The following is a 240,982-nucleotide window of genomic DNA, read 5'->3' as shown; positions in this document are numbered from 1 at the left end:
TTTAATTATGCTTTACCCATCCTAGCTGATCTGTTTGTTCAGTGAAGTTAACTAACTCAATGAAGTAAAAAGTATCATAATTTCAAGCATCCTTGAAAGGACTTACTGTTGGCTTTTACATTTCATGATCTCCAAATGTCTTGTTTCAGCTTGCCTAACCAGAGACATTTCCAGGGGAGGAGAAAGTTTGCTGGTTGAAATATGAATGTGATGTGATTAAGCATAACACTTAATTACTTATAGACAAGCAGAGACATGGTCAATCCTGTGAGGACTCTGGGTGAATACAAAAAACTCTAACTCTAGTAAACAACCTTAAACAAGCTTGGGTGGGGCTTGGGACTAGTCAGTTGGCACGAGTTATGGCTTGGGTTTTTGCTTTTGACATACAGTGTTATCATTTATCTGCAGAACATTGTGCCAGTCATGCTGTGGAACATTCTGCTGGTTTCAAGCACGCTTGAGACAGGCGATTTGTAAAGAACCCATTTTTCCTCTTTGGTAACCTCATACAAGCACCTCTGTATCCCTTATCATTGAGCGCAGATGTTATCAACTACAAAACACATCAGCTGCTCTTTAGCTGCCAGTTTTTTTTTGGCACACTTATCTTTAAAGTATCTTGATGCTGACGGTGAGCATGGACTGATGCAGAACCAAAACTTTTTCCAGTCTTCGAAACACTGAAATATCTTTGGACTCAGCCATGTTGTGAAACTGACACATGAAAGGATTGGAACAGCTGACTCCGATTACCCACTTTTTAAAAGCTTATATAGGTTCACATGTTTTTTCCATCTATTACCTTGATTGTTTAAAGCAGGGCAGGGGTTCTGAACTTCAGTCTAGAGGACCCACAGCCCTGCAGAGTTTTATATTTTCCTTTTTTCAAACACACATGGACCAACTCATCAGCTCATTATTAAATCCATCATAAGCTGGATCAGACATGTTGGGAGCAGGGCAGGGTTATAGCTTCTCAGGGCTGGAGTTTAGAACTCTGGAATAAACCATTTATTCAATAAACATAACACAATACATAAAGTGGTTTGTATTTTTTTCCCTCAGTCTCGTCTTTTTTGTATTTGTTTAAAATGTATATCAGTTTGAACTCCTAGCAACTGTACAGTAGCTTACATTAACACTAAAGTCCTGTCTCTGTATAGGAATAAAAATGGGATCTTGTTATACCCAGCCCACTTCATGTCATGGTTAAGTGGTCTGCAGGGTGACTGTTGGGGTGCATTGGTCTGGAGATAAACCCTTGGCTGTGAAATTGAGGAAACACAGGACTGGCATCTAGGCCTTATCTGAAAGACACATTGAGTGGCCTTGGGGCTCACACTTGGTCCCCTGGCCTTTTTTTTATTTTCCCTCTTTTACCTCAGCCAAAGCCCATTGTCTTATGAGGAGCTAAGATAAAGAAAAAACGCATGGCAGACAAGACTACAACAATTAAGATGACAGTGACCCATATGCTCACAAGGGCCTATTTTGGGTAATTTGGTCTTGGGCTAGGCCTTTTTGTGCCTGATGGGGGGATGACAGGAAGGAAGAATTAAACGCCTGTCTGTTTTCAAGACATCAGACATTGTTAGCAGTAATCCCCAGTGGGAATCAGTCATGTTGGGTCTAAGTGCTGTCTCCTGTTAATAAGTTCAGTTCTTAAGTTAATAAGTTCTTCTTGTACTTTTTTATGCTTGTAACTAGAGTGGGACCCTCTTTGGTACATCTTTGTAGGTACAACATATGTAGTGTAACTTTAAAACTGATTTCAGGTATATCACTGGACCTTAAGGACTACTCTTTGTTTGCATTTGAGCAAACAACATTTTATATAGTACCTTCTGTAACTGTACATTCTTGGTTTGGATTCAGGATTTTGATTCATTTGTAAATTACATTGGATCAAAATGTCTGCTAAATAAGTCAATGTAAATAAATTCACAATTGCCACTGACACACACTCAGAGACAAAACCATAATGCTTCGGAATATTCCATAGTTTGCAGAAGTTCTGTTTCTTCCAGCAATCACAATTCAGTTCAGGGCAAGTACAGAGTGTTTCCTCACTCAGGAAAGGGACATGAAGTAATGTCTGCTGTGTCTCAAAAAAAAAAAAAAATATCAGGATTGAAATGTCCCATTGTAATAATTGTTTGGATGCACAATGGTCACACATTGTGCACTAACAATGCACCTTATGTGCATCTTATGACTGTTTTCTGATGTGCGACCACATTCCTTCCTGTGTTCTCAGAATGCTGTATTCTTTTGCAAAGTGTGAATATATTCAAAGTTGTTAACTTTGGACGGTTTGCAAAGGATTTCCTTTTGTTTTTGCCTTTTAAACATGTTTTCTTGTCACAGTCTAATCTTCTTGGTATTTCAGTGAAGAGCAGTCACTGTGACAGTCTGCTTGTCAATGCTGATGTTGCTAGTTGTTGTGATATTAATATGTTAGAGTGTATCAGGGCCTTGATCTGAGAATATGCTAATTCTTACCACCAACCTCCTTTTTTAATATCCCACTTACACACAGGGCCTCAGTCCGGCCTCACTGTAGTCCTTTTGTGTGTAGTGGCCCGATTTCTTCATTGTGCATTTGAAGAATAAAATACAGGAAGAGGACGTGCTCAGCAGGTGATGACTGACCCGGTGTTCAACCATTTGTGGTACAGTTTTAGAGCCTTAGGGACAAAATCCCCTGGTAAATCTTGATAGTCACCTCAAAGCACGTCGTACATGATTAATAGTGGGTGCTGGGGTATTACCTACTAGTTTGGATATCTGGCAGAGAAGGTTAACTCTGCCCGATTCATTTGACCTTTACATTTATTTGTTACCAAACTGGCTTAAGCATCCCACACGGGAAAAAAATATTTATATTTAGAGTCAATCTTGGGCAAGAAATAATAGGAAAAAATATGCAATACTAAGTTGTAAATCTGTATAGTTAAAAGGGTGATTCTAGAATTGGGGTGCAACATTGAATCTAAGACTCACTGAAACTTGTATTTAACCAAGAGGCCAAGGGTAACTCTGAAAGAGCTGGAGATCCACAGCTTGAATGGGAGAAGCTGTTCACAGGACAACCATAGCCTGGGTATTCCCAGCTGATCAGCAGAGTGGTGAGCCAAATGAAAACCTGTTTAGAGTTTGCCAAAAGAAATGTAGGCTAAGCAAATGTTTGGGGAAAAGGCCCTCTGCTCTGACCAAAATGGAACTTTTCATCTTTGGCCAAATGCACTACATTTGGCAGAAACCCGACACTGCTCATCACCCTGAGAACACCTTCCTCGCGGTAAAACATGGTGATGGTAGCATCATTTTGAGAGTTACCCTAGGCCACTTGGTGGCTACTCTGACTAATGCCTTCCTTACCACTAACTTTTGCTGGACTAGCCAAACTTGTGGTTGTGCAACATCCTTTCTGTTATTTTTTTTTCTAATGGAATTAATTCATGTATAATAATGGACTGAATGTATTCCATTCAAATAATTGTGTGACTTCTAATGGAAACTGGTTGTACCAGAACTAATTTATTAGGTGTTTCACAGAAATGGTGGAAATGGAAACATTTACAGTTTTATTTTGTAAATAATTTTGCAAAAATGTTAGTTTTTCCACCCACTTCAATATTATTGGATATTTTTTGCAGATTCATGACACTTAATCCCAAAGTCCATTTCAGTTTCGGGTTTTAACTCTAGAAAATGTGGAAAAGTCCAAGGGACGGTGAATAATTCTGCAAGCCACTGTACATATTTGTAAATGTAATATCAGTGGCCTACAAATGGCATCATGGATCACTACAAAATCTTGTCAAGCAACATTTTAAAAGCAACATTTAACAGTGACATTACACTACAAGTCTGTACAACACAGTCTCTACACAAATGTTTGGTCAGTGAAGAAGTATACAGATGGATACTCAGTGTGATTAAAAATGGTATGCTGCATTTGAGACCATTAATCACCAACAAAATTGAAATAATAACTGGGATCCTAGAATTATATGGTTCATCCAGATAGAACCTTATAATGCTGAGATCATGTAATGCCATAATTATGAGATTGCTTCACTACTTAGTCTCAGCAGTAGATATACTACACATATAGTTTCTGACTGTCATTCCAAATCCTATCCTGGTGCCAGTAATTCATAGTCAAATGCTATTGTGTTCATAAATATCATGAAAAAGCAGAACTTCCCTGGAACATTGTTAGTATAATATTTATAAGGTTTTAAAAAAATTATTTTTACGTTTCTACAAAGAAACCTGTAGCAGCACTTGCTACAAGGTCCTTTTCTATTTATATGTAGCTGGTATTTTTACTGTCTCGTGCTATTGTCTCTGCACACTGTTTTTGGATCTGCTGGGACAATAGACTATAGCGTGGCAAGCCTCTGTTTTGTATGTTCATGTAATACATTCCATGTTCACTGTTTAAAGGTGAAACTCAGTTAAAAATGGAAATAGCGGAAATTGCTTTCTTAAAAGTGGTGCTTAAGGGATTGCCTGGGCTGCTTGGTCATTGTTGTGGTTGTCAACCCCCTGTTGGCTCTGTGACACCTCCCACCACCTCCGCTAAAAGAACTGAAAGAAGGATGGATCTGTCCTGACGCTTTCCTTCCTTTAGGCCTAAATGAGAATAGCTTCTTTATGAACATAGGAAAGACTCCTAAAGAGCATTTTGAGAATTTGCAACAGGACTGCATTTTTATAAGGCCTTATAAGGCAGTGCTGTTGAATCAATTTTGATTGGTCAGAAGGTGTTGATTAATTTCTTTTTATAACAACACTAGTTTTGACAGTAGTGCCAGGTTTAATCACAGGTTTACTGTGCTTAATATGACCTAATATGTTGTTTCTATAGTAGCAACTTGTATGGCAGATAATATTTGCACATAAAAATATTTTTAAATGTCTGTAATTGTCAATATGGTGAAGCTTTATGTGGAGAGATGTTTAGATAGCATGAAGCTGTAACTTTCATTTTTCCACCAAAAGAGAGTCTTCAGGACGGAGGGCTTTGCGATTTCTTGGTAATATGACTTTAAAATTGACAGAAAAGAGGCTGGTGAGGGAACAACAGTTCAAAGCTGCTATAACTTAAGTGATAACAGGAACTAACATGGACATTCCACAATATTGTGTGGTGTGTTCTTTAATTAATAGAAGAAAAAAAAAAATTGTAAACCTTAGTAAAATGCTGTGAATGCTTGAGACATGCTGTTACAGAAAAAAAAAAAAAAAATCAACTTTTCAGTGGCATCATCCCAACCTTACTCTTTCTTCATCTCAACCTTACTCTTTCTTCATCTCAAAAGTAGGAACTGTAGGATCGTCTTACCTTCTGGACAAAGCAGATAAATAACCACATACTGTATATTACTTAATACAAGGATATTAGATAATATACAGTCCCCTCTGAAACTATTGGGACAACAAGGCCTATTCATATACTTTTGTTGTAGACTGAAGACATTTGGGTTTGAGATCAAAAGATGAATATGAGAAGAAAATTCAGAATTTTAGTTTCAATTTTGTTTCCTGGTATTTACAACCCCAATTACAAAAAAAAGTTGGGATGCTGTGTAAAATGTAAATAAAAACAGAATGCAATGATTTGCAAATCTCATAAACCCACGTTATTCACAATAGAACATAAACATCAAATGTTTAAACTGAGGAAATGTACCATTTTAAGAAAAAAAAAATGGCAATTTTGAATTTGATGGCCAAAACAAATCTCAAAAAAGTTGGGGGCAGGGGCTAGAAAAGGCTGGAGAAGTAAGTGGTAATAAAAAGAAACAGCTAGCAGAACATGTAGCAACTAATTAGGTTAATTGACAACAGATAAGTAACATGATGTAGAATAAAGAGTTTATCGTAGAGAAATACACTTCCTCAGTGGAACAGGGAAGGTGAGCGATGTCCTCGGATAGAGTTGTCCATCAAACAGGCAGGCTGAGAGGAATCAGCAGTAGGGAAGGGAGGCAAAGCAACATCAGTAACGGAGCCAGGCAATGGAGTGACATCCTTAGCAGGGCCAAGCGGCAGAGCGACCAAGGTGGGGCAGGGATGTTAGGGAATGGTTTAAACCCGGTTGGAAGCCCCTTTCCTGATATACTTCCTGAGGGAGTACATCATGTCAAGCCATTCCCGAGTGGCTTTAATCAGGGATCCCTTACCCTCTTGTTCCCACCTCACTCTTTCCATTTAAAAAGGGCCTCCTGGACATTGAAAAAGTCTGCTGCATCCATTTGTTTAGTCTAGCTTTCTGTCACATAACAGCTGTGAGGCAGATGCTAGTGCAGATAGAAGTTTAATGTAAAAAAAGAGCATAAATAATACTTGGTGTGATAACACAAAGCCATGAACTATGTTAGCAAAAGAAGACCATGTACTAGAGACCATAACACAAGCAACCCAAGACAAACACTAGACCAAAGTGCAGTGCAAAGTGTGACTATATATACACACAAGTGCTCGTTAACATCAGTGTGAATCAGGTGCAGGTGGTCATGTGACAGTGATGCAGTGGCTGCTGGGAACCATAGTCCCGAGTTCATTCTGGCATATTCATGACAGCATCCAAATGAATCAGGAGGAACTTTATCATGCAGCAAGACATTGATCCAAAACACACTGCCAGCTCAACATCAGGGGAAAATGTGGAAACTCTCGTCTCATGTACAGCTTTTGATCTCTAACCCAAATGTCTTTGGTGTATAGCACAAACAAATGAATTGGCCTTGTTGTTCCAGTAGTTTTGGAGGGGACTGTATGTGGTTCAAGAAACATGTCTGATATACTGTAGATGTTTGAATGTGTAGTTTGTCTGACATAGGCAAATGTAATAAGAAATCCAAGCTACAGACTTTCTGTTTGTTAACCTTTAAGAGTGTATGTAGTTTAATGTTGTACTAAAAATGTGAATGAATTTTTAAATTCCACTCCACTAACTTCGAAATTGTGCTTCACTTGAATGGAATATACTGCTACTATTTGTCAGGGCACAGAATTTTCATTTATAATTCACAAGGCTTAATGGGTTATTGGTTATGGTTTCCTGTTAGAAGATTGAGCAAACTTCTCAGCTGTACACCCTAACACCTCTTACCTGAAAATGAAAGTGAGAGTTTAGATTAGTGAAGCATGAGAACAGAAATGTATTACAAACAAATGTACGAAACTATCACAAAGCATGCAGAAGTGTTATTCCAGTGGTTAGATTAAGATGCACAATTCTGGTGTTGTAATTCTCCTCAGAAATCACACAATCTGACACACCCAGAGAGAGATTTGGTGGTGACAGCTCTTGTTAGGTCATACTGATCTTGATATAAACACTCATCATCTTGACAGAGTCCATTATGGGTAGTGCACTTTTGCTTACCAGATGTGGCCTCTGGATGGACTAATGCACTGTTAACAGTCTCGGGATTGATTGAAAATCAATCCATGACTCAACTAACTTGTGCTTCTTCTTATCTGTGTGTGTGCATGTGTGTGTGTGTGTGTGTGTGTGTGTGTATGTGGGTGCGTGTGTGTGTGTATGTGGGTGCGTGTGTGTGTTGCTTTTATACAAAGGAGAATACATCGAGGATATTTTGCTTTCTTCTGTTTCCATCATGACTGTTTGTTTTCCTATTACTTCAATACCAGTTTTGGTTTAAAAAACACAAATTAACCAACGGTGATAAATGTTGCAACCATGCTTATTTTGCGATTAAACAATGGAACTAAGAAACCTGATAAATCCACTGACTGGGTTTTTTTCTATAACCCCGCCTAACTCAGCAAGCCTTTGCTTGCATGTTGCTCAATCATTTCTACACGATTTTCTGGAAAAACCTATGTACCTGTGCTCCTGGGAAAAGACTCAAACACACCTCAACTGAATCCAGGTACGGTCTGGGAATATCCTACAGTCTGGGAATATCCTACCTCATTACTGTGTGTGAAAGTCTTACACAGCATATGGTAGCTTAGACATATGGTAGAGTTATATAATAAAGTGAGTTAGTAGGCACAAAGTTTCTACTGAGATCACTGATCCTTGGGTAAATTTAGATATAAAAGAAGAATATAACACTAGTTTGTTTTTTATGACAGTAGTCACTTTATGTGCAGGAGACATTGTTGAAATAAATCAACTTAAAATTTTAAATATAATCCTAGATTACCAATAGGACTTTGCTGTAGGACATGACACAAAAAAATGTATTGTTCACATAGAGAATAAAGCTACTCATATGTCTAATGCCATAATCAAAAGTAAAAGGTGGGATAACTGGCTTCATGTACAGGATTGTGATATTCTGCATTTTTTCTGCAAATTCTATTTAAATAATTCACAAGCAAACAAGCAATTTCTGTAGGGAAATAACTACTCATCGCCAGATAAGATACTTAGCTTTCGACACTGCTACACACAAACAACAGAAAAATTGGGACATGGTTACCTTTACCCTACACAACTTCTCATCCTGCATCAATATCTAAAACCACAACCTTTACCAATATGACATGTAGCACTTTCCTGTGTGTTCATCTGCAAATGAGAGAAAGGTTATTGTAGGAGGTGCAAAGTTGAGATGATAACAGAGAGAATATATAAACGGATGTATATCTCTAGTAACCTCTAGTTATAATCTCTAGTTTTTCATAACTTTGTGGCAAAGCTTTGGGGAAGACCCACATATGAGTTTGATGCTCACGTCCACATACAGTTTTGGCCATTTAGTGTATATACATCCCTTTAATAAGCTCTTCTTTGAGAAGATCAGATCTGTCTGTTCATGCAAGAAAGCCCTTAAATATTGATCAACAGATACTACCTTATGGCTGTGTAAGTATAATCAACAGCTATAAGCAGTGATCATTGGTGATAAAGGAGGACCTACCAGTTATTAGACACAAGGGTTTGTGTATGTTTTCCTGCCTGGAATGTAAATGATTAGTCAATATATATATATATATATATATATATATATAAAATATATATATATATAAAATATATATATATATAAAATACAGGAAAAATACAATTGGTAGTGTATTAAAGTCTATTATTATGACTTGGATGAAGATTTTATGAGTAATTAATGCATAAATCCAGATACTTCCACAGGCCTCACAAACGTATTCTTACAGTTGTATATCCTCTATCTGTTATAAACATATTTATATTATAGAACACCTCAAATGAGTGTACAGTCAATGCTGTTGGTGATGTCACTGTCTTTTGAAACGGTCAATCTAACAGGAAATACCTGTCAGGCATGATCCAATATTTTTTCTAAGAACTGGGTATTGTGATACAAAATGTGCTACGGTCTATGTTGTTTAACACATCTACATATAAATACCAGAAAATAAAAGCTGAAATTATAACCTCTCATATTCATCTTTTGATCCCAAACCCAAATGTCTTCAGTCTACAGCAAAAGCAAATGAATTGGCCTTGCCGTTCCAATAGTTTCAGAGGGGACTGTATATGGTATCCGTCAGGACTCAATATATGTAATAAATCTTTAGCAATGTCGTGTTAGTCTGTGGAGAGTGACTGACTATAAGATGGGTGTGTGTTTTTATAATCCTGCCTAAATTACCCAGCTGCTGCGTGCATGTTGATCGATCATTAGTGTCCACATGCACACATAATTACACCCATCTTCCTGGGGAAGTCCTTCTAGACACCTTAACGGACTGACGATATGCTACCACATTAATGAGTGGGAGAACAGTGACTTTCTTACATCAGCATATTAGGGATGTAACACAATGACACTATCTGTATCTGTTTAGTGCTCCAAATATTTAAATCTATATCTGTATTCAGATTTAAACCAGAAGTGGTTTAAACCAGAAGTTTGTATGAACACTACCACTATGCCCCTGAAACAATGGAAAACACTGGAAATAACCAAGAGGTTCAAATCCTAGCACTGTGAGCACTGTTTCTGACATTACCTCAACCTCAGCTATATCACTGAATTTCATAATTGGTCTCAACTAGAGATGTGCATGGGAATGATTTTTATTGTTATTGTTGTTGTTGTTGTTGTTGTTGTTGTACTTCTCTCCATTTACTCCCAAATTTGGTTATCTGCCAATTCAAGTATGCCATCCCTGCCACCTGGTGAGCCCAGACAATTTTGCTCCCTTGGCTCCAGGCCATGAATAGCTGTGGCATTGTCGAATGTGCGATCTCTCAACTATATGTCAAATGACTTGGGAGCCTTGTGGGACTGTTTATTTTCCTTGCTCACGCAGTTATTATTTTTGTTTGTACCTGTCTAAGATATTTTCTAACAAATTTAGTTGGATTACAGCACACATCTGGTCTAGACGAATCTTTCTGGCAAGCTTTCGAAAAAAACTTAAATAAAATAAAAAAAAGAATAGTGCAGTTCCTATTTGTATCTCTATGTGTATTCATTTAAAACACATTAACTGCTCATTCAGAATAATGCGTATTTATTCAGTTGCATCCCTATATGCTAGCTTAGAGTCAATATATCTAATACAGCGGCCTTTGAGTGCTCAACTGTTCAGACGCTAGTATTATATTACAGATGTCCTGATAGCTCACATAAACTTTGGAAACTGATGAGTGCGCTCTATATGTAACATACATATAGTACTTCCTCATTCCAAAGCGTCACTGGTTACACTGGGATGTGCAGTTTACACTGGCCATATGGAGGCCAACAGTCTCACGTCATTGACTTTGTAATGCTCTGTTGTCTGCTGTTGAAACATGGTGTAGAAATAACAGGCTGACAGTTGCACTGTTACAGAGCCATTACTGTAAATCCTGTTGATTAGATTTTCAAGGTACCATCCATACCATGTGAATTAGTATGCCTTTGCCACTGCCTGTCTATGCTCTGTGTCTTGGTTGTACCCTGCCTAATGTGACTTTGTACTGATACAGGCCTTAATTATGCTAAAGCTTGGTTTGTTGTTGAGGTTTGAGTATGTCAGGTTCTCTTTCAGCTTTGCTAAGAGGACAGTAGAGAGAAGGGTTTTAAGTGGCTTGACAGCTTTTCTTTGGCGAGATTTTCACTTCACTGTGTACCCCAGTGGCAAAAAGAGATTCACTGTCTACTTTATTCCTTTTGTTTTGGACTCATGTTGACTAGGATTCCACTCTAACATCCTAGTTTAATAATAATGCCTTTATGTACAATTGTAATTGGCTGATCTCTAGCTTTGCCTGGTTCATCATAAATCAGCCGAATTACTGGTTTCACTTGCCTCTTAGAACTAGCTCTTGATCTAAGATCCCTAGTTATCTGTGGGGTATTCTTTGTCTTAGCTTTAGGAGTATTAATAGGGGTGGGATACCTGTCGAGTTCTAGCTCAGATTCAGAGTGGTCCAAGTCAGTGGTGTTGGCACTGGCCACATCATCTGACTGATCATCCTCCGCCACTGGGTCATAGGTATCTGGACTATTATGCTCCTCAGGATCAGAGACTTCATCATTCTGTTCCTGGATGGATATCTCTTCCACCACTCTTGGCTCATGAATAGAGAGTTCCTGTTCATCATTACTGTAATCCATTGCAGCGGACTCACCATGGCTCCTCCTCTCTACAAGCTGATCCAGGTAATCGCTGTAGGATTGATAAGTCCTTTCATGCTCCACTTCTGAAAATGAATCAGAAGTGGATTATTGTCTGTACGTACAGTAAATTTAGCTCCATACAGATAATCGTGGAATTTATCCATGACCGCCCACTTTAGTGCTAAAAATTCAAGTTGGTGAATTGGGTAGCGCTGTTCAGTGTCACTCACTTTTCTGCTGGCAAACGCCACCGGCCTTAGTCCTTCTCAGTGTTCTTTATAAAGTACAGCACCAAGCCCTTTTAAGCTTGCATCGGTGTGGAGAAAGTAAGGCTTGTTGGAATCTGCAAAAGCTAACACTGGCAAGGCACTGGATGATCTGGTGAAACGTGTCAGTACAAGCCTGGTCCCACCGGTCACCAAATGGCTCAGACTCTTTCAAACAGGTCTTTGTCTTCTCTTTAGCTTGCTTCTTTCCTTTTTGTATGGGTGCATAACCTTTAGTGAGTTCGGTGAGGGGTCTGACAATAGCTGAATAGTTAGCTATAAACCTCCGATAATATCCACAGAATCCCAGGAAAGACCTCAAAGACTTTAGATCCGTGGGCCGAGGCCAGTGGGTGACAGCCTCAAATTTTCCGGGATCTGTACCAATGCCCTCTGCCGATAGTATATGCCCCACATATTCCACCTTAGGTTGGCAAAACTGGCATTTGTCCAGAGAGAGCTTTAGTCCTACCTCCTCCAGTCTGTCCAGCAACTTGAGAAGCCTCTCTTCATGTTCCTCCAATGACTTTCCAAAGACTATTAGGTCATCTAGGTAAACCAGTACCTGGAGAAGATTCATGTCACCCACTGCTCGCTCCATCAGTCGTTGAAACGTCGCAGGGGCTCCGGTGATGCCCTGCGGCATTCTTTCAAACTGATAAAACCCTAGTGGGCAGATGAAGGTCATTTTCTCCTTATCAGCTTCTGACATGGCAATCTGGTAATATCCACTTCGCAAGTCTAAGACTGAAAACCACTTGCTCCCTGACAAGCAGTCAAGCGCATCATCAATGCTGATACATTATATATAGGTATACTGATCTGGAACGGTTCGACTATTCAGTGTTCTGTAGTCTATGCATATTCTGACACTTCCATTCTTCTTTCTTGCTACAACAATTGGAGAGGCGTATGGGCTACGAGACTCCTTGATAATACCAGCTTTCAGAAGATCTTGTAATTGTCTTCGTACATCTTCAATATCCGCTAGCGCTAATCTTCGTGACTGCTCTCGGAAAGGTCTCGTGTCTGACAGATGGATATGATGCTCTACACCCTTCGCTAGTCCCACATCCCACTCATGTAGAGAAAACACACTGGCTTGTTTTGATAGCTTTTGTCTGAGTCTAGTTTTCCACCTTTTGGAGATGGGTGAATCCTCAAAGTTTGCAATGGGGGTCAAACTCTGGTAAAGTCACATCTAGTTTGGATGCAGGTTTTGGCTGAAAAGCTGGCATCACTGAATCAGCAGAGCACAGGTTACCCATGATTGTCCCCACTGGGAGAACGGTATCTCTCGTTGACTCATTGTGCACCAACACAGTGAAGTGCTCTCCATTTACTTCTAAACTAGGCACTACCATGGGTTGCAGCAGCACCCCAGCTGGCAGTGGGACCGTTTGTGAAGCTTCTACCATCAGCACTTCTTTGTCCAAGGGCTTCTCTAACTCTACCCTACATACCACACAGCGGTTATCACCAGCAGGTAAGGCCAAAGGGCCAGGCCCTATCCACTTTACCCATCCTACTTCCTCTTCTCCCTCCCAGGCCACTGGCGCCACCCTTTGGGCTGGGTCTTCAGCTCGGATACCTAAGGTTTGCGCAATATCCAGCCCGGCTGCCTCTTTACACAGTTTAGCCAACCACTTGAAGAGACTGGCATTGGTGCCCAGGATAACCGGAATCTGGTCTGGAGTTCTAGGGCCAGGACAGATAAGGGCGAGGACTGAGATGGACTCTTTGGACCCAGTAACACTCTCTGGAATCTCTATGTCTACTACTACATAGCCAACATAGGGATAGCTGGTTTCACTTAGACCCCATATAGCCAGGCCAGATACAGGATGAATCATGACATTTGACAAGTACTGTTTATACCAGTCCTCAAAGATGATCGTTACTTGTGAGCCACTATCCAACAAAGCACTACACTGTTGGCCATTCACTCTCAAGTGCACTATGGAGGATGGACCTATTAACCCTTGGGTCTTTACCTCCTACTGAAGTCACCTCACTTTTCTTGACTGAGCATACGGTACTAGTACTGTCATCGTCTTGGTTTCGTGATTGTCCCTCTTTGGCTTTCTTGAGAGAGCAAATTAGTTTTTTAATGACTCTATTCTGATTTTCTGCACTCTGACACTTGTTGGCAAAATGTCCATTTTCACCACACTGGTAGCAGATGCATTCTTCTGAGTCTCGAAAAGGCTTATATGGCTTTTGGTTTTGTTGAGCAGGTTTTAATGGTTCTACACTCAATGTATTGGTCGGTGTACCAGCGGTGTTGGCCCCTTTCGATGACATGTTCCGCTGTAACCTTTTGACTTGTTTTTTCAAAGCTGCTACCTCTTTAGTTTCACGGCTTTCAGCCACAGGCATTTTGGCTACTGGACTAGTCCCGTTATCGTCTGCCACTTCTTGATGGGGCTTTGATGTCATTGGACTCAGCAGAGCCACTAGATGTTGATGCTTCAAGCAGGACTTTCAATGGAGTCTGTGCATCTTCATCTAAAGCGGGAGCTTCCGTTGCCATGACGATAGGCCAAGCCTCATGGGTATGGGTGTGCATTACTTCATAGGGACCTTGGTTGGATCAATCTTCTCTTTACATTCACACAGTACTGTTAGTCGGTCAAGTGTTGTATTAAACTTTCTTCCTCTAACTCGCACTCGTCCCAAAGCCTTGATAGTTTCCAGAGTTTCTTCTATCTGAGCACCTTCAAACTCTTTGGGGACAACTGCTAGCAATGTGTGGGTTTGATCGAGAGACTCCCCTTGACACCACCCTCTAAGCTCTTTCACCAGCTCTAATTTCACTGATTGAAGTTCCATGGTAATCTACTTTTGCCTATTAGTATTACGGAATTGTGGTTGGGAACTCAAAAAATATATATGTATGTATATATATATATATATAGATCCCAGCGGTGCCTCCAATTTATGTAGCGCCCCTTTCGTGTAGTACCTTTACTTGGGGGAAAACTTATTACACCACTACAGTTACATATAGTGGTCTGGTTGACCACTTAACTTGCAATCGTGGTAATTGAAAGAAAGAAAAACCCGCAGCTAGCAAATCCACACGCACGCACTCCTCTCTCTCTCTGTCTCTCTCTCCCGTTCGTTGTTTTTTTTTCCTCGACCTCCAGGTGACCTGTAACTCCCTCCTGATTGGTCCGTTAACACAACAAATCAAACTGACCCATTTTACATCCACTCCCAAACACACAGGTAGTATAACATCACACATAACACCTTTAATCCTTTAAATCTATTTAATAACTTTTTCTTTGAATAAATCAACTTAAACAAGGACACTATTTTTCACCTTGCTACAGATGTTTCTCAAGCATTTCTAACTGCAGAAATGGCTGTAATTTTCTCATATCAGCTAATTAGATAATTTCTTTTGAGTTTCATGTGCCGACAGTGGTTGCTTAGCTGCCCAAGAATTCATGTTCATTATATAAATCCTTGACTCTTCAATATCGCTCCACAATTCAACTGAAGATAAGAATCCATGTATTAACTCAACTGCAAAGTAAAACAGGAAAATCCTAGTTGATGCAATACATGTGCATATACAATGCTGTGAAAAAGTATTTGCCCACTTCCTGATTTCTTCTGTTTTTGTGTATATCGCATACTAAATAGTTTTATATCTTCAAATGAAAAACTACAGAAAACAAAGGCAACCTGAGTAAACACACAATACAGTTTTTATTTATTTTTTTATTGAAGCAGAAAAAAGTTATCCAACATCTATCACCAATGTGAAAAACTAATTGCCCCCCTTAAACTTAAAATCTGGGTGTGCTACATTTAGCAGCAATAACTGCAACCAAACACTTCTGATAATTGGAGATCAGTCTTTCACTTACTTCTAGGACTAGAACTTATTCCTCTGCTTTGGATCATTGTCTTGCTGCAGAATCCAGTTTCACTTGAGTTTCAACTTCCGGACTGAAGACCGGACATTCTCCTTTAGGATTTTCTGTTGTAGAGAGCAAAATTCAAAGTTGCCTAGGCCCTGAAACAGCAAAGCATCCCCACACCATCACACTCCCTCCAACATGCTTGACCGTAGGTATGATGTTCTTTTTGTGGAATTCGGTGTTTGGTTTACGCCAGATGTAACAGGACCCCTGTCTTCCAAACAGTTCCACTTTTGACTCATCAGTCCACAGAACATTCTACAAAAAGGTTTGAGGATCAACAAGGTGTGCTTTGGCAAAATTCAGACGAGGCTTAATGTTCTTCTGGGTTAGACGTGGTTTTCACCTCGCCACTCTTCCATGGATGCCATTTTTGCCCAGTGTCTTTCTGATAGTGGAGTCATGAACCTTTATTGATGCAAGAGAGGCCTGTAGGTCCTTTGAGGTTGTCTTTGTGACTCTTTTGTGACTTGCTGGATGAGTAGTTACTGTGCTTTGGAGGAATTTTGGAAGGTTGGCCACTTCTAGGAAGGGTCACTACTGTGTCGAGTTTTACCATTTGGAGATAATGGCCCTCACTGTGGTCCTTTGGAGCCCCAGAGCCTTTGAAATAACTTTGTAACCGTTCTCAGATTGATGTATTTCAATCATCTTCTTCCTCATCATTTCTGGAATTTCTTTCCTCGCAGGTTGCCTTTGTTTTATCTTAGATTTTGTTTTAATTAATGAAACAATTTAGTGAGATTTAAACAAAAACAGAATAAATCAGGAAATCAGGCAAATACTTTTTCACAACACTGTACATACATGCTGGAGCTCATGAAACCTATTCGTGCAGACTGACTGGGCACAAGACAGAACATTTCATGTTGCTACTATCAACTGAATGGTAATTTATGTGGACATGCCAGTGGTATTATTCCCTGCAACCTCCCATTTTGCCTCCAGTCTTTTTTATACACTACAAAACTCTCAATAAAAGAGCTCTCTTGACCCAAGTTCCACATCAACAATAGTTATTGTAAGTAGTCTCCTGGCTTAGATTGTACATAATAAATATTTGGACAACTCTCAAGAGTAATGCATCTAAGTGTGTGTCCTTAGGCACATAGCACACTTACTCACATAAACCAGACAGCTGTGCTTCCAAAATTCAAGAACTAAAGTAAAGAAAGAGACAACTGTTTTAATGGCCAAAGTAATAAAGCAAACATCCAGAACATTGATTAAATGGGCTAGTATTAATGTCAGCTACAGATATAAAGCCACTGTATATTCACATATGCCAGAATCTCATGCAGTATTTAGTTTTCTGGATGTAAATGACCAAGCACTGATGGATGGATGGATGGATGGAAGTTTCTAAATCATCAAACAATACATGCTGCCAGATAAACATGATCATATGACCACACAACAAACAGGCTGTCACTAAGCTGATGAGGCAAGACACAACCGTGTAAACTCAGCAAGTTCTTTATTAATAGCAAACCAGAGAGGGGAGTTTCAGACACTGCCAGAAACTCGTCCTCGCACATTCATTTAACTAATTAATGTTTAAAAAAAACAACAACAACAGCGCTCACCCTTAAAAATCCTTTAGTAAGAGTTTACTAGGAACATATGCAGTACAAAAGAGAAATAGAAGCAAATATTTCTGTTTGCTCTGTTGAAAACATGGTTGTGTTTTTTTAAAACCAGGCTCTACTAGAAATAGTTTGACCTTTGGCTTGATTTAACCTTGACATTTAAATAGGAAGTTTAATTAACAAGACAGTAGCATATATCACAGGCCAATCTGGTCAACAAAGGATGATTTTGGTTTTATATGCTAGTATTGGTAAACTAAAAGGTTATTTACTTCAGATTCTTTGATCTCATTATAATTTTAGCACACATAGCTGTAGCTGTATCTGAGCACACATTTTAATTTATGTGTGAAAAAATTAAAATCACGAAGATAAGTTATCAAGGTCTGTGTGTGAAAACAGAAAATTGTGTATTGGGACACCTTTTGTGTGTGTGTGCGTGCACACACACACACACACACTAGTTATCCTAACAGGCCTGTAGGGACTGCTATTAAAGTGATAAGATAAGAGCTGTGCATGCAGGCCAGTCTGCTTGGTGCATGTGAGGGTCTCCATGATGCTATGCAGATAGCTTTTGAACGTCAAAAGGGAACTTACATAAACATACGTATCCCTTGCAACAAAGGCTTCAAGTGTGTTTATGTGTACTTCCAAAGGATAAAAGACACATTTCAACACAAGCTTTATGTAGCATATTGAAGAAATGAATCCCCAAATATATTTTAGACTTTAGTGAAACGAGTAATACAATGAAAGATGTTCAAAAGTGTTTTTTTTCCCCTTCTGATAAGACCATGTTTATTGTTAAGTTTATATGCTATACCTTGACCCTATGTTGCCTGAACATAGAATTCAGACAGCTCCTTGATAATCAGAGGGCAGTCTGCTGCACTGGGATGATAAGAGCTAGACCTCTGACTTCAGTTCAAATCAGTGAGCTTTCTGTCAATTTCTTAAAATTCCTTGGCCACACAAACTGCACATTTCACATTTCCTAGATCTTCCTTCAGTAATTAAATGCCCTACACCCTTTCAGATTATACTCACAAATCAGTGTCCTGAATCAAACATTGGACAAACGTTCAGCTTAGCTTCGGTGCATTCATCGGTTACTGGTCTTTCATGCATGAGATTAACATCGTGTTTTCACACAAGACAATTGGTGTTCACCCACTACAGGATGCTGAATCGTAAGTATTAAGATTGGATTTTGATACATTCTACACCGCAGGTTCATCTGAGAAGCAGAACTTTTTTTACACAATATGTTTATTAGGCTTTTATCATTATATCAAGGTTACATTTAAAATAAAAGGAAGTATATGCAAGATGAAAATACACTAACTCATCTGCCCCACCCTTACTATCATTACCAAGCAGTCCTTATATAATGAGACAAGCACCATAAAATGAATATAGGTTTGGTAAACAGGTGAACAAAGTACCTAAGGCAATAAACAGAGGTGGTGACAACACCTCTGAACTACTGATGGGAAGGTCGTGAATTCAAATCACAGCACTGCCAAGCTGCTACTGCTGGGCCCTTGAGCAAGGCCCTTAACCCTCAACTGCTCAGCTGTATTAATGAGATAAATGTAAGTCGCTCTAGATAAGGGCGTCTGCCAAATGCAATAAAAGTAAATCAACAGACTTGCAGGTGCCCCAGAAGCCAGACTATTCTAAAAAGTTTCATTGTAAAATAAGCTCTCTTGAGTGCTAAACTTTTGACGCATGTGGCATGACGACTTCTGAGAATTAAACCATGACATTTTTTATCTGCTGTGAAATTTAAATCTACCGTTTATTATGTGTGAAAAAGAAGAAGAACATTCAATCAATACCAGAGGTAGCTGTGAAACTGAAGCCTATTGCCTAGAGCTTGTTTAAGCTCATACGGCATGAACCTGCATTCCCAGCCTGCTTACTCAGCTGGACTTTCTCACAGCAAGTTCATGTCAATAAACCCCCTATAATCTCATCTTAAAGATTAAAGAGAGACAAAAACAACAACAAAAAAAACATGGCAAAGAAACACAGCTGAGTTTTTTCAGACAGGGGCCCTTGTGTTGTTTCTTGAATAAGGAGTGGCCAGAATGCTCATATGTTGGTGTTTGATGGCTGTGATGCCCCTAGAGTTCAAAGGTCAGCATCAGGTTCAGACTGGTCTTTTTGTTTGTTTGGATACACAATGCTCCACACTCTTTCAAGTAATCTTCATTTGGTTTGTGGATAATGGTTGCAAGTAAGTTCCAGATCCTACACAAGACATATATATATATGTGTGTGTGTGTGTGTCTGTGTGTATATATACTTAATGTTTCAAATCTACAATAACCTACTGCATTCATGTCACGCTCACCAAAAACAAACACAAAAGTTGTAACCCTTTCATTCGAACCAAAATGTTTCTCCTCCAAAAGCATTTTGCTGGAAAAAAGGATGATACAGTAAATAATCCACATTCATTACACCCATAAATGTATTTCACATGCACCTTCTCCTTCACTGGGTTGTCTGAAATCAGCCCCAGCTTCCCTTCTTCATACCATTCTGTGTATTTTTCTGCTGACCATTGGTATTGTGCTGTGTTCCATAAAATAATTATGACATTAAGACATAAGACATTTGTTAACAGCAAATAATCTGAGGTGCATAACAAAAAAGAAACTTTATATTGATTAAACATGAGGTTTACCACATTAAGCACATATATTTTTAGATGCCACTCCTGTAGAGAAGCAAACTTTAAGTAATGTAAAATCAAAGATCTCCAACCTGTTTAGACATTACAGGAAGAGGTTCAATGCTGTTATTCCCACCAGTGGAGGCATCAACAAATAAGTATTTTGATGTTGCAGATAATATTATGAGCAGTGTTTTGTGGAGACAATGCACTACTGTTGTTCATGCATTTTGTATTGTGCATACCACAAACATGCACTACTTGACTATAAACAGAAGTGCACGCAAAACCTTTGAGTCTTTATTGATCACATATATATTACAGCACAGTGAAATTCTTTTCTTTGCATACCCAGCATGTCAGGAAGTTGGGGTCAGAGCACAGGGTCAGTCACGATACAGCGCCCCTGGGGCAGAGAGGGTTAAGGGCCTTACTCAAGGGCCCAACGGTGGCAGCTTGGCAGTGCTGGGGCTCGAACCCCCGACCTTCCAATTAGTAGCCCAGAGTCTTAACCGCCAAACCACCACTGCCTCCCTGTCTTAAATGGAAAAATGTGTGAATAAGCAGGTGAATATGGATTAACATCAGTATTAACAACGTATTTTCAACATCGAGGTTCAACCCTTTTGTATGAATGTGTACGGTGGCCTGGGAAAACCATTCACTTTGTGATGTTTTGACATGTACAGAAAGCTGGTTTAGAAGATTAGAAAATCATCACCTGGTCGTTTTCCAATCTTCAACTGTCCATTTTCGGTGAGCCTGTGCCCGCTGTGCCCAGGAGATTTTCAAATTTTTTTTTAAATACTCAAACCAGCCCATCTGGCACTAACAAACATGCCATGGAGTCATGTCACTGAGATCTAGTTTTTTCCTCATTCTCATATTTGACGTAAACATTAACTGAAGATCTTGATCTGTAGCTGCATGATATAGTGCATTCTTCATGCAGTGGCAAGTCTTATGTAAAAAAAAAAATGGTTTACAAGTTGCAAAGCACCATATTCACATATAACTTCCTTCCTGCAAAAGTCTTCTAACAGGAAATAAGATTTGAAAAAAAAGCACACTAAGTGCTTTTGGCATTAATGGTGTGATTAAACTCCTTCTAGATGGTTAAACACCTTCACTTTGAGGCTATTCAAACACCAAACCAGGTCTCAAGGCATCCTTTTTGACATTTTTGAATGGAACAACTTTTACCTAGCTAACCTACCTAAAGCAAACTGAGTACACAGGCAAGAAGGGCAATTGCCAGAGAAGTGTCCAAGAGATGAATGAAAAGATATAATCAGATATTTACAAAAATGTGAGGGGTGTACTCACTTTTGTGAGATACTGTACATCTAAATAATTTATTTTATTTTATTTCTGTAGAGTCACTTCAAATGGAGCAGAAAAAGTCCCATTTTAATATACTTTAATTTGATGTCACAGCCACAACCACATGAGTGTCATGATATTATAGTTAAAGCATGCAGTGCATATAACACCCATGATTTCCCCACCTCCATGTCAAGGGTTCAAATTCTTCTGCCTGCTCTGGGTGATGTGCATCTGTCTGAAGAGTTAGCGCAGCTGCTTCTGGCTTAGCGGTCGACAGGAAGAAAGGCTGGCACTTTGCCATTAGACACTCCCTTCCACTGTACAAGTATAAGGAAGCTAGTCATCTTAAAATGTCTCCATAGCAGACATAAACATATTAATTACTTATATATGATTCATATATGTAAAATAAAGTTAAAATATCACAACAGAATTGTCAGGGTTCATTCTGTTCGTTCTGTATTTGTAGTTCCTGACATCTCACACCATCTGGCTTTCATCATGTAGATAGTGTTTAATGAAAGAAATATCCTATAATACTGTAATATTTATTTTAAATGTTTTTATTAAACATATGCACAACAACAGCAATAACAACAACAAAAACAGTGCATATGAAAATGTGAGCTAATGCCAATGCACACTAATACTGTAACATAAAGTGCTAAAAATAAAAAGACTTGACACTATGACACAACAGGATGTTAATGTTCCTGTCATTAATGTTTATTTATTTTTTAAAATCATTCAAAGCCCCATCAGGAATGATAGTAACAAGTTTTAGTCAATTTGTTGTTCCCAAAACTGTCGTGCTAGTTTCAGCTCAGTTTCAGACTAGAACTCGGATTGGGACTTGAAGCCAATTTTCATATTATTTATATATATATGTATATATATATATATATATATATATATATATATATATATATATATATATATATATATATATATGTTAATGCTATTAAAGTGTACTGGTAAAATGCTAATTCATTTACCAACTTACAAAGGTAAGTGCACTAACGTCTGTGGTTTAAGTAATCCTGTAATTCGTTACAGTTCCTGTATCTGGAAAAAAGAAGCTTTTTCGGCAGCTAAATACTTTATTATAGATGGATGTTTTTACACACACAATCCTTTATGGACATCACGCATATTTTGCAGGGTGTAAAAGCACCATGCAGGGTTGCAGAGTGCACAAACTGATCTGATATGTTAAAAGAAAATTACAGACTCTTCTGAACACTGGAACAACAATTTTAACGGTTCATTAACTGAGCAGATATTTGTCCCAAATATCCAACCATTTAAAGAGTCATGCAATGGACTCTTGCAGTGGATTGAAGAACATCTTGTTTGTAAGGGTCCTCAGGCTGAAATTAAGGCTGGAACTTGTCTCTGATTGCAATGCTTCAGAGTACTTCATGCTACAGTTTTCGCCCATCTGTGACTTCCTCCTTATGGAGTTTTGAATAGTTTCTGAGGTAAAATAGTACACGATAGGGTCAAAGCAACAGTTGGTTACGGCTATGCACAAGGCGATTGGATAAATGGTCCTGACCACAGTTTCGGCTGCACAGCCTTTCAAGGTTTTGGTGCGCACCAGTGAGTAAAACACGAGGTTGACATTATAAGGAATGAAACAGAAGCAGAAGATAAAAAGGTGCACCATTATCATACGTAAGATCTTTGTCTTGTTAAGCTTCCCACCTCTCTTGACTGCTTGTGGCCTCCTCAGAGTCTGAAGAACCATTGCAGAACAGACAACATTAAGGAGCAGTGGTATGAGGAAACCCACAGTCTCTATGAAAATCACCACCTTGGATAGATGAGACTTCCACTGCTTTGAGGAGAAGTTCTCAAAGCAGAACTGGGCAGAGGAGTTGCTACTTTGGCGAGGGGTAGAGTCCAGCAAGAAGCCTGTTGGTAGACTACCTGAGAGCACCAGCACCCATACTGCTACGCATACTATCTTAGCATTGCGCTTGGTCCGAAGTTCCCGCGAACGGAGAGGGTAAACGATGGCCAGGAACCGGTCCACACTGATGCAGGTGAGGAAAAGGATGCTGCCATACATATTTGTGTAAAACAGGGAGACTGACAACTTGCACAGCAATCCACCGAATGGCCAGTCCTGTCGGATGAAATAAAAGACCCGCAGTGGTAGTGTGAGAACAAACAGCAGGTCTGACACCACCAGGTTCATCATATAGGTGGTGGTTTCATTGCGGACTTTCAGCGTGCAGGAAAAGATATACATGGCTATTACATTCATAATGAGTCCCACCACAAAGACAATGCTGAACACTGTGCTGTAGAGTGGATACTTGAATCCGTCATTCTTGGCGCACACTTGATTATTCTGGTCCAAGCTGTTAGAAATATTCCAGTTGCTGGAGCGGGAGCTGTCCCACTGGGGAGTTGTATAATCCATCTGTAAGGTGATGTTGTGCATCCCTACAGGAAAGATATAGAATTGGGTAGAAATTATACAGCAGATATACTGTGGAGGGAATTTCCTTGATGCAGGCTCCAGAATGAATGGTTGGTAGGACACAAAGTAAAAGTGAACAGAAGCATTCCTTTAAAGTGTCTTTGACCAAAATGCTCTTGCTGCCCAGGACACAGAGATCTCTTTCATGTGTGTGCTTTCAGGGCAGCATGCGGCTGCAAGCATTCAAACACTTCCCCTCAGCATTCTTCAGTAGGGACACTGGGGTGAAAGCAGTCCTCCCTAGAGACAGGAGACAATCTGTAGCTTCCTCCCCCCCCCCCTTTTTTTTTAACCCTCTGCCCTCGGCGTATTTACCACAAAGGTAGGGAGCTTTTGCCGTACTTACTCAGAATCTCCAGATCAGACAGCTTTTCTATAACAGTTCACTTAGTCCATGAGAAACACTCAGGTCCACAAGTCAACAATGGTAAAACAAAGTCAAGTGAAATATCTCTTCCTGAAGACAAAACATTAAATTGATCCAAAATCACTGACTATAGTATATCCAAAGTGATCCAGTAGCTGTTACTCCTTAGTGTGTTTTGAAATATTCCAACACTTCAAATAGTCCCTTTTGTTTTGTGGAATCACACAGCTGGTCCTGTTTAAGCAAACACAGTCTGAAATCACCTGCGGACTACAACACGCTGCGCTCCCGCAGCACGTATCCAATGCAGTGTCTCAGCATTACTCCCTGAGTGTACGAAAAAGCAATACACTACTTCTCTTCAGAACGACTGTTTCCTGCCCCACCTCTCTCTCTCTGCTCTCTCTGAGTGAAACAGCCTGAGGATCATTTTGTCTTGTAGGTTGAAAGTGTGTGGGGGAAGGGATGGGATAATATGGGTTATCACCTCAAATGCTTTTTTTGCCCACCCTCTGTCCCCTTCACTCTCATCATCTTATGTGGAAACTGGTTTTCATGGCTATAATGTTTAGTCTAATATTCATTTAACAAATTTTATTCTGTTACAATGGACTTCTGAGAGTTGCTTGGAAGGAGCAGATCATTTTGAATGTTATGTAGTAGTTTCGTCAAAAGGACTTGTTTTCCTACCGACTAGTGTGAAATTCCCTGGCGTCTCACAAGGAGAATTTTTGACCACTATGACTCGTGTGTGGGCATGAGTAGGTCATTGCGGTCACTGAGCTTTCTAAAAGAAGAGTTAAGGATTTGGGGTGGAGGGTAGACGTAATGATGGTTTGTTTGCAAGCTTTTGTTTTGTGGTATGCTTTTGTCCTGACACTTTACTGAACTTTGCTCAAGTAAAACTTGGCTGCTTTCTTTGATGTTTCCCCACTGTCCACAGATCAGTCTATTAAACACAAGCTTTTGTTATTAATGAGTTTAAGAGGGAGAGGGACACAGCTACAGATTTCAAATTATTTCAAAGGATCTATTACTGCAAAGTTGGCTAGTTATCAGGTTTTTAATTAGATATAATTTGCATGACATTATTAGTTTGCATTGTTCTGGAAATTATTTTTCAGGGATTTATTTTTAATTCATTTGAACTGATTGACTGAGCCTTCTTTGTATCCAACAAGCTTGTGGAGCCTTGTAGACCTTACTAGCTGAGACGCTCATTAAGTTAAACCAAGATAAACAACTATAAACCCTATTCGTTCTGCAATCTGAATCCACAACCTTGCGCAAATTTAAAAAAAAAAAATCATTCTGAAAATGTGATCATTTGTAAAATCATGTAAAAAATATTTTCTCATTTGTAAGTCGCTTTGGATAAAAGAGTCTGCTAAATGAATAAATGTATGTATAAATGTATGTAATCGTAATTATAAACACCAGTACAAGTTTGAATGCTACTTAAACAGCTAAAGCTGCATCTATAAATTTAAGGATCCATGCATTACATGCACATACACACACACACAATGACAAGTAGCAGCTTGCACATGTACTACCTTGCAAAGGCACATATGTAGTAAGACAGGCAGCAAAAATCTTCCTTCCTATGGGTAGCTCATGTCTGTACACAACCTGAAATTGCCTAATCCAATACCTGAGCATAAACCCTCTCTAACCGTAAACCTAACAATAAACCAAGGTGTAAACCCTGTAAAAACTGTAATTCTAAGTAAACACCCCCTCCTTCCTTAACCCACACATATACACACACTCCCACTCTACCTCAGGGACCTGTACTTCACTCCTAACAATGGACACCTTTGCAATGTATTATCTAACACATTTTAACAAATGCACACACTGTCATTGGGAAAGGAAAAAAAAAAGGGAACAACATGAAAAAACGTCAGCACGGTTTGTAGTCAACATCCTCTTGTCAATTTTAGACCACTCCTTCATGAATCACCCACTTCACTTCTCGTATGAGTTTATATTATAGAATATTTCATTGCATATTAGTGCCACACATTATGCTACTTTGTGACTTCAAGCCAATGGGATGACTGAACAAGTAAACACACACATCCAAAAGCATGGTGCAAAGCTTTCTGCTCTGTGATCGGCAGTGAGCTCATACAAATGTGCCACGGCCTATTCTGAAAAGACTCACCGAGCCAGACACTCTGAGCCTTCATCTCATTTTCGTTATACAGTGTGTCTATAATACCTGTGTAATTACACCTAAACTTCAGACACAACTATAATGCAATTACTGACAATGTATGACATACATCTTAATGTAAATACGCAGGTGTATCAATTTGTGAATGTTGTGTAATCTAAGACGTACTGCTCTATAACACTAAATTAACCCCTCTCCAGTTGCAACGAGGTTGTGTGGACAGACTATGTGTAACTACACAGGCATTACAAAATGCTAGAGGTGTAATGCAAATACACTGCTATATCCATATCTAGTTCTAAATATTTACAGAATATTGCACTCGCACCTGCAGGAAAGTAAAAACCTCCCATTCACAAGCCCTTTTTTTTGTGGTGTCCTGATGCACTCGTTTATTGTCACATAGACGCCCTAAGCACCCTTTTGGCAAAAAACAATAACAAAAACACGGTGTGCCTTCAATTTGCCTTGCTGTTTCTCACTAACATCACAAGCTCTTTTTGTGGTCTTATTAACAACTGCTATAATGTAAGAGATAACAGGAACTTGTTAACATTAAAGGGAACTATGAAAAGATAACTATTAAAGGCGCACGGTGGCTTAGTGGATAGCGCGTACGCATCACACCTCCAGGGTTGGGGGTTCGATTCCCACTGCTTCCTGTGTGTGCGGAGTTTGCATGTTCTCCCCGTGCTGCGGGGGTTTCCTCCGGGTACTCCGGTTTCCTCCCCCAGTCCAAAGACATGCATGGTAGACTGATTGGCATGTCTAAGTGTCTGTAGTGTATGAATGGGTGTGTGATTGTGCCCTGTGATGAATTGGCACCCTATCCAGTGTGTACCCCGCCTAGTGCCCCATGTTCCCTGGGATAGGCTCCAGGTTCACCGTGACCCTGTAGGACAAGCGGTATAGAAAATGGATGGATGGATGGATAATCATTGGCAAATTGCAGTGGTTTGCTCATCTGTACAAATGTCAATGAGATGAGAAATATCTGGACTGTTACTAAAATGAATTAGATGAAGTTGTTTTAAACAGCTCTGATCTCTGAAATCAATCACTCTGCCATTCATAACAATGTTATTTACTGTTTACAAATGTAATGGGAATGTTAACAGACAGCTGAGGACATTAGTAACAAACCCTCAAGGTAATCCTGTCTGTGTTTATATATATATATATATATATATATATATATATATATATAAATAAATAAATAAATAAATATATATATAAATAAAACACACACACACACACACACCAGATGTTATGGTTTTCTTTTATGGAGCTAGTTGCTCACACGCTCCACTCAATAGGTTTGACGTGGTGAGACTATAAATCAGAAAAAAGCTGTTTTGAAGTCTTCGCTGACAGTGTGAAATGTCTAAACATGTACGATGCAGCCATTGTTCCTTCTCCCCTGTGCTTTCTCCACATACACATACCATCGAGGTCAAGGAGATGCCACGCTTAAAGCCTTTAAGACAACTAAGCATGACGACTAAATGAAACACATGTGGTCCCAGGTCAGTTAAACCACCTACAATGGCAGGAAACACCAAGGCCACAACTCCGAGCCAGTGTGCTGTTATTCTGTCTGGGACACGCTCACCGTGTCTTATGTAAACTATGTTTCCCATTGTGGGGCGTCTTCCAGTCTCTTACATACACTCTATATGTCACTTACTTTATTCTTTATATGTTTGCTTTTGTCTTTTTTTTTCCCACTCTTTATACCATGGTGCCATTGAATTCTCAAATTCTGATTGGTCAGAAGGTGTTGATTAATTTTCTACAACAACAGCTCTGATGTTAGTTCCGGCTGTAAATCTAATCACAGGTTTATACTAACGTGCTTGTTCTGAGACCTTATCATTCCTATAGTAAGGATGCAATGATGCTCCACATAATCCGAGCCTAATAAATGGATAGATATTGAAAAAATGCGTTGTTTTTAACACAGGAGATCATATAATCACGGACACGTTTTCTGTAATGTGACATTTATTTAATATTTATGGAAAGAGTCTCCAGTCTCATGCTTTGTAACAGTCAGCAATAAAGCTGTAACGATGTTGGAGAAAATTACTACACCTTCTGATCAATGAGAATTTGAGAATTCAGCAGCACTGTGGTATAAAGTGAAATAGTATTGTGCCTATTGTCCTGTTTTAGTAGTTACTGTCCTGTTTGCACTCCTTTGCACGTGCACTTTATGTAGAAATGTGTAGGTCTTATTTAGTTCTGTGTAGTCCTGTGTTGTTTTATCTAGCGTCATGGTCCTGGAGGAACGTTGTTTCATATATCATATCCATATCAACTGTATATGGTTGACATGACAATAAAGCCACTTGACACCACATTTTTCACCAAAGTCTTCAGGACAGTCTTCTATTTCTTTAAAACAGCATGCCCCACATTCATTATATTGTTTCAATAACAAAATTACTGCACTCATTTCCAAGACGGTCAATTATGATTTACCTTGACAACCTTAAGGTTTGTTTAAAGAAGTGTCATGCTTCCACGTGCCCTCTTACATATGCCTCTTGATCCAGCACATTTAGAACAGCTAAATAACCAGAGCTCCAAACATCTGCTAACTTTTACCTCAACATATCCATAAATCCCAGAACTCAGCAACTCCATTTCAATGTGGGATGTTTACTTTTCTCACTAAGGTCACTTAAGTCATCTGGTAGTGCCAGGAAGGAGAGAATGTGTGGAATTTACAGTAAGTGCCAAAACTCTTTAGGGCTGCACAGTATAATGCACAGCGTTCCATGTCTGCGCAGTTGAAGAAAGCCCGAGTTCATCTTGGGTTTTCCACATCTGAAGGAGAGCGGACTAAACTCTAGTGCCGCTTGTCTTTGGACAGAAAATGCACTACGGCCAATGGAAGTCAGATATTTGAAAATGCTAGATGTTATTTATGGAGCTCAGAATTATGGGAATTAAGGGAAGCATTTGTGCCAGCAGTCTTTGATATACAACTTGAAGCTATGATTATGACTCACATTATTTCCATTTTGCTCTACAAAACAAGCTATTTGAATACCTTGTAGATTACTGACAGAAGGGTTGAACGTTAATGTGCTGAGTTTATTCAAAGTTCTAGATTAATTTGTTTGCTTTTGAAAAGACATCATGTGTACCAAGGATACGTGTTTATTGATGATAAAGATGATTTGTTGTTCAGTTGGTGAACTGTTTTTGTTGGCTTTTTTTTAAATTTATTATTATTTCTCATTAAATCACAGCTAAAAGTACACTTTTAAAATGTTCCAGTTCAAAAAAAACTTAATTAAGTTAAAGGTTATACAACAATCACAGTTCGAGAAATGTAAAGTGTATAAAAATATATACGTTATAATCCCAGTATCTTGAGTTGTTGTCTATAAAATATCCTGTGCAACCTTGAGCTGATAGTTTACTCATTGCATAATCCTGTACTCATGTTCAGATGTCACACTTTAACGTCAGTCTCTGAGGACATTGTGACATCAGTAACATTATTAAGTTATGTAAATGATCAATTAACTGAAGTTGTTTTCAGAACTGTTTGCTGGTTGGCCTCATGGGCAAGTATTACAAACTTCACCATTGAAGCATTATTGAGGTTAAATTACAGTACATTGATGTATTTAACCAGATATTAATCAGTGGATGATGATGATCACTCTGCAGGCGACAAACGCTTCTGGGAATCACTCCTAAATCTTCTATATCTGATTTAGCCCTTAATCCACTACAAAGATGGATAAAGATAATGAAAACACCTCCACAGCTGCATTGTAAAAGAAACAATTCTCAAACCACCATGCGTGCATTCCGTGCGTTATACGGCTGAGTTAATACACCACTGCATATGCACAGTGAATATACATGTATGAACAGAGCTTTAAATGCTTGTAATACTATAAGTATGTGAATAGTTTAAAATAAAAACAAATCAACACCCAATGTGCCCAGGTTTTGTTTTAAGTAAGGATTTTGCCTGACATTATTCAGAAGATAACTACACAATGTGGACTTTATGCAATCCAAGTCAAAGAGCATGAAACTGAAACAGCGGAACTTCAGAAGCTCGAAAGTTAGGACTATTTCTTCATTTTGTAAAAATGCAGATTACACCAACTAATGTAAATCTTGACTAGATATACTTCAAATCAAATAATTTGCTTGAATTACTGCACTATATAATATTACACTATATAGCAGACGCCCTTACCTAGAGTAACTTATAGAAGAGCTTTGGAGTCTGTATCACAAACACATCCTCATGCACTAGGTCAAGGACTAAGTATACCATCGAGAATATTTACTGAAAACCAATCATTTTATATTATTGCCATAATTAAAGGATATTAAAAAATAAATAAATAAAGCAAGTCAACACAAATCCATAAATTAAGACAAATCATTCAATTATAGCAAAAGAAATGCTGCTGTAAACAGAGGACACGTCAGTCCGTCTGCTCATAGCAGTAAACCCTAAACAAATGGAAGATTTAATAAGCTCTCGATTATTATTATTAACATGATATATAGTATTAAATATTTTTTTAGCATACAAGTGAATCAAAATAACGTCCATTTCTGTCTTTCAGGTTCTACCTTGATCGTTCAGCTGTCCATGCATGGAGTTTTATGGAGTTTTGTGTTCATCACTACACACATGAGCTGTTTCAGGAACGAGATGTACACTTTACACACGATCAAGATACGCACGGAAGCATGAAGACAATCAGTGTTTCCAAATCTTTTGTAAAGCAGGCAGAAAATTTTAGCTCGGCTTGAGATACACAAACATTTACACACAACTTGATTAAAACATTGATAAATGAGGCCCGATGTTATGCTGTCACGTTGTCCTTTGAAACACACCCCAAACAATGATGTCTGAACAAAACTGGTACTTAGTTTAGCACTTGTCTATCTATTGGCTTTAAGACTATGACTAGGTCTGATATCTACATAGAATTAGGTAGAATTCGCAGGAAAAATTGAAGCTGATGACTGTAACATAAACATCAGAACAAGCACAAACATGTTCATTTCGCTTTAGCCTTTATTTGATCAGTACCAAAGTACTGGCATTAAAAACCACAAAAGAATTCACCAACTGAACATGTCACAAATGGATATTTACATCAGTTTACATGCCATTTGTGAAACAGGAACTTGGCTCAGTTTCATCATTTTTGTATTTTGTATTTCACAGATTTGAAAAAAAAAAAAAAAAGACTTTCACAACCAATTTAAACATTCTTTTGACATTGTGTCATTAACCAAACTTCTCATTATTTTTCAGTGTTCTCATTGCTTGTGGCCATGCCTGGGAAAATATGAAAATCAAATGATGTAACATAAAACATGAGAGAAGGAGTTTTTTCTGTCTTTCTTGTAGTCAAAACAATGGGTATGTTTACTCAAAACGTCCTGGTTACGGACACTGTGATTTTTGCATAACCGTTGCCATCGTCTTACTCAGAGATTAAATACCATGATGTGGCTCTTTCACTCGATGCACGAACACAGAGAAGAATCTACCTGCTTAAATAAATCTATATAGAAAATAAGTATCTATTTGTGCTTGTATCCAAATGCACAGCTACATTTTTATGATTCCTAGTCTGACAACACACACTTTGCCACACTTTACAGATAGGTTACAGAGGGAGAGGAAGAACTGGATAGGCTTACACAATGAATTTGAAATAGGTTTGTGTCAGTGTAATAAGTCCAATGGGAACCACTTAGTATCATGTGACTTATGGTAAGTTGAATTAAACTGCCATTGTCTCTCAATAAAGGAAGCGCTGGAAGCTGGAAGACATTTGTGGGTTTAAATGGATTAAATGTATTCCATATAACATTTGAAGTCTTCTGGCTTTATGCCCCACATTGATGATATTTGATGACAATAACAAAAAAACAGGACATGCAAGAAGGATTAGTGATTGAAGTTTAGTGCCATGACGCATCATAAGGAAAACAGCTTTAGAAACAAAGTTTAGAGCCTTGTTATAATATTCTGTCCTTAAGTGAATTTACAGCTCGATTTGTCTATTTGTAGTGCACACATGCAGTATTCTTTGCTACACAATGACTTATACATACAAGCTGATGTGCTATTTGTAAATCTAGAATACAATTTTTAAAATATGAGCTATAAATAACATAGATGAATGTGTCTGATAAAGTGCTGGGAAAGAAATGACTGTGGGGAGCACAAAAGGTGAAGCATATCCTGTTTTGATATACTATCATGTTGGTGTGATGAAAAGATAGCACAGAGTGATCACTTTGCCCATCCCACGAGATGAAGCAGTCTCAAAGCTCTCCAAAGATAAGCCTCGTCTTTGCATGTACGCATAACTGATCTCACAGAAGTGAAGTGAAAATTCCAGTATGAGATAAAAAGATCTGATTAGATCAGTTTACTGACAGTCTTACATGCTGAAGCAAGTCCAGTGTGTTTTAATGGCATACTGCCATCTGTTGGTGTGATTTTAACACTCTTAAGCCAGGTAGCAAAAACAGGGCTGGTTTTTCATTTCAAGGCAAACTCCACCCTGAAACACATTAAATACGCTTATAGTGAAATATCCATGATGTAATTAGTGATTCTGGGGCTAATTTGTTGGTCAGTGCTGTACATTCCTCTGAGAAGCTAGTGATCGTCTGTTACAATGCAATTATCACAATTATGAGGTGAGTGCACCAGACTTCTCGAGTTCTACAGCAGACAACAAGATTTAAATGTTAATTTTGCATGTTAACGGTTCAGTACAGGTATAGTTTGTATAGCTCATGATTACAAATTTTTTTAAATGAAATACATTTTCTCATGACGTCCATTTTTCTCCCAACCAAAACCACTTAAACACGTACAACATCGTAATCACGACCTCCAAACTTGTAAGCACAACTTCTGAGGACGACCAGTCCCACTGGTGCCACTAACCAAAGTGAAATTGGACAGATAAGAGAAATTTAAACAAACAAACAAACGTCAACTTAGAATTCTAGATAAGATGAAATGTTAAAATGGAGCACAAACAGAAACGTTATAAAACATCACCACAGATGATTAATTGGATATTTTCAGACCTTTATTTCAATACCATCAATAACTGTAAGCCACGCAAGTTTTCCAAAAAAAAAAAAAAAACCTCTGCATCTAGTGAAGAAGGAAAGGGAAGGTGCAAATTTGTATTAGACCTTGTAAAGCAAGACATGGAAAATAGAGTTAGCCAGCACACCATCACTTGGCAAATAGGGGGGGAAAAAAAGAAATAAAAACAGCCGTAACCACCTTAAGTGTCTGTTGTTATAGTTTTGCTTAGAGTGTGTGAACCCCTTTACTGTAAACATGACAAGAGATCAAACACAATCGTAATATATTCTAATGTAAGAGACTATTGAAAAGTTAGCCATTAAACATTTTAGTTCAATTAGTAAAGACATTCCGACAGAGTTCGCATGAATTCAGTAACAAGAGTTCTATCATTTCATGTATAACTCTTAAGTGCTACAACAAATGAACTATCTGACTAATTAAGTCTTTGTAAGACGATCCTGACTCTTTTCTTTATGTAACACAGTATTTAATATAACAAAGCAAAGCTTCAAATCAGCACAAAAAAAAAGCTAAGTGACCAAAAGAGGACATAATGCCCTTTTTACTTTGCTGTGCAAACAGCACCTATGGGAACATATCCTAGCTCTTTCTATGTCTGCCTCGGAAAAACGGTGAAGAGTCGGAGATGATAGTGCATATTAAACATAAACAGGCACATGACTACAATTCACAACACAAATACTGAGCTTTCAGGCATAAAGAAAAAAAAAATTATCTAATCTGACCATGCTGCTATGAGCTTTCAGTAAAGAAAGTTCTCTAAAAAGAGAAACCATACAGATACAAATTCATACAGATTAGCAGAATAGTAAACAGACGTCATGTTCTGTTGCCTGAAAAGAGGTCTAATACAAAGGGATATCACAACTGCAAAATTCCAAGCACAGTCTAAATATTTTTCAGTTTTGGGTATAACTTTACAAAAAAAATATATATCAAAAGTAAACATGAACACCTTTACAAGTGCTTTAAATGCTGCTAGTTAAGTGGTTAGTTTAGTTATCTACAAACATTTAATGTATTTAATCAAAGTCAGTACTAGATGGAGATCAATCGAATTGTATTGTACGGATCCCATGTCTACTGTCAATGTGTCATTCTTATCTTTTTTTTTTTTTTTTCCTTTGGTCCTTTTAAGTTTTCCTTAAAACTTCTGATGGATTCAAGACTAATCTGTACTAGTGGGATGTCCTTCCCTTATTAAATCCGTGGAAAAAGGGATTTTGCAGAAAGACAAGATGAATCCCTTTCAAAGGCACCGTAAGGTACCAGTGGGCATCATTCAGTACTGTGAAAAAGTCTCAGCCATCCTATTGTTATATAAAAGTTGTCTTTGATGTTTATGTTTTCTGCTTTACCCAAAAAACTTAATATATGTACACTATTAAAGAAAAGAACAGATTATATAATTGGCCACTTTGCAGAGAATGGAGTCAGTCTGGTGTACTGGAAGAGACAGAACAGCCAACCGCCTCCAGAAAAAGACTGTGGCATGAAAAACTTACCAGCCAATCTGCTGTGTTAAGGCAAAGAACAATATAGCAGATACTGATTTGGGTTAGTTTACAGCAAATATAGATCTGGTGTAGTATTACTACTCTTTATTATTCCATGCCTGATAGAAAAGCAACTGCACTAGAGAGAAAATATGAAATGCAATATACAGGCGGTATTGCCTTTCATTTTTTGACATAGAGACAGTGTGCCTGTCGCACCGGAATACAAACTTCCTTTAGTGAAAACAATCAATAGGGGATTGGTGTCAAAAATTAAACGCTGATTTCGGATCAGAAGTAAATGCTGCGTGCAAAGTCCCGGGTTGCATTGCATTTCAGTTTCATCAGTGCACTGCTGTCGTGCCACACTGAAATGCAATCGCTGTCCAGTTACAGCCGTACCCGGGGGCATTGCTGAAAAATGAAATGCACTGCAACGAGGACTTCCATTCAATTCTGATGAAGTCAATATGAAAGTCTTTTTATTGAAAGTCCCTGCTGATTGTTTTTCACTAAAGAGATAAAGCAAAGTAAAAGCAATGCAGTGAAGGTTTTGCTTTCCAGTGTGACAAATAAAAAGCAATACCATCTGCATATTCTGGGATTGCTTTTCTCTCTGGCACAGAATCATCATCTTCATACTTTATAGTCATTTTTACATGTACAAATGTTTCATTTTTATAATTTTTTAAATTTACTTATGTTTTATGTGCCTGAGACTTTTGCACAGTACTGTACAGTGGTTTTCCAACCCAGTAGCCTACAAAACCACAAATGCATTTTTTTTTTTGTTATTCTGGGAAGTGCAGCCTCAAAGCATCAGCGCCAAGTGGAGTGGTTTATCCAAACCAAGGACGTTCCTGCCTTGCTCTTTCACATACCATAGAACACTGCTTGCTTCTGGTAAAGCTGATCCACGATTCTTCTCCAGCTCTCTCTGCTCTGCTCGGGCTCCAGCTTAATTTTTGAAGGCCCCATAGCGACTTGCTTTGCTAATAAAGTTCTTTAACAGGTCATGGTCCATGTCGGCAAAGGCCTGCGTCTGAGTGACTGCAGTCAGGTGGTTGACACAGAACTTGAAGCAGAACTCTTCCAAGTCCTCAAATGAAGAAGAAGTAGCAGTTTGACCAAGTAATACACGTCCTGGGGCTTGATGTTAAAATGTGAAATGTAGAATAATGGGCTCTGTTTTGTCAGTGGATTATCTTGTGATGTGATTGTCTTAATGTTAAACATGTCAAAGTGAATATCAACTAGTACACTGAAAAACGTTATCAGAGTTGTTTCTTCTCTACCACATGCCAGAGCCACCACTCGGGGAGACTGGAGCAAGCAAACAGCCAAAGAGTTCCCTAGTCCAGCAGGTGAAAACTGCCAACCAACCATTACTAACTTATTGGAGTTTTAAAGCATACTACTGAGCTGGAGAAAGAAAACTGTCCAACTTTAAATATGGCTGTAGATATATGCAATTTGATACATTTCAAATGTTTTCATAGGCTATTTCACATTTTTTTCTTGTAAGTTACATATGAGCTACTTGGAAGCTTAGCCAACACACACTCAATGCACACATTCAAAACTGTACTTTTTGATTTTAATAAATAAAATAATAATTATGTAAAGAATTTTCCAAAATCTGCATAAATACTCAACATGAGCAAAAATTCCATATAGAAACTCACTGTTCTAATTTTGTAAATCCTAAAAAATAAAATAAAATGAAGCTAATGAAGAATGAGACATGTCAAAATGTGCTTTATACTAAATATGTGGGATTACACAATGTTAGTCACGGGAAGTGCTTCATTCTTGTACGTGGGAAGCATTTCACTGACCAACCTGGTTTTGTGACTCACACTTACACTCATTCATGTTTAGCAAGCAGACGATTCTCCACAAGGGGGCAGTGTTGTCATTTATGCAGCCTTTGTATCATTGAGGGCACTGAGGCAGGTAAAACACATGGAATACTACATAACAATAGAGCTTTCTATCAGGGACATGTGTGCCATTTCTCACTCTGTCATTTTATTTAGTTTTTACTTTTGGTACTTGATTCAATGCTTTGTTACTAATGTGTGATATTAATAGTTATAGTATATAAAACAGCAGAATGTCTTAAAAGCGAGCCATTCTGTGCAAGTACCTATGCATTTTGCGGTATATTGAGAGAATATCTGCTTTAGGATCTCGGCTTTGCAGATAGCATGCTAGTATATGGGATGTGGAGTATTTTCTCTACAGTGTGACTGCGTAGAAGTGTGTGTGTTTGTGCTTACCCGTGCTTCATACTTGACAGCAGCAGATAGCAGTGTGATGGCATTCTCTTCTGAAATACCTCTTTTAATGGTTTCCTGGCACAGCCTTTTTAGACGAGTCTCTCTGTAGTAGGTAGCAAGATCTAGTAGACCTGAACAACAGAGAGCCAAGAGTCAATATATTAAATCTTACAAGATCGAGCTCTCATCTTATGTGTGTGTCACATTATATATACAGTGCTGATTTCTTCTGTTTTTGTGTACATTGCATACTAAATAGTTTTAGATCTTCAAATGAAACACAACATAAAACAAAGGCCACCTGAGTAAAGACACAATGCAGTTTCTATATTTTTTGTCTTGAAGAAAAAAGAAAAAAAAAGTTATCCAACACCTTTCACCAATGTGAAAAACTAATTGCCCCCCTTAAACTTAAAATCTGGTTGTGCCACCTTTAGCAGCAATAACTGCAACCAAACACTTCCAATAACTGGAGATCAGTCTTTCACTTACTTCTAGGACTAGGACTTACTCCTGTGCTTTGGATCATTGTCTTGCTGCAGAATCCAGTTGCGCTTGAGTTTCAACTTACAAACTGAAGACAAGACTTTCTCCTTTAGGAATTTCTGGTAGAGAGCAGAATTCATGTTTCCCTCAATTACTGCAAGTTGCCCAGGCCCTGAAGCAGCAAAGCATCCCCACACCATCACACTTCCACCACCATGCTTGACTGTAGGTATGATGTTCTTTTTGTGGAATTCTGTATTTGGTTTACGCCAGATGTAACGGGACCCCGTCTTCCAAACAGTTCCACTTCCTACTTATAGGTACACAGAACATTCTCCCAAAAGGTTTGAGGATCTTCAAGGTGTCTTTTGGCAAAATTCAGACGAGCCTTAACGTGCTTCTTGGTTAGCAGTGGTTTTCACCTCGCCATTATCCATGGATGTCATTTTTGCCCAGTTTCTTTCTGATAGTAGAGTCATGAACAGTGACCTTTATTGATGCAAAAGAGGCCTGTAGATCCTTTCATGTTGTCCTTGCCTCTTTTGTGACTTCCTGGATGAGTCTTTGCTATGCTCTTGGAAGAATTTTGGAAGGTCAGCCACTTCTGGAAGGGTCACTACTGTGCAGAGATTGTTTCCATTTGGAGATGAGAGCTCTAACTGTGATTCTTTGGAGTTCCAGAGCCTTTGAAATAGCATTGTAACCCTTCCCAGACTGATGTATTTCAATCCCCTTCTTCCTCATCATTTCTGGAATTTCTTGAAATGTTGGCATAGTGTGTTACTGGGTAAGACTTTTTAACCAACTTCATGCTGTTGAAAAAGTTCTATTTAAGTGTTGATTTGATTGAGCAGGGTTTGCAGTAATCAGGTCTGGTTGCATCTAGTCCAGCTGAACCCCATTATGAATGCAGTTTCATAGATTTGGGGAATTAGTAACTACGGGGGCAAATACGTTTCCACAAAATTGGTATTGGATAACCTTCTTTGCTTCAATAAATATCTATCAGTTAAAAACTGTATTTTGTGTTTACTTAGGTTGGTGGCAAATATTTTTTCATATCTCTGCACATCTAAATACATTTTTAGGAGAAAGTTACTCAAGAGTTCTTTCTATGGTTAATAGTTCTAGCTTGCTAAGGGACTTCCACTTGGAACCTGTTCCAAAAGGGTTTTCTCAATAAATAAAAAACTTGCATTATCTGAAAGCCAGTACAATTAAATACCATATTTTTCACACCAAGGTGTTTAACAACATAAATTTGACATTTGTTTCCAAGGGGTATTTAATGATTTGCTAGTTTGATGTTCATCTTTTTCATCAAAGGGCCTTTGTTAAAGCTGCCAAACAGCGTGGGTGTTTAAATACGCACTCCTCTCTACTCCAAAAGATCTATTTGTCTACTTGTTCTGCTTTTCTTTTGCTCTCACACTGCCATTTTGATGTTTTGCTATGGAAAGAATGTTCACACTAATGGTGCAGTTTCATCCAACTGTGCTGATGTAGCAATGGATGCGATAATGTTAAGGGCATCAAACTAACTGGCAAAACACAATTTTCTAGCCGAATAGTGTTTTTAGTTATTGTTGTTGATTAGCTGGATAATTGAAGAGGATGATCAGAAGTGATAGTGTTAAAGTATTTTCAATTAAATTAATGCAAGGAATCATTGAATGATCAAAATAGCTAACTGTTTAGAGGGAGCATGACAGCTGACCTCTGACCTATCAGCTAATATGAAATGACAAGCGCCAAACACATAAATGCAGCTGTTTAATTTAACGGGGCAAATACTTTTATACAGCACTGTATATACTGATAAATATCATAAGCCCTAGGGTACTTGATACACTACCAATCAAAATTTTTGACACTCACTCTTAGAAGGGTTCTCTTCAATTAAATGATTTTTCCACTACTTTAGAATATTAAAGAGGACTTTTTATGGAATATTTATGCAATAAAGCATGTCTTATTATGCTGTTACCAAGAAAATTGTTCAATAAAATCTACTTTCATCTTTGAAATTATTATCAGTATTCCTGAGGAAGCTTTGCACATTCTTGGTATCATCCCGACCAGCTTCATCAGGAAGCAATCCAGGAGTCTTTTCCCAAGTTTCCAAACAAGCCATGCACTTGTTGGCTGCTTTTCCAGCATTATAATCAAAAACTACTTGTTCAGAAAAAAAAATTAATTTGAAGTTAAATCTAATTATGAAAAAAATTACTAAATTCATTTGAGTGGTAGTGTACGATTCTTTGATTTTTCTGTCTTTCTGCACAGCTTCACAGTACATACGGAGTATTTATTTAATCATAGTGCAAATATCAATTTTTTTTTTTTTAAAAAGGCATGTAAATGTCTGATTGGGTTTACCAATGGCATCTTCGGGTGGCAAGTTAATAGTGTCGGTGTAGAGGTACTCCAGGAAGGCTCGGTACACCATGTAGGAGAACTGATGGATTTCGATGGCTTCCTCATCAGTCTCGTTTAACAGCGAACGAAAATGCTCACACCTTTTAACATAGTAAAGAAATATGTATCAAATATGAATGGATGTCCTTGTTTTTTGAAATAGAGATTAAATGCAGATCTCATAGGGACCAACAGTTCTTTACTTTACATCCATGAGCAGGCTGGGGCATATTTCTATATATATAATTATTTCGGTCTGTTTTGCATTGGCTTCAGGAAGTAAAGAAGTTTTATCTATTCAGTGGCTGGGAAAAGGGAAACCCCCTACTTTTTTTTACACACACACACACCCCCCACATTTTAGAAAAATAATAAAGTCATCAAGACTCTGGAATAACAGAAATGGAACTATGGGAATTATGTTGTGATAAAAATCCAAAATAAATCAAAATAATTGAATATTTTAGCATTTTCAAAGTAGACGCCCTTTTTGCCTAGAATTTTCAGAAATGTATTCTTGGCATTTTCTCAACCAATTTCTTAACGAATCCCGCTGAGATGCTTTTTAAACAGTATTAAAGGAGTTCCTACCTACGCTGGACAAAAAAAAAAAAGACAGTCCATTACCTGATTTTGAGCAGAGCCCTATGAACGTGAATACATTTCCCATCAACTAGGAACTTGAGGTCTGAAATTTCTGGGCTGTCAAACTCTCTTTTAAGAGACTGAGCCACAGTTAGATAGTCATCTCCATCTAATCAGAAAAAAAAATCTCATGTAACATCACAGGCATTACCAGACAAGGAGTGAAATGATACGAGTGAATATGAGAAGTGATGCTAGTGAGGACTAGATTTACATACAATATATTGTTGTTTTTCTTTAACATGGGAAACCAAGCTGATTCTCTTCTTACCCACAGTGAGAAGACGCCAGGTAACGGCAGGGGTAGCAAAACAGGCAAACACATCGTCTGTGCTGGAGAAATGTGTGCTATGTGGGAAGGGAACGGCCTGACCTCGACACTGACCCCACATCAACACCTGACCGCTCTGTGTCTTAGCGGCTGACGTGTGACTGGTGTGACATGCAGCCACTTCCACCATCCTGATGGAGAGATCACACACACACACACACACACACACACACACACACACACACACACACACACACACACAAACAGCAGTTTGCCTGCTCCATTAAAAAGTACCATCAGGGTCCACTCGTTAGTAAGGTGATCAAATTAAGAGATGCAAGACTCCATTGGGATTTTTCCTGTGGTCACGCCACCCATGGTGAAACATCACTGAAGCTTGGGAGGTTAACAGTAGAAAGATGCTAACAGCTAATCTACAAGATCCTTGACTTGTGTCTGTCAAACCACTACTAATCTTTAAACTATGCTAGCAATTAAACATTAATTTTCTTTCAACTCACGACATATTCGAAAAGAGTCAGTGTTTAAGATCATGTTTCTGTTACAGACAGGCAACAGCTCTGTGTTCACTTGTTCACTGTTTTACAGCAAGATAAAACGCTCTAAGAACTACTAGCTAATGGCAATGAGTACATTATCAAAAGTGATTTCAAAAATATTATTAAAAACACCCAAATGCTATGTCTATGTCACAGCAGCTCATAAAAACATAATTATGAAATAATGTGCTGGAACAATTTATCTTAACTCTCCTATTATGTTGGGGGAAAAAACAGCTACACCCATTATGTTATGGGTCAAAATGACTTCTACAGTTTAAATACACACAAAAACAGCAAAGAACAGCTTCAAATAGAAAAAACCTTTATTATGACTTGCCCGAGACATGCCAAAAGAAGAAATATTTGCATATAAGTTCATGACCCTAAATGAGGAAAGTCAAAAAAATGTCAAAGAGAAAGAGAGAGATTAAACAGTATTTCAGACATCTCAAATGTGGAAATGGGTCAAATTGACTCATAATATAATAGGAGGGTTAATGATCCCATAACCCATTACACTGTCTCCGCCATACAGAGAATTAGTTTATTTGTGTGAATTCACCTGCAAACACACACACACACAATCTTAAACCACTATTTAAAAAGCAGAAGTGATAAACGTAGACATTGACTATGACTGGCAATACCATTCAGTACATTATCCTGCACACACAAGATAATGGTAATGCACATGCTGGGTGATTAATCAGTGCAGATGCACGGAGGTGGAAATGCTGTATGATTGTACACGCTGCTTCTCACCTCTCCTTTTCCATGTTGATGAGTGTGGGCAATGCCTGGTTGCTCTTGTTTCCAGTGCCTAGCTGCCCATAAGCGTTGGCCCCCCAGGCGTAAACAAACCCCTCATCTGTTAACGCCAAGGTGTGTGCATAGCCACAAGCCACCTGAAGAGATAAGCCAGAAATCGTTTACCTTTCCACTAAAGTGAAATGTGAACAAGCATATCTTTTCATTCCAAATGAGCTGGGCAGAAATTATACTGATAAACATTAGTGAATTAGATCCCATAAATAATTCAGTGCTTTCTTGGAGAATACAGGACATTGAACCATTTGTTCCATATTACAGAAAATTTAGGACCGTCTAATCTGGCACAGTTACTGATCAAATGTTTTAGCCTCCGTGGTAGAAAAATACTACTGCAAGCTAAATTTCATAATGTGGCCTGTGTTGCACGGTTATCTCACAGCTGTGTGCACACACATTAAGATAGAATTCAAGGCTGTATCCTTAAAATTGCACAATGCACACAAAGTAGTATACCTAAACAGTAATAACACCAATGATGTAGTGATTTCCTATTTAGTGCAATAGTACTGGTGGTGAGTTAGTGCTCAATTCATATAACCAGCAGCTTTGAGGTGAGCTGGAGAGCTGTACTGAGTGTGAGACAGTCAATAACGTCTGCTCAAAAAGTCGGTAGACATGTCTCAGGTCCTTAAAAGGATCTAAATAAGTCATTAAAAGGATCCAACAAGTCACCAAATCTAGTCTCTAAACTGGTAATGCTTAGATAATATCACAAGATCACTGTGATAATATCACAGTTATGGAGTACAAGATATTTTAGCTTGCGGCAGTCACTGGAACTGTGCTCGTGAACAGCAAATATCTTAAAAACTAACTAGTCACCTTACATTAGCTAGCTACATTACAAACTCTGGTTGAATAGAAAAAAAGTGCTGCCTCGCTGTAATCTAACAGTATGCCGTGTGCACCAGACTGTGAATGTAGGGCTTTGCCCGAAGGCTGGTTTAGACAGTGTATTTTCTGATCTGAGTTCTCCATGTATTTTGTTATCTGTCTGTTTAAAAAAAAAAAAAGGGGGCAGAGTAAAAATGTAGCTGAATCCGTTACCAGAATCTAAAAAGACACAGCTCAGACAAGAAAAGGGGTCGAATCACTCACTCTCCTGACTCAATGGCCAATTCTGACCGAACAGTTAGGTCTCCTATATCATACGACAGCTACCAATCTGCGAGGGTGAAGGCTATCACATGCTACCTCCAAGACATGTATTTTTTTGACCTGCTGCTCATGCTGCAGGAGGAAAGCGCATGCATGAGGTCGTAAACGGCCATGACTGGCTGCCGCTGTGATTGATAGGGGAGAGATAATGCCACTGCTCCCTCCCTCCCTGAGAAAATGGCCAATTTTTCTCTATCAAACCACGGATGGCTGTGTCATCATTGGTATTCAAACTCGTGATCTCCAGATGATAAGGCAAACGCTTTTACACTCTGGTCATTTTTACTTGTAGTATTGTTAATGACACTCATTCTGAAGAAAAAACAAAACAAAAAACATGTGGGTAGGGTTTTGAGGGATTAAAGAGTGAAGCTGAGCAAATATGAGTCATGGTGCCTGATTTACTTTGTAGACTTGTTTATTTCCTCACCTGGACAACGGTGATTCCCTGCAGAGCAGCGATACGACATGGTGTTTGCTGGTTGCCGTTATTACCCAGACCCAGCTGCCCGTTACAGTTGTAGCCCCAGCCAAAGATCTGTCAGCACAGGACACAGTCAGAGGACATAATGGCTATAAATCCACAGCAAGGGAGAATTACACAGTTGGTTCAACATAAATCCTTTGATCAGTCTGAATTAGATATAAGCAAACCAGAACAAATCAGGCCATTGCTTTGTATTAGCATATTATCAATCACACACAACAGTAATTTAACATGAATCATGGACTGCGTCACCTCTCCATTGTCTAGGACAGCCATGGAGCAGAGCTGGCCACAGGCAATGTTCACTACGACCTTGTTCTGCAGGCAGCTGCTGACCCTCCGTGGTGTGGGTTGGTTTGCTGTAGAGCCTGAGCCCACCTGGCCAGAGTTGTTGTAGCCCCAGGCATACACCTATGCATGGGGGAATAAAAGAAAGGTTGGCATGGCTACTGATGAACTTTACAAACGATACAACCATATTGATGTAAGCAGACCCAACCCTAGATTGGGGCGGAAGAACAGTATATAGAAAATATCGAAAATCCAATGTCCACAATAATTAAAGAGTTTAGTAAAGTCAATATTAAACCAACTATCTCATTCCTAAATACGTTCACAGTTAGCAAACAGTACCTCTCCTTCAGTGGTGAGAGCGATGGTGTGATGGGAGCCACAGGCCACCTCGGTCACCCTCTTATTAATGAGGTTGGTGGAAACCAGGGCAGGGATCAGGCCGTGGTTGGTGGTGCCATTCCCCAACTGGCTGTAACCATTGTGACCCCAAGCATACACCTCTCCTTCTGCATAGTAAACCAAAAAAGTCAGACAGCGGGTTCAGACTGCATGTCAATGAAATTGCACAGTAGATTCCCAAAGATTCTTCCACATTTTAGTATAATTCACTTGTTGAGAAGTAAACAACATCATGCATAATGGCATAAAGAAAATTTTGAGCTCACATTTACAATGCGTTCAGAAAGACATTTTGTTTGTTATCCATACTACTAGTAAAACTGGAACATACAATTTTAATATATCATGATAATGGTAGTAAATCTGTAATGCTACTTTACCCAACAAAGCCTTGCATGCACCTCACCATCCTGCATACGTTTCCCCTACCTACACTGAACAGCCAAAAGTATGTGGACACCCACATGTAGGCTTTCCTCAAACTTGTCCTCAAAGTTTGAATCACACAATTGTATTGAACATCTCTGCACGCTATAATATTCCAATATCGCTTTACTAGAACTAAAAGGCCCAAATCTGTTTCAGCATGACAAGGCCCCTGTGTACAAAGTGAGCTCCATGAAGACATCCATATTAATGCTCATGGTTTTGAGATGTGATGGTCAAGTGATGGTCAGATGTCCACATACTTTTGGCCATATAGTGAATTACAGCACCCTATCAATGAATTAGCAGATGGAAATCATGGCAAGTAGCATTCATCAAAGGATATATGCATAATGTAAGGTACAACAGGTTTTATTATTTGCTTGCCGGATCATTAAAAATGAGCCGCAGTGGTAGACGTTAGACAAAAAAGAATTACAAATCAGACTCCTATCAGCCAATAAAGTGCTGGAAACCAAAATTAGCTTCAGCTATCTACGCTTAGTCCAGGTAGATAAGTGCGAATAGGGATGACCTGTAAACAGAGAGTTCTGTCTGAAAACTGAGCTCCTGTTTCATCACCACCGACTGGATGGCATCTAACACTGCTACCACTAACCAATCTGAGACAGATGTGGTGGTTTGGGCACTTTACAAGTACGCAATGGACGTGGAGACCAGTGATCCATTGGACATACATCTCACATATCTGGCTTGGGAACGCCTGGAGATCACCCAGGAGGAGCTGAAATATGTAGTCTGGCTGGGATTAGAGAGGTTTTTGGCAGACCTTCTCAGCCTGCTGCCACCGAAACCCCCACCAGAAGAAGTAAGAGGAAAATGAATGAATTAGTCCAGGTCCTGTAGCTGACATCTGGCCATGAAGTCACTCTGGTTTTGACTGACTCTTTTTAAGCAGATAGGAAAGAGATTTGCATTTTAGAAGGGTTAGATGGTGTAGTCAGAGTCTCATCTCCAAACACTTCAAGTTCCTGAATAACTGGCATGTTATTCATCCTCATTTTGGCTGGCATGAGAGATCATTATCCACAGACACCATTGATTTCTATCCGCCCTGGGCTATTCTGCTTCTGCAAACAGCCGGTTCAATCTTTCCTTTCCTTCTAGCTCTTTATAAAGCCTCTGCAATCATTCAACTGTATATTCTGGTGCAAACTGATATTGCCTTGGGACATTTTAAAAATATTCAACATCCTTGATATCCTTATACTATGGGCTGGAGTGTGATACACACATTCATCACAGTGAGAAAGAAGCAATGAAGCAATCTGGGGTTACTTGTAGGCCAAACCCTACTATCAAACCCAAGCTATCGTTTAAAAAAAAACAAAACAAAAAAAAAACAGAGTCTCTAAATGTTTCCAAATACACTGGCAGATGCTTTAAAGCAGAACATCAGTGAGGTAACTTTAACCCTCTTACCCCGTATGGCCGAAAAACCGGCTTGCCCATCTTTGATCTATTCCCGTAAGGACGATATACCGGCTTGGTCATCTATGCCAAATCCCCGTAAGGCCGATATAGAGGATTTACAGTGTAAACGTTATCCCGTACCGGCATTACTCTGCTATGATTCCTTACTTATTTAATTATTATTTTTTGACCCGGAAGGTTGATGACGTCATGACGTCATTACGTTATTACGCCGGCATTATGATGAAGCTGATCCAAGCGTGAATATTGGTGTACAAGTAGAAGTGAACTAAAAATGCCAAAGCGAAAAGCTAATCGTGTTCCAGCTAAAGTTACACCTACAGTGAACACAGATACATCTAAAACAGTGAAAAAAAAGAAAAAACATACACAGTTACACAGGCGAGAGCGAGGATTCTAGATCGTGACCGCAGGGAAAGTTCAGGCGATGTTGAAACCGAAACCGAAACTGATAGAGACGCAAACTCTCCTGATTCAGACCCTGACCCGTCTTCATCTTCAGCATCAACCAGTGCGACTGACACTGCAGGGGTCTGGAGTCATAACGGGACCATTTCTGTGCATTCGTGAAAACACTACCTGCTGGTCTGATTATCACCAGAAACTTGACTTTAGGCGCTAAAATGCATTTATTTATTTATTATTTACTTGAATTTATTCAAAGGCATTGACCACGCTGATGCTTGTATGGTACTTCTAAATGAGCAGAAGGATTTTAGCGAGCATTTTTTCGTAGTTTTTCTAGTTAAGAATTGTGCTCTAAGTTTAGTAAAAACACTGAACTGCTTCATTTTCAAAGTAGTATTACACAAATACATTATTATAAGTTGTTTCAAGGCCTAAAAATGTTAAAATTAAAATGTTGATTTTGGCCCAGGAACTCAGGGTTGGCGTGCTGTTTCTCTGGGGAATATAGGGTTATGGGACATAATACTGTGGGAACTTAGGGGTAAGAGGGTTAAAAGCTTCAGACAATCAGATCCCATGACTGTCAATGTGAAAATGCTGACTGGTAAGTTTCTGTAAAATGGTGCATTTCGTAATTTAAAAAAAAAAAAAAAAACACAAAACTAAAAGGGGCCACTTCTCAACACACAAATTATGCAGAAATACTGAGAAACTCGTTTAAATGCCTTTAGGCAGAGGCTTAATTTTAATGTATTAATATAGAATCATATAACAGATGCATTTTGCAAATATATTTGCCTTTAAACAGCAAAAACACTTCAGATATTTTCCAATTTTACCATAACATCCCCCTTATAACATAAATCATAAAATGGGAGGACATTTCATTCAAAGTTAGGTAGGCATCTCACTGACCTGCAGTTGCAATGATGACATGCGGCCCTGTGCCATAGCTCAGAGAGATAATCTTCTTCCCGCACAGGGCGTCTATCCGTCTGGGCTCAATGGTGCTTTGGACATCTCCCAGACCCAAACATCCGCTGCAGTTTGTTCCCAAAGCAAACACCTGTGAACACAACCCGATGAAAAAAAAAAAAAAAAAAAAAAAAAAAATCAACAACTGGACAGATTCAGCTTTTACACTTATACAGCATGCCAGCAGCCATCATTTATATAAACCAGGGGTCGGGAACCTTTTTGGCTGAGAGAGCCATGAACGCCACATATTTTAAAATGTAATTCCGTGAGAGCCATACAATATGTTTAAAACTAAATACAAGTAAACGTGTGCATTTTATGTAAGACCAACACTTTTAAAGTACAATAAGTCTCTCGGTAGATTTTTTTCTTTAGCGAGCTCAGTGAAAGACTTGAATAAATCCTCCCCTCTTGTTGTCCCTTTCATAGGCAAAACAGCAAGACTTTCCTCACGTAGTGTGTCACCGACAGCATACCTTGCAATCATGCTGAACTGGGATAAATGGCTTACGTCTGTTGACTCATCCAAAGCGAGAGAAAAGAATGGTGCTGCATTTACGTCCTTCACTTGTGTTGCCTCAATTTGATTTGCCATCATGATGGTACGATCGTGAACAGTTCTTGCCGACAGAGGCATGTCTTTTATTCGTTTGATTATCTCGTCTTTATCTGAAAAGTCGTCAAAAAGTTCATTGGCAACATCAAGCATGAATGTTTTGGCATACTCCCCATCTGTGAATGGCTTTCCGTTTCTCACAATTGCTAAAGCACCAGCAAAGCTAGCCGAATTCCAGTCACCTTGTTGGGTCCAAACACGAAGTTGCTGCTGACTAGCTTGCACTCTGCACAGTAGCTCTTGACATGCTTTCTTCCTGCTGTCCCCCGCAGGATATTTCGATGCAAATGTAGTATGGCGTGTGTCGAAGTGCCGCTTTATATTTGACCGTTTCATCGATGCAATTTTATCATTGCATATTAGACACACTGCAGAACCTGCTCTCTCCACAAAGGCGAATTCCTCTGTCCATTCCTGCTGAAGTACGATACTCCTCATCTTTTTTTCTTTTAGCCATCTTCTTCGATAAAAGGGTTTCTGCAATTAGATAGCTGACTACTTGATTAAAAGGAGGGAAGTTTACTTCCTGACCTCACAACGACCCGTGTACGTTACGCATTATCCAATAAAAATTTGGTGTTGTCCCGGAGGACAGCTGTGATTGGCTCCAGCCACCCGCAACCATGAACATGAGCGGTAGGAAATGAATGGATTGAAATACATGAGAATGTTTTATATTTTTAACGTTATTATTTTTTTTATTAAAGATTTGTCTGCGAGCCAGATGCAGCCATCAAAAGAGCCACATCAGGCTCGCGAGCCATAGGTTCCCGACCCCTGATATAAACGATTAGAATTAAGGTATAGGCTCATCGACATCTGAAAAGAGTGTTGCATTTGGTTTATAGACATCAAACATTTGCTGCGTCACTGACTGCAATGATTAATTTTACCATTCACCATCACTGTAGCCCACAGTTTATACTCCATGATGTGGAAAATCAAACTCAACTACACCTACTCTAACAATACGTCTGCCGCTGAATGACGACCAAATGTTTCACGACCCCATACAGCAGCTTTTAGACTTCCAGCTTTGCTGATTACAGGTTAGTATGTTACAGCCAGGGTACACAAAAGATACCAGTGTTTTAATGGTACCAGTGTACTTTCATTTGTTTATCTTACAGAAGACATAACTGCAGTGCTGAATGTCCACAGGAGTCAGTAATGGTGTTAATGTGATATCAGCACCAAGCAAGAAAGCTTGGACATGTACATCTGATCTGAATGTGTGCATATGGATTGTATCCCAACCAGTGTTACTCCAAAAAAAAAAAGTAATCCAGTACAGATTACTAATTACTTTACTTTCAAAACCTATCAAACCCTGTAAAAATACACTACAAAAACACATAGTTCTTTCAGTAATTTTAACACACATCAATGTGTGATATGATCAGAAAACGTTGGATTTATCATAAAACTTGCCTCGGGTGTTGTCACTGCTTGCAGGACTACCAGACCGCTAAAACAGAAAACTTTTCTAACTAGGCTAGTTTGGTGTCGCTAGCCAAGAGGAGGCACAGCTAAGCTATCATTGTATGGGTTTAGCTGTTACAGTGCCATGCAAAGTAAGTTATCTGTCCTTAAGCTCTGCTCATGTTCACGTAAACTGGAATTCATAGAGACATTTACACACCTTGTTTTCCTGCTCAGAATGAGAGGATGTTAGTGTTTTAGTTTGAACCCCTTTACTGATTTAAAAATAATAATAATAGTTCCAAAGAAAACAGAGGCCTAGACTTGCCTAACTTGAAAAACTACTACTGGGCAGCCCAGCTTAGATCAATGGTCTCCTGGATTTCTCAAGATAAAGATGCCATTTGGGTCGGGATGGAACAGAGTGAATGCTCTAGTGTCCCTCTAGACACAGTCATATTTATGCACCAAGATATTTGGAAAGTAAAAAAAATAAGCAATCAATGGTTTAAAACCACTTTAAAGATATGGGTAAGTGTGAGAAAGAAGCTAAGACTCCCCACATTCATTTCTAGAACAATGAAGATATTGACTTTCTTCCAACCAAATTAGATGCAGGGTTCAAAAAATGAGAAGAAAATGGTCTACTTATGTTAGATCAGTTATTTGTGGGAGGAGTCCTATTGTCATTTGAACGGCTCCGACATAAATATAATTTGCCAGCCCATAATTTTTTTAGATACCTGCAGCTAAGGCATTACTTACAGACACACAAAGAATGGGATAAACTATGCACTTCGCCATCCAATATAGAATGTTTTTTTATGTTAATAATCAAAAGAACCATTAAAAAGAAGATCATATCACACATATATAAGATTTTACAAGAAGAACTAAAGGATGACAGTTTGGACATTAAGGAAAAATGGGAACTGGAGATGAATACCATTATTCCAGATGAAAAATGGGCACTATCTTGCAGAGAGGGACACAAAATAACAAACAGCCCCATTTGGAGGGAATTTGAATGGAAAGTCAAGATGAGATTTATCAGAACTCCCCTTATTACCTCAAAATTTGGAGACAGATCAGATCAATGTTGGAGGGGCTGCGGCCTGGTGGGAGACCATACACACATATTCTGGGACTGTCCAAAATTAACAGAATATTGGCAAAGCATACAAAATGAAATTTTAAAAATGTTTACATAAAGAACTGCCTTCAGAACCATCTTGTTATTTATTGGGATTACTTCCGGAGGAGGTGGAGAACAATAATATGATATTCTTACTGAGAGTCTTACTCTTAATAGCTAAGATGATGATTACGGTCTCCTGGCTGAAGCCGCAGCCCCCCAGGATATCACAATGGAGGGAAAGGGTGAAGGATGTTTATTACATGGAATATATAACTGCAAAATTATAACTAAAAACAGAAATATTTTCAGTTAAATGGTCCCCGATCATCTCATATTTTCTCATATGATTTGTTGTAGGAGTCAGAGTAGATTTTCTTTGTTATCTACATCTGAATGCCATCTTGATGATATTCACGCATTACTATTATTTGTTCATTATTACTGTGCCTCTATTTTTGTCTTTTTTGATTTATTTATTTATTTTTATCTATTAACTGTACTGGTGGTTGTAACCCCTTACTTACCATTTTGTCCCATGAGGGGGAAATATGTGTGGACACTGAGAGGATATTGGAAACCAGGGACTGCCCTGTAAGACATTTATACCTGTGCTATATCGCTGAATTACTAATTGTACTGTACGGCTGCACTTGATAAAATGGAATAAAAAGAAGTTTAAAAAAAAAATAATAATAATAATAAATAATCGCTGTATATTCATTTTTCCTCACACTGACTGTGTGCTCAATTCTGCGTTTGGCAGAATTGAGAGCCGTCAACCAATAAGACACGAGTATTTCCACGTATTTTCCTGTAAACCCTGTCTGATTGGTCTCACCTCCATTCACTGAAGATATAAAATTACAACACCGCCGTCTTCTTTTATTGACGTTCAGTTACGTAGTGACAAACCGCTCCAAGTGGAGGATTATTCAGGGCTAAAGAAAAAATCTTTGGGGCTACAGCCCCTAATGTCCAGGCCATTTATTTTAAAAAATGCTTCTTACTTAATATGTTTTCTTAATGATAAATTTGTAATGCAAGTAATGTAATTTTATTGACATCAATAACTGTAATCAAATTATATAAATTTTCAAATGTAATGCATTACATTACTGCGTTATCAGAAAAAGTCATTCCAATATATTAACAAGGGGACAACAAGGGGACAGTGTTAAACCAGAGTGGAAATAGCTTGAAAAACATGCAGATTAACATACCATCCAGGATACAAACAAGGCTTGTGTTAGTATTACAGGCCTATATTTAGCTTATCTCCATCTGTCCTATCTGAAGAGTCAACCAGGAGGGGGAGAGGGTAGAGAGAGAGAGAGAGAGAGAGAGAGAGAGAGAGAGAGAGAGAGAGAGAGAGCCCTCCTTCCTACCTGTTACAATACATCATTCATTGGGCACATAACCCACTGAGTCGATTTTTAAATTGCACTGTGTATATATGTATATACAGTGGTGCTTCAAAGTTTGTGAACCCCTTAGAATTTTCTATATATCTGCATAAATATGACCTAAAACATCATTAGATTTTCACGAGTCCTAAAAGTAGATAAAAATTACCAAATTAATCAAATGAGACAAAAATATTATACTTGTTCATTTATTTATTGAGGAATATGATCCGATATTACATATCTGTGAGTGGCAAATGTATGTGAACCTCTAGGATTATCAGTTTAATTTGAAGGTGAAATTAGAGTCAGGTCTTTTCAATCAATGGGATGACAGTCAGGTGTGAGTGAGTGCCCTGTTTTATTTAAAGAACAGGGATCTATCAAGATCTGATCTTCACAACACATTTGTGGAAGTGTATACATGGCATGAACAAATGAGATTTTTGAGGACCTCAGAAAATGATGACCCTGAAGCTCATCAAGATGGAAAAGGTTACAAAACCATCTCTAAAGAGTTTGGACTCCACTAATCCACAGTCAGACAGATATCAGGAAATTTAAGACCACTGTTACCCTCCCCAGGAGTGGTTGAGCAGCAAAGGTCACTCCAAGAGCAAGACGTGTAATAGTCCACAAGGTCACAAAATAACCCAGGGTAACTTGTAAGGAACTAAACGCCTCTCTCACATTGGTTAATGTTAATGTCACAAACTTTCAAGCACCACTGTTTGTTTGTTACTCTCTCTCTCCCTCTCTAACCTCTCCCCCTCCCGGTTGACTCTTCAGATGGGACAGATGTAGATAAACTAAAAATAGGCCTGTAATATTAACACACCACTGCATGATTACAGGTTGCCACAGGTCCACAAGTCCTGGATACCCCCCTGTCCTGCATATTTTAGTGCTTTCTCTGCTCACACACACCTGCTTCAACTCAGTAAGGGCTGTTATTTAAGTGATTAGTTGAATCAGGTGTGCTGGGGCAGAGACAATACTGAAATGTGCAGGGCAGGGGGTACTCTACGATGTGGACTGGGAGCCTGTGGTGTAGAAGAAAGCCTACCTCATCATTGACCGTAACGTAGACGGCCTCATTAGCAGCACTGCCAAACACACAGGCCTGGCGGATGAGACGTAGTTCCTCAGGAGGCAGAAGTGCAAACACTGGCCACTTTCCCACGTCAAGCATGCTACTCTGCAGCCAAGAGGATAAACACATAGGTACATGTTACTAAACACAAAGCAACTACTGATTCAAAACAAGCCCTAGAAACTGCACATCTTGAAGGACACACATGTTAGCATGAACACTCCCTGGTTAGTAGCTGTGGTGTAATAGGGGTCAGCTAGCTAGTGGGTAGGAATAGGCAATTAACAAATTGGGGTATATTGCATTGGCTACCAGTTTCATTTAGCATTAAATATAAAATAATCCTGCTCACATTTATATCACTTCACGGTTTGGCACCTTTCTATCTTAGTGCACTGCTTCTCCCCTCCAACCTGACCCGCTCTTTCAGGTCCTCTGGGCTGGGACTTCTCTCTGTCCCGAGATCTCGTCTCTCAACCACGAGGGTGGCAGGTCTTTCAGTGTTGTAGCACCTAAAATCTGGATTACTCTCCCTCTTACTCTTCGCAGCATCACATCCATCTCCGAGTTCAAATCCCAATTCAAAATCTATCCGTTTTCTCAGTGTTATCTGTCCTAATCTGTTATAATGCATTTTCTCAGTGACTGTACTGTGGATTGCTTTTCTGTGTTTGGTTGCTCATTGTGTTTCACATTGTGTGTTTGTCCATGATTGTTCATGTATCATTATATTGTAAAGCGTCCATTAGATCTGGAAAGCTGCTATATAAATTAAACATATTATTATTATTATTATTATTATTATTATTATTATTATAATTATTGAAACCTCCTTTCAATTAAAACCCAAAGCTCTGTGTTGGACATCCTGGAAGTCCACTGCACCCGAAAATTGCTTTGTCCAGGAAACATAGGGGGGACGGGGTTGGGGTCATGGTTTTTGTAACAGTTACAGTGGTGCAAATCACAACTTTCACTTAAACTGAATGGGTATTTTACTCATTTTAATAACTCGAAACGAATGAATAACTTCACAAGCAACTTTAATCTAGTATGTTCACTCAGGGGAAAGTTCAGCAGCATAAAGGTTGCCCTGTTTCATTGCACATTTTGGACAATGTGTTAAACTGTTCATGTCTAAGCTAAACATAAACTTATTTATCACTGATACCCAGTGTTCTCTGTTTAACATCCTGGAGGTCCACTGCTCTCCACTGTTCACTTTTCCATGCCCTGTAATACACCTGGCTCAGCAAACCTGCTCATTAAAAGTGAGATGAATCAGATCTTTCGGGGTTTTTTCATTATGTGTTGTGAGCATCCAGAACACGTAAATAATAACTATAGCTATGCAGGAAGATTAGAAAGCTGATGCTTCTGTGATTGAAAGCCCAGATCATCATCATCTAGTCTGAATCTGAATTACCTCACCATAAACGTCCAGTATTTGACAGTAGGCTTAAACGTGCGGATTAATCTGCTGGTGTTGTTATCATAGCCTGGTCTAGTGAAGTTAACTTTAGCTTTGATAGCTAGGTAACTAATTAGCTATCTGCAAGCTCATAAGCACGGTTCAGCCAGGAAACATTCACTGTATACAGTTAGTAGTCAAAACTAGAGGAAATGTACTTTAAGCTAATCAGCTAACTTTGTGCCAAAGCTAATTACCGACAATATGCTAGTAAGCTGGGTAAGATAACAAGCACTGGCTAGCTAGTAATGCTAAAGCTTAAACCGTGTTTATTCGAGTTAGCATTTACCTTGTGCTATTACATTAGCCTCGGTGTGTTTATTGGATGCTGTCCGGCTGCGTTAGCTTCTTTGATCAGTTTCGTGTCCATTCGCGGTGAACATGGACTTCTCCATACTGACCACTACACACTGTGTTTGGAAACACTGCTATGAGGTGGAGCTCACGTGCGCGTGTCACGTGATCACGCAGCCGCTCAGCATCGTCTCAGGACATCATACAGTACAGAATGATGCCTCTTAACCATAATACTGCTGCCTCGAACCATAATAATGATGCTTCTTAAACATAATAATGATGCCTCTTAAACATAATACGGATGCCTCTTAAACATAATATTGATGTCTCTTAAACTTAATAATGATGCTTCCTAAACATAATAATGATGCTTCTTAAACATAATACTAATGCCTCTTAAACATAATATTGATGCCTCTTAAACATAATATTGATGCCTCTTAAACATAATAGTGATGCCTCTTAAACATAATAGTGATGCCTCTTAAACTTAATAATGATACCAATGATGCCTCTTAAACATATATATATGTATATATAACATCTTATAGGCTCTGGGTTACTGATCAGAAAGACGGGGGTTCACGCAAGCCACAGTACCGCCAAGCTTTCAACCTTTTCAGAATTGGGGTTGTACAACTTGTTGAGACTGTGTTCTCTCTTTTCACATGTACTCATTGCACACACACACACACACACACACACACACACACACACACATCTTGCTGTAAAACAGTGACTGAGTGAACACAGAGCTGTGGCCTGTATGCAACAGAAACATGATCTTAAACACTGACTTATTTCAAATATGTCTGATTTGAAAGAAAATTAATGTTTAATTACTAGCATATTTTAAAGATAAGTAGTGGTTTGACAGACACAAGGCTTGTAGATTAGCTGTTAGCATCTTTCTTCTGTTAACCTCCCAGGCGTCAATGACATTTGACCATGGGTCGTGACCACAGGAAAAATCACAATGGAGTTTTGCAAGACAGCGAGTCTTGCATCTTTTAATTTGATCACCTTACTAGCGAGTAGACCCTGACGGTACTTTTTAATGGAGCAGGCAAACTGCTGTTTGTGTGTGTGTGTGTGTGTGTGTGTGTGTGTGTGTGTGTGTGATCTCTCCATCAGGATGGTATCCACAGGAAGTGGCTGCATGTCACACCAGTCACACGTCAGCCGCTAAGACGCAGAGCGGTCAGGTGCTCATGTGGGGTCAGTGTCGAGGTCAGGCCATTCCCTTCCCACACAGCACACATTTCTCCAGCACAGACGATGTGTTTGCCTGTTTTGCTACCCCTGCCGTTACCTGGCGTCTTCTCACTGTGGGTAAGAAGAGAATCAGCTTGGTTTCCCGTATTAAAGAAAAACAACAATATACTGTATGTAAATCTAGGCCTCACTAGCATCACTTCTCATATTCACTCGTATCATTTCACTCCTTGTCTGGTAATGCCTGTGATGTTACATGAGATGAGGTTGGAGAATACATGGCAAGGGATCTGAGACCATTGCTCCATACAGAATCTCTCCAGATCCTTCAAATTTCAAGGTCTATGATGGTAGACTGTCCTCTTCAGTTCACCCCACAGGTTTTCTATGGGATTCAATTCAGGGGACTGGGATGGCCATGGCAGGACCTTGATTTTGTGGTCAGTAAACCATTTTTGTGTTGATTTTGATGTATGTTTTGGATCATTGTCCTGCTGGAAGATCCAACCACGGCCTATTTTAAGCTTTCTGGCAGAGGCAGTCAGGTTTTCATATATTTGATAGAGTCCATGATGCCATGTATCCTAACAAAATGTCCAGGTCTTCTGACAGAAAAACAGCCCCAAAACATTAAAGAGCCACCACCATATTTAACCGTGGGCATGAGGTACTTTTCCATATGGCTACCTCTCTGTGTGTGCCAAAACCACCTCTGGTGTCTATTGCCAAAAAGCTCTATTTTGGTTTCATCTGACCATAGAACCCGATCCCATTTGAAGTTCCAGTGGTGTCTGGCAAACTGAAGACGCTTGAGTTTGTTTTTGGACGAGTAGAGGCTTTTTACTTGAATCCCTTCCAAACAACTTGTGGTGATGTAGGTGACTTCGGATTGTAGTTTTGGAGATTTTCTGACCCCACGATGCAACTAACTTCTGCAATTCTCCAGCTGTGATCCTTGGAGATTTTTTGGCCACTCGAACCATCCTCTTCACAGTGTGTTGAGGCAATACAGACACACGTCAAATTCCTGGTTGATTCATAACATTTCCAGTTGACTGGAACTTCTTAATTATTGCCCTGATGGTGGAAATGGACATTTTCAATGCTTGTGCTATTTTCTTATAGCCACTTCCTATTTTGTGAAGCTCAACAACCTTTTGCCACACATCACAGCTATATTCATTGGTCTTACCCATTGTTATGAATGACTAAGGGAATTTGGCCTGTGTATTTCCTCATATTTATACCCTGTGAAACAGGAAGTCATGGTTGAACGATTTCTTGTTCCTATTCACCCAAAATCAGTGGGAATATACTTCAAATATATTTTTCTCATATGAATTTTCTCACATGCATTCTAAGGTTAAAATCTGTTTATGTGGAGTGTCTGCCATACAAAGCCCTGTGTAAGTTGTTACAATGATACCATACTAGAACAATCACATTAATATAAACTTTGCAGCCAGAACTATTGTCATTAGTCAACACCTTCTAACCAACCAGAATGGAGAATTCAGCAGTACTGTGGTATAAACAAAATATTATGCACAGTTGGAACATAGTGATATTTGATGGTGTGAAATGGTGAAGCAAAATATATAATAATGAAACCGTACGAAAATAAACTGTGTAAATATTGTTTCAATTGTCAACACCGGCATTCTTATTACACCAATAAAGCTACAAAATTCCCCTGAACTATGTCAGGACTGTATACAATTACACTTGTAAACATCCAAGGAGCATCCATGGTTTGGCTTTCACTGTTAGCCAAAACCTGTTCTTGTATGGTCATCATTTGTGGGCTTGTTTTGAGCAAGCAGGGACAGGAACATCTATTACAGACATGTACGTTCAAGTCTTCCGAGTGTGGAAAATAAACTTCTTTAAGCATGCTTGAACATGTGGCCTTTTATAGACAAAAGTCATACCTTGGTATCAAATATTACACTTTAACTCTTTTTATGCAAGTACTGCAAGGACTATCTGCAAATATTTATTAACATTTTCATTTCACTTTTATTTTTCCTCTTACTTATTACTACTACAAATGTGTTCAAATAAATTTGACAGATTTGTACTTTAGCAGATTATATGCAGCTGTACAGTTTATTGTGTACCTGTAGAGGCAATTTTCATAGTAATTATAATCGTTTTCTTATCATCAGGTGCATTTTCCCAGTAGACGTTTCATTAGAGAGATATTTTGGAGCAGTACTGTTTTGGGGTGTGTCCTGTGAGCACAAATATGTATCACAGCATCTGCCAAGAAAGTGTTCACTTTCTCTACTCCATACAGCACTTAAAACAACCATGGTAACTTTCACCTTTGTTCAGCATTAGACTTGCACAACAGTTGACGGGTAAGTGTGTTTTCTACAATGTGTACAGATGCCGCACTTTTGTAAGGGCTCTTTTTGTATGAACTTTGCATGTTTTTTTAGTTTGACTAATCATGGTATTTTTGTAGCAGTTTTGTTTACCTCACTTTCATAGCTTGTAATCTATGATTATTATGCAAATGACTTTTTGGGATATCTGTGACATACCCCAAACCTGTGCTCAGAATAATGTGTTTTTAGAAAAACATGATTTCAATATTCTGTAAGTGTTTAACATGATTTTGTTATCTGCCTCCTTTGTTTCTCTAAAATGCCGGAAAATGAAAAATACCTACATTTTCATTACAAATATTCATATACAGGGGAAATCTAGCTCTCTTTTATGGAGCTCAGTAGGAGTTTGTTTTTGGAACGTGCCATACTTAAACAAAGTGAAATACAAAGTGAAATTCTTTGGTATTATGAGTATAAAAGAAATTTAGGTATAGTTTATTTTGTGTTATAATTGAGAACTCTGAACTCTTTTCCAGTTCACATGATACTCTATGAAAAAGCTTCAGATTAAATCTGAACTGTTTGGGGAACGTGCTCAAGTATTTTTGTTTTTAGTAAATCGCATGGCTTACTGCAAGTAATGTATATGGCGAGTCATCACATGAACACAGAATGAATTCTGCACTGTACGTTATCTGAACATCATATATTATCTACTACTATTGTACAACCCCAATTCCGAAAAAGTTGGGACAATATGGAAAATGCAAAAAAAATAATAAATAAAATTGAAAATTCAATTCACCCTGTACTGTATTGAAAACACATTATTAACATATTATTGATGTTTTACTTTTTTTTTTTATTTAATTTATTTTTGAAAATATACACTCATTTCAAATCTGATGATTGCAACACACTCCAAACAAGTTGGGACGGTTGACTGTTTACCACTGTGTAACATCACCGTTTCTTTTAATAACACTTATTAAGTGTTTTGGCTCTGAAGACACCAGTTGGTTAAGTTTAGCAAGCGGAATTTTCTCCCATTCATCTATTATGCATTTCTTCAGCTGCACAACTGTACGGGGCCTTCGTTGTCTTATTTTGCGCTTCATAATGTGCCACACATTCTCAATCGGAGGCAAGTCAGGACTGCAGGCAGGCCATGCTAGCACCCACATGCTCTGCTTACACAACCATGCGCTTGTAATATGGGAAGAATGGGGTCATATCTTTGTGCTTTAATGGTGCCCTCATAGATGTGCAAGTTCCCCATACCAACACAGATGCTGGCTTTTGGACCTGATGTTGATAATAGCTTCAATGGTCCTTTTCCTCTTTGGCCCGGAGAACACGACAGCTGTTTTGTCAAAAGACTATTTGAAATGTTGACTCGTCGTACCACAAAACACGATTCCACTGTGCTACTGTCCATCACAGATGAGACCGAGCCCAGAGAAGTCGCCGGTGCATATGGACAATGTTGATGTATGGCTTCTGCTTTGCATAGTAAAGCCTTAACTTTCATCTGTGGATGCAGCGGTGAATGGTGTTGACCGAGAAAGGTTTACCAAAGTATTCCCGAGCCCATGTCAGGATATCATTTACAGACTCATTACGGTTTTTAAGACAGTGACATCTAATGGATCAGAGATCACACGCATTTAGAAGTGGTTTTTGGCCTAGCCCTTTACACACAGAGATTTGACCGGATTCCTTGAATCTTTTAATTATATTGTGCAATATAGAAAGTGAAATGCCCAAAATCCTACCGATTTGTCTTTGGGGAATGTTGTTCTCAGAGTGTTGGATTATTCGCTGACGCATCTGTTGGCAGATTGGCGAGTCTCGACCCATCCTTGCTCTTGAAGGACTAGGCCTTTTTTGTAGGCTCCTTATATACTATGATTAGATGTAGGGCTGCACGATTATGGCCAAAATGATAATCCCGATTATTTTGATCAATATTGAGATCTCGATTATTTATCATGATTATTAATTGATTTTAGTGACAGCACATTTTTATTGCACTTTCAAATTTATTAAGTTTTCTCATGCCACAATATAACACACAAGTAGCCATGAGAAAAGTTGAGCTGGTCAATTATGACAGAATTTAGGAACATAGTGTGAGCCATGACAAATTAATTTACCTTCTGATAAACTAAATTTAATATTTTCAGTTAATTTTACAGACTGTATGCAAAAAACAACCGTTGACCTGTTCCACCTTGTAAACAAACACAATAAACATCAATGTTCAGTGTTTGAAGTCCGCTCCTCTTAAATATATTTAAAGCTACAATATTAGACATTTTCCACTGTCATGGTTCTGGACTGGACTCAGTTCTCGAACCGCTCTGTGTATATTGTGTATATATCTGAATAATCTCATATAGGATGTGATTGGGTGAGTTCGTTTACACGTCAGATGCAAAGTGCTTTAGTTTAATGGTTTTCATTAGGGATGCACCAATCAGGATTTTTACAGCCGATACCGATCCAGATACCAACTTTTTTTGTTTAAACTGTAATCAGGAAGTCTATCATAAACAGTTAAATGTAAGCTCTCTGCTCATGGTCACTGTGAAAATAAGTTAAAATAATATCAATGAGAAATACTGTTGGTTAATTGATAAATAAACAAGCATAAAATATTTATTTTTAAATATCTTAAAAACAATAGAGTCCTAATTAAGAGTAGGTTAACACAAAAATGATCCATATTAGGAAAAAAGGCTAATAGCTTTCTAACGAAATAGCGAACTAAGCTTAATGTCAAATTGATATTAAATGCAACACATAGTAATTAAACATTCTTTCATTTCTCATTTTATTTATATTTTATGGAGTTATAATAATATCTAATTTATATATATATATATATATATATATATATATATATATATATATATATTAAATGATTTATTTATAACTAAGCACATTTTGTGTCTTTAAATTTAATTGTTTTATTTTTGTTTATCAGTTTTAGATTGGTTCCCCAGTACAGTGTCCATGTCAGCTGATAAAATTATGTTTTGGGAAGATAAATCAAAACATGGAAACTGATGTTGACTTTTCTAGTGATATCTGGCAACCGTGAGTTTAAATGAAGTGAATTAGAGTTAGTCAAGGAGAGCTGTAGTGTTCTGTATGTTTACAGACCGAACAGTTTCTACTCTTGATTATGATTGGTGAGGAATTATTTAATAACGAAGTTTGAATTAAACCCACTTTGTAGCGTTAGCATTATTATTAATTTACTCTGCGTGAAGCCGCCGTGTCTACACAAGCAGGTGAAAGTTCAGGTTATTTTGCGTGATCTATAAAAGATGGCGGTTTGTGAGATCGGGAAGTTGAATCAGATGACGTAGAGTTAATTGTCATCATAATGGCTTCTCTGCAGTATTTACACACTTGTTCGATTGACTGAGGAGATGAAAAGCAGTGTGAGAGTAACTGTTGCGTGGTGTAGATGCATTTTGGACTTCCTGTAGTTTTTATCCTGATCGTATTATACAACTCCGAAAAGGTCACTCGCACCGGTGTGAATAAATATTTATTCACAGTCGCACAAACGCGAATGAAATGGTCGGACTGTAGAGCCCTGAGTTTATCTGCAAAGTTTTTTCCTGTTTGGCGTGATGAGGTTTAATGTCCCCAACAACCTCCGTAGTGGCATTTAACATCATGTTGTCATGATTTCTCCTCGCGCAAAACGCTGGAGCTCGAAGTAAAGCTGGCCGCTCGAGGGCTAAAATCCTAACTCCATTTCCGGGTTTTGGCATTACAAAATGACGTCATCCCTGCGCCCCTCTGTGGTGATTGGCTGTAAGTGTAGGAAGCGCTTGATTTGATGTGCAGCGGAGTTTCTATGAGCGATTAATTGTGCAGCCCTAATTAGACGATTACCTCACCGGTTTCACATCACCTTCTTATTTCAACTTATCACATCACTATTAGTCCTAAATTGCCCCTGTCCCAACTTTTTTGGAATGTGTTGCATGCATCAATTTCAAAATAAATGTTTATCTTCAAGAAACTATGCAGTTGATTAGATAAAACATCACATGCCTTGTTTTGATACATTTTTTTTGTTTGTTTGTTTAAATACAAGTCAAAGTAACGATTTACAAATTTACAAATCACTCCTCTTTGTTTTTATTAGCATTTTTCATACTGTCCCTACTTTTTCGGAATTGGGGTTGTAAAATAAGGATTACTCACTGATGTTTATATGGAACAGCGTTGCCTAAATATGTTGAAGTGAATATTTAGGCAGCATATTCAGGCTATGCAAGAAATAATATGACTCATATAAACACGAGGACTTACTTGCTCAATACCTTAATAGAATAGCATGTATAAAGTTATTTCATAAGATATTTACTGTAAATCTTCACTCAGGTCATGAATATGTTGTAAACACTCATTCCTTCATCTTCTCTTGAAATTAATAAGACAGTTTGTCATGTTACTGAAAAACCACAAAGCGCAATATCCACCGTCCTGAAGACTTGAAAGGAGCAGCTTTCCCTCTGACTGTTCTGACAAAATTCTGACACTGGAGACTCCTTCCATAAATGTTAAATAAATATCTCCAAAACTTCACAGTATAAATTATTTTACTTTTTAAAAATGGCGCTTTTAAAAATTTGCTTATTATTAAACTTAGAGTCCATGTGAATTAGTTGTTATTATGGAAACAACGACATATTAGGACAGTGCATTAATATAAAGCTGTGATTTGAATTATAGCTAGAACTACTGAAAATTAATCAACATCTTCTGAGCACCACTCTGAGTTGAGACGTCAACAGCATTGTGGTACAATAGAATGTAACGTCTGATGTAAATAACGGTATTTATTTAGTAACAGTAAATTGAATTTGCCTTGGTAATGTGTTGTGTTTATTATAACAATAAAACCTTACCTCATATTTTGTATTGTTCTTTTTTTCCAGCAGCTAGAATGAACCAGTCACATAAACCTCTTGAAGGCAACTGTTCAATCAGTGACTTCAAACGGAATGTCTATCCAGCCGTCTACCTGTGTATATTCTTCTTGGGATTATTCGCCAGTCTTGTCTCATTATATTACTTCATTGGTGTGAGTAGGACAAGAAAAACCTTCAGTCCAGTCTACTACTTCATGGTGAACCTTCTCATTTCAGACCTGATGCTGGTGTGTTCCCTGCCGTTCCGAGCCACCTACTACTTCATGGATTCCCACTGGGTTTTTGGGGACATGAGTTGTCGCATCATTGCTTTTGTGTTCTATGTCAACATGTATGGCAGCATTTACTTTTTAATGGCCCTTAGTGTCGTTCGCTTTGTGGCCATTATTAGGCCCTACAGCTATGTGTACTTACAGAGTAACCAAAGAGTTTGCCTGGTGTGTGGCTTCATTTGGCTGTTGGTTTTAGTAGGATCCATTCCTCTTTTGTATGCAGGCACATCTCAGAATCCATCTGGCCAGATCAAATGCCTTGAGCTAGACGTGTCTCTGATAAAGACTATCATCACAGTGAACAAAGCTGCACTGTGCTTAGGCTTCATCATACCCGTTGTAGTCATTTCAGTCTGTTATTTAATTGCAGCTAGGAAACTTCTACAGCTAAGGAATGTTCCAGGGAGAAGAAGACTTCATTACAACAAGTCCTGTGCACTGGTGATCATTGTTGTCCTCATTTTCCTAGTGTGCTATATGCCATATCATGTTGTGCGCACTGTCTTTCTGGAAGCTGAAAGACAGATTAAAATGAATGGCTACCAATCATGTGAGTACATTGAATTGATAAGGAAAGCAGCTGTGGTTACACATTGCCTGGCTGCTGGAAACAGCTGTTTGGATCCTCTTCTATACTTCTTTGTGGGTGAAAACTTCTGGAGTTTTTGGCATAAGAAAAAAAGGAGGACGCTGAGCAAAAGATTAAATCACAAGGAAAACCGATCAGCAAATAATACAAGGACAGAGTTAAAAGAGGTCCATGCTCAAAATGACACGTGAAATGTGACTAAAAGACAGATAACCTGAGATTTTCAAACAAACAAACAAATAACTAAGATATACACAATATATAAATAAAAAAGAATATAATTTGAAAGAATTTGTATATTATAGTTGGCATAATTGTGTAGAATTAAATCTGTATTCCCTAAATGTTTGCAAAAAATGATTTTTGAATATGGATGAGTTGAATTTTTTTTTTTCTTTCTTAAACCTGATCACTGAATTAGAGACTCACCAGACTTACCATCGTTGTACCACAAGGTGTTTAACATAGCAGGGTATTAGGAAAATAGTTGTCAAGTAATAGGAGATGCCAGAACCTTATTTACTGTGCTAAAAATGGTGCACACCACAAGAGTGGAAATGTGATAAGGCACACCTGATGTACATAATTAATAGAATCCTTGTTTAGACTAACCTTACAGTCAGAGCTGATACTACATGGCGTAGTAAAGCATGGGAAGTTATTGAATGATTCAGTGGTAAATATTGCATGTTTAATTTGAGCAATCTATCAGCTCCGAATGGAATGATAGCCTGGAAAGCACAATGGTTATGACTGGAATTGTTATATTGCCTTTTTCAATATATTTACTAACAGCTCCATCTGCTGGTCTGTCTCCATAACTGTATTACACACCACTATTTATTCCAAATATTACTCTAGAGCAGTGGTTTTCAAAGTGGGGGCCGCCAGGGGGTGCCCGGGGGGCCTCAACAATTTGGTGTGAAAAATAAATTCTCACTCTCAGACAACCACACGCACATACAGTCAATTCCTCATGTAATGTAATGTAAAGATGTAAGATGTAATTATTAGAAAAAAAAAAAAGGGGGATATATTCAGAAGTCTGTATTTTTAATGTGTTTTAGACATCTTGCAAAAGGGGGGCCTCGGTCAAATGTTAATGCCATTTGGGGGGCCTTGCCCTGGAAATGTTTGGGAACCCCTGCTCTAGAGCACTGTTTCCTAACCTTTTATCAGTCATGGCACCCTTTGAAAATGTTAAAAAATTAGTGGCACCCTAAACAAACACTAATGCTAGACAGCGTTATGAAGTTGATGGTCCAGAAGCATCTGGAGGTTTTCTTTTAAGAAATCTGTCCATATTCTTTTGCATTACACACGCATCGTCACACGCTAATTATTAGGATAAAACACACGCATAGCCTACGTTATGCATACTGATGCTGACGTGCTGATGTCGAGGGGGTCGAGGGGGAGGATTATTTTTTATATGTAATTTATTATTATTATTATTATTATTATTATTATGCATGTGTGTGTCTGTTATTATTTCAGACAATAGATATTTATCATATATATTAAATGTTATATTAAATGTTTTATACACATTCTAGCATTTTAGAAATGTTTGAAGGATTTTTACACGGCAACCCTGCTCTCATCAGACAGCACCCCGGTTGGGAAACACTCTAGAGACCTCTTATTACTCTGTTAAATGGATTTTTAAACAACTAAATAACTAAAATCCCCTTTCAGAATATATTTTTTTTACTAAACTGTATACCTTTGTTGTTGGGGTGGTATCATCACTCAACTTCTTTTGTACCTTCAATATACTTTTTATTTTCAACTAGAAATGTAGATATAGTGTAACTTTACAAATGATTTAAGGTACATAAATGGACCATAATTAGTTTTTAGACTAGAACTTTAAAACTACACACCATGTACCTTTCTTGAGTAAAGATACATACTAAAGGTCAGAGGTGGGACCGAGTCATTCTTTTGCAAGTCACAAATAAGTCTCAAGTCTCGGCCTTCAAGTCCCAAGTCAAGACTCATAAGTCCAAGTCATGTTACAAGTTCTTAAATTTAAGTTTCAAGTCCTAAACAAGTCAGATTTTTAGGTCACAAATTTTAGGTCAAAGAAATAATTAGTATAGTAATATTAGTCTTCATCACCTTCTAGATAACTCAGTAGAAATATGTGTGTATTTGAGAGAGACATAAAAATGATTATAAACGCCTGAATGTTTCAGTTCAAGTTCACACAAGATGAGATGTAGACTAAGGGTGGTTTTCACTAAGGATACACATCTTTATCAGTTCATGTTGGCTTTGCCTTGTGACTTGCTTTGTGCAAATTCAATACTAAACAAAATTTGAAGTTGTTACTTTTGCATCTGATATTTTTGAACCACAGGTTTCACATGTTGCATCCCATTTTGTTGTTGCACACAATATAATCTTTGTAGGCTACTATCTTTTGGAGGGTGACTATTGGTCTGAGTGGTCTATTGACTTATTATCTAGTGCAAGTTGATTGGCTGTCTGACTGGTTAAACGTTGGCCTTAGAAATGAAGATTGATGCTGATCTGCTGAAAATTGTTTATTCGGAAAAAGAATACTGGTAAAGGTACAAATTTGTACAAGTACCTTACCGGTATCACCCCGTTAACAAGGAAAGGTGGAGTTTAGTATGTTTGAGTTGAGAGTATATGCAATAGTATATGTAACAAATGTATGCACTACTATAATATCCACTTTAAACTGGCCAACTTGCTTGCTTGCCTACTTGAAGTGTACATTTTGTGGGGTAATAAAATATTATAATTGCAGTAAAATATTAGATTAATTAGAAGATCACAATTCCAAGGACTTCAGTGCCAGTGGTAAAGAATTAAATGAATCAGTAGACAAATTTATACCACTTATTGATAGGACTGTGAAAGCATCTGATGTATCCTCAGTGCCTATGTAAGGATGAGTGGTATAGAAAATGAATGGATAAATATAGCTTATTCTTCTGACTATTAGCTACCCACTGCACCACCCTGCCACCTCAGAGCTCCAGGGTCCTCAGTTCAATCCTGAGGTTGTGTTACTGTCTGAGTGGATTTTCACATGTTCTCCCCAGTGACTATGTGGGTTTCCTGTGGGTTCTTCGTTCTCCTCCCACCTTCCAAAATCATGCTGGTAGGTGGGTTAGATATGCTACAATTGGTCCTAGGTGTAAATGTGTACCTTTGTACATGGCACCTTGTGATAGACTGGTGTCCTATCCAGAGTGTATCACCACCTCACGCCCAGTGTTGTTGGGATACACTCTAGATTTTTTTTTTTTTTTTTTTTTTTTTACTATACTGTATATCTTTGTTGTTGGGGTGGTACCATCACTCAACTTGTTTTGTACCGTTAATATACTTTTTATTTTCACCTAGAAATGTACATGTAGTGTAAGTATATAATATAGTGTAAGATACATACTAAAGGTCAGAGGTGGGACCAAGTCATTCTTTTGCAAGTCACAAATAAGTCTCAAACCTCAGCCTTCAAGTCCCAAGTCAAGACTGATAAGTCTAAGTGTTAAGTTCTTTGTCCGATACCAGTCAGAACCAAAATTTGAACCCTGCACTGGCTGATTTCCTCTCGTCCGAGCTCGGGAAGAAGTCACACTGACAACATCGTTCAGCGAAAGCTTCTTAGTTTAATGATAAAGAAAGCATTGTGTATATATGCACACAAAGAAATATTGATAAAGAACGATAAATGTCAATTGGAACAATTCACAGATAAAATCAAAACATCTATTATGTATGTTCGAGTGACATAAGAACTACAAGACGTCTAGTCTATCAGATAGTAAGAGAAGAAGAAGAACCGGAAGTGTGAGAGAGACAGAGAGAGAGAGGATGAAAGGCAGGGTGATTAGGAATGCTCAAAACAACACATACCAAGAACACAAAACAATTTGGTTCCGGTACATCATGACCCGAACTAGAGACCTTCAGTACTGAGACACAGAGATTATGCCTGAAACTTATCACCAAGTCAAGTTACAAGTCCTTAACTTTAAGTTTCAAGTCCTGAACAAGTCATAATGTGCTCTTTAGCAAATTTTAGGTCAGAGAAATAATTGTAGAGTAAATTTACACAGATCATGCAGGCCAGGATAAAGTGATTACTGAAGATGATGATTGCATAGATGGATGATGAGGATGATGATGAGTTGTAGTAGTAGTAGTAGTAGTAGACTGATCTACTGTATATTCAAGACTTTTATGAGCTGCAGTGTATTTAGTATCTCCCACGTGAACTCAGTATTAAGTCGGTTTTAACACTATGCTTACCAGATAAACGAATAACTTCAAATATTAAGATTGAATCAAACATTAAATAGCAGAATATTTTTAACAGTTGCACATAATGTGCAAAAAACAACAAAAACAAACAAAAAAGAGAAAATAATAATAATAATAATAATAATAATAATAATAATAATAACAACAACCCTGAAGCAAACAGAGACGCTCGTGACATATTTAACAGAGGGGTCAGCTAAAGAGCTGCGTGGCCGAGGCTTAAGCCGCTGATACGCATGCGCAGAGGATTGTGTACATTCTTGCTCGAGAAGCATAATGGCGGGCGTCCAAATGGTTAAAGAGCCCAGCTCACGTTCAGATGGAGGCTGAGTTGCAGAAGTAGAGTAACAGTTGGAAAAAGCGGTGGTTTATTTCTGAGATAACGACGTGTCCCTTGACCTTCTCTACTAGGGAAAGCACGTCAGTTATGTCTTCTTGTAGAACTGTGGGATTTTTTAAAGCTCGTCGAGCAAGCTAGCGAGTCTTATACTGAACTAATTTTATAGTGGAAGGCTTAGCTAATAGCAGTGAGACACGTAGATAAAGAGAGCTAGCTGGCTGCTTAGCTCGCCTGGTGTTTTGGAAAGCAGTTTGTTTCGAGCGATACAAGCTTCAAAAGAGGGGTTGAATAGTAATAATAATAATAATAATAATAATAATAAACTAAACAAGACAACAACAACCCCTGAGTGTGCCTCCAGATATCCTCTGGTGAAAGAAGAGGAACGAGGAACAACTGCAGCGAGTGAGTACTGAGTGTTAGCGAGCTAGCGCGTTTGTTTACACAGCCTGTGTGAGATTATTCATTTTAATAACGACAGAAAGTCGCATACTTGCTCGGTTTCCTCTCATGCTAACTCAGCTGCACATTGTAACGAGTTGTCAATGGGAATTTAGCTGGCTAGCTATCTGAAAACGTACCCGTAATCGCACACGTCAACGTTATCTGGATCCATTTAACTTAGCTTGCATAACTGTCTAACAGGCTATAAACTAACGGCACTGCACACACCAGCGTTCAGGGATCATTTAGTGGTCTTTTGTATTAAATAAATAAATAAAAGCAGTATGATTTAATTGAGAGCCTGCCCTATTGAATTACTCACTCGAGAAGTCAGATAGTGAACTAGCTCTTGTGTTTGGTTTATATTGTAAACGAAAGTGTTTGGCTGAGAGAAACTAAAGATCCAGCCTCAGTCCTCTGTACTGTGTTGTGTGTCTGTGTATTGAACTTTAAACTTTGTTATGTAAATGTGCTGTTATTCAGAAAAGCATCTATATTTCAGGGTCATATTGGAGAATAAAACACACACTACACTCCAATTGAACAAACTCCCATTAGAAGAAAAAGAAGAAGCCGCTTTATAGTCATTTTGACGAGGTTTTGTTTGGCAGTCATTCCTCCTAAGCAGCTCTCAGCAGTAATAAACACAACAATATAACTATAGTACGTTTTTTATTCGGCGGTGTATTTTAACAATAAATAAATCCACCAGGTCTCTCACACACTCCTGGATGCTCAACACTTTGAGTTACAAAAGGACCTTTTGAGAAAATGTGAGACTTTTTTTTTTTGTTGTAGGAATTTCATACAAAAGCGTCCAAGATTTGTGTGTTTTGGTATGTAGGATATTATTTTTCAGGTCATGTTAATCAGTCCTGAATCACATTTTATCATTAGAACAACTGTATGTGCTGTGTAGACCTTGGTGTTTTATACTCGGGGCTTGTTTAACTATAGAAAATAGTTTGTTTTGTCTTGGTTTTCACGAATGGTTCAGATTTCTGGACAGTATTTCCAAGACCTAAATTCAAAAAGCGAGCAAATTGTGCTTTTTTTTTAATGCACCGGATATTTTATACCGGTGTCTGGTTTTGTCTGCTTTACTTCTCACAGCTGAAACGTTGTATACTGCAGCTATTTAACTTTTTAGCCTTTTGTGTCTGTTGTGCTCCAGTGCTGGTGTAACGCCTCACCGCTTTGCCACATACTTGTGCTCCAACCGACACAGTGTCCATTTGTTTCTTTTCTGAGTCTCCACATTGTGCGTGGAGCAGTAGGCTTTTGTGTATGCATGGCAGATTGGGTTGCACTTAATCCTTCTGAATATAAGCAGGCCGTGATTTGGCCCATAGCCGGATTGCGATGAGAACTTCAGCTGCACCGCCACGTCTGCAGGAGTGAGATTAATGATGCCTAACCTCATAGGTTTGGTGTGTTGGGGCATGAGCAGCTGAAGTCCTACACTGGAGTAAAGGTGGAAGTAAAGGCAGCTTGGTCCTCGCTGGTTGAAGTGTGCTCATTTCGAATGACGAATGATATGCGTCAAGCCTTATGTGGATCTGAAAAGATAAATCTCAAGCAGGGTAATGTGAAATTAGTGCTGTATCTAATTTCAGAGAGACTTGTGAGATGGTATTAGTATAATGCCCCAGCATTGGCTTGAGCAGTGCTTGTGTTATTGATACTGATAAGAGCCTGATGTTGATATCAGTATTGTTTCGTCTCCAAGTAAAACTATTGGGCCAAATATTCTGTGAAGGTTCTACTGCCAGATAAAACCAAAATAGAGCTTTTTGGCAATAAACACAAGAGGTGGTTTTGGCGCATACAGAGAGGTAGCCATATGGAAAAGTACCTCATGCCCACGGTTAAATATGGTGGTGGCTCTTTAATGTTTTGGGGCTGTTTTTCTGCCAGAGGACCTGGACATTTTGTTAGGATACATGGCATGATGGACTCGATCAAATATCAACAGATATTAAATGAAAACCTGACTGCCTCTGCCAGAAAGCTTAATATAGGCCGTGGTTGGATCTTCCAGCAGGACAATGATCCAAAACATACATCAAAATCAATACAACAATGATTTACTGACCACAAGGTCCTGCCATGGCCATCCCAGTCCCCTGACTTGAACCCCATAGAAAACCTGTGGGGTGAACTGAAGAGGAGAGTCCACCAGCATGGACCTCAAAATTTGAAGGATCTGGAGAGATTCTTTATGGAAGAATGGTCTCGGATCCCTTGCCATGTATTCTCCAACCTCATCAGGCATTATAGAAGAAGACTTAGAGCTGTTATCTTCGTAAAGGGAGAGAGCACACTTTTGGTTAATCAGTACCCTTGAATCATCAAAAGATTTATATGTGAGATTTCAGTGCAGTTTATTAGCAGGTAACTGCATGCAAATGTCGGCCGTATCACAAAAAAAAGTTGTGATCACTTTTAAATAGCCAATTAATTCTGTATTTCACTGATTTTTATTTTAGAAAGGAGATTAGTAATTTATTTGTCAGATATGAGAGGAACTGTTGCACAAAACAGCTGTACTGCACTGTTTAACGTGAACAATGTCATATTTTTCACTGTCCTCAATAAAGGTTGTAGCTGGTTTGTAGGGGTTCTGACTTTATTCTTAGTAATTTCTTAGTTCCTGTTTTATTTGTTTAATGCAATTAACCATGCAGCTGTGATCTCTGTAGATGGACTGGGTTTTTTTATTTTATTTTATTTTTGACATTAAAAAAAAGATTTTTAAGTTTTTTTTCAAGTTTTTTTCCCCCCACGTTGTTTTTAACCATTATCCGTACTGTGTTTGTGAAAGAAAGCTGACAACACTGACAGTACTTAGTCAAAAGTCTGTTAATTTCACCAAATAACATGTTTGGGATTTAACGAAAATGATATGTGGATTAACTTTCTGAACACGGTGAAATACATATGCAATTAGTTTGAAAATGCAACCAAAGGACATACAGGAGAACCACTTTCTAATAATAGAGAATTTCTTGATTTATTTTGCTGTCAGATTTTCAGTCACTGTCTTTGTCTGGTTCTCGTACTACACTGCAGGAACAGGGGAGAAAACTATTTCTGTCTGGGACAGTTGAGGGAAATGCCACATAACCTGCAGGTGTTTGGCGAAAAGGCTACCGAAGGCTGTGTTGACACTTGACGTTTTTTTTTTTTTTGAAGCAGTCAGCTTCAGTTTTATTCAGTCAGTTTTATATAATGCTCCTACTGAGTATTCCATGTTTTCAAAAACGCAGTGGGCTTCTTTTGTGTCGCTTTGGGACAGTGTTTTTATTTATATATATATATATATATATATATATATATATATATATAAAAATAAATAAAAAACCACCAAAACGAAACACTTTGACCAGCGGTTTTCACCAGAAAAAGACATTGTGTGAACACAGCCTAACTTTGTTTAGCTACCAAGCCATGATAGATTACTACCGTTAGTTCAGTCATGGTATCTTTATGTAACGGCAACTAACTACCTTCGCTGGCTAACGTGACTTAATTCGGTACATGAATATCTATATGAGTTAACCAGGTTGGCAGTTACTTTAGTTGTAAAATAGGCTACATTTAATTATATCTTTTCTCTATCTACTATCACTATTGTTAACATCCACAAGAATTACTCCCTGACCAAAAAAAAAGTATGTACTTCATTCATTCTTTGTTTTTGTCTTGCAACCGAGTCGATGGTTGTAACCACCATCCGGAGTTGACGGTACAGAGAAATACCCAGTCAGCTGTTTGTTTAGCATGGCCATGAGTTTCTATCACACAAACGCTGATAGTTGATTGGTAGGTCATTCCTGTTACCAGTTTACCTTTCCATTTGAGATCAAACCACCTTTTAGTTGTTTTTTTTTTCCATCACTGCATAGAAGACTCACCATTGTTTTTATGTTTGTTCTGATGTCACCTAAATGCCTTTTTATGTTGAGTCAGCATAAGGTGCTTCACAGAAACAATTGGGTGCCTCGCCTAAGCTTTTGTATGGTAGGGAAATCCCTGAATGCACTTCATTAGATTGCTATACGTTTTTAAATTGTCCGCTACTACTACTATTATTTATTTATTTATTTATTTATTTATTTTTTTAAGCTGGGTCACCATTCAACCAAAACACGAGCCTGAATTTATGATTTGTCCAGCGCTGCACAGTTTTGGGGTTCTTTTGATTTAACACCCATGCTTATTATAATTAACTCCAGCATGAGTTAAATCAGGCTTATAGGAACAGACATGTAACTGTGCAATGTGGTTTCTCTTCAGTTTCTGAGTTTGACAGTCCAGGTTCGGGGGTGGGTGTGTGGGTGTGTGTGTGTGTGTGTACACAATTCAAAGTCTGAGCTGCATTTATGTGCCTTGCTATGGCGTGCGTAGGACTAAAGTTCAACCAGATGTACAGAGCAAAATGATCGAAAAAAGCTACTGAAACTGTGTACTGAGAAACCAAAAAGCACTCAGGGTTGTTTAATCAATGAAACTGAAAACCTAATAATAAAGTGAAGAAAGCTGTTCAGTTTTGTAGTTCTGGAAAGTGTATTTTTTCTGTCACTGCCAATTATTGTTCATGGGAACAGTGTGTAGTCGTCTTTTAGTAATTAGTACTTTCAAACCAGTGAAATCTAAGCTACATTTCTTGTGATTAATGTTCATGGGGAAAAATATTGTATAGCTCGTTGTGCTTTCAGGAGAGGCGCATCAACATCACCGTGCTTATCTGATTCAACCTAGACATCACTTTATTTAAAATACATTTTTCATTTTCGGCTCAGGCTTTACTGAGCAGTTGGGTGGTAGGTAGATGATATAACTAACAATGCACCTATAAAGTTAACACAAACACATCAAACGTAATTATATAATTAATAACATTTTTAGCTTTTGGGTACACAGCTGTTTTTACGTTTGATTTGATCTTTTTTATTTATTTTATTTCTTTTTATATATTTACTTCCATTTGTTCAAACTTTTATCTTCTGGTCAGGGCAGAAGTGTTTTGTTCTTTTAAAAAATATGTTTCCTCTCCACAAGGGAATTTTTGGCTGTTCTTCTTTCGTCCGTTGATTAGCAGATGTGTTCATGGGTCATCTCTCTTTTTATTTCATTCTCATTTTACTATTTTCTATTTCCCCACCCACATAGGCTTAGGTTTTTCTTTCAGTGTAATTTCTGGTAAAATTAGGAAGGAAGCTGTGCGAATTTGAGATTATCAAATGGCTGATGTAGGGTTGTGTGTAGCCAGAGTTTGTTCCTGTGTGTTTTTTTTTTTTTTTGGTTGTTTTTTTCTGATGTCTAGAAAATGTCATTTTAAGGGCAGGGTTCATCCTTTATCATGCAGTTCCAAAGAAAGTCGTCATCACAGAAACCTGGGAAAGTCCTTACAGCGTACTTGGAGATTTCCCCTGACTGTATTGCACTGTAAAGCTCAAATAATCAGGTTTAGGCAAATGTAATACAACATGTTTGTTTATTTATTTATTTTTAAGTTGAGCTGTGACAAATAACCTGGAAAACATGTGCATTATATTGACAGTAAAAATCATTTCTACTTAAATGAGTTAAGTATGATAGTGGGCGAATGGGGTGAAGTGTATGAAAGATTAACATGATGACTATACAAATTCAGATCATGGTTTTCTGCTTATAGCTGAACTTAACACACTGGAGCAGAGAATGTAGTTGTTATTTTGTTTAGGGAATGGATGAGAATAAAACTGTAATGTTAAGAGGATTTCAGTGCTCTTAGATTTGTTTGCAGTTGTCTACCATAATTTGATCAGATATACAAACTGGAGATTTAAGGGTATTATTGTTTTTGTTAGTATATAAAAAGCTAAGTAGGACTCACGGTAGTTAGTGGTTAGCACGTTGGCCTCACACCTCCAGGGTTGAGGTTGGATTATCCCCGCTGCCCTGTGTGTGTGGAGTTTGCATGTTCTCCCTGTGCTGCGGGGGTTTCCTCCGGGTTTCCTCCGGGTTTCCTCACATGGTAGGTTGGCATGTACAAAGTGTCCGTAGTGTATGTATGGGTGTGAATGTGTATGTGATTGTGCCCTGCAATGGTTTGGAACCACACCTTGTGCCCGAAGCTCCGTGTTATAGTCTCTAGGTTCCCCGTGACCCTGTAGGACAAGCGCTATAGAAAATCGATGGATGGATAAACAGCTAAGTACAGTCAAGTAGTATTGAAGTGTGTGCGTGCGTGTGTGTGTGTGTGTGTGTGTGTGTGTGTGTGTATACATATAAGTAACAGCAACACGAAAGTGTTCGCCTTATTGTAGGGAGATCACAAGACAATATCCAGGAGTCTAGAGAGCAAAATGGTGGGAGCAATGTCATACTCTCTCTCTCCCCGGTCAATCACACTGACACTGAGCCATTCGTGGGTGTCTGTGAGCTCATGTATGTTGAAGAGCATATATAGCACTTTCCTCTGAATGCCAAATTCAAAGATGGACGTCTGACTTCACGTGTCTCAGAAGGAAGCACGTTATCCTTTACCCCTATGCTATTAACGTAAATAATTTCCTAATGATCCAAACTACATAATATTGAAATATTCTATATGACTATATGACTGTATTTGTAAAAACAGGTAACCATGAGTATTTGTATAAATGTTCTGTTACATGCTCAGTGTGGAAATGAACATGTTTGGCATTCAGAAATGGGGGAAAATGTTCAGTATTGCAGCCGCCTGCTGTGTTGTTTGGCAGATGTGTTGGTCTTTCATGATTTAAAAAAAGAAAAGCAGAACGGGCTTGGATAGACTATGAACCGTTTCACTCGCTCACAGCATGTGTATATTAAGCGTCCACCTATTACAAACTATGCAAAAGTCCTTATTTATTTGTTTTTTTTCTTTTTTATTACCATTTGTCTTTATAACCACTAAGCTTTTTTTTTTGTTGCATATTGATGAAGAAACTGCATTTAAAAGAATGTATATAAATTTGAAGTTTGTTCCTGTCAATAAACATGGTAAATATTGTGAAATGGATGGCTCATGGAAGTCCTTCAGCAAGCTAGAACTATTAACCGTAGAAAGAACTCTTGAGTAACTTTCTCCTAAAAATATCAAGTTGGATGTACAGTGATGTGAAAAAGTATTTGAACATGTCTGTCTGATTTCTTCTGTTTTTCCAATCTGAGTAAACACAAAATGAAGTTTTTAAATGGTGATATTTATTGAAGCAAAAAAAGTTATCCAATACCACTGGGCCTGTGTGAAAATGTATTTGCCCCCATAATTACTAGACACTGGACTAGCTAGCTGGCTGGATTAAACACAACCAGGCCTGATTACTGCAAACCCGGTTCAATCAAATCAGCACTTAAATAGAACTTTTTCAACAGCATGAAGTTGTTTGAAGCGTTTTAGCCAGTAACATGCTATGCCAAAATTGAATGAAATTCCAGAAATGATGAGGAAGATGGGGTTTAAATACATCAGTCTAGGAACAAAGCTATTTCAAAGGCTCTGGGATGCCAAAGGACCACAGTGAAAGCCATTATCTCCAAATGGAAAAACTCGGCAGCCTTCCAAAATTCCTCAAGAGCACAGCAAAGACTCATCCAGGAAGGCACAAAAGAGCCAAGGACATCATCAAAGGACCTACAGGCCTCTTGCATCAATAAAGGTCACTGTTCATGACTCCACTATCAGAAAGACACGGGGGGGGGGGGGGGGAATGGCTTCCATGGAAGAGCGGCGAGGTGAAAACCACTGCTAACCCAGAAGAACATTAAGGCTCGTCTGAATTTTGTCAAAACACACCTTGATGATCCTCAAATCTTTTGGGAGAATGTTCTGTGGATTGATGGGTCAAGTGAGAAGAGCAGAGGAGTAAATCCTAGTACTAGAAGTAAGTGAAAGACTGATCTCCAGTTATCTGTAGTGTTTGCTTGCAGTTATTGCCGTTAAAGGTGATACAACCAGATTTTATGTTTAAGGGGGCAATTAGTTTTTCACATTGGTGATAGGTGTTGGATAACTTTTTTTGCTTCAATAAAAAAATATAATCGAATCTGTATTGTGTGTTTACTCAGGTGGCCTTTGTTTTAGATTGTATTTTGTTTGAAGATCTAAAACTATTTAGTATGAGATCTACACAAAACCAGAAGAGTAAGCTTTTTCACAGCACCGTATTTGTTTGGTAGGTATATGTTACACACTGTACAGGGAGAAAAGATAGAAAAAGATCATTAGTTGATGTGTGATTCATTAGATAAAATAATTAATTTAAAATGATCAAATGGAACAAAGTCTAGCTTTTCCCATAAGACTGTGCTTTGTAATATCATTTCATCTTTTGTTTAGAGTTTAGTTGCCATTAGAGGGGAAAAAAACAACCTTTATTCCTGTGTAGCTAATTCCCAGTGCAGTCTTTGCCTTATTGCAAGCCAGCAGTGCCAGGCTAGGTGATGAAGAGCTGGCAGCCTTCTTCCTCATGAGCCTCTTTGAAGTAGTAACTCAGGTCTGTTAACAATTTTGCGGCTTTACACAAACACAGATAACCTGTAGGTCCAGATGACATGCAGCTGAGTGTTTGTTGCTCTGGCTTTCTAACACCTGCACACTATTAACCATTTTCTCTTTCTTTCTCTCTCTCTCTCTTTCTCTCTCTCTCTGCATTCCTGTTTTCTCTCTGGCCTGTAATACCCTCATGCTTGTGGAATTGAGGGTTGTGTGGGTGTTGTTGAGTACTGTGACATTGCAAACGAAAACCCCTGTGTGTGACCAAACAGGGGTCGGGAGACAGCTCATGTCATCACCACTTGAAATAATTGCAGCTGACTCAGAGGCGTAACATATGAACCTGGCTGTCAGTGCACCGTCTCCTCTCTCTCATTTTCCTCAAGTCTTAATAAGAAGTCGTGTTCGCGCTCTGGCCTCTTGCTTCTTGGAGAACAGATTTGGACACCGAGGCTGCACCCCATTGCTTACGTCATCTGGCCGTGAGTCTGAGAGGGACAGTGAGAGCAGGAGTGCACTTTGTGCACTAACTACCTCCTCTAGCACTCTTGTGTTTTGACCTCCAATGTGAGAATGACAGAGGAATGTGTAAAATGGGCAATATTACTCAATCTTCTATACCACAGTGATGTAGAACTCAAATCTGAGGATTTTGATTCATTTTCTTTAACTGCAGCTTGGACAGTAGCTCCAGTTTTAGCTCAAATGTTAGGATTACATCACTGCGCCAGTTCTAATACGTTATAGTTTCTATAGCGACTCATACTCTGTGTTATGCAGACTCTACACATAATCTACGGCTATTTTTAAATGGATTTTATTAATTGTTTATTTAGGAAAGAAAAATATATCATCTTTGACATGGTGAAGTTATTTGTAAGAAGACTTTGATACAGTATAAAATTTTGTAGGAGGAGTCTCCAGTGTCAGCGCTTTGTAATAATCGGTGTGTTTTCTGATGGGAGAGTCTTCAGGATTGAGAACTTTGCACTTTCTGGATCCTCAGTAACATGGGGCGGCTGTGGCTCAGGTGGTAGAGCGGGTTGTTCACTAATCGTAGAGTTGGCGGTTCGATTCCCGGCCCACATGACTCCACATGCCGAAGTGTCCCAAGACACTGAACCCCAAGTTGCTCCAGATGGCAAGTTCATGCCTTGCATGGCAGCTCTGCTACCATTGAGGGGTGTGTGTGAGTGAATGGGTGAATAAGACACCGTGTAAAGCGCTTTGGCTAAAAGCAGACCATTTACATGTGAGGGTGTAACCTGGCCTGGGCATTAGGGGCAAAGAGTTTTTTTCTTTTGCCCCGAATAATTCTGCACTTGGAGCAGTTTGTCAGTAAAAGAAGTCAGCAGTGTCATAATTTTGTATCTTCAGTGAATTTTCACATTTGCAAGCAATTACATGCAAGAAGAAAATGCATGGACACAGTTTATTTAGAAATATGTTTTTAGTGTGTTGTTTTTTTTTTTTTTTTTTTTTTTTGTCGTCGTGGGGTTTTTAAAAAATTTAATTTTTTTTTATATAGATTAACAGTCTAGCTAACGCCCCTGGTAACATGACAAGCATCAAACTTTGTCTTAGTAACTCTGAGAGGGGATAAAATTGAGGCTGATAAGAGAGACTGTACAGCTGCTATAGTGAAAGTGATAACAGGAACTAACTTGCCTCGTGTTAAATATTACTAACCATCTGTGGCTAAAATGTATGTTCTATTTAAAATAATTGATATTCATTAATAAATGTAAAAATTGCAATTGTCTGTAGTATAAGAGGAATAAAACAATGTTTGATGTGCTGTTCTAGGAAAATATTCACCTTCAGGATGGTAACAGTAACTCCACAGCACCCCGTTGTGGATAAATTCCCTATGACAGTATTGCCCATTGTGTTCTGTTCCTTACATAAGTATTTCTGTTCTGACTGTGTGTGGTGCTTTTGTGTACTAGCTCTTATTCCGACCCTCTCTTTGTTTTGTATTTTTTCTACATCTATCCTACAGTCGTCTGTGATCATATATTGGAAAGTTTCAGCGTATATCACTGTTAGCTCATTTCGCAGCTTTGTGTTGTGATTGTATTTCGCTTCACTTGTAAGCTGCCTTGGATAAAAGCGTCTGACAAAGGAGTAAACGTCTTTCGGTCTATGAACGCGCACTCCTACACACAAGTCAGTCATTTTCTTAAAGATGACAAAATAGCAATAGGCCTAACAAGGCAATATTTAGGACCTTCATTCTTTTTGTGTAAATAGACTTTTCCATAGATGTAGACATTTCATAGATGACTTGTTTTGAGAGAAGTGGAATCGATGAGCGCGCTAAACCTCGTGGCTCTTCCAAAGCGTTTAGGTAAACCAAGTCCAGGCTTTTTGATGTTTAGGTAATGCTGCCGTGATCTGTGTATGAATCACAGAGATTGGAGTATCAGTAGTATGTATGTATGTATGTATGTATGTATGTATGTATGTAAAGGATAATCCATTTAATGCACAAATGCATGGAGTGCATGAAAATCATGTAACACACCTAGTTGTGGTTTGTCCCACTCATACCATGGTCACTTGCATGCAATGACATGTTAAAGCTGTCCTTAATGTAGTGCAAAATTTGACTGAAAGGATAAAAATAACATAATTAATAGATATTTACAGGTCATTAGATCTAGAATTCGGCTCACTCTAAATCATACACAGAGATAAAGTAGTCAATAAGATTACATTTCTTTGAATTATAATAAAGAGAGCAAGAGAGCGATTGTGTGTGTATGACCTGCGTCTGTGCCGCATCTCTACTAATAACGAAGCTGTGAGTTTAACTACTGTATGTAGCTGTAACTGTGTTACTATGGTTACAACTGTTTACAGGCAGCGCATTAACTTAGAACCGTGATTAAATTGACTGGAATTACCTGTGCATTACACGGTTTGAACGCTCACCTTCCAGCCAATCGGAATCAAGTATTCAGACAGACCATGGTATAAGCCTGGTTGTCGCAGTAAAAAGCGCATATATACTACATGCACCTCACTTTAATGCAAACTGCTTGTTTTGAACTTTACTGTAAGATCTTGTTAGTTTATGACCGAGGTTCTCAACCTTTTGTAACTAAAGCCCCCAAGCCTTCCCGATCATGTGGCACCCCCTCCTCCATATTGGAGGAGACCAGGCATAATGATTATTTATTCTATATAAAATATCTACATATATCGATGTTATCCATGACCTTTTTAAATCTCCGGTTCTCAGCCCTTCACTGAACAGAGCAGACACAGTGAGAGGTGAGAGTGCAGAGGAAAAGTAAGACCTCATGCTTGCAGGACAGTACCGGACACATTTGGAAAGTTGTAAGGTTTGTCAAAAAAGTTGCCAGATTTCAGGCGACCTTTTTCTTTTTGTTTTTTCTTTTTTTCTTTCCTTTTTTTTTTTTTTTTTTTTTTGGGGCACAAAATTCGCTAAAGGGGTCTGAAAGGCAGGCTAAGCTCCACCTCTCTGCAGCAAAAAGAAAATACAGGGGGAGAGGGAACATGGGGTTTTTCATTTAGCACATTCTATTTGAAAAGCAATAAAATACACCGAGTACCCAAATGATGCCCTGTCTGTGTTTTTATTATTTTTTTATTTTTCTTTCTTAAACAATTTGCGGCCCTCTTCTGATTTCTCCACGCCCCCCTGGTTGAGAACCACTGCTTTATTAGAAGCATCTGAGCAGTAGTATGTCACATGGCCATAACAGCTTTGCCTGCGCTAGGCAAACAACCCCGCTTCGATACAACCCCCAGAAGGGAAGTCTTGTTAAACATCATCTATATTTTTTTTATTGTTCTGCGTTTTAAACTTGGTTTCATTTTTGTGGGAAACAATAGAGTTTCCTGGAAGTGTCTATACTGAAGTGTAAAACCTCTCTTCCCACAGGAGGAGATGGGATGGGTTTTTTTTTTTTTTTTTGGTCATTTTTATAGACGATAAAATACGGTGTAATCTTTTAAGATGCAATCACGTAGAAAATGACTGACGTGATGGATTTGGATGGGACTGAAATCCCTGAGATTCTTTGGTAATTACTGCATTACCCCACCTCCCCATGCAAAACTAGTCCAAAAATAGGACTTTAGTGGGATTCATTCTTAGACTCATCACCCCTGACACTTAAGCAGGGGGCTGGCTGATTAAACTGATCACCATCAGCTCCGTTAATGCATGCGCCAGATACTAATTAGTTTCAAGGACACATGCCATTTCCTACTTATTAGCTCCCTGTCTATGATTCACTGCAAGTCTGATCAATCAGAGACTGCTCAGGAGTGTGTGTGTGTGTGTGTGTGTGTGTGTGTGTGTGTGTGTGTGTGTGTGTGTGTGTGCGTGCTTTGTAGTCACTGGATCCATACTGTGACTGATGGGCTTTTATTTGCATTATATTGAATCGGTGTGGTGGTTCTGGTGGTATACATGTGACAGGAAGAATAAAAAAAGATTTCTTTGTGCTGTTTCACGTCACCCAGGCAGCTCAGTCCTTAAATACAATGAGTCAGGCTATAAATAAGCTCTGTTACACACAACTGTGTTAAAAGTGTGCACTGGGTGAAGAATAAGTGACGTTTGTTGTGCAGATTATTCAGTATTTTACCTCAGTTGACCCCAGGAAGGTAAATGAACTATGTAAATGGTTTATAAAAGAAAAAAAAAGTGTTTATAAACTGTTGGTGTTTGGATGCTGCCGTTTTTCTCGGGCTACATCCACATTAATCCGGATAAATTTGAGAACGCCTCTTTTTCTCTACGTTTTGGCCTTCCGCTCACACCGAGACATCTAGCATGTTTTTGAGTTTGTACTGAAAAAAAAAAAAATAGGGTGCCTAAAACTTTTGCACAGTACCGTAGATGGTTGAGAATTTTTCACCTGGATTAAAACACATCATTAATGATGGCCATTCCAACGTCAATGTATTGTTGTACAGTTGCTCTGAGGTCTTTTATGTCCAAGTACATACAGTATAACTGACGTGACTGTGTGTCCTGTGCCTCCTCTAGGTTGAATGAAGGAGTCATGGCTGAACACACCCCTCCACTGGAGTCCAGCCAGTTACTCAGCCAAGATCTGCCACTCCTCACACCACCACCTCCTCAACCTCAACCCAGCATGGTCAACGGAGACGGTGCCCAACAAGTAGGCACGCCAGGGTCTGATTTGCAGACAGCTAAGATTAATGACTCAGTTTGCATTCAGCATATTTTATTGTCAGATGATCGTGTTTCGTTTTTGTTTGAAGAACTTTGCTCTGATTTCCACATTGTTCACTATTGCTAGTCTGAAAACACAGCATCAAAAAACCTTTTTTTTTTTTTGCTCATCTTATGAATAGAAAAGATGTCGAATAGGGTTGTTACGGTGTCATGGTTAGTCACAGTGTATAATCAGACAGTTACCTCATCACTGACTTTCTCAAAATACCATTTAATATGGATTTCTGTCTATTATTATCTACCTCTTCATTCTTTTTTTATTTATTTATTTATTTTATAAAATAATACACCTGATCAAGTTCCTTACTCTAATTGTTCTTATCCCTTTCATGTACGGTTGTGACTCCCTCAAAACATCACAAACCCTCGCTCACCTCTGAGCAGGGGACACGACTGCACTAAAATCTCTTTGGCTGTGTATTGTACTGCTGTATTAATATTCAGTGTATTATACTGAAAACGTTAAATTGCTAACCTCTGCTGCCACTCACATGTTTCTAACTTAATCATACACGTCGGCTCTCGGTGGTTAATGGTCTGCACTTGTGTAGCGCTTTTTTTACCCTTAGCGGTTCTACAAAGCGCTGGGCACTGTTTCTGATTCACCCGTTCTTACACACACACACACACACACACACACACACACCAGTTGCTGCAGAGCTGCCATCGGGAGCAACTTGGGGTTCAGTGTCTTGCCCACGGACACTTCGGCATGTGGAGACATGCCGCCAACCCTACGATTAGTGGACAACCCACTCTACCACCTGAGCCACAGCCGTCAATCAAACACACAGAACTTGCCATTGCTGACCATAACTCAACAATCATCCATTTTATGCTAAGCAACACTACAGACTACAATGATAGGGTTTTTTTTTTGCTCTACTTATCCTTGCAGCCAGTCTCTGTTTCAGCTTATTGTGATGACAATTTATGAAAAATGTCTTAAACATATTTTTATATATATCTATATATACACACATTCATACATACATATACATACACGCACAAGGAAGTGCAAAAATTTTTTTATAATAAATTATCCCTTAATTCTCACCTTTTCACCACAGCTTATATTTGAAAAAAAAAAAGGTCAATTAATACCATGACATTTTTAGATTAGGTTATCATAACATGGAAATTTCACCCCGTAACAAACTTATAATGGTGATGATTTAAAGCCTTCTGACATCATTTGATATAAAATGCTTGTCAGTCAGGCAAACGTAGCGCTTTGTGAAAATGTTGGGCAGTATTTTTGTGTATCATGTTATATATCACAGAACAGGCCTCGAGCAGGTTCATGGTGCTAATCAGGCAGTGCGTCACAAGCTTGGCCTGATGATGAGCTGTGTTCTAGAGTAGGATGTGAATGAGAGCAAGACTGAAGGAAGGCACTATGTGGAAGTGAAAGTTTCCCCATTATGTGTATGGAAACCTGGATAAGTGCCCCCCCCAAAGTTCTTCTCAGTTAGCTCTATGATTTACTGGACAGTAGCTAGAAAATCCCATCATGCCATTCTTCTCTACATTCTCATTATCATTACCTCATCATCTTTCTTCCCCTCTGTTAATTTGATCACTTGCTAAATGCAGTGACTTAATTTACAGAGATTTCACAAGCAATCCAGAATCTCTGTCTAACCCCTCCTTTGTGGTTTTTTTCCTGAGCAAAGTATAAATATGTTGTTGTTTCTTTTCCCCCCTCTTCCATCAGAGGAAATATGTGTATGCTGTCTGGTGTGGTGTTGATTGTAAAAGGTTGCACCTCACACATCACGGGGCGGCCGTGGCTCAGGCGGTAGAGCGGGTTGTCCACTAATCGTAGGGTTGGCGGTTCGATTCCTGGCCCATGTGACTCCACATACCTTGGGCAAGACACTGAACCCCAAGTTGCTCCCGATGGCAAGTTAGCGCCTTGCATGGCAGCTCTGCTACCATTGGGGTGTGTGTGTGTGTGTGTGAATGGGTGAAAGAGACACAGTGTAAAGCGCTTTGGCTAAAAGCACTATATAAGTGCGCCATTTACCATTTATATTTACTGCAGGATTAGAATAGTAATTACCTTTCACTAGTCTGAACAGGAATTGCTAGCTTGGTGTTAATTATAGAATATCTGTTGAGGAAGTCACGTGCATAGCTTAGTGCTGTGGCATTTAAGTAAGTGGCTTTGTGCCGCCCTCCTCAAACCATAGTCAAGGGTCCCTCTCCAGGTGTGAACTGTGCTGCATGTTGTCCACTAATGGTTTTGACAAGTGTGTGTTAGAGAGCGAGATAACGTGTGGTAAAAATCAGGGCGCGATTAAGTGGAATGTTCTCGTGCATGGTAATATTTAAAGTGTGTGTAAAGCGATTGGGTTTGTGTGGCATGGTTGTAGACCGCCCGTGTGAGAAAATGGTATACTAGGAGAGCACCTAAAGGTGTAGTGAAGGTGCAGCTGATAAGAATGTAGTGTGATGGCTGATCCCACTGTCCGTGACCTTTTCTAGCTACACAATCACTCAGCCACCATCCTCCACCAACGCACTTGTTGCCCAGTGTGCTGCTTGGTATTAACACACCACTGGCCCATTACTCTTCAGCCAGATTAGAGTGGAAACTGGTGAGGCCAAATATCAGTGTTACGCAGGAGTCACTGCCTAGCAGCATAGCCATCGCTCTTTTACGAAAAACCAAGCGGAATATGCATGACGCGATTCACATTTTCCATTCATTTACCACCCCCTCCCTTTCCTTCTGTGCTCTTCTCTTCTCTCTGCCTGCCTGTTTGTCTGCAGCAGATTTTGACCCAGATGATTCAGACGCTATCAGACTATTTTTTTTTACCTGATAGCCAAGGTACCCAGCTGTTTACCCACTTGTAAAGATTGTAGAGATCAGAACCATTTTTTTTCCCCATTTCCTTTGTTTTGCAAGGGTCTACCTATCAGCCGTGATGCATGCCCTGTTATGTTTTTATTTTTTCCCCCGCCTCACAGCTCATGATTTATACACTGCCTTGAAACGTTTTTATTTTGTGCTTGTGTACCATTGGTGGTGTTAAGAATCACATCTAACCTAACACTGTTGCGAGGAGGCACAATTGATATTTCTTGTGAATGGCAATGGCTGTTGCAATAGACATAAAAGCCCTGCTTGAGTTTCATAACCCACTGCTAGCCTGGCCATTATTGCCACAACCTTGAGTGCAACCCAGACCTCATGCTTGCCTCTAGAAAGGTGTATCACAAAGCAAGGGTTCTTAGGATATCGAGATAGCTTTGGGTTTAACCTGGGCTTAATGGTATCACAAAAGTGGTTCGATATCTAGGTAGCTCAATCACTATAGCAACCTGCTTCAGAGAAGATTATGTTGTAAACCACAAAGTCTTAAATAGACCAAGTATTGTCCGTTTTAAGTCTTTAGTGTCCCTGCATCCGGAATCTATCTCTCTAAGCAAATAAAAATCATTTTTATTCAAATGAAGTCTGACATTTTGTTGCCGTTATCTCCATGTGCTTCATTCAAAAGTCACACCCAAAGGATAAAATTGCAGGTTGGTCTAAAGTGTGATAAGACCATGATTTAGGTGACTGGCTGTTCTTATGGACACTCCAATGAAATATAATCAATGTTTAATCACCTTCTTAGGATGTCAAATGCAAGTTCTCATTTATAGTCAGTGCTACTTTTGTCCTTGCCAAATATTAATTGCAAACAATTTTGTACAAATTTAAATTACCATTTGTTTTTTTATTATTAAAGGAAAACTTCACCCTGATACATGTTTTAATATGTTTGTACAGAGATATATGGTATGAGACGTGTTCTAATTTGTAGCTTGTTGCTGTATGTTCATTATTTCCATGAGAGGTTAATGATCTTCAGTGCTGATGATTGCTAGCACAGTTACAATAGTGTTTAATAGGAGAAGAAAACATCAGTTATCTCAGACAAGTGAACAAAAGAGCAAGATCTTTTTTTTTTTTTTTGGTCACTAACCATTTTCCAGAGAAGCTCAAGATCATGTTAATGAGAAATCCAAAGTAGAAGTAGTGGTGACCTTAAATGTTGAACTCAAATTTCTAGAATGCAGTGCAGTGATACGACGAGTTGCACTGAGTTACTGCGGAGACTCAGTGGAGGAAGAAGGTGGTGTTAACGTGAACGTTGAAGCTTTGGTAGCTGATCCTTTTGAGGAGAGTGTACAGCTGAGCAGGTGAGAGAGCTGGACAGTCTCTTTAGGTAGCGATGAAGGTAAGTACTTAAATCCCACTGGCACTGTTAGCAGGTAGTTGAATGGCATTGTGGTCAACTGAAGCAGAAAGTATGCTTCACTTTTTATGTGTACGCTAGAAACAGCGTACAGTACGCGTGACGCAAATTTCGTCATCAGCAGAGTACGCGTGTACTGTAGCGTGCCGCCAGATTTGTCAGGTCACACATGCGTGTTTAATTATTTTGCACTATTTAGTTGTTCCACAAGGTGGCAGCGGTGACCCAGGGCCGTTGATTCTCAAGGTAGTTGAAGAAAAAATGGAAGAGACTGAAACGGGTGCAGGTTAGAAAGTATCCATATTTGTATAATTCTAGCCTTAAAGTGTATAAGCATTTGTATATGAGTGCTAATCGTGGCGCGAGATTGCTCAAGCATTGTTCTTCGTGTTGTGATTCTTCCTCGTTGTCATCCTTTCGCACCAGAAGACCTGCTTTACTGCTCTGTACTGACTCTTGTAGGCCAGGAGGGGTAGTGCAAGTTGTCGTAATGCACATGCGTCGACCGCCTGTGTACGCGTACATGTCAAATGGGGAGTATACTTTGAAAGGCTATGCATAGGACTGTGCACACACTAGCGTACATGTTAAAAATTTTTTTTAAAAAAATGAAGTATACCAGTGGCTTTAGACTTTCATTACAAAATAACTCTTGGATGCCGCTGAAGAGCTCTCAATATTATTTATATGCAAGTCTTTCAGTGAGGATTTTTCCTTTAAGTGCATGCCAATACCTATATTAAACCAAATCAAGGTTTATAATTTGACTTAAATGTACAGCACATGCACATTCCCGATAGACGTTGCATACAAAAGGTACAAAAGAGTTCCCCTGAGTGTTACTACCTCAGGGTAGACCCCTACCAGGCCCCTTAAAGACCCAGGCACCTTCATCCATAACTGCTTTCAGATTAGGTTAATATTGGCCGTGCATACTGTGAATCCACATGCACAAAGAATGAATAGTTAGAATTGTTAGTAACCATGATGCAAAGGCTGCGCATCTCTGGTTACTCAACAATCTGAGTTCTGCCCAGTTTTGTGCATGGCTGTGGTTAGATAGTTCCGCAGGCTGAGTGTCTTGGACTGAGAGTCAGTTTCTTGTCAGTTAGAATAATGATCAGCACTTTCAGGTGGCTGTTTTTCATTCACACTTTGTCAGATGTCTATTATTACACAAGTCTGGCAGTTGCTCTTGACCATGTCATTCTCCCAGATCTCTGAGAGAAGGCAGATTAAATAGCACACTCCTTATTGGAACCCTGGGGCTGTTTAAGTAACTTAAATTGTTTAAACATTTGTTCAGCATTTCATTACACTATGGAAAAGATATAGGCATTTCTCAAAGTTGAATGCAGATGGGATAGAAAAGAAGAAATGTTTAACCTTTTGATAATATTGAATATAGTTTGTATATTTTATGTGCCATAGATACAGGATACAGTCATGTCGAATGCATGCGGTGGCTGAACGTACTGCAGAACAACATTCCCTTATACTATCCATCATGTGTCCACGCCTCTAGCTGAGTGGTCTACTCCATAGGAGGCTGAAATAGTCTGCAATGACACACCAACATACTAGTATCTTCTATTCAGTTGGATAGAAATAGGTTTATCCATATGAGGGACATCCTGGAAAATGAGCAGCTGGCCCCAGTTCTGTGTGAGTAAGTGTGTCCTGCATGTTCCTGTCAAAAAGAGCAGAGATATTGGCATTCTGTTTAAGAAAATGTGCCTCATAGGTGCAGGCTGCATACAAGATAAATCGAAAGTGCTTGCAGCCATTTTTTCCTGTGTTGTCAACATAGGCGCTGGAATCTGAATGACCTTTATAGGTAAAAGCTCAAAAGAAAGCAGTAATTGTGCTTCTAACACAAGTGCCTTGGTGCAATTTAATGACTGGAAACTTGTGAAGGTGCTTCTGAGTATAAGTGACAATCTCCCTAGAGTAACAAACATGGTTTGGTCATATACAGTGGTAATACATGTTCATAATAATCTAATGATCAGTGTGGATATATGTTATAGTTAATTTATTGGTGTAGTGGGGTGAGGATGGTGTTGGAGTACACATGTACTATGATGATTCGCGTGGTTCATGAGTTAGCCGATTAGCAGAGGCCTATCGCTGAGCGCTGGCTGTATATGTATGCAACACACAACTACGCGTTTGGAACACTTGCTAGAAAATGTATACATATAATTAATCATACTTGCAGGTTATGATCCAGACGCGCAAGACGGTCCAAATAAAGTGGGTACGGCCCCATCTTTAACGGATAATCATTTTGCAAATCCCGCATTGACTTCAACTAGATTTGAGAAGCAGTTGTTAGTGAAATGACGGGAACAAAAATGAAGGTCGGAGTTGAACTGCTGTGGTATCATTTTTAAAATGAACTCTAACCACTGACACTTTACATCCTCATCCTGTGGGAGTCCATGCAAAGTGGTTTTGCTTTTGCAGTGCAGAAAACAACATCTTCTAGACAAACCTAACTCTTTCAGGACACAACTACAACTGTAACGTTTGAGAGCGGGTCAAAGTACACGTTGTTCGCGAGCAGCCAATGAAGACCAGAGGTGGGGTTTGTACAGGAAGTCTGGAATTCCTGATGACTCGTTTCAGCTGTTCAGAACTGGTTCTTTCTTTTGGGAGTCAACAACTCCATTGGTCATTCACTTTTGATTTTTGAAACTTTGCAGACTTTTTACATTCACAAACGGCAGTATAACACACTACATGAATATCTGCATAATAGGGGCACTTTAACGTTCATCTTGTCTGGGAGATGACTGCACTGCTCCTTCAAATGTACAAATAAAACTCTGCATAATAAGCTCGGACCATATTGCACGGTGTTTAAAGACTACATCTTTATATATGACGGTGAGAGGATAGAAAGTAATGAGCGTCCTCCAGGTCAAATGTCATAAACCATTCACGTAGAATATTTGAAGAAAGCCACACGTGTGGGGAATATCCATCATTTTCAGAACATATAAAAATCTTGAAATGGAATGAAATTGGCCTCTTTGCTCATGTGGGAATAGAAACCCTCTGGTAGTATGATTGTATTGCTCTTTTGTTCAGCCATAAGGGCATTTTCAGTCTGTGTTAGAGAACAGCCAACTCCCAGCTGGCAGCAGAACTTAAAATGTTAGGGCTTCCCACAAGACTTAAAGTTCTTTGTAATTGTTGACAAAACCGATGGGTTTCGCTGCGTGAAAAGTGAACTACAGATTGGATGTGCTTAATTATTAAGTAATTATTTTTCCAGCACACCTTGTTTGCATATTGAATAGTGCATCTTGATATAGTAGCTAGTTATTGGTGGCTGCTGGACTTTCTTGCTTCACTATTCTTTTACTGAGTCCTAACAGGGGCTGAGGAGGAACATTAAGTTCATGAACATCATGAGCCACTTCACAGAAAGATCAGAGACCATTGGGGCACATACGTCTCCTCCAGTTATCTCCAGGGGAGGTGGTTGAGAGGCGGTAGTGTGCAGAGCTGTGAAAGATCAGGACATGTTCTGATAAAGGGCTGGACATATCGCTAGCCTTGGACAAGCAGGTTTCATAGCCAGTCAAAAAAATTTTTTTCTTATGCCTCTGTCCTGAGACTTTATTCTCGCAATAATGCTACTGTATTCTCAATCTTGTCTTTTTATTATTTATACTGTCTAGGAAATATCTTTTGTTTGATAGCTTTCTCTCTGTTTGAAGTATATTTTAAGGCTATTTCAGGGGGTGTATTACAGAAAGATCCTAACTTTAGAATCCTATCTTATCTGTTTGGTAACCATGGCAATTTCAGTTAGGACCTCATTTAGGACAAAAGCTATTACAGAATAACATTTCCTAAGTGCATTATCTTATCGCAAATACAGATAGGAAAAGGGTATTACAGAAGCATCCTAACATGACAAAAAAATCCTAAAAAGTGTCTTATTTAGGTTAAACCCACTTGTGTCCTAAGACCAATGATAACGGTCACATTACAATCGTCATATCTGAGAATGGCGTTACATTTATTTCTGATGCAAGACAAAGAACTGTGATGTTTAAAAGTGGAAAGACTTTTGGAGTACTCTGATGATGTTCTGTGCTTTGATGATAAAACACTAATAAATAATTACAAACTTCTAAGTAATATGATAATGCAATTAGCACAGGAATTGCGACCAACATTACAGAAGCCAACGAACTGTCAATACCAGTCATAGTGCAAGTGTTGTTACTGTTCAACTTACTCCATTTTCATTGAAAGTTTAATTCAGTTGTTGGTTGCTTGGTAACAGACCTGAGAGTTGATTATCAAACTCGATGGAGCAGTTGAAGATTTCTTAACTAGATATGAGATACGATTTTGTAAGGTCGCATAAGAATCAAGTTAAGATTTGCGTCAGTCATACGAATTTGTGAAAAATCTTAATTTAACTTATCAGATCTTAACTTAAGACTTAAGATAGAACGTTTCTGTAATATGTACCCCCAGGTGTACAAATTAGTAATAAGTAATACTAGATGTTTTAGGTTGAGGCATACTTCTTGCACAGTTGTTGTCAAGTTTTACTTGTTTATAGCTTTGCTTTTAGGTTCAATCCAGAGAAGGAAAATGAATCCTATTGACTTTTGCAAAACCTAAAATTCATTTTGCATGTTAAGATGTTTAAACGTTGTGTTGTTTTTGTTTTTTTTTTTACGGTGGACTGATGCACCTTGCTACTTTAAATATATAACGCTTGCTTTCAAATCCCACCGTCTGCTGCACTACACACATCAGTGAAGGTGCGATCTGCTGACTGGTACAAAAAAATAAAGCCACTAGCCAGACTAAAATTATATTTTACTTTGCCAATGACTTGGTGACTTTCTCATGTGCTGCACTTAAATAGCCTACTAGCTGGCCATATGTTATTACATAAGCTAGTACTTTTGAGTCTAGCTAATAAGCTTTCCATCAATGAAACTTATGACTGGGCAGCACACTGGAGCTTTAATTTTCCTTGGCAGGCTAGCAAATTAAATTCTGATTTGTCTACCCCTGTGATGATATGGGCTTCGTGAGGTGTGGCTAGCACAATTTTGTCTTCGGGCTTCCGTGAAACAGAATGCTGAGCCACCTTTTTTTGGCAAGCAGACATTGCAAGTATCTCTCTCATTTTTGCATTTGATTCAGCAATCACCAAATAACCAGGACTGTTGAGGTATGCCTTTCCTCGTCAGAAAAATGGAGAGGTTTATACTCTGTAGAAATTGAAGGCCATGATGCTGTATCTCTGCTGTTGAACATCAACCAGAAGAGGCATGGATGTGGCTCAGAGGCAGTGTTGGAGTCATGAATTATAGCCTACCACAGCACCTGAGTAATGGCCAGATCTGTGCCTGCTCAAATCATCAGCTGTCAGAAGCAAGCATTAATCTTGTTGGGCTTTCTGCCTAACCCAGTGCCATTTCTCCCTCTGGTCATTGCTGAACAAAGCAATGTTTCCATAGCAATGCGTCCTCCCTTGTTCTGATTTCGCTCTCTTCTGGTGTGCGTGCGTCGTATAAAGGCAGAGAAAATGGTAATCGTTGAGAACGTTCTCAGTAGGGCTAACAAAGTGTCTCAAATAACAGCGCTTTCTATTCACTGCGCTGGAGCCGAGTTCTTACTCTTGTCACCAGGAGCATGTTGATAACACCAAAAGGATAAGGTTGCATTTGCATAATAGGTTTCAGTAGCACTGGGCTGCACCTATTCAGCTCTTATGATGTCCTGCAAAAAGCAGACTGAAGTTTGCCTTTTGTGTTTGCCGTGACCTGATTTGGGACATGTAGTAGATCTTTGAGTCTCATGTGGGTTTAGATCTGGGTGAGATCTGAATGTTCTCTTACAGATAGTAGGCCTTGGGCTGAGGATATACATGTCACACAGCTCATTTTACTTGCCATCTACTATCTTCTGGTTTTCTCACAATGCTCATTGGATGTTTAGGATGGATTATAGTTTTAGATTTATAGATTTGTAGCTATTTTGCATTAGTACATATTCCTTAGCCAAAGATAAACCTGTTTGTTTTTTTAATTTATTGTGGTTTGGTTAATTGTTGGAAATATGTGGTTTGGTTGATTGATGGAAGTTGGGCTTGTTTGAAAAGTGAGCCATGCTTGAGATACAGCTGAATCAAACTGCATCCGGTTTTGTTAGTGCCATGCCACCACCCAGTCTGTCTCAGAATTAGGAGACACACCAGAGAGGCCAGTCTGGAGAACAGTCATTCCTGGTCTCCTCCAGTCAGATTGATTTCATCGGCCCATCGTGGTGTAAGTCAATACTCCCCGTAGTGACTCTCTCATTCTCTCCGGTCAGAGCCGTACTTTCACCGTTAAGCACCCTCACCTCACTTCTCACCACTGGTACCAAGCGGGCTGTATGGTTATTACTGAATTTTTTTTTTTTGGCCAAAACCCAGTTGGATGCACGTGACTGGCATTACACTCATGTTGCTGATCTGCGTCCAGTTCAGTTGGGTGATGGAAAGCAGTTTTTTTGCTTGGGTAGTGTTCTGCTGTTTTGTTTGACAGAAGTTCAAGATTTGAGATGATAAATAAGCAAAGAGTTCCAACATAATGCAGTTCACTGTGTGCTGGAGCACCTTATTTGCAAGCTAAATTTGTATTCTCTGAACATAGAACTTTTGAATGAGGTTATTTGCATTTTCAAGTCAGGGTTAGGTTTTTCTCGCTCTTCTTTGGAGCGCCATTAATTGCTGTGAATGTAAATCATATGCATGTTTGCAAGCTTGTAAATTACTTGGTAAACAGCGTAAATGTGTTGTGTTTGGGTTTGTTGTATGACCAACGATAAAAGCCACTGACAGAATTGCACATCTTCAGTTCCTTTAGCCAACAGTTGTCCATTAACTTGGTCTGAATTTAGGGTTTCAGTGCTACAAAAAGTACAAATAGCCTAATAGTTTTCTTCAAGCCAAGCAGTGATGTTTCCTCTCATTTAGATTTAGAACTTCCCATACTATCAACCATAGAGGATACAAATCTAAACCAAACACGTAACATTATGACTCAAATAATCATTCAGCAAATTTCACACAATTAATGAGCAATAAGATGTTAGAATTACAATGAAAATATTGAACCTGTGGCACGGTGACACAGCGGGTTGCCATGGTGCTTTGTACTTATTCAGTGTATGAGGAAAGGATTAGTAGAGAATAAATACTTGCTACTGTAAATTCACCAGCATGACTAATGAACCATATGTATTATCTCTTGAATGGTTATTACAGCTGTTTGAGTTGTAGTACCTGAAATATCTTTAATTGTGGAATACGTCACTTTAGAAGTATTGCTTCTCCACTTCTCCGCAATTCACCAGAAATGAATTATTTACAATCTCTACCATAGTAGCTCAATAATAATCCAAATGCCAAGTGGCTTTATTGATTATCTTATAACACAAGCTGTTTATGTTAAGGTCACTTCATGCTGACATCACTCATAGCTGATACGTTATTCAGCCCATCAAACCTCTTAGCAGCTCCTACTCTGATTTTTAAGAGGTTGTCAAAAATAAGATTTGTTCGGACGCTTGCTGATTGAGATGATCATAACTGAGAGGAGCACGAGTTATTACACTCCTACACTGTTGCACCTTCTTAACTCAAGTGATGGCTACATCCTATAGTTTGCTCCTATTGCTAGGCTCAATAACAGACTGATTGGTTATTGATCACTGGAGCAGAGAGATTTTGATTTTAAACCGTTACATTCAGACTACTCTGGATGTATTCATGCCCATACAGAGGACAATAATTCATTGTTCAAACAGCTAGAGTGAAAGTTTACAGACTGGTCAGTAAGAAAAAGTTCTATGCAAATAGAAAAACCAAAAAGCTCAAAAAGAAAAGCCATATGGAAAAGATATTGGGGAATAAAAATGTAATTATTCAATTGATCTAAACCTGGCAGTATAGACAGACCTTTTCCTCCTAGCTTTTTATACCTTTTCCTCTAAAGCATGGAATTGAATACTTGTTGTCAATACTACCTACAGATCCCTTTTACTCACTAAAATCCATCAGTTTAGTTGTACAGCATTAGCAAAAAGCTAAATCACAGGACACGTGGTTGTCCAGATGGTATTCCTTCTTGGGCCTTAAAGCAATGTGCAGCTGACCTACTACTAGCCACCGGTCATTAATAATACTTGTTCACTGAACAGCGTGACTCGCCACAGCTCAGCAACACATGCAAATGGAGGAATATTTGTATCCCGGCCGAGTGCTTGCTTCACTTTCACATAACTCTACCTCTAATAAAATAATACCTGAAATTCAAATAAATGATTTTGAAATGGAAATGGGCATATCTCATTTATTAAAATAAACTTTTTCCACGTTTCTCTTAGAGTCAGATATTTACTAATGGCAGCATGCGCACCCTGTACTGTTCATGAGTTCATTAGGGTGCTCCGCTCCACCACGTTACAGCCTATATAGCAGCAAAAAAAAAGGTGAATAGGAGGTCAGTTGGGATTTGTCCTAACTAGATTTTATTTGGATCATGTTGGAGAAATGTAAGCTAAAGTTAACAGCAATAAAAAAAAAATTACTGTGATTTAAGTAAATAAAAATTAATATGAAAATGAAATCGTCATTTAGAATAGCTTAAAGTATTGAAATGGCTGCTCTCTTAAATCCGCTGGAAAATGCACTTTTGTAAAGAGTGAGAAACTTAAGCTAAGACATTACGATAACCTACTACTGATGATTTTTGTGCCATTAGAGAAGCAGTTTCACCCAGACATTAATCAGGAAGACTGTGACGACTGTGTTTAATCACTCAGTACTACTTCACTATTTTTATCTCCTCCCGTATGTCCCGGCTTCGCTTGCATGGTACCTGAGCAAGAAGTGTAACCAAATTCAACAAGGGGACTTGAGAACAGAGTGGAATGCTTGGTTTGCTGAACTGTTCCATACCATCTGGTGGAAAAGTGCTATTAATAAACTATTCGTGTCAGTTGGGCATTGTAGTGAGTGAGAATATATGACCTCTTTCAAATGTCACTTATATACGTTTCCCATCACCTCATGTCTTGAAGGTCTAGTAAAAGGTTGTGCTGAAAAATCTCTTGCCTACAGCTCTTACCAGGCAAGTAAAGCCCTCGGCAAGGAGTTCATACATGTAAAGCTGTTCTCTCGCCAATCAACAACGATCTGAACCCTGCTGTCTGACCATTATGCTGACCAAAACAAAACCAATGGCAACACTTACTACACTAGATCTATATCCAGCACTCCACAGCTATATAAAAGGAATATGATGGAGAGGATTGGGAAATTGCATGTATATCTAGGAATGCAACAAAGAATTTTTATGTGACAGTGCATGTTTTTTGGTACTCCTTAATATATACAGTATTAAGCAATCAGGGGTGTTGTGGAACATCTAGTTATTATTTAGCTCTGTATGATTGTTGCTGTGCAAAGGTAGGTGCTCAGTGAACTGAAGTGCTGTCGGCTTCTGCGCATGCTCACTTGCTCACCTTTTGTGTTATTAATGGCACCGTGCGTTCATTTTAATGACCACGCTCACTGATGTTGCTCAGTGCCCTCAGGTCAGCTGCCCTCACACTCTCTCTTAAAGATTTGGGTTTATGTTAACCATAAGTCATGTTTCCACTGAAATTACTCAGAACAATTCATTTTTTCAAGGGACCATTTGGTTCCTCCAGACTTTTTGTTGTCTGCGTTTCCATCGCGGTCTGAAGTACCGTGAAGATTAGGCAAATTAGTTTGGTGACGTGTGACTGCTCCTTCCAGTCCAGGATGAATTTTCTTGTAGTCCTGTTTTAATTTCTCGAGCGTCTCTCGGCACCGTGTGTGTGTTTCCTGTGTGAACAACGCCCAGCTCGCTTAAACCCACTTGATATTTTTCAGTATACCCTTTCATTGCTGTTCGCTGTTTCCAGTTCCCGCTGTATTTCGTCCTCGGCATAAATACTTAAGACCCGAACCTCGTCGTCGGTCCATCGGTCGAATTGTTTAAGAAACTCCATTGTGTTGATTCAAATCGTAATAAACAACTGTTATCACTGAGGTTTACGAAGTTACCCTTCTTGCTTGTGTCGGAGCAGCGCCGTAGGTCTGGGATGAATCCCAAATGACCCTTTGTTCCCTACAGAAGGGCCCTACATCTGCAGTAATTCTTTTTGCAGCCTACGTGGTGCACTTTATGATCAGTAGGAGGTTATTTGGGATGCAGCCAGAGTTTTTGCCTGTATAGTGAGGGCACAATGTGGTGAGCAGCGCTGAAATGGCTCACAGCTTTTTGTGTCAGGTTAATTTTTAGATGAACTCATGTGGCCTGCTTATGTGGTTTCTTAAGTTGATGGACAACACTGGTTTAAAAAATTCGCTTATTTGATTAAAACGGTAAGAGCACTGTTTAAATTCAAGCCAGATATCTATTTATATGAGTGATGTAGCATGGGTTCGCTTTAGCTAGCATGGGAAGAGTACCATGTGTAGCTTGTGTATGCACCGCAGCAGACTTAAAAATGCTGGTTGAAATAAATGCTGTGTGCACTCAACCAATCTGCATGTTCAGCGCCCAAGTCCCACCCCCAAAGTTCCTGGACTTTGAAAAAGTACCACCTCCCGATTTAGGGACTTTCAAAGGGGGAAATATTTTGCCCAGAACTTAATTTATACCCCGGTCCCTGCGGTGGAAACACACCAAGTTCCTCCAAAAGTCCCTAGTTCCTGGGGAAAGCTCCTGCGGTGGAAACATGACTATAAGATGTTTTAGCAGGTTACATGTATTGTTGGAAGATGCTGTAGAAGCTCCTCTGGATATTTGCACAGTTTGCAGTTCACTGCTGTGATGGTTAATACCGAAAAACATCCAGATTGCTGTATATTGTATCACATGGTCATTGGATGTTGCCATTGGAACATATTTTACAAGTAAGAGGAAATAAGCACTATATCAGATTGATACCCGATACCAGTATTGGTATTGATGCATCCCTTTATATTAAACACTTACTCGTGCTGTGTATGTCCATGTAGTCAGCCCTGTTTTTAGTAAACGAGCTTGAGGAATGAACTGTGGCCAGCAACATGGTCCTTAATGGAAAAGTCCTCCTTCTAATTCTTAGTGTACAGACTTATCAGTGTAATAACCGTACATTCATAGTGCCTTGTAAGTGATAATTTACAGCTTGTAACAGTCATTCCCAACCTCAGCATGTTCAGCGTGAAATGGGGGAAGGAAACATGGATGCCTCCTTGAAAGCACGTCTCCTGTTTGCTCTGTTAATGCATGTAAAGCTCATGAAACACTAATTTAACCGCACTTATTTTATTTATTTATTTATTTATTTATTTATTACAGTGACAACAGCGCACACTAGTGAGTACAGTTAGCAACAAGCTAGCCAGTGGATAATAGCAGGTAGCGTTAGCAACAAGCTAGCCAACTAACATTGTTTTAGTGAATTAGTGTTACAGATTTAACCAAGTACTGTCTGTATATTAACTAATCTAAAGCCAGTAGAGATGATGTAGCCATGTTGATTTGATGCCTGTAAACAGGGAAGGAACTGATAGTCGAGAAGACGACCAAATGTTGAATTCAATTTCAAGTTGAGAGATTGTTTGATCCTGGAAGCGGGAGGGCTCTGAATAACACAACCTCTCTCTTGTACACACTCAAATGTACATGTACACGCAAAACCCCACTAGACACACTGCTATGCCTCCTCTCGCTTGCTCAAGACTGCTGGATTGAATTCTCCCCATCCTCCTCTCCCCATCCTCGTCTATATATCCCGATATATCGCGATTGCATTTTCGGTGGCTTTTACCAAGTTGTATGCAGTAGCATCAGAACACTATGAAATATTTGTAGGATGTACAGAGAAACCACAAGTCATGATGGACTAGGTTTAGGGAAAAGGCCATCAAAATCATCACATGGCTTCATTCCATCTTTTCACAAACATTAAGCAGATTACTACAAGACGGAGGAAATTCATCACTCTAACTATGTGCTGCACAGCTTCCTCTGTCCTGCTGAAAGGACAAATCAGCTGTCACTTCACTTACAGATCAAATAAGCTGAGATACGCCACCACTAAGAAGCCTGATGCTGCTATGTTTTTGAAAAAAAAAAAAAAAAAAAAAAATTATTTTTTCCAAAACATAACAGCAACATCAGGCTTCTTAATGGTGGCGTATCTCAGCTTATTTGATAAAATATGCATTTATATATAAAATGGGCATCTACAATATACACACACACAATGTGCGTGTGTGTATGTATGTATATGTGTGTATATATTGTAGATGTTTATTTTATATATAAATGTATATTTTATGGTATTATTCTTTCTAGCTTTACATTCTGTATAACTCGTCTTAATAAATCCTGAACTCCACACCCAGCAGTTTCACGGTGACTTGGCTGCTGTGCCACAGTGTCAAGCGGTAAACAATTAAAGAGGAACAAATACTGAGGAACCCGAGCCTTGACTCATGGAAGGGGTAAAGACGTCAGCCGTTAACAGACGTGAACGCAACACCAGCACTGGCCAATCTCCAGGGCAATAAAGCCAGCGCTAACTGCTGTAGCCGTGTTTGCTAATCACTCTTGCTTCCCCCTCCCTGACAGCCTTGCGCTTCTTCCCAGCAAGTTCAGTGTGCCCATGACGCCACAGAAGGAATTGCATGTCCCCATCTCTAATCTCTCTAAGCAAATCATGTATTACTCATTGCTGGGGAATATCTTGAATATCTTATCTTTTGACATTTTAATTTCATAATTTGCGGTAAAGTTATTACAATGGTCTGTTCTGTGGTGGTGAGAGAGTCTCGTGTTTTCCGAATATGATTGCTTTCCATTTCATTTTTTTCCTGTCGTTAATCAAGATCCACGTCGAGGTTCAGGGTCGGGGAGAGACACAGACGCAGCCCGCTGCCTCGTGGCGTTCTTTCCGGGAAACATTTCCCAGATTTAAACACACTTCTGTTATCTAAAACATTTGGAAAGATCTCTAAGCTGCGGTCATGGTTTGCAAACACAGTGTACAGTAGGGAATTGCTTCGAAGCTTTGGGTTTGTGTGCTGCCGTTATCCTGAGCTATATTACCAGTCTTTTGTGCCATATTGCTGTTTGACATACAATACTCGAGTTTTACGGCTTGTATCAAATGAAAGCGGCTGAGGCAGGGTGTGCGGTGGTATACACCTAAATACTCCTTCACTAACTGTTCCTTAAGCCACTGGATTAGTGCCAAAACACAGCTACTAATGAGACGCTGCTTTAACACAGCAGAAGGCCCCCAAACTCATTTTCTTACACATCGATCATAGTATTAATAGAAGCTGTGCAGAAGGTCCCTCTGCAAACTGAGAGAAAGTGTGGGGGGAGGATGAGAGATGGGTTTGTGTGTGTGTGTGTGTGTGTGCGCATGTGCGTACATGCAAGGCCATCCTATCACAAGTGGACATTTGAGAAGGATAGCTGTTCACACCTCGTATTTTCATGCTTCTTGAACGAAGCTTACACGAACACGTCGCCAAGTCTTCCGACCCAGTGCCACTCCAGTACTATCCAGCACCAAATCAAAATCCAAATGACATGTTTTTATTTATCTGCCGGATTTCATTTCCCAATTAAGTTATCAGCTCTCGTAGCAGTTGATAAAAAATTCAAAGCACAGCTGTTCTCTGTCAGAGTTCAAGGATTAAAAAAAAAACCCCCAACAAATCAGTTCAAACGCAGCTCTAACGAACTTGACCATGTTGTGCAGGGCCATAAACTCAAATGTATTATCAAATATCAGATCTGTATTTACAGTGGAGCTGTAGTGTAGCTATACGGTTTGCATTTCTAACAGTCCAATTGACAGCAATTTCAAGCTCCTGTAGAAAGATTTGTTTGTTTGCTTGCTTTCTAATTACGTGCGCTCGATAGCTTTAATATAGCATATATTATGTTATAATATATCTTTTTAAATATTATGTATTAATATAGCAAACATCCCATATGACTAAATATATACTGACAAACCTGCCGCTTCCAAATACTACACATTAATAAAGCATTATTAAAAGGACAGTATTTTTTAAATTTTTTTAATTTTTTAAAAAATTTTTTTGGTTATTTCAAGAAGGTGTATTGTTTCATAAAGAGTGCTCAAAAAATGATTGGCTTCTGGGCGGAGCATGTGGTGTTGAGACCAGGTGAGACCTGCCTTCCTGAAGACTTTTGCTCGAACCAAAATCTTGACCCCCTGATTATGTAAACATTGCCTGAAGAACTTGTGTTAAATTTTGGTTGGAGATGAAACCTGCAGGAAGGTAGATCTGAAGGAAGAGGATTGGTAACCGCTGCTGGGGTTCTAGTCTAGTATGTGGTAGCATTGAAACTGTTTAGCTACGGGTAGTGGTTCCACTTGGAATGCGCTTAGTGAAATTCTGTTAGTACGGGAAGTCTAAGATGGAGCTTGTCTTACACGATGATGCAAATAAATGCAAAAGTGAACATTTCTAGCTTCATTGGCAGATGAAAGCATTTTGCCAGTAGGCTCCTATATGCCAGCCTCTAGTCTTAGGCTAAGGTTCAGTCTAGACTTCACCTTCGACTTCACAGCCGTATGCAACCATCGCAAGCCCGTTTTCCGAGTTCCGTGGTGTTGCTCAGCCCCAGTGTTTCTGCCTCACTTCCATTATTCTCTCATGAGCAGCGCACAGGTGATTAGCTGTTCTCATCTCTTCCAGCGTGGAACGCTGCGGACATCGGCACGGCTTATTTGTTGAAGGGGTTGCTGTGGAGACTGGCGGTGGCAGTGAGGCAGCGCGAGAGGGGGAGAGAGAGATAGATGGAGAGAGAGAGAGCCATCCATCTGCTGCAGAGAGTGCAGGCGATGAGATAAAGCGAGAGAGAGAGCAAATACGTGCTATGCTCCCTGTATCTAGTAAACAGATTCCAGCTAGCAGCCAGAGGCAAGTCGTACCTCCTCGTCTATCGCTGGGGTGGGAGCAGGGGTGGGGGCGTGATTGGAGTTCAGGCGGGCCCTCCATGTTTCCATTGCCCGTTCACTTTCATGAAGGGTGGGTGAAAGAAAGAAGGTGACTCCAACCCCCTAGAGTTGTGTGTGTGTGTGTGTGTGTGGTGGTGGTGGTGGTGGTGGTGGTGGTGGTGGTGATGGTGGTGGGGGGGAGGGGGGTGGCATACGAGATTCCTGACACAGTGGCCAGCCCTGCTGAAGCAAGCACGTTTGAATGGGAAGAGATGCGGGCAACAGTAAGTGGCAGATTGTTCCTTCTCTCTCTCGCTCTCTCTCTCTCTCTCTCTCTCTCTCTCTCTCTTGCTCTCTCACACACACACACACACACACACACACACACACACACACCCCTTCTCTCTCTCTCTCTCTCTCGCGCGCGCTCTTGCTCTCTCTCTAGCTCTCTCTGTAGACACTCGCATTATGTTTGACTCCGTGCATGCTTCTGGAAAAAGAGGAGCCAGAATCGTGATGTGTCCTGCATATACAGTTGATTTTGGAGAGTTGTCATTAAGGCGAAAAAGGGGACAGATAAGCCGGCATTTTGCAGAACAAAGGAAAGACGCAAGCAAGTGAAGAGACACTGTTGCATGCGTGTGCAGCCAAACGACCGTAGCATCTTTGACTCTAATTCAATAAGACTTCCCTCAGCCACCCCCTCATAGTTCCGCTTTGCTAATGCATCACTGCGTAGGTGTACGCGAGAGTGTGTGTGTGTGTGTGTGTATGTACGTACGCGTGTGCACAGAGGGCCGGTGCATGTGTGCGTCTCTGGCATTCATGAATGAGAAGAGGGAGTGAGAGGGAAGTGCAGAGGATGGCTGTGTTGGGGGAGACACGCAGCCGGAGCCCCATGCCGTGGGAGTATAGGCATTATGACAGCAGCAAGACTGAGGTAAAGCGAATACACACAGCGTGTCTTCTGTTTATTCATTAGTGTTTTTCATATGAGATGTGCTCAGTGGGAAAAGAATATTCTATCTAGAATATTCTGGTAACCTGATTAGATGCTTTGGCCTGCTGTGTAATATTCTGTTAAACTTTCTTTTTGCTGAATGTTATGGCGGTGTAATTTTTGATGTGTCACTGAAGCTGTGCAGTAGGTTTTTATTCTGATCTGCTTAATGTGCTAACGTAGTCTGAAGCAGGTGCCACGAGCCTCTTCAAGTTGATGTACATTTTTGCCCGTTCCTAGCTCCATACACTTCTGAACTAGGTATTTAGTTTGATTAGCTTGATGGCTTGGTTTAGGTGTGGCTTTGAAAGAACAAAAAAAAAATTCCTGGGGGATCAGACGAATAAAGACCATTCTGGGAAGCACTGTTTTAAGCTCATTCACCCATATTTCAACTCTGCAGCTACGGGTTAATGCCTACAGTCTGACCAAGTCTAAATTTGTTCTGAATTACATGATTTACATTCACATCTGTTGCTCTTTTCAGTTGTTCTTCGAGCTGATATGTTAGTTGTTTTTCTTTTTCTTCCACAAACGAAGCGTGAGTGGCTATGATGGAAAGCACAGAATTAATTTCTGCTCGAATGATGGGCTCCAGTCTGCTATGATCAGCCTGACAGATCGGTCGCCCTCTTTTGTGGTCGCTATGGCAAACCTGAAAACACAAGGCTACAAAAGCTAATAATGTTCCAGCTGCATTGCATTTCATTCACCATGGCTTCACCTCAACCTTTCATGTACCATCTATGTTTTTTTGTTGTTGTTTTTTTCTTCTTCTCCATTTTCTACACATAATCTCAGTGTGGAAGAGTGCAGGCTATGAGCTTATTCACAATGAGAATAAGCCCCCCCAAACACAAAAAAGACTTCCTGGTGGAGGTGTTTAGATCAAGACCCCCTGCATTGCTGAAACAGATCAGTGCATCTGCTTTCCGCTAAGCCAGATGTGTCATGAATGCTCCTTAACAAAGGCTCAGCAGAGGGCTGACTCAGACTGGTTTCAAGAAACAAGTGTCCCTGTAATGAGTGCCGTTAGCGTGCCTCTGTGACGTGGGTTTGAAAGTCATAGCCAGGAACAGTGTTATTTACCTTTAACTGCATTTCAAGAATGATTAATGGCTTCAGATTAAATTGGAGCTGCATGGTATTTCGATATTTCAGTTGTATTATATAATTTAAAGGTATTAAATTATTATATAATTTAAAGGTATTTATATTTCAGTTTGGTAAATTAGTTGAAGTTAATTAAAGATGATGTGCTGCTCTGTTTTTCAACCTCTTCAAAATCAGCTTTTTCGAAGGTGGTAGACCTCACTTTGAACCGGTTTGCCAAAATGTGAGGTTTCCATTGTTTTTTTAATTTTTTATTTTTTTTTAGGTCTTTCATTGCATTAGAACAGGATGATTATACTGAAGTTTGCTTTCAAGGTGTAAACACTGACATTTAAGTGAGGAATTAAACATGAATAAGCATGCTGTTATGATCGTGTTACTGATGCCAACATGAAGTTGATCATTTTCCAATAATATCATGTTCCAAACTGTTTTTCCCCCTCTTTTACCACAGCAATTTTGCAGTGGTTATAATTATTTTATTTATTTATTTGTTAATGACATGATTATAGCTACATTTAATGCTGTGGAACATCTGGAGGACAATCACTTACGTTATAGCAGCTGTAAATAGGTTTTCCATCACCAGCTTAACTTTTCTTTCTCATGATGTTATTAAAACAAAACAAAAATGCAGTTTGTTACTCTGAAACTTGAAAGTCCTCTGACTAAAAACATATTGACTCCTGAGAATCCATCCTTAGATTGAGAGAACTTTTAATAAACATCTTCAACCCTAACGGGTTGCCCTCTCAACTATCATTTTAAACTCCTGTTACTATGGAAACAATAATGTATTCAAAGGAGCACTTTAATATAAACTTGTGATTTGAATTATAGCTGGCACTGTTGTCAAAGCTGCTGTTATAGGAAATTAATCAATCACCATCATCTGACCAATCAGATTTGAGCATTTAATAGTGCTGTGGTGTAATGCAGCAGAAAACTTTTGTAAAATGGCAGTTCAAAACTAACTGTAGAATGCGGGACTCCTCAGTGCATGGATGGCACATCTGCTTTACATATATTGCATGTTTAACCTTTACCCATGTTTCCACACATGCGAGTATGTTACGTGTCAGATCCGTTTAACAGAAACCTTTTCTATTTTCTTTTCCGTTTTTTTTTTTTTTTTTTTTTTTTTTTTTTTAAAAAGAAGTGTTCATGTACTTTGTGGTCAATCATTAATGTATTTATAGCAGGAAGCAGAGAATAAGGACAGCTGGCCCACTGAAACTAGGATGTTCAGTCCTAGATCTAGGAAACTAGGATGTTCAGTCCTAGCCCTTTTGTTGGCCCAAAAAAAAAAAAAAAATCCAGCAGAAAGTGTACTTTTACTGCATGGACCAAGGACAAAACCATAAAACTGAGAATTCCAACAGTTTATGTTCACTTTACTCTTTACACTTATTTATCAAACCAGTTTGTGTAGTGTTGATAAATCATACTGAACTGGTACAGCTTATCTCTGTAGTTACAGAAGTGAGAGTGGAATAAAAAGCCTTATTCATCACTGTGTTTCTGAATTGAATTTCTTTACACTTCTTAGGTAATCTTGGTGCAAGTAAACCCAGGTGAGGCCTTCACAATTCAACGAGAGGATGGTCAGTTTCAGTGTATCACAGGTAAGACTATTACCGATTTCTTGATGTTTGTTTGTTTGTTTTTATTGTACTTTTTTTTCCGTCATTCAGGTTAATCAGCAAATCATGAACAATATTACAGGAAGTGTGCATTACCATTTAAAGTACAAGTTCTTGCAACCAGATTTATACTTTGTAGACCTGACTATAATTAGCTCGTGGTGGATGGATGTTTTTGTACAAGCGGAAAAGCAATAGTGATTTTATATTATGTCTTCATTTATCAGTTACTGTCACATTTTATTTTTTTCACTCCTCACCTCAAATCAGATTTGAGCATTCAACCATGCATGCCATCATGTTAGATCATGTTATAATATTATAATGTTTGATCTATTTCCTGTTTTGCTCATGCAACATATCCTTGGCTGCGTCAGAAATCGTGCACTGACGCAGTATGTACTCCAGTCGATGCATTACCTGCCAGGAGGTTCAGACTTGCCCAAAGATAGAGCTTTCAACCAGACGATGAGCCAGACGTACTTCCAGATCAACACAGAGGTGGTTTTAGAAACCCAAAGTCGGTTAGTTCAGTTCAGTTAGAGAACAGACGCTACAATTAAAAACTGAATGCATCTGATCAGCAGAAGTCAGGTTTCGTTTATCAAGAATAATAATGAACCTACCATTCAAGCAATTGCCACCCCCGAATTGCCTGTAATTTGAAAGCGAAAGTGAAATGTGCACCGCCACACGGGCATTCATAAGCAATTTAAAAGCAAGGGGGAAAAGAGGGAAAAGCGCCAACGACACCCTACCCTAACGGTGATACCGGTGTTATCACACGTCGATTTTCCTCACCGTCACATCCCTAGTGTTAATAAATAATTATATATTTATTAATAATACAAGTTTTGCAGTGCTTTATTAATCACTGTTTAGTAATCCCACAGCATTAATAAAACACTGCTTTCATTCTGAAAAAGTGATCTTCAGTCCGATTCACACTGTCCACTTGCTGTAAGCACTAATGCTGCACATGCATGAGTTGTTGTGTGTCAGTAGAACATGGAGGCTGGGGACAGTTGAACAGCAGAACACTTCAGATGTAACATGAGTCTGGGACTGTAATCAAACAGCCTAATTACCTTTCTCCTGGTCTCCCATGTTAATGTACAGCTTCTCATTACTTCACAAACTCGGAGCACATAGAAAGTGAACCTGTGTGATTGGAAAGGATTTTTATGAAACTTAACTTATTAAAAGTGCAGCAGGATTATTTTAAGTGTTTTTGCGTCACACTGTAGTTAAAATGAAAGCGTTTCATCCTTTTCGTCATGTGCGACACTCCTCAGAAATGCGTTCAGTGTGAAGTGGCCTTTAATTATGTTGAGAGGTTTGCGATATTAGCAGTTGAAATGTGAGCTTGATTGAATAGAGACGCTGGTGCCTTGTCCACTCAACAGTGATGCTTTTTTCATTTACTCTACAGCTCTGAGTTGTCTTTATCCCGCTATAGTGTTGTGCACCATCCAGAAGTCTGCAGTCATTTTATTTCGAATAGGCAGGGAATGCGTTCCTATGCACTTTAAGGTTTTCTACTGCTTTAATTTTTTGTTATGTCAGCAAATTGGAGGTTCGTGAAACTGCCATGCATGCTAAACCACCCTGCTTTACAGAATATATTTTATTTATGCAGCAAGCAAAACACTTCAGTCCTTTACCATTTGAAAAGGTGGTGTGTGTTTTTTTTTTTGTTTGTTTGTTTTTTTTTGTTTTTTTGTTTGTTGGTTTTTGGGGGGGGGGGGTGTTGGTAGTGAATCAAGAAGTTGTCTGATCAGATTACTAGTACACAAAAACTACTGCTTGTTGTACAGCCTTTTACATGGCTAACTGCCTCCAAGTGCTTCTTGTGGTCATTCATTGATTTGCTTTCTTTTTTTTAATGGTGGGTAGTTTGCTTTTTTTTTTTTTTTTTTTTTTTTTTTTTTTTTGTTGCTTTGGGTTTATTTCAGTTCCTCACTATTTTATAACTTTCCAAAAATGTGTTTTTAGTACAGACATGACATAAGCTTTTACTGCTTCCTCTTCTTTCTGTCAGTTTATTGCTTATGATTAAGTGTGTATCAGTTTCTTTTTAACACTGGAAATTCCTGAAGCTTTGATGTGCCAAATCTTGATGGTGGATGTCTGTTAATTGTACTGGACTTTAACCAGGAGACACTTAAAATGATAAGTTTTATACTTGATCCTCCTCTGAAATGTGGGACTGAACACAACAGCTATTGTTTATGCAAATCATAAGCTCATTAAACAAAGAATAAAAATAAATCTGTAAATAAACCTACTTTAGTATACAACCCATAATTTTACCTTCACTGTACCAATACGTACAATGAGTGCTGAAGCTAAAGCGTTTATTTGCACTGTGTACACGGCCACTTCATCAGGAGCTCTATGATTGCTACATGCACTTTGTCTTTAATGTATACTGATTGCTTTGACCTTTTATCATAACTGCATGAGGTAGGGCAAGTGGCCACAAAAGTCACTCTTGATGTATTAATTATATATCCATAACATATACATGCAGTGTCGTCCAAGATTGAGATTGTGTACAATAAACACTACACACAAAACTGAAATAATTATTTAAAAGCAATAGGAGAAACTATTTTTGTTTCAAAAAATGTCATTAGAACTGCATTTTAATGTGAACTATGTTCTCTCAGAAATATCTGCTGTATTATTTATTTTACTCTCCATCCACTGGAAGTTTTGAACTATGTCCTCTTCCCCTTCGGTTTAAATATGATGATGCATACATGTAAAATCCCCTTGTTATCCATTATTATGGGGAATCCCAGAGAACTTTCAACACAGAGATAGATCGATGGCTATTGACCTGTACAAATCAAAATCAAAACCAGTTGTTTAATGATGGATGTGAGCAAAAACTTTTTCTGATCACACACACCATCGGCATGTTCAAGTGTTAAGCGGGGGCCGCATAAAAAAGAAAAGCACCCGATAGGCAGGGTAAAGTATGGAAGAGGATGAGAGATGCTTTGGAGCGGTTTTGTAGCCGGTGGTTCAAGTGCTCTTGTGAAGATGGAAGGGGATGATCTTAACAAACCGTGAATTCTGCTAATTAAAAAGATGTTCCAGAGACAACATGGCTGCTTTTGCAAAGAGGTTCAGACTTGGCCAGAGATGGAGCTTTCAAACAGATGATGAGCCAAACGCACTTCCAGATCACCATAGAAGTAGTTAAAGAAACCCAAAGTCAATGTTTAGCAATGATCATGCCAATGTCTGGATTTGAACTCTACTGAAAGTCCACATGCACAAACCTAGACATATAAAGAACCTTACATGGTTCTGGAGTGGTCCAAGATCTTCCTTTGTTATACATTAGAGGAAATCAGAAAATATTCAGTTTGTGTGTGTTGATAATTTTGAAACCAATGTTTTGTTGAAATAAATAAATAATTGCAAACTTTTGTGCTTAGAAAAGTTCAAATAATCCTATATTATAATGTCTCTTTATGTTTATGCTCAAAAAGTCCCTTAGAGCAGTGGTTTTCAAAGTGGGGGCCCCCTTGGGGGCTGCCAGGGGGTGCCCGGGGTGTGAAAAATAAATAAATACATGATTTTTTACGTGATTTTTTTTCAGTCAAACACACACGCACTCAATTCATAATGTAATGTAAAGATGTAATTATTAATAAAAAAAAAAGGGCGGAAATATTCAGAAGTCTGTATTTTTAACGTGTTTTAAAGACATCTTGCAAAAGGGGGGCCTCGGTCAAATGTTAATGCTATTTGGGGGGCCTTGCCCTGGAAAAGTTTGGGAACCCCTGCCTTAGTGCATTTTTTTAAATCTTATTTTATATGAACTTTTGCTCATTTTCTTGTGAAGGGGTGGCTGTCATTTTAGAGTGCACTCTTGTCTATACCTGTGCTAGAAAGTTGAGTCACTTCTCTGACAAGATGTTTCAAGTGTATTTTGTTGTACGTTATAAACTCAACCAAGACTTCATTTTAGAGACGGTCGGAAAGATCTTTTGATATTCTGCTGGAGTGTCTCCATACTGTAGAGGAAGCCAAGCAGCTCTTCCCCACGTGATGTGACCGAATCCTTCTATTTGGATTGGTGCTTTATTACCTAGGGTTAATTCTAAAAAGCCTGTGTGATCTTGCCAGACCTGGAATACCTGACATGAGGTATTTGAACTGACTAAAAGCCAAGAGATGTACTGATGATGATAATTACATTACCCCACCATTCTGTGTAAAATGAATCCAGTCTGAATAAGGGTTATGTGAAAGTAAAATAGCAGCCCGTGTCCGTGTTCGTCTTTCACGTGTGTCTAGGACTGAAAGCACTGAGAGATGCAACACTGAGTTTGCACCACCCTTGTGTTTAACTAACAGTAACATTGCAAGCCCACTGTAAGTCTCCTGAAACACTGGTACTGCATCACTGACGGCGTTAAAAAGTTTTTCTTTAAATGCGTTTGATGTGGATGCACTCCGATGCATCTGATGATGGAAGTCATGGTGATGGAGAACCCTCTCAGCACAGCAGTCAGTGTTCTCCCTGTTGAACGCTCAGTCACAACAGTCAGTGTTGGCGCTCTGTGGGACTGCTATGAGATGTCTTGCACGTTCACTGTGTGTGAATGGTTCTTTTGTGTTCAGCTATTATGTGGGATGTATGAAAACATTCTGAACTGTGACTGACTCAAAGAAAGACTTGCTCTGCCAGTGTCTCTGATTGGCAGTTGGTGCCACAGTAGGACGTGGAGTGTATCCGAAAGTGAAAGATTAGTGTGCGCTGCAAAGGTTTTGATTGGGCAACAAGTAGTGCAGGTTATTTTGCCTGATTTGAGCTCTTCCTCCGCACTGTTGACGATGTTGAGAGTTCATTTGTGCATACTTTCGATTTGGTGGTATTGCTGTTGCAGTGTGTTTCCACTGGTCATGCTGATCTCTATTCTCTATAACAAGGCATACGTTATGTCAGAGGTCACGAAAATGTTTCATATATTGAATGTATGGCAACACAAAGCCGTACAGACTTGAGGCACTGTAATGAAAGATTTAGGCTTGTTTTTGACAACATTGAGGAAAACCTGCCGGTTAACAGTTGAAGCATGGAAATATATGTGACTGTGCACCTGATACACATTGAAATCCCTACTGTACTTAGTATACAGCATTTGATATAAACAGATTAATTGGTTAAATTTATTTTTAGAATTTTTTCTAAATAAAATTGTATTTTAAAATATCAAACTCCCTAACCATCCGCAACTTTTTCTAACTGCTGTTCATACAGTGTTACATGGCAGCCTTATGCACTCTGAGGAAGGCGCTGTCTGCCCTCTTCAGCATACATTAGCATACACCCATAGGCTAGTGTCACTGTGATTGACAGGGCAGAGAACAGACAATTTTGCTCCCTTTGATCCCAGCCACAGCTATGTGTGGTATCATCGCGATTCAAACCCACCAATCTTGCACCAATCTTGCACCAATCTTGCACCACTTCAGAGCCCCAACAGTTGGTTTTAAAAAAAAAAAAAAATTATGCAACAGTACTCTATTGCTGGGAAGTTAATAGAATGCCTTTGACAATTGTGATCTGATATTTTTGTCCTATTGCCCACTCCTAATATGTGCCATAGCACAGGAGCATCCTTAAAAAATACAAGGCACACCTGTTCTCCCATTTCAAGAGTAAAAGTCACTGTCGCCTCTGGTTTCTACCTCCCAGATTTCCGTAAAGCCGCTTTATGACTATATCTATAATTTAAAAATTACATTGAATCAGATTGATTATTTACCTAATTATCAGTAAAAGTGATCCAAGCTTTACTGATGAAATACTTTAACATTTAAATAAGCCTAACCTAGAAATGCTAGTGATGATTTATAGGTAGCTGATAGAAATGTTCATGTTGTGGGCATCTCACATTCTTAAGTAGCAGAAACTAAATGCGTTAAGCATCTAATAATAGTTGCACAAGTACAGCTTTATGATGCAGTTTGATTATGATGAATGCCGGCTGTGTTCTTGTAATGAAGTTGGCTTGGTCATCGAGCTTCACATGCTCTCTTTGGCTTGAACAACGTGGAGACATGCTAGTCATACCTCAGATATCTGTCATGGGTTTTTCACGCTCGATAAATGATGTGTAGGGTTCTAGGTGAGGATGTGGCACACTTGGATGTGGAGAAAGCACTTCTCTGTAGTGGTTAACCTCAGGCATTTTCCCATAAACAACTGCTATACATAGATCACCCCTTCCTGACTAAAACGATGTGAGTGGCCTAAATTTACAAGTGTCTTTTCCTGGAGGCGTGTGAAGTGCAGGACAAAGGAGAGTGAGGCGTGTGCTAACTGGCATGTTTCTGCAAGCGCTTGTCTGTCAGTGACGCTGGCAGATTGATGACTCACCGCTTATCATGCGTTCAGGGAGGGAGGTGGCTGTGCCTGATTCATTCATTAACCTTGTTCGTTCTGAGGTTAACTTCTATTGTTCTTGACCTTAGACTGAACTGGAGGCAACACTGAAATCAGTCAGATAACCCCTCCTTCTAATTTCCATCCCAGGCCTATTTTAAGGATTCATTCATGTATTTTTAGTAGGAGGAAGTACGTAAATGTTGCATGCAGGCCAAAGGCTGCATATCCGTCTCCTTAATATGAACAGGCAGGACTCTGGAAAGATGAGAGGGTGGGAAAAAAAAAGCAGAGGGGGGATCAGAGAGTTTTAATTTAAGGTTTATCACAGTTGGTGGCAAGTGAACCATAGTACCTCCTGTGAGAAACCAAATTTAATTCCATCCTAATCGCCCCAAGTGTGCCTTAATTTGTAGCTTGTGATTCTTATCTTTTCCTGGAAACTTCTAGCACAATAGAGCAGACCACAAAATGGCTAACTGAAGGCTAAATCAGTATTTTACAATATCCCAAGCTTTGAAAACCTGTGGTCTGAATTCAGAATATATTGTGTAAATGTGAGAGACATCACACTGGGGAAACTTCAGCATGTTTGCATGATGATCAAAGGTAAGGAACATAAGCATATATAATAAGATCAACAGTGGGGTGGTGTGTTATGTTACCACCTCGGAATTATTTTCCAGTATCCTGAAGTGTTTTATTCCACTTATACCACATCAATTTGCCAATGCTAATGTTTTTGAACATCCATGAAAAGTTTGTTCCTGTTATCACTCACATTATAATAGCTATAGGTTTCCTCAGTAGCCTCCTACTAATGCTAAATAAACATCTCTCAGAAATTTTCTATGGATTTCTATAGATTATGTACACCAGCATCACATCGGTTGTGTCTTCATCATTGAATGTTTGTAGACGTTCACTTCTCGGTTGGTCCTCAACACGTCCAGTCTTTTTGAATTTGTTAATAAGTTTGGCAACAGTGTTGTGTGTGTGTGTGTGTGTGTGTGTGTGTGTGTGTGTGTGTGTGTGTGTGTGTGTGTGTGAGATGTTCGTGCCATGTTTCCTGTCAAAGTCCATCTCCACCTTGTGATAGCTTCCTGATCCAGCCATGAGAATGATTTCAGCGTGTTCTTAAAGACTTTCTGGAAAATCTATATAATGTAAAGTAAATATGAAACATTTTGGAAGACAATTTGCCAAAAAGTGTCAATTTCCCCCTATGTATGGAGATGTTTGGGACATCCTGTAGATATAACATATTAGAACTTGTCTATTGATTATAAATTGCCAGAGCTGCTGTTCTGGAAAATGAATGAGCACCTTCTGATCAATCCGAGTAGAGAATTCAAAAGCGGTGGTGTAAAACGTTAAAGAATGGGCTTTATACAGCTTTCATTTCTGGGAGAGTGCTAAAAGCTGGCGTGCCAATTTTTTTTTTTTTTTTTTTTTTTTTTTTTTTAAAAACACACATTGCTGTCTCTGGGCATGCTACTGCTAACTTTTATTGACAATACTGGGTTAAAATTGTAATTTGGTGTGTTTTCAAGTTAGCTTGCTCTCAGTAAAACTGTAGCTAAAATTTGGATGTCGTGCTGCATCAGCTAGGCTTATGCAGTAGAGAGCTTTACTCTTCCAAGTGTTGGACAGTGTATTAAAAAAAAAAAAAAAAGTGAGACTTTATATAAATAAAAACACCTCCCATCACTTCCAATTGATTTTCCTAGCATTATCTGTTATGCCTGTAAATCACAATATCTGTGTGCTCAGTGAAGCAGAATGCATATGTCATGTGAAAGAGAGGCTTAAAAGGTTTTTGAGGTTTGAGAGAGGGAGAGAGAGAGAGACCATACTGTATGTGCACTAACATGGAGTGGATGGTTTTTATATGGCCGTTTTCGCCAGCGTGTTCTAGTTTGGATCCCAGCACTCAGCACTCAGTCCATTTGCGCTGGCCTTTTACAGAGGTCACCAAACCTAGACTCACATGGACGTCTGAGCTTTATAGCACTTTTCCACCGGATAGTGTGGTACAGCATGGCGTGGTTAATAATGCGGATCCAGAACTGTCCGTATCCTGCTCGAGTATCTGTTTCCCCATGAAGCAGAACTACACTGAACGTCAGATGAAAAATTCATTGTATGATGAAATGTTTAGCCCAAAGTCCCAATGGTTTTTGGAATGTCAAACTTTAAGCTTCAAAAAGAGGCCACCTTTATAATAGACTTCTTATATAATAGACTAATATTCGAATAGTCTCTTCTATAATAGACTTGTTCATTTTTACCTTTTTCATTTTACAGTTTCAGAATCATAATAATGGCTGAATATTCTTGTGATTCGGAAAGAATCTTTATGATTGCTTTCTAAGCTGAAGTATTGTCAGTTTTGTGTAGTGGTATAGCATAACCTTAACAAGATAACGTTTTCAGATTTTTTAAGATCTTTATCCCACACTTAAATACAAAACCCGTTCTTAGCCCCAATCGGGTAGTGCTTACGTTGTTGTTGTTGAGCAACTTGTATTTATCTCATTTATACATTGAATTGTTGGAGTTTAAGGGCCTTGCTCAAGGGCCCAACCGTGGCAGCTTGGTGGTGCTGGGGTTTGAACTCATGACCTTCCAATCAGTAGTCCAATGTCTTTAACCACTGAGCTGATTATACAAAACAAAATACGAAAGCGCGTTTATCAAGAGGCTATGCATTATTATTTAGGTAATATTACGTGTGAAAGTAGTTCTCTAGTCACTGTGAGAGTGAATGAATAAATAATACTCGAAGTAAAATAAAAAATATCAGACACAAATAGGCTCAGCCTAAATAGGAACTTGTTTCGCATTAAAATGTCATTGTCGCTTCGCAGGATTCCTACTCGGGCGCGAGAGACCGCAAAGAAAGCCGCATGTGCCAGTGCTTTAATCTCCGTGGAAATAGTGTGAACTTTGTCAGATTTCGTTACTGCAATACAAATGCAGTGACTCTCGTAATTTCTTCAAAATTTTCAAATAAATCGGTTTAATTCTATTTATACTTTATTATATTCTTCTATTTAGAATGTAACTGATTTTTGTGAGCCTTTAACTGTGAGGTGCTTCAGTGAAAATGAAACATTTTCAAGCTTAGTGGTTTTCAAAGAAAAGAGGTATCCGCTGATCCTCAAGGTTTCGTATCGGAAAAGAAAAGGTGCTTTCGTGCCATCTCTACAAAAATGAGTGAGTTCTAAGTGACAAGACGACATATGTATGGTTATTGAAATTGTGATGTTCATCAATAAATCCACCAGGAAGAAGGGAAAAAAAAAAAAAGACATTTGAAAAGAGAAAAAACTTACTACACTTATAGTGAAGATCTCTGAGCTGTACTGTCTGCTGGAGAAGTCACTCTAATCGGAGACGTTATTAGCTCGATTGTGTGACGATTGCGTTTGATCAGCGGTCCGTAGTATTTCTGGCTCTGTCCATTTGTGTGTTTTCGGCACACGTGGTAGCTCCGCAGGATTGGGGGGCAAATTTATCTCTTTATTACAGTACTGTGTGTTTAGCATTGGAAACATGTGGGATCAGAGTTAATTTACTGACGCTGTGCCAGATTGTCTGATGAGCGCTATTGGATATTAGAGTCCCGTCAGCGAGCTAAAGTGCCCATTCTCATATTCAGAAATGCATAACGGAGTTTCTGTGTCAAGGAAAGCATGCAGGATTCTTGTTCTTGCTTCGACAGGGTGACTTAAATTAGCACAGGCTTAAAGAAACACCTAATGCCAATTTGACATAGACTCCATCAGGCCTGCGTGTCAATCACATTAATCCAAACAGGACCATGTGACTTGATTAGATTCAGCACTGACGTGTCTGCTCACTCAACTCCATTCCTGTTCAATCTCATGCACACACACTCGTGCGCACGTACACACACACACACTCACACACACACACTTGCACACATTCATTCATAGCATCTGCAGTCCGTAGCTTTGCGAATAAACCAGTCGGTGACTCATCCTTCTCTGCCTGTGCTGCGTGCAGGAGAGATTTTAGATCTGTACACCTTTTTGGTTTATATTCCGGGAATATTTCTGGACGGGGTTAGATCTGAAATGGGCTGTTGCCTTACTATTTTTGAGACCGTTCTTTCTTTTGCTTATATCATAGCTCTTTGGTTTTATCTAGCTGCTTGCTGTTGTGTAACTGCTCACTATACTGAATAATAAATCTGCGTGGGTTTGCAGAATTTCTCTCGCCGCATTCCCCTTTGAATACTGTCCAACGAATTAGCCAAATTACCCCCTTAAACCATTCTGTAGTGTTTTTGTGTAGTTTATTTCCTCTCTTATTGCTGGAAAACAAGCAGAGAAAGGTGGAGTTGGGCATGTTTTCGTGAACACGGTGCTCTCTTTTTTTTCTCTTCCTTTTGGTTTTAGAGAGAGAGAGAGATGCCACAGGGGTCGGATTGTTTACTGGGACCTTGAACTCGCAAATATACAAATGTTCTTTGCGGAGGATTTTTCCCTTCTCTCTCTCTCTCTCTCTCACTCTCTCTTTCCATCTCTCTCTCACTGTCTCTCTCACTCACACGCTCTCTCACACACGCGCTCTCTCTCTCTCTCTCTCTCTCTCTCTCTCTCTCTCTCTCTCTCTCTCTCTCTGCTTTCCTCACTTTTCCCAGGGGGAGAAAAATAAAAAATGGAATAATAAGGTTTTTTATTTGCAGGGGTTCTCCAGGTTTTTATAGTAAAAGTAAAAGAAATGCAACACAACCCTTCAAACATTAGGCACAATATAAATGAATAGCATATTAATTGATTTGAGCCATTACTTTTTTTTTTTTTTTTAAATACCTGAAATTTCCACCTCCCTTAATGAAATATTTATAGATTTGAAATGTTTGTACATCATATTTCCCAGAACATCCTGTTTTTAATTAAAATCGATTACATTTTTAATTTAGTCCTTTCACAAATCACTCGTCCAGGGTTGCTATGTGTATACGACTATATGTAGTGCGTGTTTATTCAAGGTTTTGTGGTAACTGCCTTGTCTGATTTAGTCAAGATGTAGACTATACTTGAAACTAGAAAAGTTTACTTTCATTCTTTTTATTCCAGGTAAAATATGTTCTGTACAGCAGTAAATTACAAACAGTGTGCATGCAAATGTGTACTAGTGTCTGTATCTTAACTGAAACAGACAAGCATCAGCATTTACATATATATCTTGAAAGCCACAGGTTTAAGGGACAGATTAGGGTGGCGTTGGTGTAGTTGAGCAGTTAGTCTAGCGGGTACATTGGCGATTATGTGTTTTTTAATTATTTGGGGGTCTTTTGTAATTAGACGCCAGCAGGGTGCCTACTCTAACAGAGTGTTATTCGGGATAAGATGTAATTAAGAGCAAAACCCAGTCTGCTTCCAGAGCCATGGTCAGTCAGGTCGTTGACAGCAAAGTAAGAGCCCTTGTAAAAAAAAAAAAATGTAAAAAATAATAATAATAAAAAATAAAAAACCCATGTCAATGCTAGCTAGCTGGATCACACATGCGTTAGTGCTGGAGACTGTACAGAGAGAACAGTCTGGTGTCTGCCTCCAGCACAGGCACAGCTGACATACGAGACAGCACACACAGTATAAGCTTTTAGCTCGTTTCAGCTTCGCCCAACATCCCCTGCCGTCTCTTTCCTCTAACACACACACACTGCTGTTTGTGTATTAGGAAAAGGAGTTTAGCTGCTGTTCACATGCCAAACAGGCCTGCCTGCTGTTTTGGAGTTTGGCCTATTCCTGACTCATCCTCCGTTTTGTGTGTGTGTTTTTTTGTGTGTGTTTTTTTTTTTTCTCGCTCTCTGTTTGTTGATGCTTCCTCCGGAAGGCTGACTCTGGAGTCCACGTCAGCAAAGCAGCAGCCTGACTCTGTTCCTGAGGGGAGGTGTGTGTGTGTGTGTGTGTGTGTGTGTGTGTGTGTGTGTGTGTGTTTGAGTGAATGAATAAGAGAAGGGGGATGGGGGATGAGGAAAAGAGGGGAGAGAGGGGGATGTGGCCTTTGTGTCTCATCTGCCAGAGCTTGTGCGTCAGTCTGATGTAAGTGTGGGTGTTCTCTTTTTTTTAATTTATTTTTTTTTTATTATAAATACTTCTATTCCTTCCACAGTTTCACATCCTGTCTCTCTTGATCCCTCCTTCCATTCCACTATGTCTCGTTCTTGCCACAGAATATTTTGCCATGTCACATTTTCCCTGTTTCTGGCAGGATCTTATTTTCCTGCCTCTTGTGCTCAGTGTCTTAGAAACAGAGTAAAGGGAGGAAAAACTGTAAGCTCAGAGCCAGCTGTGATCTCCATTACAGCTACAAACACCTTGTTGTCCTCCTGTTGAGCTTATTGCAGGCACATGTCTCTCTTTGTTTACCTCATCTGTAAACTCAATGGACAGATGCACCTCTGGCACTTCCAGAACTAAGACACCCAGGAACTTCTTTCAGGAACTTTAATTTCTGCAGCCATTTAGTTCCTTCTCTAGGAGGTTCTTTTCTTTAGATAAGGTGTGAACTTGCTTTATTCGACTGGAGCAAGCTTCACCTGCATAGGCCTGCCATTAAAAAGACCTGCTTTTATCTAATAATTGCTTTCTGAAGCTTGCTTTCCATCAGAAGTTATGTGACACAATCGGCAAAGCACAATGTTTCTGCCACGCTTTTGTTTTTACAAAAGTGGACAGTTAAAAACGGCCCAGGAGTGGATTTTTTCTGCATTGCTATAGTGGCATGCTGTAGCAAAAAAAAAAAGCTTGAAGCATGAGATTGTGCTTCACATCTGTGCGCGCACACACTCACACACACTCGCACACGCAGCCGATATAAAAGTTGTTTTTTCTGTCATACACTGTATTGCCAAAGGCTTGTATACACCTGACCATCACACCCATACATGCTAGTTAAAAATCCCATCCCAGGCTTTCCACTAGATTTTGGAGTAGATTTTAGGGGATTTGTGCCCCTTCAGCCACAAGAGCATTAGTGAGGTCAGGCACTGATGTCAGGTGAGAAGGCTTGGTGCGCAGTCTGCATTCCAGTTCATTACAAATGAACTGAGGTCAGAACACTGTGCAGGACATTTTGAGTTCCTCCTCATCAACCTTGACAAACCATGTCTTCATGGAGCTTGCTTTGTACACGTGGCATTGTCATGCTGAAATAGATTTGGGATAGGCTCATTAGTTCCAGTGAACGGACGTCTTAAAACTACAGAGTACAAAGACAATTGTGTGTTTCCAACTTTTGGGAAACAGTGTGAGGAAGAGCCTCATTTGGGTGTGATTTTAAGGTGCCCACATAGTTTTGACAATAGTGTAATTGCACAATAATACAAAACAAACAACATATGCTCTGCAAAGAAAAAAAGAAATGTCCCTTTTTCAGGAGACTGTATTTTAAAGAACCATAAATAATTATTGCACATGCACCTGTGGGACAGTCCTTAAGACACGAACAGTTTACAGGTTGTAGGAAATTAAGGTCACAGTTACAATAACTGAGGACACTAAAGAGACCTTTCTACTAATTCTGAAAAACAACAGAAGAAAGATCCCTAGGGTTCCTGCTCACCTGCGTGAACATGCCATAAACCTGCTGCAGGGAGGCATGAGGACTGCAGATGTGTCCAGAGCAATAAACTGCAATGTCTGTAATGTAAGACGGCTAAGACAGTGTTACAGGGAGACCGGAAGGACAGCTGATCGTCCTTGCAGTGGAAAATTACATGTAATCATGTGTCCCCCCCCCCAGACATGATCGAGAACTTGCGAATGCCTTGGTGGAAAATTGGAGTAACGTCCTCATGGACTGCACCGGATTGATCAGGTCTTGCTGTGAGATGAGATGCACTGTAGTACTTAAAGCAGCTGGAGGCCACCACATACTGACTGTTACTTTTAATATCGACCCCCCATTTTGTTCAGGGAGTCATTATTCCATTTCTGTTTGGCAAATGTCTGTGAAACTTGTTCAGTTTATGTCTCAGTTGTTGAATGTATTTGTTAATAGAAATATTTACACATGTTAAGAAATTAGCTGGAATCAAAAGCAATTGAATCTTGGGTTTTTTTTTGTTGTTTTTTTTTTTTTGCAGAGTGTATATTTCCTTCTTGACGTTCTTGCATCTGCTGCGATCTGAAATGTCCTACATGTTATACGATTTGTCTCAATTTTGTCATTTTACAAAATGGTCACTGTCCCCGCAGTAACCTAGTGTACAGTTCCTCAAAAGATTCTGGAAACTCTTTGGAAACAGGTTTCATGTCTCTCAAATGTGTGTGTGTTGGCTTCAGGTCTACTAACCTGTTGCATCAGACTGACTCACTTCACATCAATTATGTAGATTCAGTCTCTCCAAATCAGACTTCAAAGCTCCCACAGCACTCCACATCAAAGTAAAGACATAATGGTTGTCTATCTAAAGTGCTTGTGTATTTTTGCTTTTGGAAGAACAACATCCTCTATAATGAAGCTGGCAGTTGATGATTGATGGGCTCCAAAGTTCATAGTTATTACTGGTAAAGTGTAAAGTTTAGTTAATTAAAAAAATGCTTTTTTATTTCTTCCCCTACAGCCAGGGATTCTTGAGCATAATAAAATATCATGTGGGCATTTACAATGTGTCTGTGCATGTGAGTGAATGTTCATTGGTTAAAAATATGAATATTATTAGTTAAATATTCTAAAAAGTACTTTAGGAGGTATTCTTGATTTAATTTTATAGTGCGTCACCTATCAAAACTTATTGATGAGCCTTTCTGTTCTAGGCTTGTGTTCATCCAGTGTAATACTCTCTAGAAAGTATATATCCCACTCTGGGAGCAGTAACAGCTCATCAGCAGCAAACCTCTTTCACCAGTGTGTTTGGCTCTTCCAGCAGACTTTACTCCCTTTTTTCAGCCGTACCTTGCTTGGGGGGTAGAATGGTTGGTGGTTTTTGGAGTTGATTAATTTCAGAGAGGGTGGAATTTGTGCAGCTTGGCAGTTATGTGACAGGCCATTTTCAGAGAAGTGTTTTACCAGCTCGAAGATGTTCAATGCTGGAACGGCTTGCTACCTCAAATTGATGGAACACAATTCTGTCTTTATACACCATCAGGGCTTCTCCATCAGTAAGAGTAAGTAGTATTATTTTATCACGTACAGTAATTTTATTTTATTACCCCTATAACCATTCAGCTGTAAGGCTTCCACTTTCTCTCAGTGATGACCCTGCAACTTTCTATCGCCATCAGCACAGCTGACTTTGGCTCGAACATGTGGCATACCTCCATAAACAAGCAGCATCTGGTTGTCTAGCATATCATCCTCCACATAGCCTAAAAGTGGTGGTGTGAAATCATCCACAGTTGTAAAAACCTCTTGTTGTTCTCCATATTTAGCTAGTTCACTAAGATACAGTCAGGGGGCGCGTTTGCTTTGCACATCCGGGGTTGGGGGGGGTTGATGCCAGAGTCTTCATGTTCATGAGTCTTCTCTCCGTGCTTTGGGGGTTTCCTCCAGTTTCCTCCCCCAGTCCAAAGATATGCATTGTAGTCTGCTTGCCTTTTCCAAATTATCTGTATTGTGCATTCATATCCATGTGTGAATGTGTGATTTTGCCCAGAGTTCCCTGGGATAGGAGTGTGGGTTGTAGTGTGTTTTGATGGCCCGTGTCCACGTCCAACAGGATCATGATCAGGCATTGCTTGCTGTTGTATCTAGCAACTTCTTGTAGTCTGATGTTGATTTCTGTAACAGTACAAATCAATGTAAATTTGTGTCCCTGCTTCTAGGATTCTTAGACTTTTGTGTAGCCTTGCAAACGATAGTTCTAGCCATCCCTGAAGAGTCTGGTACTCACCGTAATCACTCACCGTGGCTAACACCCACCTGCTTTCTCAGAAAAAGGCAATTGGACTTGCATCACACACGCTTGTTGTGTATGTGTGATCTATAGAAGGAAGTGATTTTTTTTTTTTTTTTAAATGTGGTACATCAACAAAAATGCCAACTTTGCAACTGAGAAAACCTGTCAAACAGGACATGCTTAATGCTTATAGCATACGTAGCAATGATAAACATCCTGAGTGCATGTGATTTTTGGAAAGATGTAAAAAGATAGGATACCACGATAACATAAACCTTTCAAACTTTTTTCTTAATCCAGTGACTATATCGTTGTATGAAAAGCTCTGAAAAATTGTCATCACAGTGCTCAGAAGTGTAAGTGACAAATGCGGTGGAAAGCTAATGACTTTGTGATTAACACAGCTCTGATAGTTGTGGCGAGGTAAAGTGCATCACATCTGAGACAACTATGAGGAACCAGTGTTCTTATAGGAACAGCTTAGAATCGTGCTGCAATATATTTTTGAGAGAATATTGTAATGCGCAATTGGTTTGTGTTCTTGCAGGTCCTGCTCAGGTTCCCATGATGTCCCCAAATGGTTCAGTGCCTCCAATATATGTGCCTCCTGGATACGTTCAACAAGTGGGTTTAAATGCTTGTTTGTTTGGTTTTTTTTTTTACTTGTCAGATCTGGAGATTTTCCCCCCTTTTGTTTTTTTGTTTTTTTGTTTTGTTTTGTTTCTGCTTGTTATCTTCATTCTCTTTTTCTGTGTATGATTTGTCCTAAGATCATTGAGGAGAATGGAGTGAGGCGGGTGCTGGTGTTGCCTCAGGCGGAGTTTCACCCTGGGGGCCACTCTCCGCTGCACCACCCTCCCCCTCCTCCCACCCACCCCCACCTGCAGGCCTTCATCCCCCACCCGCATCCCATCTTGTCTCATCCTCCTCCTCACCTGTACTCAGGCATGGCTGGGGGAACTGGAGACATGAATGCCCAGTACATCTCCCAGTACCACCCAGCCCACATGTACCCAGACCAGGGTGAGTGTACGTGTATACACACACACACTAATCCCATCCAGTTTGTACTGCTAATCCATTCAATCGTTTCTCATATCATCCAGTTAATAGTTACTGTTGTTTACACATTTTTGTATAATTTAGAAACCCAGATTTAGAGGATGATTGCATGTCAGTTTTATAACTCGATTTTCCCAGCAGCTCAGTCACTTAAATATCCTTAATCCGTTGTAAGTTTTAATCAGTTGGACACGCATATTTGAGATTTAATAATGAGTAGATGCACTAGTGAATAAACAGATTAATTGCTCAAATAGAAGTAGTTTATTATTAGGAAGCTCGAGTCACCAATTAATTTGGAAATCTGCCTGAAGTCACCAAAAGACACATTTGAGCTTTGTTCACGGCGCTGTTTATATAATTTGCTTGGAACTGTCGGTAAGCTCAAATGGGTTTCAAACCGCATAAATCATTGGATTCATTTTTTTTTAAACCTAGATCTCAGTTTTTATTATCTGGCGCCAAAAAAAGAACTTTCTGTTCGTACGGTTTGACTTTCTGAGCAAGCACAGCACGCTCTGACCATTTTTACAGCCTCTGCTTCCCGTACAAATGGAGACTGCAGGCTTGTTGGATTTTTAAATAAAACATTTTGTTCTGTTGCTTTAAAATGGTGTGAAAGATAAATTTAATTGATTCCCAGTTTGCATGAATAGTTGGGGTAAATATTTGTGAGTTCTATATTGAGCAAAACAGTACTGGGGATTATTTGATTCATTATTGTGCAACCATTAATAAAATGTCAGTTCAATTCCAAATTAAATACCAGATGATTAAAATATCACTGCCTGTGATCTTTCTTTTGTATGTTGTGATTGCATAAGTATTCCCCCCCTTGCTGTGAAGCCCCCAAGTTGGTTCTAGTGCCATCAGAAGTCAGATATGTCTACCTGCGTGCAATAAAAGTATTATGTGACCTCCATATAGTTACACCTGTTCCCAGCCCCAGAGATTGTAGATTGTTTAGATAGAGATGATAGATTGTTAGTTTGTTTATATATATACGCCAGTTGCCAGTATGTGGGATATCAGTATATCTCAATGTTGCTTTAAATTCTTTTTAAATCTTTAGATTTTTTTTAAAGAATACAAGCTGTGTTCTTTTGCCATATGCAACTAATGTGTGCGTGTGTTTCTGGTTTCTCCAGACACTCACCCGGCTCACGGACGCGCAGCGTTTCATCGGGATGAAAGGGCTAACAAAGCGCACGAACGGCTGCAGAAGAAGCTGAAAGAGCGTCAGGGGGGTCAGGCAGGAGGAGGAGGGGGAGGTCAGGCTCCCACCAAAGACAGTCCTCCTCTCTCTCCACAGAAGAACCGTGGAACCCCACCAGCAGCTGGAGGAGAGCTCCAGAACGGCCTCCTTAAAGGGGTGGAGGAGCAAAACCAGGCTGCTACACTCACCGGCCTGGGAAAAGAATGTCCAGGTAGAGTGAGACACAGAGCTTGCCGGTACCGAGATATAATAAATATCGTTATGCCTTGTGGCATCATATTCATTAACCATACTTCTATCAGTATTTTTTCTGTCATGCCTTATGTATGACCCTAACCCCACTATCATCTGCACTGGAGAATCTGAAGCACTATGTAGCACACTAGTATATGGTTGGGGATTTGAGATTAAAGTAAACTGTTTCATTCTCAGTTGATGTTCTGTCGCATAAACATTACTAAACTGTCAACCATAAAACCACTCTTCATGCTAGAGCAAATGTTTCCTTCAAAATATGCAGTGCATTCTGGGTATTTGGTGAACTGAATTGGGTGCGCTGTCAGGCATATGCTTTGTCTTCGAGATAGAAGCCTGGTCAAACTGCTAAACTTGGCACTGTTGAGTTAGTATTAATCATGTGATATGGAAGTGCATCATAACATCTTTTATTCAGTATGTAAATGCAGATCATGTGAAATGTTACTTGGCTTTAATTTATATGTTAGTTTACCAGGTGGTTAAAATGGCTTTGACATGTCTGTTTTATCCCAACATCACATGAAGATTTTCTGTATCATTGTCTAATTACACATTTTTCTCAGACCACCACAGAAGCGCATCTAATATTGGAAAGTTTTTGGTGACTTTAAAGGGCGTATTGCTAGTAAAGGGCGCATATTTTAGTACATACTATAAACTTATAGTGTACTGTAATGCGAAAGCTTCATGGTCATGGCTTCATGGTCAAGTGCAGGATTATCAATAGACTGTCAAGACTTTGGTCTAGTGAGAGTCCAAATCACTTGTACTGAAGTCTGCTAGATTTCATGCCTGTAATCACTTTAAACAGTTCTTTCTTTTTCACATATAGACCAGTTAGTGAGGCAGACAGTTTGAAATGGCCAAAATGATAGTCCCGTCAAATCTCCAATCTAGCGTAGAAAGTAGTACTATAGCTACTGAGAGGCGTGAACATGCTTTTGGGACTGAGTCTCTCACAAACCTGAGTGTAGACCTGACTGAACTGTGCATCTCTGACCTCATTCCTCCCAACAACTAATGGTACTAGGGGCCATATTTCACACTTTATTGTTCTCCATTATGGCCTGAGACCACAAAAGTCCAAGCTTCTGCACAGATGCACATATTTTACGATATTCTCTGAAGCAGAATGTCCTGTATAGAGAAATGAGAAGGTAAATAATCTTGTTGAAATTGACGGTTTCTTGTGTTAATCTCTGTACTTAGAATCGAATGAAAAGATCCAGGCTGTTCGAGAACAGTTAAACAATATCATCAAGCCTGTGGTGAGTATATGAATTGTGTATATGTAAGATTTGAGCGTACATTATGAGTGATTCTCTGCTAGACTGAATGCCTGTAATTATCATAAATCTGTCAGAGTATGCTATGGCTGTGACTTTATATTCTGCTTCAATTACATAGTAACGCATTTGTGAGAATGATAAAATATGTACAAAATTGTGAGTCGTGTCCCTGTGAGTAATAGCTGACTGTAAAGGATCATTAAAGCTGTATATAATTACATCATCGTCAACCAGATTACTACATCCTTGTTTATTCTGGCATGTTCTAACGTTTTAATGTGGGGATTTTTGCTCCACTGTGTAGGTTTATGATGTTTAAACACATGGAATGATCTTCTGTCATTTCTCGATATTCAGAGGCTGTTCCAATGTGTTTAATTCATCTCTATTAGCAAAGTGGTGTTCAGATGACATTATCTCTGTGGTAGACTAAATGGGTTCTTCAAGGGTTTTTCACTCTAATATTATTAATGATCATCATACCTTGCCTTCAGGTTGTACTTTTCCATTTGGACTTGTAACCTGGTCAATAAAATAACCATGATGGATATTGAGTGCTGGCATAAAGGTTGTGGTTAATAATAGTCTAGATATTTTTGTGTAGCAGCTAGTTACATTGGTTATGTCTTAACAATCCTTACAAGAGCCCTGAGAGACTAAATAAAGTGACAGAAGGAAATGAGGCGGGCAGTGGAGCGAGGGCTCCGGATGAAGGCCTTCTTGGTCCGGATGGACAGATTATTTCCACTGAAATGACTACAGAGATGTGAGCAGAGGTTACAGAAGTAGAGAAGAAAACAAAAAAGCACAAAGCAGGAAAAAAAGAGCCGAGTTAAGCTTTCCATGTGCTGTTTTTCACGGATTTATGCACCTGTTCAGTTCTATACTTTTGATGATCAAATATCCACAGCCACCGAGTTGTATCTAACGGATGCTAAAAATAAATATTCTACTTGTCCTCCTCTCACATACATTTTTGTTTGCTTTATGTCTGGAGTACTCCTGTGCTTAAATTAATCTTATGTAACTCATTTCAGAAACACTGAGGGTGGTGTTAGACATGAAGCTCTTATATTATGTATTATGGTTATATCAGCCCCTTCAGAAGCTGGTTTATCAGAGATGCAGCTGAATGGTAGTCAGTGGAGTTCACTAGTTTGCAATGTCTTTAGGTGGTGGATATCCAGGCCAGAGGAGCGTGTCTCTGCTGGACAGCTCCAGTAAGGAAAAGCATGGACGAGGAGCAGAAAGAGCCAGAGGAGAAACCTGAGGAGCCCAGTATCAGTTATGAGGTGTCCATCTCATACAGTGGCAGGGATGGCAAATACAACACTGCCTACAGGTAATACTGCAAAATAAATTCAGTTGCTAGGCTCCACAATAGGCAGTAGTGATGTAGTCAAAGTTTATTTGGACCTAGACAGACCCAGATTCAATAACTTGCCTTGATTGGTGTGATTTCAGCCCAAAGTTGTCATGTTTGAGTCTAAGATCCAAAGAACAAAATGTGTAGTTCACTATGTTTTGCAACTTGTGAACACTTACATTGTTGCCATCGTACTTTTGATCTTAACAGTCCTCAATATAAACAATATCCACAGGTTTGATCACAGCGATGTGTCCTCTGTGAAATGTTAATTAGTTCTTGTCAAATTAAATTACAGAAAAAACCCCACCTTTTTGTCATTGCTTATGTTGTGTTTAGAAAGTTTGTAGTGTTTGTTGTTGTGAAGACCCTGTTTTTCACTTTTGTATTTATTTGGTTCGTCTGCATTTTGGCTTGATTTTTAAACCATTTTTATAAAGGTTGTTATTCACTACTGATATTTTGAAATGTTTTTTTTTTTTAAATTCTATTTGTCTTTTTGGACCAGTGGTAAGGAGCTTAGTGCAACCATAGAGAACCTAAGACCAGCAACAGACTACCATGTCAGGTCTGTACTCTGGTTAAGATACACTATGGTAGTCATTTATGACCTTCAGGATTTCTAAAACTAAGAGGAAATATTGTGTACATTTGCACCTGTAGGGTCCAGGCCATATATAAATGTTTACAAGGAAACCCCTCTGAGCCTGCAAGTTTTACAACTCTGAGCTGTGAACCCGACACACCCGTCGCACCTCGCAAAGCCAGCGGCACCAAAAACTGCCTCGTCCTGCAGTGGAAGGTGGTACACACGCACACATTTCTTTGCTGCACACAAAGCCACACTTTTTTTGCAAGTTGTCTTTGTGTGTGCGTGCGGATGTCATTAACAAGCAATCTGACTATGAGCAATCATCTTTTATAATTAATATTAATGTTTTTAGAATATTATTGTGTAAAGTCATTACAAGTCAGTGCACATTTGGTAATCTTGTATCTCTTTCGCCGTGATTGTTCATAATGGTGTTTTAATAACTACCTACAGCATGGTCTGATTATTTTAAAACAAATATCTTCTTCCAGGCTCCATGTGATAATGGTTCAAAAATTCAAAACTACATTCTACAGTGGGATGAGGTAATGCTTTATGCACCATCACTATTTGACACTAAGTTCATTTAAGTACACACTATCACATTTGGCAGTTGCTTAAGTCACAGCGTCCTGTCTTAAGTCAAGAACCTTAAAGTAAATAAGATTAACTGTTAGCTAACAGATTAATTCTGGACTTTGATTTAGTTGACTTGCTAGAACAGTGTCTTTCTGGTTTTTTTGTTGCTGTTTTTTTTTTTTTTTTTTGCACAAATCAATGAAGCACAATGTTTTGTGTTTAGGAACAGAACAGATGTGTAAAATAGCTAACAGTCACTGATTACACGTGATTCTCGGCATCAGAAGTGTGTCTTTTGTTTAAAGTTTGTAGTATTTAGTTATTTTACACTTTGACTGTTAAGCTGTAGTATACATGGTTCCTCATGTTGTGTGCTAATTGTAACTTTATGATCTGTGGTGTATTTAAATTGTCCTATCTGAACAGGGTAAAGGTACAGGAGTGTTTGAGCAGTGTTACTACGGCCCTCAGAAGCAGTACAGGGTGACCAAGCTCTCACCAGCATCCAAATACTCATTCCGCCTAGCAGCCAAAAATGACATGGGTGTCAGGTGTGTGTGTGTGTGTGTGTGTGTGCATGTGCTGAGCCAATTGCTATGTGATGAACGTGGATGTGGGAGTGCTTATTCAGCCACCATTCTAGTGACTTTTTCTTGACTTGTACATGGGTTTGTGTGTGTTCACTCTCTGTTGTAGTGAGTTCAGTGAACCTGTAGACATGCTGACCTCGTGCAGTGTCCCTGCACCTCCAAAGAGCCCTGAACTGCTCCAGGCTGGGGTCACTTGGCTCTCCCTGCAGTGGAACAGGCCAGACAGCTCACCAAAAGAAGACGATATCGGCTACGTACTGGAAATGGAAGAAGAGGGCTCGGTATGAACCCAGCACACATAATATATGTTCACAATATACAAAAAAATAAATAATGCTCCGTAGATGGACATTTTGTACTTTTTCCTTCAAGTTATGACAAAATCCAAGTTATCCAAGTATTCTGGAGCGAACACTTTGAGGTTTTTTTTTTTTAATGCAAAGATTTTTTTTTCCCTAAATACTTAATCCACCAAACTTACATAGATACATTTTTTTTGTTGGAAAAAAAACAAACAAACAAACACTTGGCTAGATTTATTTAAATACTTATTAGACAGGTTTTTCTGCCAAGAAACGTTATCCACATAATTTTGCTAAATTAAACTCGACTATTTTCTAAGTCATGCACGAGCACAAGCTTATACTCGTAATTAACAAAGCAGTGAAAATCTTCCATAGCACATGCATTTGCAGTTGTGGATAGGGAGTAATTTAGTCCCAGTACTGTCTGGGTCTCGAATATGTTTATCTAGAGTTCACACACAGAGAGGTGCAGAATTCACTTGGCATTTGCATTCATGTCATGGGAGTCTCACTTACACACAGACAATACACATGCAGGTTCAGGATTATGTAGTTTTAACTGCTGTTTGGTCTGTATGTGCAGGGTTATGGGTTCCAGCCCAGCTATGATGGTGACGAACTATCATGCACAGTGAGGAATCTTCACCGGAGCACCAAGTACAAATTCAGGGTGAGACTGGTGTTCTCTAACAGCAGTAAATGCAGATGTGTTCCTGCAGTAAGAGACCAGCTTATATACAGTATTTCTAATTGTAATAATTGGAGTATAGCAGATTACTACTTGGCAGGTTTATTTGGTGATCTAAAATGCATCTTCTAGCTACAATCACAATTACCCAGCACTATTCATGTAGTAAGGTATTTATAATGTGTGATTATTATAATGAGTCGTCATTTTGGTTCCAGCTGTTATCTGAAGTAATTTGATACCCTTCCCAGAGCACAATTTCACAGTGGGGGTCTTGGTCTGAATGACTGTCCAGTCCATTATAAATGAATAAGTGTTTCTGAATAACAGGCAGTTAGCACAGCATGTGACTAGCACAGCAGTTATGATGATAGTGATGAGTATGTGGTCAGAGTGATGCACTGAAACCATATAAGTCATGATATTGTGTGAAAAGACACCTCACAAACATGTCCGCTTGAATAACTATTAACAAAGAGTTCATGAGGAAAATATGAATCAATATTCTAACCCTCCATTAACATCCAACAACATTAGCTGCTTGTTGATTGAGTGGGTCAGTGTTGTTAAAGTTACCATTCAGGTGTGATCAGAAGAAGGCCTGATTGCAATCATGTTCCTAAAGACTATAATCTATGAATGTGATCAGTGCTCCTAGCGGGAAGCTGATGAGACTGTCGGTACCCACTGAGCAGCACTTCCCTTTATAGGATCAGTTACACCCCATCACCATGAGTTTTCAGGGTGCTCTACTGAATATTGATTATAATAACTTAAGCAGCATGATTTTGTCATAGTTCTTTTGGATCCCATTATAAAAGTGCAGTCTTTCAGAGCAGTCAGTTCTAGTTTTGTTCAAGAGTACACATTTTGTTTTCAACACTGTGGTTTGTGGCTGTTTCGTTTGTGTTGCTGTTTTGTTAGCAACGATACACATTTTTACAGTACCTTACACACTCAGTTGTGGAGCTGTTTAAAGTGCTGCTGTGACTTAATACTTTGGTATTATTCAGGTTGCTGCATATAATACAGAAGGTAAGAGTAACCCAAGCCCTGTGTCAGAGTTCACCACGGCCCCAGACAGACCCGGCTGCCCCTGCAAACCCTCTGTTAAGGGCAAACAACATCCCACCAGCTTCCGCGTGACCTGGGGTGAGTTGAGCTTTGAGACACAGGCTTTGAACTTGCATTACAATACAGTGTAATTACACTGGTTGCTTGCACCCACTCTTTCCACAGATCCCCCCAAAGAGACTGGTGGCTCAGATGTGACCGAGTATGTGGTGGAGCTGTCTGAAGGACTGAGTGGTAATTTAGATCCCAGTGGGATTCTTAATGAGTTTTTTGTAATTATTTAAGCATGTGATACAACTGTGTTTGTGTTCATGTTTTCAGGCTCCTCTTGGGACGAAGTGTACAGGGGTTCAGCTACGGAATGTGTGTGTGATGGGCTGAAGCCAGGCGGGACATACCAAGCTCGAGTCTGCTGCCACAGCAAAGGAGGACAAAGCCCAGTAAAACGCACTAATGCATACAAACACTTTTCTTTGAGTCTTTTAACGTGTCCTGCATAGGCTTTGTAACTTTGGCATGAACCGCACCACCAGTGATTCTATGGCTCAGATCAGTCAGACAGAGATGACCATAAGGGACACCCAGAAAAGGTGCTCAAGAACTGTTTGTAAAAGTTTCTGTTGTTTTCCTGTTATTATTTATTACTGTGTTGTTTTTTTTTGTTTTTTTTTTAATGTAACAATGACTGTAATTTCAATCGATACAGTTTATATGAATGGATCTACACATATTACCTAATAAGTAGAGTGCCAATATTTTAAAAGCAGTGTCTAATATTTACTTTTTTGTTGCTTTTATGAACAGCGCTCTTGGAGAACTATAAATGACGCACTGAATCGGGCAGTTCTGTTTGTTTATCTCCTTTTAAAAAAGCATAACGGAGAGTGTCTGATTTGAAAATCTGCATGACTAGAGCCTCTATTGGAATAGTGCAATGCTTATTTCCAAGACTGTGGAAAGCAGAACTCACTGCTCAGCCATCACCTCGGTTTGACCCATCTGAGCCATAGAATCACTGGATTAGCGGTTCACTCCAAAGTTACAAACCCTATGCAGGCCAAGTTAAACCATTTTTGACGAGATCAAACTGAAGGTTTGGAAAAGTGACTTCACAAAGCCCTTTTAAATGAGTATCATTGGTAGACACTATTCTCACAAAATTCTTTATGGTGCTACTACAGTTAATGGATTAATGGTGGACTTTTTGAGTTCATCTGTAAATGTTCAAGTAGGTCTACAAATCACATGTTTGATACTTGGAGATTGTATGCAGCAGAAGAAATAGGAAAGTCTATTGTCCAGTAAAATAAAGTAGTCCAACACAAACGTCCATTAAACATGCACACAATTTTACATAAAAAAAATGTTTACAGAACCAGACAAAATAAATACCCTGTAATAAATAGATCGCGAGAGAGACCCTAAAGAGTTCTCACTGTGGAACATGTAGACTTCACAGGGATTCAGGTGTAGTTGTGAGTGGGCTGCAGCCTGAGAAAATGCAGTTGTGTAAGTCTTTTTTCTTCCTACAGGAGGGTGTATGGATGCTGCTGTGTTTTGTCTGAGTTACAGCATCTCCTTATGTTGCTGTTTGGCCCAGCTAATGCATTTCTCTAGTTTCTAATGATAAGCAAGGTTTCTTTCAGATTCCCCAAGAAACAGACTAATTATAATGTTTTTCAAGAAGTGACCTAAGCTTTAAATTAAGGGTTTTATATAAATATGAGCTGATCTAGGCTTTGTTCCTTGTGGACCTAATTAGATAGAAGTGCATTCAGTGACCTTTTGTAAGATTGGCAAGATGCACGCCTTTGCTGCACAAACCTGATTGCTGGTCATCGAAAAAAAATAAAATAAAATAAACAACTTTTATGTGCAAGTACCATCATTTTCCCACTTTCTCAGAAATTGTTGCGTGTGTGTGTATATATATATATATATATACAATTTCTGAAGGTCCTGATGTAACTTCTTTGTCTCTAGTTGTTTCATGGATTTAAATTCTCCCAGAAGCTTTTTTTTTTCTTTCTTTCAATCAGTACTGTTTTTTAATCCTTCTTTTATTATTTGTGTGTTTGTCAGCTTTCTGAGACTCTGCAGGTCCAGACTCCAGCTGTTCCTCCTGGTCCGTGTCAGCCTCCCAGAGTAATTGGCAAGCCAAAAGCCAGAGAGGTGCAACTTCGCTGGGGTAAGCATGCAGCTTTTTTATTTCTATATTTTGTGCGTGTGTACACATGCATGTGTTTTTAAATTTGCTTCTCCTGCTGTTGTGTATCAGCTCCTCCTCAGGTGGATGGTGGGAGTGCAGTGTGTGCTTACAGTGTGGAGATGTTCACCATGCAGGCTGAGGAGGCCAAAGAGGTGCATCAGGGCCATGAGCTCGAATGCACAGTGCACAGCTTACTGCCCGGAAGAACATACGGCTTCCGTCTGAGAGCAGCCAACAAAGCCGGGGTTAGAACCACACACCGTTTAGACAGCACTCAGTAGAATAAACAAGATTGTTAAGATGTATTTGATTCCACTGCTCATTTTGCAGTGCACACATTACCTAAAAACAAAACAAAACAAGCAAACAAAAAAAAAAAGGCCTAAAATTCAGTTATGCTAACTGTAGTCAATGACTATTACCATAGAAATGAACCTCACTCTGACTAGCTTTATACAATAGAATTGGCTTTGCACAGAAAACAAAAATACCTATACGAATCTACATTATTGCATTATTTGTAGCAGTTGAACAATAACCTTCCCAGACAACATAGTAGCAGAGCAGAATAAACGATGGCACAAGCAGCTTTTCAGACAGCTGTCATGTTAACGTTAGGTGGCTAGTTCAGTTACTTAAGTTACTTTCTATGAAAGTATAATTTGCATAATTTGACAGTACATTAGACTGTGCATTATAGATATTATAAATTATGATTTGTTAACATCTTGCATTTTAAGTAATATCCATTCACATCATATTACCAATACGTTTGCATAGTGCAGTATGATGGAATGCGACCTGTTTTTTTTTTTTTTTTTTTTTCTTTGATAAATTTGTATATATTTTTAGTTTAATATAATTAATTATATCCGTGAGATAAGCATGAAGCTCTACTACAAATCTTGACAACTTTACAAAGTACTATAAAACCTTACAACAGACTGCCAAAATTGGTCAGTTTAGTTCTAAGTCTGTATATAATATTTAATATTTTTTTCTGTTTAAACCCTTTCACTTTGCTTTGTACATGCCAGCACGAAGTATTTATAATGTGAATGTTAATATTCTACAGTCAGATTACATAACACATCACTTTGATATTGGAAGTTGTAAGTGTTATAATGCATTGTACCCACCTATAATGCATTATGTTAACAATTTATAAATGTATTATAAGCCTAGCTATAAACTGTAATGCAACTATAGCATTTTCATAAATGGTTATACCAATATGTATGATGCTTAATAGATGCATTATAATGTTATCAGTTTATTCATAGTTCATTATACATATGTCCTTCATAGACCATGTTATTGATTGATCCCATTGTGTGGGTCAGGGTGTAGACAGAAATTAATTACATCAAAACCAAACAAATTGATACTAATCGTATCATTTCGCAGGCTTGTTTTCAACTTCTCAAACATTTGTTTCTGATTGTAAATGCGCACCATTCGACAGTTGTAAGTTTGCTTCTAGCCATAACCCTAATTCAATCATGATGTTATGTAATCGCCATGTGTGTATTTCTTTGATGTCAGTATGGGCCTTTCTCTGAGCATGTTGAGGTGACAACAGGACCAGGAGCACCTGAGCCTTGTCGACCTCCTCATATCATCTGCAAATCTCCTTCTTGTGCTGTGGTCAGCTGGGAAGTAAGGATCACTTACTTTATATTTCATTATACTGGTAATGAGTTCACATTATGAAACTCATGGTACACACTTTTAAAAGAAGCCAGAAGCATTGTTATTGTTTTTTTTTTTTTTTTTTTATCCTGAGGATATGTATGTGGATTTGGCCTTTAAAACATCACCTGTCTTTCAGGCTCCATCCTGTAATGGTGCAGCAGTGACTGAATTTCGTCTGGAGTGGGGGGCAGCAGAGGGGAGCATGCAGGTGATCTACAGCGGAGCTGCAATGAGCTATGAGCTGAAAGGTCTGCTGCCTGCCACGAACTATTTCTGCAGAGTGCAGGTGAGTATTAGAAATTGAAAGCACGATGATATTCTCCTCAATCCTGTTAGCAGGAAGCAATAATTAAAACTTTGCAACTCTCTACCAAACGCACATGAATCCTCACCTCGGATTTTAAAATATGCTTAAAATATGCAGAAAAATATCCACTGATTCAGAAGCCAAAGCCCTCATTCCAAAGTGGTACTATTTGCCTGGAATTTTGGATAGTGGAGTAAAAGTTTGTTTTAACTTGCACTACTACTATGATACACATGTAGTAAATGTGAGTATAAAAATAGATGACTCGAATATGTTCCTAAATCAGAATTTTACCATCAGAAGTGATCATCTGCATTTACATTTACACATTTAGCAGATGCCCTTATGCATAAAGTGTATATAACTTTATAGTCTTTATCAAAACATCCTCATGCTACTTCACTAGGGCAGGGACTAATAATAATTAGGTTGAGTTTAGTACAGCATGTAAAGAACACAGTTGTCTGTTGCAATGCTTCCCAACTGTAGTCCTCTGGCTGTGAATATTTAGTTTTCTTCGATTCTTAGATTTTATTTGTCATCGAGTCACCAAACCCTTCCTGAGTTGACCTCGCTCAAACAACTTTAAAATGTGCATACTTTGTTTGAACATTTAGGCCTAGGCAAAATTAATTGTAAAAAAAAATAATAATAATATATATTTTTTAAAAAAACTGATTGTGAATATTCTATTTTTTATACTGTATTAGGATAATTTTGATATGTCTCAAACTTAATTCACATTCGAGTTCTGGATGTTTCTGTATTTTTACACTCAGCTGACTCAAGATAATGATTCATTAATTTAAAAAAAAAAAAAAGGCTTAATAATGGTGCATTTTATGTATTCTACTTCTCCAAGCAGATACATAAACTCAGCTCATCTATTTGTTTAGTTGAGCTTATTGCCTATACATTAACTGGTCTTATCTTTCATTGATGCCATTTGTGGATTAAGCACTCTTTTAGATGTTCTTAGTGCTAAATTGCAAAGTACTTAAGCCTTCTTTTGTATCCACAGAGGTTATGTTAATCATGTTTCTAACGTTTATTCCCTCCTGTAGCATTAATTTTCAGCTTATTCTTAGATAACGTTTCAGTGCTGTTACAAACATCTACAGTGTGTTCATATATGCCTGAATGTTTGTCTGTCTGTGTTCAGGCAGTGAATGCGGCTGGCGTTGGGCCATTTAGTGAAGTGATACTCTGTCAGACGCCCTGCTCTGTGCCTGCCACGGTCAGTGTCGTTCATGCTCTCCGCGAGAGCGAAATGAGGGTGGAAGCGAAGGGCTGTGACAGAGGAGAGGAGGAGGAGGAAGAAGAAGAGGAGGAAGAGGAAGAGGTTGGAGAAAGACCCTCTCCTCCACTCTACTCCCCTTCTACTTGCCTGGGGCTGCACTGGGAGGCACCATCTGATCATGGAGCAGAGATTACATCTTACCTGATTGATATAGGAGAAAAACAGCCAATCTCCACTGGCCCAGTAACCAAGTACATTATACAGAACCTGCAACCTGATACCACCTACAGGTATACACAGAAGTTTGATTGCTACTTATATAGCTTACCTCAGAATAGATGTGTTTAGGTTAAACACATTTTTACTATATGTTAGCTACAGCACTATATATTTCTCTTTCTTACATTAAGCCTCATTTTATTAATAAAATGCATCAGTCTGACCCTGTGTATTGTGATGATGTCAGAGCCAGAATTTTGAAGATTTCCTCATTGTAAATACCTGTAATGCAAAAACATTATGTATTCCACTGTCTGAATGCCTGACAGTGTTTGGCTAATGCTCTGTTCATTATCATCTTGTTGCACTCTGTTCGAAATATTTGCATAAGGTTAGTTAATGGAAATGAGGTGATGTGGGGTTTTTTTTTGTAAATTTTGTGGCTTCATTAAAATTTGTATATGGATGGAAACCAACCTCATAGGCAAATTGTACGGCATCTCATTTTGTTTAAATGCAGTAGCATACATGGCTAAATGTGAAGTTAAATGTACTGTATAAATGCATCATTTAAAAGGTGTGTGTTTGTGCATGCAGGATAAGGATCCAGGCTCTAAACAGCCTCGGTGCTGGTCCCTTTAGCCACACTTTTAAGCTGAAGACAAAACCGCTGCCTCCTCTGCCTCCTCGGCTGGAGTGTACTGCATTCAGCCACCAGACGCTCAGGCTGAAGTGGGGTGATGGTCCAGCCAAGAATTCTCCGACAGACTCACTGCAGTACCAGCTCCAAATGGAGGACAGAAATGGCAGGTGAGGTCATCCATCCTCCATCACATATAGCATGATCCCTGATTTTTACATTTTTATTCATTTATTTATTACATTTATTTTATTTTATTTTTAATTTTTTTCTTGGACATGCTAGAACAGAATACTCAAGCAAAAATAGTAGTAGTTGTGAAAAGCTCCCTGGTGATGTAGATGGATCATCAGTAAAATATTATTACACTAGCTGTGGTGGTACTTTGGAGTGAAAAGGTGAGACACCGGCTCCATTTGTCTTTAGTTGATATAATGTAGCTATAAAGATGAATAATCCCTCTTGGTTAAGACTACAGACCTTTTATATAAGTTAATTACTTTATACCCGTCAAAAGTTTGGAGACACTAGACTGAAATGTTTCTCATGATCTTAAAAACCTTTTGATCTGAAGGTGTATAATTAAATGTTAAATCGGTGTTGTAGACAAAAATATAATTGTGCCAACATGTTCCTTTCTTTCATTAGAAAACTAACATTTTATTTACAAAAAAATATTTTTTTTAACTGCATGACCTGGAGCGAAATATTCCTAAAAGCAGCCTATAAGTGTCCAGCGTAGGTGGGAACTTTTAATACTGTTTCAAAAGCATCTCAAGGGGATTCCTCAAGAAATCGGTTGAGAAATTGCCAAGAATACATTTCTGAAAATTCTAGGCAAAAAGGGTGTCTACTTTGAAGATGCTAGAATATAAAATTATTTTGATTTTTTTGGATTTTTATCACATCATAATTCCCATAGTTACATTTGTGTTATTCCAGGGGTTTGATGACTTTATTATTATTCTAAAATAAAGAAGGAGTGTGTCTAAACCTTTGACCGGTAGTGTACTTCAATTGAGAATGGAATAAACTTCAGCTTCTCGCTTTCCCTCTATCTCTCTGTAGGTTTATATCCTTGTATAAAGGACCTTGCCACACTCACAAAGTGCAGAGGCTAAATGAGTCTACCTCTTATTCGTTTCGCATCCAAGCCTTTAACGAGGCGGGCGAAGGGCCCTTCTCTTCTGTGTACACCTTCACCACCCCCCGTTCGCCTCCAGCTCCACTCAAAGGTAAGGTTTTCGGCTCTCTTGCCTTTCACCTGGGTCTTAGAGCACTTTCCAGAGTGTTTTTTTTTTTTTTTTGTGTGTGTGTGTATGTATGTATATTTCACTTTATTCTCTTTGTGTATGTCTGTATCTAGCGCCACGTGTGGAAAGACAGGATGAGACCTGTGAGATTAGTTGGGAATCCCTGCCACCTATGAAGGGAGATCCAATCATATACTGCCTGCAGTGTATGCAGGGGAATTCTGACTTTAAACAGGTACAACTATTACTCTCATAGTCATTCTGTTTGACTCCAGCTTTTAAGTTTTTATTAGCAAGTCTTGTGCCTGGTTTATGCTTCATCAGAAATACTTTATAGAATTAATGAATGACTGTATGACTCGTCTCTAAATTGTCCCAATTCAAGATTTAAACAGTAGCTAAGCATAGATTCTACAAGAAATGTGTCTCCTGCATTGAACAGTACTATTTTCTATGTTCATGCATCAGTTCAAAATCATGTCAAATATGTAAAGAAAATGAAATAATGCAGTCTTTATCCCCATTCCCTGGACAGTGCGACAGTTTGGGATTGAAAAAGGAACATTTTCAATTCAGTTTTATTTGTATATCACAGTAGACTTTGTGATACAGCAATGTTACAGAAATCCGGATGTAGATTTAAATCCGAAATAAACAAGCCAGTGGTGAAGAGTCCTTGAAAGGAACCAGACTCAAAAGGAACCCATCCTTTTCTGGGTGATAACGGATAGTTGGATTATAAATCATAATTCTTCTACTACTGTTCACTATAAAGTCAAATATTATTGATTATATTGAAATGATGTTCAGTGTCAGCATATTGTGGAGGATTCCTGGGATAAGCACAGGACAGTCTCTATGATTTACAGCAGCAGTTCTTGGGTACAAGTCTATAGTATCTATGTGAGATTATTCACTACAAGGGAGAAACTTGGGCATAAATGCTTTTTGGAAAGTGCTAATCTTTAGGGTATACATGTAGGACATTCCACAGCAGAAGGAGGTCAGTCACAAGTGCAGAAGAAGAGCATCACAATGAATCAGGCAGGTCTGTAGGGAGAGTGAGTGTGGAGTTAGTGATATTTTCACTATAACCTAACACGGACTGTGATAAATGCATCTAATGATAGGGTGTTGGACATTGAAGCTTCTTTTAGTTTCTTGAAGGGGGGGACTCCAGCATCTCTGTTTAGTCTGTTTGTTCCATGAATTAGCTGAAAGTCAAATAACTTTTGTGCTGTGTCCTCTTGTGTCTTTTTCCCCCCACCATGTCTTTTAGATGTACAAGGGCTCAGACACACTATTCCGCCTCTCCTCCCTGAGCTCATCCTCTGAATACCGTTTCCGTGTGTGTGCGATCCGCCAGTGCCAGGATGCTCCGGAGATCATGGGGCCGTACAGTTCCAGTGTCACTTTACTGCCTCTTCGCATCGAATCTCCCAGCTCATCCAGCAGCACGGGGCCTAAAGCTGCCGAGAGTCAGCAGCCTCGACGCAGCCTCACGGACGAGCAGTTCTCCCTCCTCATCATCGCCCTGCTCGCTCTCACCTCCATCCTCATTGCCGTGGCTATCCAGTACCTCGTCATCGAGTGATCCCCGAAGCCACGAGGCCAGATCCTGTTGTTTTGGTTTAGTTTTTCTGTCCATTTCATTTTCCGTCTGTTTTGTTCTCGGCACCAGAGTGGGTTGAGGAAACGGTGAGCGAAGGGAAAGGATACGAAAAGGAAGCTGAGGCCGTCGATTAATTCCACCGACTCTTCTTTCTGACTCTTCTCTCTGCTATCGGGTTCTTTCTCTGCATCGCTGTTAGAAAGAACAGTATTCCTCTCCCGTTAGCTGGGAGGTGATTACTGAAGGATTAGGAATGAAGCTTACCGCTCATTGCATGCTTATTTTTATCATTCATTTATGTGTGTAGCTATAGTGTTTTTTTTTTTTTATTATTATTATTATTTATATTTTTAGTTTTAACTATCATTTGTCCAGTATGTGACTTTGGATCTGTGTTCCATTGCTGGCATGGTGATGGTGTGCAGTATGCTGGTGCACTGGTCATTGGTGCGCTGGTGCACTGGTCATTGGTGCGCTGGTTGCTGTTTGTTGGTAAGCTGTTTGCTGTTGCACTGGTGCACTGGCCACTGTTCGTTGGTAAGCTGTTCACCATTGCGCTCTTTGCTGGTCTACTGGTCATTGGTGCATTGGCCACTGTTTGTTGGTAAGCTGTTCACTGATGCGCTGGTAACTGGTGCTTTATTAGGGGACGGAACTCAAAGGGCCAGTGAATACGGAGTAGAGGGATGAGGGCAAGTAGGGAACGCCCATCTCCCACCAACACATGGGAGAGAGTGAAGAGACATGAAAAGCCTTGAGGTCCTGCAGGGACTGAGCTCTCACTAGGAGATTAGTTTAATGACATCACTGAGAGAAGGGAGACTGATACACTTGTTCACCTTATAGAACATTCATTTAGCACTTTCTTTAAGAACCCTTTTTTTTTTTTTTTTTTTTTTTTTTTTTTTTTTTTTTTTTTTTGATGTCCAGAATGTGTAGGGATGCAAAAAAAGAGAAATGGTAGTATATTTTTGTACAGCATGATGCAAGTACCTGCTCATTTGAGATCTGGGTTGGTATAGGGTTAGATCAATGACTCTGGGGGGAGAAAACAAAAAAGAAACAACACAGTCAAAAGTTATTTTTATTATCATGTAAGTATATTGTAGCTTGATTTTACATGCAGCTGCTTTGCTCCGAAATATTGTCCAGCACAAAAAAAATGTATGCTTATCCAGTTATTTTTGCACCTTAGTGAGAAGAAGAAAAAAAAACAAACAGTACTGACTGCATCTTGATCTTGTGATGTGTTTTATGGAACACACTCTCTGATTGTGCGAGCCCTTGTGTTTTTGGGTGTTAAATTGTAGTACCATAAATCTAGTTCTTGACATCTTTTATTTCAAGAGTAAGGATTTCAGACTTGTGATTGGAATCAACCATTTCTTCTGCCTAGTATTTTCTTATTTCTCTGATTTTTTTTTTTTGTTTACTTTTTACCAATATTCATTTTCTCCTTAATACTGAATATAAAAGTATTCGTATTCACTCATGTTATTCATTATTTCCTTCATTTGAATCACATATTTGAAGTTTTTTTTTTTGTATTTATGCAAAAACAGAAAATCAAGATTAATCATCTCCAGAGAAACTAAGAAAAAAAGATGAAAGCAAAAAGCAGTTCTAAAATGTGTTGATTCTACATGTACTTCCTGTGAAACAGAATTGTTTGCCTTTTCTGTATGTAAAGTCATTGTGATGGATTGCTGATGCTGCATGATGGCAGCGAGACAATCTTAGCTGTGAGGTCTAGTGTCGTGAGTGGTTATGGCAGTGGTGCTGTCACGACTGTTTAAGAACTACAGGTACCTTGCAAGTCTTGGTTTAATTACATGATTTGGTCTAGGTGGTTTGCAGATGTCTTCTCTTTGTCACTGAAGGAAAAAAACCCCCCCAAATTCCTATTTTTGATAGTGATAAAACTGTAATTGCAAAGTGTGCCATTTTAACATCTTCCCCACCATAGGCTTCTACATTTGGTCCATGGGAGGAGACAAAAAAAAAAAACTACAAAAATATGCACAAATATGAGACCATTTTTATGTAATTTTAATGGTTGCAGTTACCTCATACACCCGTACATTCCAAAATGAAAAATTTGTTATACTATACATAGTACCAGACATATCACTTTAAAATGTTCGTTATGAATTCAGAAGTGTATAATCATAAATATGTATCTAAAGTGTATCTGTAAAGTCATGATATCTACAGAAAGAACCATGCACAATAAAAGTTTATAATTCTTAATTGTCTTTTTATGAATTCTTCATTGCTAGTTGCTTAAAATCAAAAAAAAAATTAGCATTTGCATTACTTTCTTTCATTCATTCATCTTCAGTAACCGTTTAATCCTGGTCAGGGTCGCGGTAGATCCGAAGCCTATCACACTGGCCGTGATGCAGGAATACATCTTGGATGGATTGTCAGATCATTGCAGGCCTCAATGCACACACATTCTCACATAGGGGACGGTCTAGCGTCCACCAACTTTACATGTTTTTGAGAGGTAGAAGGAAATTGTAAAAATTTGGAAGAAACCCATATGGACACTGGGAGAAGATGCACAGAATCTTCACACATGTACATGGTGTATGTAGCTCACACTAATCACATTTTTTAAGTTAACTTTTTCTTACAGACTTCCTGTGCTGTAGTCAAACATGTGAACAGAAGGAAAGTGCTTTCACTTCTGAGATAGTCATTGTCTTATGGAGGAAGTGCGTTTTATAGAGACCACAAGATGCGCAAACCACTCATCAGCAGTAAGAATCGGAAATATTTGAATTTGCAAAGAGGTATAGAGATGAACTACAAAAGTCCTGGAATGAAGATTAACCTCTAGCAAAGTGTGAAGGAAGTAAAATGATCTGTTCATGATCCAAGAGATACAAGTTCATCATTCAAGCATGGTGGAGGTACTATCATGGCTTGGGCTTGCATGGATGCCTCTGGAACAAGCACTAATCTTTATTGATGCAACTCATGATGGTAGCAGGAGAATGAATTCAGAAGTCTACGAAAACAATTTACAGAGAAAGTAATCCAATCTGATTGGGAGGAACTTCTTAGTGCAGCAAGACAATGACCCCAAAAGCAAAGCCAACACAACAAAGAACAGAAAGAAAGTGGGAAGGTTTTAGCCTGGCCTAGTTAGTCACCAGACTTTAATCTAATTAAGGATGTTATTTTACTGACTGAAGGGAGACGCCCCCTTAAAACAAAAACAATTGAAAGAAGCTGCAGAGCAAGCCTGGAAAAGCATTGCTAATGAAGAATGCAACAGTTGTCACTAGGTTGTTATCCTGATGCAGTTTTTCCATACCAGGAATATGTATTGAAAAATATTATTTACTAAAAGTCTATCTGTTTCAATACTTTTGTTCACCTAAAATTGGGTGGTCTGCACCTAAGATGCCATATTCTAAGTTGTTTAACACATCTAGATGTACAGTGGTGCTTGGACGTTTGTGACCCTTTTAGTATTTTCTATATTTCTGCATAAATATGACCTAAAACATCAGATATTCACACAAGTCCTAAAATTAGATAGAGAACCCAATTAAACAAATGAGATTATTATAATATTAATATTATATTTGGTCATTTATTTATTGAGGAAAATGATCCAATATTACATATCTGTGAGTTGCAAAACTGTGTTCATTAATTAGCAGTTAATTTGAAGGTGAAATTAGAATCAGGTCTTTTCAATAAATGGGATGACGGTCAGGTGTGAGTGAGTGCCCTGTTTTATTTAAAGAACAGGGATCTATCAAAGTCTTCACAACACATGTGTGTAGAAGTGTAACATGGCATGAAAGAGATTTCTGAGGACTTCAGAAAAAGAGTTGTTGATGTTCATCAGGATGGAAAAGGTTAGAAAACCATCTCTAAAGAGTTTGGATTCCACCAATCCACAGTCAGACAGATTGTGTACAAATGGAGGAAATTCAAGTCCATTGTTACCCTCCCCAGGGGTGATCAACCAACAAAGATCAGTCCACAAGGTCATAAAGGAAGTCAGGGTAACTTCTAAGCAATTCAAGGCCTGTCTCACATTGGTTAATGTTAATGTGCACGAGTCCACCATCAGGAGAACACTGAACAACAATGATGTGCATGGCAGGGTTGCAAGGAGAAAGTCACTGCTCTCCAAAAAGAACATTGCTGTGTGCATTTGCTAAAGATCACCTGGACAAGCCTGAAGGCTATTGGATACATTACATTTATGGCATGTAACAGATGCCCTTATTATCCAGACTTACATTTATCTCATTTATACAACTGAGCAGTTGAGGGTTAAGAGCATTGCTCAAGGGCCCAGCAGTGGCAACTTGGCAGTGCTGGGATTTGAACATACAACCTTCTGCTCAGCAGTCTATCATATTAACCATTGAGCTACCACTGCCATGGTTTGGCTAAATGTTTTGTGGACGGATGAGTCCAAAATATAAAGTTTTGGTTTAAATGAGAAGTGATCTGTTTGGAGAAAGGAAAACACTGCATTTCAGCATAAGAACCTTATCCCATCTGTGAAACATGGTGGTGGTAGTGTCATGGATTGGGCCTGTTTAACTGCATCTGGGCCAGGACGACTTGACATCATTGATGGAGCAATGAATTCTGAATTATACCAGTGAATTCTAAAGGAAAATGTTAGGACATCTGTCCATGAACTGAATCTCAAGAGAAAGTGGGTCATGCAGCAAGACAACAATCCTAAGCACAGAAGTTGTTCCACCAAAGAATGATTAAAGAAGAATAAAGGTAATGTTTTATAATGCCTGTAATTTTCGGAGGAGACTGTATTTTTGAAGCAACACTTAATCAAATCTTATTTTTCATATGCAACCATATTAACATGGAGCTCCATCTGACATCAGGGGTTCTGGGTTCAATGTATTCTTCCACTTTAAATACAGATTACTCTCCCAGTCAGAGTTGGAAATAAATTCAAGGTTATTTGGGACAAAAAAACAACAACCCTCAAACGGTTTACTCCATGCGCATTACAGATAAGCAGGAGCCAGACTCGCATGAAAGACAGATAAGGGAAGAATTATGCTGAAAAGTTTACTTAAATAGTTTACAGTTTTAAATGCTGAAAAATGTTTCTGTTAAAACAATTGTAGTTTATGGCTTCCATGATGATAGATTTATTTCTAGGTACAAATTAAAAGCGTATATATATATATATATATATATATATATAAAAAGATGACATTTTGTACTTAGTTGCCTGGCCCCAATAAAATATGTTAATCCTGAGCTCAGGATTGAACTGAGGACCCTGGAGCTCGGAGGTGGCAACACCACGAGCTGTGCCACCATGCTGCCTGTCTGTATTTACCAGCAGTACTTATGTTCTAACAGAAGAGGGTACTATTGTATCATCTCCTCAAGCTTCACTAAGCTTCAGTTCATGGACTAGTTCAGTCCAATATGCTAACATTAATAACAAAGCATCCAAGATAATAACCATTTCTCTTTATGCAAATGGTATCGTACTAACTGGTTCCCACGAGTTCTATCCATTTCTATAGCTAGATCATTATTGTTAAAGTAGTGGGGTCAACTTTGGTCCATTAGACCCTGACCACTAAGTACATTTACATTTACATGTATTCAATTAGCAGACGCTTTTATCCAAAACGACTTACAAATGAGAAAATACAAGCAAAGCGATATATCAAGCAGAGAACAATACAAGTAGTGCTACCATACAAGATCCATTAATTGAGTTCCAGAAAAAGCACAGTGCGCAGAGTAGAGCTGTAAGTGCAATTTTTTTTTTTATTATGAGTTGGTTAGGTGTTCAAGGAAGAGGTGGGTCTTTAGCTGTTTTTTGAAGATGGTGAGAGATCCTGCGGTCCGGATTGAGGTTGGAAGTTCATTTCACCACTGAGGAACAGTTAGTTTGAATGTTCTTGAAAGGGACCTTGAGCCACACTGAGTAGGTACTATAAAGTGTCGGCCACTGATTGATCGCAGATTGCGTGAGGGAACGTAAGCCTTCAGGCGAGAGTTGAGGAAGGAGGGTGCTGTTCCAGACAAGGTCTTGTAGGAGAGCATCAAGGCCTTGAATTTGATGTGGGCGGCTACAGGAAGCCAGTGGAAGGAAATGAAGAGGGGTGTGACATGGGTTCTCTTGGGCTGGTTGAAGATGAGGCGTGCTACTGCATTCTGAATCATCTGAAGGAGTTTGATGGAGCTGGCCGGAAGACCCGAGAGTAGTGAGTTGCAGAACAGCTAATATTCCCAGACCTACCTGTGTAACTCACTCACTTTTAATCTATTCAAATACAATAATAAATTATAAAGCTCTGTCTGGCCTTTTTAATGTTAATGTTAAAACAAAAAATATTGCTTAGAAGTATGAAGACTTTGGAATTTTGCATCTGCTTTGACCTTATTGATTTTTTTTTCTTCTTAAAATTGCATAATTGTCAATTAAAATGGTAGCGTTCCATGGCCACTACAATTCTCAGTGCTTAAGCTTTGATCTGTCCAAAATGCCTCTGTTTATGAGTGATGAGAGTTTCCTCAAATTGTAATCCTGAGCTCATGTCAGGGTTAAGCATGATTCTTGAGTCCTATTCTTGCGAGTCAACTTAGTGATGTGTGCTTAGTTTATCCAAATCTGAACCTCACTCATGACAAGATAATTGCAGAATGGGTATGACACCAGCAGCAAGAGCACCAGAAAACTTTAAAAAGAGTTATTGTGACAGGAGTGGGATGGCTGGCTGTGTCGTAGCTACAGTATGTTCCTCTAAAACACAGTACAACCCTTTCTGTGTTAGCTAATCTCAACCTCTGCAAGATATGAGCTCACTCAGCTGTTGCTCTGTTTATAAATAACAGTATAAAAAGGGACATGGAACAGGCACTTTATCTTCACATGCCTACTCCATCACACTGCTCACACTGACCACTCATATTCTTCTTTAATAAGAGTCAAGCTGTGGTGCAGTGAGCATCTCCTGTAATTTCCAGGTCCGACAGATTTGGTGTGCTAGATCTAAGCTTTATGTGCCTCGGCAGCCTTATGGAATAGGGTCATACGTGCTAGTGTGACTGAGTGCTAATCAGGGGACAGGAACACATGTTTAGAGCATAGATGGCGGGAGTAGCATGGGATGAGGAGCCAAGTGTAATATATTTCCAGGAAGCTCAGGGTTTATAGCCTCACCCCTGTCTCAGTGCCATATGGTTCATTTCAGAGTTGTTTTGTTTTCTCATACTGTGCCTGCTGTAATGAGATGTGCCTGCTGTAATATGTCTTTGGATTGCATCTTGGTGCAGTAGGTCATTAATGTTCATTCTGACTCAGCTGTTTCAGCTGAGGCAATAATACAGCTGAATACATTAGTTTGAGTGCCATGAGAGCCGAGCTTTAGTGTTCACTTCAGGTCAAAGGTCACAACAAGGGTAGGTGGTAAATCAGGGGTTAAGGCAATGGTACTGAACTACTGATTAGAAGGTCATGAGTTCAAACTTATGCCATCACCAAGTTAACAGTATTGGGCCCTTCAGCAAGACCCTTAATCCTGCTTAACTGCTGCATTGTATCATGTCTAAGTTGTTTTAGATAAATAGCATCAGCCAAATGAGGTAAATGTTCAATGTAAAATCATAGAATTAAAAAAATAAATAATAATAAACTAATTTGCAGAAGGGTGCTTATTTTGAATCCAAATCCAATCCAAAATCAATCATCCGAACTAAAGCTATTGTGGCTGAATGGGCAAATCCCCACAATCACATTCCCAAATCTAGTGGAAAGTCTTCCCAGAAGAGTGGAGGTTATTATAACAGCAAAGGGAAACTATATCTGGAATAGGATGTTCAAAAAGCATGGGTGTGATGGTAGTATAGTATAGATAGATAGATGGTCTGCACTTATGTAGCGCTTTTATCCAAAGTGCTTTACACTGTGTCGCATTCACCCATTCACACACACAACAATGGTAGCAGAGCTGCCATGCAAGGTACTAACTTGCCATCGGGAGCAACTTGGGGTTCAGTGTCTTGCCCAAGGACACTTCAGCATGTGGAGTCATGTGGGCCAGGAATCGAACCGCCAACCCTATGATTAGTGGACAACCTGCTCTAGCACCTGAGCCAGAGCCAAAGAAAGAAAGATAGAAAGAAAGAAGGAAAGATGGATGGATGGATGGATGGACTTCACCTTGGATTTCTGAAGTTGAAGACAGTTTGTGCAGTGTGTGTGTGTTACCCGCAATCCAATCCACAATGGGCCATTCTGGATGCAGGTTTTCATTCCAACCGAGCAGGAACTGCACTTGAATCCACCAGTTTAATCAGCTGATCTTGTGTTCTGAGGGACTGTCACATGTGACTCCTGCAGGCTTTTCTGTGTATTCTTGTTTTGGAGGGGTTTTTTTCCTCCAAAATCTTAACAGCTACATGTACACTTTTGAAAATGATGAAGGGTGTAAATTGTTGTTATTTTATCTTCTAGGAAACATAAAATATCTTATGTAGCCTGCATAGTAGACAGTACTAAATGAAAAAAAAAATCTTTAAACAAAGTAATAATTTACACCGTTCAAAAGTCATCCTGTTCAAAAGTTTACATCCCCCTGGCTCTTAACGTAGTGTGTTGCCTTCTTGAGTATCAGTGAATGTTTGCACCTTATATAATAGTTGTGTACGAGTCCCCCAGTTGTCCTCAGTGTGAAAAGATGGATCTCAGCATCATATGGCCTCTGTTGGGAAGGGGTCAAATATAAAATAATGGTTTCAATTTATAGGTAGTAATGGTGGTAAGAATCACCTGGATACCTGCTCAAGCACGTGAGAGTTTAAAGTCATAAAGTGACCCTATGACGTAGTTTGGCAATGGTATGGACTCGTAAAGAGGGTTCTTAAAGAACTCCAGTACAAGTGTGAGCTTCCACACCGGGCTCTTGTGGGAGTGTGGCAGAAAAACATGCTTTCAAGTTTATTACATGCTGCAGGGATTTGGTGCCATGATTGCTGAATTCTGAGCAATGTGGGCAGAATCAGCAATAGAGGCGGGGATATATATATATATATATATATATATATATATATATATATATATATATATATATATACACACACACACACACAGTATCTCACAAAAGTGAGTACACCCCTCACATTTTTGTAAATATTTCATTATATCTTTTCATGTGACAACACTGAAGAAATGACACTTCGCTACAATGTAAAGTAGTGAGTGTACAGCTTGTGTAACAGTGTAAATTTGCTGTCCTCTCAAAATAACTCAATACACAGCCATTAATGTCTAAACCGCTGGCAACAAAAGTGAGTACACCCCTAAGTGAAAATGTCCAAATTGTGCCCAAAGTGTCAATATTTTGTGTGGCCACCATTATTTTCCAGCACTGCCTTAACCCTCTTGGGCATGGAGTTCACCAGAGCTTCACAGGTTGCCACTGGAGTCCTCTTCCACTCCTCCATGACGACATCACGGAGCTGGTGGATGTTAGAGACCTTGTGCTCCTCCACCTTCCGTTTGAGGATGCCCCACAGATGCTCAATAGGGTTTAGGTCTGGAGACATGCTTGGCCAGTCCATCACCTTCACCCTCAGCTTCTTTAGCAAGGCAGTGGCTGTCTTGGAGGTGTGTTTGGGTTATCATGCTAGAATACATGCTGGGATCATGCTCTGCTTCAGTATGTCAGTACATGTTGGCATTCATTGTTCCCTCAATGAACGGTAGCTCCCCAGTGCCGGCAGCACACATGCAGCCCCAGACCATGACACTCCCACCACCATGCTTGACTGTAGGCAAGATACACTTGTCTTTGTACTCCTCACCTGGTTGCCGCCACACACGCTTGACACCATCTGAACCAAATAAGTTTATCTTGGTCTCATCAGACCACAGGACATGGCTCCAGTAATCCATGTCCTTAGTCTGCTTGTCTTCAGCAAACTGTTTGTGGGCTTTCTTGTGCATCATCTTTAGATGAGGGTTCCTTCTGGGACGACAGCCATGCAGACCAATTTGATGCAGTGTGGCGTATGGTCTGAGCACTGACAGGCTGACCCCCCACCCCTTCAACCTCTGCAGCAATGTTGGCAGCACTCATACGTCTATTTCCCAAAGACAACCTCTGGATATGACGCTGAGCACGTGCACTCAACTTCTTTGGTTGACCATGGCAAGGCCTGTTCTGAGTGGAACCTGTGCTGTTAAACCACTGTATGGTCTTGGCCACCGTGCTGCAGCTCAGTGTCAGGGTCTTGGCAATCTTCTTATAGCCTAGGCCATCTTTATGTAGCACTAGTTTATGTAACACTAACAAGTCACATGACACCGGGGAGACAAAATGGCTAATTGGGCCCAGTTTGGACATTTTCACTTAGGGGTTTACTCGCTTTTGTTGCCAGCGGTTTAGACATTAATGGCTGTGTTGAGTTATTTTGAGGGCACAGCAAATTTACACTGTTACACAAGCTGTACACTCACTACTTTACATTGTAGCAAAGTGTCATTTCCTCAGTGCTGTCACATGAAAAGATATAATGAAATATTTACAAAAATGTGAGGGGTGTACTCACTTTTGTGAGATACTGTGTGTGTGTGTGTATATATATATATATATATATCAGCAAATCAGCAAGGCCAGACATGGACTACTGCATCCTGACCTAGTGGACTGCTCAACTCTGCCAGGGAATCAATTTGCCATCTGCAATAACTGTCCATGCTCTGCCAAACCTTTCCCAGATGTGAGACAGCAGAGGGTACAGACACCACTCTTCACTGTGTATGTGCTGTCTCACCATTGTACCATCCTGTAAAGTGAGTTGCCATCAGTGAAGTGAGGCATGGACAGGCACACCTGAGGAGTATTTTTGCAAGGTGTAGTGTGCCATCCTTCGCCTTTGTGCCTCCCTCATTACTAATGTATTGGACCAACATGTGGCAGTGTCTCTGAACAGCTAAGATAGACAGCTAAGGGCTAAATAGACTGCCTTCAGTTCCAGCTGGTAGAACGGGGGTCCAAATGCCTAATTTGCCTCTATGGCACCTCACTGGCTATGGCCATCTGTGGTGACTATCTCCCCTGCGATGGGAATCTGCTCCAGTTCCAATAGATACAATAACTGTTGCAGCTGCAGTTAACAATCCGAGCATTCTCAGCAAGACCATGAGGCAGCCTGCCTGCCTACTGCGGGAATATGGGGAATAGAGGGAAAGCCAACTCCAGCCCTTGTATGTGTGTTAACAGAATCTACTTAACACTGGGTGAGGGAGAACCACTCAACCATAGTAGTGGCACATAGTCACAGGCCACAGCCAGTGGGCGATGTGAAAAACTAACAGCGCAGAGGGAAGAGGCATCCAGCAAGGGACTGAGAGGTAAGTGGTGTATTGAGCAACAGAGCAGTACAAACCTAACTAACAGTGAAACCAGCACAAGCTAGCATCCGAGGAATTCTGAAAGGCTCTAAAAAGTAAGGAATACCCTCACTTAGCTTGAAGAGAGAAAAGATAACAGGCTATCACCAACTTTGGAGGACAGGTTTTCTGTTGCTTCAGCTGCATTAACTGCCACACAAATAGCTCTAATGTGTACTTGTGATCTGACGTCTACAAGGCAAGAAGAAGGAAGAGAACAATGGCCTCATGACAATAGAACAGACCCAACTAACAGGGAACATTCTCAGCTGGCTAACGCTCTGACAAGGTTCTATCAAAGTTATGAACAAACGTTTTTCCAGTAGCGTTAATAGAGCATTTATTCAAAGCTTTAGCACAAAAATATTATCTATACATCATTCGTGGAACATTTTTTCTAGAAAGTTTAAAACGTTACTATTTGGTTGTTTGATCATTATGGTCATAAGAGAATTTACAACATGAAATCACAAGACTTAGGGTCAGAAATTAAAGGAGGCTCTGGGCAAAAATTCCACCGAAAATGATCAAAATGCCCCAGATATTTAAAATGTAAGGGCAAAAAAAGGCCCCTTGTTAATCCCTGTTTTTTATTAGGAACATTTTATATACTATATATATTAAATATAAAGATCAATCCAGGTTAATTCACGTGATATTTCTGAAATCTCTGCACATGACTCACGTGGTGACGTGAGTGTTGTTAATGCACAGAAAAGATGGAGCGGTTTTAGATTAAAAAGAATACAATCAGCCAGGCAAACCCAGACATGCCATCAAACACTCCGACAACTGGAATCCCCAGTAATCCCTGTCCTAAACTTCATAAATAGACCTGAACGTGAACAGTTTTGTTTATAAACACACTTTTTTATTTCAGGTGTAATTTTTTTTTTGTTCTACAGAAAGGAAAAGTGAAAAATTTGAGTTTCATGTAACCAAAATAGCTTTTCTAGGATACATTGTTAGCCCAAAGGGGTGCTTATGGACCAGGACAAAGTCCCTGCTGTCACTAACTGGCCCAATCCCACTACAGTCAAGGAACTGCAACAATTTTTAGGATTTGCAAACTTTTCGTCTGAGGCTTCAGCATCATAGTGTCACCCCTATCAGCCCTGCTGAAGTAGGGACCCAAAAGGTTGAAGTGGAATCCCTGAGCAATTCAAGTATTGGCCCCCATCCTAAAACACCTTCAAACCCTTCATCATGGATGCCTCAGAGACAGGGGTGGGGACCATCCTCTCACAGCGGTTTGGAGAAAAACCACCCAGTTCCACCCAGTGGCATTTTACTCCAGGAAGTTGTCCCCCACCGAGCGAAATTAGAACATCGGCTACATGGATCTCCTGGCTGTGAAGTTGGCACTGGAAGAATACCGTCATTGGCTGGAGGAAGTACCTCACCCATTTATGTATATTAAGACATATTAAGTCATCCAAAAGACTGAATTCTTGCCAAACACCCTGGACACTTCTGGATATTGTTTGAGAGATAGAAAAAACACTGGAGATGAGAACTCCCACATAGTGCCCAACAGAGAAAAGGTATGTGCCTTCTCATCTCTGCAACAAACTTATCACGTGGGCTCACTCCTCCCTGCCTACAGGACACCCTAGCACTCACAGAATCCATTAACTACTCCAGAGCTAATACCGGTGGCCCCGGATGCTCCAAGGCATCCACAGGTTCATTTCTTCCTGTTCTGTCTTTTCCCAAGCCAAAATACCTCACACCCTGCCTGTAGGAAACTACTCCCTCTAAAACTCCACCACAAAGACCATGGTCACACATAACTATCAAATATGTCACCCCAGATCTCTCCTCATCACAGAACAACACAGTCATCATGGTATCAAACTTTTTTCAAAGTTCCTTCATCTGCTTCCGCTCCCTGGCTTGCCATCTCACTTTGAAATGGCCAACCAAACGTTTTGGTACTTTGGCATCACTGAGTACGTAGTGAGTGACCGACAAGCTCAGTTCACATTTCGTGTACGGGGAGGGTTCATGGAAAATCTCAGCATCATGGTGAACCTAACATCAGGATATCATCATCAGGCTAATGGCCAAGTGGAGAGAGACAATCAGGAGATATGACACTTTTTGCAAACATTCTGCACTACCAATCAGGAAGACTGGGCACAATTCCTACCATGGGCAGAATATGCACGAAAACCCCTCCGTTACTCAACAACCAAGCTCACACCCTACCAATATGTCCTTGGACACCTTGGATACCAACCACCTTTGTTCCCATGGAACGCCAACCCAACCGACTCACCCGCAGTGGATGACTGGTTCATGAGGAGTGAGTGGGTATGGGAACAGACTTGTCAATGCCAGAATCGGCGTCTAACTACATCCCCCACAGCACTACGCAGCCTTCAAACTGACCACCACAAACTTCAACTCCCAGCACACTTATTCCAACTCACCTGATTACTCACCACAAACACCTAGACTTGATTACACAGCCACAGTATATAAAGACTCTCATGCCACTACTTCATTGCTAAGCATATGCACTGTGTTTGATTCCCAGTTGTTACCAAGCCAGAATATTGTCACAGTCTTTATGGTTTTGGTCTTATTTCTGATTTCCTCATTTTGCTCGTGCCTAGCCTGAGTCGATCTGCTTTTTGCTTTCTGTATTGGATTTGTCTGCAAGCTTTCACAATAAAGCTTTTGTTTACCTGCAACTGCATTGTATCTGCCACCTGGAGTTAAATTAAAGCTAACTTTTTAAATACTTTTTAATATTTTTGCAGCATGGACATGTAAAGTACACAGTAACTAGAAGTGCGTACTTAAAGTGATTTTAAATCAAAATTTGTCTCACCATCTGTTATGAACAGGAAGTACTACATCCATGATTGAGCAGCCATATCTCTCATCCATACTCATCCAACCTTCTCTTTTATCTTGCTATCCTCTATCCTTGCCAGCATCCTTAGACATTATTGAAACAGGTGTACATTTGGGAAGCTAGTGCCAGGTTTTCATTTCACCGTAAGTTATATACTGTATATAACCGTGTGTGAGACAAATACAATCTCAATCTTGAATCTTATATATATATATATATATATATATATATATATATATATATATATATATAATTTCTAGGAATTTAAAGGCTTTTATCAATTAAACTTGTTTTTGTGTTTTATTTCAATTTAGAAAATTCAATGAAATTTTAATTAATTTATTTATTTTTGCTTGAGAATGGGCGGGGTTAAAATTTTTACTGCAACCAGCCACTAGAGGGCCTCGGACAGTATTATGTAAACATAAATATAAATGCCTTAATCCACTGTTCTGGGGTCTGTTGTAGAGCTGAAAATCAATAAACATGGAGCATCAAAATCTAGTCTCAAAACCTACACTCTTCAGATGAAAGTGTGTGTGTGTGTGTTTGTGTGTGTGAGTGTGCGTGCAGCTCAGTGTCGCCACAACGCGGCGGGCTTTTCAGTGTGTTAGTGTTCACTCTCCATCCACCGCTGGACAGCGAACATGTTGCGCAACCGAAATACAGCGAACCACATCAGTCAGCCAAACCTCCTCCTCCTCCCCCTCCCCTCCTCCTCAGGGTTCTCACACAGAGTATCAGTGTTGATCCTTTAGATTTGTTTAAGTGTAGAGCTGCTCAGATGGAAATGTGACTCCAGTAGTGTGAAGCTGGGGAAGTTTATTACCACTGTAATCAGAGTTACTTGGGCACATCGGGGCGCAGCTGGACAGATCGGACACACTCAGAGGATGGAGGTATAGTTACTTTATTCTTCTTGATGATCAAAATGTACTTAAACATCACATTATAGCGCTCAGACTACCTGAAATAATTCTGTAAACTGGAAACTCAAAGTTTCCTAAAAGACGGACTGAGATGTTTTCTTGAGACCAAAGGGGAAGGAAACTTCAACTGAATTCCCCGACTTCTAAAAGCAAAGTGGACTGGCAGTCACACGATCGGGCAACAGATTTCTGAAGTATCACTAAATCATGAAGTGAGACTGTAAAAGACTCTGTAAAAAAATCCTGCACCTATAGTCATATAAAAACAATGTGTATGACCACACAACCAGTGAGAGGTCTTTTAAAGAAACTGTTGCAATGTCTTGCAAATAAAATGTTAAATTAATTAATTAATTAATTAGTTAACATTGTAATAAGTCAGTTTATTAATGATTTCAGCTTGGACCTGTGTTTTGTCAGTGAAAATTTGAGGAGTAAAACCCATTCGGCTCTAATAAATACCCAGATTATTATTTGACATATTTCATTAATGAGCCTAATATTTGACTACTCAGATTATGGTCATAAAATAAATCTGTGCTGAGGGGCTCTGTGGATATTTATTTTACAGTAAAAGAGATCTCTGGCTGCAAACTTTTGAGAGCCCCTGCTACAGAGTAATGAAGCCAATGCAGTGATACCATTATGTAGCAAACAAACAAGATATTCAGATGAAACCTTGTCCTACACAGAGATGATGCCACAATGTATGAAGGCTAATCTTGAAATCAGTCACAATCCCTTAGTAGAAGAGCATATGCAAGTACACATAGTGATAAAAAGTCTGATATCTGCTGTATATGGGTAACGAGTGCAGGGCTTTTGCTTCTCGTCTCTGTATGAGAACACTTCCTCACATAACACATGTTGCTTGTTCTTTTGCTGCCTTAAAAAGTGCCCAAGTGCATTCAACTGGTCTTTGCTGATGCTGGCAAAATGGGTAGAAAATGTGTGATCCTCAGCTGAAATGTCCTCAGACTAAGAACAAATGGGGAACGAAAAACAGAAAGAATGATGAATTGAAGAGAAACTGGGATGATGTGTTCTTACAGCACTGTGTTGTTTACAGCATAGCTGACTGACTTCCAGCAGATTAAGCCAGTGAAAGCTTGTGGAATCAGGAGGGAAAATTCACAACATCCTCTGGTCACTTACTATTCTGCTGAAAGCTTTGGGAGTCCCCTGTGTATTATGAGTGTGTGTATATTATGTGTGCATGTGTGGGTAGATTGGGTGTGTACTTGGTCCCATATATAGCTGGATAGAGTAAAACTAGGAACAGAGTGTAACTGCAGATGTGAAAGAATGGGCTGGATCTGCAAAGCATATGGGAATGAACATGTATTATTCATCTTAAGTGCAAAAACAAAACTAACATGACTGCTGCCGGTATGCAGTACTATCAATGGACCCGTTAGAACCACAAGTTATCCAGTTATACACTCAGCTGAAAAAAAAGTGAGATGGTCAGCTGCTATTTTCAATCTGAACAATCAAGTAGACACCTATAATGGATTTGCCAGACTCACAGCCTACGTTTTTAAGACCAAACCATGCTGTAGGAAAGTATTTTGTGTTCTTTGATTGAAAAAAGAATGAAGGAGACTCTTTTTTAGAGTTGTCCTCAGGAAGTCCTGTGCCTTCTCAAGCATTCAGGTGCTGTAGTCATGTGGTACAATGCCATGTGATCAGAACACTTCTCCTTCTCTTACATTGGTATCTATTAAATGTTAAATGAATTTACTTTCATCCCATTTTAGATCTCTCTCTCTCTCATATATATATATATATATATATATATATATATATATATATATATATATATATATATATGAATGAGAGAGAGGAGCGAGAGCGAGAGAGAGACTGCTGATGGGGTATAAAATGGGCTGAGCACACAAACATCTGCACAGCTCAGCCAGCCATATGATGTTTTTAGTAATAGCTAATAATTCATTTCTGCTATACTTTAAGACTGCATTAGAAAAGCTAAATATGAAGGATTCACACCCAAAATTTGTGTAATATTCAGAAGTCAGAAAATAATGCAGTAAGTGTGTCTGATTAAATCACAGATGCTGTAAGATTTTACATGACTGCATTCTTCCAGTTGTTAAGCTTTTTATTTACGCAAGTATTGAGTAATACATAATAAAAATGATAAAAATGTATACACTATTTTGTGAAAATGCATGCCCTGCTTATTCAAAGTAAACTTTCATTTCAGTTAGTCATCTGCATATATTATTTATGTTCCAGACAACATGTTCTGACTTCCTCTTCTGTTTCAGTATCACTTTGTCCATGATAACCTGCTTCAATGTCCATGACAGTGACTTCTTGAGTGATTGAATGAGGATTTTCAGGGTCACTCTCTCTGTGTCGGTGTATCTAGGCTACATGACTGGCATCTGCTCTTTATTAGCTTTTTATATTCCTGATTTTTGACCATTGCCTCAATATTGCCTGCTAACAGCTAGACATAGTAGACTGCTACTAATCTCATATAATAAAATATGACCATATATCCTTCAATAGAACAGAGAAAGCAGTGAGGATCTACTGGGGATTGTAGGGGACCACTGAAAAGAAACAAACAGAAAGAATAAAAAGGTTTCATACTTATCTGTTAAGTTATTTACTCTGTGAATTTGCAAAGGTTGTATCAAACCGTGATTGGTTTATCAATTGGTGAGCTCCCTGTTCATTAGGTCCAGAATCATATGATTTGAATGATTCTTTACATCATTGTTCTCAGACTGCAGCCCTAACACGATGCCCTCTTCAAGCAGGTAATATTCAGCCATTGATAACAAGCCAGTGAGTTACATTTGGTGTATTTTTAAAAAATTTTTTTAGATAGAATACTAACCACTGCAGTACTGTGGCTCTTTAAGGCATGAGTCTGACACTCCTGTTACTATATGCTTCATAAGATGTGTTGGATGGCTTAGTTCCCTTGTCTGTGATAATACAAATCAGTGCTTGCTAATCAATTTAGCAGTTAGTGCTCCCTACCATGTGGGAGCTTGAAAAGATGTGGTGATGTGCTACATGTAGTAGTAGTAGTAGTAGTAATAATAATAAGAAGAGGAAGAGGAAGAAGAAGAAGAAGAGGAAGAAAAAGAAGAAAGGATGTTTTTGGAGATTTTTTACATCTTTAATATAATCTTCCATTTTGCTCAGGTGTGCTACTGAATCTAGCTGAACTTATGAGAACTGCGTATCATCAACATAGAAATAAAAGCCAACGTTATTTTTGTGAATTACACATTCAAGGGAAAGATTGGAGAGCCTAAATCAGAACCTTGTGGTGCACCATATTGTATTTTTTTAAGGCTCTGACTAGTCTGAACAAACTGGCAATTGTCTGTCAAGTAGGATCTAAACCAGATAGGAATTTGTCTGCCAAAACAGAGCTTGTTTTCCAGCCTACTGATTAAAATATCAAGGTCAATAATGTCAAAGGCTGCACACAAGTCCAACAGTACCAAAAAGGAAATATCACAAGTGAACACAAGCAGGCCATTGACCATTTAAACTTGCACTGATTTTGTAATTGGATGCTTCGAAATGTCATGGAGGAAGTCACAAAAAAGTAACTGTTATATTAAAGGGAGGCCCTGACAGCATTGGGGTACAGCAACACTGAGAGCATATTGGGCAAAAATAAACATGGAACATAAGTGTTAGAAGTACAAGTGATAAAGTTTTGTAATCTTGCAGTTATAGTAGCATTTTTGTAGATAAAGCCATGATTGTTCCACTTATGTCACCCAGAGAGTTTAACTCCTGCAAAAAGGAGAGGTAATGATCCATGAAGTTTGAACAACAGTTTGAGGAGGGACTGTGATTGCAGACAAATTCCTATTCTTATAAGTACAGGAACTATTACATGGATAAACTGAGAAGCATTTTATAACCTTTCCTGAGGATCCTGAATGGAGATTCAGGAAAAACAAGGCATGACTTTAGTTATCCACCAGCAGTACATTATGCTAGAATGGGGGAAGTGGAGACATTAAGCACTCGAAGAATAAGCAGTGAGAGGAAGCTTTCTGTCTTGTGACACTTGCAGGTTTCTGTATATGGAGCGTCACTCTATGCACTGCCATATATTTGGAATGCACGTCTAGACTGCTGGTGCTCAATCTCAACATGTCTTGATGTACATTAATAAGAAAAATCTGATGGCTGTCAAACAATCTTCATGATTGTTTGAAATTACAGTATATTTGATAGGACTTGCCTTGACTTTAGAATCCATATTTGGTAATGCTGAAGAGTAAGGCATATATGTAGGGCTTGATGCCTACTTTCAATGCTTGAAGGCTTGTGTCATTATCATTAAAAGTAAGATTGTTAGTATGTATCTATTAGGAGTGTAACACAATGACACTATCTTTATCTGTATCTGTTTAGTGCTCCAAATATCCATATCTGTATTAGTCGTCGCCAAAACCAGAATTAAAAAATAATAATAGGAAGCAATAGGAAGCCACCAGTGTGTCCTGAAAAACACGGGGGGGAAAAAAAACTGGAGGTAGAAATGGTAGCACTGTCTCTGTCATGGCCTGTGAATTCTGGCTCTGACAGTTCCTCAACCTCAGCTACATCCCACAAGTTTATAATTGGTTTCAAGTATTTTATTTTTTTAAATCCCACTTGCACACTTGAGTTTTTGTTTGTCCCTGCCCACAATATATTCAAATATTAATGGTGGTTTTTATTTGTCCCACAAGCTTCATATCTGACTGCAAGCTCAAGCCATGCAAGTACACCTCATGTCCACGTGACTTCTGTGGAGTCTCAGACCTGAAGCACAATCGCAAGCTGATTCCCTGTGAAATGTTCTGGCAAGCTTTCTTTAAGAAAAACCCCAGAATGTATAGTGCATCTCCTATTTGTGTCTGTATTTGTATCTAATTATAATACATTATCCATTCTTACCGAATAAAGTATTCATATTCATTTACATCCCTAGTCTGGTTTGCAGATATCCTGACATGCTTGCAGCAGGTGCAGCAGAAGAAGCAACCTTTATTTGTCACTTATACATTACAGCACAGTGTAGTTCTTTTTTCGCATGTCACAGCTTGTTAGGAAGCCGGGGTCCAAGCGCAGGGTCAGCCATGATATGGTGCCCCTGGAGCAGAGAGGGTTAAGGGCCTTGCTCAAGGGCCCAACAGCGACAGCTTGGCAGTGCTGGGGCTTGAACCCCCGACCTTCTGATCAGTAACCCAGAGCCTCAACCTGAATTTACCTGATAAGGAATGTAGCTTGGTTATATTCACAATGTTGGGCAGAGTTTCCAGATGTTATTCTGTACAGTGTCCTTTTAACTAACTGCTGTGAAATATGACAGGGTTTACTAAACTTGCTATAATTGTTCAACAAAAGTGGCCAAATGAAGGGCTAAACTTGCAATTCCAGCGGAAAAGTGATGTGATTTCAAATAGACCAGGTTTCCTTGGAAACCTGGAGAAACAAAGGACATTTGCAAGTCTGCTGTAGTATTAACAAGTCTTGGCTGCTGTGTTATATGGTCACTCCTGGCAGACTGAACCCGGTGTTCTTCAGTTTAATCCAGCACACTTAAATGAATGTAAACTTCACTCTGCTCGAATTCTACAGTCTAGCAAGACTGTTATTTCCATCACTTCTTTTTATTCATATCTATATTTATCCTTCTTATTCTTCTCTTGCAGTCTTCTCCACTGGCTTTTCTTTCAAGCTTCATCATTCTCATTTTACCTTACTTAATCTGCCCAGAGCATACCTTAAATAAAAGATTTATATTAAATACAGTATATCACAACTAGCCTTGGTGTCTATATTTGGACATGACTCTCATGTAAGCATTAGATGAGCTGATTGGTGAATAAGAGGTAACTCTTTCACCACATCATGTGTTTGCTGTCTCAAAAAGACTGCTTGTTTGATTATTTGTTAGTTTTCTTTGTTGTAAAGGTTTGTACTGGTCAGCTGATCTGTAGCAAATGATGTTACTGTACAGGAGAGGACCTTTTATTACTTTAAGTAGAAGGAAATGGCACTTGATCAAAAGTTGTTACTGTATTCCTCTGTATCAGTAAATTAAATGCTTGCTCAACAGTCATTATAATACATATCTATATCATGTTATACTCTGAATATATGAGCTATCAAAATTTATTCATTCATCAAAATATTCAGAACAATTTTTTTTATAATTTTATTTATTTATTTTTTTTTTTTTACATTTTGTAGTTTTTCATAGTACTTATAGACCAGTAATTATCACAGAAGGTATCTTTAAAAACTGCAGTTTGCCATCTTGCCATACAGTAGATCTAGCTAGTTTCTTTATTTCAAGCTTCTGTTTTAGTTTTACTAGTCCTGAAATCATGCCCATCCCCAACCGGAACAGAGCTGCTGATCTCTGCCCTTTTTTTTCTTAAAAGGCAACTCAAGAGGCACATGTGTGGTGGCCTGGGAAAATCTTTCACATGGTGAAATTGTGACATTATCTACTATATATAGTATGTTAGTCTTTTGCATGTATCACAACCAGAAGCAGAGTTGTATCAATTTTAAATCTGGTTACTCCCAAAAGTGACAAATTACCCCTAAAATTGCAATTAAAGATTCCATTCTGATTGTGGTGTAGGACCATAGATCATTTTAACGGGTAAAATAACTGATTTGGCTTTTTACTACAGACTACTTATTAGTCTGTTTTGCTACAGCACATAGCTACCCAACAACCTAATCACAGCATGATAATGTGAGATGCAGGACCCAACCTAGATATCTCTGGTTTCACACTGGAAAAAAATCTTCTCAGCTAGCAGGTCATCTGAGTGTACTGAAAATATTTTGTTTATTTACATATAATAAAATGTACATATTATTTACTATACTATATACTGTAGTTTTAACTGTAGTTTTGATTCTTTCTGTTTCATATCATGAAAACAAGTGAAGAAACTGATACTACATCATCACACTGTGTATTCACTCTGTTACATTGGAAGGCTGAAGTGCTGCGTAGATTCAGTCAGGACAAATGCACCTGCTAATTTCTTAGTTTTGTGAGTTGTTGGAATCATCACACTCTTTAAATATGATCTACAGCTCTTCCTGCTTACGCGTGCTTGTGTTAACACATCCTCAAATCACTCACTCACACACATCCTGTGTCAGATGATAGAAGGCAGAGATAAGAGTTGAATTGCAGCTGTGCTCTGATCAGAGCTGAGTGTTTTGTCTCAGCTGATTGTTTGCGTCTGAGTGTGAGTGTGTGGGCTTTCCTAAAACAACCACATTAGCGGTTCTAGTTTGCAGACTTTCCAAAAAAAGATATAGAATAGTATATACTAAATTTGCTTTAAAACTCCTTGAAATGTGATGTAGTCTTTTACATGGTTATAGTTGTTTAGTAAATTTGACTGTTAGGACAAATTTTCTCTCACTGGACATGGTTCACATCAACATCAACAAGAAACTAATGACCTAAGCCTTCGTGACTTCGTTTTTCTCAGGCCCAAAACCCCTAAAAATAGACCTGGCTAGGTTTTCTCTCCCACAGAGGACCCCTCTGGTCTTCCCAGAGTCCTGAACTCTTATATCCTATAGAATACAGTACAATCTCACTCTTGGGTGGATTACAAGTTTTGCCATACATGGTCTAGGCATAACTGTGCTCACTTGTGATAATAATTGAATTGCATGTGAGTTGTTAGATAATGAGTGTGAATATGATCACATTTGGCAACAGGAGCAGTACTGAACTTGAGTGTTATTGTGTTTAAAATGGGGATGCGATCTTTGAATGCTTGAGTGAGTAATTGTGGAAGTTATTTTTTGCAGCCTTTGTGTCGTTCTGAGACTGAAGGTCATTTCTGTAGACCAAGGAGCAAAGTTGTGGCTCCTGTCCAAATGTTTTATACTAGAAACCATCAGCTTTGGTTAACCAAAAAAAGCTTGAACATTCAATAAACACTCAACTCCATTGTCTTCTTGTGAAGTTTTTCACTGTGAGCACTTAAGCATGTTTTTTTTTAAGAGACAGGAAGGAGTTAACAATCATGAGCTCCAAAATAATGAAACAAGGGTGGGTGGTCTCTGGGGGCTTCTGCTTATCACGGATGAAAAAAAAAGGAACTGTAGGAATTTAGAAGGAAACAAATCACAGGGAAAATGCTTCTCTATCTCTTTGTGTGTATGTGTGTGTGTGTGTGTGTGTGTGTTTACTGTATTTAGGCACATGTGCAGGATTTGAAGTGTGTGCATGTAGTAATCTCTTTTGGGTGGAGGGAAACAAGGTAGGTGAGATCACTGTGTTTGTGTATGTGCAGAATTGGGAATGTGTGTATATCTGCCAGACTGAGTAAGAATGTTTGTGGGAGAAGTGTGTTAATGTTTCCAAAGGGTTTGGCTCAGACAGGGCAGACACCCAAAGCTAGAGGCAATAAGGAGGATCTGTGTGTAAAGAGTGCTTTGTCCTGAATAACTCTCAGAGCAAAAAAATAAATAAATAAATAGTGTGAGGAGAAAAATAGAAGCAAAGAAACAGAGTGTCAATGCCAGTGTCAATACCCATAACTTTAGTGATTATTCATTTTGCTTAATACTATTACAAAACTATATTGAAGAAAGAGGGAGAAAGAGATGGAAACTGCTATCACTGTCTGTAATTCCCCAGGCAGTTAGCGTGATGTTAGTCAGCTGTGTTAATGTTCTAGGAAACACACCCAACCTTCCCAGCCCCTCTGTCCCTAATGCCCCTCTGGGCTGATGTCACCATTTCCCTGCGCTACTTTTTCATGCACTTTTCATGTGAGGCCTGCTTCATTTTCCTGTTGTTGTAAAGCGGGAAATGTGATCGGCCTCATAAAACAAGTGCTGTCTGAGTCTGAAGGTAATTCTTGTATCGTGGTTTATGTAATGGCTCGGAGGCGTGTAAAACTACTATCTGGGCGTATTGTCTCCCCTGCAGGCTTGTAATTCTTGAGCTGGCTCTTTTGGTGGTCTGAGGATATTCTAGGTTCTGTGGGAACCCTGTGTCAACAGTGAAAGTAAGCCATCGTGAGGTTTAAACTGCTTCAGAAATGCACGGGTCAGAGAACATCCAGCAGTAACAGTGCCTGTGCTCAGTAAATCTGTTAACAAAACAAAGAGGCCAATGCAGCAGTTCTGTAATTCACGAGGCACGGGTAGGGTGTGTGGGAAAAGCATATAAATCAACACGGTTAGCATATAAATCTAAAGAGTGTCATTGCTCAGGGATGAATTGTATCAGATTTTAAATACATCCAGGGCTTACTATCAGTATGAGTTTATGAAACAGTAAGCTAACCCTGGGGTAAAGCTAAGGTAATTGAGTTAATATACAAAGCTATGTTCAGGGTCAATGCAAGATTATCTTAAGTACCATTTACATTGCTGATAACTTCTGTAGTACATTCCTTTGTTCTATAGCTATGCCACAGTTATGAGACTTTGGACTTAAAGAAATACTCCAGTGGTTTTTTTTTAAAACGTACTTTTATCCAGCACATCTGTAATATGTATGAAAGAATTTCAAGATGTTTCCCTGGAATTAGAAAGGAAAAGATAGCATGTAAAAGTCCATCTATCCATCCATTTTCCATACTGCTTATCTTACACAGAGCCGCGGGGGAGCCTGGAGCTTATCCCAGAGAAAAACGGGGCACAAGGCGGGGGACACCTGGACAGGGTGCCAACCCATCACAGGGCACAATCACACACACTCATTCACACACTACAGACAATCTGGAAATGCCAATCAGCCTACAACACATGTCTTTGGAATGGGAGAGGAAACCGGAGTACCCAGAGGAAACCCCTGAAGCACAGGGAGCACATGCCAACTCCACACACACAGGGCAGAGGCAAGGCTAAGGGTTGTTGTTGAATTAAATCAGTGAATGTTTAAAATGGCTCAAATACTGTATGACTCAAATTATACACATATTAGGATGTAATAAACATGACAGAATATCTAACAGAAGCTGTTCTAGCCAGAAACAGGTTTCCAAAACAATACAGTGAAATGTAATTATACTTTCCCTAGGACAAGGATATTAAATCTTATCAGCAAAGGACCAGTCTGGCTGCAGGTTTTTCAGGCTGAATGTAGGTGTTATCAGGTGTGGCTCAAGCTTGGAAATGAAATTAAAGACCCCCGTCCTAAGGTTACAAAATAATATAATAGGTTACAAATGCTTATTAAGCTCAGTAGCTGCCTTTAGATTTCCATTCTAAGAAGCTCACTTTTACAGGAATTTTCTGTTCTTTTTGCAGTACAATGAAACATGTCACATGGAACATATACACTACACATGCTGTAGCTAGAGATTAAGTTTAAAAACACTGGAGTATTCCTTCAAGAACACAAACCTTTATGCATGCATGCATTCATACGAAGCATCTCTCTTACTTTTTCAGGGGGGATCTCCAGTCAAGTTATCAGTGGCTGAACTGGCTGGGAAGTTCAAAAGTCATCCACTGCCAATGCCAAGGAATGACGAGGTAATATTTCATTTAATTTACTTGACACTATTCTTACATGTTCCTATAATTTCTACGTCTTCCAATCATAGGAGGGACAGAACAGACATGTTAGGAGTTGCGGAAAGGAGTGTATAATGTATAATATAATGTATAATATGGGGCAGCTGTGGTTCAGGTGGTAGAGCGGGTTGTCCACTAATCGTAGGGTTGGCGGTTCGATTCCTGGCCCACGTGACTCCACGTGCCGAAGTGTCCCTGGGCAAGACACTGAACCCCAAGTTGCTCCTGATGGCAAGTTAGCACCTTGCATGGCAGCTCTGCTACCATTGGTGTGTGAGTGTGTGTGTGAATGGGTGAATGAGACACAGTGTAAAGCGTTTTGGATAAAAGCGCTATATAAGTGCGCCATTTACCATATTGTGCAGCTACATGTGATTTACTAGTAGTAGTAAGTCTAACTGACAGGACTTATAATCTTCAAGACGTTTTGCCAGTCACCAAAGACAGGCTTTATTAGTCCTTAGAGCCTAGTCCAGTAGCCCTGAAATGTCTTTATGAATATAACCCAAGTCCAGTCACACTGATGTACGACTACTAGGCACTTAAAACGAGCTGTGTACCAAGAAAGACAATCTTGTACAAACATCTGCATCTTAGCCATCATATATGTAAGGAATAAAAAACTTCAGGACATGCTATTATTAAAAAATGAACAACAACTGGGTGGAGTGATGCAGCCCGACATGATGCAGAGTTATTGTTAATACTCCAGAGTTGATTATTTTCCTACACCAGCACATCCTGAAGTGCTTTACTCCTCTTATATGAGAGCAATTAGACAACAATGTCATTTTTACACGTTTAAAAAAGGGAGCTCCTGTTATCCGTTATGTTAGAGCAGCTATAAACAGTTTTTATTGTTAGGTTTAGATTATGTTGAGTGTCCTCTATACAAGTCCCTGTGAATGAGCTGTTACTATAGATGCATTTGTATTATAAAATTACGATTTACCGGCACTATTGTCAGAGCTGCTGTTCTAGAAAATTAACCATCTTCACAAGATCTATGGTATAAATATTGATGTATATAGACATAGAATGGGTACAATCCATCATATATTGTTCATTAGCATTCTGCATATGCTATCTGATTTGTAATGCAAGTCCATCTGTCACTGTCTCAGAGAAAACCTGTTCAAAGGAGCCCTCCGTGTTCTTTGCAGTTACATGACCAGATGGATAGTGAGAGTGAGAAGGAGGTGAGAATTTAACAAAGATACATCACTTCGGTGTGAACAGTTAGTGACTTTATTCTCACCTAAGAAAAGCTTAACAGCTTGTATCAATGTACAGAAACAGCTGCACGTAACATATTGTTAGGTATAGTGTTTACATTAGCACTTAATGGTGTTAAATGGTGTTTTTTCATTAAATTGCTGATATATTCTGGTCTACAACTCTTTTTCTGTCCAAGAAAGCGACTATTCCACCTCAACCTCCCCCCAGGGCCAAGCTGAAGAATTCTCCTCTCATTGAGAAACTGCAGGTAAACATCCTCTTAAGATTTCTTTCTCTCTGTGTAGTAACTAATACGTGAATACAGTATTTATTTATATTTTATACAGTATTTATCTTTTATTTTAATATTAAATAATACATGACATTTTGTGACAATGCAAGCACTGTTTCATATTTGACCCACATGCCCTATTAGTTGTGTAAGTCTGCATGAATCAGCATTTCTAAGGAAGCACTTTACACAGGAAATGCTCCATCTTGCAGCTTCCTTCATCAGTACTTTCACACATACATGCAAACTGTTAGTGATTACTGAAAACTTTCAGCACACAGATGTCCTACTACATGCACATTTATTGCAAAAGATACAGTACTATTTCTGTCTGATGAAGTCAATTCCTCTCAAAAAATCTCTGGTCAATGAATGTAAGTATAGCTACATATAATTTTGGTCATATTTGGAGATTAGCTGTACATCCCCTTCACACTTGAAGAGATTTGCTGTTCGTGCCACTTTATGCATCTCTGCTGCCACATAGTGTTCATCTGTGGCATTTAAAGCTGTTCTAGGGGGGAAAAGTATACAATTATACACACTAGGGGTGTAATGATGCCATTATCTGTACCTATGCTCCAGATATTCAGATCTCTATCTGTATTTGGATTTTAAGTGAGCGTGGTCTAGACTTGTTGTTAAAATTATTTTTTTAAACATGGTTTTTAAACCACTATGCCCCAGGAACACTGGAAAGCACTAAAAGAAAAACAGGGTTACAGGAAATGTAGGTGATTTTTCATTCACAAATTATAACAAGATGTAGCAATTTGCAGAACATAACTTTATTCGTACTTTATTTATACTCCTTAACTTGTACAGTTCATCAACCTCAGCTACTTCATTCAAGTTCAGAATCAGTATCAACTGATGACTCAAGCATCCTTGAATCCTCATTACATGAAAGCAAAAATCATTTTTGTTGCTTCCTGCAGGATCTAGTCTCAAATAGATGCATTTTCTCACAAGCAATCTTAAAAAACAGAATTGTCTGTATCCTGTTAGTCTCTGTATTTGTATTAATTTAGGAAGCATTATTTGTTCAATCCGAATGATGTATTTATATTACATCCCTAATACACTCTGTAGATATTGTGTGGTAGTTCTGGGGGATTTACAGTAGCATTTAGGGATTTATAGAGCTACAGCTCTGTCCCTGTAGCTTGGGTTGGCCCAGTCTTGCTTGCTAATCAGATCAGGTCTTAGTCATGTTGCCAGGCTGCTGAGTTGTCCTGCTCTCGACTTAGCAGCCATGAGACAAAAGGGCTGCCACTTGTCTCTCTTCTTCTTGAATCCTGTACAGGTAGGAATCATATGTAGTGCCATCTCTCATTCAAATAATGGCTCTCCATTGTTCATTGATTTTGGATGATCTGAGCTTGATCCAGGTCATGTGATTTTTCTGTCTTCTATTTTGTGAGTCGACAACATTGTGAATGAGGACTTGACCTCAGTGTGTTTCCAGATACTTGAACAGTAGACAGATAGATTAATAAATAAGTTAGGCTTATGTCTATAGAAATAATGAATAACCCCAAGAATATCAACTTCCTTTCTCTGATTATATTTGGGATTATTGTTTTCAAACACTCATTGAAAAATATGAATGCATATTAAATTAGACTGGCTGATACAGTGGTAGTGGCACAGCTATTTGTATAAGTCTCTATTCTCACTGCCTATTGATGCAGACTTGCAGTAAACACAAAATGAGTCACTTTCATGTATTAATTCATACAATACGTTAACATCATGTGGAATGTATGTGGTCCAATGTTACTTTTTTTCTTGTCCCATGTAGGCCAATCCCATATTGTCACCTACTATACTGCTCAACTCAAAAAGTCTAGAAGGGAAGCAACCGGCTGTACCATTCTGTCCCATCAGCCCCTGCGGTCCCCAGAGTCCCACCCTGAGGCCCCCTCAGCAGCACGGTGCCAATGAGGTGCCCATCAGCTTCGAGCAACCAGCTGAGGGCACCACACTGCCCAACTTCAGCAAGGTCTGACTGCTTAACTCAGCTCCTAAATGCTAAACACTGAACCATGCAAGGAGGGTTAGGGCCATTTTAAGGGAATTTATTGTTGAACGTTTGATAGTTAAAAATGAAAGTAAATAGGGTATTAATTAAAAACCAGGTATTAATTAAAAAGGTATTATTATTATTATTATTATTATTATTATTATTATTATTATTAATAATAATAATAATAATAATAATATTTAGAATAGTAATTGTTTTAAATAATAATTGCCATGTTTATTGTTGAACGTTTGATAGTTAAAAATGAAAGTAAATAGGGTATTAATTAAAAATGTATTCTTCTCTTATTGTTGTTGTTATTATTAATAATAATAATAATAATAATAATAACAATATTTAGAAAAGTAATTGTTTTAAATAATAATTGCCATGTTTGTGCTTTATATATAGAACTGATTAGTCAAATTAACGAATAAATCACATTAATTAACCAATCTACATTCACCAATGAACTATAAATCTATTATAATGGTTATCAGTATTATAAGTATATATTATGTTATTAAGTATATATTACAAGTATATTGTTGTTCACAGTATGTACTGAAAGACACATTTACACACAAAGCCCACAAGTTCAGAAAAAGTGTTTGGACATATGACTCATAGGAGACCCCTTTCGGTTGTTATACGTTCACATATTTTCATCCTCATTTGAATATTTATGGGTTCCATGACCCCTACCATTTCTTAGACCCAAACCAGATTAGTCAATGTGGATACTGCTGTTGTTACTGCTGTTGCTACCCTGAACTGAGGGTAAACTTAACAACAAGAAGTTCTGAGTTGGTGTCATACACATGCAAAAAAATGTGATGTCATACACATGCAAACAAAATGTGACGTCATACACATGCAAACAAAATGTGATGTCATACACATGCACGCAAGGGCACATTAGCTGCAGAGGTTGAGCTGTTTTCAGAGCCTAAGCTCCATATAAACTCAAAGTTGCAAGCAATGGAGGATGAAAACTGTAATCCGTTTAAGCCACTTATTTCTCACATCATTGCACCTCTCTCTCATGCATCTTAATAGCCAGTGTTTTATGTGGAATGATTCGTGTTAAGCTCACGAATATCTACACACTAGACATAGAGGGAGCATGCAAAGCACAGTTTTGGCTTGCATTACTTTAAACATACAGTTTGTATATTTATGAAGATGTCATCATCGGTAAGTGTTTCATCCTCGTCAGAGTCAAGGTAGATCTGAGCCTAACCCAGGTACACTGGGTGTGAGGTAGAAATGCACCCAGGATGGGATGCCAATCCATTGCAAGCTCATGTACATTCACACCTAGGGGCAATTTATTACATTTACATTTACAATTATTCATTTAGCGGACGCTTGTATCCAAAGCAACTTACAAATGAGAAAATACAAGCAAAGCGATATATCAAGCAGAGAACAATACAAGTAGTGCTACCATACAAGATCCATTAATTGAGTTCTAGAAGAAGCAAAGTGCGCAGGGTAGAGGTGTAAGTGCCAGAGTAAATTTTATTATTTTATTTTTTATGAGTTGGTTAGGTGTTCACAGACGAGGTGGGTCTTTAGCTGTTTTTTGAAGATGGTGAGAGATTCTGCAGTCTGGATTGAGGTTGGAAGTTCATTTCACCACTGAGGAACAGTTAGTTTGAATGTTCTTGAAAGGGACCTTGAGCCACACTGAGTAGGTACTACTAAGTGTCGGTCATTGATTGATCGCAGATTGCGTGAGGGAACGTAAGCCTTCAGGAGAGAGTTGAGGAAGGAGGGTGCTGTTCCAGACAAGGTCTTGTAGGTGAGCATCAAGGCCTTGAATTTGATGCGGGCGGCTACAGGAAGCCAGTGGAGGGAGATGAAGAGGGGTGTGACATGGGTTCTCTTGGGATGGTTGAAGACGAGGCGTGCTGCTGCATTCTGAATCATCTGAAGGGGTCTGATGGAGCTGGCCGGAAGGCCCGAGAGTAGTGAGTAGCAGTAGTCCAGTTTTGAGATAACAAGAGCCTGGACTAGTATCGGTGTAGCCTGTTCGGTGAGGTAGGGTCTGATTTTCTTGATGTTGTACAGGATGAACCTACAGGACTGTGCAGTTGTTATGATGTGGTCTGTAAAGGTCAAGCTGTCATCGAGAATCACCCCAAGGTTCCTGGCCATCTTGGTTGGACATATCATAGACATTTCACCTACTTGCATGTTTTTGTAAGGTGGGAGGAAACCAGAGAACACTGAAGAAACCCACACAGACACAGGGAGAACATTTGAATCTCTACACAGCCAGCTTGAGCTCAGGATCTAGAGCTGAGGAATCAGGAAAGCTGCTACACCACAGTGCCACCTTCTGACCAATAATATAATATATACATTTCAAAGATACTTGTTCATTAGAGAAAAGGTGATTACAGTAATTCCATGTAATGGAATTGGGTAGTTTGAGTAGTTTGAGGCTTAGATCTTTCAGGCCTAGAAATTAGCTCCACCACCCAGCAAAGATAACAACTCACAAGGCATACAGAGTTTTAATAGAGGGGATCAGTTATAGAGGAGGGGACGATTTTTCCAATTTTTTTTACTGCAATGTTTATTCCCCTTATTTGGAGCATATTGTCCTAGAAGTTACAAAATGTTCCTAATACAATCAAATTAATACAGTCAGTTTGTTTTATTCACAATCTTTAGAAATCCCTTAAAATGCAACAATGCAACATCTCTGTCCAGATGAAGATAGAGTGGTGCTTGAAAGTTTGTGAACTTTATTTTTATATATATATATATATATATATGTGTGTGTGTGTGTGTGTGTGTGTATGTGTGTGTGTGTGTGTGTGTGTGTGTGTGTGTATATATATATATATATATATATATATATATATATATATATATATATATAAATGTGTGTGTGTATAAAACTTCATCATATTTCACCCAAGTCCTAAAAGTAGACCAAGAGATCCCAATTAAACACATGAGACAAAATATTATACTTGGTCATTTATTTATTGAGGAAAACGATCCGATATTACATATCTATGAATGGCAGAAGTATGTGAACCACTAGTGATTATCAGTTTAATTTGAAGGTGAAATTAGAGTCAGGTGTTTTCAATCAGTGGGATGATGATCAGGTGTGAGTGAGCACCCTATTTTATTAGAGATCTATCAATGTCTGATCTTCACAACACATGTTTGTGGAAGTGTATCATGGCATGAACAAAGGAGACTTCTGAGGACCTCATAAAAAGAGTTGTTGATGCTCATGAAGCTGGAAAAGGTTACAAAACCATCTCTAAAGAGTTTGGATTCCACCAATCCACAGTTAGACAGATTGTGTACAAATGGAGGAAATTCAAGACCATTATTACCCTCCCCACGAGTGGTCAACCAGTAAAGGTCACTCAAAAGCAAGATGTGTAATAGTCTGCGAGGTCCTAAAGGAGCCAGGGTAACATCTAAGCAACTGCTCTCCAAAAGTCACTAAGTCACTGCTCTTCAAAAAGAACATTACTGCCCGTCTGCATTTGCTAAAGATCACATGGACAAGCCAGAAGGCTATTGGAACAATATTTTGTGGATAAATGAAACCAAAATTAGAATTTTTGTTTTAAATGAGAAGTGATATGTTTGGAGAAAGTAAAACACTTCATTCCAGCATAAGACCCTTATCCCATCTGTAAAAACATGGTGGTGGTAGTATCATGGTTTGGGCCTGTTTTGCTGCATTTGGGCCAGGACATGTAATATTCAATCATTTTCTGTAATAAATAAATAACCAAGTATCATATTTTTGTCTCATTTGTTTAATTGGGTTCTTTTTATCTACTATAGGGCTTGTGTGAAAATCTTATTATGTTTTAGGTCATATTTATGCAGAAATATAGAAGATTCTAAAGGGTTAACAAACTTTCAAGCACCACTGCACATCTTAAAAATGACTCATAAAAGTGGTTCTGACACTGTTTTGCTTTTTGTCTCCACAGAGTCGAGTCCGACTGTCTTTCAAGCGGCGACCACCCACTCGCCAGCACCGGAAGTCAGTAGGTGAAGAGGGGGCTCCAGACACACCTGAGGAAAACAGGTCTCCATGTGATCTGCACAGTCCTGATAACGCTCCTGACAAGAATGACAATACAAAGGATGCACTGAATGTTCCTCAGGAGGAGACACACGAGAGCCAGGAAGACTCCAATCCTCTCATTACTGTAGAAGACACAGAGCTGCAGGAAGAGCACAATGATATGAGCAAGGACAATGAAGGGACTGAAGACACTGAAGAGGAGAACAAGGAAGAGGTAGCCGAGGAAAAGAGCTCAGGAAATCCTGAAGCTTCAGACAACCAACAAGAGGAAAAGGCACTTGAGGAACATAGCACAGAGGAGATGGAAGGATCAAAAAAAGAAGAAGAAACTTCAGGAGAATCTACTGAAGAGAACATGGATGCCGAGGTAAACATTTCACACTAATGGTACATGAGCATGCATTATGAGAGAATACAAAACTACACAAAGCAAAATAAGCATGGTATTCAGTTCTGCGAGACGCCTGGTTGGTTGAAGTGTTGCGAGAGATGAGATAACTCCCTTATCTATGCAATGTTTATCCGTGTCTTCAAAATAACTTCACTTAGTAAGTTCTGAAATTCAGCAGAAGCTTTGTTTACATAGAAGGCTAAATCTAATTTGTTTCCTAAATACTCCTTTTAGTCTGTGTGACCAAATCCAAATGCAATTCGGCTAGTCAGACTGTAGTTTGCATATCTACAATGGTTGTTATAGTAACAATACGGGTAGGGTAGGTAAATATTACGTAACTACCAGCATGCCAAATCAAATTTTATTTGTCACACACAGCCATACACAGTACGACATGCAGTGAAATGCTTTCTTCGACGTCCGATGTTTAGTGACATAAAACAGAATTTACATAAAAACAGAACTTATTTACACAGAAGTAGAAAAATAAAGACATCATATAAAACATATAAAAGACAGATGGCAGAAAAAGTATTAACAGTATGTGGAATACACATGCACACACACTGTATGTTTTATATAAAGATACATATTTGTCTTAGAGGACAGCAACAAACACTGAAGATCATGCTATATGCTGTGTTTGATGTATGTGAAGCCCTCACATGAAACTCACATGCTTTCCTGATGCTTTGACTGTGGTTGTTGCTCTTGTTGCAAATTGCTGTTGCTCTTGTTGCAAATTGTTGTATGGTTTCAAGAAGCACCATGCCCTATAACACCATAAGAAAATATCTTTTTTTTCATTTCCTGCTTAAATCAGAAGAAAGATAATCTATATCTATAAGATAATCTCTGAAAATCACAAATTAAAAACACAGTATTATAAAACAGCAAAGAAAAAAACCTTGCCATCGTTCTTTATTCTTTAAACCCAGTATTGTTTTAAGGAACCTCAAATGTGTTATTTTAGACAGCATATCAGCTGATATTCATATATGAGCTGCCTGTTTTAAAGAAAGGAAAAATATATCTGGTTTTAAAAGTCATAAACTTTGGAGAAGAAGAGGAGTGAAAATACTTGCTGTCAAAAGCTCAGTTAAGCCACATACACTAGCTTGTGAGATTTATAATGACTCCAAATTGCAATTTTTTTTTTTTTCAGGATCAAGCTGGAGACTGAGATGGACAAACATATAGCTGTGAAAAGTGGAGAGTGCAGTGGAGGAAGGAAGAACACTGGCCAAATGCAGAGACTTGTACTTTATAAAGTTGGACCTGGATTTATGCTCTAAGCCCTCGTGTATCAACAGTGTTGCCACTACCACAGCTGTTAACAAGCCTTGCATGGTCGACCATCTAACAGTGGCCTAGGAATACTCCAGTATTTTCAGAGTATGAGCAGAAAACTAAGTGTGTATTAAATTTCGGGAGGATATAAACCTTTCCTGATCATTTTTTCTTCTCTTGATCATGACACCAGTGTACCTGAACCTCTCTCTGTTTCTGATATTGTTGTGTAGCTTAAAAATGTAGTCTTTAAACTGTTAATAGAATGCAATGGCATCAGAGTGGTGCAGATACTATTAAGGCGAATGATGTTACTAGCAGCTCTTACTAAACCTCAATTGCTATGCAAAGTATGTAATGTGACTTTTTAGCCTCTTTAGGAGACTAAGCATTTTTAACTATGCAAGCAATCCTTCAGGAATCCTTTTAACCTTGTTCCACCTGATGATAATTTGCTGTATAAGACTGACTGTAGAACTTTATATTTTAAAGCTTTTTTTGGATTTGGCTTTATATACCTTGAATTATTGTTTCATGTTATTATTGATGACGCAATGGTGGCATAGTGGTTATACTATATACTACCAAAAAGCTTCCATCAAGCATACTATAGGGTTTATCTTTCAGAAAAGGTTCAAGTCCAAGTTGAACCCCATTCTAAAGCTAATCTTATTATACATAAATAATAACACACGATTGACTGTGCTGTTACACAGAAATAATGCACACCTAATGACCAGTCAGATTTGAGAATTCAACAGCAGTGTGGTATAAATTAAATGAACAAATCCTTTACTTCTGAAACTGTTATTACCACACGGTGTTGAGTCCCAGCCAGAAATCCACCTTCAGCTGTTCAGTTCTAAGATAGGATTGGATTTTACTTCACTTATAAGTTACTTGGGCTAAAATTGTCTGCCAGATGAATACATTTAATGGGTTAGTCTTTATTTTCAGGCTGCCATGTAGAATGAATACAGTGAGGAACTGCATCTTTAAAACTGTAGCACTCTGCAGTGTACACAAAGGGGCAGTCTAGCAAGGATTCATGCATACTTAACACTCTTGCCATTGAATCGAAGACAATTGCAAGTGACTGTAGCGGTGCTTGTAATTAATTGATTTAACTCTATACCCAACACAATTAAACACACTGATCTGGTCAAATGTGAACAACTTGCAAAAGAATAATAATAATAATAATAATAATAATAATAATAATAATAATAATAAAGGTTATTTATGAGAGAAGGTTTTGTTTCATCTTCACAAAACTATTAACACATTGTAAAATTCACCATGGTTTATATCAGTAAATTTGCTTTTTGATATGTCGAAACGTTCTCCACATGCTTCTTTGACCCGCTCCTTCTCTTCCTCTTGCTTTCCTTTTGCACTTGTTTTAATGAGGAATTATGAAAAAAGTGATCGTGTAGCATCATGAGATTTGTGTCTTGACTTGAATGACATTAGTTATACCCTCAAATACAGATCATTACATTGGAGTTACAAAGCAGAAGCCACAGCGGTGGATTCCAGCACAGAATCGGGCGTGGCTCCTGCTCCTGCTTGACTGGAATGAAAACTTGCACCCACACTAGCCCTTTTCAGATAACATTGGACATCCCTGACTTCTGGCACTGGCCTGAATTCCATTTCTTACACCAGCAGTCATCAATTCCAGCTGGAGGGCCAGACTCTAGCACAGATTGGTGAGTTCCCTGCTCAAAGACACCTGTTTCAACACACCAGTTAATTACCCATTGCAGGTGTGTTAGAGCAGGGATTCTAGACTTCTAGGACTGGAATTGATGACCCCTGCCTTAATACCCAACTGTCTACCAAGATAGAAAGAGAGAGAGAAAATATAATTCCTTTAGTCCCCCTGACCTGAATATTCTGTTGTTTTCCCTACTGATCCAAGTAATATGCTACTTTCTGACCACTGCAACCCTGACCTGGATAGTTACTACTAAACAACCTTTTTCTGAGTCGACATGAGTGTACTGGAAAAAGAAAAATACCAAAATCTATGCAGGCCAGGGATAATCCAAGAGCAGAGCTCCTGAGGCAGTGCCACTGCCTAGGCCATTATTTAAACTCCTAGAGAGCCAGCTGACAGCACAGCTCTGCTCTAATATGCTTGCTCAGTAAACTCGCTAGTTAACTTGTGAATTCAGGTGGTCTTCTGCTGCTCTGAGGTCCTGTCAGAAATATCATCATTATGAGGCAAGCTTACTTGAACACCTCCACAATGTTGCATTTAAACGTGGCAACTCATATTCTACTTGAGCAGGGAAGTCACCAGTTTGTGACTTGACTCTTGCTCTTTGGACCTGAAGTTGAAAATCCATACGAACACTCTTCCTACTTTACTCAGTGGCAGTACTGTCAGGTACACTTACCATATGGGTCATTTTGTATGTATACAATCAGCTCATTGGAGTTTTATTTATTGAAATGCCTTTTAAAGGCAGAATTACACACAGTTGGTTCTGTTAGGTGACTAATCAGAACAAATAGAGGGCAGGGTCATAGCAACTTTGAATGCAGTAGCTACATTCATAGTTGTATCATTACTACTTAGCTATCTGGCTAAACAAAGTGGCACACGTAGCACGAGAGGAAGCCTGCATCCTCTTTTATTAATGATAAAACATGTAAGGCCAGCTCTAACAGGAAGCTCACATGTCATTACATATTTTAAACTACAAAGCATCCTATGATTCAAAAGTAGCTTAATTTTAATACTGCCCTTAGAAAGCATCAGTATGATCATACAATTACTGACTGTGCCTCATCTGTTGCTATGTGTTTTGTCATTCTTACGCTACCCAATTGGTAAAACGGATCAATACTGAGCTGGTATTGTTTGAGTAGAGGACCTTTGCTGTGTATTTTAATACCAGAGACAGTACACTTACTGGCCATTTTATTAGACATCACTTAACTTGCTGATTCACCTTGTAGGTTTTAGACTATACCGTAGCTCATCTTTCCTGTTGTCTAGCTCTTCGTCAGTGCTCAGTTTCTGAACTGAATCTAAATGTTTTTGTACTGACTCGATAACGTGGAAGTCAAGTGTCATAAGTTTGTATTTTAAAAAAATAGGGTGCCTAAGACTTTTGCACAGTATATCTATGTTTTTTGTTATTATTATTATTATTATTATTATTATTATTATTATTGTTTGTTGTTGTTCTTCTTCTTATTACTTGTTGTTGTTCTTCTTCTTGTTTATTGTTATTGTTGTTGTTCTTTTTCTTCTTATTGTTTGTTGTTCTTCCGCTTCTTCTTCTTATTGTTGTTGGTTATTATTATTATTATTATTATTATTATTATTATTATTATTTGTTGTTCTTCTTCTTCTTATTATTGTTATTGTTGTTTGTTGTTGTTATTATTATTATTTGTCGTTGTTCTTCTTAGTGTTGTTGTAGTTTGTTGTTCTTCTTCTTCTTATTATTATTAATAGTTGTTGTTGTTCTTATTCTTTGTTGTTCTTCTTATTATTATTGATTGTTGTTGTTCTTATTATTGTTTGTTGTTGTTCTTCTTCTTCTTATTATTATTAATATTATTCTTATGGTTATTATTATTATTATTGTTAATAATAATTTTTATTATTATAGTTATTATAATAATTATAACTATTAATAATAATATTATTATTATAGTTATTATTATTATTAATTTTATAGCTATTCTGTAGTGGGAGGAGAGTCTTCTTCTTCTTCTTTTTTTTAAAATCTGTATTGCATAAGAAAACCAAACCAAACCCGCCCCAGCTCTTATCACATATCACTGTATTCCTGACGCTTTCACATGCGATTAACGTTTTCCGATTTGCTGTAAGTGCAGGCAGAATAATCTACACATATTTACCACAACTTTTTAACCTGGGAAAGAATAATGCTGACTTTATGTTCAGTGCTAACTGATGTATCGAAAGAAGTGATTCGGCAGACACTTGCGTGAACGCGATATTGAAATCGCTGATTTCCGGGTAGGAAGGACTAAGATATGACCAAGCTGGAAACATGAGCGTGGAATTACACGAGTTAAAACTATCCGTCAACAATAACGACGAAGTCGAAAGAATGACTGAGGTGAGTTAAAAGGTTTCTGTTCCAAGTCGTGTGGTTTTCATTAAGCTGTGAAGACAAAACTTTATCCTGAGATTTGGAGACTCAAGTCTGCGGGTCATATGAGAAGATGGGCTTGAAGTCGTAACGTCTGAAACTATTAACTGTGATGGGATATTAGTGTAAGAGTGAACATTTCTGACAGGAACATTATTTGGGAAATGCTAAAGAAACAGAGCAGATAAAGTGTGTGTGTGTGTGTGTGTGTGTGTGTGTGTGTGTTGTGGGCAAGTGTTGTGCAGCCTGGAGGTGAACTTCAATGGAGTTTTTTTGGCTTATCAAGTTTGAAGTTTTCTTTGTTTCTTTCGAAGCACAATGAGTATTTCTAAAATGTATCAAAAGCTGAGTGTGTTTCTTCTCCACATATTCACACAGTTATTATTTAACGTGTTATTATTTCACAAGTTTACCTGTTGTAAGCTATAATGGCGCACAGGTGAGGCTGACTCCGCCCCTACTGTTTACAGAAATGTAAAACGTGTACTGTAAAAGTGTCCCTGTCTGCCATGTTAAACTACACTTTAATCAGAAAACCTAAGACAATGCTTTCATCTTTGCTTTTTGTTGAAATAATTACAGCCATACCCAGGAAATGGGAGCTGCTCAAACCACAACATACCAAATTCCACTGAAGATAGCCAGCTACTGTCAGAAATACAGGTCGGTCTATACATCTCTCCATGTGTCAGATAGTACGGGGGAAAAATCACTGTGTCTCAATTTTTGGTATATCTAAAAAGTGTCTAAGATGACATCTAAGAACTTACTGCAAAATGAATGTGAGAAAAAAAATTGTATGGGGAAATTGCAAACATATTTAAATAGGCGTGTTAAGAGCCTTCAGCAGTGAATGTAGCTTGTACAATGTAGAAATACATATAGGGCACTTACAAATATACAGCTACTGACTGTATCACATCTGTTCTTATGCACAATTTAGGAGAAGAATGAGCCTTTATTTGTCACATGTACATTACAGGACAGTGACCCCCCCACATATCCCAGTGTGTTAGGAAGCTGGGGTCAGAGTACAGGGTCAGCCATGATAGAAGCGAGGTTTAAGGGCCTTGCTTAAGGGCTCAGCAGTGGCAGCTTGGCGGTACTGGGGCTCGAACCCCCGACTTTCTGATCAGTAACCCAGAGCCTTAACTGTTGAGCCACCAGTATTAGCTTGTCTCTGCCCTGTGGTAACCACCACATGACCACTGCTGATCACATACATTATATGGCCAAAAATATGCGGACACCTGTCCATCACACCCATATGTGCTTGTTGAACATCCCATTCCAAAACTACCCTCCTCTACCCCCCATCCCCTTGCAGCTATAACAGTCTCCTATACTCTGGGAGGTTTTCTATTGGATTTTGGAATGTGGCTGAGGGGATTTGTGCCCATTCAACCACAAGGCCATCGGTGAAGTCGAGCACTGATATTGTGCAAGGAGCGCAATCCACACTACTCTAGATCTTTCACACCAACATGGAGAACATGTTTGGACCCATTAGTTCCAGTGAAGGGAAATTTTTAATGCTACAACAAAGAAAGACATGTTGAGTAGGACTGAGGTTAAAGATCCAAACTGTCTTATACCAGCACTGAAGTACCAGCCTCACAGAGATAGGTTGATGCAAATGGGAGAGTTTTTTTCAGTGCCATGTCACTTAGTTCTCGGTATTCATTGTGCACGGATATCCAAAATCCGCCAGTGGCTTCTTTGTGAACCTCTGTGTTCAATTGTTTAAAATAAAAATTTTCCTGTGACCCCCTCTTCTACCGACCCCCGGGTTAAGAACCGCTGTTCTAGACAATTGTGTGTTTTGAACTTTGGGCAACAGTTTGGGGAAGGTCCACCTATGGGTGTGATGGTCGTGTCCATATACTTTTGGCCATATAATGTATAGTTTGGGTGGTGGTCGTAGTGTTGGTATGTATGTGTGTGTGTTAAATGCTGGGTTGATAAACATTGTGCATAGGAACATGCAAGCTACAGTCACTAATACATACCCACAAAATGACCTTTATAGTATGTTTACCTAATAAAATGGCTAATGAGTGTCGCTACATCACAGTCACCACAGTATATTATTACAATCTCACTTCTCTCACATAAACCTGTGCACAAATCACAGCATACCTGCATCATGGTACATAAGAATGTTCACGTCTTAAAATATTTTGCTATTCCATTCATAGCCTGTGGTGTTTTCTCATGGCTACACCTAATTCTCACTAGAAGCAAAGCAGGTCCAACTGCTTTCATCTGGAGTCTTTTGTACTGTAGGTGAAAACAGAAACCTGATCCTGTTTGGCACAAAACAACGTTGCATGCCATCATGGCATCCTGAATGAATACATGTATACTAATAGATATTTTCTCAGTTTTACATCAGTCAAATATTTTTCACATAATTACAACATATTTTCCATGGATTGGCATTCAGCTTGTAATTAGATTAATCAAACTGTATCGGTGTAATGCGGTGTTATGCATGTTTGTTTGCATACTCAGGTTCTTGAGAGCAATGGAGCACACCACATTGTGGGAAATATCCCAGATGACCTGTCGAGGCAAAGTTCTAATACGGTATAGAAAAGTATTTACAATTGCATTTTTTTCCCCTCACAGTTCTTTGTGTACTTGTTTACGACCAAGGAATTTAGGACACATAAGCTAGTATATATTTCTGGTCTGTTCCAGCTTAATACACACCGGAACCTGGGTAATTATTGGCTGTAGAGCATTGATTACTTGGTTCAGGTATTTTGGGAGCTGAAGTATTTATTTGGAAAAAAAAAAAACAACAAAAAAAAAACAACTAAAAAAAAACCTCCCATGGAACTACTAGGTGAATCCTGATCTGTAGTGTCCTAATGCATTAGAAGTGCTATAAGTGTGTTTAAGTGTATTTATATTTCAAAATAAAATGCTAGGATAGTGTTATCCACATATATGTCAGTGTTTTAATAAACAATGTTAATTTTTTAATATGGGTACATGGAGGATCATTTACTCTGGGACATTATTTAGATGATTCATAGCCAAAGAAAGCCTGTGGTTGCAGTAGACCTGGAGGAAAATTTCATTTGATCTCAGAGATTAGTTATGTGTTCATTCACTTGACCAGAGAGATTTATTTGTTTGATTTCTGTATTAATATAATCTATAAAATGACATAATTAAAATACTGGTGATTACAAGTATTATGTATTCTCCCATTTTATGACGTATTTAGTCATGTCTGAGAGTGTAATGTGTTTATATCCTTTCCTTTCATTTTATTTACAGCCTGGGACACTTAACAGATTGAAAACGGAGCTGAATGAATCAGTCTGTTGGAACCTAAAAGTGTGGATGCTCATTCTTATCGGCTTCAGTTTAATCATTCTTGTCATCTTTCTCCCCATTTATTTTTGCGCAGGTACACTGCTACACAATGCATAGAGTTTCTATCACTAATTCTATTACAGTCAGTTAAATGCCTTGTTATGCATAATTAAAAAAGATATAATTACTCTACAGAATAATAGAAATGCACATTTGAGCATTTCTAGCATTACCTATCATTACCTCCAGATAACTACTCAGTAAAAAAAGCAGTACACACAGCCACTTCTAGTTTATTTTAATAGCAATAGACTTACAGTGCCCTCCACTAATATTGGCACTAAGGGTGCCAATATTAGTGGAGAGCACTGTATAACTCATTATAACTCGTATAGGAACAAAGAGGCACAGTGTTGTATATTATGGCTGCCTATTTCAGGCAGAGGAAACTTTCCACTGTCAAGTTTATGTGGACATAATACTTATGATCAGCTTATAGCTGATTAACAGTGGCTGTAGAATTAAACCTGCTAGACAAGATCCAAACCAAAGTGCATCATTATCTTCCATTACCTTCATAAATTTCAACAATTTAGCATTTATGACAGGGTTATGGAAACCACTACATAAAGAAACTCAAATGTGGTGTTATAAGAGTACAGAATTGAGACTGTATAGCAAAATGATTTCCTTTTTTTTTTTTTGTTGAGGAAGGCAGAGTACATGTACTATATAAACCTCAGTTCATGCATCCACTTGTTATATGGTAATGAGTCTGTTAATTTCAGGCTGGTTAATTCTGCCTCTAGAGTTTATTCTAAGCATTTTTAACACAAGAGTTGGCCTGGTGACTCATTATTACTGATGGTACATCCATGTTTGTGGGTCTTCATTTGTCTAATTCATAGTATGGATAGCTTCTGGATCTTATTTAGTGTAAGCCGCCATACCGTACATGTTGTTTTTGCTATACACCAAAGATATTTTGGTTTGAGATTAAAAGATGAATACGAGATGATAGATCAGAATTTCAGCTTTCATTTCCTGATATTTAAATCTAGATGTGTTAAACAACTTCGAGCATAGCACCTTTGGTGGCAGACCACTCAATTTTTAGGTGAGCAAATGTATTTAAACTGAGAAAAGTATTTAAATTTTGGTTCCAGAACTTTTGTGGCTCATCTCTGTATTTCTTTGCAAATTCCAATCTGTCCTTCTGATTCTTACTGCTCACGAGTGGTTTGCATCTTGTCGTATAGCTTGTACATTTCCGCTCTTGAAGTCTGTGATAGCTTCACCCATACCCTGTGGAAGTTGTTGGTGATGTCACTGACTGTTGTTTTTGTGGTTTTCTTCACAGCTCTAACAATGTTTCTGTAATCAACTGATGTTGTTGTCCTTGGCTGTTCCATGTCTGGTTGATAGTACACCATTGGTTTTCTTTCTTTCTCCACAATATTCCAATTTGTTGTATTGGTTATGCCCAATGCTTCTGCAATTGCTCTGATTGAATTTCTCTCTTTTCTTAGCTTCAAAATGGTTTGCTTTTCTCCCATAGTCAGCTCTCTGGTTTTCATGTTGGGTTATCCTTTTAACAGCAAATGCAGTCTTCACAGGTGAAACCCAGGGCTCAAGCCAAGTGTAGAAATTCAGAGTTATTAATTATTTAAACAACCAATCTAACACGGCACTCCTGGACAACAAGAAACACCTATCAATCACATGTTCCAATATTTTTGATCATTTAAAAAATGGGTGAGTTCAAACAAAAGGTGCCATGTTCTTTGAAGTCCTTTAACATATCTCAGTGTAAATATTAGAAATGAAAGCTGAAATTCTCATCCATCATCTCATATTCATCTTTTGATGTCAAAGCCAAATGTCTTCAGTGTATAGCAAAAATAAAAAAGAATCTGCCTTGCTGTTCCAATACTTTCAGCGGGGACTGTATATACTAGGCAGGATTTCCTGAAATATGTTTCTATTCTGCTTTTGGCAACCACAAGTGAAGAAAGTCTGATTACACCCAAACCGGTTACCCCCATTAACTTCTTATGCAGCATGATCTTTGCCGGAAGACAGCCTAGGCAACCATAAAAATAATTCCATAAAAGCATTTAAAGCTGTTTTGTGCAATATATTTATGGTGTCTTAAAGTTGAGGTGACAAAATAATAGATAGAAGAAAAAAAAGGTTTTCCTCTTCTTTGGCTATTTGCCAGAATTCAGCTACAGTGACATCCAGTGGGTTTGTTTGTACAGATTGGTGTACATATAGTACATCATTAAATATTTTGTAAACACATACAGCTAAGCGCAGACAATTTTTGACCATACGTGCATCTTCATTTCACAGTTAATAAAGAGGACGTGGATGACAAGTACAGTGTTGCAGAATTTGTGGTGCCACGCTTCTTTAATGGAAATTTTACACTACTCAACAAGAATGTAACGCTAGATGAACAATCACAGTCCAATCTTACACAAATGGTGAGTTAACTGTAATGTGCTGCCCAGCTTAGTATTTGCTTTGTCTTCCAAAGTGTTTCTGACCAGATTGTGTTGCATAATGTCCTTTTGCTTTATTCACATCATATTTAACAAAACTGATAACTCTTCCCAGCAAGCCAGAGTGTTTTATTCAGCTGGATTTATTCAAAAGAATGTTTTGAGAATTAGTATCAAAGCTGAGCTTGAAGAAATTTGGGGTATTTCCATTTCAGGTCAAGTCATTGCTCAAGCTGCTTATTCTTTCACTTTTTTTTCTGTTCTTCTGAAGCTGACTCACATCTACAGATCCTCATATGCCCTGGGCCGATACTTCTCCCTAGCCACAGTAAATCCACTGAGGTAAAAACTTGCACTTTTGTAACCTTTCATTTGACAGCCACATTGTTTTGTCTGGATTAAAATGGTAGGTCACTGGAGTAATTGGTGGGTTCAAATGCAACACTTCACAGCAAGGGTGTGGTTAAAGGAGCAATTATTGTTGCACTGGGTGTTAAGTTTAAAATTCTATATAAAAGCATTTCATTTCTGTTAGAAGTGCCATCTTCCAACATAACAGTATCTTCAATGTAATACACGAATAATATAAACCAACATAGAATGATGAAATTTCCCCAAAACAGCTTTTCCACAAGACAGCTCTCTCATCATTATAGAAATGATTAAAAAATATTTTGAATAACAGTCACAAAAGAAATATGGTGTATTTTTTCCTTTTTTCCTCAAGCAATTCAATAATTTGGCAACTATTGGAACACCATTTTTTGATGTCCTCTGTTTTAGAGTGCATAACTCAAAGTGTAGCAGCTAGAGGATGTTTACAAAAGCCTGTTTACATTTGAACATAGGAATTTCCAAATTCTTGACAAATTCTACAGAAGGATCTTTTCTACACTTTAGTACATATCTTAAATTGTTTTTGTGAAAATGCAGTATAAATGTTTGTCTCTTCACTCTGTTTCAGAAACAGCAGTTCTAGTGTTGAGTATGAGTTGACATTCAAGATGCCGGAAGAACACAAACAGATAATACGATACACTCTGAGCAAAGAGATGGTGTATCATGTGCTTCTGCAACAGCTATATGACCAAGATGCTGGAGACTCACTTTACATTGAGCCGACTTCACTCACCATGGAAGGTAGACGTAACCCTTTTTACCAGCTGTGGATATGTCCCTACCACTTTGGATTTTCCCAGTTTTGTCTCCACCACTTTTTGAAAATGTAGTATGTTTTTATTATATTTTACATATGTAAAAAAATATATATTTAACATAATACTTGACAGCAAAATCTGATAGAAGCGTTTTCTAAAAATACCAGTGTATCCCTATTAACAGTGGAATGTGTCGAATAAAATATCTTCTCTGTGATAAAACTCACATATCATGTTATACTGTAGATATAAAAAGTCTATACTCCCCTGATAAAATTGCAGATTTTTGTGATATAAAAAAATTAAACCAAGATAAATCATGCCAGATCAAGATAAATCATGCTATGATTTATCTTTTTTTTTTTTTTAATTAGAAAAATCTGCAATTTTAATAGGGTTGTGTACACTTTTTATATCCCTTTTGTAAAAAAACTCCCAGTACAATACGATGTAGGTGATTTGGGTGTTTTAGAAAACTGCTGGTTAAAATCGAAGTGCTCTCATTTGCTTGGGATTCAGAGAAAAGGCTTTTGGTCACATCATGCCTAGTGATTTATTTATTTATATATTTATTTATTTATTAATTATTTTTTGGCCCGTCATTCAGCAATTTTCAAAACAAAGTAACGTCCATGACATGAATGATCTATAAAGTTTTCACAATTGAATATAAGACCTCTTAAAGACTAAGGCTAGTGTCCACTCTAAATGCTCAGAGGATTAAGTCTGTATCAGGTCTGTCACAATTATTACATTATCACCTAGACAGATTTATTTGAACTGATCATGATTAATGAATACATTCGTCAAATTTCCATCAGTATATGTAGTCTCTCAAGTAGTATGTGTTTTTGTCAACAGTCCCTCTCAATGAGTTAAGTAATATAATAATAATAATAATAATAAAGCTGCGCCATAAATGTTTTAATCATTAATCCCAATCTTCATTATCCTCAAGCTTTGATATGTGAACTATTTGTAACAAGGTTTTGCAACATAACACAATATTATTTAGTGGAGTTGTAGCTTGGCTTTAATAAATTAGTACAGAATAGGAAAATATTCATTGATGTAGTACATTGTTTATTATTTACTAGACACACACATACACACCACCAAACATATTACCTTGCATCACACTGAAATTTTTTTAGTGTGAAAACATTATTAGACCTGTGCTTCATGTTTTATACCTAGGGTAGAACATACAGTGCCCTCTACTTTACCAAGGGTGCCAATATTAGTGGAGGGCACTGTAATTGCACTGTACACCCAATATAGTGTACTACATGTAGTGCATGCCATTTCATATTCGGCAACAGAAAATAACAGAGCTGAATATTGTTTTTAAAAGAAAGGCCAGTACTGCTCTACATGTTTTATACAACATTCGGACTGAACTTACAATCAACATTAAAATGGATTAAAATCAACATGCCAAGATATGCTTCCACATTTCTGTCCCATTACATTTTCACGTTACATTAGCAATTGACCAGTCAATGTTTATGACTTCACATGTGAATGTTTTTGCTCAGTGGTATACTGTAATAAAGAAAAACACACCGAGTTACAGCCTTATTGCCTTTATGTAGTTATACATTTCAGCAGGTGTTGATGGTACTTTACCCTTTTAACAGATTTCACATCATTTTAATATAACTGGGAAAAAAAATAGGTTAGAAGATGAGTTGTCTCCAGAGAAAAGTCTAATACAGACCAATTTTATTTACTGTCGATGTATGTGTGTGCATTACTACACTTACAGTGCTTGTAAGATTTTAGTATAAAGTGCATTCAAAAGGCAATTAGATTTAACACAGTTGTTTGGAATTTATTTGGTAAAACTTTGGGTGTTTGACCAATTTTTTTTCTTTCTCTTTACAGTTGGGAGTTAAATGAGCTGCGTTACAGCCACAGTCATGATGTGCAAATTTGTACATACTCCTGTATATGATGACTACATGACACCCTCTGGTATGGTCATGAAATTCTGCATGTACCTGTTCTTATACTGTATCCACTGTTTTAAGATATTTTATTACATTATTGGTTCTCATTAACACTTCATTGTTAATGAGAACATTTTCCTCAAACAGGTTCAGGGATTCAAAGAAGTGTTTTTTGTCAGGTTTTTAAATAGGAAGCCTATAGCAAGTTTATGTTTAACGTTTAGTCATTTTCCTGCTCCTGGTCCTAACACACTTCAGACCTCGCTGCACTTTTGATATGGTCAGGAGTTCTTATCAGACATGTATTGTGTTTATCTATTGGGTGTGGAGCTCTGCATCTAAAGTCAAGTAATGTTTCCATCTGGTTCTATTCCATGAGAATGTTTTGACAAGTCTCGAGTTTTATCTCCAGTAAGAAAATATCGCTTTAATATATTATGGTGGTATCTGTTTGAATACTAAATATGAATTCACTTTATATATTTTTATGCATATAATTTAGTTTTCATATCTGTATTTTTTTTTAACCAAGTGTTTGTAAGAGTCACAAGGTGGTGCTATTGCTTCAAACAACATCATGTCAGTTTCAAAACGTTTGCTATTTCCCGTTGTCCCTGTGGATGCTTTAATTATTTATTATATATCCTAATAATTTGGTTAATGTGTTTGGACTTTTTTTTTTGTAATTCATGATCATGATGTTTTTCTTTTGCAATATTGTGAGCAAATGCCAATTAATCAGTTTTGGATGAATTTGTATCTTTGAAAAAATAAACATAAGTAAATATTTTACGAGCATATAGCTTATGAAATTTTTATTCCCCCCAAGAGCAGTTAATAGCTTCTGTTAATGCAAGTGAGCTGTGAAAGTAGCAGCAGATGCAACATAGGTTGACAAAAAGTATCATAGTGCATTTTCCTCCCCACAAAATGATACCGCTCTCACTGCAGAGATCATTTTCATTGGAAATCCTGGGATCTGCTACATAAAACTAAGCGAGAATTCTAAATGAGCAATTTCTTTTGAATTGCCAATTAAAATCCCATAATGCAATGTCTCTCATACACTGTGAACAAAATCAGAATTAGTGTTTGTGCGGTTTTCTTTGTAGTATTCATTGTCCAGAGATATATCATTTTTATCAGTATCATTTTTATGTTTTATTTTGATGAGATAAGTTCTGGTGTTGTAGAGCGAGAGTCAGAAGTCATTTGTCACTGTGTCAGTAAATTGTCATCCTGTGATCAATAAAGCAGAAAGGCAACTCACATTGGCTACAGTCAGTCAGCCGAAGCATGTTGGTGTCTGAAGTTTGCTTAGTCTTTACCCTGGAGCTATAAATAGTGTAGTACTGTAATAGTAGTAATGTTAGTCTTTTTTTGCCAATAGCTCTTACACAAGCATCAAGCTCACCGTGTCGAAAGTTGGAATATATTACTATATTATTATAAGTGAGCATATTAGAAGCGATTGAGGCAGTAATTCCAATTTTACACCTAGAGATTATTTCCATCAGGTATAAATGGTAGTACTTAGCAAAGTCAGCCTGTTGATGTAAGTGTGTTATGATTCAGGCATGCAGGTTAAAAGCTTTTTTATTAGCAGTTATAATATTTATAGCTTCAGTGCAGCTCTAAAGAAGCAGACCTCTGATGCCAAACATGTTCTGGCGAGCTGATTACATTTGGGAGAAGGGGAACACTATACGGTTAATTTTTGGCTGATCTGCTGAATCTTCATGGCCCTGGTACAGCGCTTCCTAACCCTGCTCCTGGAAACTCCCTGCACTGAATATTTGAGTGTTTTCTCTGTCTATGCTAGTAAAGTGTTTCATCATGCACAAGGCAGAGTAAATCTAGTTTCTAATAAAGCTCTTAACAAGATCACCACTGAACTCAAGCTGTTACTTTCATCAGACAGCAGTGACTGCAGTTGGAGCATGTGAGCATGGATATTAGATGTATTTCCAATATTTGTTTATTATATTTTGAGTATAGTTTATTATTTTTTATATTTGGCATAATTTTTTTATTGGCTGTCCTTTTTTCACTGGTATTTAATCTCTTGCTCTCTCGCTCTCTCTCTCACACACACACAGCATACTGGTTAAAAATCCCTGTAGATTTTGTACTACATGAGCAAAACTCATGATGGCATACTAAGCTTAGCCTAATTTTTAAAATCTGTTCATCATGTTATGTTGAAAACAACATCAATGTTTTAATAGTATGTAACACACGCTGTGTCAACATGACCGAATCCTTCTGAGAAAGGCAGTTCAGAGTCTGGGTCAGAGTCAGTCATTAATCAACCCCTCTGTTAGTAAACATTAATCCCTCACCAGTGACTCGCATTGTAAGGGCCAGAGTTTCCACTGTGAGAGCTGATGGATACACAACTGCGTGTAGTCTCTATTCTTATACATCAAGACCCAGTCAAATCTAGAGGGCCTGCTCAACTATTTCTTCTTCTGAACTGGTTGGACTAAAATGTGAAATAAAGGCATTAGTAAACTATGTTATTTCAAAGAAATTAGAAAATACTGGGCATCTTTATGGTTCACTTGCAATTTCAAAATAAACATCATTTTATTATATTAAATTGTGTGGAAATATACTCATAGGCTGCATTAATAAGAACACCTGTACCCCTTCTCATTCAAGCAATTAACTGGACAGTAGTAAGATAGGAAAAATGTTGTGTCACCTTTTTCTAATCTTCAACTGTCCAAGTTTACGGGAACGTTATAGCCATTATAGCCTCTGATTTCTGTTTCTGGGCTGATGTGGGCTTCCACTGTTGTATCCCATACGTCTCAAGGTATGCCGTGTTGTGCATAATTAGATGCTTTTCTGCTCACTAGAGTTGTAAAGAGTGGTTATTTGAGTTACCATAGCCCTCCTATCAGCTCAAACCAGTGTGGCCTTTCTCCTCTGATCTCTCTCGTCAACAAGGCATTTCCACCCACAGAACTGCTGCTTACTGGATTATTGTTGTTTTTTTTTGTATTATTCTGCATAATCTCCAGAGACTGCTGAGTGAGAACATCCCAGGGGATCCGCAGTTTCTGAGTCACTGAGATCGGAGTTTTCCCTCATTCTGATGTTTAATGTGAACATCAACTGAAGCTGTAACTACATGACTTGACTTGTATTTGGCTGCCGACATATGACTGATTGGATAATTGCACAAATGAACAGGAATACAGGTGTTCCTTTCAAAGTGACTGGTGAGTGTATATACAGTGCCCTCCACTAATATTGGCACCCTTGGTAAATATGAGTAAAGAAGGCTGTGAAAAATTGTTTACTCTTTTGATCTTTCGTTAAAAAACACAACACAGGTTTATCAAAATATTTTTGATACATATTATAATAATAATAAAATAATTACATATTAGTGATGTAGAGTTGGTAAATCTCTGCACTACTAAAATTTTACACCGGACACTGCAGCAGTGAAGCGGGAGTTTCTGCGTCGAGTCTAAATTTTTTGTGCCGTGCTGAATTAAAGCGCCAGTACACCGTTGAAAGATTTAAATGAAGATGAGTTGACAAAAAATATATATTGCACAGAAAGATATATTTGTAGAGCAGTATATTTCATATCCTTTTAATGTTAATATATAAAAAACGTTTATATTATATATTACCAGTTTGATGTTCAATGATGAAGTAAAAATGCTTTTGTTTGGGGTGAGTGAATGTGAGACAAACAGGAGGTTTATTAGAATTCAATCAATTATTTCTGTTACTATGAATTAATAACATTCAATAAGTTAAGAAATCTTACTTTAATCTTCAGAATTTAGTTCATGTGTTAATGTTAATTTCAGTAATGTGTTTTCTGTTTATGAGACCAGTTAACAACTTGCTGAAACAACTTGCTGAAATGGAGAGAATAAAGTTTTTATTTGCATTTCCTTCAGAACTGTGGAATTAATTATTATTCATTTAAAAGAATGCATAAAAGGCAGAACTATCGGTATCGGCCGATATCACTCTGAATAATCGTTTATCGGAATCCGCTGAGAAATTTAGTATCGGTGCATCTCTATTAAATATAGGTGTGCAATAATTACAGACCCATTTGGTGTTATTCATGAGGGGTTATTTGAGGTTGAAGCTTGGAGATTGTTTCTCATTGGTTTAGCAAAACAGCACTGACCTAAACTTAGGAAAGGAGAATTCTTCAATCAGCTTAAAGTACTTTAAATCTGATTAGCAGAAGTGCTGCTACATTTTGGGCATTTAATTTATTCAAGTGTTTAATTCATTTACATGTCTTGTTTTTACTGTTAATTAGACATTTTCAGTCATGTCCATTTCATCTTTGTCAGATTCGTGGTGGACCTGGAGCTAGCTGGAGTACACATATCCTGCACTCTTTCTGAATCAGTATTTGTGTGTTATAGCAGGAAATGTAAATTTTAGGGGTACTCCAGGAGACTGGTTGGAAACCAATGATATATAGGCTCATTTCCTCCCACCTCCCCAAAAACATGCTGGTACATTGATCGGCTACAATAAAGCGTGTGCGTGCGTGCGTGCGTACGTATCGTGATAGATTGGTGTCCTATCCAGGGTGTATTCTGGCCTCACACCTGGTGTTCCTGGGTTAGCCACCACAACATTGACCATTAAAGTGGTTGCTGGATTAATGGATTTATTTTACCACCTTACAAATTATACAATACAATACAAACTGTAGTAAAACTGTACTAACTCCTTGTGAGACACACATTATTGCTCTCTATTTAATATTTCCCCAAACCACAACTATCATACAGGGAAATCTTTTTTCTGACTTCAAATGCAATTGGCAGGACTATGTGAAAGCTCATTGGCTGATTTCTGATCTCTTAGTGGAAATAGAGAGGTTAATTTCATTGAATGCCTTAATCCAGCTTGGGTGGTGAATTTATTATAGTGCTGCATTATTTGAAGAGCTGACTTATGTAAGAATTCCACGTCTTTTCGTTCGTAGAAGAGTTCAACAGTTATCTTGTTAAGGAGTTATCTCTCCTTTTAGTTGCCAAAAGGCTTAAGGGCTTTAGATAATACTTGCTCAGGTCTGGCATTTACCAAGTTCAGCCAATAATCACCAGCATCTCCATCAACACTGACTTCTAGACTATTTGCTTCTGGACCACATACAGCGTTCTTATCCACACCAAATTAAAATAATTTCCCTTCTGGAGTTATGGGTGCTCATGGATCCAACTTGGATGAAATCTTGGCTGAAGACATGCACTACTGGTACAATAAATTCATGAGGGAGTCTCCGTCTGGGCTCATCACCCTGTTTGAGCTAAAGAACATGCTAGAGATGCAGGGAATGACTGAGGAGGCCAGCAGCTATGTTGACCAGGTCTTCTATACTTTTGACATGGATGAGGTAAGATAATCCAAACTGCATCCAACCAAAATGAATGGTGGAGAATTATAATATAATACTTTTCTTGTAACTGTGAATCTATACATCATCAGTACTTCATATCCGACATTCAAAGAACTGTACTGTGATGCATTTGTGACATTTGCCTTCTTCTTCATATTCAATAATGTTTTTCATAAATTGAAAAAAAGGGGGAAAACATAATCATGGGTAGCAGGATATGATCACTAAAGTAAATGCCATGTACAATGCGGTCACCTATAAGTATTCTGATGTTTATTTAGCAAAGCATCGTAAAATTAAATTTAACATTCATGCTTTCAATTCAACCTATTCAACCTTGCTGTTGCTAAACAGCCAGCAATTGGTGCTTTACATGTCTATCTTAATGTTAATCCAGACTATTAAAAGCATTGTTACTGCAAATGCTTGTATTTGATGGTGACCATCACAAAACAATGGCAGTGACATTTCCTTATTTGATGATATCCAGCACACCAACTGCACACCAAACATTAGTTAAAGACATTTTTACATTTTTCTTCACAGATTTCTCCCCACTTATAAGCTTAAACATCTCTTTTCTTTTTAGGATGGGTATATTGATTTTGTAGAATATATAGCAGCTGTAAGCTTGCTACTGAAAGGAGAGATCAACCAGAAACTGAAGTGGTACTTCAAACTTTTTGATAAAGACGGAAATGGAAAAATTGACAAAGACGAGATGGAGACCATATTCAAGGTAGTCAGACTTTATATGCTTAAAATCACCGTATAAACTCTTCTGGGATTGAAAAATGAAATTTTTTGTTGTAGGAAGAATTGAAATGCAAATAGACTTCTGTAACAGAGATTAACCATGGAGAGGGTTGAAAAGTCTGATCCTCTGTCCCAAAGTGCTCTTAATCTAACCATAAAACTTAATCCTTACCTAGATTAAGTGGCACTGTGCTCACTTCATCTCTGTAGTGTAATTTTCAGCTATTCTTCTACATGCTGGCCTCTAACCTTTCTTTTATCATTCTTTTCATCTAACGTTTCTTTTTTTCATGATTAATAGGTTATTCTACCCTCTTAGAAAAAAAAGATTAATCAAGGGTTCTCTGGATAGTTAAGGGTTTTGCTTAATAAAAGGGCTTTCCTGTAGGGAAACACTGAATGTAACATTCCTCCAATGGGACAACTAAAGAACCCTTAAGATCTCTAGATTGTATTACAGGATGACGTTTAAAACTTTGCATGCCCAACTGTTTGTGTATTTTTTTTAGATTCATAAATTGTTCAGGTTCAGGATGACTATGTTCTATAAAAGTACTTTTACTCCATGGCCTTTGTTAAACATTGATTAAATTAGAACATGAGAACAAAGGAAAGGAGTTAAATATGGTGAGGATGGGAAGAGATGGGTAGCATTGTGAAATTTAAGAGCCAAAATTGACTTATCATTTTTACACAGGCTATTCAGGATATCACCCGGATCTACGATGACCCTCCATTGGATATTGTGACACTCATTTATGAAAGGATTGATGTTAATAATGAAGGTATGATTGGATCAAAATGTTATATTCCATAAGAAACTTAAAAATTCCTCAGACACTGTTACCAAAGCAGACATTTTGTATTGAAAGGCCACTAGTAATCCAGATTATGCCTTACGCTAGTTCAGTGTTAATACACCTGAGTCAACTAATTACCAATACCAAAGACCATTATAGGCTGACTTTAGTATGCTAGAAATGGAAAAACACAAATATCACATGGCACTACAGGACTTAACTCTAACAACTCTGTTAGATACTGAAGGATACTTTGAAAAATTTTAAAGCTAGTGTATGATGCTGTTTGTTTTTAGGTGAGCTGACTTTAGAAGAGTTCATCACTGGTGCTAAGGAGCAACCTGACATCATGGAGATGCTCACCAAGATGATGGACCTGACTCATGTGTTGGAGATCATAGTCAATGGACAGAGAAAGTTGGTTAAAGCCAGTGTGTGCAGTGCCAAGTCATAGGCACAAGCCTTATTCCCGTCACAATGCGCAACCTTAAAAAAAAAATCTATTTGTTACAAATGAATGATTGCAGGTGATAAGGGGAGTGAAATGTGGTTTCTGTGATGCTTATGCTTGTCTGTGTGTTCTGAAAAACAGCTCTTCAGTTCAGATCAGTTCACCAAGTGAACTGATGGAGAGGCATTAGACAGGGACAGACGGTGATTATATGGATGCCACTGAAGGCTGGGATTTCTCATCAGGGAAGGTGTTGTTGATAACCTGCTATAATTATACAGAGTGATTCCATCTAGATTTTATGTGAGGAAGCTGTGTAACATTGTGTTACATAAACTTCACACTAGACCTGATAAAGGATCACAGAGTAAGCAATCATCCATCCAATTTCCTCTGATTATTAGTTATGATATAGATGGAGATGATGTCTGGAAGATATTGCTTAGTCTGTGAGCTTTGATTTTTTTGTATCATAGGCTATTACATGTAACAAATAGTATCTTTCAATCATTTAGCTTACACTAACCCAGATTAGGCCTTTAGAAAGTTCAAAACAATACAGGAAGTGGGAGTCTGGGATTTGTATTAAAGTCTACTGTGTTTACGCTTGACTCATATGCACTTCGTGGAAAAAATAAGACAGAAGGGGGCATAGGCACTCACAAAAAAATGTTCTCTGGTAGGAAACCACCCTGCTGTAGGGTTTTACATAGAATCTTTAAGGCACAGGCCAAAAACCCCACAAGGGTACTAACATTTCACTGATTTACTGACATAAGATGTGTTTCTGTTTGTATCTGCAAATCAAATTGTTTTCAAGGAGAAACAGATAAGGGTCTACAACTAATTAACTACTAAATTGGAACAGTCCAACTGAATGGTATTGAAACCAGCACAAATATTTAGCATTATTATTTTAACATTGGGACATCCAAACAACTTTACCGTGCTAAGAGGGTTAAAATTTAGCTGCAGCATTCCTCCTCAGTATTTTTTTTTCTTGTTACCATAGAATAGACTTGATCACAACATCTGTGTGTACTATGTGAATATGTGCTTGACTGTTTACTTTGTGTGCTTGTCATGTTTTGAATAACTTTGAGATTAAGCTAAATGAATTTTTATTTCTATTTTTGAATGCTATATAATGTCCCTAATTGTTGCCTTAATTAAATCTGAATTTGCAAAACCCACTTTTATTTTATTAACCAGATTTTGCCTTCTTCATTTAATCACAAAACCTACTTAAACATCTTACTTATTTACGTATGCAAATCACTACATATAGTATGTACTTTTATAATTTTAAAAGTATGCGCATTATAATCTGTTCTAGAAAAAAAATAATCAGTGAATACAAATACTTTCTGTGTATCTAAAAGCATCATGAGGAAATATTTTGCTGAAGTGGATTAAAATTGGAATCAGCAGGCTGTGACAACATACCATAATAATCTCTCTTATAGAAGAAGAATTAAGATGTCTGACCCATGCATAAACAATTTTATAACTATAAAATTATAATCTCATGTAACCTGCCTCTTATCAATCACGCTAAATCTAAAATAGACGCTCTATAAGCTAATCACTTGAACATCCTATGGAAAGCGTTGTATGTCAAGAAGAGAACCAGTTTGTGTTTGCCCACTATGTGTAGTCACTGAGGTCACTGAAACAGAATTGCCACACATTTGGCATTAACTAACCATGTGTCTTTAGCTGATATTTCACGTGGGTGCCACTTTGGATGCTGGCAATTCTGTAAATCAAACATTAATATGTCAGAAGACCAAAAAAGTCAATATTTTTATTAGGACATGCCATATTAGTAATGCCAGCAATGATTGCATGACAGAGTGAAATCTACCAGTCTAGAGTCTAGCCAGTATTGAGCTGCAAAGTGCTGCCAAATCTAATCCTCACATATTCTATCATTAAAAACTCACGTGAAGTAAAATGATAAATCTCAAATCATAGCATTGTGCATGACTATATCCAGTTATTGTTTACATTTAAAGTGTATCTATACAATATGTGGTCTTTATAAAGGGACCAATAAGTGTTTTATATACTACAGTGGTGCTTGAAAGTTTGTTTGAATTTTCTATATTTCTGCATAAATATGACCTTAAAAAGTCCAAAAAGGCGACAAGAACCCAATTTAACAAATGAGACAGAAATATTATACTTGGTCATATATTTATTTTTGGAAAATAATCCAATATTACATATCTGTGATTGGTAAAAGTATGTGCACCTCTAGGATTAGCAGTTAATTCGAAGGTAAAAATTAGAGTCAGGTCTTTTCAATCATTAATATGCCAATCAGGTGTGAGTGAGTGCCCTGTTTTATTTAAAGAACAGGGATCTATCAAAGTCTTCACAGCACATGTTTGTGGAATTGTATCATAGCACGAACAAAGGAGATTTCTGAGGATTTCAGAAAAAGAGTTGTTGATGCTCATCAGGCTGGAAAAGTTTACAAATCCATATCTAAAGAGTTTGGACTCCACCAATCCACAGTCAGACAGATTGTGTACAAATTGAGGAAATTCAAGACCATTGCTACCCTCCCCGGGTATGATCAACCAACTAATATCAGTCCAAGAGCAATATCTGTAATAGTCCATGAGATCACAAAGGAGACAGGGTTACTTCTAAGCAACTAAAGGCCTCTCTCACATTGGTTAATGTTAATGTTCATGAGTCCACCATCAGGAGAACACTGAACAACAATGGTGTGCATGGCAGGGTTGCAAGGAGAAAGCCACTGCTCTCCAAAAAGAACATTGCTGCCTTTCTGCATTTGCTAAAGATCACGTGAACAAGCCAGAAGGCTATTGGGAAAATGTTTTGTGGATTCATGAGACCAAAATAGAATTTTTTGGTTTAAATGAGAAGTGCTATGTTTGGAGAACGGAAAACACTGCATTCCAGGATATTCCATCTGTGAAACATGGTGGTGGTAGTGTCATGGTTTGGGCCTGTTTTGCTGAATCTGGGCCAGGATGGCTTGCCATCCTTGATGGAACAATGAATTCTGAATTATACCAGCAAATTCTAAAGGATAATATCAGGACATCTTTTCATGAACTTAATCTCAAGAGAAAGTGGGTCATGCAGCAAGACAACGATCCTAAGCACACAAGTCATTCTACCAAAGAATGGTTAAAGAAGAATAAACGTAATGTTTTGGAATTACCAAGTCAAAGTCCCGACCTAAATCCAATAGAAATGTTGTGGAAGGACCTGAAGCAAGCAGTTCATGTGAGGAAACCCACCAACATCCCAGAGTTGGAATCAGAGAGGAATGGGCTAAAATTCCTCCAAGTCGACGTGCAGGACTGATCAAACAGTTACTGGAAATGTTTAACTGCAGTTATTGCTGCACAAGGGAGTCACACCAGATACTGAAAGCAAAGGTTTACATCCTTTTGCCCCTCACAGATATGTAATTTTGGATAATTTTCCTCAGTAAATAAATGACCAAGTATAATATTTTTGTCTCATTTGTTTAAATGTGTTTTCTTCATCTACTTTCAGGGCTTGTATGAAAATCTGATGTGTGTTTTAGCTCATATATATGCAAAATATATAAAATTCTAAAGGGTTCGCAAACATTCATGCACCATGGCCTTTCTCTGTTAAACACACTCAATAATTAATCTTAACTTCATAAGATAGAGTTGTTTAAAAGTAAGGGACTAACACCACTGTAAAGGGGAAGGCCAGATCAATGAGCCTAGATGGTGCTAGGCCACACAAGGTAATTATATAGTATTTGCTTTGCATTAATTCTTCTAAGGGCCTTTATAACCTAAATTGTGCCTCTTCACAGAACCTTTATAAAAGTTTAGTCTTTGCTTTAAAATAGGTTACTAAAATTTGGAAAAATATAGCATTCACTTATTTATTTATTTATTTATATTTTATTTAATTATTTATTTAATTACTTATCTCAGTAACCACATTATTCTGGTCAGCGTCACAATCCTGGGCACGGCATTTTTGGGAGGTGGGAGAACGTGGAGGAAACCCATACAGACACAGGGAGAACAGCACAACTCCACATAGACAGTAATCTAAGGTCAGGATAAAGCCTAGGACCCTGGACCTGTGCGGCAGCAACATTATCTATTGTGCCACCCAAATACTGTTCAAGCATTTTCAAAGCATTTTCCTGAATGCTTTTTAAGACTTTTCCAGTGTTCTTGCTAAATTTAAGTCATTAACTGCATCATAAAAAGGAAAACTATGAAATGTGTTTTAGTGCAGACAATAAGGGGATGTCTACAGATTTATAACCTTAGTGTCCTCACATACTTTGACAACAGAACATTGATATTCCTAGTACTTTTGATACCCAAGTATATTTTAGTGCATTTTCTTTAGTATCATGGTTGCCTGTTCTGTTAAATGTCACTGGCATACTCTTGACTTATTCTGTATTAGTCTTAACACCATCCAGTGTTTTTTTGTGCTTTTTCTTTTTAAAGTCCACAGGCACATTGGCTAGCAGGTTTATTATTATTATTATTATTATAATTATTATTATTATGTGTAAATATAAAGCATCCCTTCCTAGGCTGTAAAGGTGTAAATATGAATTACTTTAGCTATTGTTGTAAAATGCCTGATTCTGTATGTACAGCAAGAAACCTTTTGGTGTTGAACTTAAACGTATCATTCACCTCTAGAAAACTTCTGTACAAACTCAGTTTGTATAGAATGCAAACTCAATCAAGCAGAATTCTGTGCTATAGTATAACAAGGTAAACATTTCAGCTGAGGCTGAATTCTGTGCATGATTTGCTGATGAACATGGTCTGATGTTGTGCATTACATTAGGGTCAATGACCTCCAAAAAGTCCTTCATGGCCTTGATGGCAGTAACCAGCCTAATGTCCTTGAAATCAAAAAGTAAACCTGGAAAGAAAAATCAAATAATGAAAGCTTGTTGCTACATCCTAGGACAACAAGAAATGTTCCAGTCTAATCAGATTTACACAACATTGCTATGTACCTGCCCTTCCCTCGCCCTAACACACACTATTTAAGAACACTAAGTCCTGAGTCTCATTGCACTCAAGCACCTTCTGCCACAACACCGCCTCAGCTGCCGGAATTTTCTAGATCAACCATGCAGTGTGAAGAGACCAGGCTGAACAGAAAATCCTTGCTGCTTGCGCTGAAGCGCTACAGCACTGCAGTCATTGACATGGAACAGACCATCCTGCTGCCCAGCCTGCTGAGAGACGTCCCATCTGAAGACGATGTGGACTGCGAGGCTGCAGAGAACAGCAAGGACATGTACGAGTACTATCACATGCTGAAGGTGATCAGGAACACAGTGGAGAGTGGACTGGTCCCCTACGATGATGGTAACACGAAGACACACACAGCTCTGTATAAAAGCCTGGAGCCTCTACCGGAGGCCGACCCAGAGGCATTCTTCTACTTCCATCTGAGAGGCCTGTTCTCAGTCATGGGTACCCTCACGAAGAAATCACAGGACCTTACAGATAAATACCTGGACATTGTGGGCATCGGAAATTAGATCATTGAACTGCAACAGCCATCTTTCAGCAAGATTATCAAAGGTGTACCTTATGACACAATTTGTAATACCAAAATGAAAATTTCACTACATCTTTACTTGAACATCTGTTTAGAGAGTAGTGTTGAGTGCATTTGAATAAAATTTTTGTTGTCATCACAGTCATCCAGTCACTTCTTCATTCTGTTCATAGCACAGAGGAAGAATGCTGCCATGACAAGTGTTTAAAACTACACTGAGCCTACAATAAAATGTTTAAGGCACAAGTCCCTCAGATTCAGCCATTGTAAAACATCTTATTGAAATTTGTGGTCTGGGTTGGTGTGGACGAAAAACCACAGTGCAAAGTAATAATGAGCAATCACAACAGCATTTTCTGTTTATCATCAGCTTTCTTTTTAATCCAACTGAAGCCTATCATTAACTGTGCTAATAAAATTAATGAGCAGAGATCTACTGGAAAGTCAAGGAATAACAATCAGATTTGGCTTTTAGCTTTCCAGCAACATTCAACGTGATATTACATCATAGAGTGTAGAAGTAGTGGAGACAGAAAAGCCTGGACTCAGTGTTTGAGAACGCAGTGGAGCTATATGACCGAGTTATAGACTTACGGCAGAGACTAGGATTGTTATCTTAGCAGGACAGCTGAAGTTTTGGAAGTGCACAAATGAGGACATGAGAGAGCTGGACAGACTAAATCACCGCTGCACTGCCCTCTTTAGGTAGAGATGAAGCGAGAGCTAAATCTCTCTAGCACAAATAACAGCCAAAAGTGAAAATACACCACAATGTCAATGAAAGAAGTCTAAACTAGAAATGTTAACTAAGACTTTCATTAAAATAAATCTTTTGCACACCTGATGATCATATTTATTATAAAAATTAATATGCAATCAGGATAGCATACAGTCAGGTCCATAAGTATTTGGCCAGCGACACAATTTTCATCATTTTCCCTCTGTACACCACCACAATGAACTTGATATGAAGCACTCAAGATGTGAATGAAGTGATTGTTTTGAATAGTCCATTTTGTAAGCTTAAAAGTAACTGGACAAAGTAACAATCATAATTATAAGGATTATTTTTTAACATTTGGATGCAAATCCATTGTAATCAATGACGGCCTAAAATCTGGAACCCATGGACATCACCAAATGCTGCGTTTACTCCCTTGAGATGCTTTGCTAGGTCTTTACTTCAGCTGCTTTCAATAGCTGCTTGTTTGTGTGTTTTTCTGTCTTCAGCAAGTGGAAGCATGCTGAACTGGGTTGGGTCACTGTCCAAATACTTATAGACCTGACTGTATATAGGCAATTGCAATGATGATCTTTATTTATACCCAGTTCTTGCCCTCTACTCAAGAAAAATAAATTCCAATACGACTTGCTTTTTAAAACTTAATTTTTCTTGCTAAACGTTAAAGGTCATTAAGTGTATAATGCCACGGAAACACTAGGGAGGCTCTGTAATGTCTAAAGATAGTCATTTTTCCTTGGACAACAGAATACTCATACTTTTTCCAATACGCTTACTGAATCTGAGAGTATTTTGAGACCTTGATCCATAGATCCTCAGCTAACATAAAAGAAAACCATAAATATGTAATTTGAGCATTTTAAATTGTTTAATCAAATATTAGAAACAAAATATTCAATAAGTCATGTGTTATACACTTTAATAACATGGTAGACAGAAAAAGGCTTCCAGAAATGTTCTTCGCCTCTGTGAAAAGCAGCTCCACTCAGCGGATAGCATGAAACGGCTCTACGATCTCTGCAAACGTCTTCTTTTCTAGAGAGACAGTTTTCACAGTCATCAGTGTCACACATGCAATCGTCACTGTGTGTACTGAAATATAACAGTGTATATATTCGACAGGCTGCACGTTTAACATTTAATCATGGACAATTGTTCTCGGTCATTACCTGTCTCCTGAAACTCTACAGGGTGTAGTCGGATGTATTCGTTCATCTCCCTGTCCAGCTTGGCATATTTGTAATTTTCAATCTTTGTTAAATGGTAGCCAAGGAACCAGCCAATAGTTATGAACAATGCTTGTCTGTGAACACCTGCAAAAACACACGGTATACAAACACCAACGTTTTAGATGCAAGAACCGCAATGTCCACTGTAGACGGTCACTCAAACACTGCACAATGTTCCCAATAATAAGTAACAGGCCAGATCGAAGCAAATACATGCATTTTCCAATATCAAAACTTGGGAGTATTGTCTTATACTCAATTAAAAAAACCTCACTGTATTTTTGGATTTTGGGTTTGAACCCCCCTGAAATATTTTATGGCAGTTACAAATGGTTATTCATAGCTGGTTATCATAACACATACAGTGCAGCTGATTATATACACTATATTGTCAAAAGTAAGGGGACAACTGACTATCACACCAATATGTGGCCCTTCCTCAAGCTGCTTCCACAAAGTCTGAAGGTCATAATTGTATATAATATCGTTGTATGCTGTAGCATTAAGATTTCCCTTCGCTGGAGCTAAAGGGCCCAACCATGTTCTAGCATGGCAATGCCCCTATGCACAAAGCGAACTCCATGAAGACATGGTTTGCCAGTGTTGGTGCGGAAGAACTCAAATGGCCTGCACAGAGCCCTGACCTCAACCCCATTGAACACCTTGGGATACAACCCCTGGCAGAAATTATGATCTTTACTTCGTACCAAATAAACAAATCACACATATGACACAAAACAATTTTTGTTCAATAGCTGAACATTCTGGCTTTGTGAAACATCCCCCAAACAAATTAAATGAAATTAGTTTAATTAATGGAACATTTTTTTCCCCCAGATGAAGTAGAGGAAAAAATGCTGAATCACTCAATGTTGAGGAAAAACAATATGGAATCACCTTGTAATTTGCATTTCTAAAACAAATACCAGCACAAGTCTAAAAGTGCAAATTAGTCTACATTAATTAAATAATTAACTAACTAGCTAACTAACTAACTAATTAATTAATTACAGACCTTGACCTTTTCAAACCGTGGACTTTTTGAAAGGAAACATGGCTCTAACAAGAGAGTTGTCAACTGAAACAATGGGAAAGATTATAAAACTCCTTCAAGAAGGAAATCCAACATGGAGTATGGCAAAAGATGTCAGTTGTTCCCAGTCAGCTGTGTCTAAAATTTGGTGCAAGTATAAGCAAACTGGGAAGGCTATAAAAGGAAGACATACAGGTAGACCAAGGAAGACTGAAAAACGTGAGGATAGAAAACTCAAAGCAATATGCCTTCAAAAGTAGAGCATGCACAACGAAACAAATGGATGGAAACAGGAGTCAGTCTTTGTGACAGAACTGTAAGAAATGGGCTGAATGAAATGGGATTTACGTAAAGAAGAGCCACACGAAAATCAGCACTAACACCTAAACAGAAGAAGACAAGGCTACAGTGGGCTAAAGAGAAGCAATCGTGGACTGTGGATGACTGGATGAAAGTGATATTCAGTGATGAATCATGAATCTGCACTGGCCAAGGAGATGATGCTGGAACTTTTGTCAGGTATCGTTCTAATGAAACATATAAAGATGACTGCCTGAATAAAACAATCAAATTCCACTCATTTATGATATGGTGTTGCATGTCAGGTAAAGGACCAGGGGAGACCTCAACAGTCAAGGCACGGGTGTACTCTTAAACTTTGGACACTTATCATTGCATCAATAGAAAATAGGTTTGGTGTTGATGATGATATTTTTTCAGGATGATAATACATCTTGCCACAGAGCAAAAAGCTTTTCTTCAGGAAAGGCAAATCAACTCAATGGCATGGCCAGCAAATTTATTGTGGAAATTTAAAAAACTGCTCCATGACAAGGCCCCATCCTGCACAGCTGATCTGTCAACTGCTATTCGAGAAAGTTGGAACGAGCCCATGCCTCAACCCTCATCCCGGCCCTAATTGAAATTTTTGTTGTTGATGATTCCATAATTTTTTTCTCTACTTGATCTGGAAAAAATATGCCATTATTAATTTAATTTGTTTGAGGTATGTTTCATGAAGCCAGAATGTTCAGCTATTAAACAAAAATTGTTTTGCGTCATACCTGTGGTTTGTTTGTTTGCTATGAAGTAAAAAACCCGGGTAAGTGTGGTGACTCCAGAATTTTTGCCTGGGGTTTTAAATTGTAATGCTGACTGTGCACCAGGCCTCTTCGCCAGACACCAGTGCCTGACCTCACTAATGCTCTTGTGGCTGAATGATCATTAATCCCCACAGCCACGCTCCAAAAGCTAGTGAAAGCCTTCTCAGAAAAGTGGAGGTTATTATAACAGTAAAGGAGACTACATCTGGAACTGGATGTTCAACAAGCACATATGGGTGTAATGATCAGGTGTCCACAAACTTCTGGCCATTTAGTGTAAGTGTAAAAAACATTGTTTTGCGCAGTAATTACGCTGTAATGATGCTCATAAAAGGTCACTTAAGTGCTTGTTTGGGTTGTTTAATCATATTTCTCTGGCTACCAGCTGGTGTACATCCCGACGAACCCATCATTATTTGTCCCATTTCTGTTTGAACGCTTCAAGCCGCTCGCTACACTGAATGAAAGGGGGTGGGGTGGGGGTGGGGGGGGGGGGTCGAGTAATAAAAGTTCCTAGAAAAATGTTTTCAAACTTCTCTGCATTAACACAACACTTTCCATATCCACCACTGATGTGGATCTGTTAAGAAGAAACTGCACAGCACCATGACCCTCGTGTAAGAAACAAAGTTAGGCTCATTCCTTAGAAATAATGAGGAAACCCACATGTAAATATTACAGACAAACCAGCTTAAACCACTCTGCACAGTTTAGTTGATGTTTGTGTTTTCCAAGTTTCAAAATCAGCAGGAAACATGGTAAGCACTTCACATAACGACACTGTTTCCAAACTTATTAACAAATTCAAAAAGACTGGAAGTGTTGTGGACCAACTGAGAAGTGGACAGCCACCAACATCCACAGATGAAGGCACAAATGACATGGTGCTGGTATACATAGTCCCTTATGTATGGAGACTTTTTTGTATAATTGTCGTCAGACTTTTTGGTCAAGCACACAATCAGAATGTTAATGATAAAATGGGCTGTATACGAGAAAAAGCACCTTATAGCCACTGTAAAATAAGGAGCTGGATCAATGATGCTTTGAGAATGATGCTTTTGTAACTAGTGGCTCAGAGACTCTCGTGAACTTTGATGGCATCATGAATTCTGCTACATGCTTCTATTTTTCATTTTGGTTGCCTCTGCCAGGAGGTTCAGGGTTGGCCATAGACAAAGCTTTCACTAAGATGATGTGCCACACACACACTTCCAAATCAACACAGAAATGGTTAAAGAAAAACATGATCAGTGTTGTGCAGTGAACATCTCCTGATTTTAATGCTACACAAAACCTGCGGTCTGAAGAAAGAGAAGAGAAAAGAGAGAGAAGAGGAGAGAAGAGAGAGGTCCACATGTCCAAACCTAAGAATATAAAAGAGTTTAAAATGTTCTGCATAGAGAAATGGACCACAAACTCCGACACTGTGCTTTTATTCCCTTCAATGCAGACACGACAATATATTCACTGCAAGGTGCTGATAATTGAGAAAGCAGTTTTGTAGGGAAAAACCCCACAATAACCATTTTGAATAAAACACGGTAGATTCAGCTCAAAATCACTTATTCACTGCATTATTATTATTATTTTGTAGATTCACTTTGGCTCACTTTCATGAAGGGTGTCAGAATTTACGGAGGGCCAAACAAGACAAATAGCACAAAAGGCAGTTTTTTCTTAGGAATAATTTTATGCTAGCTAACAGATGACAGAAATAACTGGACTGAATTCCACAATGGTGTTGCTATACTGGGATTTTGATAAATTCCACAGCACTTAGTGTCTCTCTCTCTCTCTCTCAGCCTGTAAATCTTTTTAAAAGCTTTCAAGCATTCTTCCTGTGCTCGGTACTGAGAAGATAACAGCAGCTTGGGTCCAAGAATTTAATTCTGAGGTCGCTTGAACAGTTTTCAATAAGAAAACAGCATACAATGGACATGCAACTAAGTTGTGGAACATTTTACGTCACACGGAGAACAAGGGGGATGCAAACTTTTGCACTAAACTGTACCCTGTAACAGAAGCATACATTGAAGACATCCCTGCCCTATATCTAGCATATACCTGAAATGCATTAGTGCAAATAGTTTTAGTGTTTAGCAAGCGCTATTAGCATAGTTAACATTAGCATGCTAGCCTGTCTCACACTCACCCGCTTTGATCGCAGGCCTTCGGTTAAGCGAGTTATGAAGCATCGCTGTGGCCCAGCCGGTGAACCCGAGCCATACCGAGTTTCTGTTTATGATTCCCGGTGGAGGGAGAACTTTTGCCTCATCGGGGAGAAGCCCCATTTCCGAGGATTAATGCACGGGTCCCTGATAATGGTGCACAGCGTTAGTCCTTTAACACATCACCTCTCAAAGCAAACCAAGGACAACGTTTAGAAGCTGGTGCAACATCTCCAGTCCGTCCGGGAAAACACGGCACTCTGTCAAGGGTTCCGGCTCCTTGTACAATAAATCAATTTTCTATACCGTCTGATGATCCATTTGTAGTCGAAAACAATCCAGCACTTAATTAAGGATTTCTTCTTCTTCTTATATTGTTCTTAGATATAGCGGTGAAGATCACAAGCCACTATTATCCAAGTTGTTAATGTTGGTAGATTATTTAATTATTAGAGTTGTATCCAAAGCTTAATCATTTTAAAAACAAGTTAAAAAATGTTATCTTGAATGCAACTACAGTTATAAATAAGAGGGGTCCCTGGCCAGAAAGTGTTTTTTTTTTCTTTTCTTTTTTCCTTTTCTGTATACACAATGGAGAAAGAAAAAAGTGATAGAACAGTTAGGGTTAGGTTTGCATCTACAAACAGTGGGCTATGGATATGAACATGGTATTTATTTATACCATGTCAATGTCTCATGAAGCTTTTATAATTACCATAAGTCTGGGAGTTATACCATCTGTTTGCCTCAGCAGAAGTCGAGATTCTTCAGATCAGGCTATAGTTTTTCCAGTCTTCAGCTGTCCAGTTTTGGTGAACCTGTGCCCACTGAAGCCTCGGCTTTCTGTACTTGGCTGACAGAAGTGGAACCCCATGAGGTCTTCTGCTGTTGTAGCCCATCTGAGATGCTTTTCTGCTCACCACGATTGTGCAGAGTGGTTATCTGAGTCACTGTAGCCTTTCTGTCAACTGGAATCACTATGACCATTCTCCGTTGACCTCTCCCTCCATTTCCACACTGTTTTGTCTTTTCCGCTTAATCATGGCCTCCTTCTCTTGCATCGAGACCTCTTTGAACCACATATTAAGAATTCCCATGAACAACTACCAAATACACATTCAACACTTGGAATCAACTCCAGACCTTTTATCTCCTTAATTAGTCACGAAATAACGAGGAAACAGTCCACATCTGGCCATGAAACTGCTTATGTTCAATTATCCAATTACTTTTGAGCTTGTAAAAATGCAGGGACTCTGTAGCCTAATCAAAATGGCTGTAATCCCTAAACTGTTAGTGCAATAGTTTTGTTAAATCCTTTGAATTAAAGTTGAAAGTCTTCATTTCAAATCCATTGTGGTGGTGTACAGAGGCAAATAATAATAATAAAAAATGTATCACTGTCCAAATTATTATGGACCTGACTGCATGTGAGTCGGCTAACAACAATTAGCTAAAAGAGCCTCCTCAAAGAGCTGCACTACACCTCCCAGAGTTCAACGCGCTCCCTTTTTCGTTGTCCTTTTTTTTTTTTTTTTTTTTTGATTGGGGTTTGCACTGTAGAGGCAATGATGTCATTGTAAAAAAACGAAGGAAACTCTGCTATCAGAGGGAGCAGAAATCGAGGTTGAGGGAAGGACCCGATTTGAGATCACGTCTTTTGCACGAGCCCCGAGGACAGACTGGATGCGTGTGGAGTGACCCAGCGGCCGGGGTGAAGCCCCTGTATGCGGTAAGTGCACATATATCGCATTTTTATGAGTCGAAACATCACCTAGCTCATCCGATTTGAAGATGCTAGTTGGCTAGCAGAACCGCGGATTGCTGGCTGTGTGTGTGTGTGTGTGTGTGTGTGTGTGTGTGTGTGTGTGTATGTGTGTGTATGTGTGTATGTGTGTGTGTGTGTGTGTGTTCCTTCCTTCCTGCAAGCTGAAAAGAGATCATTCTGCTTGTAAGGTAAGGATCACAAACAACTTCAGCCTGGAACAACAGCTTTGTATATCTGCGATTTTAGTATATCCGAGCATGGTGAAGATGACTTGTTTATCTCTGATCAGTATTGAGATCAGATGTGCGTCTACTGTTGCTACATTGGTGGTGACTGGTCCATGGTGTATTTTACATTTATTTATTTATTCTCTTCCTCTATCTATATGCATTTTCAGTTTTCAACTGCTTCCCAGAAATACTTCTCACAGGCTTCATTTTTCTTCTCTTTTATACTTCTGCATAGGTGTGTGTGTGTGTGTGTGTGTGTGTTGGCTTGGCAAACCATGCTAGGCCCCTTCTTCTTTATATTCCTTGTTTCATTATTGCAGTCCTTTCAGCATCCTTCCACATGCCTTGGCAACGACACCATTTACACACATGCACAGGATCCTCAGCTCATAGCAACATGGCACACTGAGAAAAAAAGAAAATGGGGCGATTAAAAAAAAAACCTACTGCTTCTCTGAAAATGAAATTAATGAAACCCTACAAGGGTGCCAGGCCTTGTCCTTCGTTTTGTTATTGATGGCCTAATCTTAGGAAATGAATCAGAAGTCATAGTTCAGTTGTATTTTATTTGTATAGTGCGTTTAATAGTAGGCATTGTCCCAAAGCAGGTTTACAAAAATCCAAATGTTCGTTCGTTCGTTCATCTTTAGTACCTGCTTTTCCCTGCTCAGAGATGTTGTGGATCTGGATCCTAACCTGGGAACACTAGGTGTGACCCTGAAACAGATGGCGGTCCATCTCAGCTCAGCTCTAATGAGCAGCTCAGAGGTGACAGTGGCAAAAAAAAAATCCCTGAGACGACACGATGAAGAAACCTTGAGAGGAATCAGACTCAAAGGGGAACGCATCCTCTTCTTGGTGATGCCCGATAGTGGCATTGGAAGAAGGAGCAGCCTTTATTTTGTCACATATATGTTACAGCACAGTGAAATTATTTTCTGCACATATCCAGCTTGTTAGGAAGTTTGGGTCAGAGAACAGGGTCGGACACGATACGGCACCCCTGGAGCAGAGAGGGTTAAGGGTCTTGCACAAGGGCCCACCATTGGCAGCTTGGTGGTGCTGGGGCTGACCTGACCTTCTGATCAGTAACCCAGTGCCTTAATCTTTGATCCGCCAGTGCCCTAATTATATTCTAATTATTACAGTGATTGTAAATCATTACCGTATACAGGTGTAGAAGAGTAAAAGAAACGTGGTGAAAGAATGTTCAATATGACTAGAATGTGAATAAGAGTTTTTAATATTACAGCACCATGTACAAATCTACAGTATCCAGGTGATGTTATGCAATGAAGAAAGGGTGTGTCTTGGGCACAAATTCTTTGGGGAAATGCAGCATTTAAGGTGATTACATGAAATATTTAAGTCAGTCAGAAGTCATAGGAGATGGACACAGCTCACATGATACTTTCCCTGCACAATTTTGTTAAAGCTGTGATTTTTTAAAAATTATATAAAATATCTCATTGAGCTGAGTACCTCTAATGCACATTTGATACTCTGTATTTCTCAGATAATTGTGACCATGGAGGATTATGATTACCTCTTCAAAATAGTGCTGATAGGAAATGCAGGAGTGGGCAAAACCTGCCTCGTCCGGCGCTTCACTCAGGTCTGTCCTCTTATATTTGCATATGTTTTCCTAAATAAACAGGACACTCAGAAATACTAATGTGGCTAACAGTGGATGAAAGTGGGTGAGTCCAGTTAACATTGTGCATACTAGTCATGCTAAAGGCTTGCTGTTATCTGGTTGGGCATGTTAGCATCTTAGCCAAATGATGGGGTTGAAATTTAAACTCCTACCTCAACTAGAACCTGTTGTTTCTTCAGCGCATTGTCTTGGCAATTCTAATGTTGTAAAAAGAGTACAGTATACTACATCTCAAGTGGAATACTGTACTGTATATTAACTTTTGTTGTATTTTCTACCCCATCTTTAATGGGTCTAGGGTCTGTTCCCACCTGGTCAAGGTGCCACGATCGGGGTTGATTTCATGATCAAAACTGTGGAAATAAAAGGGGTGAAAGTGAAGGTATGTTTTTGTACTGTTCTTTGTACATTTTTTCATGCACTGATACGCAGCCTCAGGGATTAGATTCATGATTATATTAAAGTTTTATCAACATACTTATGTTAATATATGTTAAGATGCTTCATTTTAGGGATTTTATACATTCAACCTTTTACACCTTAAACCTTCATTGTAATGTTTTTATTATTAGAAACACCAGTTTACTGGTATTAGATCTGGTTGATTATTACATCCAGTTTGTGTATACTATTTAGTCTGCAGTTTCAGCACAGGTTTTTTTTTTCATTGAAAATGCATGCCAGCTCCCCCCACTTGGTAAATGCCATTTTTCATTCACAGATTTGCACACAAATAATATTATGATATTGTGCACTACTCTTTTTTCTGTGCACATTTTCAGTATTCTTATTCTTACAATCATGCTGCTCTAGCACTTTAATTTCCGCCATGAAAGATTAATAAACATTTATCTTACCTTTCATTTTACTCTGTGAGAGATGCCATATTCAGTATTAACTGGTTTCAGGGCTGATGAAGCCCTCATTCTGCTGATATGTGGTGACACTGATTGATTTTCTGATTTGTTCAGCTCCAGATCTGGGACACAGCGGGACAGGAGAGATTTCGCTCCATCACACAGAGTTACTACCGTAGTGCCAACGCACTCATCCTCACCTACGACATCACCTGTGAGGACTCATTTCGCTGCCTCCCAGAGTGGCTGCGAGAGATCGAGCAGTACGCCAACAATCAAGTGGTGACCATCTTAGTAGGTGAGCATTCAGACTATTTAACTGATTAACCCTGACTGATTCTTGTGTACTTTCTATTTATGCAGCATTTAAAAAAAAAATTATATTGTTTCTCATAATACAGTAATACATAATATAAAAATTTTCTTGTAAAATTTCAGCTGTATGTGAACATTTAAATTTTAAACCATTAAAAACAACAAATGTGGATTGGTCTGAAAAGACAACACTCTTCTACAGCTTTTCCCTCATTAAAAGTATAAAGAGCAACCAATAGGTATTATTAGGTGTTATGAAAATGCTCCTTTACCTCCTTCATCCCAAATAACTAGCTGGCTAGTTAAGTGCTAGTAAACAAACTCACATTTGGCTAAAGACATATTTCAATTTCTGATCTTAATCATGCTGTGATCTCACTCTTAGCATGTACAATAATGATTCCATTTAAAGTGTGTGATATGAGCCACAGTTTTGGTCATTACTAACATTACTACTAAGTTAGCTTGTCTGTTAATTAATCTCACATTTGTCACAGGTAGACACAAGCAGGATTTCAGTATGTGTGTTTCGATTAATATTGTAATATTCTCCACAGATTATTTAAACTTTACCACAACAATAAAAACTATCTTGGTAATCACTAACATTCAGGCCTGCTAGCTTAGCACACAGGTTCTACATTTGATATTATGTACCACGTCATGCTTTAATAATTTGGCTACATGATATATTCGAAGGTGGTGAGTGCACTCGGTTTTGAGTCTATATACTCATAATCAGCCATCCAAGATGAGCTCAACATTGAGATTTTTGTTCATATTAAGATTTTGAGTTAAGAGGTGTTTTAATATTGTTTGCATAGTTAACTCAATTTAAAATTCAAATGTTAGTTGGACAAATGATTGTTTAATTACTATGGATTATGAAAAAAAACAACAATATCAGCTGTGATTTGAGGGTCATCTTGAGGAGATCACTTGTAGTGATTCTGATTGTAGAATTGTCTGATGTCCTGAACAGGAAATAAGATCGACCTGGCTGAAAAGCGGGAGGTGCACAGACAGAGAGCGGAGGAGTTTGCTGAGGCCCAGAGCATGCTCTACCTGGAGACATCCGCCAAAGAATCTGACAACGTGGAAAAACTCTTCCTGGATTTGGCCTGCGTACTGATCCGTGAAGCCAAGCAAAACACGTTGGACAACAACGAGTCTGCACCTATGCCTGGAGAAGGCAAGAACATCAATTACCTAAGCTGCTGCAACATTAACTAGGGATCTTGGCTGCTAATCTGGCAATGGTTACTTTCCTGCTTTATGGTATGGGAAATTTTTGGTTATTGTTGACGTCCTCTGCGTAGATCCCTCTTTGCCACCACTATTGGGGTCTTGGATGCTTTCGTGAACGTGAGGTTTTTAAAAGCTACTGACTGCACCACTAGAAAGTCAAGAGGAGACATATTCTGCCGCCGCTGAGGAGAACCCAAGCTCCAGGGTACCAGTTAGCTGGCATATTTAAAGGCCAGACAAAGACTTTTATACATTTCAGTACAACACTAAAGATGCATAGGGCAATTTGCCTACTATATGAATGATATGAGCAAAAACACACATCTTCACCAGCAGCAGTCCTGCTGTTTTAAATTGTAGAAAATGTGCATTGCACATAATATCAAATATGAAAAAAGTGCATTGTAGAGCATCATTATGTCCCCGATTCAAGATCAAAATGCACTTCCACATTGTTGCTGATAAGAATTTACATGTAGGATTTTAAGACTAATGTATGACTGGAAATTTTAGAAACTCTTAGAGTCTTAAACAATGGAGGGAGAGAAGATGTGTATATTATCAGTATATTATAGATTATCTGACATTTTTCCTAAAGGTAATTCCCTAATTATCGCTTGGAAACATATTCTCTGTTGTGCAGTTTTCAGCTTGTTTTAATTTTGAGTGCATTCTATAACGAGATCTGCACTGCTTAAAATGCATCTCCAGTAGGTTTTTAGCAGACATCAGGTAAATTGTACAGGCACTTGTGAGCAAGACATTGTTGAACTCAGCAAATTTCAGGTTCAGGCTGATTGTAATTCAGTGCATATTCCAATAATAAGCATCTCTGTGCTTTTCCAGCACACTTAAACACTTAATCTGTAAACACTTTCAATGAGGGCATATACCTCTTTAATGGAAATCATTTCCCCCTAATACATTGCAGTCTATATATAATTATACAGTAATAGACTTTTTAAAATTTTTAGCTCTATACTCCTGTACTTTGGATATGAACTGAATCAATGACGGTTGTGTTAATGTACACACTGTTGGCTTTATGAACTGTTCTTAACATGTTCCTATTCCTTCCCATTGGCTCCCCAATGAGGCAAAAATTAACCAAACTGTTACCAGTTTGCTCAGTTGGTATTTGGCAAGCTGTGTGCTATTATATTGTTAGTTCATGGACAAGAATTGTATTTCGGGTTTGTTAAGAAGATTTTAGATGTGGTAGTTCTGTCTGGATGTTCTATGAGAACACAAAAACTGTCAATTCATGTTAAACAAGTCATCATGAGGCTGAAAATTAGTGACAACCAAACATAAGGTGTATTAAAACGGTTTTGTGTATGGTTAGAAAGCAAATGGGGTGGGATGGATTAAAAATGGTAGGCATTGTGTACAAAACGTGGTGTGGGTAGTGTCATGGTTGCTATTATTAGAAATGTCCTGCTTATCTGTATTGAAGATGTGATTGCCAATGGCAGCGTTTACCTACTCGGATCCAAACAAATGTTATTGGACAATGCCACCCCTTGCAGCAGGATAGTGACTCCAAATGTACTGTTAATTATCCAGCTTCCTTTGATAATATATTTCATTTACTGAAAATCCCATTCAAAAACACGAACTCAAAATGGCTGTTATACAGAGCATCACTAGGGAATGTCCCAGAAGACATTGTTTAAATTCAAAAGCTTTGTCAGCTTTTCTTCTTCATTGTAGACTTCAGGCAGTCATCAACTGCAGGATTTCTATTTATGATCATGGTAATTTGCCCAAATTATTGTGGTACTTATCATTGTGTTTGGATGAACTAAGTATTAAAATGTCCATAATTACAGAGTGATTTTGTAACTTGCTCATGTTTACACATTCTTTAATACATGGTCTTTAATGCTGTGTAATGTCCAAGAAACAAGTTGGTCCTGGCTAGGAGCAGCCAATCTCTCACCAACATCAACGTTCTCTGTTTCTATCGGTCTTGAAGACTTTCCACACAGCAAAAGTAAAAAAAAAAAAAAAAAAAAAGGAAAAAGTACAAAAAATGCAGAGTCTCTTTGATAAATGTTAAACATGTTGATCAATATAATGACTATAAATTCTCCTTTATTGTTAGGGTAACACCAAACAAGTCCCCTGTAATTAGTTGTTACTATGGAAAGTAATGCATTAGTGCATTAAAACGAACTTTTGCCCTTTAGCTGCATTACTTTTCAGAGTTCTGATGTTAGAAAATTATTCAACACCTTTCGACCAATCAACATAGAGAATTCAGCAGACCTGTGGTATAAATTGCAATATTGTGCATTTGATTTTAAGGTCATAGTAACTGTTTCATTACAAATCCAATGTGCTGGACTGAAATGACACTATACAGATACTTTTGCCCGGTGTATGTAATGGAAGAAAATCTGTAGTATACTATAATGTTATGCACAAGATTCTCACTACAGTACTTTAATTAATAACACATTAGCATTTTTGTCTTGTGGAACCTCCTTGGTATGTCCTCATACTCACTTCTGACATGTAGTAATACAGCAGTTATATACACGTGTATATGTTACTATATAATCGAATGGGAAACTTTGTTTATTCAGTGAAGCTTTGGTGCTGTAACTTACTCAGTAATGTCTGGAAGCTTTTGACATGGGAGTGTGTGCTACATTCAGTTATTTTTAGCACATGTACTAAAAAACGTCTGCACAATCAGTCTTGATATTTGACCACATGATACTGCAGGATTAAGCTGATTTTTATGTCCACAATAATGTGTGATGTTATAAAATATGACTTGTTCCCTGTGTGTGTATGTGTGTGTGTGTGTGTGTGTGTGTGTGTTTTTTGTTTGTTTGTTTGTTTTAAGTGTGTTTGTGCAACTTGAGTTTGAGAAGTGTATCTCCATGTTGTCTTGACTCTATTGTTTTTTTGCACCTTTATTACAACTGTGAATTGTATCTTTTACAAAATTTCAGTGTTTTACTTGGCTGCTAAAAACATGTTAATTTCACTACCTTCAATTTGATCCACTTTTTTAGTGAAATGCTTAGGTTTTTAGAAAGCCTTGTCATTCACAAATGACATGTGATCTACTTATATGATCTTTTGTATGTAATTTAATGATCATGTTTATTTCCATGTCAAGATCCTCGCTCTTTGTTTTGCATTCGAATTAATTTAGTCTGTATCCATTCCCTTTTAGCTGTTTCTTCTTGCTATATTTTCTATTAAGACACTTTTAAAATGCTAACCTTTTCTAATTTTGTACATACAATATTTTTTAAGTTTTAATTCATGCCATGTACAGTATGCTGCTTTTTATTTTATTTTATTTTATTATTTTTTTTTTTTTTGCCCAGCTTTATTTTACAGAAATGTTCCATGTTGTAATGTTTTGAATTGTATATCAGTGGGACTTTTTGTTTAAGCACTAAGCTCCATTATTAGTATTATTAGCATTTACAGTTTGCTTATCCTAATTATCAGCTTTGTATGGAATATTTCATCACTTAAAATATACTGTTGTCAAAAAAAATTGTCGTTTACATAATGAGAACCCAATAGCATTCTTGGAGAGGCTCATTTATGAGTATCACCATGATGTGAGTGGGTCTGTCATGTTTAGTGACTATTTAAACAGTCAGAATGATAGAAAACCTGTTGTCATTTATTGATTATGGAAAAAGACCCAAAATCTACATCTATTAAGTTTCATTTGTTTTGAGATATTTTACTTTGTACAGTTTTGGTAACGTTGTTGGTTACTTCTCACACTGCAGGTAGGCCTAAATATAAAACCTCCCCCAATTAAATATGAAGTCGTGATACTAAATTTGTTTATATTGACATTTTGTCTATATAGATGCATGTTTATATTATCAGTAATATAAGGTATTATACCAGTAATTTCTGTTTTATTTATTAGATGTATGTGATATTATACAACTGCGCGTTATTAGAAGAGTAAACACTGTGTGCGAAAAGAAGCCGTATGCTAACTCCCATCAACCACTGCGCACGAAACTGCAGCACGTCTTTACGACAGCCGAAAAGCGTGCCGCTTTTGTTATTGCGGGGCATGTGGATCATTGACAGAGTGAGCGCTGTCTTCCCGGGGGGATTACGCACAAAAGACACTAATGTTGGACTTTAACACCCTTCTTGATCAAAATGTTCTAGACGCTTAGAAAATAAGGAACATCTGACTGAATCTAACAGAAAGTAGCTTTCCAGCATTTCTTGGTGACGGATTTGCGGTTGATTTGCTCTGAGAGTGTGAAGTTCTTTGTCCAATACCAGTCACAGAACCAGAATTTGGACCATGCACTGGCTCGACACCATCGTTCAGTGAAAGCTTCTTAGTTTAATGATACAGAAAGCATAGTGTATATATATACACCCTGAAATATTGATAAAGAACGATAAATGTCAATTGGAACAAGTCATAGATAAAATCAAAACATCTATTACGTATGTTTGAGTGACATAAGAACTACAAGTCGTCTAGTCTACTAGATAAGAGAAGAAGAAGAACCGAGAGAGAGGACGAGAGGCGGGGTGATTAGGAAAGAACACAAAACAATTTGTTCCGGTACATCATGACCCGAACTAGAGACCTTCAGTACTGAGTCACAGAGATCATGTCTGAAACCTATTAGATAGTTGCTCGAACATAAAGTCTGTTTTACGTAGTTTATTATACAACTTTTCTCAAGTTATCTATCAACTGACTTCCTTCTTCCTCTAGGTTCTGTCAAACTGCTTTTTTTCTTCTTCACCGCTTCTCAGGCACAGCCACGCCCCCTATAGGGGCAGGCTAAGGGCGTGTCCAGACCGGAGAAGCGGTGGGAAGACTAACAACGCTGCACAATCATCAAACACACTTTGTCCTGGCTTTTCTTCCTGCTTGTCCATCAAGCATGCCAGCACCGCTCTCTCTCCCAGGGGTTCTTCTGATATTCATCATTATTTTTCACGTGGAAGCGCTTAAACCTCATCTTTTAGGCAGACGCAGCGTGAGAACAAGTTCTTCCCAGCAGAGAAACCTGTTTTACAAAACTTTCTATTTTGATCAGCAGGTAAGTCATCACGTGATGTATATGTAATCAGTCAGTTATATTCAGTGGCTTTACTGGCATGACATTACAAGTTACAGTATTGCCAAAACATTGACAAAAAACACTTAATAGCAATACATGCATTAATGTTGCAATTATAATACACTTATAGAAGTAATATTTATTATTGAGTTCTTATAGGTATCAGCCTGACTGTTCCCTTGAATGGAATATGAATAATGTCATGAAATAAAGCTGTACTAAGGGGAACCAAGAAGAGAACCCCTTGACTGCTCATGTAATCTACACACCACAAAATGTATATTTGTATATTTGCATGTGTTAAAATACCATCAGTATCTGTAACTGTGTACATTTGCTATAAGACTATTAAGTGTAATTACTGAAATCACCCGAGTCAGCTATAATAATCTGTTCGTGAGTCATAGGAGATTATTATACAGGTTCCAGCAGTGTATTTTTGTGGTTTACTCCTTGCTTACTACTGGGTTTCCTGTACGGATTTCCTTAATTTTCTGTGCAAATCTCCACGCCGCTGCTTCATATTGTGTCTGCAGACAATCACAGTTTCCTGTTGGTCTCTTAAGTAGAATAGCAAAGCCACTTATCTTGTTTATATCATCTGACACAGCTTCCACACTTTACTTATAAACGCAAAGTGAATTTTTGAACCTGTTGTTGCTGAATTATTATACTCTGGCCTGTCCTTCCGTTTGTCGAGCTGATGATGTCTAGCCGATGAGTCTGCATTTCTTTTACATTTCTGATGAAACTGAATATACAATGTGACACACTGTACTTTTTATTGATTTTATTACAGTACCAGTAATGGCCCATAATTTCTTGGCTAAAATTTTATAGCTGTGCTGTTCACTCCATGTTGCGTGAGAAAAGCTGAGACAGGAAAAGCCCATCTTCTTTGAGACAAAAACAAGTCATTGGACTGGGTTGTGAACATCATTACCTTTTGGCTTCTACAAGTGTATGTTCTGCTTCTGCAGCTTCTCTGTGCCAGATTTATCCTCTGAGGCCTGAGGAAGACTGAGGCCATTTCCTGACCTTCGTACTCCTTATTGTCCTGTTCTTTTCCCCTTTATCAGCACTTAATGGGTTTCAATCAGTAACCTCCAGTTGTGCTGGCTTCAGACAGTCTTCAAAGGTTCTTTAGGTGAATAATGGGTTTATACAGGATAACATGCAATGGCCTGAGAAAACCCTTCACATAGTCAAAGTTGGACGTTTTGTACTATATGACAAACAGAACTACCGGTTATTCTTTTGCATGTACATAAACCAGAAATAAAACTTGTAGCATTTTATAGTCTGGTGGTTCCCGAAAATGGGAGAAAGCTGCATTCCTATTTTTAACCTAATCTACTAATTAAGTTAGTAGGTTACTGGCAAATTTTAATGATACGTTCACTATCATTTGAATTATCAGTATCATCCACATCATATTCTCTCTCATCACCTGAGGTAAAAGTCACTTGCAGCATTTAAACACAAACCTCATCATCACCTCTTCATTTGGCTGATCTCTGTTCTTTCATGCTGAATATAACCAGTGATAAATTCAGGCAGGTATGTTCTGTTTGCAAAACTTCTTTTTAGTAATTTTTTTACATTACATTATTTTTTAAAACCGTGTCCACTTTTCTCTGCACAGAGTGTGTAAACGCTGTTTTTAATGCAGGGGATTTCTGAGAGGGTTAGTCATGATCAAACTTCAGGTTTCTTGCTTAACTTCTTCCTGTTTTTAGCTAAAAACTGAAAAGTAGAAGCAGTGATTAAAATGCTACACCTTTTAACATATTGGGAACTGAAAATGCTTATATTCACTTTCATATTTTTATATTCATTTTCAGCCACACAGGCCAAAGTACTGATAGATAAGAACAATTAATAATTAAAAAAAAGTAATAGAAGGAGATATAATTAAAATGTTGATTGCTTTTTAGTGAAATTTTTTTTTTTTTTGAAAGACTTGGTTAGTCATGTGTTAGTGAAAATGATTGCCATTATAAGCTTCCATCCCTAACCACAAGGTGGCGCCAAAGGCATTTTTTTTTTTACTGTTATATAAAGATTGAAAGCAAATTAAACTGGATATCTCCCCACACAGAGTAACACAGTTTAAAAAAAAAACCATAACAAAAAACTTTGGCATTACAAGCTTACAATGTCAATAATTTTCTAAGAAAATCCACTAAAATATAATCAACACTAATCAGATCATTTATTAATCTTTTATTAATTATTCTTAGCTATCAGTACCTTGGCCAGTGTGTCTGAAAATGAAAGTGAATATAAAAAAATAAATATTTTTCAATTTACAGTATAATATCAGGCACAGCATTTTAATCACTGCTTCTGCTTTTCAGTTTATAGCTAATAAACTCATTTTTTAAATATGGAATATGCATATGGAATTGTTGACTAACATTTGACCAAAAAGCAAAATCTGAGTTTCAGTTGAATAACCATGCTGGTTCTGGGAATCCGTTGACTCATTGGCTCATAAAATCTCTGCCTCTTTTTTTTTTCATCCAAAAGGAGGAACAGAAAGTGTTAGGGGGAAAACAAACAAAAGAGAACATTCTTTGTTTATTGGGTGGGATTCAAGAAGGAGGGGACAACAGTTGAGAAACACAGTGGCACAGCACTGCAGCACTTGGAATGTACTTCAGTCCCCCCATCTTATTTTCACTAAATGCAGACAGAAGGAATAAAAAGGGATGACGGAGGACAAGCTGTGGCATTGAAAAGAAAGGATGTAACAGGGCTGGTGAAGCCGTAACTAATGTGGCATCCTTGAGGCCTGGCATTGGATTTTAATACAAATTGAAGCTAATTATCTCTCCATCGTCCTCCCGAGTACTCTTTACAGTACTCAGATGGCTTTTGGCTGCATCATCAGTGAGAACACCCAGGAATAACTACATTGTGTCTGTACATTATGTATGTTTAAAGCGCATCGATGTTATAAGTACAGTTCCACTTCTCATTTTGTGATTACATTTACATTTATTCATTTAGCAGATGCTTTTATCCAAAGCCACTTACAAATGAGAAAATACAAGCAAAGTGTTCAATATAAAGGCAATGGCAGTGTGTGCATTAATGTAAAGCTCCACAAACACATTATGCATACAGTATCATTAAGCCTATATCCTATTCTGATTTCTGTTCTTTCACAGATCGATCACTTTGGGTTTTTGGAGAATGGCACGTTCAAGCAGAGGTACCTTGTCAACGACCAGCACTGGCACGAGGCACAAGGCCCAATTCTGTTTTACACTGGCAATGAAGGAGACATCACATGGTTCTGTAACAACACGGTAATAATAACATTTAACTGCTTTGTTCTGTTTCATATAGCATGTATAACCTGGTAGGAATGTCCAAATATAGATTATCATCACTAATGTTGAGTGCATGTCTGTGTTATCTCTATGATTTGACACAGGGCTTCATGTGGGACATAGCAGAGGAACTTGGAGCCATGATTGTTTTTGCAGAACATCGCTACTATGGGGAATCCATGCCATTTGGAAATGAGTCTTACAGCGTAAGCAAAGTTCTTCTAATAGTGTTACATTTTGGTTCGCTATTGTCTCTGATACACTGTTTTCTTGAGGACCCTGACATGTCTCTTTCCGAATGTCAAGTACTTGAACTACCTGACATCAGAGCAGGCACTAGCTGACTTCGCAGTGCTGATTAAGTCGCTGAAGAAGACGCTGCCACGAGCCCAGAACAGCCCTGTCATTGCCATTGGAGGCTCCTACGGTGGAATGCTGGCCGCTTGGCTGAGGATGAAATACCCCAACGTAGTTATAGGGTGAGGCATAAATGAATGCTCCTTGTTGTTAAATGCTGTTTAAATTGCAAAGAAAATTACATTTAAAATATAATAATATTAATAAAAATGTAAAGATTTTTATAGCTGATTGTATAGTTGATTGCAAGCAATATGCAACTTTTACCAGAACAGCATGTCAGTGTATTGACTGCAGTTTCTGAAATTGCAAAAGAGAATTTGTCATGCTAAAAATTATTTAAAATTCATTGTGTGTGTGTAGATGTGTCTTTGTCCCCAGTAGTGTGTGAGCACAGCACAAATGGGAAAGGGAGAAAATGTGGGGAAATGCAAGAGTAAAGCTAAAATCTGGAGCGAGAAAATCTTGAAGCTTGTTATTGTTTTCTTTCAGTGCTTTAGCTTCGTCTGCTCCAATCTGGCAGTTCACTGACTTGGTGCCTTATGGTGATTTCTACAAAATAGTCACCCAAGACTTTGCCAGTAGCGGAATCAACTGCAGCAAAAACATCAGAAGGTCGTGGACGGCGATCAACAATTTGTTCACAACAGGTTTTTACTCAGTTTAAACTCCTGAGGATTAAACAACTTCATCAGTTTTTTTTTTTAAACTCCTACTTATAACTTGCGTGTAATGTTCATAAAATAAAGTACTGTTTGTAATCTTTTCTTTAAAAAAAATTGAGGAAATTTACTATTCAATTACTTTCTGGCCTTATTAGGCCTTGAAGTTGCACATTTCAGAGTATCGGGATTAAGTATTACTTCAGACCTAAGTATTTCTTAGCAGAGAAAACGTTTATTCTATTCCTATGTGAAATGTACTATTTGTGATTGGTCTGTGCTTAAACTGTATATTGCCCTCATTGACCAATCACAGCTGAAGGTCTGCAGTGGCTGTCTAAGGAGTTTGGCCTGTGTTCTCCGCTGAAGGAAGAGGATCTATACAACTTCAAGGGCTGGCTCCAGGAGACCTGGGTGAACTTGGCGATGGTTGATTACCCTTACGAGGCCAACTTCCTCCAGCCCCTCCCACGCTGGCCTGTTAAGGTACTGTACATTTAACTTATTCTTACAAGTTGCCCTTTATAAAAACAAGACCTTTGCTTTTAATAGGAGCATGTGCTGCTTTATGCAACACAATGAAATTAAATTCACCGAGGTGGACAGAGGTCAATGCAGACAAATCGCTTTCCCATTTTTTAATAAGTGTTTGACTTTCTAAAGTGAAAAAAGGGGAAAAATTGTGGCCATTATCACATGATAAACAGCACCCTTGAATTAACTCTTAAGTTACACACGGAGTGTTAACCTATACATTGTATGATTAGATTATTAGGTCTTTATGTAGCAGGACATTCTTAGATGTTAAATTTGCTATAAAAATAACGGAAGCCTTGCTTTTCATGAGGAACCAGCCTGTCACGTTATTAACGTAATGAACTTTAGGATGGATGCAAGTGCAGATAAGAGCTTTTAATAAAGAGAGACAGATAGACAAATCCAAATCATTGACAATAGCGTGGTCAAAAACAGGCAGTGAGTCAGGAGATCAGCAAACAGGCATAAACGAGGCAAGGCAAGAATCGAGAACGAGAAACAAGATCAAAGAACATGAAACAAAACAAAGAACACGGTACAAACGTTTGGTACAGTGATAACACTCAATACTTTGCAAAGTCATTGTGTTCAAACAGTCTCTTTGTACTGTGGATGTGAGTGCTGTGAATTTGATGCAGGTGTGCATGATTAGGATGAATGTGAGTGTTTCTGGGAATTGAAGTCCATGGCGGCTATGTTTGTAGACCACAGTGCAGGATGGGAAATGTAGTCACTGGTTTGCTGTGATATGACACAGCCCAGTGGAAGAAATTAAAAGAGAGAGTTTTAATTTAAAAGATAGCAGAATTCTTTGTGGCTGTCTTTGAAAAGTACGTATCACGGGTATTACCATGACGCTGTAGGACATACAAGAAATAAATCCAACTTCTTCCATTATAAAGCACCTCAAGTGAGACCCTCATTAATGCTGTCCCAAAGAACCGATTTCTGTTGATAAAGCACAAGGTTTTGGTGACTGCTAATTTATCTCAGGAGCTGCATGAATATTCGTAAGTTGCTGGAGATGAATTGCAGTCTTTATTTGATGCTAGCGTAGTAGATGTTCCCCATTCGTTTTTCTCTCTTCTTCCACTAAGCTTCCCATTCTTATCTCTGATGTATTCTACACTTCTCCATGCCATCCATGGCATATTTTAAAATTACCCACTCATCAGTGGCTTCCTTTTCTGCAGTTCTTATAGACATGTGATTGTATTAGCTTACTAAAATGCATCATGCTGAATATATTAAATATTAAATAGGGAAAATATTTTGCAGTGAAGACTATTTTGTATATTTGGAACAGTACAGCAGAACGTTCTTGCTCTTTAGGTAGCATCATGTTTAAAGGCAATATGGTAACAACTCTCTAGGTAATATGTTTATGCTCCAGTACACATTATTAAAAAACAAAACAAAAAACAAACTACAATTCAAATAATGGAATAAACATGGACCTTTCCAATAAGAAATGAAAAATTTAAGCACTTGTTGGTCTGCCAAAGAGAAAGTGGTAATTGTTGAACATTCCTACCCAAGTCTGATAATGTATGCAACCCCTATGGGTGTTTAAAGTGGTTTAGACAGTGGGAGCTGAGATGGGCCCTTTTAATGACAAAGCTAATGTGATTATGTGAGCAACTGTGAGAAAGGCCCATTGAGGGCTTAGAGGAGGGAAATCTGTTAGTGGAGATGAATGTATAAGCCTAATCCCATCTGAAAAGTAGAGAGAGGATGCTTTAGAGAACTACTGCATTTTTTGTCATGGTATAAGCCTTAGCTTAGACATGTCTGTAGCCTACCTTGTGCACAGACCACCTCCTCTTTTAGGTGTCTAACAAAAGCCTTAGCAACAAACTCCATGCTAAGTCCAATCTATTTGAACTGTTTAGTCAGTGAACACCCAGGCACTGGCACATCGGGATGGCAGCCGAATCCTGGAGCTATCAAATACCTATCAAACAAACCCCTTCATAGACTGCAGCATGATTATTGCGCTGGTTGTTTTTAAGCAAGGGATCAGGGCAATAATTAGCTTCTTCAGAACTATCCTCTTTTAGGGTCCTTGTCTATCTGAAACAGCTTGGAATTCTTTGTGATAAAAAACAATCAATTTTGACTGAAACTAAAGTCCCTTCCAGACAATTGCAGATGCAAATCAGACCATGTTTCCACACCAAAAGACTTCAGATACTATAAAGAAAAAAGAAAGCATATGGATTGTTTTCAGTGTGAAGAACAAGAGGAAATGTTTATTGCTTGCTGTCATCACATTTTTATTTCTAGTTGAGATGAATACATTTTGTGTAATGCAAAAGCAATTTATTATTTGAAAATTATTCTTACCATAAGCATATCCTTAAGGTTATGGCCAAGGAATGTGCAGCTAATGTTTTGTTGTCAACATTTGAATTAGCACATAGACAGATAGTACATTTTTATTCAAATAATTGATTGCAAAAAGTCAGAAAAAAGTAAAACTGGAGAAAATATCCAAATATAATTTTAACAGTATTTATTTAGGCTATGTATACAAGAAAGGATGTAATACATATTTTTGGGTCTTACTTTTTATATTTCCATGTATACTATATGGCCAAAAGTTTGTGGACACTTGACCGTCACAACCATTTGGGGTTCTTCCATAAACTGTTGCCTCAAATTTGGAAGCACACAAATGTATAGCATGTCTTTGAATGCTGTATCATTACACTTTCCCTTCATTGGAACTAAGAGGCCTAAACTTTTAGCATGACAATGCCCCTGTAAGGACCATGAAGACATGGTTTGCTAAGGTTGGAGTGGGAGAACTTGAATGACCTGGACAGAGCCCTGACCTCAACCCCACTGAACACCTTTGGGATGAACTGAATGTTGGAGTGCTGACTGTTCACCAGGCCTTCTCACCTTACATCAGCTTCACTAATGCTCTTGTGGCTGAATGGACAAATCCCCACAGCCACGTTACAAAATCTAATGGAAAGCCTTCCCAGAAGAGTGGAAGCTGTTGTAGTAGTAAAAGGGGGACCAACTTTGGAATGGGATGTTCAGTGAACACATACGGATATGATGGTCAGGTGTCCACATATCTTTGGCTATATGGTGTACTGTTGTTCTGAATGTGATTAGGGTAACATGATCGTACCTTACGAATTTTCAATTCACACAACTATTACATGACTTACTTTGTATGAAACATTATGAAGGTTAATGTTTGGGGCAGAGTTAACTTTTTTATGTGAGGGAGAATTAATTGCAACCACACTGACTTTGCTTATTACAATTTGTACATATGTCTTATGACAAGTTTTCATTGAAGAAGTGTAGTGCTATTTTGTAATGTATAACAGTAAGCCTTCTTTGTAGTTTAATATAACAGAGCATTAGTATTAGTATTTATTTATGTATTTATTTATTTACAAATGGATGGTGTAGTTGTATGTTGGCCACATGTGCACCTCTAATGTAATGCTATTTGGATTTTTCAGGTTGTCTGCATGCACCTTCAGTTTGATACTGATGTGCCAGACAAGCAGCTGTTACATGGCATCTCGCAGGCAGTGAGAGTATACTACAACTACACAGGCAGTGCTGTTTGTCTTAATGTATCTGAGACTGCTACTGGAAGTCTAGGAATTATGGGTTGGTTTTACCAGGTAGGAATTTCAACATAACTTAAAACAGTAAAAATCAGTAGAGAGTATTTATACTATATATTGATTTATTGATGTGAATACAATACCTTGATGACTTATTTTTTTATCAGTCTTGCACAGAGATGGTGATGCCCATGTGTACAGATGGTGTTCAGGACATGTTTGAGCCTATGGCATGGAACTTCCAAGCTTACTCTGATGAGTGCTATGCTCTGTTTGGGGTACGGCCACGGGAGGACTGGGCTGATACTGTATATGGCGGGAGGAACATTAGTTCCCACAGCAACATCATCTTCAGGTAATTACTATGCTATCTATGCTCTGATATATTCATCATTGGCCTTATTGGCTTATTTGGGTTCTTAGACCTTTAACTACCCTTGAAAACCCCTAATTTGTTCAAATACCCTGTCAGTATCAAATATCACCTTGATTAGTATCCCTTTAGGCTTTCAGTTAATGTTTGGAATGTAATGTAACTGGAAATCATGTAAGAATCAGTGACCAGTAATGTTGATATGAGCCATTCATATGTCTTTTTTTTTTTTTTTCACTTTTATGCCAGTAATGGAGGCCTTGATCCCTGGAGGAGTGGTGGGGTAACTGAGAGTCTCTCTGATTCTCTGATTGCCATTTTGATTCCTGATGGGGCTCATCACCTCGACTTACGCTTCAACAATGAATATGACCCACAGTCGGTCCTCTTTACCCGGAAACTGGAAGTGATGTACTTCAAGAAGTGGATCAAACAGAATACAAGTGCACAATAACCAATCAGGACAGTATATAGAGACTGATTAGGTCATGGACTAACTAAAACCTTACCTTAAGGAAATCAAAAGGTTGTGCTGTCTACCAAAGATTTTTTTTTTTACTAAACATGACCAAAGAAGGTGCTTATATGTAATTAGACTTTTCAAAATTTGGCTGAGCATGTTTTTGTCCAATCATAATAATAAAAAAAAAATTTCATGACCCATTTTAGTGATGTGTGTGAGCCCAAGTTTGAGATCAAACAGAATTCTTGTTTTAACAGTGTGATTAATGATATCTACTGTACTCATTTACTTCCCGTGTAAAAAATCCAACATATCCTTATGTGGAAGGAAAGATGAAAACATTAACTTGAGAAAACATAATTGCACGACAACAGAATCCAAACAAAATGTCTAATTTCCTGCTCTTCCTCAGCTGCTCTTGTGTGATTTATTGAAAATGCCGCAACAGACGTTGAGCAATAAAGTGGCTAGTGGGAGGCTAGTGGTGTAAAGCAAGGAGACCATGCCCCATGCAGTCTGAGCCACAGGGCTCCCCCAGACACCCATTCATTCATTGGCAACACAAACCCCTCTGAACTGCTGTACCTTGACATCCCTTCATCTGCCCCCTGCTAGTAGGATTATTAATACTACAGCCGGAGTGCAGAGGAGCGTTTGAACTTGATGGTGAGCTAAGGTTGAGGGGTGAGGCTTCGGAGACAAAGTGACATTTGAATGGGATGCAGTGATGAATGATAATCAACCATCGTTAAATGTCGGTAGCTCCTAGGAGGAATCTAGTAAAATCACTACTAGGGCTGTGACATCTACAGGTATTTGTCATAATTATACATTGCAACACTTTATTTGATGCAGTTCAGCTAGAATATTGTCAACATTGATTAACTAATTTGGTAAAAATCTGAGCATGTTTGTGCAAAGAGTTGCTGATGTGCCTGCAGTGGTTTCTTTTCAAGGATATATGTCATTTATCATTATATAAAATATTAATTTTAATCACACATTTCAAAATCCTTAATGCAGGATTGTGGGCTAGGCAAGGCTTGTGCCATTTCATGCTTTGAGTTGTTTCATACTTTGCTTCGACACTTTCTGAGATTTTTAATCACGTGTAGATTGATATAAACCAAATGTATTTCTCCTGGACACAATGGAGCATGATCTTTGACTTTTTCCACATGGGCAGGAAAAAGACAAACATGGGTGGTGAAGCAGCCAATAATGTGGTCAATATCTCACATTTCACAGGACTGACATTAATTTTAGCATCTTTTCTTCTCATCTGACACATCCATCAATCAAATTTGTTATTAGTATTCTGCTGACCCTTGGAGCATAGGCTGTGTCACTGCTAATGCAGACCACACACTAGTGAGAAGAGATTAGGTGTGTGTGTGTGTGTGTGTGTGTGTGTGTGTGTGTGTGTGTGTGTGTGTGTGTGTGTGTACATTTGATTTGGCTGAAGAGGATGTCCTAGGGGTAAACGAGGGAAATGAAGAAAAACTCTTAGTGGATGCTGAGTTTGTAAATTCCCCAGACAGAGGGCGGGGTACACAGTGTGTAACGATAAGCAAACAATATGTAATCTGTTTGCTGAAGCAGCTTTCCTGGGACGTGAATTGAAAGCAGAAAGATGAATGGTGTTCCTCTGATTGCCTCATTTCTCCCCCCACAACAACACTTGTTCACCTCAGTTTGACCTTGGTTACTGATTTGGTTCTTTTAATAATTTGTTTTATGTGAGATAAAATGCACATTTGTCTTTTGTGAAAAAAAAAGAAAAAAAGCTGTGCATCAGAAGTTTTAGACATGTTTGTTGTTTGCTTTCTCAACAAGCGCTGGTTCCAGACAAAACAGTCTGGGAAGTTTTTGAAAATTCAAGTGGTTACAAATTCCTTCTTGTGTGTTTTCTTTAATGTAATGCAATTCTCTTTTCCCTTGTCTCTTGTCAGTATTCAGCTCCCCACCCCCTCTGATCTCCTCATCCTTTTTGTGGCCATAGAAACTTGCTTCCGGAATCAGTGCGTCAGACCCTCAAATCTGAATGACTAGCATGTACAAAAGCTTTGTGCAGGAAGAGGAGAAAATATCAGCCATCAGTTTGGTGATGTCATTGTGCCAAATTTAGGCCTTGAATGAAAGAGGAGGATGTGGAAACTAGTTTTAAAAGGAATGAATGGGCTAAGTGCACTGCCAAGGCCTTGATGTTTAGAGCTACAATGATTACGGATTTTAATGGAAATTATGCTTTTAAAACACAAGTGTAAGTGTATCCTTAAAAAAAAATCACATAAAGAGCCAAAATACTTATTTGTATGTATTTTACCATATGATAGGAAATAAGGAAGACAACTCTATACAAAATTAAGAAGAAGAAAAACTAAACTTTTTTTTCCCACACAGTTGCTATTTACCCACTGTTGTGCAGCTGTTAATTGTAAGGCAATTGCACACCCATTCAGGCCTGTAGCCTGAACTGGGCTACAGATAATTAGATCAGTGCTATCAGTTTCACTGTTCCTTTTCTTTATTTGAATTTACATGATAATAACACTCTCTTGACGGTCCCTCTTTCTCAAAAGTGCTTAGGGTTTTTTTTTCACTCCCCTCTCTTTAAACATCCGAATGATTCAGTGCATCACCTTAAAATGCACTTGGTGGTGGTGGTGGTGGTGGTGGGGGGGGGGGGGGGGGGGTGGTGGTGGTGATGGTGGTGGTGGGGTGGATTGTTGTAGTAATGCCTGGGAAAATTCCAAAAAAGATAAAAAGATGAACAAAGGCATGTGTCTGCACAAGCACAAAATTTCATGAGTAATTTTGCTGAAACATTACAGGAGTCCTATAAATGCATAGGTAAAAAATAAATAAATACCATAACTGTGTTTTCTCCATCTTAAGAACTACTTAAGATGTACAAACATCACAAAGACCAACTAGGTCGGTATAATTAATAACCTTTCTGTGATCCATTGGATCCAGTAATGCCATTTTGTATAATGACATTTTTTTTTTATATACCTGCACAGCCCAAGACATGAGCCTTTTTTCCCTTCAGCCAGGACCAGCTTTGGACCCCTATAGACATTTCACTGTTGGTTCATCTCCTATTCCTGCATTCACTGTTAGCCAAGAAACTTCCTGTAAATACTGGATTATTTACAGCAGCCGTTATAGTCATACCCAGGATTTCTTAAGGTCAACATTACTTTTGGCACACTGGGCTCAAACTGCACTTTGGTCCCCTTTAATTTAACAGCTCCGGCAGCTTTTCTAGTTAAATCGACTGTTCATTATTGAGCCCCATTTTACGAAGGGGCTGTGAGGTGCAGTTTAATGAATCTCTGGCACAAAGATCCCTTTCACTGCAGAAGGAAGAATAGAAGCTATTTAGGCCCTGTAGGGTTGTATGTCAAAGGCAGCCCATAATAGTTGTCAAGCAGAGGCTAAAATTCCCACTGGTGCTGGGATCAACTTTTACCACTAACTGATTAAGACACAAGTAGGAAGTTGGGGGAATACATAAACTACCCATCAAAAGTTTAGATACACTCATTCTTTATTTTTATTACCGCCCCCCCCCCCCCACACACACTTTATAATAATACTAAAGTCATCAAAACTCAAGTAACACAAATGGAACTACACAAATTATATTGTGATAAAAAAAATCTAAAATAAATCAAAATAATTTAGTATTTTAGCATCTTCAAAGTAGACACCCTTTTTGCCTAGAATTTCCAGAAATGTATTCTTGGCATTTTCTTGAGGAATCACTCTAGGATGCTTTTTTAAACAGTCCGATACTGGACATTTATCGGCTGCTTTTCGGAATATTATAAGTCATCTATTTAAAAAAATATTTTTTTTGTAAATAAAATGTTAGTTTTCTAATGAAGGAAATCAATATGTTGGCACAATTATACAACACCAATTTCAAACATTTAATCATACACCTTCAGATCAAAAGATTTTTAAGATCATGAAAAACATTTCAGTGAAGTGTCTCCAAACTTTGACAGGTAGTGTACATGAATGTGGTATTACCAGCTTGAAACCATATACTTTTCAGTGTTTGCCATATAATAATTTAGTTAATTTGGTAGTTTTATCTAGCACATAAACACATAACACATTCATGCTAGTGTGAAAATGAGCTCTCCAACTTTAAAGTATCTTACAATTGCTTTTGTGTATGTTGTACTCTTCTCCCACTTTGGAGGGGCCCATTAGAGGAACTTCCACAGGCAAAGAACAACACACACACACACACAACCATACATACCATGGTGTCTTATAGACTGGAAGTTAATAAAGAAAAAAATAAATCTCCAGAAAGTGATGTGCAATAGAAAAATATAGGTATATGGCTAAATACTTGTATAATACACAATTAATAATACAATTAATATACATAATATACAATTAACAGTTATTTTGTTTATTTACACACAGAAAAATATAGAATAAATTAAAAGACTTTCATGGTTGTTATTGTACATGCCTGGATACATTAAAAAATATTAGTGAAACTTCACTGCCTTTAATGTCATGACATTGTACTGATCACATACACAATGAGAACTGCCTGGGATAGTTGAACAAGTAGCTATTGTCTTATTGCTCAGTGGGATGCCTTGGACAAATCCCTCTTAGTTGCAGGTGGTCAGGCATGAGCAAAGAGTTAAGTCCTGGGGTCCCTCTGTCCCTCCCACCTAATATCCTGACATCATTGGCCCTGCCTCCAAAAATCTCTTTGCTTTCCCCCAAAGTATGTTTTCCAGTCCTGCTTTCATTAGAGCAAGAAAGAAACACTGTGTGCACCCAGTGTAAGGACCAAAGTTTAGCATATAATTTGGTGCTCTGGAATTATACACTGAAAAACTATGTTTTAATGATGATCTAAGGAACTTTTGGGATTAAGAGAGGACATCTTGAGTGTTGTATGTGTTTCAGAGGGAGATGGCTGTTCAGGCTGCCACCATGAACTCACAGTTCCTAAATTTCTGTTTCCCTGGTTCGGTTATGGAGTACGAGGTGGAGAAGGGTCTGGATGGCGCATTCCTGGGTGAAGTGGACTGTGAGGGTGACTTCAGGGAGGCGACCAGTGACTTGCTCAGCTTCATTGACTCTGCTTCCAGTAACATCAAACTGGCCCTGGATAAGCCAGTCAAGTCCAAGAGGAAAGTCAACCACCGCAAATATCTACAGAAACAGATCAAGAGATGCACAGGAATCATGGGACTGGGGAATGGAACACCTCAGGAGGCTTATAAAAGTCATGACTCCACCTCAACTCCAACTAGCATCATTCAGAACAAAACACCCAAGCGGGACGGAGCTCAGGCCAACCTGCAGAGCAAAAGTCTGGCTGCTCTCTTCAACCATGCCAAGGATTTGCGGGGGGAGAAGACAAAAAAGCCTCCACTGCGACACCGAAACCTGCCATCATCCTTCTTCACAGAGCCAGCCAACAATGCCAGAGTTACATCCACTTCCGGCATGTCCCTCAAAGATCTTGAGCGGGGAAATCCAGATGCAACAGAGTTCTTTGAGCTCCTGGGACCTGACTACAGCAACATGGTCTCTGAGCAGGAGCTCTTCCACACTATGCCCAACAGGGTTCAACAGCAGGGAACCGTAGGACTGGAACCAATCTCTTTTGACTCCCACAATTTTGTGACAGGTGGTTTTCTGTATACAGAACCATGGGCCACAAGTAGTGGGGTGTCCAAAAAAACAGGGGACATAAAGACAGTTCCAGGGCAGTCATCTCTATATGGGAACACAGACTCATCTTGCCCAGTGCCTATAGAGCAGAACTCTACATGTTCACTGACCTTTCCAAACCTCTTTACAGACTGCTCTGTTTCCCAGGTCCCATATGATCTGGCCAGTGGATACAGCCGAGGTAGTTTTCCATCTCTTTAAGTGAAGCAGCTTTTTCACTATCTGAAATAACATTTTGAATAAAAAAGCTGCAAACGAGCAATCTTTAACTATGCATCTATATGATGATTAATCAGAATGAACATTTTGGACCAACTTATCTGGTGAAATTTTTGGCTCAGCCAGTGCAGAGGGATAATCTTGCTGCTTACTTGATGTCAGGGACTTTTACAACAATCTCTAAAAGCTTAATGTTCATTAGGACTTGGAAGTTATATCACCCCTTAGATATGATATTGGTGCAGGAGTTGATTAATAATTTTTCAAAATGTTTTAATATGCTTTTTCATAGAGATGAAGTCACCGTGGATAAGGTGAGGGATTATTTTTAGAATATTATCTCAGGGTGTCATTTCACTTGTTTCCACACATTAAAAAATAACTATATGATACTATCATGATGATACTATATGATACTATCATGATGATACTATATGATACTATAATGATGATACTATATGATACTATAATGATGATACTATATGATACTATCATGTAGTCTCAAAAGAAAAGACAAAGCCAATTTTTAAAGGAACATAATCAGTTTTAACTGTTACAATTTATTAGAAATAAAGACTACAGGAATTGTGATTAGAAAATTATGTTTTTCAATTTGACATATGGAAATAAAGTCATATTTTATAGAGCAATTTGGCGCTTTCATATTCAGAAAGATGATTGGCATCCTCACACTTTTCTCATTAAATCTGTCAGTAGTAGATTGTACTGTTATTTAAAAGGCTTGCTTAATAGCATGTGCTCTTGGCTCTCTGTAGTACTGAGTTATATTATTAAGAGAATATGGTATGTGGAGTATATATTCCTTTAAATTTGGAATAAAAGCAAACCGTTACTAAAACAGCGGAAGGAAAGCTTCATCGACGGGGACTACAAAGTGAATCTTGGATTATCACTACAGTCTAACTTTGGTTTAGGATAGAAAATGTGAGTAGATCTTGGATATTTCAAATTACAGTAGAAAACAGTGAGTCCAAATTATAACTCATTTTAATGGGTAGTGAAATATAGTGATATAGTTCTTTATATGGCAGGTGCCTTGAATGGATTTGGAACATATAAACTGTTGAAAGCACTGACACCTTGGTTTATTATAAATAACCTCAAACTGTCAACAGAAGCAACACTCAAATAGTTAAAGCATTGTGTTTTAGGTTCTTACACTTGACTGCTCTCTTGCTACATTTCACTTCACCTGATGTGAGCAGAAGGAGCAATATGTTTGTCGACATGACAGTAAAGTGAAGAAAGTGTAAAAATTCTGCTTGTTCAGAATATAAAAAGGCACAATAAAGCTGGTCTTTATTTCTCTCATAATTCCATTTTCCTTTTAATTTACTTTTATGAACACATAGCTCCCTCTACAGGCTAAGTGAGAATTCATAATATAGCAAGTATTTCATTGATTTTCCAGTTAAGTATTCACTGCAGCTGTAAGGTATAATTCTGTCTTCTGTGGTTTGAGAGTTAATGAATGTAGACAAATACAAAATGAAGAATTAGATGATTTACAAGTATAGCCAAATCTGATAAACAACAATTAATATCCTCTAGAATATTTAATTTTTCCTACATGGTCCTGGTCATTGAAGGTTTAATATTTAATACAGATATATCAACAGGACAGAATAAGAGACCACTGGCCTTCAGATTCGTAAAACTGAATAAATATACATTCATGGCATTTGGCAGATGCCCTTATCCAGAGGTACTTAAATAAATAAGTTCTTTAAATCTTTCTAAACATTTAAACATAGAAACTCCAAATATGCTTTCTGAATACCACCAAAAGGAAGAAGAAGAAGAAGAAGAGAAGAAAAAGAAGGAGGAGAAGAAGAAGAAGAAGAAGAAGAAGAAGAAGAAGAAGATTAATTCATTCATTCATTCATCTTCAGTAACCTCTTTCTCATGGCCGGCATTGCAGACCACTGGAGGCAAAGTGGGAGAAATCACACCTGATGGGATGCCAGTCCATCACAGGGCACCATGCCAACACATATTCAAACACTCACACTTAGGGGCCATTTAGTGTAGCCAATCCACCTACCTGCAGGTTTTTGTGCGATAGGTAGAATAGGAGAACTTGGAAAAAAACTGTGAAATGCATAGAGAAACTAAGCACAGCAGTGATACCCGCTGCACCACCATGCTCCCTTTTTACATGTTTGAATTTAGACGATACAGTGCAAGAAATAAATGAAAAAGAAGGATATATAAAACCCCAATGTAGCTGTTAATGTGAATATGAGTAATGGAAACAATGAACTGCTACCATTTCAACACTTACATTGAATCATGTAAATGCAGTTGTGTGGTCATAAGCCACAAATAACACTGCACACTATAAGAGAGCGAGAGCGAGAGAGAGAGAGAGAGAGAGAGAGAGAGAGAGAGAGAGAGAGAGAGAGAGAGAGAGTAATAGATGTGTGGAATAGCCTGCAGGTCTAAGTGGCCAGATTAAGCTTTAAATCACCTCTATTCTCCCAGTGTCTCACTCTTTACTCAGTCTGGGAATTATTACACTATATATATAGTGACATAGAGGTGCTGTTTGCCTCATACAAGACCGATTTCCGTAGCAGTTATATGTATCGAATCCGATTTGACCTAATTTAATGTCATACCATATTTATTATCTTGAATATTTCTATTAACCCCTTAAAGCTTAAACCATCAACAGGTCCAGACATACATTATACGCTCTCATAACTTCATACACTCTTAGAGAAAAAAAAAGAACCCTAAAACCACAGAAAGGAGTGTTTTCCTATCAGAGTGTTGCTTTTCAAAATTGAAAACTACCCATTAGTGTATATTTTTGGGCTCTTTAAATAATGTACTGTAAAGTAGTAATCAGTCCCTCCATGATTTTGCAATTTTGCAAAAGCAGAAATTAACATTAAATCAAGCAAACGCTGCAATATTCAATGGAGGTTGAACATGATTACAGCTAAAAGGTCTAATTTACCAACAAACATCACTGTGAAACACACTGCAAAACAATTTCATGTAATTACAATTTCACCAATTCAAGTAGTCTTCTGCAAAAAAACAAAACAAAACAAAAAAACAAAACAAAACAAAAAAAAAACAAAAACAAAAACAATTAAAAAAAAAAAAAAAAAAGCCACAGCAAAAACAAGCATTTTTGGCCACAACAATGACAAAAACTCTGTGAAATCCTGTACAGACTGAATACAGATATTAGTGTACAGTATATAAGTATCTAAGAAGCTGGCAGGTTATGTGAATATTGGTGACTATTTATTATCCTTTATCTAACAATGCATGGTCAAAACAGGGAATGAAGAGAACAGAAGGCATGGCTGCAGAGCCCTCTAGAAAGAAAACGCTAAGTTCCATTGCTATGTTGTGACAGGAACAAAAATGCAAAAAGTTATCCAGGAACGGGAAGGGAGTGCACCCTTACAGTGAATGTAAGGGTGAGGCTAATAGGACCAAGCTAGCGGGGCTTGTGGAAAAACTTGAGAGTAAATGAGCAAGGCTGGTAAAAGAATGTAAAAAATGTGAGCGTTAAAGAAAGGTAGAAAATGACTGAGGTGGATAAGAGTTCAGGAACCCTTAAGAGGGTCAGACGTTCAATATGTCACGTCACCTTTTTTTTGTAACATGCTGCAGTGCCTGTATTTTACAAAAGATGGCAGTATTGTAGTTTTGTCCAATTTCCTCTTAATCCTGTTTGTGCATTAAATGAACACATTTGTTTCTAGTAGTTTGATGCACATGCAGTTTGATTCAAAACACGATATGTGCTCAGTCAATGTTACATTTAGCCACCATTTAAATTGTAGGAGTTTACTATATCCAACATACCTAGAAAAAACAAAACCCGCATCAGCCTTTGGTAATGAGCCTATGGTAGAAATAATATTTCCTAATACGTACTAAGTACTCACTATCAGGAACAACTTTGTAAGAGTAATGCATTCACTGTATTTCGTCCTTCAGTGTTTTGTTTTAGGTTGGCTTGCCTTGACTAATAAAACGTGACTGCAACAATCCCAGTCCTCATTACATGCACTGCTTTCTTCACTGATTTACTGACATTGTTTATCACTCAAAACTACTGAAAATGCCAGACCTTGAGATGCAATACAAAAACATGCCATTTAACATGAGGTTAGGGTTCAGATCTGTTTTGCAGTTTTTGTACAATTCTTCACATCACACTTAACTGCAAGCGACAATGATATATACTACACTTGACCTCCTGTCGACTCAGACACTTGTTCACTGTGTCATTTTGGCTATGGTGTACAGTGCTACATGACTGTCCTCCTCACTACTCACACCATTTCTCCATCTCCTTCCTGTCACTGCCTGTGTGATAAAGTGTAAAACCTTTATGCTGGAATCAATGAGTGACTAATAGGTATTCAAAAATACAGACTTCAACAGTGTACTGGTTTATATTTATGCTAAACCAATCTCCAGGTGTCCTACTGGTATAAATAGTTCTTTTGTCGAAAGGACTGATACAAAACTGATACAAAAAGCATTTATGCAAATATTAGAAATCTTTCCCTTGAAGCCATTTTCTCTCTGACAGTGAAGCACTACACTTATTCACACCCACACAGTATGTATATACATAGCTACTCTGTATTTAGAATAGAATAAAATTGGCAATTAAATAGAGCATATAGAAAGGCTCTCAAGAAAACTTGTATCAAGAAATACTTTAATGCTATTATCACCTTTTAATTATGATGATGATGAGGGATATCCATGACAAAGTTATAGTAGTAGGCTTCATATAACAATAACAACAACAACAACAACAACAACACCACCACCAACAACAATAATAATAATAATAATAATAATAATAATAATAATAATAATAATGATAATAATGATGATGATGATGATGATGATGATGATGTGTGTGTGTGTGTGTGTATGTTCTGCATTTGGTTCACATTCAGTGAGAGCAGACTTATGGAAATTACAGCACATTGCGTTCTCTGCTCCTGAAATTGAAGGTCAGCTAAACATCAAGAGCATCGTTATGTGGAAAGGGAAATAATGAGCCGAACAGGATACCTGTTGAGGTTTCTATAGATTAGCTTTGTGTTCTAAATATAGCATGTGTTCTTGATTATAGTGAGTATTAGGTTGTCAAACTGCTTGGACCTCATGTGAATTTAGAATAGAGTGAAATTGGGATGACTGGATCTAACTGATTATGCAGTAGTTTGCACACAGACCCCTTTGTTCCACAAAGTGTAAAACACTCAAAAGTCAATCACTCTAATGTAAGACTGGTCACTTAGGCATTTTATTAAACGATTTAAACAACTGTTCTCACTACTATCATTTGTTTTGTCATATGTATGTACATTGATATCAACAATTACCTAATACATTAAGCTAATCATCATTTATTGACATGAAACAGAAAAAACAAACAAACAAAAAAGGGGAAAAAATCTGTCTATCTTATGTCTACTGCCTTGATTAACAGTGATTGTGAACTGTCTCTACTGAAAAATCCAGCTTGTTGAGGCTTTCCATCAGCTGCCAAAACACAGACTGAGCTGCTCAAACTGGTAGGCAATTTTTGGCAGCTAGGAAATTATTTTCCATCTTCCTTATTATCAATATATATTTGATATTTACTTGCCTTATTGCTGTGTTGTTTTCTTAAAATTAACTTATCTACAATGTAGCATTAGTA

The 240,982-nt window shown here is 38.5% G+C and overlaps 12 protein-coding genes across 17 annotated transcripts; 9 read left to right on the top strand and 3 right to left on the bottom strand.

Annotated features, from left to right (window-relative positions):
• Window positions 1-22,341: 22,341 nt before the first annotated feature.
• On the bottom strand, window positions 22,342-27,558 carry lpar6a (lysophosphatidic acid receptor 6a). Its single transcript, XM_053646725.1, has 2 exons — window positions 24,228-27,558; window positions 22,342-23,844 (listed from the first exon to the last, which is right to left on the bottom strand). Exon 2 carries the CDS (start codon window positions 23,840-23,842, stop codon window positions 22,703-22,705), a length of 1,140 nt encoding a protein of 379 aa, XP_053502700.1. The 5' UTR covers window positions 23,843-23,844; window positions 24,228-27,558; the 3' UTR covers window positions 22,342-22,702.
• A 901-nt stretch (window positions 27,559-28,459) lies between these two features.
• rcbtb2 (regulator of chromosome condensation (RCC1) and BTB (POZ) domain containing protein 2) lies at window positions 28,460-55,757 on the bottom strand. The gene is made up of 12 exons (XM_053646723.1): window positions 55,607-55,757; window positions 53,820-53,951; window positions 48,112-48,262; window positions 44,848-45,014; window positions 44,467-44,625; window positions 44,158-44,265; window positions 42,501-42,643; window positions 41,176-41,366; window positions 40,887-41,013; window positions 40,221-40,360; window positions 37,356-37,486; window positions 28,460-36,172 (listed from the first exon to the last, which is right to left on the bottom strand). The coding sequence occupies exons 2-12, from the start codon at window positions 53,943-53,945 to the stop codon at window positions 36,032-36,034; spliced, it is 1,584 nt and encodes a 527-aa protein (XP_053502698.1). The 5' UTR covers window positions 53,946-53,951; window positions 55,607-55,757; the 3' UTR covers window positions 28,460-36,031.
• Window positions 55,758-59,083: 3,326 nt separating this feature from the next.
• Window positions 59,084-65,801, top strand: cysltr2b (cysteinyl leukotriene receptor 2b). Of its 2 annotated transcripts, none has more exons than XM_053646692.1 (2): window positions 59,084-59,192; window positions 64,133-65,801. In XM_053646692.1, the coding sequence occupies exon 2, from the start codon at window positions 64,141-64,143 to the stop codon at window positions 65,176-65,178; it is 1,038 nt and encodes a 345-aa protein (XP_053502667.1). In that variant the 5' UTR covers window positions 59,084-59,192; window positions 64,133-64,140; the 3' UTR covers window positions 65,179-65,801. The 2 variants fall into 2 exon arrangements, with proteins under 2 accessions (XP_053502667.1, XP_053502668.1); XM_053646693.1 differs by having other exon boundaries at window positions 59,110-59,192; window positions 64,136-65,801.
• A 3,735-nt stretch (window positions 65,802-69,536) lies between these two features.
• fndc3a (fibronectin type III domain containing 3A) lies at window positions 69,537-143,617 on the top strand. Of its 3 annotated transcripts, XM_053646687.1 has the most exons (26): window positions 69,537-70,037; window positions 83,615-83,750; window positions 106,788-106,863; window positions 123,721-123,797; window positions 123,944-124,196; window positions 125,384-125,662; window positions 126,919-126,977; window positions 128,171-128,340; window positions 128,873-128,932; window positions 129,028-129,166; window positions 129,448-129,501; window positions 129,962-130,086; window positions 130,232-130,406; window positions 131,014-131,100; window positions 132,132-132,270; window positions 132,358-132,426; window positions 132,514-132,632; window positions 134,275-134,380; window positions 134,471-134,646; window positions 135,947-136,060; window positions 136,233-136,382; window positions 137,566-137,933; window positions 138,460-138,672; window positions 139,571-139,737; window positions 139,869-139,990; window positions 141,035-143,617. In XM_053646687.1, the coding sequence occupies exons 2-26, from the start codon at window positions 83,631-83,633 to the stop codon at window positions 141,347-141,349; spliced, it is 3,732 nt and encodes a 1,243-aa protein (XP_053502662.1). In that variant the 5' UTR covers window positions 69,537-70,037; window positions 83,615-83,630; the 3' UTR covers window positions 141,350-143,617. The 3 variants fall into 3 exon arrangements, with proteins under 3 accessions (XP_053502662.1, XP_053502665.1, XP_053502664.1); XM_053646690.1 differs by lacking the exons at window positions 69,537-70,037; window positions 83,615-83,750 and adding an exon at window positions 103,346-103,409; XM_053646689.1 differs by lacking the exons at window positions 69,537-70,037; window positions 83,615-83,750 and adding an exon at window positions 103,485-104,065.
• Window positions 143,618-156,369: 12,752 nt separating this feature from the next.
• On the top strand, window positions 156,370-176,621 carry zgc:153184 (uncharacterized protein LOC751652 homolog). The gene is made up of 7 exons (XM_053646694.1): window positions 156,370-156,560; window positions 167,043-167,126; window positions 168,293-168,367; window positions 168,583-168,654; window positions 170,483-170,683; window positions 174,688-175,152; window positions 176,345-176,621. The coding sequence occupies exons 1-7, from the start codon at window positions 156,555-156,557 to the stop codon at window positions 176,360-176,362; spliced, it is 921 nt and encodes a 306-aa protein (XP_053502669.1). The 5' UTR covers window positions 156,370-156,554; the 3' UTR covers window positions 176,363-176,621.
• A 3,612-nt stretch (window positions 176,622-180,233) lies between these two features.
• Window positions 180,234-191,444, top strand: LOC128621149 (uncharacterized). Of its 2 annotated transcripts, XM_053646695.1 has the most exons (8): window positions 180,236-180,578; window positions 181,194-181,274; window positions 183,126-183,200; window positions 183,903-184,035; window positions 186,297-186,430; window positions 186,720-186,790; window positions 187,413-187,588; window positions 189,493-191,444. In XM_053646695.1, exons 1-8 carry the CDS (start codon window positions 180,510-180,512, stop codon window positions 189,501-189,503), a joined length of 750 nt encoding a protein of 249 aa, XP_053502670.1. In that variant the 5' UTR covers window positions 180,236-180,509; the 3' UTR covers window positions 189,504-191,444. The 2 variants fall into 2 exon arrangements, with proteins under 2 accessions (XP_053502671.1, XP_053502670.1); XM_053646696.1 differs by lacking the exon at window positions 181,194-181,274 and having other exon boundaries at window positions 180,234-180,578.
• A 930-nt stretch (window positions 191,445-192,374) lies between these two features.
• Window positions 192,375-200,854, top strand: guca1c (guanylate cyclase activator 1C). The gene is made up of 5 exons (XM_053646698.1): window positions 192,375-192,787; window positions 193,898-194,955; window positions 195,548-195,697; window positions 196,412-196,499; window positions 196,811-200,854. Exons 2-5 carry the CDS (start codon window positions 194,761-194,763, stop codon window positions 196,966-196,968), a joined length of 591 nt encoding a protein of 196 aa, XP_053502673.1. The 5' UTR covers window positions 192,375-192,787; window positions 193,898-194,760; the 3' UTR covers window positions 196,969-200,854.
• A 1,183-nt stretch (window positions 200,855-202,037) lies between these two features.
• thrsp (thyroid hormone responsive) lies at window positions 202,038-202,683 on the top strand. The gene has a single exon (XM_053646699.1). The coding sequence runs from the start codon at window positions 202,106-202,108 to the stop codon at window positions 202,520-202,522; it is 417 nt and encodes a 138-aa protein (XP_053502674.1). The 5' UTR covers window positions 202,038-202,105; the 3' UTR covers window positions 202,523-202,683.
• Window positions 202,684-204,133: 1,450 nt separating this feature from the next.
• Window positions 204,134-209,051, bottom strand: ndufc2 (NADH:ubiquinone oxidoreductase subunit C2). The gene is made up of 3 exons (XM_053646700.1): window positions 208,805-209,051; window positions 204,454-204,597; window positions 204,134-204,319 (listed from the first exon to the last, which is right to left on the bottom strand). Exons 1-3 carry the CDS (start codon window positions 208,941-208,943, stop codon window positions 204,270-204,272), a joined length of 333 nt encoding a protein of 110 aa, XP_053502675.1. The 5' UTR covers window positions 208,944-209,051; the 3' UTR covers window positions 204,134-204,269.
• Window positions 209,052-210,352: 1,301 nt separating this feature from the next.
• On the top strand, window positions 210,353-216,914 carry rab30 (RAB30, member RAS oncogene family). Of its 2 annotated transcripts, XM_053646701.1 has the most exons (6): window positions 210,353-210,552; window positions 212,335-212,433; window positions 212,774-212,857; window positions 213,447-213,630; window positions 214,630-214,839; window positions 214,967-216,914. In XM_053646701.1, the coding sequence occupies exons 2-6, from the start codon at window positions 212,347-212,349 to the stop codon at window positions 215,008-215,010; spliced, it is 609 nt and encodes a 202-aa protein (XP_053502676.1). In that variant the 5' UTR covers window positions 210,353-210,552; window positions 212,335-212,346; the 3' UTR covers window positions 215,011-216,914. The 2 variants fall into 2 exon arrangements, with proteins under 2 accessions (XP_053502676.1, XP_053502677.1); XM_053646702.1 differs by having other exon boundaries at window positions 214,630-216,914.
• Window positions 216,915-219,351: 2,437 nt separating this feature from the next.
• Window positions 219,352-229,513, top strand: prcp (prolylcarboxypeptidase (angiotensinase C)). Its single transcript, XM_053646691.1, has 9 exons — window positions 219,352-219,964; window positions 223,162-223,302; window positions 223,431-223,532; window positions 223,633-223,805; window positions 224,176-224,333; window positions 224,662-224,831; window positions 228,371-228,538; window positions 228,649-228,836; window positions 229,104-229,513. The coding sequence occupies exons 1-9, from the start codon at window positions 219,806-219,808 to the stop codon at window positions 229,306-229,308; spliced, it is 1,464 nt and encodes a 487-aa protein (XP_053502666.1). The 5' UTR covers window positions 219,352-219,805; the 3' UTR covers window positions 229,309-229,513.
• A 4,624-nt stretch (window positions 229,514-234,137) lies between these two features.
• Window positions 234,138-236,582, top strand: LOC128621873 (protein FAM181B). Its single transcript, XM_053647895.1, has one exon. It carries the CDS (start codon window positions 234,277-234,279, stop codon window positions 235,243-235,245), a length of 969 nt encoding a protein of 322 aa, XP_053503870.1. The 5' UTR covers window positions 234,138-234,276; the 3' UTR covers window positions 235,246-236,582.
• The last annotated feature ends 4,400 nt before the right edge of the window (window positions 236,583-240,982 follow it).

The sequence above is a fragment of the Ictalurus furcatus genome, chromosome 17 (genome assembly GCF_023375685.1).
Source record: "Ictalurus furcatus strain D&B chromosome 17, Billie_1.0, whole genome shotgun sequence".
NCBI lineage: Eukaryota > Metazoa > Chordata > Actinopteri > Siluriformes > Ictaluridae > Ictalurus > Ictalurus furcatus.
The sequence above is the reverse complement of the archived record's forward strand: the minus strand, read 5'-3'. Positions and strand labels throughout refer to the sequence as shown.

Excerpts from the sequence above, each read along its gene's own strand:
- LOC128621873 (XM_053647895.1), top strand. The coding sequence starts at position 234,277 with ATGGCTGTTCAGGCTGCCACCATGAACTCACAGTTCCTAAATTTCTGT.
- ndufc2 (XM_053646700.1), bottom strand. The coding sequence starts at position 208,943 with ATGGGGCTTCTCCCCGATGAGGCAAAAGTTCTCCCTCCACCGGGAATC. Across the intron at positions 204,598-208,804 it reads AAGGCCTGCGATCAAAGCGG|GTGTTCACAGACAAGCATTG; the intron begins GTGAGTGTGAGA and ends GTGTTTTTGCAG. Across the intron at positions 204,320-204,453 it reads TGTAGAGTTTCAGGAGACAG|AAAAGAAGACGTTTGCAGAG; the intron begins GTAATGACCGAG and ends CTGTCTCTCTAG.
- LOC128621149 (XM_053646695.1), top strand. The coding sequence starts at position 180,510 with ATGAGCGTGGAATTACACGAGTTAAAACTATCCGTCAACAATAACGAC. Across the intron at positions 181,275-183,125 it reads AGCTACTGTCAGAAATACAG|GTTCTTGAGAGCAATGGAGC; the intron begins GTCGGTCTATAC and ends TTGCATACTCAG. Across the intron at positions 186,791-187,412 it reads GCCACAGTAAATCCACTGAG|AAACAGCAGTTCTAGTGTTG; the intron begins GTAAAAACTTGC and ends ACTCTGTTTCAG.
- rcbtb2 (XM_053646723.1), bottom strand. The coding sequence starts at position 53,945 with ATGCTTGACGTGGGAAAGTGGCCAGTGTTTGCACTTCTGCCTCCTGAG. Across the intron at positions 44,266-44,466 it reads CTGTCCTAGACAATGGAGAG|ATCTTTGGCTGGGGCTACAA; the intron begins GTGACGCAGTCC and ends CTGTGCTGACAG. Across the intron at positions 41,014-41,175 it reads CTGGCGTCTTCTCACTGTGG|ATGGAGATGACTATCTAACT; the intron begins GTAAGAAGAGAA and ends TTTTCTGATTAG.
- zgc:153184 (XM_053646694.1), top strand. Across the intron at positions 167,127-168,292 it reads CAATGCCAAGGAATGACGAG|AGAAAACCTGTTCAAAGGAG; the intron begins GTAATATTTCAT and ends TCACTGTCTCAG. Across the intron at positions 168,368-168,582 it reads ATAGTGAGAGTGAGAAGGAG|AAAGCGACTATTCCACCTCA; the intron begins GTGAGAATTTAA and ends TTTCTGTCCAAG.
- prcp (XM_053646691.1), top strand. The coding sequence starts at position 219,806 with ATGCCAGCACCGCTCTCTCTCCCAGGGGTTCTTCTGATATTCATCATT. Across the intron at positions 219,965-223,161 it reads CTTTCTATTTTGATCAGCAG|ATCGATCACTTTGGGTTTTT; the intron begins GTAAGTCATCAC and ends GTTCTTTCACAG. Across the intron at positions 224,832-228,370 it reads TCCCACGCTGGCCTGTTAAG|GTTGTCTGCATGCACCTTCA; the intron begins GTACTGTACATT and ends TGGATTTTTCAG.
- lpar6a (XM_053646725.1), bottom strand. The coding sequence starts at position 23,842 with ATGCACAACATCACCTTACAGATGGATTATACAACTCCCCAGTGGGAC.
- guca1c (XM_053646698.1), top strand. The coding sequence starts at position 194,761 with ATGGGTGCTCATGGATCCAACTTGGATGAAATCTTGGCTGAAGACATG. Across the intron at positions 194,956-195,547 it reads ATACTTTTGACATGGATGAG|GATGGGTATATTGATTTTGT; the intron begins GTAAGATAATCC and ends TTTTCTTTTTAG. Across the intron at positions 195,698-196,411 it reads AGATGGAGACCATATTCAAG|GCTATTCAGGATATCACCCG; the intron begins GTAGTCAGACTT and ends ATTTTTACACAG.
- rab30 (XM_053646701.1), top strand. The coding sequence starts at position 212,347 with ATGGAGGATTATGATTACCTCTTCAAAATAGTGCTGATAGGAAATGCA. Across the intron at positions 212,434-212,773 it reads TCGTCCGGCGCTTCACTCAG|GGTCTGTTCCCACCTGGTCA; the intron begins GTCTGTCCTCTT and ends TAATGGGTCTAG. Across the intron at positions 214,840-214,966 it reads TGCACCTATGCCTGGAGAAG|ATCCCTCTTTGCCACCACTA; the intron begins GCAAGAACATCA and ends TCCTCTGCGTAG.
- cysltr2b (XM_053646692.1), top strand. The coding sequence starts at position 64,141 with ATGAACCAGTCACATAAACCTCTTGAAGGCAACTGTTCAATCAGTGAC.
- thrsp (XM_053646699.1), top strand. The coding sequence starts at position 202,106 with ATGCAGTGTGAAGAGACCAGGCTGAACAGAAAATCCTTGCTGCTTGCG.
- fndc3a (XM_053646687.1), top strand. The coding sequence starts at position 83,631 with ATGGCTGAACACACCCCTCCACTGGAGTCCAGCCAGTTACTCAGCCAA. Across the intron at positions 83,751-106,787 it reads ACGGAGACGGTGCCCAACAA|GTAATCTTGGTGCAAGTAAA; the intron begins GTAGGCACGCCA and ends TACACTTCTTAG. Across the intron at positions 123,798-123,943 it reads CTCCTGGATACGTTCAACAA|ATCATTGAGGAGAATGGAGT; the intron begins GTGGGTTTAAAT and ends ATTTGTCCTAAG.